This window comes from Taudactylus pleione, unplaced genomic scaffold (assembly GCF_031769625.1).
Source record: "Taudactylus pleione unplaced genomic scaffold, aTauple2 ptg000330l, whole genome shotgun sequence".
Taxonomy (NCBI): Eukaryota; Metazoa; Chordata; class Amphibia; order Anura; family Myobatrachidae; genus Taudactylus; species Taudactylus pleione.
In genome coordinates this window covers 2,787,565-3,075,922 of record NW_028284731.1, presented here as the reverse complement: position 1 = coordinate 3,075,922, position 288,358 = coordinate 2,787,565, and the positions used below count along the sequence as shown (strand labels likewise).

The 288,358-nt window shown below is 45.0% G+C and overlaps 2 protein-coding genes across 5 annotated transcripts; one reads left to right on the top strand and one right to left on the bottom strand.

Moving 5' to 3' along the window:
• Positions 1–102,215: 102,215 nt before the first annotated feature.
• DTX1 (deltex E3 ubiquitin ligase 1) lies at positions 102,216–170,173 on the top strand. 4 transcript variants are annotated; one of them, XM_088443498.1, is made up of 10 exons: positions 102,216–102,519; positions 103,812–104,543; positions 114,171–114,855; positions 154,539–154,600; positions 159,187–159,348; positions 163,151–163,212; positions 165,322–165,480; positions 165,744–165,905; positions 166,003–166,092; positions 166,314–170,173. In XM_088443498.1, exons 2-10 carry the CDS (start codon positions 104,288–104,290, stop codon positions 166,539–166,541), a joined length of 1,866 nt encoding a protein of 621 aa, XP_088299624.1. In that variant the 5' UTR covers positions 102,216–102,519; positions 103,812–104,287; the 3' UTR covers positions 166,542–170,173. The 4 variants fall into 4 exon arrangements, with proteins under 4 accessions (XP_088299624.1, XP_088299622.1, XP_088299625.1 ...); XM_088443496.1 differs by having other exon boundaries at positions 102,216–102,594; XM_088443499.1 differs by lacking the exon at positions 102,216–102,519 and adding an exon at positions 102,964–103,294.
• A 2,963-nt stretch (positions 170,174–173,136) lies between these two features.
• RASAL1 (RAS protein activator like 1) lies at positions 173,137–260,406 on the bottom strand. Its single transcript, XM_088443495.1, has 21 exons — positions 259,883–260,406; positions 231,509–231,565; positions 214,142–214,255; positions 212,480–212,541; positions 212,074–212,203; positions 197,981–198,062; positions 195,787–195,933; positions 195,493–195,584; positions 194,499–194,616; positions 194,248–194,398; positions 193,960–194,024; positions 192,779–192,891; positions 182,919–183,111; positions 182,611–182,748; positions 182,034–182,178; positions 178,797–178,969; positions 176,130–176,270; positions 175,841–175,976; positions 175,643–175,763; positions 175,339–175,418; positions 173,137–175,239 (listed from the first exon to the last, which is right to left on the bottom strand). Exons 1-21 carry the CDS (start codon positions 259,945–259,947, stop codon positions 175,118–175,120), a joined length of 2,445 nt encoding a protein of 814 aa, XP_088299621.1. The 5' UTR covers positions 259,948–260,406; the 3' UTR covers positions 173,137–175,117.
• Between the last annotated feature and the right edge of the window lie 27,952 nt (positions 260,407–288,358).

Here is a 288,358-nt window from a genome sequence, read left to right as displayed (position 1 = left end):
TGGGAGTGGAGCTATATGAAAACAATTTTATTAATAACAATATATATATATATATATATATATATATATATATATATATATTAGGGGTGTGCACCGGCCACTTTTCGTGTTTTGTGTTTTGGTTTTGGATCTGGATCTTTCTTCGTGTTTTGGATCTGGATTGGTTTTGCCAAAACCACCCTTCCGTGTTTTGGGTTCTGGGTTTTGTGTTTTGGATCTGTATTTTTTTTTAAAAAAGCATAAAAACAGCTAAAATCACAGAATTTGTAGGTTTTTCTGCTCCTATGCTATTATTAACCTCAATAACCTTAATTTCCACTAATTTCCAGTCTATTCTGAACACCTCACACCTCACAATAGTGTTTTTATGTCCAAAACGTTGCACCGAGGTAGCTGGATGACTATGCTAAGCGACACGAGTGGGCGGCACATACACATGTCCCATCTAGGCGTGAAACTGCAGTGGCAGACAGGATGGCAGTTTGAAAAACTAGGCCCCAAACTGTACATAATGCAAAGAAAAAAAAGAGGTGCAAGATGGAATTGTCCTTGGGCCCTCCCACCCACCCTTATGTTGTATAAACAGGACATGCACACTTTAACAAACCAATCATTTCAGCGCCAGGGTCTGCCACACAACTGTGGCTGAAATGATTGGTTCGTTTGGGCCCCCACAAAACAAGCTGGCAATTAATGTGTCCCTGCACAAACTGGCTCTATGGAGGCAAGATGTCATCCTCATCCTCCTCATCCACCGATTCCTCACCCTCTTCAGTGTGTACATCCTCATCCTCACAAAGTATTACCTCGTCCCCACTTGAATCCACCACCACAGGTCCCTCTGTACCTTCTGGAGGCTGGTCTCCCTGGAAGAGCTGATAATTCATTTTGATGAACATCATCTTCTCCACATTCTGTGGAAGCAACCTCCTACGCCTTTCGCTGACAAGGTTCCCGGCTGCACTAAACACTCTTTCGGAGTACACACTGGAGGGGGGGCAACTCAGGTAAAATAGAGCCAGTTTGTACAGGGGCCTCCAAATTGCCTCTTTTTCCTGCCAGTACAGGTATGGACTGTCTGCCATGCCTACTTGGATGCTGTCACCGATGTAATCCTCCACCATTCTGTCAATGGTGACAGTATCATATGCAGTGACAGTAGACATGTCAGAAATTGTTGCCAGGTCCTTCAGTCCGGACCAGATGTCCAAACTTGGTCCTGCCTGCCCTGCATCACCGCCAGCGGGTTGCTTAGGATACCTAAGTTTTTTCCTGGCAGCCCCAGTTGCAGGAGAAAATGAAGAAGGAGCCGTTGACGTGTCACGTTCCGCTTCAGCTGACAGTGTGTTCACCAGCAGGTCTTTGCACCTCTGCAGGCTTGTGTCGGCCGGAAAGAGAGACACCACATAGGCTTTAAACCTAGGATCGAGCACGGTGGCCAAAACGTAGTGGTCTGATTTCAACAGATTGACCACCCTGGAATCCTGGCAAAGCGAATGAAGGGCTTCATCCACAAGTCCCACATGCCGAGCGGAATCGCTCCGTCTTAGCTCCTCCTTCACTTTCTCCAGCTGCTTCTGCAAAAGCCTGATGAGGGGAATGACCTGACTCAAGCTGGCAGTGTCTGAACTGACTTCACGTGTGGCAAGTTCGAAGGGCTGGAGAACCTTGCACAACACGGAAATCATTCTCCACTGCGCTTGAGTCAGGTGCATACCCCCTCCTTTGCCTATGTCATAGGTGGATGTATAGGCTTGTATGGCCTTTTGCTGCTCCTCCATCCTCTGAAGCATATAGAGGGTTGAGTTCCACCGCGTCACAACCTCTTGCTTCAGGTGATGGCGGGGCAGGTTCAAGAGTGTTTGCTGGCGCTCCAGTCTTCGGCACGCAGTCGCTGAATGGCGAAAGTGGCCAGAAATTTTTCGGGCCACCCAAAGCGTCTCCTGCACGCCCCTGTCGCTTTTCAGAAAATTCTGCACCACCAAGTTTATTGTGTGAGCAAAACATGGGACGTGCTGGAATTTGCCCAGATGTAATGCCCGCACAATATTGGTGGTGTTGTCAGATATCACAAATCCCCAGGAGAGTCTAAGTGGGGTAAGCCACTGGGCGATGATTTCCCTCAGTTTCTCTAAGAGGTTGTCGGCGGTGTGCCTCTTACTGAAACCGGTGATACACAGCGTAGCCTGCCTTGTAACGAGCTGGCGTTTCTGAGATGCTGCTACTGGTGACGCTGCTGCTGTTGCTGCGTAAGGTGATACATCTACCCAGTGGGCTGTCACAGTCATATAGTCCTTAGTCTGCCCTGTTCCACTTGTCCACATGTCCGTGGTTAAGTGGACATTGTGTACAACGGCATTTTTCAGGACACTGAGGACACTTTTTCTGACGTTTCTGTACAGTCTCGGTATCGCCTGCCTAGTGAAGTGGAATCTAGACGGGATTTGGAACCGGGGACACACTACCTCCATCAATTGTCTAAATCCCACTGCACTAATGGCGGATACCGGACGCACGTCTAACACCAACATAGCAGTCAAGGCCTCAGTTATACGTTTTGCTTCAGGATGACTGCTGTCGTACTTCATCCTCCTCGCTAAGGACTGTTGGAGGGTCAATTGTTTAGTAAAAGTAGTGGTGTTCCTACTTCCTCTCTGGGATGATGAACGACTCCCAGCAGCAGCAACAGCAGCAGCGGCAGCAGTAGGCGTAGCAATGCAGGATCCTCCAGAGGAATCCCGGATAGGAGAGTCAGTCATGCCAGTGACATGGCCTGCAGGACTACTTCCGATCCTGACTAAGGAGGAAATTGACGAGGAGGGAGTTGATGGTGTGGTTTGCAGGCGCTTGGATACAACAGGACAACGGGATTTAGGTGTCCCTGGACTGCTTACGGTCTTAGCCAAAGTTTCTGAACTTGACAGTAACTTTTTATGAACGCGCTGCAGGTGCCGTATAAGGGAGGATGTTCCTAGGTGGTTGACGTCCCTACCCCTACTTATTTCACCTTTACATATGGTACATATGGCAAGACAGTTGTTGTCCGGATTTGGATAGAAATATTGCCAGACCAAAGAGGTGGAATGTTTGGTTTTCTGCCCAGGCATGACCGTGATGGGCTTTTTCATCCCACGGACAACAACTGTCTCCCCCGGAGCCTGATTTAAACAAACCACATCACCATCAGAATCCTCCTCGCCAACTTCCTCCTCAGCGCCAGCTACACCATTATCCTCATCCTGTTGTACTTCAACAGTGACATCTTCAATTTGCATATCAGCAAGTGGACTGTGGGTGCTCCTTTCAGCACTTGCAGGGGGCGTGCAAATGGTGGAAAGAGCCACCTCTTCCCGTCCAGTGCTGGGAAGGTCAGGCATCGCAACCACCACCACACTTGGACTCTCCTTGGGGATTTGTGATATCTTCTTAGAAAGCACAGTTCTTCGCTGTGCTTTTGCCAGCTTAACTCTTTTGATTTTTTTAGTCGGAGGAGGGCTTCCATCGTCATGTGAAGCTGAACCACTAGTCATGAACATACTAGGGATCGACCTTAGCCGTTCCTTGCCACTCCGTGTCGTAAATGGCATATTGGCAAGTTTACGTTTCTCTTCAGCTGATTTAAATGTCTTTTTCAAGGTCATTTTCCTGAACTTTGCCATTTGGGATTGTATGTGCCCTCTACTATGACATTGGGCATCGGCCTTGGCAGACGACGTTGATGGCATGTTATCGTCTATGTCATGACTAGTGGCAGCAGCTTCAGCACTAGGAGAAAGTGGTTCTTGATCTTTCTCTATTTTATTTTTATCGGAGAAAGTTTGGTCCTCCATTTATGTTATATCGATTTGATATATACGTGCGGCTAAACACAGAAAATAATTTTTTTTTTGGTTTGGACTGGAGTGTACTTTGTGGGTTACAGCACCCTTTAACGGTCAAGCCAGCCGGCCCTTTACTTATGACACAGGCGCACGCTTGGCACTACTTTGTTGATGCACGTGCGGCTACTGCGCACACAATTCACAAACACAGAAAATAATTTTTTTTTTGGTTTGGACTGGAGTGTACTTTCGGGGGTTACAGCACCCTTAACGGTCAAGCCAGCCGGCCCTTTACTTATGACACAGGTGCACGCTTGGCACTACTTTGTTGATGCACGTGCGGCTACTGCGCACACAATTCACAAACACAGAAAATAATTTTTTTTTTGGTTTGGACTGGAGTGTACTTTCGGGGGTTACAGCACCCTTAACGGTCAAGCCAGCCGGCCCTTTACTTATGACACAGGTGCACGCTTGGCACTACTTTGTTGATGCACGTGCGGCTACTGCGCACACAATTCACAAACACAGAAAATAATTTTTTTTTTGGTTTGGACTGGAGTGTACTTTCGGGGGTTACAGCACCCTTAACGGTCAAGCCAGCCGGCCCTTTACTTATGACACAGGCGCACGCTTGGCACTACTTTGTTGATGCACGTGCGGCTACTGCGCACACAATTCACAAACACAGAAAATAATTTTTTTTTTGGTTTGGACTGGAGTGTACTTTCGGGGGTTACAGCACCCTTAACGGTCAAGCCAGCCGGCCCTTTACTTATGACACAGGTGCACGCTTGGCACTACTTTGTTGATGCACGTGCGGCTACTGCGCACACAATTCACAAACACAGAAAATAATTTTTTTTTGGTTTGGACTGGAGTGTACTTTCGCGGGGTTACAGCACCCTTTAACGGACACAGGCGCACGCTTGGCACTACTTTGTTGATGCACGTGCGGCTACTGCGCACACAATTCACAAACACAGAAAATAATTTTTTTTTGGTTTGGACTGGAGTGTACTTTCGGGGGTTACAGCACCCTTTAACGGTCAAGCCAGCCGGCCCTTTACTTATGACACAGGCGCACGCTTGGCACTACTTTGTTGATGCACGTGCGGCTACTGCGCACACAATTCACAAACACAGAAAATAATTTTTTTTTTGGTTTGGACTGGAGTGTACTTTGGGGGTTACAGCACCCTTTAACGGTCAAGCCAGCCGGCCCTTTACTTATGACACAGGCGCACGCTTGGCACTACTTTGTTGATGCACGTGCGGCTACTGCGCACACAATTCACAAACACAGAAAATAATTTTTTTTTTGGTTTGGACTGGAGTGTACTTTCGGGGGTTACAGCACCCTTAACGGTCAAGCCAGCCGGCCCTTTACTTATGACACAGGTGCACGCTTGGCACTACTTTGTTGATGCACGTGCGGCTACTGCGCACACAATTCACAAACACAGAAAATAATTTTTTTTTTGGTTTGGACTGGAGTGTACTTTCGGGGGTTACAGCACCCTTAACGGTCAAGCCAGCCGGCCCTTTACTTATGACACAGGTGCACGCTTGGCACTACTTTGTTGATGCACGTGCGGCTACTGCGCACACAATTCACAAACACAGAAAATAATTTTTTTTTTGGTTTGGACTGGAGTGTACTTTCGGGGGTTACAGCACCCTTAACGGTCAAGCCAGCCGGCCCTTTACTTATGACACAGGCGCACGCTTGGCACTACTTTGTTGATGCACGTGCGGCTACTGCGCACACAATTCACAAACACAGAAAATAATTTTTTTTTTTGTTTGGACTGGAGTGTACTTTCGGGGGTTACAGCACCCTTAACGGTCAAGCCAGCCGGCCCTTTACTTATGACACAGGCGCACGCTTGGCACTACTTTGTTGATGCACGTGCGGCTACTGCGCACACAATTCACAAACACAGAAAATAATTTTTTTTTGGTTTGGACTGGAGTGTACTTTCGGGGGTTACAGCACCCTTTAACGGTCAAGCCAGCCGGCCCTTTACTTATGACACAGGCGCACGCTTGGCACTACTTTGTTGATGCACGTGCGGCTACTGCGCACACAATTCACAAACACAGAAAATATATTATTTTTTTAGCACTTGGGGGGAGCACCCCTGATGGACAGAGCACCCCCTGGACAACACTACAGCACTCCTTTAGGACTGGGACACTGCACAGGACTTTGGAGTGGACACAGCCCCTATGGAGAACTGACTGCACAACACAGTCCAGCCAGTCCCTATGGACTTTGAAGTAGTGGACACAGCCCCTATTAACAACAGCAGCACAGCACAACACAGCCAGCCCCTATGGACTTTGAAGTAGTGGACAACAGCAGCACTACACTACACTACACTACACAGCCCTAACTCCCACCCTCCCTCTTCACTGTCCACAGCCGAGTGAGAAAATGGCGCCGACGTGGGTACCTTATATAGGATCCAAAACCCGCGAGACTCGGAAGGCGGGATGATGACGTTTTGCCTCGATTTCAGATCCGAGTCAGGCGGGAAAAGTCGAGCCTGATTCGGATCGGACTCGGATCGGGGGGGCTCGGGGGGGTTCGGATTTCAGAAATCCGAACCCGCTCACCCCTAATATATATATATACACATATATATAGTATTTCGAAAAGAAGGCACTCAATAATAAAACACTTATCTTATGGAAAATACATTTTGACCCATGACATTACACCATAGTTAATGAGATGTTCAGGAACTGAGTTCCTGCTTGTTCCTGCTGAAAAATAGCCGTGACTGTATCCATAGCGTGTGAGGATTTCTAGTTGTATTTTCTATCATTTAAGTAATTTTTTATAATAATTTATACACCAAAGATTACAGTAATGCATGCAATCATGAAAATTGTGTGGCGGTCAGTTGCTGAACTTCATTGGTTTGTAAATGTCTTTCTGCAATCTTACTTGGTCATTGGCCTTTAATAAACTTTTAAGCAATAATAATTTAAAAAAAAAAGTTCTGCAAATCTTACTTGATCATTATTCAGCATAAAATGAAGGTGTAAGAATGGGAGAAAATAAGTTTTGTTGCGTTTTATACTGTCCAAGCGGCTTCTTAAGTTTTGTAAAAACACAATATTCAGTAGGCTGTCAGTATCACAAATATTCAGAAATAGGGCTGCACCATTGCAGCCTACAAGCACACAGCCCTTGGTGTCCTAAAAGCCACAAAAACCACTCGCAACATATTTGGAATACGGAGGATTCCACAGCAAAACCTGTCCTGTCTTAGAAGAAAATACAGAAGCTATCCTGCACAATTCTATCCTCATACAAATCCTATTGCTTATTGATTTGATCTATAGCCATGGCCAAAAGTTTTGAGAATGACAAGTATTGGTTTTCACAAAGTTTGCTGCTTCAGTGTTTTTAGACCTTTTTGTCAGATGTTACTATGGTATACTGAAGTAAAATTACAAGCATTTCATAAGTGTAAAAGGTTTTTATTGACAATTACATTAAGTTTATGCAAAGAGTTAATATTTGCAGTGTTGACCCTTCTTTTTGAAGACCTCTGCAATTCGCCCTGGCATGCTGTCAATCAACTTATGGGCCACATATTGACTGATGGCCGCCCATTCTTGCCTAATCAATGCTTGGAGTTTGTCAGAATTTGTGGGTTTTTGTTTGTCCACCTGCCTCTTGAGGATTGACCACAAGGTCGCAATGGGATTAAGGTCTGGGGAGTTTCCTGACCATGGACCCAAAATTTCAATGTTTTGTTCCCCGAGCCACTTAGTTATCAGTTTTGCCTTATGGCAAGGTGCTGCATCATACTGGAAAAGGCATTGGTCGTCGATGGTTGGGAGAAGCTGCTCTGGGAGGATGTTTTGGTACCATTCTCTATTCATGGCTGTGTTCTTAGGCAAAATTGTGAGTGAGCCCACTCCCTTGGCTGAGAGGCAACCCCACACACGAATGGTCTCAGGATGCTTTACTGTTGGCATCACACAGGACTGATGGTAGTGCTCACCTTTCCTTCTCCGGACAACCGTTTTTACAGATGCCCCAAACAATCTGAAAGGTGATTCATCAGAGAAAATAACTTTACCCCAGTCCTCAGCAGTCCAATCCCTGTACCTTTTGCAGAATATCAGTCTGTCTCTGATGTTTTTCCTGGAGAGAAGTGGCTTCTTTGCTACCCTTCTTGACACCAGGCCATCCTCCAAAAGTCTTCATCATGTGTCATGCCAACAGTAAAGCATCCTGAGACCATTCGTGTGTGGGGTGGCTTCTCAGCCAAGGGAGTGGGATCGCTCACAATTTTGCCTAAGTGTCAGGGGTTGGTTTTTTTGTGGACCCGGGGTGGATACAGGAGGGGACACAGAATCAGAATTGTAGAAAAACTTGGGTTGTTTAATGAATGGAATGGTAGACATGAAAAAACAAGTCCAGGGAAAAAGTGGAGATAGGTCAGAGTCAAATAAGTCCGGAATAAAATAAATTTTAAAATAATAAAATCCGTAATGAAGGTAACAGTAGTGGAGCGATAATGTTTAGGTATGTCCAGAGGGAAACAAACAGTAGACAGGGGTCGATGCGGTAAAAAGGTAGTCTGGCTGGTGAGATGGATTACAACAGTAGCAGGAGGAGGAGTTGCTGGCAGGTGCTGGGAATCCTGAGGCTACCTAAAACCAGCAGGTAGCTAGGTAGAACCGAAGTCAGCTGCGTAGAGCAGCTCAGATAACTGTGACCAGACTCGGCTGATACACGTTGCACTGGCAAAGAAAGGAAGCTGTGAACTCCCTTAAATCCCCAACAGCAGAGCGTGACTGGCCGGACAGAACAGCTGACCTTTAGGGGATTGGTTCCCTAGGTCACGTGGCCCAATCCAAGATGGCGGCGCCCATAGAACTACAGCTTGGGAACACTGTGCAACTCTCCCATGCTGGCACGGCCTACCAACAAGGAACCACCAGATGCACCCTGTGCCAGTCTCCATACTCCAGCACCGCCACCGGATGTCCCAGACCAGAGTGCCCTAACAGGCAAAGACCGCGGACTTACCAGTAAGGAACCCCTGGTCGTGACACTAAGAACACAGCCATGAATAAAGAATGGTACCAAAACATCCTCCAAGAGCAACTTCTCACAACCATCCAAGAACAGTTTGGTGACGAACAATGCCTTTTCCAGCATGATGGAGCACCTTGCCATAAGGCAAAAGTGTTAACTATGTAGCTCAGAGAACAAAACATAGACATTTTGGGTCCATTGCCAGGAAACTCCCCAGACCTTAATCCCATTGAGAACTTGTGGTCAATCCTCAAAGATCCACAAATTCTGACAAACTCCTAGCGTTGATTAGGCAAGAATGGGTGGCCATCAGTCAGTATGTGGCCCAGAATTTGATTGACAGCATGCCAGGGTGAATTGCAGAGGTCTTCTAAAAGAAGGGTCAACACTGCAAATATTGATTCTTTGCATCCACTTAATGTAATTGTCAATAAAAGCCTTTGACATTTATGAAATGCTTGTAATTTTACTTCAGTATACCATAGTAACATCTGACAAAAGGTCTAAAAACACTGAAGCAGCAAACTTTGGGAAAACCAATACTTGTGTCATTCTCAAAACTTTTGGCCATGGCTGTAAAGGGGCCTATCCATTACGTGACTTTGTGAACAATCTGACCAAAACCAGGAGGTTTTGGTTGCATTGTTCACAAAGTTGTGTAATGGATAGCTGGCAAAGACCAGCGATGCGCATGCACGCTGGGTCCTTGCCGACCCCGACTATCTACTGAACCTGCCCGTCAACCTGACGATGCTCATCAGGTTTGGCATGTTCAGAGATAGGAGGTCTTACTCCTGCACTGAATGACATTCAGTGCGGGCACTGCACCACGGTGACCTGAAGGTCTGAACGCTAGACGTTCAGTCTTTTAGGTCGCCTAGTGGATAGGCCCCTTAATAGAAGAACCAGGAGCAAACTCACTGCCTGATCTTCTTAAGGAGAGCAAAACTGAACAGCAGGTGGAGCATATCTAAATAGGAACGCAACTGGGGTCCCTAGAGAAGAAGATTTGGGAGATCTTAGTTGTTAATTATCTGTAAACTCTACAAACACATCTGGTGGAGCTCCATGTGTCAGCCTCCAAAAATAATGGGATTGTCTGGTTTTGTGTTGACTATACACAACCCATGTGGATGAGTTGACAGACCAAAGGTGAGTTTGTGTGTGAGGGGATGGCTTGTCAGTTAAGCAAGTAATAAAGTAGAATTGACAGATACCCTTGAACAGGATAGCACAAGAGCAAATGGCATACATCTCTTAATTGGGGTATTTTAAGTTCACTGCTTCTGTTTCGAAGACACCCCAGTGCTTGTTGAATCTACTTCTTGTGGAAGGAAAACTGCAACAAAACAGGTCTCATCTGAACCTCATTCATCTGCCATGATATCTTCTTTCCACTGCTACTAATTCACTACCCCGTAAACCCCCATTAAAACATAGTACTAAAGTGTCAATTACCTGCCCAAACACTAAATCTCACAAAATTAAATTAGTACTGACCCTGGATACTGTTTCCAATTTAATTCATTCACCAATCATTTTGCCACTAAGCATGTACTTGAGTCTAGTATTCTGGAAGGTTTACAGTATTTGGTTTATAGGAAGGGATTATTAGATGAAGGCAATACTTGGGAACCTATATCAGTTATTGCCTGAAAACTCTAGTATACTTCCAGGAGGTGCACACTAAGAAACCTGGACCTGGGAACTTCTAAAAAAATATTTGTTAAGAGGGGAATAGTGTCAGGATCCAGCACTAGCAAGAAGAAATAGCCATTAGTTTTCTGTTCCCTGAGCATGCTCCACGTGTATTTCTACAATTGCCAGTTTTCTTCCAAGTCACTGAGCTTGCTCAGTCTGTGTTCACCACTCTCCATATGCCTCTGATTATCTTAGATTGCTACTTTTGTATCAAAGCTAAGTAATTGTTTAGTGCTAGCGCTATAATTTCTGCGCACGTTACTGAAATTCCCGAGCGTTTTCCTAAATACCTGTCATTTAGCTTGACCTGGAACTTGCAGACTTCTAGAACTCATGACCTCTGATTGTTTTTAGAATCTGATCTCTCTTTGATCATCTAGTTTAATTTGGCTCTAATCCTGGCCATGAGTGCTTGCCATTAACTAGTAATCATTCTGCTCCTGAGTTGCTGACACCATCTATTATTTGTGTACTAGCCTGCTCTTCCAGACCTGTACGTGTATAGAATACCAGTGCCACCCCAGTTTCTTGTCTCTCCAGTCGTGTTACTAGTTCAAATTGTGAGATTCTGACAAGAAGCATTTCAGTCATAAGGCTTGTGGAGGTGAAGTACACCATCACCAAGAAAAGTTAGAGCCCATCGTAGGGTATCCCAATCTCATTTAGCAACAGCTCTTTAGAGACAGCAGGACACTATCATAAGCCAAAGTACTGACTGAATTGACAGGTGCACTTTGTTGTGTACACTTGTCAGATGCTTTTAATGCTCTATCTTGGTTGTCCCAGACTTAAAAAAAATTGGGCTGGACATAGGAGATAAAGGAATAAATTGATGATCCATGCAGTTTTTAGTCCAATTCATCCAAAGGGTATTCCTCTGACATTTTTCAAATGTGTGCAATCTTGCTCACCCATCTCTTTTGCAATTATTGTATGTTTCTCTTTGACTGGATAGTAGGGTTAAAGCGTACAATCCACCAAGGGATTAGTCACCACTGTACAAGCATGCACATATCCCCACTATGTTCTACTGTTCCTTTGTTTCTGCATGAGCTTTCCCAGTTGGAGGTCCAGGGAGGAATTTGGAAATTACAGGTCTATAAATAAACACAATCCCCAAGAGTTGACGGTACCATGAATTCCACCATCTGAGTTGACCATACTTGCTTACTCTCATGGAATTTTCAGGAGACTACTGAATTTTGGGGAATTCTCACAGACTTCAGGGAGAGTAGATCAGTCTCCCGGGTCCCACCAACTTCCCAGTTAAGGGGACGTTCCAGGGACTCAATGATGCATTCAAGGATCTCTTGGAGGGGCCAGATAAAAGCTGATATGTATGGAGTTGACCAACCATGGAGATTTTTGGTTCAAAGTTCCAGTCTGGCTGATTGGTGTGCACGTAATTATGGACAGCTTCACAACAAGCAACAGTTGGTTACCACTGCAACATATTTATTGTCTCCAGGTAACAAACTTAGGCTTAATAAAAGTGGGGAGATCTGCTATAATCAGCAGCGTAGCCGATAATCACCTCAAGATGTGTACATACGCAGGATCATTAGACCACTGGATTGCCGTCCTACACTCTTTGTAAGTTACAGTACAGTACCGGGAGGGGCTAGGAGCCAGTAATGTTCATTGCATGTTTGCTTTATGTAGCATACACTTTTACTATCTGGTGGCATTGTGTTAGTTGATGTGAAAAATGGAAATGAAAATAAATATGCTTAATGTTTCATCAATTTCATGTACATCATTTTCATTGGTTCCCATTCCTTTAGCTCTTTAGTCTGTGATGAGGGGTTTGATAAGGCCAGATTACCAGAAACAACAGCCAAATTGGACCACAGGACAGTCCTTTTCATATCATCATATCAGCATCACTATATAAAAAATGTAATGTGAATTAAAAGTTATTAAGTTCTCCTCAGCCATCATATGAAATAGAGAAATATGTGTGTGCTGCCACCCACTGGCAGTTTAATGTACCTTACATTTCTGGCATGACACCTGGTACAAGACGTTTCGGATAAAGGGAAATAGCCATTTACGAACCACAAAAATGCAGGCCTTCTAAGCAAATTTATTTTTACAAAAGTACTTATTATCCATTGTATGGTTATATAAGTGCATGTCCCCATAGTACTTCTGTGCGTGCTATAAATATGACACCATCTGACACTACTGAATTAATCATAGCTTTCAGCTTACATATGCCTATGAGTCCTCTATTTCCAGCTTCTGGACACACTTTTCCTCTAGATGCTACTACATCTTAAAGTGACATCAAATGTTACATTTGTATAAAATGATCAGTAACAACTATTATGAAGGAGTAGCAGCTCTGTGTATGGACAAAAGTAAAGACATAACTTAAAATTGCTGCCTAGTGTCATCTTTACACCTCCTTTATTATGTTTTACTTTTTCTCTGAAAATGCTGCTCGTTGAAGGCTCATCTGTCATAAATAAGTCATGATATTAAAGAGACTTTTGTTTTTATTTTGAAACATTTTTACGAGTGGAATGTTTTAAAGGAGTGAAAAAAAAATCATATAAAGATACAGAGAAAAAGGAGGGCAGGTTGTAACTTCCATCCCTATCAATGTGTAAAATTTCAATTGATTATCATCAAAAAGTATTCAATGCCTCTAATATCTGCAATCTTAGCAATAGTTTGTTCAGAGTCAAAGGGTAACTCAAAGGTCTATTTTTTTGCTCTGATAGGATGAGTACTTTTCCAGCCTTGCAGGAGTCGCAAGTGTAAGATGTCACTTAGAGGGGTACTCAATGTGGAGCGAAAACGCAGTTTCTGCACAGTTTTCGCTCGGATGACGTAATTTTCGCCGCTTTTACTTTTACACCGTATTCAATTTAAAAACTTTTCGCCGGTGCGAAAAGTATATTGCATTCCACCCTGCGAAAAGGTATCACCAAGGAATGGGTGGCGAAAAAAGTGCAGAATTGGGGTTTTGGGGTGCAACATTTTGGAATCCATCCTGCAACCTTCAGACAGTCCCCCAAAGGTAAACTGTGTCAAAAAATTTCTCAAAAAAACCTCAGGAGACCCCCAAAAAAGCACTTTCATTTTGGGGGCGAAAAAAAAATTGGGGGGTACAAAGTTAAAAACTAGCGACTACAATCTAGGGGGTCCACAAGTATGCCTCACTTCACTTCACTTTAGCAACTTTTAAATATGCTCACCCCCATTTTCAAGTACCCAAAATTTGCTGGGACTACTTATTTTTTGCCAAAAAAACCTCTAAAAACTATTCTTCACCACCTTCCCAAATCCCCAAAATAGCAGCTATTGAGCCCATTTAAAGACCCCAAAAACCTTCAGCAGGGCTAATCGGGGGTATTCAGAGTGATCCCCCATGTCATAGCATCTTTTTGGGGGTGTTGGTCATTTCCCCAAAAATCAGCGAAGTTTTCGCTGACTTCACATTCGCCGGGTGCCGTTTTCGACAATTTCATATTGAATACGGGTATAATCAGGGGCGTGCCTGATACTTTTTCGCCGGCAAAAGCTCCGATGTGCGGCGAAAACTTCGACCCGCATAGACGGCGACATTTACGTTTCATATTGAATACCCCTATTAATGTTTATGCGTATGCAATGCACAATACAGAAATGCAAGTTATATACTTAAAAATGCATTCAATTCATACGGGATGTGGTCATAATACCGACAGTTGGGGATGTCGGCGTTTAGAATGCTGGTGCCGGAATCCCGACACCTGTCAGAATCCCAGTGCCGCCATCCCAACGGTAAGTACTGGGGGTAGGGGGAGGGTTAGGGGTTAGGGTTAGGCATTAGGGAAAGTTTTAGGGTTAGGCACTAAGGGGGAAGGGTTAGGCACTAGGGAAGGGTTAGGTTTAGGGTGCGGGGGGGATAGGTTTAGGCACTAGTGGGGGGGGGGGATTAGGTTTAGGCACCGGGATGGAGGGTTAGGGATCGGGAGAGGGTTAGGATACTGACTGGCAGGTGTCGGTATCCTAACCCTGACGGTGTGCCAGCATCTGGATTCTGACCACCGGGATTCCGAGCACTGGCATCCCATACCCAACCCCAATTCTACATAAAACGACGTGTATTACGGATTATACAATTAGGGTTATAGTACTTGCTGTGTCTATTGTGAACAAAGAAGTGCTGCGCTTCTAAGACAATCATAGGAGAAGATCAATGAGATGCAAACATTTTTTAAATTTGAAGAGAAATAGGTTAAAGTGAATATCATTAATAATAATAAAGGCTTTGTTTAAACTCATATGATGAGTAGCCAAATGTAGTAGCCTAATTTTGGTGTTGACCTGCACCAATAGATAAGTTTGGGTGATAATCCAATGCTGCATACACATGTAATGATTTTCTGTCCAACCATCCAACTAGTTGATTGGTTGGAATGAAAATCTGGTAAGGTATGAAAGCAAATGACAATCAGCAATTTGCTCCCAAACGCCATAAAATGGACAAAAACTGTTGTTTGAACAAATTGTTTAGATCAAACATTTAACAAACTTGTCTGACAACCATTTTCATCTGTTTTCTGGGATTTAGGAGCAAATTGCTGATCATCAGTTACTCCCATACGTTACCAGATTTTCATTCCAACCAATCAACTAGTTGGATGGTTGGACAGAAAATCTTTACGTGTGTACCCAGTTTAAGTTTGCAGCCAAAAACAGCAATGTCCTTTGCTGGTTGCAAAGCCTGTAGTAGCCTGCAAGTTGCAGACATCAGTGAGAAGTTTTTAAAGGCAAAACCAAACTAGACGGATACTGATCACCTGAGTGAGAAACTCAATAGCCAAAGCAGAAGGAATGTGTGTATAGTCCCCCTTGCCATCTCAAATTGCAATGTAAGTAACAACATAGATCTTATATGATTTGTGAGATACAAATAGAGACATTTTAAGTTTTCAAGTTCAGGGCCATGCCATGAACTCAAACGTTTAACGGATAACTTCTGCCAGCTAGATTTGATACTACCCAGAACATTGGTATAGAGTTTAACGTACTGGTGATCTTCACCAGGGACTCCCGCAAGAATATTTGGTCTGCCCTGGTCCCAGGACGCAGGCTGCGGCCTGCTGAATGGGTACATAGTGTGACAGGCTAGTAATCAGAATTGGTGCAGAAGAGTAGTCAGACTAGCTGTGGGTAAGAACCAGATATGTCAGAGAAAATGCCAGAGGAGTGTCCAGGTGAATCAGAGCCAACCCTGGGAGCAAGCAGGAAGCATAATCAGAAACAAGCTGGGTCAGAACCCAAGTATGATGATCAGCAGGCAGACCAGAAGTGCTGGAGCACAGAGAGGTGGGCCTGATACTATGGCACATTTTTTTTGACAGAGTGAGGTTTATATAGGTAAGGAGATTCGACAGCAACTGATTCCAAATGCAAATGTCACACCTAGAATCAACTCCAGACCTTTTACCTGCTTAATTGATAATGAAATAACGAGGAAATAGCCCACACCTGGCCATGAAATAGCTTTTGAGTTGATAGTCCCATTACGTTTGGCCCCTTAAAAAGTGGGAGGCACATATAGAAACCGTTGTAATTCCTACACTGTTCACCTGATTTGGATGTAATTACCCTCAAATTACATCTGAAAGTCTGCAGTTAAAACACATCTTGTTTGTTTCATTTCAAAGCCATTGTGGTGGTGAATAGAGGCCAAAATATGAAAATTCTGTCAATGTCCCAATATTTATGCACCTGACTGTATATAAACAGGTAGAGAAAGCAGTGTTTACAGTAAGAACATTTTTTTTCAGTTAAACTTACCCAGACAGCAGAAGACCACAGTTCACCCCATTGAACTCAGCTGGAGTTGTGCCATGAGTCGGGGGAGTGGAAGCAACACACACTGCGAAAGGATGGGGTCAGAGGAGACTGGCAGCAGCTACACTGCGAGGGGGAGGTGCTGCAAAAGAGGTAACTGGCAGCACGGACTGTGAACTGCGGGAGCTGGCTACAGCAGCTCAGGCTGCAGGGGGGGGGTAGTTGGAATAGGCTGGCTGGCTACACTGCAGGGGGGGTGCAGGGGCTCGCTAAAGCTGCTGGGGTGTTTGGAGTGGGCTGTCACTAGCGCATGCTGCGTGGGGAGGGGGACTGCTACACTGCGAAAGGGAAGGGTACTGGTACACTGTGGTGGAAGGAGGGAGCTGCTACAATGTGGGAGGAGGGAGCTGCTACACTGCGGGGGTGGGGGACTGCAATACTGCGAAAGGGAAGGGGACTGGTACACTGCGGGGGAAGGAGGGTGCTGCTACACTGCGGGGGAAGGAGGGAGCTGCTACAATGCAGGTGAGAAGAGGGCTGCTACAGTGCAGGTGAGGAGGGGGCTGCTACAGTGCAGGGGCAGTGGGTTGGTAGTGGAGAACTAACGCACTGTAACTGGCAACTGCAGCAGCCTTACACTGACTGCACATCACAGTGGTGGAGACAGGAGTCGATTGGAGGTGCTGTCCTACTGTGGTGACTCCGGCTTCTGGGCTCCCAGCGGAAGGACTGCGACTCCTCCTCCGACCGTGCTGTGACCTTTCCCCGGCTGGTGCCAGCAGCAGTTTAAACAGCAAGCACTGAGCAGCAGGATCTCTCATTCTACAGGGCCGGATTTCGGGGGGTGGGCCCGGCCATGGGCCCCTTAGGACTCAACGGGCCCTAGGCGGTCGCCTAGGCTGCCTTATGGTAAATCCGGCCCTGGTTGGTGGTCTAGGGCTAAATCAAATTTATGCTCAGTGTGATAGGCAAAACTAGTGCAGGAGGCTACAATACAAATCATAACATATGTGGATAAACAGAAGTGCAACCCAGGGCCATCTCTTCCATTGGCTTGTTGGGCAGTTGCGCAAGGGCCTGAAGCTTGTAAGGGCCCACCAACCCGCCCCCCTACAGCCGCGAGTACTCACCTCAGTCCCAGTTTCACTTCATCTGCCGGCTTCAGACCAGTCAGACAGAGTCTCTCTGCATGTGTGGGAGGTCTGATGGGCATGCAGGAGGGTTTCATTTTATTGACCATTTACATTTTTTTCCCGTGAATGGGTGGGTAGGGGCCCCAGTGCATTGCTTTGCCCAGGGACCACACTGCTGTGCAACCCTGTCCACCACCACATAACTGACACTAGGGATGACAGAAGATTATATAGAGAGAAAAGGCGCTGTCAAATGTCACCCCAGATAAAAAAAAAAAAATATTATGAAATAAATAAAAAAATAAGAATAAAAATTAGAATAATAAATGTAAACAGTTAATCAGTCAATAGTATACCACTTACTGCAGCCATACAAAATCTAGTAGTCACCTATAGTCACCTATACAAACCAATGGGAAAGGAAAAGTAGGAATGGCGCTAAGCAGTATAAATGAGAAAATAAAAATACCAAAAGACAATATGAAATGTTAATATGCAGTGTTATTTAATCTAAAGTAATAGATCCAAGATGAAAAATAGAAAAACAATGATATCTAAAATACATACATATATAAAATGTACACATTTAAAAACCTGATGGAGGCAAAAAATAGTTCACAAGACTTGAGCTGACAGAAATGTGTATCTATTTACTGCCAAATAGAGTAAATGCTGTTTGCAAACATAATTACAGGTGTTCTTAAAGGCATGAGCAGTAACGTACAGTAGGATGACGCTGTAGTAATCATACAGTAGATATATTTAGGGCTTTAGTAAGGATCCCACACTGGTGATGAAATTACTCTGTAGTGGTGGATTTGTGCAACCAAAAATAATGTAATAAACCAGCAGGTTTTCAATGCTGCAATAGAATGCCACACTAATAATAGTAGTGTGGGGCACCCAACAGTCCATATTGTGGTTTCTTACTGCTGTGGATAGAATCCCTTTGTGATGGTGTTCAATATGGACACAGGAACAATCCGGGGAATCAGTATGTAGGTTGAAATCCTGACGATAGAAGCCCAGCAGGGGTAAAGATCCCAACAGCAGATTTCGGTAAGTAACCCTAACCCTACTCCCCCCCCCCCCTAAACCTAACCCCCATTTAGAGATACCTAACCCTAACATCCCCCCCTAGTGCCTAACCCTAACCCCCCTCTAAGTGCCTGAACCTAACCCCCCTGTCCCCGCAGCCTAAACCTAAGTCTCCTGGGGGGGTGCCTAACCCTAACCTCCCCCCGGGGGTGCTTAACCCTAACCCCCCTTTCCCTAGCCTAACCCTACCTGTAGGGTGCCTAACCCTAAGTCCTCCTGGGAGCCCTGAAACTTAACCCTCCTACCCCCACGGCTGTACGCGCCCGGCTTACATTCGTTCAGTATGCCGGCGTCGGGCTCCCGGCGTAGGTCTAATGACAGGCGCCGGGATTTAAACCTAACCCTCCTACCACCCACTTGCGCACGTGCGCAAGTGGGCGGCTTATGAATGGCTGGTGGGCGTCTGCATACACAAAGTGATCAAAAATATACTTGCCCCCATTTTAATGTACCCCCAATTTAACTGCAGTAATTATTTTCTCCCAAAAATATTGCTTTTTATCAATTTTCCATACTTATGCAAATATGCATATAACAGCCATTTCACACAATTTAAGAACCCCAAATACTTTTATTAGGGCTATTAATACACTTCTATATTGATTTCCTATGTCAGTTAAGTGTACAGACTGATTTTCCCAAAATGTGCTGTACGCTTCACTAGTTTCGCCATGAGCAATTATCGCGCAAATTCCTTTTCGTGTGTTTTGTAATTCGATAGGGCGAAAAACAGGAGCGCATTGCGAAAATACGCAAAAAGATTGCACCAAAACTGGCGAATAGGGCAAAAACTTCTCAGATTAAAAGTTTTCGTTTTATCGTGGGTAATTGAATACCGCCCTTAGCTGTGACAATATTCACTTCATCATCTGTGGAGAACTTCTTTCCGCGCAGTTGTTTTTTCAGGGTTGGGAATGTCCAGAAATCACAGGGTGCTAAGTCCGGGCTACATGGAGGGTGCTCCAATGCTGTCCTATTAATTCCAGTCAGTGCTGCCAATGCAACAGCTACAACATGTGGTCGGGCATTGTCTTGGAGCAAAAACCACTGTTTCTTCAGCAAATGTGTCTCTTCTTCCTCATGGTTTCAAGTAAATGGGTTTTCAGCATGTTTGCATAGTAGTCACTATTGACTGTATGTCCATGGGGAACCGAGTGCTGTAGGATCATACTGTGCGCATCAAAGAACAGCAGAAGCATGACTTTACACGCCGAAGGAATCACACAGAATTTTTTGGGGCGGAGGCGATTTCACGTGTGTCCATACACTGGACAGTTGTTTGGATTCTGGATCATAATGACGAATCTCAAAGGAGGTGGGTTGTATAAAAATTAAATCACTTTTGCGACAACTACATTTTCCATTGATAGCTTAATACATTTCTCCATAGCACAAATCTTTATTTGCTCCAGGTATGCTATGCAGTGTGGGTTAAAATAAATAGTCCTCTGTAACAGTTACCAAGGATATCCCAATATGTGCTACTTGACAGCCAGGGGTGTATTTGGCAAAGTAATGGACTGGCGCCCCTCTCACCCCATATTTTCTTAATAATTACACTCTGTACTTACGTCTCCCCAGCCAGCCCCCCTTCTGTCTCCCCAGCCTGCCCCGGTAGGTTTCATCAGGCAGCACCTCCTTCTGTTTAATTATGGAGTCCCCCTTCTGTCTCCCCAGCCATCCTTCTTCTGTCTCCCCAGCCATGCCCTTCTGTCTCCCCAGCCATCCTCCCTTCTGTATCCCCTGCCATTCTCCTTTCTGTCTCCCCAGCCATTCCCCTTCTGTCTCTCCAGCCATCCCCTTCTGTTTCCCCAGCCATCCCCCTTCTGTCTCCCCAGCCATCCCCCTTCTGTCTCCCCAGCCATCCCTTCTGTCTCCACAGCCAGCCCCCTTCTGTCTTCCCAGCCATTCTCCCTTTTGTCTCCCCAGCCATCCTCCCTTCTGTCTCCCCATCCATTCCCACTTCTGTCTCTCCAGCCAGACCTCCTTCTATCTCCATAGAAAGCACCCCTTCTGCCTCCCCAGCCAGCCCCCTTTCTGTCTCCACAGCCATCTCCCCTTCTATCTCTGCAGCCAGCCCCACTTCTGTCTCTCCAGCTCCAGCAACCAGCCCCCGCAGCCCACAAATGCCTACCATCTCTTGTCTTGAATCTTCTGGCTGTGGCCGGCTCCTCAGTCCGACAGCACAGCGATGCGGCACGTGTGACGTCATGATGTCACACTAACCTTGTCTCCAAAAAGACCCCCAAACTTTATATATTGTACCAGGCAGCTGCCTGCAAGCGGCCCTGGACATCTACACTGGTAAGAAACCAGGGGCGTACCCGGGACTCCAATCCTGGCAGACCCGCCCTCATTCTACTTCCTGGCCATGAGTGGCACCCTTCCCCCCTCGGCCGACTCCCCTGGTGCCATACGGTCTAGTGTGTACCCGGCATAAGAATAAACTCAATTCTACTTGGTAAATCATGTTTCTCACACATTTTTTAAAAGTTATGGCTACGAATGATTAAAAAACTTCAGTATTAAAATTTATTTTTTTATAAATTTGTTAACTGAAGCAAATGGCAACTTTTCCCTTTACAATAGCAATAGTTGTACATAAGATTATGTTTGTAAAATTAGTTAAATGAAGTACCATAAATTTCCAGTTACAGTATGTCTATGCCTAATACTTATTATATTTTGTGCAGTATAACAATGAACATTTAACAAAATTCAATATTACATGGCTGGGGGCTGTAACAGCTGCAGTGTGCATGTCAGCAGCATCCTCAGGGCGCTCCAGGTGGCACTGCAGCAGCGATTCTGGTTGCAGGGTGCCATTCAAGGCACCCTGCCAGCCAGATACATGGGCTATGGGTGAGCGAAGGTGACGTCTACAGGGCTCTGTGCGGCAGGGCGGCTCGCACACCTCTAGTTACTGCCTTGGAAGTTACAAATATGGGATCTTCACTGGTAAGGTCACTAAACATTGAACCAATTTCAGAATCTACTCACGTAGCATTTTTTTTGAATTAAGTATATTTTATTTTAACATTTTTATAACACCACCAGAAAAAATAGAAACGAACACATACCTGACGGTGGCGTAACTTCATCCCGGTTGTCTGGAGGCAACATAGATTTTGGCACCCCCCCACGCCGACTCTTCAACTTCATAAAACATATGACACACCCATGACAACCCTATGAAAATGAGTTGTACAATATGACTCAGTACTCCCCATCTAGTTACAGCCCATTTCCCGCTAACCTGTTACTGCTTGCGTTCACAGATTGATGCAGATCCATGCGGTTTTGAACCTCTAATCTGAAGCATGCGCAGAGTGATATTAGGCACCCCCCCCGGGAGGGTTAGGGTTAGGCTAGGGAAAGGGAGATTAGGGTTAGGCACCCCCGGGGGGAGGTTATGTTTAGGCACTTAGCGGGGGGTTAGGGTTAGGCACTAGGGGGGGAGGATAGGGTTAGATACCCCTAAGGGAGGGTTAGGGTTAGGGGGGGGTAGGGTTAGCATTACTTACCTAAATCCGCTGTCGGGATCTTCACCCCTGCCAGGCTTCCAGCGGCCAGCGGTAATACATACTGATTCCGATTCCAGCTGCTGTCTCTGTCAAGGTTATCCTTGGGCCTACATAACATATAGAGATGTGAAGACAGTGCAAGCCACACAATCCCTATGGTCATATGCTGCAAAACATGATGATGTTTCCACCCCCTATCAATGCCAGATTAAAGTTCATATGGGCCTGAAGCTGAGATTTATAAAGGGCCTATTGTATGTCGCTGCAGAAGGTGTGAACAGCGCCATGGGGGTGTGACTAGTGATCTCGGGGGAATACCAGTGTTATGGGGTATGGCTTGTGCAGGGAGTGTGGCCTGTGTCATGGGGTGTGACTAGTGCCTACTATACCTTCAAAAACCTCAATCTCCCTCCCCTCTTTGCTTATACCTGTGGTGTAATGTGAGAGTCTACAAATGAACAAAAGGAAACCACCTTAGGGATGGACAGCGATGCTCAACTGTTTAACTGTTTTCAGTTGTTTTCTTCTGATGGTAGTCTTGTCACCATTTGATGGCGGATTTCTGATGGTAGCCGCCATAGAATGGTGTGGAAGCTATGGCCATCTGATATTAAAATACAACTGAATTCAGCTATTTAACATCAAGAGCAGCCATAGGTGACTGTTACATATATGTAGTCATGGGTTTTGCATTGCAATGTTTTTTCATCTAATTCTTTTTATGTGATGGTTAGTTACCATAACATAGAAAGTTTTAATGGTGGAAGCCCAGCCACCATTTGATGGCGGGCTTCCAATATACATCCCTAAACTCCACTTGTTAAGGTGACCCTAATATGTCAATAAAGAAAAATGACACTTACTGAAGACGTAAACTACTACTTTAACTTGTACATACTGTATATAGAATAATCAATAGTATGGCCTTGGTACAGATTATTTCTCCACATAGTCCCCATACTTGTATAAGCATTTGTTCCAATGATACACCAAGGCATCTATACCGGTATAGAAGAAATCAGTGATAAGCGCCTAAAGCCAGGACATGACGGCTTGCTGAACTTTACTGTCTGCTGCGAATCGCCTTCCACCCAAGTGGTTCTTTAATGGTCCAAAGAAATTGAAATTACTCAAGGCGTTGAGGACAGGGATGCCAGGGGTGCCCTGTGCCCTGGAGCTTGCACACCCCTCCCTATGGCCCTGCTAGGGTAGTCATTAATTAGAGAAGTCAGGAAGTCAGCATCAAGAATGGGAGGAGAAGCGTCTGGGGAAAAGTCCAGTCGGTCTTCAGGCATAAATCTGTGAGACAATGTGGCTTATGCGGAGCTAGGAACAAAGCAGAAAAGGAACAGATTTACATCTTGGCATAACCATGTTGCACTGCAGGGGTGTAAGGCTAAAATGAGCAGAGAAATTTAGTTTTAAACTCTAGTCCTAGCTCAATTGCAAATGTCAGTGTAGAAACAAGGCTGCGCGGTATATGCTAAGCCGATACAAAGGAGTACAAATGCTGTGAGTGCTGAACCTCGTAGCGAGTTGCAAACAGATAAAAAATATATTTATGTACCTAAAAAAAAATCAAACATAAAACTACCCGTGACAAATGAGTAATGTAATGATACTGAGAAATGTATGATAGTTTGATATTCTACATTCTCTATCCACTCTCCTACAGTGGTCTGCCAAAGAGAAGGAATAAGACTGATTAATGCATTTATCAGATGTTTAGAACATAAATCCTATATGTAGAAATATATATTATGGGGCTCAGATAAAGTTGGCAATTTTTTTCTGCCAATTGCATTTTTTTCTACAGCACAATTATTCTTACTCATTCCTCCTTATAGCAACTAGGACACACTTTGAGCTTATGGCTCCTTGCACTTAGAGAGGCAGGACAGAGACTGATGTACAGATATAGCCAGCCTCATCGTTACCGTGATGCACCCACATGTGCACACGCATCGCGGCATAGCACAGCAATCGCCAGGCTGCAAGCACTTGCTGCCGGCGATTAGCCCATTGACATCTATGGTGTGCGCGTGCGCATGCACGTGAACGCCAGAGCCGTGGGCACGCTAGTCGCGCCATCCATGCCGTGATGGCTACATCTGTAAGTGTGTATACAGTACTATCACACAGCGCGTGGTCACCTTGCCATAACATTAACCAGTCACAAACTGGTCAGCCCAGGGCTGAAAATCCTCGTAAAGTCAGCTCCCCCAAAAAAAGTTGGGGTCCCCGACATGAGGATCTGTCAGTCCTGGGTTCTTCCCTGCATCCCTGGTGGAGTTAGATGTGGGGGTAATGTGTAAACCGCCTCCATTGTCTCCGACAGTTCCGCTTCTGATACCTGACATATTCACCATAACAAAATACATAAAGCGTAGTGAATTATCTTTGAAGTTACAATTGTCCAAGCAGCAAACTGCTCTACAAAGCAGGACACAATATAAAGAAAAAATATAGTAGATCGTAGTATAACTTCATTAAAATCAAATTCAAAGTGTGTCAGCAGCCCTCCATTTAATGTGCAGTAGGGTATCCTCAGCACAATGACCAAATCTAGACTCTTACCACCTAGACCAGAGCTTATGATACTTGGGTAACACCTTTCTGCTCATATAGAAGTATTTCTTATGGTGAACTGTGACATTAACTAAAGTTATCCATGTCATGGAAATTCGGGGGGTCTTCCTCCAGTCAGCCTCTGGCTATAATGACCTTGGCCAGGGTCAACTTGAAAACATATTTGTATATTGTAAAATTAAACGATTCCTCTAAGTAGAAACCAAAAAGGCATATTTTAGGGTCAAGAGGTGGCAAGCAGGCACAGTAGTTTTAACACAATCCCAGACCTGAGTCCAGAAGTGCAACACATCCCGACATTCCCAGAGGAAATGCCAGAAAGAGGCCTCGAGCAACCCACACCTTCTACATTCTTTGCAGAATCCACCCTAAATCCCGTAATAAATAAGCCATGTGGTGTAGAGTATATTCTGTGGAGCACAAAAAATTTATCTGTTGGTAAGATCTGTGGCCTCACGGGTGCCACCAATCATCAGTGTCCACTGCTCCTCAGAAAGAGCCCATAACTCAGCTCCCCATTAAGGTTTTAATGACAAATAGAGACTATCAGGAGAAAACTTCGAATTGAGAGTGGAGTACAAAGCAGAAACAACCCTTTCCCAGCGGGAGCAACAGTGTCTTAAACTGGATCTTTAACATTACAATTAAAGCAGCACACAGTGGAATTTTTAAGGGAATTGGAAGTCCCTGTTTTTATATGGATCACCATCTTAACTTGCATTTATTACTTAATAGTATGTTGGTTCCAGAATGTGTGTTTGGTTAATTATATAACAGAGTACTTATTATATTTTAGATTTTTTTCTTAATTGTTTTTTTTCTTGAATATGTATTGGTTATATAAATACATTTGTTCATTTATTTTACCTTTATTATGTCCGTAATGTTATTTATGTTAATGCTCCCCCATTGGCGAAGTTATTCACCTATATTAATTATTGTGTCAATTAGAGTTATCTAGTTTACTAATTGTGGAGCTGCAGGGATTAATATTAATTTTCAGGTATTTTTGTGCATGATTTATTGCACCTAGTTTATATTTTTGTTGAACATGCAACTGATTCACTGAAGCAGATTTTAGTAGCAATCAAATCCCTGGACTCTAAAAAGGGTTGAGTGTAGGGTTTCCCATAGTGGAAATAAACAGCAAAGGCAATGAGTCAAGTGAAACAAGAACTGAAGAGTTTATTGAAAAGGAACAACAATCTAACCAGCAATGAAACATTTAAATACATTTTATATGACGTTAGAACATTATCCTTCATAATTTATAAACATAAAGTTTTAAATCAAGCTGAATGGCCTTGACACAGTTAGAAAATTGGTTTTCTCTCTCATAGGGGCATATTCAATTGGGGGTGTGAAAAGCAAAAATCCCGCATCTGCGAGGTTTATCCTGCAGGCGCGGGATTTTTGCAATTCAATTAGGTGCAGATTTTTTATTTTTATGGCGCACCGGGAGGTTTTTATTCTCGCACCTCCAGAGCAAGTGTGATTTTTTCTAAAATCGGTAATTTTAGGAAAAATCAGCGGGACTTGCTCTGGCACCCCAGCAGAACCCCCCCCCCCTGAGGACTAATTAAGCAATTGGAAGTTTCCAATTAGCTTAATTAGTCCATAATTACTTACCTTCTGCAGCGCTGTCTTCTGCATCTTCTTCTGCATCCAGCGTTGGAGGCCGGGTCTTCTGCAGTAGGGTGAGTATGTCAGTGTGTGTGAGTGTTTTTTAGTGTTTGTAAGTGTGTATGAGTAAGTGTGTGTGTTTGAGTGTTGTCATACCGTAGATTCCTGCAAAGTACGGTTTGTCCATCTAGAGAGGCTTGCCACCTACTGTATCAACACCACATACCCGATGGTTGCTCAGAGAAAACTAACTTGTCTCGATAATTGGGTCTCCAGAAATATTTTACGTATGTTCGCACCGATGACCATGTGTTATAGTTTGGAGAAGAAAACCTTTTGAAGAGGCTTTGTACCAGCTGTTCCACTCAAAGAGTGGTCTATAATCTGGCTAGTGTCAATACCAGCATCCTTGAAAGCAGACACGATACAACTCCTGATAGTAGAGGGGGGGTCTAGCTGGTCGTAAAGACTTTCTGCCAATCAGAAATAGCTGCTGAATACCTTGTCGGACCAGAACAGTAAGTGAAAGGTAAGTAGATAGGCGGAAATCTACACAGAGATTAGGCTCTCTATAATCTTTAATTACATCAAATGTCTCAATGGAATTTTGAGTAAAACAAGTTTACCTTTTTAAAATGATGTGTGTGTCACTTGAGGAGTTTCAGTTAATCACGAAACAGAAATTAATTAAACTTAATGTAAAACTCACAAAGATTAATTACAGTTGGGTGGTTAGTAGCAATCAACATCCAGGTGGTTTTTCTAATGCCGGTTCCGGAAGCAAGGACCCCCAAAGCCCTTTCAACTAATGTAACTATTGTTAGCCTATGCAATGTTAGCATTCAAATCAAGCAGAGTTAAATAAGTCAAATAAAAAAAATTTAAATTAGCAATAAACATATGTCACCAATGCAATTACTTGTGTCCTCTTTTGTTAAGAAAATTTCTCAGATTACATCAATTAATATCAAACTCGGTATTTCACCCTCAAATTACCTTACGCTACATATTCCTGTTTGTCTAATTCTACAGGTCAAACCCGTCATCCAATCGGAACCTTCAACAGTGCGATAGTATAACAATTATAAACTATTTACAGAAAGTGTCTTATACTGGTATATGGCCAAATATCTAATTAATGTTTCTGTCTCTTTTTCAAATTGACCCAGGTGACGGACTTTCCCCACTATAGTGGCTGCGGCCCAATTCAGTCAATATCTTGGAACGAAGTCTACTCTTAGGTTTTGGTTGAACGGCTGCTGTATGTAAATAGGCTAATTCTGCAGGAGGCGTCTTATGCGGCATCGAATCACTTGCGAAAACATCGGCCATCTGAGTAACCCTCAGGTTACTCAGAAAGGCTGTCTCACATCCATAGTTGAGGCCAGTAAATCTGCACCAGAAGATGCAGACAGTAGCCCCGTCACTCCCACTCACCGTCAGAAAATGGCGGTGACATGCCCGTTTTCAGGAACACTGCCAGGGCCCACCCCCTAGCCGCCTTCAAATGGCTGTTAATCAGGCTGCGGCATAGGAGGCACTGCGTGCGACGATGCAGAACAGGTCATGAACAGTCCTCCCACCATCGCATTGTATGCAAACCAATGGGTTTGCATACAATTCTGAATCAGAATTTTTGTAATTTCTATGCCACAATTTCCCAGGGAAAGCTACAACTTAGCCTGGTTGTCAACTGTGTTGCTTGTAAATGCACCTAAGTAACAGTTGCTCTATGTTGATGGAAGAATAATCAAAAGTTCAGATTTCCTGGTCCCTATCAGTTTTTGTTCTGTCACATTTTGTTCTTAAAAAGCTGTGGTAATTACATAATAGGAGAGCTGACAAACTAACTACAAAATCATGTCATCGCCATCCATGCCACTCCTGGTCACGCTTGGCGTTCCTGAGACCGTGGTCGACACATTACCATGTAAGCCTGACAAATCTCATCTGGTAATACTCGGGTGGCAGAGCATGGGCACCGCCATCTTGCATTCATTCATGTGTCTACATCAGCTTACCAGGTTACAGGAGTTACGCTTACATGACTTGTCTGACCAATAAGCGCTGGAAGCGCCCTATTTAAACCTCCTCTGCTGGCATGTTCTTTGTTACAACAACTCTCTTCAGCTGAAAAATCAGTCTCCTGACTCCTGGTTGCAGTGGCTTGCTGTCCTATTCCAGTTCCTACTTCTGATCTTGCTTCCAGAAACCTGCATTTCAAAAGTGCATCTGATTCTGCCATCAGTAACCTGCAGTTCCAAAATGCATCTCTCATAAGTAATCTGCATTTCCACAGTGCATCTACATTTAATTCCCTTCAGTGACTTGCATATTAGTGCACCTGACTCTGCCTTCAATTGTTTGCACTTACAAAGTGCAACTGCACCAGTTTCCTATACTTGTACTCACACACAGTGCATACCGTGTCTAGGATTGCTTCTTCAGTTACCTGCATCCTGCACCCTGTGTCATTCAGTCTGCATTCATCATCTGAGCTGTCCTGCACACCACACTCATTCCAGTAGGTGTCTTATTATACTCTGGAGTTTCATCTACGTCCTGCCCTCAGCGTTGTGCAGCACATCGTGATCCATCCTCCTGCAGGCTGTCACTGGTACAACAGGCACTTTGCTGTGGTCACACCTTCTACCTGTTCTGCTTAAATAGCGACATAAGGGACATAAGATTCTGCACCTAAAAAAAAGGGTCATGGACTCATGGGGAAGGGGCAGGGAAGAGATAGGGGCAGCCAGGAGATGCTGGAGATAAAAGAAGAGGAAGCTACAAGTGAGAATGATAATAAACAGGAAACTGACAGGCCCTGTGCCATGGCACTGGTCTTACTACCCTAGTTACGGCCCTGGGCTTAACTAGGAGGGTGCTCACCACACCGGATGTCACCTTCTAATGGGGTATATATATTGGTCTCATGCAAAGGAGTTTTTATTAAGGAGTCAAGTGTCAAATTTATTTTCAGGGTTTTACAGCATTTTCCGTATGTATCAAAGGCTGGCCGCCAGGTTCTGATGCGGTGGGTAACGTTACCCTATAGAAGCGTATGGGCTTCTACCGCATCGCACTGGTATAATGGGATCCTTCCCAGCATGCCTCACAGCCGCCGCGTCTCTCTGTGCATGCGCAGATGGACTCCGTGTCATAAACCCAGAAGTCAACGGCGCAAAGGGGATCGCGAAGGACAGATCTTATCAGAAGAGCTGTCCTTTGTGTTACTGATCGTATATGTTAGTGCATATGCGATCAGTAGGAATGCGAAGCATGGCGGGATGTACGCCGCAAGGTTAGTACATCCCACCCATAATGTGACAATATTTTTTTGGAAAAGATGGTTTTATAGTTTAAAAAAACAAAATACTTTACTGTATTTGAGGCAGAGATGAAGTGTGGAGCAAGGGGGGTGGGATGGAGGGGCGGGGTGGAGCTGTGTCAAAGTGGGGAGGCAGAGATAAACACATATATACACACTGTCATACTGTGGGTGTATGTGTACTGTGTATATATTTATTGATTCCTATAAGTCGCTATTTAGCGCTGCAAGTCACTTAAGAAAGAATTGCTTTCCAGTCCAATCGTGTGGTTCCAAAGCACAAAAAGTTATTTATGTAAAAGGGATAACATGATGTAAGATTTAACAATCAGAGTAAAAAGCAATGAAAATAGTACACACCGATACATATGCGTGCGCACTGGTCCCAGTATACAGTCATCAATCCAGAAGTCTGCGGTCGCAAGAAGATGTCTGTACACTGAGGTCAGCACACAGCTTATATACCTTACAGGTTTCAGAGTTAACAAAGATACAAATTGACAGGTTCTTATTGGTTCTTGCTTCTGGTCAATCTGGTCATTGGTCAGTTTATACGGTGTCATCAGGGGTATGGCTCAAACCTCCAACGGTGTAACAACTTGTTAAAACTGGCTTCTACACTGCATACAAGTTATAACATTCTATTCAATAACTCCTTATCATCCATAACTAGCGGACGCATGATGCGACTTCTTTGCCGATAGAAACGGATGTCTGCAAATAAACAGGGATTTAGTATGATTCCAAACATGACATGTCCACTGTATTCTGAACCTTAGATCTTGTTTAAGTACATATTACATCATAATTATTAGCTAACAAAACCTTTAATAACTCTGGTTATTAACTATAATGTTTGGGAACCATTTTATATGTATGCGTTCGCATATGTGCATCTGTGTATTGAAATAGCAAATGTGCGTATGTATGTGAATACGCATATGAGCGTCTACGTGTACGTATGCGAATATACATACGAGCGTCTATGTGTATGTGTGTATATATATATATGTGTGTGCGTTATGTGCGTCAGTATATGTGTGTTGTGGATTCGCATTTGTGAGCATTGGATTGTGCGATGCAAAGTAGCGTCCTAGTAAAACGTCATCCGACCATAGATGACTATATCATCAGATAATAGTTGTAAGCGATCATATCCAATTATTTGACTTTGACAGTCCACCCTTTGATCGCAAACATAAGACTATCACATTCTATTCTTAACCTTTTTAGTCATACATAATAAATTAGTATTCAATGTTCTAAGCGGTATGACACAACTTGGTCATTGAACCGTCAATAATGCATGTCAAGAAAGGGTAAAACAACCCTTATACGCCATCTGCGGATCTATAGGGGACCATCGGTAGGATGTGGGACCTCATCGAACCTATAAAGGAAGTTTGGAGGGAATTGAGACTACATTATCTATGATGTTTAACGTAACATTTACAATACATTTTATTATACATGACCAAGCCTATTCACATATTATCTGATGGTACATTCAATTTCAGGATTGTAATGCAGTTCTTTATCAACCTTAGTACCTATACCACCACCACTCACCACCATCATGATTTCCTTTTCATGGTTTACCTTGGTGGTACGTTTTCCACATTTTACCACAGTAAGAACACATCTGACACATAAACCAATTACTAAAATGACAACCAGTACAAGAATAAGGAGCTTACCTATACTAGCAACCATCTCCTGTACCCTCTCTCCCAGGCCGGCAAACCATTTGACAGGGTTTAACCATGAGAACCATTTCTCTACCTTTACCTCAGTCTCATACAAGGAAGTATTATGGTCCTTCTGAAATTCCCACTTCAGTTGTAGGATTTCATCTATTTTCCAGTCAATCACCTCTTTGGGGTCAGATTATTATTGGTGATGTACGTGCAACACTTGACATCAAATTGGGTGGCCAAAGTCACAACATACACACCAGTAATAGCTGTCAGGTAGTTTAACACTAGCCTATGTTGTACCAATTCCTTTTTATAAGCCTGTAGCTCCTTACCCGTATACCTGAAAGTGTCATCATACATCTCGGTGATGTTGTCTATTAATTTAGCCAGGTCTTGGATATATCTAAAATTTAAAGTTCCCCGAGTGATCCTGGTGGGATCTAACGCCACCAAAATTTGGAAGCCAGTTGTTTCACTAATCAACTGTGTGGCTATATATTCTTCACCAGGGATCATATTTCTTTTGTCATGATGTTCATACTGTGTGTGTATGTATGGAGGTGGTGCGGTTTTATGGCTACCAATCATTTCATCATGAGTAAGGGTCACGATTTCTGGTACCACCCTTCCAAGATAACATAAACCTTCAGAGTTCGGAGAGAGCCACTTGTACACTTTCCTTCCACATATGAAATATACATAATCTGGGAGAATGTAAGGAACAGAATGTATCATTATCATTGAACACATTATTCTGACAAAGAATCCTGCCCCCCCCTTTTCCCCATTTGGCTGGTACACGTTTCTGGTTGTATAATATTTGCACAGTACCCTAATGATACTCTGCCAACCATTACTTTGACATAACTACCTATGTGTACCTATACCAGAAGTATCTCCCATTTGCAATAATTCTGCGTACAGTTCAGAATCGATAGGCTCATTATCAGCTCTGTGTGAATAGGTCATTGTCTGATTTTTCCAGATCGCCTCCCAATTTCCTGGTTTTCTGAAATTGGTGAGATTTAAGCATACCAGGGATGTTTCTATATGGTACTGGTGGAGCTTAAGGCTAGGGGGTCTAGATATATTATATTTCTTGTCCACCGGTCTGCCCCCATGTAATTCAAGTACCTCTGCTAACTTTAATGGGTATGGCACTAATCCCAAATTACTCTGTCCTTGAGGTACTTGTGAACACACCCAACATTCTGTTTGGTTTAAGACCTTACCCACTAAGGAATGGTAATCCTCTAAAGCACAGGTTCTCAAACTCGGTACTTGGGACCCCAAACGGTGCATGTTTTGCAGGTCTCCTGACAGAATCACAAGTGAAATTAGCTCCACCTATGGTTCTTTTAAAATGTGTCAGTGAGTAATGAGTACACCTGTGCACCTGCTGGGTGACCTGCAAAACGTGACCTGTGTGGGGTCCTGAGGACCGAGTTTGAGAACCACTGCTCTAAAGGATGCTCGCCCAAATACAGATTACTCTTGGACTGGCATCATTGGATGCATTTCTCATCAACTAGGGATCCACAGTACTCACAAATACAGTATTCCCCAGACAATAGCCCCTCACACTGTCTCCAAGTTACATGGCTAACAGATCTCTTAACAATCCCTAAACTGAGTTTGACCATAGGTTACCCTGATTGTTTTATTGCTCTCTCCTCCGACACCACTCCATCGACATCACTATCGGCCTCCCTCTCCGTCATCTGTCCTCCGTGACAGAAATAAGACATCCTGAAACAAATAAGAATGAGAAGAACCCTGGAACGAAAAAAAGAAACAGAAACAGATCACCACTCCATTGCTGGAATAATAATCTGCACGTGTCTCTGGCTCAGGTGTTTTCACTGCAGTCTTTAGTTCTCCCGGAACAGGCTCAGAATCAACAGGTCCACATTGTCTGTCTCAACTTCACCTTGTACCTCCTTCGGGTGGTTGACCTTTCTGCAGTGAGTGGAATGGACCCATGTATCTCTTTCTGCTACCTTCAAAGATGTGGTAGTTGTCATCAACACCTGGTAAGGACCTTCCCACTGGTCTGCCAAACAACCTGAGTGTAAGAAATTTTGGATCATAACATATTCTCCAGGTTCAACATCATGACAGTTTGTTTCTGGCATATCAGGTAACAACATTTTCAATTTATGTTGCTGTTGTTTCAGCTGTCTACTCATTTTTACAAGATATCTCACAGTAACCTCATTATTACTCTTCAAATCATCCTGTGGATTTATAATCAAATGAGGTTGCCTCCCAAACAGTATCTCAAAGGGGAACAGATTAAGAGGAGATCTGTGAGTGGTTCTGATGCTATGGAGGATGAGCGGTAAGGCTTCTAGCCATCCTAATCCAGTTTCAGCCATGATCTTACTCAGTTTATTCTTAACAGTACCATTCACTCTCTCCACCTTCGCACTGGCTTGCGGTCGGAAGGGGGTGTGAAGTCTACTATTAATTCCCATAAGCTTACACATGTTCTGGAAAACATCACCAGTGAAATGAGTACCCCTATCACTTTCTATGATTATAGGGATACCGTATCTGCATACAAACTCCTGAACAATCTTCTTAGCAGTAAAAACAGCAATATTAGTGGCAGCTGAATATGCCTCTACCCAATTAGAAAATACAGCAGTACAAACTAATACATACTTGAGATTCCTGCAAGGTGGTAATTGGATCAAGTCAATTTGTATTACCTGAAAAGGACCATCTGTCAGAGGGATATGGGATGGCTCGGTGAGTATTGTCTTCCCAACATTTTTCCTCAAACAAGTCAAACAGGACATTGCTCTCTTTCCAGCTTGAGAAGAAAAGCCTGGTGCATACCTTCTTTTCCCAGGTGAGTCAGACAATGCGCTGCCTCAGCCAAGCTTGGGTAGTATGCCTTGGGACCAACAGGCCTACCTTGTCCATCTCTTCAGAATCCAGAGGACTCCCAACCACATCCCTTCGATCTCCAGACTACTTTTTCCTGTAGGGAACACAAATCTTGCATTTCAATTAATTTCTGTGTGTCTATTGTCTGGAAGACCATCACTTTGTTAGTTGTTATGTTTATGCATAACCCTGCAGCCCATTTGGCAGCTTCATCTGCTCTGTTATTGCCTATTGACACCAGGTCTTCTTCTCATGTGTGGGCTTTGCATTTGATTACAGCTACTGCCTTTGGTAGCTGGATTGCTGTCAGAAGTCCTTTTATGTGTTGTGAATGTGCTACTGGTGTGCCTGCTGCAGTCATAAAGTTCCTAAGATGCCAAAGAGCCCCAAAATCATGTACTACCCTGAAGGCGTACCTAGAATCAGTGTATATGTTAGCTGATTTACCTTTTGCCAACTCACACGCTCTCCTTAATGCCACCAGTTCAGCCAATTGGGCTGAGTGAGGTGGACCAAGTGGTTCAGCTTCTATAACATCCTCATCATTTACAACAGCATAACCTGTGCATAATTCTCCTGTCTGTATGCCTATGACAACTCCCATCCATGTAAAACATCAAATCTACATTTTCTAATGGTGTGTCACGTATGTCTGATCTTGCAGTAAAGGTCTGATTCAAATATTCCATACAATCATGTGTGTCAGTATACCTGCAAAACTCACCTTCAACAAGAGACTCACCTTCCTCCACCCTTTGTGCATCACGAGGCACATATGGTAAGTACGTTGCTGGATTTAACGTATTGCACCGTTTAATGGTAATATTTGCAGGTGCCATCAGAGCTAGTTCCCATCGTGAACCTTGCTGAAGAGACATGTCTGGTTTGGGCAGAATTTATCAAAGCAGATACTGCATGCGGTGTATAGACAGTTGTATCATGCCCTAATACTACATCCTCACTCTTATTTACCAGAAGAGCAGTTGCAGCTACACTTCTTAAACACATCGTGAGTGATCTTGCTACAGTGTACAATTGTGCACTGTAGTATGCTACAGGTCTGCTAGCGTTACCATGTTTCTGTGTGAGGACACCTGCTGCGCAGCCATCAGCTTCCGTACAATATAACTCAAAGGGTTTTTCATAATCTGGTATTCCCAAGGCAGGTGCTCTTGTCAGACTATCCTTAAGGTTAAGGAAAGCCTGCTCTGTCTCCTCAGTGTATATGACAGTGTTGGCTAACCTTGACACTCCAGCTGTTATGGAACTACATAACCCAGCATGCACTGCTACAGTTTTGCTATTAGGGCATGCTAAAACTGTGGCAGGGCATGCTGGGATATATAGTTCCACAACAGCTGGAGTGTCAAGGTTAGCCAACACTGGTATATGACATGGTCGGGTTTTGAGGATGAAACTAAGTCCTGCAATGGTAATGCCAAAATAGAAAAACCTGGGATCCACGTCCTGCAGTATCCACACATGCCCAAGAAGGTACGGATTTGCTGCTGGTTTTGCGGCAGTGTCATGGTCTCTATGGCCTGAATTCTGTCCGTTGTCAAGTGTCTCAGCCCCTGAGTTAGACAGTGGCCCAAGTATTTGACCCTAGTCTGGCATGGCTGTAATTTGTCCTTTGCAACCTTATGCCCTGTTTGCGAGAGATGAAGCAACAACAGTTTAGTATCATTTAAACATGACATAAATGAATCAGAGCACAACAATAAATCATCTACATATTGAATGAGGACAGACCCATTGCTTGGTTGAAACGATTGCAAACAGTCGTGTAAGGCCTGAGAGAAAATACTGGGGCTATCTAAGAAACCCTGGGGAAATCGTGTCCATGTATATTGTACCCCTCTGTAGGAAAATGCAAATAGATATTGACAGTCAGGGTGAAGAGGAACAGAGAAGAATGCAGAATATAAATCAATGACAGTAAAATGGGTAGCAGACGGTGGAATCTGCATGAGGATGACAGCTGGATTGGGCACTACGGGGAATTGGCTTTCAACAACTTTGTTAACCCCCTAAGATCCTGTACTAATCTATAGCCCCTCCCCCCAGTCTTCACTTGGAAAATGGGACTGTTGGCTGGACTAGCTGTATGAATTAAAATCTTCTGTTGCAGTAACCTCTCAATTATGGGATACACCCCTAGCTCCACCTCTGGCTTTAATGGGTACTGAGGGATTTTTGGAGCTTGCCTACTACTCTTCAAGTTAACCATTACAGGAGCTACATTTGCCATCAATCCAGTGTCCTGTCCATCTTTGGTCCAGAGGGAACCCGGTATTTGCAATAACATCTCTTTTACGGGAGATGGACTTTGTTCTAGAACAGCAGAGTGCAACATTAACCTTTGAGGTGTATCCAATATACCCTGTACCTCATGCGCAACCTTTTCCGGTATATCTAGGAATATACCATCAGGGGTACAGCATATGACACATCCCATTTTACACAGCAAATCCCTTCCCAGCAGGTTAGTAGGAGCCATCGCTGCCAGGAGAAAGGAATGCTTGGTTTGCAGCGGCCCGATAGTAACATCTGCAGATCTGGTTAAAGGGTAATTGCTGTACCCTCATTGTTACTCCCATGGCTGGTATGGTCTTGTTGGTAACCTGTAAATTAAATGGAGAAGTTATCGCGGATCTGATCGCCCCTGTATCCACAAGAAAATTGTGTTTAGTACCAGATATATCAACTGTCATCGTAGGTTCTTCCCTAGTATTCTCAGTTAACCTGACTGGCTGTAGACTACAGGTATGACCTGACCCCTAGCACTGACTATCATCCTCCAGCAGAGCGTTGGCTGTCACTATGTGAGTGGGTAACCGATGGAAATTTCCTGAATCTTGCGAGTGCCCTCTCTGAGTGTGCCTAGGTGTTCCCTTCTTTGGTGGTCCCCAATTTCTCACTTTACAGTCCCTTTTTATGTGTCAGACTATCCTTAAGGTTTATTTCAATTATAACACCTTACTGTATAACTTTGTTGCTGGTATGTGTTGTAGTTATGTGACTGTGTGGGTAATCCCTCTAAAGCCTGAATGCTCACTGCCATTAACTTCTCACTCTGTGCCTCTTTCCTTTTGAAAATGTTCTTATCATGTTCTATGGCAGATTCTCTAAGTGCATCTACAGTAATATCTCTCCAGTTAGGTAAAGAGGTTTGCACCCTGGTCTTTAGACTATCTTTGAGACCGTCCATTATTACCGTTACAGGTACTTCTATGTGTTCTAAATCATCTTTAATATCTGCTATCCCGGTGTACTGGGTTATTGCTAGCAGCGCTCTGGCGAAATAATCTGCTACAGATTCACTATCTTTTTGATTAATAGTGAAAATTTTACTCCAGTTCACTACCACTGGAAACTATATAGCCAATTGCTTGATTATACGTTTTATATTTACCTGGTTATCCTCATACGTTAAGGATTCATCCTCCAATACACAATCCTTAATAAACTTTTGTACATCAGTATTGGAAGGGAGATAGGCCCTTAACACCACTCGACAATCTTTATTAGTTGGCTCATGAGCATTACCTAAATCTTTAACACATTTCTGGCATTTGGCTAACTCTTTTCTAGGGTCTGGGAAGTCTGACATAATTGAATGCAATTCTACTCTTGTCCATGGACAATGCATTGCTACATTCCTGATAGGAACTATACCATCTTTGTCCGGTTTCCCATTGGGAACTGCAATTGTACGGACAGGATGTACACCTACCACATCACTATGTTCAGGATTAATAATTGGACTTATTGTTTCGGTACTATGGATGTTACCTCTCCTATTACGGTCTCCACTAGTCTCGCCAATTTCAGCTGCTGCCCCTGCTGGTTGGCCTTTCCTCTCTGTGGAACATCTAATATATTAACAGCATGTGCAATGTCTGAAATTACAGTATGTTTGTCATCTTCTACAATAAAATTTTCCTTGAGGCAACTTAAAACAGGGTATAAGTTACTTATTACAATTTTTTTATTTTTGGTATCAGCTGTACTTTCACCTGCGGCCGTATATGGAAGCGGAGGTTCGCATGCGCTACCTTGCAGGGTGGGTACGCTACCTGGCGGCATGCTGCTTTGCGGCATGAGTACGCTGTTTTGCAGCGTGCTACTTTGCCACGTGTGTATGCTAGTTTGCGGTGCGCCATTTTGCGGTGCGCTATTTTGCCACGTGTTCCCCTCGTGCACGCTGTCTAGTGGTGTGAGTAAGCTGCTTTGCGATGCACATACACCACCATGCCACGTGTTCCCCTCGTGTTGCCACAAATTTAAACAATCATTATACTTTACTCTTTTCTTTAGAGATTTGACTAAACATATGTTATCTCTAACTGTATTTAGTACCTCCAAATCAAAACTGCCAACTTCAGGAAAGGGTTTCACACATCCCTTGGTCATCTTGACCCATATGTCGCAGTACACTGTTGCGTACGTGCCATACTTCACATTCATTAAATACCTTGACGAACCAGTCGGCCCATCCATAAGCAGCACCTCATCGACCATCCCTAGCGACTGCTTAGCACCCATCTGGGACAACGCTTTGGCTACTTTCACTAGAGATTTCGACAGGTGGATGAATTAAACAAGCTGCGTCCACGCACTTCCACCCATTGTGCACAGCCGACCGCTTAGCGTTTTTTTGTTAGCTTACACAACGAGGAAACAGAAAATAGCCTATGCAATTATTCTGCTCTCCGGACAAATTATACCAAGCTTTGTCCGACCGTTTCCTACTTTGAGTTACTCTCCACTGGTAGAATCTAAGTATTCCACTTAACCTTGCCAGTGATTTCCTCCACCACAACCAATTCACAATCACGGTTCACACAACCATGCGATCCGATCACATTGCCTAGAGACACTAACCTATCAATGGACTTTGCGATTACAATTGGAAGTCGACCGAGAACCAACCTCCGGTTTCATGCCCAGTTATAACTGCAATGTATACTGCTACGGCTGTCCTACCCACCTCTTGGACACCTTGCTGACCCTGTCTATTTTCAACAGTTCAAAAAGCAAAAACCTCTGTTTTTCTTTTTCCTTTTCACATCACAAGCATACGTTCACATTAATATACCTTTGTTTTCTGGCCACAAAAATGCTTTCCCACGTTGCAATAACTATTCAGAGGTTTTAACAAGCGATACAAGACTATCTATCAAAATGATTGCTTAAACATGTGGCAGTACTACAGGGAAGACGCATACGCTATTTGCGAATCGCCTACTGCAGCGTAACAGTGACAATAAAAAAAACTGACTTTTCTCTCTTGTCCCTGGATTCTAATCAGCGCTCCTTAGATCACACAAAAACGGATATTCGGTTTCACAACATAAAGTGCTACACAGGCTTTAAACAGATTGCGTTCTTACCCGTATATGACGCGTCCACCCTCTGTTGAGGTATCGAAATCCGGTTGCTTTTTGTAATTTTCTGTAGTGTGAATTCAACTGCGAGCCCCCATCTATTGATTCCTTTAAGTCGCTATTTAGCGCTGCAAGTCGCTTAAGAAAGAATTGCTTTCCAGTCCAATCGTGTGGTTCCAAAGCACAAAAAGTTATTTATGTAAAAGGGATAACATGATGTAAGATTTAACAATTAGAGTAAAAAGCAATGAAAATAGTACAGCCCGATACATACGCGTGCGCACTGGTCCCAGTATACAGTCATCAATCCAGAAGTCTGCAGTCACAAGAAGATGTCTGTACACTGAGGTCAACACACAGCCTATATACCTTTCAGGTTTCAGAGTTAACAAAGAGACAAATTGACAGGTTCTTATTGGTTCTTGCTTCTGGTCAATGTGGTCATTGGTCAGTTCATACGGTGTCATCAGGGGTATGGCTCAATCCTCCAACGGTCACATTGTGTGATTTCCCACCGAACAACTGGTTAAAACTGGCTACAACACTGCATACAAGTTATAACATTCTATACAATAACTCCCTATAATCCATAACTAGCGGACGCATGATGCGACTTCTTTGCCGATAGAAACGGATGTCTGCAAATAAACAGGGATTTAGTATGATACCAAACATGACATGTCCACTGTATTCTGAACCTTAGATCTTGTTTAAGTACATATTACATCATAATTATTAGCTAACAAAACCTTTAATAACTCTGGTTATTAACTATAATGTGTGGGAACCATTTTATATGTATGCGTTCGCATATGTGTGCCTGAGAATTGAAATAGCAATTGTGCGTATGTGTGTATGTGAATACACATATGAGCGTCTATGTGTACATATGCGAATATACATACGAGCGTCTATGTGTGTATGTATGTATATATATATATATATATACACACACACACTGCTCAAAAAAATAAAGGGAAGACAAGACTAAAATAACACATCCTAGATCTGAATGAATTAAATATTCTTATTAAATACTTTGTTCTTTACATAGTTGAATGTGCTGACACCAAAATCACACAAAAATTATGATTGGAGATCAAATTTATTAACCCATGGAGGTCTGGTTTTGGAGCCACACTCAAAATTAAAGTGGAAAAACACACTACAGGCTGCTCCAACTTTGATGTAATGTCTTTAAAACAAGTCAAACTGAGGCTCAGTAGTGTGTGTGGCCTCCACATGCCTGTATGACCTCCCTACAATGCCTGGGCATGCTCCTGATGAGGTGGCGGATGGACTCCTGAGGGATCTCCTCCCAGACCTGGACTAAAGCATCTGCCAACTCCTGGACAGTCTGTGGTGCAACGTGGCGTTGGTGGATGGAGCGAGAGATGACGTCCCAGATGTGCTCAATTGGATTCAGGTCTGGGGAACAGGCGGGCCAGTCCATAGCATCAATGCCTTCGTCTTGCAGGAACTGCTCACACACTCGAGCCACATTAGGTCTAGCATTGTCTTGCATAGGAGGAACCCAGGGCCAACCGCACCAGCATATGGTCTCACAAGGGGTCTGAGGATCTCATCTCGGTACCTAATGGCAGTCAGGCTACCTCTAGCGAGCACATGGAGGGCTGTGCGGCCTCCCAAAGAAATGCCACCCCACACCATTACTGACCCACTGCCAAACCGGTCATGCTGGAGGATGTTGCAGGCAGAACGTTCTCCTTGACGTCTCCAGACTCTGTCACACCTATCATATGAGCTCAGTGTGAACCTGCTTTCATCTGTGAAGAGCACAGGGCGCCAGTGGCGAATTTGCCAATCTTGGTGTTCTCTGGCAAATGCCAAACGTCCTGCACGGTGTTGGACTGTAAGCACAACCCCCACCTGTGGACGTCGGGCCCTCATACCACCCTCATGGAGTCTGTTTCTGACTGTTTGAGCAGACACATGCACATTTGTGGCCTGCTGGAAGTCATTTTGCAGGGCTCTGGCAGTGGCGGAGGTAGCGGTCCTGCTGCTGGGTTGTTGCCCTCCTACGGCCTCCTCCACGTTTCCTGATGTACTGGCCTGTCTCTTGGTAGCGCCTCCATGCTCTGTACACTACGCTGACAGACACAGCAAACCTTCTTGCCACAGCTCCCATTGATGTGCCATCCTGGATGAGTTGCACTACCTGAGCCACTCGTGTGGGTTGTAGACTCCGTCTCATGCTACCACTAGAGTGAAAGCACCGCCAGCATTCAAAAGTGACCAAAACATCAGCCAAAAAGCATAGGAACTGAGAAGTGGTCTGTGGTCACCACCTGCAGAACCACTCCTTTATTGGGGGTGTCTTGCTAATTGCCTATAATTTCCACCTGTTGTCTATACCATTTGCACAACAGCATGTGAAATTGATTGTCAATCAATGTTGCTTCCTAAGTGGACAGTTTGATTTCACAGAAGTGTGAATGACTTGGAGTTACATTGTGTTGTTTAAGTGTTCCCTGTATTTGTTTGAGCAGTGTATATGTGTGCGTTATGTGCGTCAGTATATGTGTATTGTGGATTCGATTTCTGCGCATTGTATTGCGCAACGCAAAGTAGCGTCCTAGTAACACGTCATCCGACCATAGACGACTATATCGTCAGATAATATTTGTAAGCGATCATATCCTTAAGCCACGCCCAACGCGTGATGTATGTGAGCTGATTTACAAGTAAAGTCTGTTGTGTTTATACTTCTCACGAGTGCGCTCCCCATGTCAATTATATATATATATATATATATATATATATATAAAAATATATATATGCACACACACACATATGGTGGTGGCCCAGAGCGCAAGTGCACGACGGAGCCGGCTCCATCGTGCGCATGCGCGAGACCCGGATAGCAACGGGCAATCAGTCGCTCCGGGCTGTGCTGTCGATGTTGAGTGACAGCACGCCCCCTTTGGTGGGCGGGCCGGGGGGGTGGCTCCCCAGACAGAGGCGTTCCCATGAGAACGCCTCCCGTCTGGGGGCGGCCCCACTGACATCACAAGTGATGTCAGTGGGAGAGCTTTCGGCTCTGTTTGAGCCGAAAGCTCTCTGGAGCTTGCGGCCACGAGTCCCTACCACAAGGGTCTCGTCGCAAGCCCGATGGTCGCGATGGTCTTGACCATCGCGACCATCATCATGGCCGCTCGCTATAGCTGTGGATGGTCACCCACAGCTATGCAAGCGGCCAGGAGGCCGTTCTAAATAAAAAAAAAAGATCGGCCCTGATTCAGAGCGACTGCTCTGTCAGAGCGTCCGGCTCTAAATCAGGGCCTGAATGCCGCCGTCTCTGTTACTATATATATATGCTGTCTATGGGCCTGATTCAGAGCCGCTCGTAAGCGGCCGCTTGTTCGCTCCGATCGATGTTTGCCCAACTGCGCATGCATACGGATCGTAATACGCATGCGCGAACCAGTCAGTGCGGCCGAAAATCATTTGTTCGCTAAATAGCGAATGCCTGCTATTTTGAGTGACAGAATAAGGCGTATGTGGGTGGTAACAGGGGAAGGTGCTTGAAAACGGGGAGTGGAGATCCGAACGCAGGCGTGCTTAAAGGTCAAAACGGATGTTTTAGGGGTGTGCATAATTAATACAGCAGCGTCATTGACCAACGCCCAGGAACGCCCAACACATTTCTAATACACTATACCATTCGGTGCGTGCGCCTGAATCTGTACTGCGACTCTGTACAAACACCTTTGGACGCATGCGCGGTGCAACTCAGCCACATGCACAGATGAATAACATCGCACAAGTAGAAAATAAAACACTTTGGCCCCCACAAAAGCAAATAAATACATTGGACCCTACAGAAAACAATAAAACACATTGGCCCCTACAGAAAACAATAAAACACATTGGCCCCTACAGAAAACAATAAAACACATTGGCACTTACAGGATAAAAAATAAAACATACATAATTGTCCCAGCCCCCCCACAGAAGACTGATCTGTCTGCAGTACTTGCTTGGCTCCCTGCCCCTGATAGCAATGTGTGTTCAGATGTTTAACGGTGCTCGGGATGGCAACAGCACCAACACAGGAGCTGCAGGATACCCAATAGTGAGGAGCTGCACCACCCCAAGCAGGCACATGCTATGGTGCCCATCCCAGTGGCGTAGTACATCCCAGGTGCCCGGAGGCAAGATAAAAGTTGGTGCCCCTCCTGAAACTAAAATGTACCACCCCCCAAGCACCTATGCCAGCCCCAGCTGTCACCGCCCCCCTTATGCAGTTCCTTTTATATAATGCCCCCAGTAGTGGTCCCCCTATGCAGTGCCCGCCTATGTAGTGCCCCCCAGTAATGGTCCACCTATGCAATACCTCCAGTAGTGAGCCCCCGGTAGTTGCCCCCAGTAGTGAGCCCCCTGTAGTTGCCCCCAGTAGTGAGCCCCCTGTAGTTGCCCCCTGTAGTGAGCCCCCAGTAGTGAGCCCTCCCGTAGTTGCCCCAGTAGTGAGGCCCCTGTAGTTGCCCCCAGTAGTGAGCCCCCTGTAGTTGCCCCCAGTAGTGAGCCCCCTGTAGTTGCCCCCAGTAGTGAGCCCCCTGTAGTGAGCCCCCAGTAGTGAGCCCCCTGTAGTTTCCCCCAGTAGTGAGGGCCCCCCCCGCGTGCGCACACACTAAAATAAACAACAAACACTTACCTTTATCCCCGCTCCAGTGCTTACCTTTATCCCCGCTCCAGTGCTTACCTTTATCCGCTCCTCGACACTATGGGAGTGACGTCATTACGTCACTCCCATAGTGCACTGCGGGACCCGGAAGACGGAGCTCACTCCTGAGCTCCGACCCCGGTGTCCGCTCCTCGGCACTATGGGAGTGACGTCATTACGTCACTCCCATAGTGCACTGCGGGACCCGGAAGACGGAGCTCACTCCTGAGCTCCGACCCCGGCGTCCGCTCCTCGGCACTATGGGAGTGACGTCATTACGTCACTCCCATAGTGCACTGCGGGACCCGGAAGACGGAGCTCACTCCTGAGCTCCGACCCCGGCGTCTGCTCCTCGGCACTATGGGAGTGACGTCATTACGTCACTCCCATAGTACACTGTGGGACCCGGAAGACGGAGGGAGCTCCGTCCTCCGGCTGCTGCCGGGGGTTTGAATAGGAGCCGGGCGCCTGCTGGTAATTTGGGTGCCCGGCAAATGGAGGGTGCAGGGGGTGCCCCCTGCACCCTCCGTAGTTACGCCAATGGAGGTGGAGCGCCGATCAGTGGTGCTCCTTCTCCATGCAGCTCCCGGGGACAATGGAGCCAGGTGCCCCCTACAGGGCTGGCACCTGGCGGCAAATGACTCTATTGTCTCCGGAGTTCCGCCACTGGCCCATCCTACAATACAATAATGTGTCTGGGGACCGGGTGTAGCCAGCATGTGGGCTGAGATTTAGCATGTGTACAGGAAGGGTGCACTACTGTATGTCTTGGGGTCCAGGGTAGGTAATTTGGGCTAGGGGGGGCAGGTCATGTATGTCCCTTAGGCTGGGGAGGAAAATGGGGGATAGGGTGGGTAGTGTATGGTGTATGTTCCAAATGCAGGGGGGGTTTAGTATGTTTAGTGTATATCCCTGGGCTGGGGGGTGTACTTTATGTATTGGGGACTGTGGGGTGGGTTTTAGTATGTCAATGGGGCCAGGGGTTAGTTTAGGTCTATGGGGCTAGGTTTGTGGGTAGTGTTTGTCCCTGGGGATGCAGGAGGGGGTGTGGGGATGTAGTTGGCAGGGCTGGGGGATTACTGTATGTTTTTGGGACTGAGGGTAGGGTGGGGAGTGTATGTCTCTGGTGCCAGGGGGTAAGGTGGGGCGTGTATGTCTCTGGGTGTGATGATTAGGGTTAGGAGTGTATGTCAGGAGTAGAGTCAGGAGTAGTGTATGTCCCTGGGGCCAGGATACGGTGACAGATGGGGCGTGAACAGTGCAGAGATGGTGCAACAACTGGGGTGGGGACAGTGCTCGGATGGGGTGACAGCTGGGATGGGGACAGTGCCGAGATGGCGTGAGAGCTGGAGTGGGGACAATGCTGAGATGGGGTGATAGCTGGGGTCGGTAAAGTGTTGAGATAGGGTGACAGCTGGGGAGGGGACAGTGCTAAGATGGAGTGAGAGCTGGAGTGGGGACAGCTCCCACCCCATCCAGCTTACAGCAGCAGGATGGATGTATGTAGTCTGGAAGGCGGTGGGGGGCATCCTGCATGATTGACTGGAAGGGAAGGGGTCGGGCGCCTCTGCAGAAAATGACGGGAGGATAAAAAGACACAGACCTGAGACCTCAGACCAGGTAGGAAGAAGTACAGACACAGCGTCCGCAGCTTACATGATCCATGGCCGCTGTCCAAGCAGTGTAAAATTGTGGGTGCCGGCGCCTGCTACAGGCACCCAGCAGCAGATAGCTTCCGGCAGCACATAGCTTCCAGTTTGCGTTCCACAGCGGAACGCAAATCCCAGAAGTGCACCAGCCACCCAGCCAGTGTCAGCCGACCCGGGTCAGCAGGCAATGGGAGCCGGCTGCCGGCCCGGCAGCAGGTGACTTGGGACTGGTCCAGCGGGAATGTTCCCGCAGTCCCGGTGGCCCAATCTGCCCCTGATATGTGTATATATGGGTATGTGTTAGTGTGTGTATACTGTGTAGGTGTTAGTGTGTAATCTGTATTTGTGTATGTATGTTTTAATGTGTATATATGTGTTAGTGTGTGTATACTGTGTATGTATATGTGTTAGTGTATGTGTTTGTGTGTGTATACTGTATATGTGTGTTAGTGTGTTATATATAATATATACGTTTGCTAAATATATTTTATGTATATGTGTGTGTGCGTGTTTAATACATTTGTGTATATACACACATATATATATATATATATATATATATATATATATATATATATTTATCTACATATATGGAAAACCTCCCCAGAATATCCTGCATTTGCCCCTGCCCACACAGGATTGGTGTGACCCTTCCGAGAGCAGATGTCCAGTGGCACCTGATCCCGGATAGCAGTAGGGCTGCCACTGGTGTGTTCTGAATGCAACAGCACAGTCAGCGCAGCCACATAGAGCGCAGAGCGGCTCCCGAGTCCCCTCATCAGTGTCACGTGACAAATACCTTTGAAAAAGCTGTCATTTGACACAGTGAAACGCGTTAGTAGACCACCAAGGAGACCACCAGAATACCTCTTTATTTGCCAAGTGTCTACACACATAGCGATCCGCTTTTCAGCTACCCTGGACCAACTTTCCGAATTCAATCCATTCTTGGAATCATCTTGGAACTCTTTTTGTTGTTCACACCCTGGATGTACAACAGAGGTCCACACCGTACAATTTGGAGGACTACAAGTGCAGCATACTTACCTGTATGTCAATAGGTGCATTCCCCCTAATGGTATGAGGATCTGGTAATTATACTCAGGACAATTGAATATTATATTGGTGTCAGTACCATATACCATCATCCGGTGTTTATGTACTGGACAATCTCACTTTAAACATCCAAGTGATAGTATTGCATTTAAACCTACCCAAATATCCACCAGTATTATAGGAACAGGGAGTTTGTTGAAGTGGTCTTATACTAGGTGTATACATTGGCTTGCTATTATTGTTTTTTATTGATTCCAGTGCAAATATATTTTATTAAAGTGACCTATATGGTTTATGCAATTTTAAACAATTGTTTGTGAATTTTTATCATCAAAGCGCTACTATTTTCTGTTTATTGTATGTTTACTCATGTATGGGCCTGACTAGCCCTCATATAGTAGCAACTTGGAATAAACCACTTACCTCAGCGCCTGTACCCATATATTGGCATTTTATTTTTCCATTGCAGCTATGTCCCTGCCTCTATAACTCCTCAGAATTCTTGAATTTTGGGACACGACCGTAAGCAATGTAAAAGATTTGCTTCAGGTATTCAATGTATTTATAACAATTAGTGTCTAGTGCCACACTAGTAGTAGGGGGTATATTTACAAAGGTTCGATTTTGATTTTAGTGTTATTTCACATTCAATTTTCATTCGATTTTGCATTTGGAGATTTTCTTAAGGCAAAATGTCAAATAAAACCGAACTACACTCAAATCCCACTCAAAATCGAACATCGGAAAAACATTGGTACTTTTACATAGACCAACACACAAATCCCTTATTTACTATTATTCGCTTTGAAATCAAACACAAAATCGAACATCAAATCGAAAGTAAAATCGAACTTTGATAAATAAACCCCTAGATCTCAGTTTTGGTGCAACATACACTCTGTATAGTGTTTTACAGTTCATCTCTTTGTGCGAGCAAGACAACAACTGTTTATTCATTTTTATACAGATGCTCCTCACTTAACAATCTACCTGTTTAACAACCGCTTGGACTGAAGACCAGTGCTCTGACCAGCTGGAACCCATAATATAATGATTCAAATGTTACTCTGAATGTCTTTTTTTCATAGCTTTAAAAGAGTTATGCAAAGTAAAACAAAGTTATAGTATCAAGTTTGAGTTTCCTTTAGACCCTTTCTTTATTCAGAATAAACACAATTACCTGTATTAAGTATATGCGGCTGCTCGTTTAGCGACCAATTCGTTTAACGACCTAGTCGTAGGACTGGAACTCGGTCGTTAAGTGAGGAGCATCTGTATAACATTTTAAGATATTTTTCATATCTAGATGTGGAAAAAAGTCCTTCTATTTCAGCAATATTGGTAGTATGTATCTATGTTTCTACTTTCTAACATATATAATTTGTAGATATATCAGAGGTTGGTGAGAAATTTAGATCCCGACATTGCAGTACACTATCTAAAACTAGTTGTTTATATATGGATTTAAATTACATAAGATTTTATTAATATAATGTTTGCCTGGAGGTATGAATATATTGGTAAAAATATGGTAGAGAATTTAGTTTATAATTGATTATAATTAAAATATTTAAATGTATTTGGCTCTAAGAATTGGTAATAAAGATATAACTCGTGGTACCCCAAGTTTGTAAAACTGCATTTTCAAATTTCTTGAAAACCTTGATTGTCAGTTAAAGGAAGAAATAAGGAGTAACAAGAGAAAAGTTTCAGTTTAGATCACATCAGTCTCTATGCCTTGCACGTGGTGTGTAATAAGGGATTATCCTTAGCTGTGTCTGGGAGATTAGTAGGGTTAACATGAAAGAGTGCTACAAAATGTATATCAGGGCTAAATGCCTGTTTAAAATAGGAGGTATATGTATTTCTATTATTTATTCAATTCATAACATATGCACAATTTGCAGCCCAATTATATTCCTTGAAATTTAGAAGGTTACCTCCTCCATGATCAAGCGGTTGTTGTAAGAGCTGGAATGGTGCTCCTGGGCATTTATTAAAGCAAATACATTTTTGAAAAGTTTGGTTAAGAACCTTAATATCTTGTTTTGTGACTATAATTGGAAGAATTAGTGCAGGAAACAGAAACCGCAGAAAACTTATCATTTTAATTAAGTGTCTACATAAATGATACAAGAAGATGCTTGCAGTTTTGAAATTCCATTATGATTTTCCTATTCAACTGCAGAATATTGCTTGCGTATAAATTTGAATTATCCCTAGGGATGCTGAGTACTAAGTACCTGTGTGACTTAAAGGAAATATGCCTTTAAAACTGTTCTCTGCTACTGGTACAAGTGCCAGTGCTTTTGTATTACTAGTACTTCCTGTAAAACCTAAAATAGATTTATATTCTAGTAGTTTTTCAAAGCACTAATGGCATATTTGTATTAAAGGCCTTTGGAGCAGTTTTCGTAAAAAACTACTCCAAGCCAGGGGCGTTTATGTAATGGGTGCAGTGTGTGCGGGGCACACGGGCCCCCGGGTTCAGGGGGGCCCCATACCACACACCATGCACCCATATTATTTTAAACTCACCTGTCCATGGTCCCATCGTCAGGTGTCATTGCTGCTCAGAACACCGGAAAATGTCCGCCGCGGCCATTTTTCCGGTGTTCTGCGCATGCGCAGTACACTCCGGGCACACTCTAGTGCCCAGAGTCTACTGTGCATGCACAGAATGCTGGCAAATTACCACTGCGGCCATCTCTCCGGCGTTGTGCGCATGCGCAGTAGACTCCGGCAACACTCTAGTGCCCGGAGTCTACTAATGCTCCATTGGCTGACCAGCCATGTCAGTCGGCTGCCGGCCACGGGGAGAGAGGAGTGGGCCCCACACGGGCAGTGCATACGGGCCCCCTCCTCTCTTAATACGCACCTGCTCCAAGCCCTGCAATTTACATATTTTTTGTAAGCAGATCACATTTCCCATACTTGTAATGGGAAATGCGACCTTCTTCAAATTTAGTAATGTTCAGTTGTAAAAAAATGCTGGCGAAAACCCTGTGATAATAGCTCCTAAAGTTATGCAGGCTTCCCTCCGGTTCCCCGACTCCTTCTCTGCTCTGCCTGACATCTGACAGGCAGAGCAAAGCCAGGAGCTGGTGCCTGTCATCAGCCTGTGTGTCTATATTGACCACAGGCTGATCACAGAGGTATACAATAGAAAATAAATAAAATAAAACTTACCTGCAATGGAAGGCTGATCGACAGGGTCGTAACTATGTATTTGAAGGCACCATAGTAAAAGTTTGTAAGGGCCCCTATGTACCACCCAATGGTGAAAAATGTATATAACACATATAACTTTGACACGGAAGATGGGCCCCTTAAGCTCTGGCCCGAAGCAGCTGCACCTCTTGCACCTATGGTAGTTACGCCCATGTTGATCGGTGATCTCCTCTCTGTGACCCGATCAGCTGATGTGTGCAGTGAGCTGGGATGCAGTAAAGCTGTCCCTGCAAGTGATTTTTTATATATTCAAGTGATATTTCCTAAATTTGCAATACGAATTTAGGTGAAAATATCACACTACAACAGCATTTTAAATGAAGATTGTAGTCAGGGCCGTAACTAGCTATGGGTGACCGGTATCTGGATAGCAGAATTGCTGATGCAGTTCTCTACCCCCCCCCCCCCCCACACACACACACACACACACACATTTTAGCCTTAGGGTTGCTTACAATTGTGGTAATCGAATGACCTGCAAACGATGCTGCGTCTTTGTACTACCCATGGTTGTCTCAATATAAATCCCTGAGGCTGAGACATTAGCATATTTGTGCACAGCAGCTGTGTACACAGACGCATCAGCGGCACATTGGTGTACATCTCTGATTCAGGTCTATAGTCTAAAATATCTTTCGTAAATGCAGATATCTTCAGCTCTGTGTCTCCCACTGTGAGTCCTTTCTATTCACTTGACGTATTTAAATTTCTGAGAAAGAGATCCAGTGTAATATTGAAGATAAGATCATGGGCAGCGACCTTGTTTCTCTATCCAAGGAAATAATGTACATACTGTAACATTGCGCTAGAGTAACCTATATAGTTTTTTTTTAATAAACACTTTTTTATTGAAGCATCAAGTGTCACGTATACAAACAGTGTAATGAACATAAGAGCAAATGTTCATGGCAAAAAAAGGATGATAATTACAAGTAGTAGTACAATAATAAATAGGATTCATAGCATCATCCAGACAATGAAGAAGGGAACTAATAGGCTCCATCACATATAGATTTAGTACAATAAGAAGTAAAGTAATATAACAAATTTGTAAAAACAGCAGAAAACCTAGGTAGCTCACCATCTCCCTCAGCCCCACCCACAGCCCACTAAGGAATGCATGTAAAAAATATTGACAAATGGTTGACAATGAACAGAACCCCACTTTAGACTTTATAGTCATATCGGAGGATCATTAGCTGCACGTTATAAAATATACCATGACGAGTTCTGTAAACTATGGTAGATTTGGGAACGCATAGGGGTAGAAAGCATATCTATATAACTTTCCCACATAAGGAAGAATTTTTCTGTTTTAAGATCCTTGTCCAAGGTGACCTCAACTCAATTCATAATAATCAAGTAATGTAGCTTAGATTTCAAAAGCGAAAGTGAGGGTGGGAGGGGGTGTATCCAGGTCTGCATGATAGTCTTACAAGCCGCTGTACTTATTGTCAGTAAGATGCGTCTACCACCCTGAGTAACCCGGGTCTGGAGGGGAGGGGGGAATTATTCCAAAGAGGGCCCATTCTAGTGTAAAAGGAAAGTAGTTGACCAAATGAGCTATAGAGTAGGCACGAACCTGGAGCCATAAACCACAAATCATGGGACATGGCCAAAGGCAATTGTACAGGTCTGCTAGCTGAGTTCCACACTTATAATAATTTGAATTTGGTGAGGCCTCTATCAAGAACCTCCTATGTGGAGATAAGTAGGCCCCATGTAGTATATTCAAAAACATTGTGGTATAGTAGGAATAGGGTAGTAGCGCGTTTAACCCAAATTTGTGCCGAAGAATGTGCCACGTTTTCCTAGTATGCCAAAGTAATGGGTTATCTTGGAACACAGGGGGGAGCTTCCTGATCATGAGTGTGAAGAAAGCTAATGAGATCACCACCTCCTAGGAATTCTCTTTAAAGGGAAGTATTGGTATATAGGTCTCGGTTGCACAACCAATCCCTAAGATATCGAAAGTGAGCAGCATAGGAATACAGTTGTACGCTAGGAAAATTGATTGAGCTGTTGTAGTTTGTTTAAACCAATTCATGGGTGTTTCCCATTCCAAGTGAACTTCCTAAAAGTGTAATTAACTAGTTGCACATCCTTATTAGAAAGAAGAACGGGAGAACCTGAATAGGGTACATTAGTTTAGCTAATTATATAATTTTTTATTAAGTTTGCTCTGCCTAAGTTGGATAATAGGAAGTTTTTCCAACCCCCCAGCTCCACTGAAATAGTCTGGATTACAGAGGAAAAGTTTAGGTCATAAAGGAGATGGAGGTTACATGAAATCTGAACAACCAAGTATGTGAAACTTTGCGTAGCCCATGTAATGGGCATTCTGGAATAAAAGGGGTTGTGAGAAGAGGGCCGGCCCAAGCATAGTGCTACCGACTACAATATTGAACATAAATCTTGGTATGGAACCAAAGTCAGCCAAAGCAGCAAAGCTACGGTCAAGGGACACAGAGGGATCCGATACATACAGCAGAATGTCATCTGCAGAAGCAAACCTATACAATTTTAAATTGATGAAGCTAGGCAAAGCCAAAATGTTAAAATGCAAATATTCAAAATAAATGAGGATAATAAGGGGTGCAGAGCATTGTCCTTGTCTAGGGTCACAATTTATGTTATTTATTATGAACAATAGCTACGATTAGGTGTGTGCTTTTGTCAAATGACATTTGTGCTGGATGCGGCAAAGTACAGTAACAAACAACAGGCCTGATTCAGAGTTATACGCAGTTCACAGAGCAGCTGTGTCTTTGGCTACAGCTTCTGTGAGAAAATATGTAGAAGCAGCAGGAGGCGTCTGTAGTAGAAAGACGCCCATTACAGGCCTTTGTGATCCACTGCAGCCACTGGCCTCTACACGCCCAGAAAATGGGACTGACATGCCCCCGTTTTCTGTAATGGAGACCATTACTGCCCCTTCCCAGCCCCCAAATGGACACAGCATGCTTAGGGGGTACTACGAACATCAGCGCAAATCTGCACATGCGCAGGTCGCCAAACATCGGAGATGTATGGAAACCATCGGGTTTGCATAGCACACTGAATCAAGCATATATTTTGAGGTGCGGGAGAGTGGCCTACACTACTGTACTAATTTTGGTGGTTTGTGTGATGTTGGTAACATGTTTATTCTTACCAATGAAAGATCAATTCAAAATAGAACTGAAGAGAGCTAGCAGATGAGGAATAATGGGAATGGAAAATATTCATATTTATATCTCTCTATGGGGGAGATTGATCAAGCTTTGGAGAGAGATAGAAGGTTCTATTCATGTAGATACTGAAATGGCTACCGGTAACTTTACAATACATCCCGTCATATTGATGCAATATATGTAGTAGTGTTATGTAGCCATTCAGTAAAACTTACCTTACCAGCAATGTACTCTGGTAAATGGCCCCTCTGCGATCTTGGGAAGCATGCGCTGGCAGTGCCTTGGTCAGAGAAGAAGTGCAGCGGACAAGTCAGTCGGAGGGCAGTCCGGATCAGTGTTGGGGGCAGACTGGATTAGCAGGGGTTGGGAGATGGGATGTAGCAGTCATCAATCTGTATCAGCAGTAGGGGCAAACCGGGTCAGCAAGGGTGGAGGAGAGGGGGTGCAACAGTCAGCAGTCTGGATCAGCAGTGGGATCAGACCGGTTCAGCAGGGGTGGGAAAGAGGGGGTGCAGCAGGTGGCAGTCTGGATCAGCAGTGTGGGAGGGGTGGAAGAGGGGGTGCAGCAGTCAGCAGTCTGGATCAACGATGGGGGCATACTGGGTCAGCAAAGGTGGGGGGAGGGGGAGCAGCAGTCAGGATCAGCATAGGGTCAGAGCGAGTCGGTGGTTGGGAGAGGGGGAGCAATTGGCAGTCTGAGGTCCCAGAAGCAGGAAGATAGACATCATCACTACTTCTTTCATGCTCAGTAAGTAGCCCAGGCACCTCTAATTGGTCAGCTGTCAGTGAAGGAAATGGGGAGAACAGGGAGGCGGATCATTACACCATCCAGAGATGGCAAAACGTTTCTGAGAAGTGAAATGAATAGCTGAGATTTCTCCATGGTAACCTCTTTGCTGAATGGGTCAAGTCTGTGCAAAGCCCTGATACCACTGATAAAGGGATTTTCACTGCTACATGAATAGACCCCAAAGTGGAGAAGTTGCAAAAAAGCAACCAATTAGCTTCTAACTGACTTTAATCTAGCACAGTCTATGAAATGACAATTATTAGCCGATTGGTTGTTTTGGCAACTTCACTACTTTATCTCTCTCCAAGGCATGATATATCTCCCCTAATATATAAGTACCGGCAGGTGAGCAAATACAAAATAAATAATAAAACAATTTGCCCACTTGATATTACAACTTACAAACTGTTTGATGGGTATATGATTAATTACCCTTATAAAGCCTAGGGTTAGTGATCATTTGCACATCCCTTCAATAAATAACTACCTATGAGACTATTCAGGATTTCAGTTTTCAATAGATAAGGGAGGGAGTTGAAGGAAAGGGGGTTATCATCTGTTATAAAATATGAGGTAGAAGATAGGGGAAGGAAATACTGGTTAACGGGGAAGGATGGGACAATTGCCATAGAGGAAGCCAGGATTGGTAGGATTTTAAGAGTCTTCAAGGAAATGGAAGTTATTATATTGTACCAAGGGCCTGATTCAGAGATCAACGCAATGTTGGTTACGTACACAAATCGAGCGATTGTTAGTCATTGCATATGCGTATAAGCCGCACTGCACATGCGCAGCGATCACATTGGGATTACTGATGGATAGAGGAATCCATTGCAAAGTGAGTGTCAGACTGTTAGCATTTGGGGGTGGCAACGGAGAGTGTTCATAACAATGCAGGCGTGTCTGACCAGCTGAATGCCGTTACATGGGCGTACATAAATTAGCCCTTGCGATCTCCTACTCAGCTCTGCGTATCATATTTTCGCAGCTGCCTTTTTTGCAGAATCGCAGCTGCAATCACATTAGCATCCATCTCTGAAACAGGCCCAAAATCTCCAAGTTGTGATGCTCCATCATTAAGTACTGTAAGTTGAATAGGTGTTCCATTAAGAGAACAAACCATATGTGATTTAACATGGCGTTCCACCTTACTAGTTGGAGTGGATTGCTTCTTCCCTTCTTTTGCATATAAAATTCAACTACATTATGTTGTGTAACACGAGGTATAGAAATGAGGAATCCAGACAGGCAGGAACTTGGTAAAGCAGTGTTTTCTATTACCACCAGACACTAAACAAACATAAAAGTCCCAGCACTCCTTGTGCTAATCAGTCAGCAGTGGCTTGCAGCCACAATTTGGGCATGCTCTCCCAGCATAGCCCTTGGATCCTGGCACTACAACACTGTGTCCCTACTGCCTGGCTGCTACTCAGCATCAGGGCAATGAGCATTAGGTGTGTGAGAGTTTTAAACCATTCCTGTGCTCCAGTGATTATTCCAGCTGGGTCTGTGTAAATGTGAAAATCTGGAATTCCACACCTCCACTGCTAAATGCAGAATGCACATGTTTCACTCCAGCCTCCCTTGGAGGGAGCTGATTCCACCAGAATGTGGGCAATTCAGGTGAGACACAACCCCTCTCACCACACATCCCCCCTTTTGGTTTTCCAAGCTTGGGAAGTGCACATATTCTTTCGCGTCGGCCAACGTCATTCAGTCTTCCGAACCACCTTTCCAGGCGTGTCTTCTTCATGTAGGGCCTTGGAGACTTTATACTGGCGTTGTCTCTGTGGTTCCTTTACAAGCTCAGCAAATCCAGGGAAATTGTGTCCCAATATGATAGGATAGGGGAGCTAAGGACCAACTGCGACGACCACTTCATAAGCGCACCCCTTTATGGTGAGATACACTCGCACCCGGGAGAAGTTTTCTGTGGATCCATGAACGCAGAGTACCTCAACTAACCCTGGCACCTTTTCCACTGGCCTGGGCAGAACAGCCTCTGAGATCAGGGTTAGCTAACACAACTGAGTCTATAATAGCTGGGAGTTCTCGGCCATTCAGTAACAGTTTCCCACATTAATGGGGTCTGGAATCTAGGGGTACCATCGTGCAATAAGCAGGGTACGTAGCACCTATCCTAGCAACCCCACACTCCATAGGCTCGGTTTTTCTTGGGCAGTCCTGTCTTATATGACCTGGCTCTCTGCACTCATAGCAAATGATGCTGGCATCTTCAGTGGCGATTCCTTGAGGAGGGGTGACGGTCAGGGGTCAGACCAATAAGGTGCCATCTTAACAGGTCACTCATTCCCTGGTTTCTTTTCTGGCATTTTTGTCATATTTCCTGCAGTCTCATACCGCTCCAATACTGTAATTAATTCCTCTAAATTCTGAGGATCAGCGTGTATGACCCAGCGCTGCATATTCTGCCCTAGGGAATACACTGGTCAACAACCACCGTCTCTACAATCTGAGCGGCAGTGCAGTTTTCTGGCTGGAGCCAACTTCGCCCTTGTCTGGTGAGTTCTGCAACCTGCTTCCGAATAGGGACCCCCCGGTGATAGGGACCATTCGTGGAAGCACTGCGCTTTCTCAGAAGGAGTGAGACCTGACCTAGCTAGAGTGACACTTTCGACTAGGTCATATTTCTCAGCATCAGCAGAGGACAAATCAGCATAGACTTTCTGAGCCTCACCAGTGAGATAGGGGGCAAGTCTATCAGCTCAAGTATCTGCTGGCCACTTTAAACGCTGTGCAAACCTCTCAAATATCAGCAAATATGCCTCTGGGTCTTCTGAGGCAGACATTTTCTTCAGATGCCCAGCACTTGTCGTGCCCACTGACTGGGTCAGCAACTGCAACATTTGTTCCTGTGTCTTTTGGTGAGAGGCCAACAAATTTACTATAGTGCGAAAAACTTCCTCCATTTTATAGTGGGAGATGTATGTACAAGTGTAGATGCTTTTAGATAACAAGCCAGTTTACACAAATAAATATCTCTCTTTCTTTCAGCAAATCAACTGTAATTCAAGTTTAAAACAGAAAAACAAAACACTGTTTTTTTTCTTCAGCAATGCAGGGGTCAAACAGAACACGGGGAAAAAATTGTTTTTTTTCAGTACTGCAGTGCTTAATTAGACCTCAGCAATATGTGTGTATTGCTCTTGTTCAGTTTTTTTTATATCTCAAGCACCATAGTAATAAAAAAGGAAAGTAACTTTTTTTTTTTCTCAGTACACACAAACAGAGTTACACAATGTCCTTAATATAATTGCGTTTTTTTACTGGTTCGCCAACCATACTCACGTATACCGAACGTTTTGCTTGGTCAGATCCTTCTGTACGCCGTCGGCGTCTAGTGATTGCGCTGTGACACAGCAGTGCAGAATCCCTGTACGGGCCACTGTGAGGGGTATTCAATATGGGTGCAATAACATCGTTTTTGCGTTAATATCGCAATTATGACGTCATTATCGCAGGTTTTACTTTTACACCCTATTCAATTTCAAAGACTTATCGCAGTTTTGGCAAGTCTTTGATAAAAAACGGTGATAAGTTTTCACCATTGAATAGGTGTCGAAAAAAAGTGCAGAATTGGGGTTTAGGGGTGCAGGCTTAAAAAAAATAGCCTGCACCCCTGAGAATGGCATTTAAAAAAGAACTGTGTCAAAAAAAAATTACAAAAAAAATAGGGACACCCCAAAAAATTAATTTAAAAATTGGGATGTAAAAAAAAAAATGGGGAAACATTGTTAAATAATAGGGAAATAGGTTCAGGGCTATTTTGCAAGTATGCGGCAGGTGTTTTGAAGAATAGAATTATAGCGGCAGGTGCACAAATGCAGAATTTTTAAAAACTGACTTTAGGGACATCAAAATATGCTAGTACCCATTTTCATGTACCCCAAATTTGATGGGACCACTTAAAAAAACGAAAAAAATAACCTAAGTGCCCTTCTGCATCACTTCTTCAATGTCGGGAAAAAAACACCTGCTGCGGCTATTTAAATCCCCGACTTTCAATTAAAGGCTAAAATGGGGGTACCCATAGTGTTCCCCCATGTTTTTACAACTTTAGGGGGGTCTTACAATTATTTTAAGGAAAAATTTGTAACTTTACGCAAATTCAACTTCGGAGTTTCCCGTTTTCGTTAATTTTATATTGAATACGGGGATAAGCGGGAGCGCGCACCAGACTTAACGCAGAAAAAAACTCCGATATGAAACGTTAACTTCGACAGTGAAGTTAATGTTTCATATTGAATACCCCTCAGTATTTAACACGGGGTATACAAATGAGGAATCCAGACAGGCAGGTACTCGGTAAAGAATTGTCTTTTATTGGCACCAGACCATACATAAGTTGAGGCCTGCACACATACAGGTACATAACAGAAAAACAAACAAACATAAAAGTCCCAGCACTGCTTGTGCTAATCAGTCAGCAGTGGCTTGCATAAAACGAAGAACTAATACAGGTGCGCCCCTCAATCAGTCAATATATGCTGGTTACAAAATAAAAAAAATGATTACCAATCTTTTTCCAAAAAGAGTAGGTTGGATCAAAACAGTAAATCAAGGATTCATAATATTATTATTATAATTATTATTATTATTATTATTATTATTATTATTATTATTATTATTATTATCATTATCCTTTATTTATATGGCGCCTCAAGTGTTCCACAGCGCCTTACAAAGTACATAAACAAATAATTTGTCAAGTGACTTACAGTACAATAGGACAAGGACATGGATAATATACGTTGCTACATTAGTGACCATAACACCCAGATATGCAACATAGCATAAGCAACCAAGTGTGAGGTGCCCTGGTGGGGGGGTAAGAAGTAGATGAAAGTAAAGTAAGGAGAAGCACAAGAGGGTAGAGGCCCTGCTCGTAAGAGCTTACATTCTAAAGGGGAGGGACAGACAAACAGGTGTGACACAGATGGGGTAAACGGAGGAAGGAGCATGTTGCAGCAAGTTAGGATGGGAGCTGGAAGGCTTTGATGAAGTAGTGGGTCTTGAGAGCCTGTTTGAAGGATTGTAAAGAGGAGGAGAGCCTGATAGGGAGAGAAAGAGCGTTCCAAAGGTCGGGAGTAGCACGGGCAAAATCTTGGAGGCGGGAGTGGGAGGAAGTAATCAGTTGGCATGAGAGGTGGCGTGCATTAGTTGAGCAAAGGGGGTGGACAGGAGAGTGGAGGGAGATGAGGTCAGATATGTAAATGGGAAAGTATATAACATTGGCCTGTATAGATCCGCCAAAAAAAAAGGGGATTATTCTGATTTATGTATTCCAATTAATCTTCCACTTATTGAAATGCCAGTTCCTATGTGGGCATATTAATACAATGTCACATATAAAGATATAAGTGGATAAGTCCCTGGTTTGAACAATCTGTGTCTCCGGCGAGTGTTGTTACCCCAATATTGGACTAAGGGCCTGATTCAGGTTGGATCGCAAGGCCAGTCGATGTTTGCATTTGGGCATGAGTATAAGTGCGCGAACCGGGTACTGCGATCAGGAAGCGAGCACAGTGAGCACGCAGAGTCTTCTCACAGCGATTGACAGGAAGTGACCGTTTGAAGGTGGTGACGGGGGGTGGTCAGAGAAATGCAGGCGTACCTGGGCGTTTAAACACTGTTACAAGGGGGTGCATAATTAAGCCCCTGCGATAGCATACGATGGCAAAGGTCCAGATGGCGACAGGAAGTTTAGTAGTTTGTGCGGTAGGGTCAGGTCAACCACATCTGTGTGGATGGTTCCGATGTTACCGATGTTTTCACTGACTTGCGGATGCATGTCATGGGAAGTGGGCGGCTTTATACAGCGGTGGGCGCCTTGGTATAGAGCTGCGGTTGCCGTGCAATTGCATTCATTAGCATATTGTTTCAGCGAGCGGGGTGCGTGCGAATGCAGCCTTGCGAACCAACCTGAATCAGGCCCTAAGTCCTCTGACTGGGTGCCGTATATACAAGCATACACAGACAGAGGAGTAGCGTGGAACCATAGCGCCCGGAGAAAGTGCATATCTTAGCGCCCTCTCCCTGTACTCAATTGTGCTAGTGGGGTATGGCCAGCCTGGGGGGGAATACTGAAATGAAGAGGAAAACAGCAAACAGTGTCAGTATCACGCTGGGCATTGAGCTCCCATTGGGGGAATGGAATGCTTCAGTGATACACTATCTGACATTAAGGGGTAGCTCCTTTGGCACTGCTTTATTTATGTATAGCATCTAGGATCTAACTTTTATCTCATTTGAATCATTGTTATTAGTCAATAGAGCAGATTGTATTATATATTCTGATCATTTAACTTATATTGACAGGGGGCCTGATTCAGAGCCGGACGCTATTTGCGCTCGCCCATTCAGAAAAAGGGGCCGGATATTTAAATAGAGCGCTCGCTCTTTGCGGTCTGTTGACGCCTCTATGTCTGAACGAGCGAACGTAATATGTGCTCGCTATTTTTTAAAAACCGCCCCCTGGCCGCTCGCATCCTACGTCATCTCCGCTATTTATTTGATTAATCGAGTACATCGAAAGGCATCTGAACTGCTTGCAGTGCTTGTGGTAGCATTTTCCTACCTCAATCATGCGAGCAGTTCAAGCTAAGAGACAACCAAGTGACGTGGTCGATGACGCTGCTTTGTTAATTATGCACACCCTTAAAATGCCCGTTTTGACCTTTTGGTACGCCTGCGTTCGGATCTCCACTCCCTGTTTTCAAGCACCTTCCCCTGTTACCACCCACAAACGCCTCATTCTGTCACTCAAATTAGCAGACATTCGCTATTTTGCGAGCACACAATTTCCGACCGCAATGACTGGTTCGCGCATGCGTATTACAACCCATACGCATGAGCAGTTGTGCGAACATCGCTCGGAGCGAACGAGCGGCCGGTTACGAGCGGCTCTGAATCAGGCCCAGAGTACCAGTGCTAGAGTGAAATTCCACAGGGTGCACAGCTTATTACTGCAATTACTGCTCCAAGCAGCTTTCACTGGAGTGGGAACACCTATAGGAAGCTCCCTTCTCAGCTATGCTCCTACTTCACAAATATACATTGCACCTATATTAATGTGAGTACTACTAATCATGCTCTGTCTAACACCATTATTTCAGGTCTCCTAATACAGTATTTTTTAAAAGACCTTTCAAATAACACTTTGTGGCAGGCTTGTCTACCCTCCCGATTTGGCTGGGAGCCTCCCGATTTTTGGGTGCCACTCCCGGCCCCCCGGAAAGGCAGGCAAGCCTCCCGGAAGTCTCACACCCTCCCCACCTCCCCCCTGAAAAAAACAGAAATCCCCGCAGCGGGTGGCCCGGTGATGTGATTCGCGCAGAATCTCCTCATCGTGGCCCCGCCCCCTGCTTCACAATGCCGAAAATCACGGCATTGTGAAGAGGGGGCGGAGTCACGATGACGCGATCGTGCGGCTCCGCCCCCAGTGTGACCCCAAATGGCTGCCCCACCCCCGGCTCCGCCCCCAATGGCCGGCCATGCCCACCGCTAATAGCCGACAATCAGCACCCTCCCGGAAGGCTGGAGCTGATTGTCGGCAACTATGCTTTGTGGTCATGCCTGGGAACACCTCATTACTTTTAATAGCAAAGCAGTGACTTTTTTTAAACTCATACCTGCCAATAAGAAAAGGAAAGGAGAGGGGTGGTGACATGAGCCAATAAGAAAAGAAGAGGAGAGAGGTAGTGACAGAAGCCAATAAGAAAGGAGAGGGGAGGGACAAAGTGTTGATCAGAGAGGGGTGGTGACAGAAGCCCATAAGATAGGAGTAGACAGGGGCAAAGAGCCGATCCCATGGTAGATAGGGGAGGGAATTAAAGAGGTGAGAAGTGAATGTAATCAATCTGACAGGAAAGGGGAGGGAGGGCCGGCAATCTGGGCAGCTTGAGAGAGCATGAAATGTAGACAGGGCCGTTTCTAGGGGCAGGCGACCCGTGTAATCGCACGGGGCGCGCTGCCTCCTACCCCTGCTGTAGAAACAGCATGTTAACTGCCGGGCGCCGGCTGAGATTCAGCTACCAGCGGGCGCCCGGCAGAGCAGAGCAGCCGGAGACGGAGACGGAGGCTCCTGCTTCCGGCTTCCGGCTCCCACAATGTGCACTATGGGAGGACGTCATGACGTCTTTCCCATAGTGCAGAGAGAGGAGCAGCCGAGCGGAGCGAACGCCAGAGCGGGGCTGAAGGTAAGTAAGTGTTACTGTTTTTGTTTTTTTTTGTGTGCAGGCAGCCCGGACAATACTTGGGGGGAGGCACTACTACTGGGGGCACTTCTGCTGGGGGAGCCACCACTACTGGGGGCACCTGGGCACAGCTACTAGGGACATTACTCTGGGGGCACTTCTACTGGGGGAGACACTACTACTGGGGACATTACTCGGGGGGCACTTCTACTGGGGTTATTGCTTAGGAGGCACCACTACTGGGTGCATTACTCAGGGGCCAAGGGCACTTCTACTGGGGGCACTACTACTTGGGGCTTTTCTACTTGGGGCACTACTACAAAGGGAGCATTACTATTGGGGGAACTAATACAGGGGCATTAATACTGGGGAATTTATAAAGGGGACACTACTACAGGGGGCATTACTATTGGGGGCAATACAACTGGGGACACTACTACTGGGGCACTACAACAGGGACCATTACTATTGGGGGCATTACTGATGGGGGCATGACTACAGGGGACATGACTACAGGGGGCACTACTAATGGGGGCTCTGCATAAGTTACACTACCACTGTGGGCACTGCATAAGGGGCATAAATACAGGGGACACTGCATATGGGGACAACTACAGGGGGCACTGCATAATGGGCACTTTTGCCTGAGAGCCAGTGGGGGGGAAGCCTAAGACCTGTCGGGATGGAATGGTAAGGGAGGGGGCTGGAATGAAGTGTGTATTATGTGAATCATGTTTTTTCAATGTGTTTTATGTGGTTCTGGATTTAATAATGTATTTGAGGTGGATGTGGTTTTAAAACGTAGTTTATGTGCCTCTGGCTTTTCCAATATATTTTATGTGGAAGTGGTTTGTTGCATTGTATTTTATGTGGATCTGGCTGGGCTCGCTCCCAACGCGACTAAAACCGGGTGTGATGCAAGGTCATACTTCTGCAAATGTCCCACCACAGGCATGCACACAGAAATGCGGCGTGGGCTTGTGACAGCTAGGCCACACCCCATTTTTTGAGCGCGCGCCTCCGGCGCACGCATGCTGTCTATCTTTTGTTTAGCTACATATATTTTTTCAGCGCTTTGCCTCTGACAGGTTAGACACCCCTGTACTCAGTAGTCACGGTGGCTGTCATTCTGTGATCTCTAGATCACGCTCCCTTACTGTGATACCACACCCCCTCACGATGACGCCACGCCCACTCCACAATATTACTGCTTCGAGGGGGGGGGGGACGCATTTTGACTGCTCGCACTGGGAGCCTCAGACCCTAGAAACTGCCCTGAATGTAGAAACTGATCTCAGATCTGTATCTTATTTAGGATATAGGGGCCATATTCAATTAGATGCAATAAGTCTGTTGCTGGACTTTTCGCTGTCATCGAAGGTTTCGGGTGCGAAAAAGTATCGCGCTCGTCCCCGAATATCCCCGTATTCAATTCCAAATTGCCAAAAATAGGACACGGCGAAAATGAAATGAGCAAAAACTGCTGTCATTTTTGGTGAAATGAGGCTGATACCCCCAGAAGATGCTCTGACATTGGGGTTCACTATGGGTACCCCCAAATAGCGCTGCTGCAGGTATTTGGGGTGTTTAAATGGTCTGATTAGCTGCTATTTTGCGTCTTTGAAGAAGTGGTGAAGAATAGAATTTAGCAAAAAAAAAAGTAGTCCCATCAAATTTGGGGTGCCTGAAAATGGATGTAAGCATATTTTAAAGTAGGTAATGTGAACTTTTATAAAATGTGAAAAATCCACCTGCTGCAACCACCTGCAAACAAAAATACACCTGGCGCATACTTGGGGACCCCCCTGAGTCTATTTCGCTAGTTTAGAAGTTTATCCCCCAACTTTTATTTTTCGCCTCCAAAAAAAAGTAGTTTTTTGGTGTGTCCCGTGGTACTTCTTAATTTTTATTGACAGACAATACCTGTCAAATAAAGGGTGGTTTTTTGGAAGTTTGCACCCCAAAACCCCAATTCTGCACTTTTTCTCGCCATCTATTCATAGGTGATACTTTTTTGCAGGTCCTGATGCATTGACTTTTTGCACTTGAATAAGGGGATAACTGGAAAGCGGCAAAAGTGACATCGGCGAAAAAGTATCGCCGATAACGGTTTTTCGCCAGCAATTGAATATGGCCCATAAAGCAAACAAACTGAGATAAAACAAACAGGTGGTCATCATACTGTGCAGCTCCCCATGAATTCCGGAAACCTGAATGGCGCCCTCTGTCCATTTTGTTGCCCGGAGCTCATGCTCCACTGGAACCACCCTCGCTACTCCCCTGTACAAAGATGTTATTAGGATTTGTAAGCTGCACAACGTACTAACTACTCTGTATTCCACATGTGATGGCTTGCATCCGCTCGTCAGCGGGAGCACAGGCTTGTCACGGACCAGTAGCCCATACACTGTAAGCCTCTCCACAGCGGGCACTCACTAACGAGTGCCCGCTGTGGAGAGGCTTACAGTGTATGGGCTACTGCTTCCCCTGATCGTGGGTCCCTGTTCATCTGACCATCATCGTGGTAATTACCTCTGCTGGCTTGCTGGCCATGCAGCATTCTGTCTAAATAGAAGGGACACCATCAGGGTAGAAAAACTGAGCGGGACATTTACTAAATACACATGCATGTGGTTAACTCCTTCCCGTCTGGCAACCCACGCTGCAACTCCATAGCCCTCAACTACCAATATTCCCTTTGGTTCTATTTATAGCTCTAATCAGGATTGCTACATACCAACGAGTTACGACTTATTAATACCTTGTTCCAGGGAATTTTTTTGGTTTGGAAACATTTTTCTAGCAGGAACAATTCCATATATAAATGTATATATTTTTTCGAAGGACACGTATCTTTTTTGCCAAGTGGTATTATTATTTCAATCTACACCACCAAACATTTTGCTATATTTATGTGTTTATCATATAGCATTGCTCTGTGGTTTATTACACTATACGTGGTTATATGTGTAGCACCATACAAATAGTGGTGCATGCTGATTTATTACTATTGTGTATGCATACATTGTGTGTCTATTTAATTATTTGATTTTTTTAATATATTTTTTTTCCTTTTATTATTTTCTTTATGTATTGTATTTGATTTCATTCATCCTGGATGTTTTTTTACCTTATTAATATTATTGATGTATTTTTACATGTGTTTTTACCTTTTGGAGTTTACTCATATTGCCCTTTATCATCAAATGCCTTCATAATTTTATCTTTGACTAGCGCCCCACTATTTCTTCATTATTGATACTTTCTTTGTTTGGGGATTTTCCAGTTTCCCCACTGCAGAGGGCTGGTTTTTCACTAGGTACTACATATATTTAGAGATTATTATGACATTCTATAGGTATTAGCGCTTGGATTTTCTATATATATTGTCATGGACCAGCCGCTCAGTGAGGTGTGACAGCCGGACTGTGCGGTAAGCAGTAAGATCCCAGGGATCCACTAGCGTATCCGTGGATTTGGCACTGGGGCAGCCGCTCGGCGATTCTTCCTGGCCAGGCTTGAGGATGCAATAAGCAGTAAGTCAATGTAAGTGGGATGATAAAAGGAGCTTTAGCAAAGTAATCTCTCAGTCCTTGATGCGTTTCTCCGGGTAATTGGAGTCCCGGTTTCTTCAGAAGGTACACGGACATGCTAGTGGATCCCTGGGTCTGTATGATTTAATTGCGCTAATTTTCTTTAGATCACAGCATGTAACCATCTGTTTTTATGTTGAATAATAACTTTTTGTGCTTTGGAAACACATTCAAAGTCTGAAGGCATTTATTTTATTGTGCGACTCATTACGCTAAATTGCGACAATTCTAGAAGGTATAGGCAGGATTGTACCAAGGTTTAATCAGGATATTACACACCTCACCGAACGGCTGGTCCGTGACAAGCCTGCGCTCCTGCTGAGTGATTGCAAGCCATCACATGTGGAATATAGACCAGAGAGTACTTTGTGCAGCTTACAAATCCTAATAACATCTGTGTATGCTTGTATATATACGGCTCCCAAATCAGAGGACTTAGTCCAATATTGGGGTAACAAAACAGGCCAGAGACACAGATTGTTCAAACCAGGGACATATCCACTTATATCTTTATTGGTGGCATCAAAAAGGACATTGTATTAATTTGCCCACATAGGAACTGGCATTTCAATAAGTGGGAGATTAATTGGAATACACAAATCATAATAATCCCTTTTTTTTAGCGGATCTATACAGGCCAATGTTAAATGAATCCTTGATTTACGGTGTTGATCCAACCTACTCTTTTTGGAAAAAAATTGGGAATCAATTTATTGATTTTAGAGCTTGAGCAGATATTGCACTGTATTTTATTGTTTTATATATTGTATTTAATATACTAACAGTGTTATTAAATAATTGTTTTTAAATACATGTGTGGTTATTCAAACAAGCATTCCATCCACATTTTCTAGTAGTGGCTTGCAGCCACAATTTGGGCATGCTCTCCCAGCATAGCCCTTGGACCCTGGCACTACAACACTGTGTCCCTGCTTCCTGGCTGCTACTCAGCATCAGGGCAATGAGCATCACGTGTGTGAGAGTTTTAAACCCTGCCTGTGCTCCAGTGATTATTCCAGCTCGGTCTGTGTAAATGTGAAAACCTGGAATTCCACACCTCCACTGCTAATGCAGAACACACAGGTTCACTCCAGCCTCCCTTGGAGGGAGCTGATTCCACCAGAATGTGGGCAATTCAGGCGAGAGACAACCCCTCTCACCACAGTTGATATTGAGCTTATCCACATGTTTATTTAAGCAGTCTGAACATCTTATTATTAAGAAGCAGTATTGGAATTACAGGCAACTGAATTTCCATTATTTGGTGAATTAAATTAATGTCCATGAGTTAAAATTCCACCAATTGTGCATAAATGGCTCAGTATTCCCACAGTTTCTCCAGCAAAGATCAGAAGTCTATGGAAATATTTTGGATTTCATATGGTATATATTCTATAGGCAATTTCCATTAGAGCTACATTGGTTGAAGCTTAGTTTACTCTGAGCAGGATACAGAGGCGCACCCTGCTGTGACCGCTTTAGAGTCTTTTGCCAAAGTTCGGTCTGCGACTTTATGTTAATGCTAGTGTAAGCCCTTTCCCTGGTGTACACGAGAGCGTCTGAATGTGCAAAGACAGACGCCCACTTTGAGCCCATCGCTATTACCTATGTGAGGAGAACAATATGCCCAGACTCAACTCCAACACGCACGGAAAGCTGTGGCTGTTGTGAAGTTGTGTTAATGATGTGTTCTCACTCAGCTGTGTCCCCCCCTGTAGCGCTGCTGAACAAGCCCAGGGCTCTTATTGGTGCAATGACTCTGAAGCAGCTGTGATTGGTGGTTAAACAGTATGGACAGACACGGGCGGAGCTGGAATTAAGGTTTAACCATATAGTTTAAGGCACCGTTTTCAACCACTGTGCTGTGGCATACTAGTGTGCCACGAGCGGTTGTCAGGTGTGCCGTGGAGGTCAGCTCAGCGCACTTGTAGTGTGTTTTATTCCTGAGGAGGCCAATGTAGTGTGTTTTATTCCTGTGGAGGCCAATATGTGTGTATATTTTTATGTGGGAGCCAATTTGTTTTTTCATTGGTCACGCACACAGCATAGCCGGATAGTGTGCCTTAAATCCACAATATTGATGTGTGCCTTGGCAATTTTAAACTCCTGTGTAGTGTGCCTCGAGTTGAAAAGGTTGAAAATCACTGGTTTAATGAAACCTTTTACTGGACTATTCACAGTCGCTATTTATAGTGGATATCCCTAAATTTATAATGGGTAAGTCGTATCTATTTGTTTGTATTAAAAAAAACCAAATACATTATATTTAAACCTTCATTAGTTTAACATACCCATACATATAAAAAATATTTTGTTATCTATTAATCTCTCAACAGATTAGATGAGCAATGTGGTTCTTATCTGCCCTCAAATTCTATGTTTGTATGTTCTGGTTTTCAGGCTGTCCTGGGGAATCCCAGACAGTTGCTAACCCTAAGCATGTCAGTGCAGGGCCCAGAGGCTGCCTTAGATAAACGTCATTTTCAATATTTTTTCAGAAGTTGGTCCCCTTACACCTCACCTTCTTGGCTATGCCTCTGGTTAAAAAATGGAATGCAACCATTAAGGGATAAGTCCAGGCAGACTAAATTATAGTGGGATTTCTGTGTGAAATAATCAATGTATAATTCTTCCGGAGAAACATGCTACATTTTGCAACCAAACACTAAGTGAAGTGAATATCCTCTGGAACAGTTTTGAGAATTTCATTTACAGTATCTCTAAACTGAATTAAAGCTACAGGGCAATACAACTACTCATCTGCAAAAGATGAAGCTTCCATGTTCTCGAGCAATGAGCCCTTCTTTTGTGCCAGCTCACTAACACTGTTATAATTTTTTAATATCCTCTACTTGCAGTGGTTCCAAAACTTTTTTGAAGTAGTAAAGTGAAGTAAATTGTGCTTACCTGTCATCCTTGGGTTCAGTTATGTGGTGGTGGACAGGTTTGTGCTTCTGTTTGTCCAAATATTTACATTAAATTGACCATAAATAATTTGATTTGGTGCTGGACCACCTTCCTGAGGCACCCCTGCAAGTGTCCCAAGGCACCCCAGGGTGCCGCGGCGCACAGTTTGGGAACCACTGCTCTACTGAACACTTTTGAGATGAAATTTTTATCAAAATAAATAGCAAGCCTCTTACCCTAAATGACCTACTTGAAATAGCCAGAAGGGGAGGTTTTTTTTTTTTTTTTTACACATTCCACATTGCATATTGCAATTATCCATCTAAACTTACTTTGCTATATAACTGGATGTGGCGGACGAGTCGGGGAGAAGAACTGCACAAATCAGTATGATCTGTGCAGGCTTTATTACTGTAAACAGTAATGAAATGGTTACAATTTAAGAAAAAAATGTGTGGGGTCCCCCCTAAAACCATAACCAGTCTGGTCTGGAACTGGAAAATCGGGGGACAAACCAGTGTGGGTTCCCCCAAAGTTTTCAATATCTAGCACCAACTGGGTGGCTTACACTATAGCAGAGAGATACACAGCGTGGGGTCCCCCTGCCATAATATAAAACCAGCCCCAAACTGGTCAGCATAGGGCTGGAATTCCTTGGAAATGGGGACCCCAACTATTACATGGGGTCCCACCTCCTGAGAATCAACTAGCTGGGCTTAAAGCCAGGGCTATTCCCTGCACCTTTGGAGATGGTGGATGTGGGGTTATTGTGTAACATTATATTTTAATACTATTCTATAATAATAGATAATATTATTATATTACAGGTCCCAGTTGATTGGGTTAATCCTTTATTAAAAATAAAAATCACACACACACACACTTCAAACTTACCAACTCTTTGGCTGTGCTCGGGCCTCTTCTTTTCACAACATAGCGCTTATAGGCTAAGAGACGGATGGTTTCTATGGCATTGTTCGCCCTCAGCCACTCCGTACACCAGTGGGCTATGTCGTGGAAAGATGAGGACTGAGCACAACCAAGGAGTTGGTATTGGTAAGTATGAAGTGTGTTTTATTTTTAAATGAATAAACGATTAACCCATTCGGTGTGTGAATCCTATTATTATTGTAATATTTTATTCACAGGAGGACCACAAGTGCTAGCATGCCCTTAATGTCTGGGCTTGCTGGCACTTGTTCTTCCACAAGTATCAGCATGCTGGGACAGGATAGCTGGGACCTGTAGTCCCACTGTAAACAATATTAAAATACAACTTAACACCATTAACCCCACACCCACCATCTCCAGGGGTGCTGGGAATAGTCCTGGCTTACAGCCCAGGACTGGTTGATCTTCGGAATGGGAGATCCCATTTTTGAATGATTTCCAGCTGTGGGAATGACCATTTTTGGGCTGATTTTACATTATGGCAGGAGAACCCCACGTTGTGTGTCTCTCTGCTATAGTGTAAGCCACCCGGCTGGTTTAGACCGTTGCTGGTTATTGGACACCGCGCCAGTTTGTCCCCCCATTTTCCAGTACCAGACTGTGCTTAAAGATCAAGGGCTGGTTATGGATTTAGGAGGGGATCCCACAGTATGCTTTCTTAAATTTGAACCATTTTTAACTACTGTTTACAGTAATGGAGCCTGCACAGATCAATAGATCTCTGCCGTGCTTCTGTTTGGATGGGTTTGCCGTAGTGTTTTCACTTCTATTTGCCATCAGTTTTAACTTGAAAGATCAATATTCACAATATTTAGAGCTGCACAATCTGACTGACATCGCCATCGGGTTTCAATTGCAGCTGTAACCCAACCGATAAAAATATGCAGATTTTACAGTTTTGGTTTAGAACCACAACTGACCTTCAGTAAATGTACTCTCAAGTGAGAGAAAATTAATTAAGGAAAATAAAGCAGTAAAAAGAATTAATATTAACAGCACTGCTATATCCTGCTGGACTGAAATCGCAGAAGTCCACAGGAAATTAGCCAAATGTGGGAATAAGTCTATTATGAAGTAATAAATGCAGTGCAGAGAAGTTAGCAGGGGTTGGCCAAAACAGGAAGACTTTTTCAATTCATCCTGGTACAAGGCAAGTGTTGAAACAGGACTATGGGAATCGCTCTCATGATGCAGGTGTGCTTTTATTACTGTATAAAAAAATATCATTGGAGCTACCAAACTTAGGCCCTGATTCAGAGCCGGACGCTCTGACCAGAGCGCTCGCTCTGAATCAGGGCCCACCTCCATTACTATGGAGCGTCCTCCTGGACGCTCGTATAGCTGTGGGTCACCACCCACAGCATATACGAGCGTGCAGGATGATGGTCGCGATGGTCTTGACCATCGCGACCATCGCCACTGCGAGCAGAAGCCTGCGGTTGAGTTTCTCAACCGCAAGGCCAGGAGTGATTTTGGCTCTATCAGAGCCAAAATCACTCCCACTGACATCACTAGTGATGTCAGTGGGGCTGGCTTCTGACGGTAGGCGTTCCCTTGGGAACGCCTCCGTCTGGCAGGCACGCCCCCGGCACGCCCACCAAAGGGGGCGTGCTGTCAATCAACAGCACGCCCCCTTTGATCAGACACTACGAGCGAAGGAAAGTCCTTCGCTCGTCGCGTCTCGTGCATGCGCACGACGGAGCTCCCTCCGTCGTGCGCATGCGCAGTGCAGACCATCGACACACTTGCGAGCGGACAGCCGCTTGCGAGTGGGTCTGAATCAGGGCCTTAATACGGTGCAACCCAATCTAACCATTATTTTACACTTTCAAGTCACCCATATACAAAACAAATAGTATACTGGTGAGCGATATATATATATATTATAAACATTTATTTATATGGCACCAGAAGGGGTGCGCAGTACAAGAATAGAAACATTGTGAACAAAAACAGAAACGAAAGTGACATACAATACAGAACATTGCACAACATGGATATTGTTTATAAACATTGCTGCATCAACAGACTAAAGGCCCCCATACATGGTGCAATGGCACCATGCGAGGCGACAGGGGATCCATCGTCCGACATGTCGGGTGGTCCACACACACAGTGCGATCGGGTGGCCGACCGCCCGATATGCCGGCTCCCCCCTGCCTCACCTGCATAGCAATGAATGGGATCGCACATTGCATCCCCTGATTCTATGATCCTGCAGAGAGATCAGGGGGTGCGATGTACGACCCCACAGGAGCGCATTCGGCCTGATATCAGGCCCATACACGGTGCGATATAGCAGGCAATCAGTCGGATCGCCTGCTATATCGCCCCGTGTATGGGGGCCTTAAGTAACAACACCATTCCACGAATGCCAGTAATTTACCAGATCCCCAAAATACACAAAGACTTGAAGAATCTGCCAGAACGCCTGATAGTGTCAGGAATAGACTCTATCACGTCAAACCTATCGGGCTATGTGGATTTTTTTCTCCAACCACTGATGGCACAACAGAGACGTTATGTAGAAGAAACCACAGCAGTTCTACAAATGCTAACCAACGTTCAGTGGAATGACACCTTCTTTCTGGTGACCTATGATGTCAAGTCACTTTATACATGCATTAGGCATGCAGACGGATGTGCTCACACACATCACTACTTGTGTAACCACACAGACCACTACAACAGCCAAGTGAACTTTATTATGAGCAGCATAGAGTACATACTGGAACATCATTTCTTCTGGTATGAGGGCCAATACTTCAAACAGCTTACCGAGACTGCAATGGGAAGTCGCTTTGCCCCAAGTTATGTGAACTTATTTGTTTTAAAATGGGAGGTTGACCACATTTGGAACAATAATCTATACACTGACAACTTGTATCTGTGGATCCGCTATATAGATGACGTGCTACTAATATGGGATGGAAAAGAAGAAGACCTGAAAAATGTTCTGGCATACATTGCTTCAAATGACCTGAATCTGGATAAACTTTTTAGACCTTGACATTTTCTTAGACCAGAACAAACTAGAAACAAAAACCTACATAAAAATGTGGATTGTTACAACTACCTATTGGCCTCCAGCAATCATCACCCCCCAATGGATCAGAAACATTCCTGGGGGCAATTTCAAAGACTCAGGAGAAATTGCTCCAGATATATAGATTTTAACACACAGTGTGAAAAACTAAAAGAACGTTTTGAAGAAAAGAAGTATGACAAGAAACTCATTGAAAAGAGCATAATGATGACCAAAAAGAAAAATAGGGAGGACCTTATCAGATATAAAGAAAGAGGAAACAACAAAACTCCGCAGATACCATTCATCACAAAATATAACAGCAATACCAAAGGCCTGGAGAACATTATCAAAGCACATTGGAACATTTTAAAAACTGACCCTCTTTTGGATAAGATTATCTCAGAAAAACCTACCATGATTTACAAGAAGGCCCAAACTTTGCAAACTATTTTAACTTCCAGCTACATCCCACTGGAAAACAACAATGGAAACAAAAGTAACAAAGGATTCTACCACTGTAAGGGATGGACAAATTTAGAAACTGTAACAATCAAGTTAATCACAAACTTTCATTCAATAATCACTAACAAGGAATCGGAAGGGGTACTCTACCTCCTACAATGCAATTGTGGTCTACAGTACGTGGGACATACAAAAAGAAAATTAAAGACACGTATATGACAACACATTAACAATATCAAAAAAGGACTAAGAACGTATAGTGTTTCCGACTATTTCCTCACACACCATGCAAGCAATCCACAGGGGTTAAATGGCGATAGAGGTAGTGGAACAAAACTGGAGAGGAGGAGACTGTATAGAACAGATGTCAAGAAAAGAAACAAAATGAAACTATGAAATTAAAACTCTACATCCAGGAGGCCACAACTTTGAATTCAGGGCCTGATTCAGACCCGGTCGCGAGTGCTGTGCGCTCGCAACCAGGTCGATGGTAGGCCAGTGCACATGCGTACGACGAAGCCGGCTCTGTCGTGCGCATGCGCGAGACCCGGATAGCGACGGGCACTCCGTCGCTCTGGGTCTCATACCAAAGGGGGCGTGCTGTCGATGTTGAGTGACAGCACACCCCCTTTGGTGGGCGGGCCGAGGGCGTGGCTGCCCAGACGGAGGGAGAGCTTTCGGCTCTGTTAGAGTCGAAAGCTCTCTGGGGCTTGCGGCATCGAGACCCTACCACAAGGGTCTCGTCGCAAGCCCGATGGTCGCGATGGTCTTGACCATCGCGACCATCTTCCTGGCCACTCGCTATAGCTGTGGGTGGTCACCCACAGCTATGCGAGCGGCCAGGAGGCCGCTCTAAAAAACAAGAAGGCCGGCCCTGATGCAGAGCGAGCACTCTGTCAGAGCGTCCGGTTCTGTATCAGGCCCTGAGCTCATTTCTGAAAAATACGTGAGCCTTACATTTTATCATAACATACCTTTCCTCTCCACTAACATATATCATTCACATCTAATCAGCAAATACACATTCATTCATTGGCCTTTATATTTGTGTTTTATATTTTTATATGTTTATCATTTTTAATTTTTTTATAGCTTTCATGTTTTATATTTTCCATATTTTTTATATACATTTTTATATAATTTTTATATATTAATTCCCTAGTGACCAATTTTTAATACTCAATTTTTATTACTAATTTTTAATACTCATTTTTGTTAAGCAGCATATTCTAAGCACAAACTGAAGCTATTTACAACACACACAGGGCTCTATTTATTACTATTATTATTATTTTTACTAAAATAAAGTGAAAAAGGGTGTTTTCACACCCTTTCCACATTATTTTAGTATCACCTAAAGTTACTAAAGGGCAATTGGAGTAGAATTCGTAAAATTCTACTCCAAGCCCTAATTATCACTTATTTTTAGTAATCAGATTGCATTTCCCATAATTGTAATGGGAAATGTGATCTGTGTGCAAGTTACTAAAAATAAATTGTGAAAAAATACAGGGGTAAGCCCTGTCATAATAATGCCACCTTGAGGTGGCATTTTCCAGGGTCTCCCCCGGTAACCGGACACCTGCTCCACTCTAACAGGCAGAGCAGAGCCCGGAGCCAGCCCCAGTGATCAGCTGTGTTGTCTAAACAGACCACACTGCTTAAAAAAAAGAAAAAAAACTTACCAGGGACCGGAGATCGGGGCTCCGGTGTCCGGTGATGTCCTCCATCCGGTCAGCTGGTCTCCCATCCTGCACTGGGACCCAGTCAGCTGACCGGGTCCCAGTGCAGGATTGGAGATCAGCTGACTGGAGTCACGGAGGACATCACCGGAGTCCCGATCACTAGAGGTAAGTTTAATTAACAGAGGGGGCGTCGCAGATGAAAAAATACGCCCCCTTCTCGTACGCATTGCACATCATCTCCGGGCATATAAGAATTAATCGAGACTATCGGAACTGGTCGTAGAGCTTAAGGTTGACCATACCCTCTCTAAAGCTCTACGATCATGTCAGTGTAAAAACCTCCCATGTCACATGTGCCATGACGCTACTTTGTTAATTATGCACTCCCATAATCCGTATGCACTCCCATAAAACGCAGTTTGCATAATGAGGCACGCCTGCGTTCGGATCTCCACTCCCCCGTTTTCAAGCACCTTCCCCTGTTACCACCCACAAACGCCTCCATCTGTCACTCAAACTACCCACCAGTCTGTGTTCAAGGAGAGAGAAATTTGTGATCATAGCGGCTAGTTTGCGCACGCGCATTGCGAACTTTACGCATGCGCAGTATAGCGAACATCGGTGACGTACGACCATAACAACCGACTCTGAATGAGGTCCCTAGTGTGTAGAACCTAGCTATGGAACAGGAGTTACCGGGACTGTGGTGCAGAAGGGTCTCAGGCAATGACACGACTGGTTATGAATTCCAGTGTTGCTGAGCTATGGAACGGCTGGATAGTGGCCTAGGGTGACCAGGCCACAGGTTGTAGGATTACTGGACCGAGAACTATGATGCGGTTATGCCGTGGCTTGAGCATCAGGTCCATGGATGGTGTTGCAAAATATGCCGCGGCTTGAGTCAGAGCTGTATCTAGACTTTTTGGTACCCTTTGACAGAAAGAACATTGGTGCCCCATCCCCTATTTTTTTCAATAGGGACATAAGAGGGGGTGTGGCTTCATGGGGAAGGGGCATGACAAATCTGATTTGTCCCATACAATGATAAAATGGTTGCCGATCCCGTTGTACCACTGTATTCCAGGTGTCACTGCTAAATACAGTGTCAATACAATGGCTGCATTGTTGATACACAAAAATTTTGCAGTATAACTCACCAGCTCTAGATGTAGGAGAGAGCTGATGAATGATTTGCCAATCAGTAAAGCCATGCACAAGACTAGGGCCCTGATTCAGAGCCGGACGCTCTGACAGAGCGCTCGCTCTGAATCAGGGCCGTCCCTCTTACTTTTTGGAGCGGCCTCCTGGCCGCTCGCATAGCTATGGGTGACCACCCACAGCTATAGCAAGTGGCCAAAATGATGGTCGCGATGGTCAAGACCATCGCGACCATCGGGCTTGCGACGAGACCCTTGTGGTAGGGTCTCGTCTGCCGCAAGCCCTGGAGTGCTTTTGGCTCTATCAGAGCCATCACTAGTGATGTCAGTGGGGCTGGCCCCAGATGGTAGGCGTTCCCATGGGAATGCCTCCGTCTGGGCAGCCACACCCCGGCATGCCCACCAAAGGGGGCGTGCTGTCAATCACCATCGACAGCACGCCCCCTTTGGTGCGAGAACCATAATTCATAAAACCATTTATTCGGGTCTCGCACATGCGCACGATGGAGCCGCCTTGGGCAACATCGAGCCGCTTGCGAGCGCTCAGCACTCGCGAGCGGGTCTGAATCAGGCCCTAGATCCGAAAGTGTAGATCACCAACTGAAGGTATAGAAAGAGTGCTACTAGTAGTGTATATGCAGCAAACATCAGCGGCGGGGAGGTCCGTGTATGTACCCTGCACCGACAGCTGAACTGACCGGCAAAGGTACTCGAGGTGTGCTGGTAACACCTGGATCGGGAATCGGTGGCTGTGTTCAGGACTGCCACCTGAACTTGTGGGGCAGACAACTCCCTGTGTAAGGTGTCTGACTGCCATGTGAGAGGTGATAGGTTTGAGTTCCAGGTATGACAGTGGCCAGACAGATGGGGAATCTGCCAGGGAGGAGATAAGGTCAACCAGGAGATGCCAGGTTTAAAAATAAAATGAAGCTACAAGTGAGAATGATTATAAACAGAAAATTGACAGGCTCAAGCAGTGCCCCTGTCCTGTGGTGCCTTGTGCCGTGGCACGTCGCCAGGGGCGGATTGGGAAATGAAAGTGGCCCTGAAAAAAAACATGAAGAGGCCCTATGTGTGCGCGCCGAAGGCGCACATCGAAAAAGTGGGTGTGGCTTTGTGTCAAGGGGTGTGGCTTTGTGGCAAGGGGTGTGGCCTTGTGTGAAATGTTATGCAAGCAAGCTGGTCTCCCTGTTTTCATCCTGCTGTGGACATGCCCACCCCTCCGGGAGCTGATGGATATGCCCCCAGTCCCTCTCACCAGAGAATAAACACAGCATGTGAATAAGTATTTTCTTACCTATATGATTTCTTTGCAACTCTGAAGAAATTGATCCTGCCTGGACAGGCAGTGTCCTGAGTCAGTTTTCACTATTCATACAGGAGATCACATGGTCTGGAAGCCGCCTGTTAGCGTAGGAGTAAAGCCATCATGTCATCAACATGCAACAGAGGTTCCCGCCAGTACCATCTCCCTGTATCTCACCAGCACCATCCCCCTGTCACTCTCCACTTCCATTCACCTGGGTCTCTCCAATACATCCCACTGTCCAGCTCCAGCTACTCTTTTCCCCCAGGGCCATCTCCTTTTTTTCCCAGCACCATCTCCTCTGTGCTCCCGGTGTCAACCCTCTCCCCACATCACAGCATCCTCCAGCAGCACAGCAAAACCCTCTCCCCACATCACAGCATCCTCCCGCAGCACAGCAAAACCCTCTCCCCTCACAGCACTGCTCATAGCCCCCTTCGTAGCCCCTCACAGCACAGCCCTCCTCACCACAGCCCCCCACAACACAGCCCCCCACAACACAGCACCACACAACACAGTACCACACAACACAGCACCCCAAACTACAGCCCCTCACAGCACAATCGCCTGCATAGCACAGACCCTCTAACAGCACAGCCCGCTCACAGCACAGTTTCCCTCATATGACATCTCCCCTCATCACAGTCCCTCATAGCACAGGACCCCTTTTCACAGCTCCTCACATATATATTATACATACATATACATTATCGTCAAATTATAAATAATATAATGTATAATATACATTATTATAAAATTTAACCCTGATATAAATTAGGTCGCAGCTCTGGCATGTCAAACCTAATGTGCACAGCGCCCACCTCAGCGTCCATAGCACGCGCACACCCCAGTAATGGGTGAGAGAAGCACTGGGGTAAGTATAACATGACAGGAGGTGGTGGGGGCAGAGAGGGTATGGGGACAGGAAGAGCTGCAGAGGAGGCAACTGTGGTGACCCAGCATGTCTATTAATTTACACACACACACATACATTCTACACATTCCCCTGTTTAGTATGAAACTAAGGAAATATTTTTCAACGCAATTTACTGCAGCAAACCAATGCTTTCAATTTGGGATTTCACCAATTATACTTCATTTGTGACTACGGCAAAGAAGAGAGCCACTCACCCTTTTCTGCAGCAGGTTACCTATCTTCTCTGTCAGGGACAGACAGCTCTTACTGAGCCAAATCCGTATCCACTAAGTTCTGCTAGTATGCAGCTCAGTCTTCTCTTCCTCGGCTCTTCTTCACCCAGGGATGCCATGGCCACGCACGCACATGACGTCATCGCGTCATGTCGCGTGAATTACCAGAATTTATTCCTATTGGTTAGGGAGGCAGGAGTGGAGGAGCTCCGAAACTACAAGTAGGTTAGACCTCATATGGCCCTTCCCTCTCCATGGATGCATGCGCTACTGGAGGCGGGGTTACTGACAGGCACCGGCAGACTGGAAGGCACAAGGTGAGTGACACACTACTCGGGTGGGCTGCCTGTGAACCATGCAGGAAGGACCAGCGCGAGAGACACGCTACAGGGGGCGGGGCCGCTGACAAGCCATGGCTGTCGATCATACAAGGACTAGAGTGTGTGACGTGCTACTGGGGGAGGGGCAACATGCAAACCCCACGGTTCCTTCGGCCCCACACATCCGTCGGCCCACCGGGAAACATTCCGGTGACTTTAACGGCCAATCCGCCCCTGCATGTCGCACCACCCTAGTTACAGTCCTGGCTTGAGTGACAAGTCCGTGGACGGCGATGCGGCCTGTGGAACAACAGAAGTAAGTACAATAGTGTGGTTGGGCCACTGGCTGATGTAGCAGAGTAGGGTCCGAAGTACGGCTATTCCAATGGCTGCGGTTTTGACAAGCAGACGGTCGCTGATACAGATTTGACCGCAGGCTAAAACGACTGGTCCGTGGATGGTGATGCGGCCTATGCTGCGGACTCTGGAACAACAAAACAAGTCACAATAGTGTGGCTGGGCCACTGGCTGATGTGGTTGAAACAAAGGCTTAGGTGCGGTAATGACGCAAGCTGAGACCGGGAAGGCCGCAGCTGCAGGTGGAATTACAGCAGATGACACCAGGGCGACCTTAAGGCCCCCATACATCAGCAATTGATTGTAGCAACCGTGCAATTTGCAATCGATTGTGTATAAAAATCTTTCCCTTTTTCAATCGATTGTGGCAATTCTGCAATCTGCAATCAATTGAAAAAGGGAAAGATTTGTATACACAATCGATTGCAAATTGTACGATTGCTGCAATCAATTACTGATGTATGGGAGCATTTAGAGTAGGAAAGCTGGTACAGGAAACAGGTGATAATAAGGTAGATTGCAGGGACTGCAGAACAAGGAAAGGACCAGCTAAAAACACAGGCTTCTGAGCACTAGGCACACATGTACTCTGGAAGTCAGGCAATATCACTGGTAGGAAGTGTAGGGCTGGCTATAATGGGGCCCATCCATCAGCCATGGATTGCTGCGATCCCGCGATGCTGCAACCCGGCATTGCGGGATCGCAGAAATCCAACATGTTGGATTTTCCCGATTTGACGATTGCGATCAAAAAATGATCACGATTGTCAAATCGGGGACATTTAACTTGTAATATTTCAGCGATCATTGATGTTGGCCGGCCGGCCGGCGTTTCCACCTGGCAGATCGGCATTTCCGACCGCGTTGCAGGATCGCGGAAATACCGGTCAGATGTATGGGCACCTTACCTTAACAGAAGCAGCGATCAATGAGAGTAAGCTCTGCCGAGAGCCTCCCTAAAGAATTAACCATTTGCAGCTGTAAGCTGCACACAGACTGACAGAACGAAATGTAGCTATAAGCTGGCCGCACGCAGGGCCTGATTCAGACCCGCTCGCAAGCGGGTCGATTGTTAGGCAGTGTGCACGCGCGAGCCCCGGAGCGAGTGCAAAAAGCACTCGCTCCGGCCATCGCATCCAAAAGGGGCGGCTGTCGACAGCTCGCCCCGTTTGGAAGGTGGAGCGGGGGGGTGGCTGGGCAAACTGAGGCGTTCCCGCAGGAATGCCTGCCGTTTGTGGGCGGCCCTACTGACACTCGTGATGTCAGTAGGTGGACTTCCTGCTCCACTGGGGCTTGCGGCAAAGAGACTCTACCGCAAGGGTCTTGTCGCAAGCCCAAAGGTCACGATGGTCTTTACCATCGTGACCATCACCTGGCCGTTCGCATAAGCTGTGGGTGGTAACCCACAGCTATGCGAGCGGCCAAGAGGCCGCAACTAACGAAACAAGCGCCCGCCCCGATTCAGAGTGAGCGCTCACTTTTTGCGTGCGCCTCTACATCAGGCCCACAGACCGAGCTCCAGCTGCCTGCAACAGCCAGAACTGGAATCGAGGCATGATGCAGCGTCCCAGTAGCCTAATACGGCTGAGACCTGCCACCAAAGTGATCCGCTGCCACGGATCATAACAGAAACTTAAGTGATGTCAAGGCAATCAGTGTAAATAGTAAAAAATGGGTGGATATGTGGAATGCGTCAATCTGCAACTGTTTCTAATCCAACCCCATTTTCCTGGCACCTGGATGCGATCCTTATTATTTTACCATACTATAGGAAGGAACATCATTAGAGGAATTTCAGCGACTCGTGGATAAATGACTATTAGCCAAAATAAAGGCATGTACCTGTACAGAGTAAGGGCCTGATTCAGAGCCGCACGCTATTTGCGCTCACTCGGTCAGAAAAAGGGGCCGGCTATTTAAATTGAGCACTCGCTCTTTGCGGTCTGTTGACGCCTCTATGTCTGAGCGAGCGAACGAAACATGCGCTCACTATTTTGTAAAGACGCCCCCTGGCCGCTCGCATCCTACGTGATCTCCGCTATTTATTTGATTAATCGAGTACATTGAAAGGCATCTGAACTGCTCGCAGTGCTTGTGGTAGGTTTATCCTACCGCAATCATGCGAACAGTTCAGGCTAAGAGACAACCAAGTGACGTGGTCGATGACGCTGCTTTGTTAATTATGCACACTCTTAAAACGCCCGTTTTGACCGTTTGGCACGCCTGTGTTCGGATCTCCACTCCCCACTTTCAAGCACCTTCCCCTGTTACCACCCACAAACGCCTCATCCTGTCACTCAAATTAGCAGGCATTCGCTATTTGGCGAGCGCTCGATTTCCGACCGCACTGACTGGTTGGCGCATGCGCATTACGACCCATACGCATGCGCAGTTGTGCGAACATCGCTCGGAGCGAACGAGCAGCCGCTTACGAGCAGCTCTGAATCAGGCCCTAAGTTTCATGGGATAATATCATTTCAGCGCAGAATGTAGATATGGAACTAGAGAAGCTCTTAGCTGTCCTAGATTGGCTGTGCCCAGGAGGACAGCGGTAAATACAGAGGTTTCTGGGTTTTAGTTTATCCACAATTTTCTCATGTATTTTTAACCTTATAATTACCCTAGCCAAAAAGGGCACTCAAAGTTGACATATCCAAAAGTGTAGCAGGAGCTGTGCTCTCTCTGGGTGATGAAAGGACATCCTTTCCCGGTCTGCACCTTCTTTACAAGGTCAACTACGATGTGGGAAATCCGCTACAAAAACCTCTCACATCTATACACAAAATGTTATATGTTTGCCTGTTTTATATCAAACTAAGTTACGATTAATAGGAGTGCCCCATCCACCAGAGTTCCTCGTCTCCACCCATTTTGTACTGTGTATTCAGGGGTGTATTAAAAGAGGAGAGGGCCCATGTGAATTCCCCGTCCGGTGCCCCCTCCTCTTTCCCTGGTGGCCGGCAGCGGACTGACCGCAGCAGTAGACTCTGGGCACTAGTCTGTGCCCAGAGTCTACTGTGCATGCGCAGGTCACGGGGAAAATGGTGCGGCTGCCATTTTCCTGGCGATTTCCCCTCTGCGCATGTGGCCATTTTCCAGGCGTTTTGTACAGGGCTGCTACAGCCGACGCGGGACTTTGGAGAGGTAAGTATTAGTGTGCGGGTGTGCGGTGTTGGCCCCTCTGGACCTAGGGGCCCATGTGCACTGCACACCCTGCACCCATATAGATACGCCCCTGTGTGTATCCCTTCTTAGTGCCCTTGGGCACCATGATAACAAGGAATGCCACATAGGCCTGATTTAGAGATGCACTCAGTTCATACATGGCTACAACTTCTCAGGGATATGCAAGTGTGAAAATATTCAAGTGTCACCTTGAGCATTCCTCTCGTGCAACTGACTAACCCTGCGATACCCACTTTGCATATGTGAGCAATGATCAACTATGCTGTTGGATCCGATCTCTCCATCGTCACATCATCAGTCACAACATCGACTCCCCAAGCAGCCCTTCCTGCCTCCCTTATAATTTTCTAAATATATGGCTACTGTGGCTGCAAGGCTGCAAAAGAGGACGCATGCCGAAACATGCTCATGACACTCCTATAACATGCCCACACCACCTTCTCTGTAGCTTACCTTACAGTCTCTATCCTGAAGCGCCCACGGATCGCAGGTGTCGACTCAAGACATAGTGATGTAGTACATAGATGCGTACACCGTCACACACATTGGTTGCACGTGTGAGGTAACATTTTTGTAGACATTGTTCATTTGCACAAACACCAGTACTGCGTGCACCTCTGAAGCATGCCGGGGGTTGTGGGCAGCCGGCGGTGGCCAGGAGACTTGCACACTCTTCCGAGAGGCCTGGAGCGACACCGGCTCCCAGCCATTTCGGGAGAGTAAGCAGGTATGTGTCAGACGACATCTGTGAAATAATGTGTATGCAAATTGCAGCCAAAAAAGCCATATATTCCATTTACATCTTACTCTAATGGCCTTTACAGTTTAAAAATAATTATAAAACAGTCATGTCCATGTTATGTAATAACGATTGCATCTGATTAACAATAAAACATGCTTCATAAGCCTATCAAGAAAAAAATATCAATCAATAAAACCTGCTCCCAAAATATGGGCAGGAATGGAAAAGGGACAGGGCCTTGCAGCACGCCCCCGTTGCCATTACTCTGAGGGCATGTCCAGCATGGTTACAACCACTTCATTTCTCAGATTTCAGGCCCCTATATGCAACATTTATGCCATCAGACACCTTCACATGCCCATTATGTGCTATCACACACCACCTGTGATGTGCTGGGGGAGCAATCGCACGCTAGCCCCCCACCCCCACCAGATCTGACACCACCGCCCCCTGTGTATTTTTTTAGGATTTGTAAGTAGAGAGTCACACCTCCACGAGTTCACCACACCCCCTCCTAGTACTGGGGCCCGGTGACACTCTCGGCAGCCCTGAATACAGCATAATTGTGTAGTTGAGCAATATCTCACCTGCAAGGAGGCTGACATTTCAGGAGGGCTGAGTCACAGTGTCCTTTTATCAAGACCTATTACAGCAGGGGAAATGCAGGGTAGTATAGATGCAGACAGGGCTGCCATCAGAAATTGTGGGGCCCAGGACTGACAAAATAGGCAAGGCCCCCCTAGCCCCCACACAACCCCCCCCTTTGATGTCACGCTGTACAGGCTCACAAGAAAATCTTTATTGCGATGTATGTAGGAGGTGTGCCCACCCTTCCCACCCACACTGTGCTCCCATCACACCTACACTGTGCTCCCTCATCCTACCCACACTGTGCTCCCCCCTTCCCTCATCTCACCCACACTGTGCCCCCCTACCCTCATCTCACCCACACTGTGCCCCCCTTCCCTCATCTAATCCACACTGTGCCCCCCTCCCTCATCTCACCCACACTGTTGCCTCCCCTCCCTCATCTCACCCACAGTGCTCCCCCTTCCCTCGTGTCACCCACACTGTGCTCCCCCTTCCCTCATCTCACCCACACTGTGCCCCCCTCCCTCATCTCACCCACACTGTGCTCCCCCTTCCCTCATCTCACCCATACTGTGCTCCCCCTTCCCTCATGTCACCCACACTGTGCTCCCCTTCCCACTCACACTGTGCTCCCATCGCAACCACAGTGTGCTCCCACTTCCCTCATGTCACCCACATTGTGCCCCCCATTCCCTCATCTCATCCACACCGTGCCCCCCCTTTCCTCATCTCATCCACACCGTGCCCCCCCTTCCCTCATCTCACCCACACTGTGCTCCCCCTTCCCTCATGTCATCCACACTGTGCTCCCCTTCCCACCCACACTGTGCTCCCACTTCCCTCATCTCACCCACATTGTGACCCCCCTTCCCTCATCTCATTCACACATGCCCCCTCCTTCCCTCATCTCACCCACACTGTGCCCCCTCATGTCACCCACACTGTGCTCCCCGTTCCCTCATGTCACCCATACTGTGCTCCCCCTTCCCTCATCTCATCCACACCGTGCCCCCCTTCCCTCATCTCATCCACACTGTGCCCCCCTTCCCTCATCTAATCCACACTGTGCCCCTCCTTCCCTCATCTCACCCACACTGTGCCCCCCCTTCCCTCATCTCACCCACACTGTGCCCCCCCTTCCCTCATCTCATCCACACTGTGCTCCCCCTTCCCTCATCTCACCCATACAGTGCCCCCCCTTCCCTCACCTCACCCATACTGTGCCCCCCCTTCCCTCATCTCATCCACACTGTGCCCCCCCTTCCCTCATCTCACCCACACTGTGCCCCCCCTTTCCTCATCTCACCCACACTGTGCCCCACTTCCCTCATCTCACCCACACTGTGCCCCCCCTTCCCTCATCTAATCCACACTGTGCCCCCCCTTCACTCATATCACCCATACTGTGCTCCCCCTTCACTCATGTCATCCACACTGTGCCCCCCTTCCCTCATCTCACCCATACTGTGCTCCCCCTTCACTCATGTCATCCACACTGTGCTCCCCCTTCCCTCATCTCACCCATACTGTGCTCCCCCTTCCCTCATGTCACCCACACTGTGCTCCTCCTTCCCTCATCTCACCCATACTGTGCTCCCCCTTCCCTCATGTCACCCGCACTGTGCTACCATTCCCACCCACACTGTGCTCCCATCGCACCCACACTGTGCTCCCATTTCCCTCATCTCACCCACATTGTGCCCCCCCTTCCCTTCTCTCATCCACACCGTGACCCCCCCTTCCCTCATCTCACCCACACTGTGCCCCCCTCCCACCCTCAGGCAACACTTACCTATAACGCTGGCCAGAAAAAGAAAGTAGTCCAGAGCCATCTTCATTCTTCTGCATCTTCCCAGAGTCCTGCTCCCTGGCATTTGGCTCCTCTGAGTCTATTCTGCATACTGCTATCATGCCTGACGCTGGCTGCCGGGGTCCCTGGAGAAGCTGAACACCGCACTGACTGGGTTGGGGGCGGAGCTTACTGATGATCTTTCCCTCAACCAGTGATCAGAGGTGTCTGAAGCAGAGAGCCCAACTTACTTCAGACTCATCGGATCAACGGCTTAATTAACCGAGGAGTCATCAGGCAGCCAGGCCCTGCCCCCACCCCAGTGCAGCTGCTGAGCATCTCCAGTCAATGGCAGCAGAAGATGCAGATGCCGGCCGTTCGCCTATACTCCAGGCCAGTCCTGCATGTGTGTGCAGCATACGCCTGCACACAGCTGGCGGGCCCCCCAGAGCTAAATCGTATCAGGCCAGGAGCCAGCCTCCGAGGGTAGTAGTGGGCGGCCGAAGTATGCTTGTAGGAGTGGGCCCCCGGCCAGGCCTATAACTTTTTTTCAAGGGGACAGTAGCGGCCCGCTACTTGGGCTAGCGGATAGGGCCTCCGAGCGTCCGTCTGCAAAGGTAGGCAGAGAATGGGGGGGCGGTCCAAGGCTGGGCCAGTCACAACCTTACTTTTACTGTGCAGTGGCAGGAGGGGTAGTAGTGTGGGTATGCAGTCGGGAAGCTGGTGGACCTAATCACGACAGCCGGCTTCCCGACTGCTTAATCCCGGGGAGGGTTAAATGACAGGCGTCTAAATCTAGACACTTGTCATTTAACTGACGCCGGGAGACTGGCACCCGGCATCCCGATCGAAGTGATGCTGGACAGCCGCGGGGGGGAGGGTTAGGTTAGGAGCTCCCGGAGGGGACTTAGGTTTAGGCATCCCCCCGGGAGGTTAGGGTTAGGCTAGGGGGAGGGAGGGTTAGGTTTAGGTACTTAAGAGAGGGGAAGGTACCCCCGGTGGGAGGTTAGGGTTAGGCACCCCCCCGGGGGACTTAGGTTTAGGCGGTGGGGAAGGGGAGGTTAGGTTTAGGTACTTAGAGAGGGGAAGGTTAGGGTTAGGCACCCCTAAGGGAGGGTTAACGGGTAGAATTAGGTTAGACAATACTTACCTTGGACGATCGGGATTTCCTCCTCTGCTGGGATGCCGCTGTTGGGATTCCAACCCGCCGGGCATGGGTCCGGCAGTAAATCATACCGATTCCGTAGTGTGCGAGCCCTCCCCCGAGAGTCCGGGCAGGGACCTACATATGTTCAGTTCCCTCCATACCCAGATGATGATCCCTATCTGCCCCATATGCCATGCACACTTTGTGTTTGGGAGTACTTATCTCTCACCTCTCAGCCTCCAGCAGCAGCAGGGAGGATGTGGCACAAATGTATTTTCAAAACTTAGCAAATAAAAGTAAATTGCAGGTGTCAGTTTACATTTCTGACGCAGGGACACAGGCACTTGGCACTTGCCACCAGCGTGCCATGCAACTGCAGTAGGGATGGATGTCAGAAGCAGATGGTTAGCAACCATGTTTCCAATTCGATTGAAGTACATTTTTCATCGGATAGCGAGAATTCGATGGTTGCCAGCTAGCGATCAGATGCAGCTTGATGATGCCCATCCGGTGGCAGGCTGTTTTTTTCCGGTTGTCTGCAGATCAGCTAAATGCGCAAAGCTATGACTGCTTCTGCATGTGTGCAAAGTATAATCATCGCAATGGTTATACCATCGAATGCTGCCATCGCTTTTCTGTATTTGATGTTGGAAGTCCACATCCCTAAACTGCAGCTCTCATCCCTGCACAGGCCAGCTCCTCGTCTCAGTCTGTCTTATCTAGGGGGTGCAGCTACTCCATGCCTGGCTGGGAGTGAGGGAATGGAGGGGAGAACACAGCAGGAGATAGGAGCTGTGCTGCCCAATATCGGGCTGTCTGTGTGAAGAGTGACAGCACAGCACATGTGACTAGCTAGTCCAGAGGGGATGCAATCGGGAAACCGGCTGACGTGATCCCGACAGCCGGCTTCCCGACTGCTTTATCCCGACGTGGGAAATGACAGGCGTCTATATCTAGACGCCTGGCATTTTCCCGACGCCGGGAGACAGGTGCCCGGCATCCCGATCGAAGGGATGCCGGGCGCCACAAGCGGATAGCCGCAGGGGGGGTGTTTGGGTTAGGTTTAGGGCACCCGGGGGGGACTTAGGGTTAGGCACCCCCCTGGGAGGGTTAGAGTTAGGCTAGGGGGAGGAAGGGTTAGGCACCCCCGGGGGGGACTTAGGGATAGGCACCCCCTCGGGGGTCTTAGGTTTAGGCAGCGGGGAAGAGGGGGGTTAGGGTTAGGCACTTAGAGGGGGGATTAGTGTTAGGCACTTGGGGGGAAGGTTAGGGTTAGGCACCCCTACGGAGGGTTAGGGTTAGGTTAGTTTTTACTTACCTCAGGACATGCAAGATTTTCCAGCGCTGTCGGCCTGCCGCTGCCGGGATCTGTTGAGCTGTCGGGCTGTCGCTGCTTTGAATCATACCGATTCCGTCCAGAGAGCAGAAGAAAGCAGTGACTGCGCTTGCTAACAAATTTTCCAGCAGCATAATGTAGATGAAGGATGTCTCCATCGGAGGCTTCCTTCATGCAGGTGGTAGGCAGATTCAGTGGCACCCTCTAGTGGCTGATGCCCCAAGGCAGCTGCTTAAAGCTGCCTAATGGTAGCACCGGCCCTGATCCCTATATGCTGTACTACATCATTACACTTCATCCCCCCTATATCCACTTCAAAGAGTCTCACCCTGGGATTTTCACACCTATACAATAGTAATGGCTAACTACACCTTTTCATAAGCCTGCTTTGTCATGGAATCATTTTTAAGTGTGACTCTATCATCAACTAAAAAGACAAGTTAGCTTACTTAGATGCTCCTTGTTCAAAATATAACTGGGCATAGCTATAGCCAAATGAAATTAGACTGTTCATGAATCCCATCATAACTTCTGGGTCTCACACAGAATTGAAAAGAAAAAAAAAACTGCTTGATCCTCTCTCATCATCAAATGCAATTCATTGACGACCCAATGTATTTTTACACCGCCAGCTTTATGATTTCACTCCGTCCACCACGAGCAGCAGTTCCTATTGATCCAGCACAGACTTTCATTCCTAAATCCTTTGGCATTTTCAAAAAAACTCAACGGGGCAGTCATAGGAAGCGAGGCCGAAAATCTCTTATCAGCTGTAACCACCTAATTTCCTTGCCTTTAGGGTGAGGGCAAAAAAACATTAGATTAAGGTGACATTCCATACTTTAATCACTAAGAATACTAATAGTCAAAATAATTCTGATAATCTCAACAATTAACATGGAGTATAAAAGTTTCTTAGCACTTTTGGGCAAACATGCCTGCCGATCCAGAATGTCAAGGTGAACCCCGTCAGTTGGGTTCCTAATACTAACAAATTAAATAAATTTATCAAGGACTTACTGTACCATAATACTGCCTATTCTAATATGTATCAGTCGTTTTGGTGATAAAACTCGTTAATAAATGAGGCTCTTTGTGCCTTAAACAAAGTTTGTGTCAATAAGCAAAGGTTTCACTATCTCAGTCATGCTAAAAAAAATCTGTATTTCGGAATATTTGGATATTTGAGACTCAACCTGTACTACTGTACGTGTTTCAACTTAGGGTGTGCAGTCCAAGCCCTTCCTTTTATTCCAAAGTTGCAGACTTTCATTTCTCCTCTCTGGGAGAAGCCCGGTGAGTTGATGCAGATGACCACTTCAGGACGGAGCTGGGCTATTCAGTCATTAGACCCTATACGATTCTTTTAGAATTGCATCATATTAGCCCTGCCCCTTCCCACAGACCCGCAATTTACAGTACTATCTCACCATCCTGGCCACTTCACTAGGAAGTGGGCGGGATGCGGGAGATCCATCCACTCTTCACACTCCAGGGGACTATCTGAAAAATTGTGAGTCTCTCAAATCTTCCGGGATAAATAAATAAGCATGATTATTTTTGTGGTTCTGGGGTGTCTTTACTTTTAAATGGAGCAGGCTTCAATGCCTCAAAACTTAAAAGAAAGTATTGCTGCCTATAGTTTACTGCTTCTCCCACACATTTCATCAAGGCAGAGCCGGCCTTAGCCAATTTGGTGTCCTATGCAAAATTTTGTTTGGTGCCCCCTAGCAGATAATCCCACCACCAATCTTATGCCGGGGACATACTAGAAAATATGACATCCAATCCGGCCGGATCGGATGACATATTAGGAACATCTTCTAGTGTGTACCCGTTATGTCACTGATGATGCGCACTCCCGCGCAACATAGCCTGTAGGACCTACATGCAGGCCCGACAGGCCACCATACACACACGTAAACATCTATATGAAATTATATATATATATATATATATATATATGTACACACATAAATATATATATATATATAAATATACACACACACACACAAATACATATAGTGTCGGACTGGGGCGTGAAGGGCCCACCAGGAAAATGCAACAGAAGGGGCCCACTGAAGGAGTGTGGCCAGCCATTACCCTCACAGACAGTGACACAGGTACGCCCATGCCTGTACAGATGGGCACATGTCCCGGGGACCCTTCACTTTAAAAAAGTTGGGGTCCTACTTCACTATTTCTGGGTCCCATCACATATTGTGGGGGGGTAGGTGAGGGAAAGCAGCAGTTGGACAGTTCTGGGGGCAGGTAGCAGTTGGGGTAGAGGGGGTTAAGGGAAAGCAACAGTTTTGGTAGAGGAGAGTAGGGCAGACATTTCTGGGGGGTGGGTAGGGCGGTGTTAAGTGCAGACAGTAGTTGTGACAGTGCCGCGCGGCACGGAGGGGGCTAGGGGCAGTCAGTGCTGGGGGTAGGGTGGGGTAAGGGTGGATAGCAGCCTGCGCAGTACTGGGGAGCAAGGAGGGGGTTAGGGGCTTTTACTGGCATTGCACAAAAGGGTCCCACCACACCCTGGTAAGACATTGGGTATGGGTTAACACAGGATGTGGCCCTAGAGAGCTACTACTCGCAATCCTGATGCAATCCGTGCTGCTCTGGTCTGACATGAAGAGGATCGGGTCCGGGAGGAGAAGGGGAGGATCCAGTGTCCCCTAGTCGCAGACCTAAGCATTGTGTAGTCTAGAAAACCCAGCACTAAACCTTTGTGAATAATGTAGACCATGAATACATATTTTAAAAATATATGTTCACTACACGATGTGCATTATTCGTGCTACACAGTGCTAACCTATCTAATGTGTACTGATTTTTGTGAATGCTTATGTCATGGAATAAAGGCACTACAACCTAGCATATAAAATAATGAGATCATTTATTGGTTTTAAAACTTATCAAGATCAGCTTGAGTGAACAAAATTGTAAGATTTGAATGTAAGTACTGTATAAATATTTATAATGAGATATAGTTGTTGAATTAATTAGAGTGATAATATACCTAGGCAGGCTCATGCGTTGGAATATATAATGTGAGTAGATTTTACACAGAAGCCCTGGATGACAACAGACTGTACAAAGGGTGTGGGGGCGGGGGGTATGTGTACATTACAGTAGTGTACAATTAGTGAACAGGATGGGGCAGCATACAACCGCAGAGGCTGCAGTGGGAGTGCTGTTACCCCTCGGCTCTTACCACGCTGGGCGGGCTGTTCATTTTCACGTACCAGGTGTGCAGCTTGTTCACGGCTGCCGGTCCTCCCAAAACTCTGTGTCCTGGCTGGTAGAGGGGGCGGCCCGAGGGTGTTAGCAGATCTGGTGCATGGAGGCCCGATGCACAATTACAGTGTCAGCCTGTGCGGCGCAGGGAACTGCTGAAAATGGCGGCTCAGCTCCCCCACAGAGATCCGTCAGGAGAGCCCGCGGGCCCGCCCGGCGGCTTCACATGACTGGGAGTGGGTGGCAGATGTCTCATTTATTTCAGGCACCAATAGGATAAGACAACTCTGGAACCTCATTCATTTGTTGTGAGATGCTGGGGGATGTCACTAAGCCGGCAGCTGCGGCGCATACACAGCGCGTCCTGCTGGACCCGATCACTTTTAAAAACTGGGTCCCTAAGGGCCTACATTTCCCAGCAGCCCCTGCGGAACATCCTTTGGCTGCAAAGGATGCCAGCAGTTCACGTGACTGCTGTGTTTGGAAAGCAGGAAGTGGAACAGCTGAGCTTCGGGGGTGGGGGGAAGCTGCAGAGCTGAATGCCCTAGGGCCGGCTCTGCATCAAGGTGACTGCCATATAATGCAGAGAACTTCACAGTGACAATCATAAAATGAAGACAGCATCACAGTGACCACCATCTAATGAAGAAAGCATCAGTGACTGCTATTCAATAAAAATAATAGTTGTGACCAACATACAATACAGAGAGCATCAGTGACTGCCTGTTATGAGCCACACTGCCTATCTCGTCCCTGCTGTTGCTAGGCGACCAGGATACCATGTCACATGGCACTACATCAGCCTTGCTGACTCCTGATTCTGGTCGTTGCCAGGTGACAGGGATGCCACGTGACACATCATCGCCCGCACTGGCTGCTGGTCCCGGCTGTTGCTTAGCAGTTGGGACGCCTTCTCCGAGCCACTTCCACCGCTCTCAGCCTGATGGCTGCGGCATAATGACACTCAGGTGTTAGTGGTATTTAGGGGGCTCCTGTGCAGGTAAAAGGCAAGGAGGCCTCCTAGCTGGCTGTAATGTCCTTGCCTGCCTCTGATGCTGACCTGCTCCATGTATCTCCCTGCTACTGCTCCTGGCATGCGGAAATACCTGCATTGTCTCAGTTATTCAGACCTACCCTGCAATTGCTTCTGGTATCCAGACCTTCCTGCATTGTCTCTGTTGGTTGCCCATTTATTTATTTTTTTATTCTCTATTTAGAAAACTCATAAAGAAGTAACATAGAAAAACACAGATATAATAAACAGTGTACACAAGCCATTATTTTCAATAAAATAAGTAGCAATAAGCATATGGGGGGGTCAATAGAGGGGGTGGGAGGGTATTTTTGGGGATGGGAACAGGAATATCAAAAGAAGCAAAATATCATAGAAAATGCCAAATGCTGTGCAAGAAGCATTATAAGGTAGAAAGAAAAATGTGCCATATGGAGAACGGGAGAGAAGAACATTCAGTTAATTAGGGAGGTTTGCATAAGGAAGTCGAATTGGGGAGAGCAGACTCGACCACCGCGCATAACACACATATGGTTAGTGAGCGCAGGGAGCAGAGGCAGCGAAGTGCTGTCATATGAAAGTCATGGAGCCCAAACTTAAGAGAACATAAGGCCTCTATCATGAAGATAGTAGGTAATATTTTCCATTTCCGCTATATGTCGGATTTGTGATTTTAGGGCAGAGAGGTTTGGTGGAAGAGGGTTTTTCCAGTTACGGGCAATCAAACTTCTAGCAGCAACTAAAATGTGAGACAACAATTTAACAGAGTAGTTGCTGAGATCAGGAGGGGGGTAACTTAAAGGGAAGGTCCATGGGTCTTTTGGAATCAGGTCTGCAAAAACAGTGTTCAGAAGAACATGAACCAAGGTCCAAAAAGGCTCAAGAGCCAGGCAGGTCCACCAGATATGGGTTAGGGTAGCTCGGAGGCCACAGTTTCTCCAACAGAGGGGTGAGGCAGAAGGGAACATATAGGAAAGCCGTACTGGGGTATTGTCAGGATCTGCAGCTTCCAGCCTAAAGCACTGCATTAATTACTGCCTGTCTGTGTGCAGTGTCAGGTGCATGCTAATTAATTCCCCTGTCTATGCACAGCTGCACACTGGTCTATCATTAAGGGAGACTTGCTCTGTTTGGGCCTTGTTCCTGTTAAATTCCGGCCAGTCCATCACTCCATGCCAGTGATAGAAGTTTTTGTGTACTTCCGGTTCCTGTCTCCTGCATGTCAGTCGAGTTCCTCGACTAGCTGTGTTTCGTGTGTGCCATTTACTCCATCCAGGCGGTTCCACCTGCATCCCATCCACATGTGCTGCTTGTACCATCTGGGCAGCACGGAGCGCTTCCTATCCCAGAAGCGTCTGTCACCATCCAGTGGCCGGTGTCATCCCAGTGGCACTGGTAGCAGCTCTGCATTCCAGGTGTGCATCTTCACACACCGTCGCCACTGTCATCCCGGCAGCAGTGGTAGCAGCTCTGCATTCCAGGTGCGCAACTTAGCACACCGTCGCCAGTGTCATTCCGGCGGCACTGGTAGCAGCTCTGTGTTCTAGGTGCGCTATTAAGCACACCGTCATCAGTGTCATCCCGGCACCACTGGTAGCAGCCCCACGTTCTGTTGCATGCCTCACCTGAGTGTCATTAGCCCATAGCCTGCAATGGTCCTGGGGCCCCAGGCCACAATGAGCCCTCAAGGCTGCTGCAACAGCCCAACGGCTGCTTCACACCATTAGTCCCTTGGCCACGACTATAAAGGCCACAATCAGCCTCCAAGCCTGCTCCAACAGCCCCAAGGCTGCTTCACATCACCAGTCCCTTCAGCCCACAGGCTGCGTCACACCTCTTACCCTCGGCACAGCTAGTACAATACATTCCAGCCCTCAAGGCTGTCATCAGTTGGCCCCTCCAGGAATCATAACATTATCACCGTCCATAAAAATTTGTAGAGCCACGGATTGTGATCATGGAGCCAGGTCAGAACCTAGCTCAAATTCTGGCCTAAGGAACTATCTCACCAGGTAGAGGAGACACTGGCAGCTCCCCCCTCAGTTTCTGCTTCTGCCTCAGCTCGGCCCCTCGAACCTAAACTCAATCTGCCCGATCGTTTTTCGTGCAACCGTAAGGACTTCTTTTGGATCAGAGACTCAAATGGTCGGAATTATTATTTCCTTGCTCCAAGGTGATCCTCAGACCTGGGCCATTGGTCTGCCTCCGGCTCATCGTGCTCTGCAGATGGTGGATGCTTTCTTTGCCGCTCAAGGCCTCCTCTACGAGGACCCAGACAAGGCAGCTTAAGCAGAGTCGAAACTCCGGTCTCTGTCACAAAATCAAAGAGCTGCAGAAGATTACTGCACAGAGTTTTGTAAGTGGGCGAATGACTCCGGTTGGAATGACCCTGCGCTACGAAGTCAATTCCGCCTTGGTCTCTCGGACCAGATTAAATATATCCTTGTCCAGCATACCGTTCCGGAGACATTGGATGACTTCATGCATCTAGTCATTCGTATTGACTGCTGCATCCGAGAACATAGAATGGAGCAGGAGCTTCCTACACATGCTCCTCGGTCTCCAATTTGGGTAACTCAGCCAGATCCTGGAGAGCCTATGCATTTGGGTGCCTATCGGCTCTCGGCCGAAGAGAAACGAAAAGACGCTCCCAGGGCCTCTGCCTATACTGTGGAGGAAAAGGGCATACAGCCTTGAATTGTTCTGTTAAATCGGGAAAAGGCAGGGTCTAGGTGTTTTAGGAGAGCTACACCTAGGCCTTGCATCTGTCTCTCCCATAAATTCAGTCTTAATCCCCACCGTTATTCAAGGAAAAGGCGGCCAAGTTTCCGTTCTAGCATTCTTAGATACCGGTGCAACAGGGAATTTTATGGACATCTCCTTCTTCGAATCATTGGGACTAGCATCTGAACCTTTAACACAACCTCTCTCGGTAGTTGGGCTCAATGGAGAAGAACGTTCCAGAGTTGTCGTGGTCTCTCAAACATCTCCCATTCAGTTGTCCATTGGGGCCCTTCTGAGGAGATCACCTTCTTATTACTCCAGTGTCTGCTGGCTCCATTAGTGTTAGGTCTTCCTTGGCTCAGAAGACACAACCCTGTCATCAACTGGCCGACGAGAAATTCTCCAGTGGAGTGATTCCTGTGCCTCTAGCTGCCTTACTCTCCCTGTCCGCCTAGCTTCTGCTGTCCAATCCGAATCAGCTTCCATTATTCCGACTCCTTATCAGGACTTGGCAGAAGTCTTTTTTAAGAAGAAGGCAGACACCCTTCCACCTCACCGCTCCTACGATTGTGCGATTGATCTCCTTCCCGGTGCTAAGCTTCCCAAAGGCAGACTCTATGCTCTTTCCCTTCCTGAAAGCAAGGCTGTGGAAGAATATATCCAGGATGCTTTGGAGAAGGGATTCATTCAGCCTTCCAAATTGCCGGTCGGAGCAGGCTTCTTTTTTGTGCAAAAGAAGGATAGCTCTCTTCGACCGTGCATTGACTTTTGAGGTTTGAATAATATCAAGGTGAAGAACTCCTAACCATTGCCCTTGGTTTCTGTGTTATTCGATCAGCTCCGGGGGCCTCCATCTTCTCCAAGATAGATCTCAGAGGCGCATATAATCTGGTCCACATTAGAGAAGGTGAAGAGTGGCAAACGGCCTTTAACACCCATTCCGGCCATTATGAATACCTGGTGATGCCATTCGGCCTGTCAAACGCCCCAGCTGTATTCCAGGACTTCATTAATGACGTGTTGAGGGAGTATCTCTGGGTATTCACAGTGGTCTACCTCAATGATATCCTAATTTATTCCAGCTCCCTGGAGGAACACCGCAAGCACGTGAGACTGGTGCTGCGTAAACTCCTGGAGGACCAGCTATATGCGAAACCTGAGAAGTGCGACTTTGAAGTTCAAATAGTGTCATTCCTGGCGTACATTATTTCCTCTCAAGGATTTTCAATGGATCCGAGCAAAGTCAAGGCCATCTTAGATTGGGTTCAGCCCACCAATCTAAAAGCAGTACAATGCTTCCTTGGCTTTGCCAATTATTATAGAAGATTTATTGACTCCTTCTTGTCCATAGTCACGCCTATTGTGGAGCTTACCAGGAAAGGAGCAGACAATAGCAAACTGGCCAGCCACAGCTCTTCGAGCTTTTGACTCCTTCAAGATTGCCGTTACCTCCGCTCCAGTTCTTCAGCATCCTAATACTGACCTCCCATTTGTTGTCGAAGTAGACGCCTCAGAGATCGGCATGGGGGCCGTACTGTCTCAGAAGGATCCTGAAGTTGACAAACTCCATCCCTGTGCTTATTTTTCTTGGAAATTCGCCTCAGCAGAGAGGAATTACGATGTAGGGAATCGTGAGTTGTTGGCTATCAAGTGGGAGTTTGAGGATTGGAGGCACTGGCTGGAAGGATCGAATCATGTCGTCACGGTGCTCACTAATCATAAAAATCTTTCTTATATTGAGACCGCCAAAAGGTTGAACGCCAGACACTCTCGGTGGGCATTATTTTTTACTCGTTTTAATTATGTCATCTCTTTTCGGCCTGGCTCCAAGAATGTTAAGGCAGATGCGCTGTCTCGCAGTTTTCAACCAGTTCAATCACTCACCAGACTGGAAGAAACCATCATTCCTACCTCTAATATCCATTTCGCTGTGACCAGGGATTTTGCGGATCTTATTTGTACCTGTCAGTTGGAAGCTCCAGCAGAAACGCCACCGGGGGACTTGTTCGTTCCGGAAAAATTTCGGAAAGCGGTGCTACTGGACCTCCATTCTTCCAAGCCGTCAGGGCACCAAGGAATTGCAAAAACTACAGAGTTGCTGTCCCGTTCGGTCTGGTGGCAATCTATGGGTCAAGATACTCGGGAATTAGTTTTGGCATGTGATGTCTGTGCTCGCAACAAGTCTCCTCGCATAGCTCCGTTCGGGCTCCCGCTTCCTCTTCCTACTCCTTCCAGGTCGTGGACCCATATTGCCATGGACTTCATCGTGGACCTACCATCTTCCTTCTGCTGCTCTGTCATCTGGACAATTGTCGATCGTTTTAGCAAAATGTTTCACTTTGTTCCACTCAGCAAACTGCCTTCTGCTAAAGAATTGTCTTCACTTTTTGTACTCCACATATTCAGACTTCATGGCCTACCAATGGATATCGTTTCCGACCGAGGGACTCAGTTTGTGGCGCGGTTTTGGAAGAATTTCTGCTCAGCCCTGGGTATCAATATCAGCCTATCTTCCGGGTACCATCCACAGTCAAACGGGCAGACAGAACGGATGAACTGGTCATTGGAGCAGTATCTCCGATTCTTCGTTTCCAAGTACCAGAACAAGTGGGTGTCTCTTCTTCCAATTGCAGAATTTGCATTTAATAATTCTTGTCACTCCTCTTCATCGGTTTCACCTTTTTTCTGCAACTCTGGGCTGCACCTTAGAGAAAACTCCTTTGAGGCAGTTTCAGCTGGTATGCCATCCTCCACATCGGTGGCGAGGCTACGGTCTGTTTGGAATAAAGTTCACCAATGTCTGATGAAAGCATCCGGTTGTGCCAAGATCTGGGCGGATAACATCGACAACCGTGCAATTTCAAAGTGGGCGATTTGGTGTGGTCTTCCAAGAATATTAATATCCGTCAACGATCGCAGAAATTAGGACCCAGATTCATTGGACCATTTAGGATTATCTCTCGTATCAATCCTGTGGCCTTCCGTCTGAAGCTGCCTGCTAACCTGAGGATTAACAATACGTTTCACTGCTCCTTACTCAAGCCGGTGTCCTCTTCTCTCAGGTACAGCTCTAGACGGCCAGCAAGACCGCTACCCGTCCTTGTCCAAGGACGTCAAGAGTTTGTGGTTGAGAAAATTCTGGACCCCAGACTCTCACAAGGGTCCCTTCAATTGCTGGTCCATTGGAAGGGGTATGGGTCAGAGGAACGCTCCTGGGTGCCTATGAGATAATTGAATGCTCCCGTCTTACCTGGAGCTAGCGGTTCCTCAACCCCTCGTCAAGGGGGGGGGGGTACTGTCAGGATCTGCAGCTTCCAGCCTAAAGCACTGCATTAATTACTGCCTGTCTGTGTGCAGTGTCAGGTGCATGCTAATTAATCCCATCTGTGCACAGCTGCACACTGGTATATCATTAAGGGAGACTTGCTCTGTTTGGGCCTTGTTCCTGTTAAATTCCAGCCAGTCCATCACTCCATGCTGGTGATAGAAGTTTTTTCGTACTTCCGGTTCCTGTCTCCTGCATGTCAGTCGAGTTCCTGAGTCAGTCTAGCTGTGTTTCGTGTGTGCCGTTTACTCCATCCAGGCAGCACGGAGCGCTTCCTATCCCAGAATCGTCTATCACCATCCAGTGGCCGGTGTCATCCCAGCGGCACTGGTAGAAACTCTGTGTTCCAGGTGCGCAACCTCACACACCGTCACCAGTGTGATCACGGCGACACTGGTAGCCACTCTGTGTTCCAGGAGCGCAAATTAGCACACCGTCGCCAATGTCATTCCGGTGGCACTGGTGGCAGCTCTGCGTTCTAGGTGCGCTATTAAGCACACCGTTGCCAGTGTCATCCCGGCGGCATTGGTAGCAGCCCCACGTTCTGTTCATACCTCACCTGAGCCCATAGGCTGTAACGGTCCTGGGGCCCCAGGTCACAATCAGCCCTCAAGGCTGCTGCAACAGCCCAAAGGCTGCTTCACACCATTAGTCCCTTGGCCACAACTATAAAGGCCACAATCAGCCCCCAAGACTGCTCCAACAGCCCAAAGGCTGCTTCACACCATCAGTCCCTTTGCCATGACTATAAAGGCCACAATCAGCCTCCAAGCCTGCTCCAACAGCCCCAAGGCTGCTTCACATCACCAGTCCCTTGGCCACGACTATAAAGGCCACAAGGCTGCTCCTACAGCCCACAGGCTGCGTCACACCTCTTGCCCTCGGCACAACTAGTACAATATATTCCAGCCCTCAAGGCTGTCATCAGTTGGCTCTACATTTATACCATTGATTCCTTTCAGGAATCATAACAGGTATAGTACCAACGGTAGTACAATTTGTAAGAAGTTTTTTTAAGGCGGGTAGAGATAGAGGTTTTAGCAATTGCCAGTCTCATGTCGTCCCAAGCCTCTTCGTCAGGTGGAGGGCCAAGATCTATCTCCCAAGAGGATTCATGGGGATTATTAGTAGGCAGAGCAGCGTCAATGAGGATGCCGTATATTTGAGAGATCATCCCTTTGGACATAGGGCAATATTTACAGAGTCGCTCAAAAGGAGTGAGGTCGCGGAGAAGTGGGGACTGTGGTAGGGAGCCTAAAAAATGTCATATTTGGAAATATTCAAAGGGATTTAGAGGTTGAGATGGACATTGCAGTTGTAAGTTTGAGCGAGAGAGCCAGAGCCTTAGTGAACTAAAATCAGCAGTAAATTTGAGGGACGCTGTTATCCACGACTTCATGCGGGTCGCATGTAAACCTGGGGGGAAATTGGGGTTCCACCATATGGGGGTAAGGGGGGATATAGAAGTGGTAATATCAAATTTAAGTGAGTATAAGACCCATATGGGTAGGAGGAATTTTAGTGTTGGAGATAGGTTAGACGGAGGAGGACGGCGTTTCTTTTGTAGGCCCCATAGGGAAGATAAGTCTGGGGAATTGATATAGCTAGATTCAATATCAAGCCAGGAGGATGTTCTGTGGGGGGGAGTAGGAGGAAACTATTTGGGAAAAGTGAGAGGCTAGATAGTAGAGCTTAAAATTCGGGAGACCTCTACCTCCTTTGGAAATAGTTTTTTTAAGGATGGACAAAGATAGCCGAGGGGGTTTACCAATCCAAATAAAACGGTTGACAGATTGCTGAAGGTTTTGAAGGAGGGTAAGGGGAACTGCCACTGGGGTTTGGAAAAGGTAGAGCCATTTGTGGAGAATATTAATTTTCACTGCGATGATCCTGCCCAGCCACGAGAGTATAAGCCATTTCCAAGAAGTCAGATCCACTTGTAGTTTCATAAAAGTTGGGGAAAATTTTCCTGATATAAAAGATCATAACGGGATATTAGAAAGACTCCAAGGTATTTAATTTTTTTATGTTGCCACTTAAAACTATAGGAGGATTTAAGAGTCTCAACATCCTGGTGGGGGATAGGGAGGGGCATGGCCTCAGATTTTGAAAAATGTCTTTTATATCCGGAGAGCACACCATAACAGTCTAATTTGTAAAGGTTGGGTAAAGATATACGGGGCTGAGTGATGGTAAGTGGAATGTCGTCGGCAAATAGGGCGATTTTGGAAGATGAATTCCCAACCTGCACTCCATAAATGTTAGGGTTTAGTCGGACGAGGGAGGCCAGAGGTTCTATTACTAGGGCGAAGATCAAAGGGGACAGAGGGCAGCCCTGCCTGGTGCCATTTGAAATAAGGAAACGGTTGGAGGGGATTCCGTTGATCGAAACAGTAGCAGAGGGAGTGGAATAGAGGGCCATGACACCAGTCAGGAAGTCTCCCAATATCCCAAATGATCGTAGGATTTGGGACATAAAGGTTCAGGAGATCCTATCGAGTGCTTTTTCAGCATTGAGAGAAAGGACAACAGCTGGGGATCTCCTAGAATTTATGGTATGGATTAAGTCTATGGTCCTACGGGTATTATCCCGAGCCTTACTTGGTTGCCCATTTATTAATGATCGCATTTGCAATGTGATCTGGGCAGCGATATTAGCACCCATGATCACATTGCAGGATGCGTTCATACCGCCCAGATGTAACAAAAAGCACCCACAGGACAGGGGCTCCAAAAAGAGCGTGTCCCTGTGATGAGCTGGCAGTGATCACATCAGCGATCTCTTCACTCCTAGGCCTGGACTCCAGTGCAAATGCAGTCTACTGACGACACATGCGCCGCAGCCATTGCCGGGAGAGGGTTCCTGATGCGGTTACTTTACTCTGAACATATCGCTCCTTTCAGAACCCCTGTGCCTTTTAATATATTCGGGTGCTATATCATGTCTTATTGCCACGAATAGCGGATATAAGAAATTACAATTATTGGGTCTGAAACCCGATAATTGATAAATATGCCCTTTATACACATTGAAATTATGAAACTCTAGCTCTGTGGCCAGTACTAAGTATAATATGCAGATAATTTCAGCAGCAAAATATATAACATGTTGGTTACCTGTTAATGTGCATCACCACACACCAAATAACATGTTACCATCTGTTACTTACAAAATAGTTGGCTACTGACGTCTGGCTTTGGCTCTCACATCTGACCTACTGTAGAATGAATGCAACAAGTTACGTATAGAATGGCAACATTCTAAGTACATTTTATTACTACCTGGGCAGCTGCCTCTGCAGTATATAATACCCTACACAGCAACACATTCTTGTTAGTAGTTACATGTACTGTAGCTACAAGGGTACTCTACAGCTATCTAGATAGATAGATAGATAGATAGATAGATAGATAGATAGATAGATAGATAGATAGATAGATAGATAGATAGATAGATAGATAGTCCATCACTACAGCACAATATGACACAATATAACTGCTATGCACTGGTTTCCTACATTCATATTACAAATTAGTATGCATTGCTGCTAGGTCATATCTAATGGCTGCAGTGCTGCCCAGCCCCTGGCTGTGTGTCACATGCCTGTATATAATAAGCCAGACACGAGTGGCACATTTATGTGCATATATATCTATAGCACAAATCTTCTTTGTAATAGAAATGATACCATCATGTGTCTCGATGCAAACCCTTACTCAGTACACAGGAGTTCATACCCTTGCGGCGAATATTTAACCATAAATAGTTATTTTCTAATATTCCATTTAGTTTGGAACGCGTATTACCATAATTTCATTGTAGCAATTATATTATTGAACCCACCGACCCTCCCTCCTATCCATTTTTCTGGTATTTACAATTGGTATTCCAGTGTCCCTGGAGTAACTGCAGAGGCTGCACTGCTGAGAGGAGCAGAGACATCGGAAGAGGGATACAGAGAAGGACTGACACACAAACCGGGACTGGAAGGACAGGAGGCAGCAGCACACTGGCTGAGGAGGAGCAGCAGAGGGAGAAGCTACAGCACTGTACAGGTTGTATGATGGGGATGGAGGAGATAGAGGAATAGAACATAATTCACAAGAGTGACACAGTCCCCAATAGAAAAGGTGGGTACAATATAACTGAATAGGGTCGGATCTGTCTCCTGCACTCACAATCAGAAGAACCCCAACCCTAGATTTTATCTGCACCCCATTGCCCAAATTTTTACTTTGATCTGCACCCCATTCCCTGCAGCTGTTTTAATCTGCATCACGTCTCTGCACCCCGCATTTATTTGCACCCCGTTCCCTGCACCCAGGTATTTATATGCGCCCCCTTCCCTGCACCCTGGTTTTTATCTGCACCCCCTTCCCTGCTGCATCAGTACCGACCACAACGCTGCAGCACAATATACTGTAGTACTGGGCTGTAGGAGCGGGTTGTTGCTCTGGCACCGACAGTGGCGTGTCCTGATGGAGCCTCCTAGCTAGTACCCAGCTGTTATACACAGGGGCACTTACCCCGTTCCACTTCCCCCACCCTCTGGAAGACATTGCACTGCATCCCACCTGAACACCAGCACGGATCCTGCGGGAAGCGCTGAGCTACATATGTCGGCTGACAGCGCCACAACACACATGTCGACTGACCACCAAGAGCCACAGCCACATACCGCAAACTAATCCACCTGAGGCCACCCATCTCCATTCCAGCGATGGGACATAGAAATATACGTATCACCCGCCGATAGCCCCCGGGAAGCAGCAAGACCCTCACATTCAAATTAAACCTGTGCCCCCGCCATCGGAACAGCACACCAGGGAGGTCAGACCCTAAACGACCAAATATTTCCTAATTAACGCCTGATAGATAAGAATGACCGTCAGTACCAGGAACACACATTGGAGATCACCCATTTACTAAAATGCTGCATAGAGACTGCATCTTATAAATCTGTGTATTAGGGGGGTATCCTTCCTGCATACATGGCCTTGGTGAGAGATTATAGGCTAATTCCATGTCTGTATCTGTTGCCGTGGGAGGAAACTGTATTTGTGCATTAGCAGGAAAATCAGTTTATGGTGTTCTGCTCATTTTACTCTCATGTCGCCATAAATATTAACTATTTTTCTGCATTTGCTTTATACTAAAACACAGGAGGTTTACAAAATAAACCGGTGTAATGGTATTTGTATATAAACATAGCAGGAATATTGATTTAAACAATATTCTATGTATTTTGCATGCCAATATTGTACACATACTGAGCACTGCAGTGTGACAATGCATTTAACCTCACATACGAATACAGTCCATAATTGTCCCAATCTGTCTTTTGTAGGATCCTGCTGCATTTGGTCTTTTGGCAAAATGGACAAATGGCCTCAAGAGCTGACAGTTGACCATTGCGATTGGTGAATACAGGATTTATGTATGTTTAACAAATCACAATACAGAATGACATTGAACAGTAAGGGCCGGATGGGGGACAAACCTACCATTTTATTCTTGTGTACTTTTCTGGGCCCTGTAATTGATGTGAGAGTACCTTTTCCTGTGGCAGCTTAGCATCGGTTTATAGAGTGAAGACCTTGCTGTAAATATCAACATTAAGCTTATTGTTTTAAATTAGTAATCAGCATTTGTCTAAGTCAACCATGAAGACCAACTTTGAACATTTCCTTTGATCATTGGCCCCATGCTAGTGCTCCTCTTTAATCACCATGTAAATTTCTTCCCCACTGAATTACCTGCCTACCTGCCACTGGGGCTGAAGATTCTAGTGCCTGCTTTCTTCTTCTTTTTCTACGTATTGCCATGTCACGCCCAGGCATCCTGCAATCAGTAAGTGGTCAGAATTTTGGAGGTCAGGGGGCTCCTCCAAGAGTTGTGGTCTGGGAATGGTTAAATGAGCATGGACGTTGGAGACCATATACTGCAACAGTATGTCATCATATTGAGAGTGCTCTACGAGAAGATGGCCGTGGACGAGTGGCATTAGGGCAGGTGGACACACAACTTACACCATATGTAATCGATCTGCAGACCATGCATCAATATCGTCAGGACACAGGTAATGGGGGGAGATATTTATTATTTAATACCTGTGCATTATTACATTATAGCAGTGGTTCTCAAACTCGGTCCTCAGGACCCCACACAGTTCACATTTTCCAGGTCACCCAGCAGGTGCACAGGTATGGTCATTACTCACTGGCACATTTTAAAAGATAATTATGGAGATAATTATTTCACTTGTGATTCTGTGAGGAGACTTTGAAAACATGCACTGTTTGGGGTCCTGAGGACTGAGTTTGAGAACCTGTGCATTATAGCATTATTTAACTCAAGAACTTGTTTTTTACAATAATGCTTTTAAAAAATATGGGAGGATACAATCAATAATGTGTCCAAATACAGTTTTTTGTCTGGGTGACTGTAAAACATTAAATGCCAATACTCTCCCTAATTATTCAGTAAGAGTCTATCCTTATTTTTAAACTTCTAAAAAGCCTTGTGAATCTGTCTCCTGTTCCCCTTCTGATTATTATGCCAGTGGAAAAGGGGATCGCACAGATAAAAAGTGCTAGCTCAATAAGCATTTCTGGAACAGATGCCTTGTTTGATGTATAGGTAGTTTGTAATGTATTGAATAAGAAAATGTTTACTGGTGAGCAGTGGACTTAAAGGGTATTACCATTTTCCAAACACTAGTAGCCCATTTATCATTAGCTATTTGCAACATATTTCCCCAAAACACCCATTTTTGGGGGATATCCACAAATATTAAGTATCCCCCAGATGTACTATGGGGGATTGCACCAGAAATATCGGATATCTACTGCTCTCCCTCCATTTCTGACAGTAGCCACAACCCCCTTAGGTTTCTAAGGGGGATGCGGAATGCAAAGCACCCCGGAGCTTGGCCCCGCAGGTAACGCCATCTAATGATGGTGTTGTGCGGCTGTAGCCTACGGGCTACACTTCGTGAAAATTACCAGGAGAGGCCTCCCCAACAGTGGCCGCCACACATGCATGGCCTGTAGACCACGCGTGCGCAGGAATCTGGGCACAGGAATGAAGAGACCGCTGACACGGTCACTTCACTCCAAGCACATTGCAGAGACAGGCTCTTTCCGTATTTCTGTGTTTTTATACATGTGTGCCTCCCCAGCCATTGACTTCACCCCACGCCACCGGAACAAACCATGTTGCAATGAGAGGGGTGCAAATACACTTTTATTTTTAGCATGCAAGGTAAATACTAGCTGCTTTTTCATGTAGGCAACAAATGCTGGGCAGCTTTATTTTTACACTGCTGTTCAGATTTTAGTTTAGAGTTTAGACACACCCCTCTAAAATCTAAATCTCCCTTTACATCTTACATCGGTCCCACCTGCAGTGCAACATTATTTTACCAAGGTACAAAGTTACTTCCTTTTTTTATTTGCTTCCAACACAGGATCAGCCCCAAAATGTTTAAATCAACCTTGCCTACTTGTAAGGAGGAGATGCAGCATATCACTTTTAGGGGCCCCCATCACAGCAAAATAGTGCAGAGCTAAAATGACATGATAGGAAGTGGGCAGGATGCGGGAGATCCAGCTATTCTTCCTGGGGGTGCGGGGGACTCCCAGAAAATGTGAGTCTCACGCACCTTCCTTTAGAGGAGGCAAACATGGTTTAAATGCATCCTTGTTATGTAGGTAGATGCATAATGTTTTCCTCCAATCATATGTTTTATACTATAGCGGGCTTTACACAGTGTCCATTTGCCAGCAGATAAGACTGGAGTTTACAGAAAAACATGTTTCCTGTACAATTTATACCCTTAACTTAGTTATGATATTTTCCAGAAAGCATTACCTATATATTTAAGAATGTTATATAAGTATTACTTTTATATAAGGCAAATTATAGTTATACAGGTTGAGTCTCCCATATCCAAAATGCTTGGGACCAGGGGTATTTTGGATATGGGAATATTCCGTATTTTGGAATAATTGCATATCATATTGAAATGTCTTAGGAATAGGGCCCAAATCTAAGCACAGAATGTATTTATGTTCTATATACACCTTATGCAGACAGCCAGCAGGTCATTTTATACAATATTTTCAATAATTTTGTGGCTCAAACAAAGTTTGTGTACATACATGAAATTCATTTATGTATCATATACACCTTATACACACAGCCTATAGGTCATTTTATACTTTATTTTTAATAATGTTGTGCCTTAAACAAAGTTTGTGTACATTGAACCATCAAAAAGCAAAGGTTTCACTATCTCAGTCATGGTAAAAATGTTCTGTATTTTGAAATATTCCATATTTCGGAATATTTGGATATGGGAGACTCAACCTGTACTTATCTCTCTGGGAGTAAACCTATTCATGGTCATGCATTTATCATGGACCAGTGTATGCTACATTAAGACATCAAAGGAAGCAGTGCAACACATGATACAGCACTGTAACACAATACAGCCATTGCACCACAAAGGCCTGCTGAAGACAATTCTCCTGTCCAGGGACTCTTTAAACTGGTAGGCCCTCTGGGACAGATTCATCTCTTACACAGCACACACCTCCCTACAGGATTATTAATTATCTGCTTGTTGTTGTGGCCGCAGACCTGCAGACTCAGAGGAGAGGGAGGGAGTGTGTGGCAAGAAAAGGAGAAGTTGACTTACATGTCCCTGCTATATTTCAGCAAATGCATTCTCTTATAGCAGGGGAAGCCATTTTCTAGAGTGGGACCTTGTGTTTAATTAGTTTTCATGTTTGTTATTTGCAGTTATATACAGTTTCATTTCTATCAGCATAACAGAAAGGTGGGATGTAAACATGGAGCTGGGCTATGAATGCCCAGGAATGAAAAGTACATTTGTAATCTATGTGATACAGTAGCTACAACTCTTTCCAAAGATTTAGAAGCCAAATCCATAGACCATCATCTGTGTCAAAAGGTCATGGTGTTAATATGGGCCATATTGCTGATGAGTATATCTAATTAACCCAGCAGTCACTTCAGAGCTTCATGTGTACTAATTGGTGTCATGGCTTCAAGTCTAAAGAAGTCTTAAGCTAGGTATACACTTGTCTAATCCTCCAGGGATCCAACTCCTGATCAGACTGTTGATACAATCCTACTGCAGACCTAGGTCACAGATACACATCCCAGAGCCGTAACTAGGGCTCTGAGCGCCCTGTGCCGACCCCGCCCCTTTTCTGTGTGACACCATGACGTCACACATAAGGGGACAGGGCCACCGTCACTTGAAGCTGCAGCACAGCAGAAGTGTTTGGAGCGGTGCTGGCTGCAGGGTGCCACTCTAGGCATCCTCCAGCCAGAAGCAGGGCCGTGGAGTAGCGACGGTGTCGCCCACAGAGCCCTGCAGTCTGTGTTGTCACACTGTCTGCACACCCCTAGTAACAGCCCTGACAACACTTAATCTATATGTACACATCTGTCCAATTTTGACGTAGATCTCCAATCTACATCTGCCGAAACCATCTGCCGAAAGGATTGTGTCACCGCACACGCTCTTCCAATCTTTGGCAGACCGACTGCCACTCTTATTATGAATCGGGAAGAATTGGACAAACAAGTCTCAGGAGCGTATTGGTTGGGTGATTGGTGATTTGGTCTCCTGATTTGGCTTTGACAAGACCAGATGACCAGGATTGGATGAAAGCAGAGGTTGTATGAGCGTACACACTCTAACAATGTCTGAAGTACTGGTAGGTCAGAGGTTGGATTGGATGAGAATTGGCCAAGTGTGTACCCAGCTTTAGACCTCGTCTGCTGGTAATTGTTAAAAAGAAGAAAACAGGAAGCGTCGATATCGTATAGCATAGTGCATATATAGTTTAAAATAATGCATTAGGCTTATCTTGATGTTCTGATATTGGGAAACATATTTCACATATATGATAGGATACTTTACACATCCTGGAAACTGGGCAAGGCAATGGCTTAAAAAAAAGGCACGCTTTAGAGTAGTGCCCTTAAAATCTCATTTATTCACAAACACATATAAGTATGCAGTGCTGATGTTAACGCGGTTGAGCGATTATTGGTAATCTGCGCAAGAGTCAAGTTTCATTACCATTGTCGCTTGCAGTGTGGATTCATTCGCAAAGTGACTGACGGGCAGGGACCGTTTGTGGGCGGCAATGGGGGGAGGGTTGGAGGCGGCGACTCAAATGCAGGCGTGTCTCAGTCTGTGACTGCGATCCCATACGCAGTATAAATGGATCTGGTGTTTCAGTCCCAGCGACCATTCTGCGTAGTAACTTGGATTTGCAAAGTCGCCGGTAGGCGTCTCAATACAAATCCAGCCAGCTGCAATATTTGCATATGTTGGCACATTGCTGCATACATATTCGCAGCGGCATTGGCGTAAGTCCCTGAGTCAGGCCCAGAGGTGGACTAGTCAGTGTTAGACAGTTATGGACAAAGTGAAGGTAGGGGCATGATGCAGAGTTGGTAGCAGAAAAAGGGAACAGTGTACTAAAAAACTAGAAACACATATGTAGTTTTGTGCACATATGAAGATGCGCTCAGATCTGTGTGGGCAGATGGTGACATGATGCTTCATTTGTAATCATTATCAACATCTATTTGCACCTGGCCTATAGCGGGTTTAAAAGATATGCCTCCTAACAGGCGTCTATGTGCATAATTGTGACCACGTCCTTACTGAACTTTGCCTACGTGAGACTTCCCCTTTTCACTCCCATTCCATCTCTCCTGTGGTAAGCTTCAATGTATCCATAAAACATCCCAATCTGCAATGGCGCATTCGCTAGTGTTCATTTTCTGGGACTGCACACTACAAAGATTCGCCACGGCATATGGCATAGGGGCTGATTCAGCAAGGATCGCTATTGCGATTACACATGCAGACGGACAATTGTTGTGTACTGCACATGCATATGCATTGCATGAGTGTACGCGAAGGCTCCACTGTGATCACACTGCGATCGCAGTGACTACGCAGACCCATCGCAGAGTGATTGACAGGAAGTGACCATTTGGGGGTGGTGATCGGGGAAACGCAGGCGTGTCAGTGGGTTTGAATGCTGTTACAGGGGCGTGCATAAATTAGCCACTGCGATGGCATATGCATCTTGAGCTTTCACTGCATGCCATGCGGTTGGCAAGTTCTGAGTAAGGTCAGACCTGTTGTAATTGTGCCTGAGGCTCTGATGGTACTTGATGTTACTGATGGTTTTGCAGACTTGCATAGTATTACGGATGTGAGTAAGGGGAAGTGGGCGTCCTTATGTTGGGCTGTGACGGCATTGCGATTGCAAACATTAGCATATTTTCGCAGTGGGTCTGCGTGCGTAATCGTAGCTGCGATCACAATAGCGATCCAATATGAATCAGACCCATAGTGCTCACTCTGCTTCTCCCGCTATTCATTTACGACATCAATCATCGCCTGGACATGCCGGTCAATCTGCCGATAACGATAGACTGGCCATGTTCAGGGATGAGGGAGGGTGCCTGCACTGAACGATATATCATTCAGTGTAGGCACTACAGGGGAAGAGGAACGACTGTACGATTACAATGTTGTAATTGTACTGTCGTTCCACTATCTGCAAGTGGATACGCACCTTAAGAGAAAAAATTACTTAAACACGCTCACAAAAGTAGAAACAATGGCCCTCATTCAGAGCCGGACGCTCTGAGCAGAGCGCTCGCTCTGAATGAGGGCCGTCCTCCATAAAAATGGAGCGTCCTCCTGGACGCTCGTATAGCTGTGGGTCACCACCCACAGCCTATACGAGCGTGCAGGTTGATAGTCGCGATGGTCTTGACCATCGCCACTGCGAGCCGGAGCCTGCGGTTGAGTTTCTCAACTGCAAGGCCCGGAGTGATTTTGGCTCTATCAGAGCCAAAATCACTCCCACTGACATCACTAGTGATGTCAGTGGGCCGGCTTCTGACGGTAGGCGTTCCCTTGGGAACGCCCCCGTCTGGGAGGCACACCCCCGGCACGTCCACCAAAGGGGGCGTGCTGTCAATCAACATCGACAGCACGCCCCCTTTGATCAGACACAACGAGCGAAGGAAAGCCCTTCGCTCGTCGCGTCTCGTGCATGCGCACGACGGAGCTCCCTCCGTCGTGCGCATGCTCATGCTCAGTGCACACCATCGACCCACTTGCGAGCGGACAGCCGCTCGCGAGTGGGTCTGAATCAGGCCCAATGACTTGACTGAGCAATGAATCAGTGTCAGCGGAGCGTTTGCAGCCAATCACAAACGGTTTGTTAGTTCCAGCGATTAACATTATCATCATAATAATCCTCTATTTTCAGCTGCCCCTGAACAGAATCAGTATGAATGATCGCCAGCCCTATGGCCGGCGGTTCAAATCTCGTCGCCGGCAGACCGGCAGCAGTGAAGATCCTGACAGGGGATTTAGGTAGGTATAACTAACCTTATCTCCCCCCCTAACCCTCCCTTAGGGGTGCCTAACCCTAACCTCCCCCTAGTGCCTAATCCCCTCCTAAGTGCATACACCTAACCCCCCCCCTGTCCCCACAGCCTAAACCTAAGTGTCCCTGGTGGGTGCCTAACCCTAACATCTCCCTGGAGGTGCCTAACCCTCTCCTTCCCCTAGCCTGACCCTAAACCTCCTGGGGGGGCCTAACCCTAAGTCCCCCCCGGGAGCCCCTAACCTAACCCCCCCCCCTCTGCGGCTGTCCACGCCCTCTGCACGGCTTACTTTCATTCAGTATGCCGGGCGTTGGGCTCCCGGCGTAGGTATAATGACAGGCGCTGACTCGGGAATGTCCTGGTGCCGGCTAAATTCCGGGTCTGATCCGGATTGGAACCCTGTTCCAACTCCGGGTCAGACCCGGCATTTAGGTGTAAAGTGGTATAAGAAAACCATGCAATTGCTAGTATATGCAAAGTTACAACAATTGCATGCAGGTCTAGGTCTAGTCATTAGGATATACACCAGCTTTACATTAAGGATATGTCAGATATTAAAAATTAAAAAAAAAGACCACAGGGAGATGTACTAAACCTTGGATTGAGATAAAGTACCAACCAATCAGACCCTAACAGTCACTTTACAGGCTGTGTTATCTCTCTTCACTTTATCTCTCTCCAATGCTAAGTACATCTACCCCCATATCATATATTATATACAGTAGCAATGCAAAAAAGCACATATCGGCTTCAGATTTTAGTCTGCAAATCAGATGCAGTTCATTGGTGCTGATGACCATACCATCAGCGTATATTGGCACCAGCCTTCATGCTCCCATACTTGGGTGAGGCAGCGAAGGAAGTAGCTTAGGCCAGTCGGATGGATTGCCATGGAGCACAGATAAGAAAACATAAGAGATACATTGTATTATAATCTTGTGTTTTTAATTAGTACACATAAGATTTTGATCATATTACACTAGGAAGTGTGTTTCGGTATCTTCTCTTCCAGTTTCCAGGTGATTATTACATTATCTACAAATCTTCCCAGCTGTTGAATATTGGCGCCCATGTACTAGCTTTCTGCCTGTTTCTATTTCGCCGCACTGCACGATGGTTGGAGAGGTCACCATCTTTGCCATATATGGGACCACTATACATGGTCGAGTATCACTCCCTCTGCCTCAGGAGTGACAATTTTTAATTAAGGTTGCCCACCCTCTTCACTGTATCTGAGGTGAGTGGATGACACGCAAAAGTCCTCTTGCCTCTTGAGTTGCAGAGTGGGCTAGTTTCTTAAATGCAGGCTGTCTTTACCTTTCCCTTGTATTATTTCCTAAGGAGTCACAATCCACCTCAAACCCTAGGGTCAGAACCACTCTTTATTCCCATCCACCCTCTGCTGTCTGTACAGTACTGTCCCTATATAGAGTTTGTAGGCTTTCCTCTGACAACAGGTTTCTGTTGGCACACAGTTTGCCTTCTCACACATATTGGTCAGATAAGTGCCCCCCAATGATGTTGCCCTCACTTGGCAAATGTATTTTGCCACTAATTAATATACATAATTTCTTGCATGCTTTGGGATGACCAATGCTCTTTGAAGCATATGTTGTTGGGTGTCCCCCCCCTGTAAAGGTGCACATTAAGACTTCAGGATTTTCATTTTGTGCCCCACAATTGTCACTTTTATTGTATATATTATATGAATATTATAGTAATTAACATTATTAATATAAATAAAACACTATTAATCCGTCAGATTTCACATCAGGAATAGTAGGTACATTTTCTAATGCAGTCCTCCATCTACTAAGACCTCTTTCACATTATCACATCTACTCCTCACAAGAATACCTCATTATCCTCTGTCAGTGTTTCCCCTAAGTTTATTCTCCAATCTTGCTACTCAATACTCATCCCACCTACAGGGGTTATACAGTATTATTGGTTGGATATGAATTCCGGCAGCCAAGTTCCAAAATCGAGTGAAAAGCCTTCCCAGAAGAGTGCATATTAATGCCTATGCTTGTGGAAAGAGATGATAAACAAGCACCAATTACTGTGACACTGATGTGTCCATGAACCTATGTCCATATGATATGCACCATTGTGAGATGCCGGAATTCATATCCAACCAGCCACAAGAGCATTAGTGAGGTTGGGCACTGATATTGGGTGATAAGGCTTGGCTCACAGTTAGTGTCCAATATTATCTCAAAGGTGTTTGATGGGGTTGGGCACTGTACACACTGGTGGTCACAGTGATAGGTAATGATGAATGAGAGCCAAAGAAGTCCCCCCCCTGTCAAGCTGCCTGCCAGGAGTGATCCCAACCCCCTCCCCCATACTGCTGGAGGAGGAAGGTCCAAGGTTTCCTTGAGGGGGGAAGAGAGAGACATGGGAGGAATAGTGGGAGGGGTGTGAGAGAGAGACACTGGTGAATGAGGAGATGGAGGTGGTTGATAGAGACAGGGAAGAGGTTGAGAGATACAAGAGGAATGAGGGTGAAGGTAGACATGGGAGGAATAGCGAGATGGGAAGGTGGGAGTGGAGAGAGGTATGACCTCTGCAATGCAATATATAAATATTTGTCTCTTTTAAATCTTACATTCAAAATAGGTGATGCATCTTTTTCTCATTTAAGTGGAAGTGGCATGCCCATCGCTCCAGGGACAACTTTGTAAGGTCAGACGGGTAGGGCAGCAGAAATAGCCTTGGCAGTCAAGTTTTCTTTGTCAGCAATTTGTTATGTCACCATGTCCTACAGTTAGATTGCTGTGTTTATATTTTATGCTATCCCTACTGCAGCCATGGTGCAATGTCACTGTGTCTTCCATATAGGTAGGGACATTTTCATCAAGCATTGCATATCTACGGATTACTAGGTCATTGTTAGAAGGTTATCATGTCGCATGTACCTGTTAGGACCCTGTATCACTATGTTACCTTTATAGAGTTATTGGAAATACGTATTGTCATACTTTCCAGAACGGCCTGCTCTGTGAGCACTTAGATGCACTTAGCATAGAGTTGGAAGCTGTTACAAGGGACTTTCACACCTAAAAGTATTTTCTTTTTCTAATTTAAAGAATATTTCTTATTTCTATAAAGCAGATAGGTTTACACCTAACCATATAAATGTCCTTATGTACGATTTAGAAATGTAGGTTCAGGGTTAAAGTAGGTTATGACCTGATGTAAGTATGGATGAACTATATTATTTTTTTTCTTTTGCCAGGTACCGTGCGTCCGGTACGACGCAGTTTCTTCGAGCCATCTTCTGCCCCTGGCAAGGGTATAGTATGGGAATGGGAGAATGATGCAGGCTCCTGGACTCCTTATGATACAGAAATATGCATTGCCATCCAAAATGCCTATGAGAAACAGCACCCCTGGCTGGACCTTACCACTCTTGGTTTCTGCTATTTGGTTCATTTCCATAGTATGTGCCAGGTCAACCGCCAGACACATCGTAAGCGTCGGCTAAGGAGACGCATGGATCTAGCATATCCTCTCACTATGGGATCCATACCCAAATCCCAATCATGGCCTGTGGGCTCTGGTTCTGGGTTACCCTGCTCTTGTCCACAATGTCTCTTAGTTAATAGTACTAGAGCAGCCTCCAATGCTATTCTAGCATCGCAGAAAATCAAGATCCCCCCTGGACCCCAACCTAACTTGCCACCTCCTCCACAACTACATCCACCAGGGATAAGACAGAGCAGTACATTTAGTGGAGGAGCTGCAGGGTGGGGCAGAGCAGGGGAAGGAGGTCGTCCCGCAGGAGGAGTCCGAAATGGCTCAGGATTTTCTCGTAGTCAAAGTGTACCAGGAACAGCTGCGTACCCGGGACAGAACAATCTGAACAGGCCAGGGGTGCAGAGAACTAGTGGGAGCAGCAGTAGAGCTTCTATCCCTCCAGGGTGAGTCAATAATAATGTATTGTACATTTCATAACTGCAAACTACAAATGGTTCAAGTTTATTTAAAACTGATATTCAGGTGGTAGATGGCACTTGCGGAAAACTGAACCCACTGTACGTGGATGGCACTTTGCAGATCATTTTCTCAGCTCTGTTTGAATATTTTTTCTCAAATAAACCCACCACATAGAAAATTATATGGTCATGTATGAATCTGGAAAAATATATATCTACTCAATTGTGCTCGTTTTATACAATTGTGCACTGATTAGTGCAACAAATTATTTTGTAATACAGAGCAAGTTGTTCTATTCATATCTGAGCACAGAGATGTCTACTGAGCAACTATATACTCAATATGATGGCATCACTGTGGTTAGATATGAATAGAACAACTTGCCCTAGATTAGTAAATACTTTGCTGCACAAATCAGTGGAAAATTGTATAAAACGAGCACAATTGTGGTACATAAGGTCATGTAGACATTTGTTGTGGTGTCGAAATTATGATTATCGACATTTATTATGGTGTCGACCTTATGACAGACCATGCTAGGAATGGGTGAATGGGGCATTCGCTACAAAAGCAATAAATGAGATTCTAAGGGAGGTAATCTAAAGCTTAAAGGGATGGAGATTCAGTATAATTGTAGCTATAGAGTCATACTAGCTAATGAATATCCTTGGGGTGACTTTTGCTTGGCATACACACTTATAGAGGAAGTGCAATAAAAGATGTGCATAAATCAATGTAAATAAAAGAATTATAATGTAAAACAATGATATGTCTAAATGTACTACTTATGTAGGACATAAATCAGTATCAAACCAACATCATTTTCAGAAGTAAAAGAAAAGGTTCAAACCAAAGTGGTGGATCGAATGTAATAAATACCAGTAGTTTGTGACATGCATATTTCAGTCATAAACTAGGAAACTGCTAAATGATGCACAAAGTATCTAGTCAAATAGACCATAAAAAGTGGGCACCATTGCATGTGCAAAAATGACATCTGCACACCCCAATTAAATTATGTTGTTTGCATGTTTTCTTGGTCCAAAAAGTGTATATATGTAGCCATGATTTGAACAGTACATTGCAGGGCCCATAGTATTATGTGGGTAATGTCCTGGCGGATTGGGATCTGACCTCCAATGCCCCCTGCCATGCTCTCAGAAGAAAAGATCAGAGTCCCAATTTGAGCATACATACTAGTCTTCTGCCCAGCTCTGCACTCACCCTAGTAAGGTGTGAATAATCATGTAATAGTGGAAGTCATATGGTAAAAAAAACTGTCAAGTTACTACATAGGAAATCACTACTTAAAGAGAGTTGTGGAGTTCTAAAATAGACAGATGGTTTGAAAAAGTAGTGTTGATTCTTTCCATTAACAGGAGACAGATTAAATTGGAATATAAGAAGAATAGATATCTGAAAAAAACATAAAGTATATTATCCCTTCACAAGTCATTTCAGTCTTATTAGACACAATTGTCAAGTGACCACTAAAAAAAATGAAAGTGATATGCTTGGTAAGTTTGTTTCCATAAACAAAGTGTTATGAGGACAGTCACAGATCAAACCCCATAACCCAACATATACAACTTATCACTTACACAATACATCTGCAAATTACTAAATTACTAATTACTAAAAACAAGTTAGATGAATCAGGGGTGCCTACTGTTTATATGGCACTTGGAGGTTTACTCAGTGCTGTATGCAGACTTGTTTGGGTTTCCTGCCTAATCAAGTTTACTATCTAAGTTACTGTTCCTAGGATGACAAAAAGCCTCATTTATGACCATGGTAAAATGCAAATTCAAGTGCATCTTATTTTCCGGGAGTTAGCATGGATATGTAGGTTAGAGTGGCAGCATCTGTGGGGGGTGCAAAGACTGGCTCATGTGATGGGAGGAGTTGGGATGATTCCAGCATTCTTTGCTGGAATAGAAGCTATGCCATTCATTCTTCCAGGGAAACAAGTAAAAGTGGAAGTGAATGAAGGGGGTGGTCTGATAGTGCTACTATTTTGGACTTTGATGTGATGTTTGGACCATTTCCACCATGAACTTTTTTACAGAGTATCTGCAAATCCCCAGATGTAGGTGCCTTCCCTCTTTTGCTTGAGTGTTTAAAATGACTGTGGACTTATACCGTAATAGTATTTTATAGAGTCATGTTTTAAATGGCTCACCTAACAGTTCTTATTTACTTAGTACAGATAGCAAAGAATTATTATAGGTGTTTCTTGGCTTTAGTAATAACACCTACAAAAATAACAGTAGTTAGAAAGAAGGTGGAATTATTTTGTACGTTTGTTTTTTTGCCTGATATTAATTATATCTGTAGAAATATTAACATTACCATCAATGAAAAAGATAATAATATTGTGTTATTTGGTTAATTTGAAAGTTAACAGATTAAAAGCAGAGTAATCAGACTGACGACCCAAGAAATACAAGGGTCTATCAAACCGTGAATATCCCGACTTCGACCCGGGTCGTTTGCATTCACACATAAGAAAAACCTGGGTGTTTGCACTAAAGGGTTATAAATGGGAATGACTAGGAAATGAGTTACCCGATCTTTAACATGCTAACTAGTAGTAAAGCTATAGAACGAAAAAAAGCAAGTGATCCTGCACCAAACCTAACATATGGTGAATAATAATGCTACATCATTATGTACCAACATACTGGTTAGTAACTAAAGAGTATTATGTGTTGGTGGTGCTCCCCAGGGCTTATATTTCTAAACTGTGTAGATGCGTTTTTACAAGAAATAAAACAAAAGGAAAAAACTCTTTTTGGGGGCACTCTTATTTGTAATATTTAAAAGATAATTTTTATTAGATATGCATTAAAAATTATAAGTTGTCGTCTCTCGGGTGACTGATAGAATACACCGAGAGACCCTATCAGTATTAGCCTTAGTATTCCAAAAATGTATACAATCAATATAACAACATATATATATATATAGAGAGCTTAATTCTCCAATATTATTCTGTATATGGGCGAGAATATCTCTATAATACCACCGGTGCTCCAAAAGCTGGTGCTATGTTATAATTATGCTTAGGCACATGTGTCACATGGTATATTATTATTACATAGTATGTTGTCACAGGTAACCTGGTTCTTCTGCAGTATAATTAGGCACATATGTTAAGCAATAATCTGTTAATACATCATATGTTGCCACAAATAACCAGGTAGAAGAAGGAGGGGGGTAGGGGGAGAGATGAAGAAAGCAGGGTAGGCAAAATAAGGGAGAATGTACGTAAGTAATAATAGTAAAAAAATATGTGATAAGAGTAGAAAAACCTGAGAACAACTGCTGAGCAGTCAATGAATCTAATGATACTTCAATATGATATCCTACAAAACTGTGTTACTTTACTGATCATATTGGTGCAGTATCATCTGATTCATTGACTGCTCAGCAGCTGTTCTCAGGTTTTTCTATTCTTATCACATATTTTTTTACTACTCGCCCATATACAGAATAACTTTGGAGGATTAAACTCTCTCTCTCTCTCTCTCTCTCTCTCTCTCTCTCTCTCTCTCTCTCTCTCTCTCTCTCTCTCTCTCTCGCTCTCTCTCTCTCTCTCTCTATATATATAATATATATATATTGCTATATTGATTGTGTTTTTTGAATACTAAGGATGATACTGATAGGGCCTCGCGGTGTATTCTATCAGTCACCTGAGAGACGATAACTTACAATTTTTAACGCCTATCTAATAAAAATTATCTCTTAAATATTAAAAATAAGAGTTCCCCCGAAACGAGGTTTTTTCCTTTTGTTTTGTTTCTTGTCAAAAACGCATCTACATAGTAGTAAAACTAGTAATAAAAGATTTTTCTTGTTTAATCATCATCCCACACATTCTTTTGCTCAACCTTCAATTTTCAAATAAATTCGGTGGAAGATGCCTTGAATCTTAATGCCCATTTCTTTTAAATATATTTCAACAAAAATAAAACAATAATAAATAAATAAACAATACATTAATGATAAGGTAGAATAATTTTCTATTATTATAAAACATAAGCCGGGGATATAATAATTGTTGGTTTAGTGGTGTGCATCTATTTAAGAATGTCTTCTATTAATCCAGGTGCAGAATTCTGTAAAGAAAAGTCTTCTGTCTTTGGTCACATTTAAGGTTTTTCCTTTGCACCTGCAGGTGGTTTGCAATTGTGTGAGGAAGCTACTTAGTAGTAATTGTAGGTAGGGATTCCTGAGAAACTGCAGTTACATTGTACTATATGCATATGTAATGTAAATTGTGTCCACTCACTGTCTGTCCACTAATATACACACTGTGAAGGCTGCAGGGGCAGAGATCAACATTTACTGCTTGTTGCCATGGTAGCAGAGCTCAGGTGCTGCTCATAGCAACAGACTCCTCACTTGGCTGCAGGCAACAATGGTTCATCGTATTGTCATAAAGCACAGTGTAACCTATATACAGTGTGCTATAGAGCAGTATGTAGATTGGGGAAATTTCTTACATGAAGATGGATGCTGATGTGGACACTATATTACTGTCTAATTGAAAAAAATATTTATGCTCAACCCCACACATAGTTCAAAAACTGTATAATACACCTTGTGCATTGCTGCAGTGTTAAAGACAGTGAAAGTATATTTCAATAGAAATGGTGTATGCTTCTGACATTGACTCCTTATCACTAAAGCATTTATTTTGAGACATTTTAATAATACATAGCAATGTTTATAGGCAATAGATGCTCACAAAGCAGTTTATAAGCAGCACTTACATGTTAGATTTATAATTATAAAATGATGCTTCAGGCAAGTGACAAGAAGCACCTAAACGAAGCAAAGCAAATGCCCCATGCAGGTTTTTGAGAGCTATACCCCCGGAGGGGTAATTAAAAATAATTACTTAGCATCCATCACCTGCTGCAGAAAGACATAACTTAAAAACATGCCATGAAACAAAGGCACATCTTTACTCTATTCTAACTGAGCACCCAAATGGAACACACAAATCCCTCCGGGAGGATATCACAACACGTCAGAAACCAAGCATAATAATTAGTAATCCAATAATAAAAGAACAGCTCCCTCAATAGGATGTCGATAAAAGATGGATCCTGTCTGAGCCACACTAAATTCACACAAAAAGATCTGAGTGTGTTTGTGCGAATTAGAGGTCTGATTCTGAGTTGAACAAACTATGTGTGCGTCTTTTGACAGTTGCTGTATGTGACTTTATGCAAATACCAATTCAAGCCCTTCCCTGGTGTGCAAGTGTGTGTATGAATGCGCAAGGACTATTCAGTATGGATATGGCTATTGCCCTTTACTAAGAAAAAAAAAAAAAAACAGCATAAGGAAACCTACCCATCACTTACTGCCATTGGGCAAACGTCCATAACATAACCAATCAGAACTTAATCGTATAGTTGATACTAGTGTAGTTAATGCCATCCATTACATTCCTTGAACCATTGGTTGCCAGCCTAAATTATTTATCTGAACATCCTCCATACTCATTCATAGCTAACGGCAGCTAAATGAGCTTATTGTGGTTACACAATTCTGCTATTTATATTTTGATACCACAATATTAGAAAACATTGAGTTAAGGAATTAGGGATTAAATGGTGGGCTATTAATTGGGATTTACCAGAAACATAGGGAATATCACAAAGACCTATAACTAGAAATCTTTAATAAACTGCTGAATCTGCACATTGTAGCAAGGATTATTTATTATTTGATAAATAACCTACAATTGTAATGCACCATACTCTCTTTTTTCTGCTGCATCAAATACTAATGCTGCATACACACGTAACAATTTTGTTAATGAACGATTTTCGTTCAGTTTTTCCTTTGAAAAAGTGAACGATTTTTTCGAAGTGTAATGAACAATTTTTTCAACGATGAACGAAAAATGTTCCTTCCCTTAATGAAAATCGTTAAGTTGGTCAGTCTGAAATGGACAATGAACTACAAACTACAAACGGGAACACGCATGAACGATTATCGTTCATCATTATAACTCAGAAAATGAAATATTTTTTGAGCGATACAAAAAATCGTTACGTGTGTATGCATCTTAATATGTGAATCTGGTAAGCCAGTCAATGTGAGAGAATATGAAGCAGTAAAGCAAGTATTAAACTACAGTCACCCCAGTCATAAATGGCTAAAACAATATTCTAAAACTCTTTGTATAAAACAATGAAGGGCACACTTGGAACTTTAGATATGGATACCATTTGTTAGCTAGGAGTTAGCAAGTGAAATTAGTTTGTCAAGATTAAAGTCTTGTTGACCTCACCAGTTGCACAGATCTCCGCACAAAATAAGTAGTTAGTGATTTAACTATATACACAGTATCTTATACACTATCAACATATACATTACTGTAAATCACTCAGCAGGAACTCCAGCCTCTCTTATTCCATACTTGTTTAATCTCTTGGAATGTCCAGGGAGATCAGGAGCGTGTCTCAGTGGGGATGTACCACAATGGTACAAATTGCATCATAGATTAGTTATAACAGTACTATTACAACAAGCCTATACTGTGTCTCCCAGAGGCTGGACACCTCTTGTTCCAGCAGCTCCCGGTACAGTCCATTGATCTCTTGAATATATATATATATAGTGCAGAGGAAACCTATTCTGCTAGAGATCATTATGAAGTCTCAACCCCAAGCCCAAATGGACATGTTAGTGATAACACAATTAATGTTATCTTATACCATGTCCTGCCCACAGCTTGGCGCAAAAAGTGTCATCACACTCTCATGCTGATTTCTTCTACTTCAAAATCATTCTCTTCCTCTCTACCCTCAGGGTTGTCTTAACAGCAGTATAGGCCCTGGGCAAATCAATGCATTGGGGCCCCTACCCACCCATTCATGGAAAATAATTTTAAATGGTCAATAAAATTAAACCCTCCTACATGCCCATCAGCCATCCCACACATGCAGAGAGACTCTGGGGCATATTCAATTACCCGTGGGACTTCTCTCGCGAGTAATTGAGGCTCGAATGTCCCGCGGTGCGGGGTTAAGCTATTCAATAAAATAGCTTTTTCCCTGCGCTGGTAAATGAGCCCTCGCTCGCGGGAACACACTGTTTCCGTGAGAAGTGCGGAAACAGTGTGTTTTTCTGACACGAGCGAGGCCGACAAGGGCGGCTTCGTGCAGCTGTTACCTCGCACCTACATGAGGTGCGAGGTAAAGCCCGTCAGCGGGGATTCGCGCGCGGGGTCTCGTGGACACACGCGCGTGAAATCCCCGCTTATTGAATCACCACCAGCGCGACAATTAGCCGTGGGGTAAACCCCGCGGCTAATTGAATATGCCCCTCTGTCTGACTGGTCTGAAGCCGGCGGATAAAGTGAAACTGGGACTGAGGTGAGTACTCGTCATCGGGGAGGGGGGAGGTTAGATCAGAATACAATGCACCGGCGGCCGGCTTATAAAAATATCACAAATTTACCAACTGGCCGCATGGCTGTAGGGGGGTGGGTTGGTGGGCCCCTACAAGCTTTGGGCCCTTGGGCAACTGCCCAACAAGCCCAATGAAAGAGATGGCCCTGTCTACCCTTACCCACTCTTAAACAGTTCTACTTTAAATCTCTAATCTGCACTCATTCCTCCAATCACTGCCTTTTTTGCCACCTTTGTCACCTTGTCACTTTTTCTCTACCTTCCACCCTCTATGCTCTTGACTTTGCCTCCTACTTCACATCCAAGATAGACACAATCTGCAAGGATATCTCATCCCCCCAACCTCCTCCTATCCGTCCCTTTCGCTTGCCTTCAACCTTGTCCTCCTTCTCCCCCACCATTGGGGATGATGTCTGTTTCCTGTTCTTATCATTCTACATCTCCATTTGCACCCTGGATTCCATACCTTCCAACCACCTTTGCTTCCTCTCTACTACTCTGCTCCCATCTTGTACATCTCTTCAACCTGTCCCTCCCTCTTAACTGGTGGTTCTCAAACTCGGTCCTCGGGGCCCCACACAGTTCATAATTTCCAGGTCTTCTGGCAGGTGCACAGGTGTATTCGTTACTCACTGACACATTTTAAAATATCCACAGGTCGAGCTAAGTATTTCTGTGAGGAGACCTGGAAAACATGCACTGTTTGGGGTCCTGAGGACTCAGTTTGAGAACTTGTGCCCTAGTTCTACTGTATCTACTGCCACATGCATCTCCTTCCAACTCTCCATTCCATTAGTCCTCTGCAGGTCTGTCTTTTAATGCTGCACTTCTTACTGTACCTCACAAAATGTTCCTTTTCTAACTCAGACTCTGTCTTTCCTCTACCTGTTGGAATGCCCCTTACGGGTCTCCGTTTTTAACCCCCTCCTTTTTCCCTTTACACCTCCTCTGTTGGTTGTAATGCTCATCAGCTCCATCTGTTTCCAATACCAACATTTTGCTGATGAAATCTAAATTTTCCTATTCTCTGCCCTTAGTATGCATGTATTCTGAAGAGTGGGAGTGGGGGTTATTGTAAATCGCTAGGGCCAGACGAACCAGTAGACCACTATGTGATGTTGTCTAGGAAGCCGGCAATGTTTAGGGGGCACCTAAATCATTGAATGATTGACACTACTTAGTCTTGTAAATAAGACAATGCATTCCATTGTTATATTGTGTAGAAATTGGCCATTTTGTGTTTTGTATTCACTACTACCTTTATTTTTAAGCTTTCTCTACTCTATTACAGGGCTTAAGTATATGTGGAAATGTTGGGTCTATATTACCTTTTGTGCCCAATCCACACTAGCTACAATCCACACTAGCTGCCTCAGGAGTGTACCCAGTACCTTCAGTGGGTTCTACAGTCACTCAGGCAAAATGCAGTTATCAAGTACAACTGTAGCAAAACAATATACAGTTAATAAAATGCTAGATGGGTTTAACACGCGCTCTATCATTCCCTCTAACTCAGAGAACTGCATTCACCAGTTGCTTGAGGTCCTGCTATCCTGCTGGCCAAATCTTCTTCCTCTCTACCAACATTGTTGGAATCCAGTCCAAGGCCATCCTGCTCCAGCAGGCACGCAAAGTTACTGGGCACATGATTAAATGCTTTAGTCCCATAACATACAAACACTGGGACTTCTCCAAAATGACAACAACCTCTGGACTCCCTGTGATCAGGGCAGCTGTTCTAATGGGGCTGATACTTTGCTGACCCTTTCCATACCCCCAGGGACCCCTGCTGTTTTGACTCTGGTTGTCTAACTTCCTACATCCTAGAACAATTGGAACCCACAAGTTAACCAAGCTTAGATAAGGGCTGATATATTATAACCAGCCCTTGATACTACTTTTCTCCTAAAAGAGACTGACAGCTGCCCTGGACTTCTTGCCCTTTGGTGGTGCATGCAAGTAGTGTAGTCCGTCTGAGGGACATGTGATAGGGACCCTCCCAATAGTTACCCAGGGCCCACCTAGTAACATTTAAGATATTGTACCATGTACACTGTTAGTGAGCAGATTCATACTACGATATTTTTCAAGTGACCTAAGGTGGGAGAGAGGGTGTCCTCCATCATATTTTAATCTTTACAAAAAACACCAACAATTTGTATATAGTCTGTGCTCAGTCTGTCCAATAATGTGTGTGTGTTTGTGTGTGTGGCTGCTCATGGCAAGGCATGCTTGTGGGTGCCTGACACTGTGCGGACATTCAACATTCCTCGATCTACAGTGTAACTTGTATACCAGGAATACTTCATGGAAGGCATTAAAACCCACTGTGGACAGTGCAGTGGCCCACCATGGGTGCTTAATGATTGTGACTAGCGGCATGCGGACAGAATTGTCCGTGGTAACAGACGAGCGACTTTGGCTCAAATCACATCCACCTTCAATGCAGGAGGTACTAGACAGATATCCAGCAGGTGAGTGCAGTGTTCTTTAGCTTCCATGGAATATGGGAGCAAAAGACCCACCAGAGTGCTCCTGTAACACGACGACACTAGGTACAGCACCTCACCTGGGCTCAGACTCCATGAGGTCATGGACCCCAGTTGTCAACAAGGTGCCGTGCAGACTGGTGGCGGTTCCATAATGGTGTGTGTTGTGTTTATGTGGCATGTATTGGGTCCGCTTGTCAGCATGAACACCTCATTGACCGGTAACCGATACGTTATATTGCTTGATGACCATTTGCAGCCCTTGTTTGACTTCATGTACCCCCACAATAATGGAATATTCCAGTAGGATGATGCACCATGTCATCTGTCTCAAGTTGTCCAGAATTGGTTAGAGGAGCATTCCGGAGAGTTCTGACGAATGGTGTGGCTACCACGTTTGCGCAACATGAACCCAATCGAGGACAATTTATACAATTTATAGGACATGGTGGAGAGGTCCTATCGGACCCAAGAACCACCGCCTACAAATAGCAGGGAGCTGTGGGAAGGTATCCAGATGGCATGGGTCAACATCTCTGTCTTCCGTCCACTTGTGGAATTGATGCCACGTTGAGTTGCTGCACTTTGCCGGGCTAGACAGGGTCCTACAAAAACTAGGCATCTATACCATGACTTTTGGCATTTCAGTGTATATATAACAGTGTTCTCAGGGATCTTGTACTGAAAATACAAAAAAGGAATCTTTATCCACCCATCTGGGAGCTCATGTAGATAGAGATAGCTCACTCAGACAGGAGAGAAAAAAAGATGGCTAACAAATTAATATGCCATATGGTTTTCCAATCCTAGCCTTAGAATTTGTCTAGAACAAAATAGTTCCAGTTGTTGCCTAACTAGAACTATGTCTCTTGGAAAGAATCAAGGACAATTTAACATCTGAGCACCACCCACCGACCCACCCACTGTTGGTGATTTGATCACCTTCTGCTGTAAAGTGGATCTCCATTTCAGAGATTGTAACCTTCTGCTGTAAAGTGGATCTCCATTTCAGAGAATGTAACCAAGAGAAGTAGTGCCTTAGAAAATTTTGCACTACTGTATTTGTACCAGTTTCCAAAAGCAATTTCTACCTATGCAAATAGGTTTTTCCGTTCTATTTTGGATCATACCCACTCATAGGGTATGTGTTTATATTGTAGAATAAGTGTAATCTTGTCACCCAATGCAGCTGGAATCTTTTTTGAATACAGTCTCATTGAAAAAATTGTAATCTCCAATTATCTCAAGATGAACTCTCCCATATAGTTGGCCCATCACAGGTCCTTGCTGCTACATTTAACTCCCCTTTAATGACTACTATAGGCAATTCATTTGTAATTGAGAAATTTGTTTTAAACTACAATATTGAGCTCACAACTCTACATGTGCTGGTCATCCAGAGATAAAGAAATCTTTGGAAAGTTCTGTCGGTGGTTGGGTCTTCAGAAAGACATTGTAGCATATGTTACAGTATTTCCCACTTTTGTATAAAACAAGGCCTCTCATTAGTCTCTAGAAGGCCCTACGTAGCCTCTTTACATAGAGTATAAACCCTGGACACATCTCTCATTGGACTTCAATACTTACTTAAACATTTTTTTTTTTTAAATATATTTATTGGATTCTCAAAATAATCAGATTATACAGAATACTGTGTATTAGTATAATTTTACATACATCCATTGGTCATAACTGATAGAATTGATCTTCCATTTAGAATACATATAAAATTCAACTGTGAACATATGCATAATGTAGACAATACAGGGTTGACAATCGACTAGGGAGAGGAGGGGGGGTATGGGGAAGAGAAATAAAAATAAAAAAGAGATCTTAATCGTGGAGAAAGAAAAGATAACAAGATGGGAATGTCCCATATCATGGAACCAGAAATACATTAATGTCTATATAGATGAGCCCAGATGCCGGAGGAGAAACCATTCCATGCTCTCGAATATTTTGAATATATTAGACTGTAAATCCAAATCTAATGAATCAATAAAAGCCCCCCACTTGCAGTAAAAGCGAATTACACATGTTTCTATTTCTGGGATAGTGGAGTAGCGATCGAAATACATTATTTGTAACAAGGCCTGCTTTACCTCAGAGATAGAAGGTTTTGACTGAGTAATCCAATGTTGTAAGATTACTTTTTTTGCTAGAGTTACTGTGATGGTTAAAAAAGGAATCAGATGTTTAATACTCGATCCCATTTTCCAGGTATTAAAATTTGCGAATGACAATGCTAATGGGTCTGGAGAGAGTTCCAAGCCAAACAGATTATTGATATATGAAGTTAACTTATTCCAGAATTTCTTTATCGCCACGCACTCCCAGAAACAGTGTTTAAATGATGCCCGGGAGTGAGCACATTTTTTACAGATTCCAGTCTCTGAGGGAACCATAAAGGCCCGTTGATGTGGGGCAATATATGCCCTGTTAATTACTTTAATGTGAACTTCTTGCAGTGAAGAGGATTGTAAAATACGTAATGTGTTTTCAAAATTATGTAAAAGGTCATCTTCAGATTGGATTGCGGCAAGGTCCGAGCTCCATGCTTTCAGTGATCTACTCCAAATCTTGGGATATGCAAGTCTCATCAATTCACTGTTAAGAATCTTAATTCTATAGGCCGTTTTAGTCAAAGATGTAATTAATTACATCAGAAGGTCTTGAATGTCTGGTCCATCCAAGGGAACAGGAATTGATTGTGTAAAGTGTCTAATCTGGAGATAGCTAAAAAAATATGATTGAGGGACATCAAATTTATTTCTCAATTATGAGAAGGTATATAATTTGCCACCTGGGTCAAATACATCCGCTGTTGAACGTATGCCTTTACTTCATAGTCTCAGAAAGGTAGCGTTTTCCAAAGCTGGTATAAACTGTGGATTTCCCCAGAAAGGGATATATCTTGAATGTCTAGGGTTTCTTTTAAATCCCTTATTTATGCCCCACCAAGCTAAATAAGTTTTACGAAACATTATGTTTGTTAGAATGTTTGGGGGTATATCACCCTTGGGAGAGTGTAGTAAGGCTGTTAGGGCACAATCTAGCGGGTAACATGTATAAATGTTGCGGTTAAGCAACCAATCTAGTATGTATCTGAAGTGGACAGCATTGGTGAAATGAAGTAGATCTGGGAAGTTAAGACCTCCATGCTCTCTCAAGGATCTCAATTTATGGTACGCAATTCTAGGTTTCATATAAATTTACTAAACAATCTTGAAATAAGAGTTATGTCTGTCCTAGGTAACCTGATTGGAAGCATCTGTATGATATATGAGAGTTTTGGAAAAATGACAGATTTTATTAATGCTATCTTTCCAAGAAGCGATAAGGGCAGAAGCATCCATCTATCTAGCATATTACCTATTATTTGAACTAGAGGGGAAAAATTGAGGGAATATAACCTAGAGAGTCAGGCAGGGATTTGAACTCCTAAATATTTTATCTGGGTCGACAATATTTTGAATTGTTTAAGCGAGGCATCTTGTGATAGAGTATAGGGGGTAAACTTACTAAGAATCGAGATAGGTCGAGATGACCATCTCGGGTGATTTATTCATTTTTTTCCTACTTGCAAATTTACTAAAGACAAAGTCGGGTGAGTTAGTGAGAGATTTCTCTCATCTCACTCGTAAAATTCGGGTTAGATAGCAATCTCAAATCAAATCACCATCGGGCCAAATCGGAACCAAGAATCGGGATGACAAGCTCGGGAGAGATAGGAGCGAACTTTCTGTCAAAATCACTTTTCAAACTCTCAATCCCCTGAGCTGCGAGTTGGTCAGAAACATACACAAATCATTGTGATTTGTGTATGTTTCTTTCTGTAAATGGTTAAAAAAAATTACGTGAGGTCCCCCCCCCAAAAGACTAACCAGCCTCGGGCTTGCCAGCCTGTCCTAGTTCTTAATTTACAGGGAAAAAAATGTGTAGAGTTCCACTGTAAATTACGAACCAGCAACAGGCAGCAGGGACAGAGCTGGTTTTAAATATACGGAGAAAAAAATTGACGTGAGGTTCCCCGTATATTTAAAACCAGCCCTGGACCCTTTCTAATGGGTGACTGATGCCACAGCCAGGGGTGCCCTTTCACCGGGCCCCCCCAGCCGCAGCATCAGCCCTGACCGTTAGTCAGCCCAGGCCAGGGATCCCTGGGGAGTTGGGATCCCCCCAATAAAGGGGTCACCCTCTCCAGGGCACCCCTGGCCTAGGCTGATAGCCCGGGGCTATCCCCGCTACCCCTGGGTGGTGGGTTGCGGGTTGATAGTGTTAGGTTTAGTGTAAAAATTTGAATTTTCATCATTGTCTTTACAGTGGAACTACAGGTCCCAGCAAGCCTCCCCTGCATGCTGGTACTTGAAGAACCACAAGTACCAGCATGCGGGGCATTAAGGGCCCACTGGTACCTGTAGTTCACCTGTAAAGAAATGGTTAATAAAACACTCAACACACCGTGAAAATAAAGCTTTATTGCATCCATAAACACACTTACACATACTCACCTGTTTCCAGATGTTCACGTCCCCTTGTCAACGTAAAGTATCCCAACGAATTACCTGTAAAAAAAGATCCAATACTCACCTTTATGTCCCCCGATGTCATTTTTTTTCTCCGTATATTTAAAACCAGTGGAACCCTACACATTTTTTTCCCTGTAAATTAAGAACCAGGACAGTCTGGCAAGCCCGAGGCTGGTTAGTGTTTTGAGGGGGGACTTCACGTAATTTTTTCATAAAAACATTTATCTATTTTTTACAAGTAGGAGGCACATATAGAAACCGTTGTAATTCCTACACCGTTCACCTGATTTGGATGTAATTACCCTAAAATTAAACTGAAAGTCTGCAGTTAAAGCACATCTTGTTTGTTTCATTTCAAAGCCATTGTGGTGGTGAATAGAGGCCAAAATATGAAAATTCTGTCAATGTCCCAATATTTATGCACCTGACTGTAGGACGATAAGATCCCGGGTCTCAATCAGGCTTTGGCAAGATTTTGAGAATTGTTGAGTTAAAGTGAATGGGCATTCAGTTATCTTTCAGCATTTGATTTAACGCTATTGTAAGCGACGGAAATATCTTTTTATTTAAAATATGGTAATACTCAGCCGAGAGGCCATCTGGGCCTGGGGCTTTGGCCCTTTCATGTTTTGTATAGTTTTCCCTACCTCCAGTTCAGTGATGTTAAGAGTTCAACGTGGGACGAAGAGACCTGCGGAATAGACAGATCTTCCCAGAATTTTGTGGAGATTAAAGGTGGGCAGGAGTCCATGTTATCTGTGTATAATTTCTCATAGAAGGATCTCATCAACTCTACAACTTCAGCCCCACTGGAGGTGAGAGACCCATTAGGAACCCGGGAGGATGAATCAGGGAAGGGGGCCTGCTGCCATTCAATAGGTTAGTTAATAATTTGCCTGACTTGTTCCCAAATTTGTGAAACCTATGATTTTTCTTGAAGGAGTATCTTCTCTCCATTTTTGTGAGGATGCCTTCAAAGTGGGATTTAGCCTTCAAGTAATCATCTTTATGCTGGGGGGTCGGGGTAGAAGTGTAAAGCTGAAAAACTATAGTGAGAGATTGTTGGGCTTCTATAAAATCTTTGGCTAATTGTTTCCTGTGAGATATGGTATAGGAGATAATAAATCGCTTAAAAGTGATTTTGAAGCCTGCCAAAAGAGAGATGGGTTAGATTCCATGTGTTCTGAATTGCTTAGCTTATACTCTTCCCATGCATATTCCAATTTTGCTCTAAATTTCAGAGATTGAGCTAAATAAGATGGGAATCTCCAAACTAAGCCCTTTCCCCTGTCATAGTTCATCCGTATACCAAACCATAACAAAGCATGGTCTGAGATGGCAATCGACTCCATTTCCGTCTGTATTATCTCAGGTAATAAAGTAACTGAAGTTAGGAGGTAGTCTATCCTCGAGAGTGTTCCATGGGCAGCTGATAAACAAGAATAAGATTTCTCTAGAGGATGGAACACTCTCCAAACATCTAGTAAATTAAGGTCGGTGGCAGAGGAAGGGACCCCAAATTTTGGGGGTTTGCGTGGCCTCTTGGATGAACCCTGTGAGTCAAGACTTGTCAATGAAATCAAATTGAAGTCTCCGCATACAATTATGGAGTCTCCTTGATATGGACTAAGCAAGGCTGTGAGTTGTTGCATAAAAGATTTCGAGTAGATGTTTGGGGCATACACATTGCACAAAATATACTTTTTCCCGGCCAATAATACTTCACATAGGAGGTATCCACCTTCTGGGTCACTTTTTGTGGTTATCAGTTGTATCTGCAAGTGTTGCTTAACCAGGATAAATACCCCTCTGGCCTTGGATGTGGTGTAAGGTGCGGATGCCAGGACCTTCCATTTTAATGTATTTAATATTACAATTTCCGAGGATATTAAATGGGATTCTTGTATGCATATCATATCAACTTTCAATTTACTTAAATACAATAGTACTTTTTTCCTCTTCTGGGGGGAGTTGAATACTCCAATATTCCAGGAGCCTATCCTACATTCCATTCCCATAAACTAGTACATAAAGAAGCAGGTCGAAAATTCTCCATCGGATCAAAAGCAAAAACGAGCAGGGAAAAAACCGGGGGGGAGGGAAAGACTTAGACTGGGGAAACATCAATCTTACATGGAAAAGAACATTCAAAATATTGGATATAACACCAAACATTTGCAAAATCAGCAACATTACTTTTTGGAGCATCACAACCAGAGCAAAACTGCACCAATCGCGATATGGACTTCCTAGATATAAATCAGAGATATATCTTAACATAACGAAGAGGTTTGAGCCCCTAACCAATCCTGACTTATTACACAAAGATAACAACAAGTACAGCATGTCCGCCCCGCCATTAAAGTCTAAAATATTAAATACAGAACATAGTGAGCAATCAATGCAAAAGTTGAGTGGAATTCATCTATATGTAAACATGCTTTTCTTAAATGAGTATACAGGCGTACACCTCTAAACATACAATTATTTAAAAACTATAAATCTTGTGTGAGCATCTATCTAGCCCCATTTCATAAACCCTGCATCTCCTCCCCCATAGCACTATAAACATTTAACGTTATATATTGTATATGGTCACTTGGTTATTATGCTTCAATTTAAATTGCCTGTAAAAATGCTTTTATGAAACCTATACGATCTGTCGCAGGGAGACTGAGGCAAGTACAAAGTGTAGGGGTTTACGGAGTCACTTTATAAGGAGCCAAGGAGATGAAAGTCAATCTCCGTCATCTTGGGATGAGGATCGTTTCTCTTGATCTTTTCCTTGCAAAAAGGCTTCAGCGTCGGCCACAGAGGTGAAGTCCATAAAAGACATTCCATTGTATAGACGTAGATGAGCAGGGTAGAGCAAAGCAAACTTAATGCACAAGGCAGAAAATTTTTCCAGGCCCTTGACAGATCTGCGGAGTAGTCCTGGAAAATAAATAGCTTGTGGGAATTCCAGACCAGGGTTTTTAGCTTTTTGGATGCTGACCATAATGCCTTTTTGTGGAGATAGTTGAGGTATCTGAAAATGACCACACGCGGGCCGGCTACCTCGTCTGAGCGTTGAGGGCCAATCCTGTGTGCGCATTCTATAATTAATCCATGACATGAGTCCTGAATATTTAGTAATACAGGAAGAGTGTTACAGATGAAATCGTATAGCCCAAGCCCTTTCACTGATTCAGGGAGGCCACCTAAATGAAGGTTGTTTCGCCTCGACCTGTTTTCAAGGTCATCTATATTATTCCAGAGGTGGTGGCGCGACTTTTCCACTTCTCCCACAGATTTTTTAAGGTTGGCAACGTCGTGAAATATCTCTCCCAATCTGTGTTCATTAAGTGAAACTCTATAGGATAGCTGGGAGATTTGCTCTTTAATGTCAACAGTTTGAGACTGCAATAAAGGTCCCATTGCTTCTCTCACAGCATGGACCAGGGCACTGTATGGAACAGGCGCGTCATCTGTAGCATAGTCTGCAGCGTTAGAGGAGTGGGGGGAAGTGGCATGATCTGAGGGAATCTCCCGGCATGTTGCAGGTTGCGAGATGGCAGTATCTGTGTTACCTGCGTGCGTGGAGCTCTCATCAGAGCTAGTATTAGACTCCGGGGGAGCAGGAGTAGTACCCGCGGAAATCGGCGCCATGTATGACTCCAGCATGCGGCGATCAGTGCACTGCCTTTGGTTTTTTCTGGGTATAGGCGGCATGAGGATCTTTCCCATAGACGCCCAACACTGCACCTGAGGCTAAGGCGGCGGGATGCGGCTGCAAAGAGGCTAATAATAAGCCTTGTAAGAGAGGTAAGTTGGGTGGTAGCGGAGCCGCTCTGATCAGTGACCGGTCATGTCAGGTCCGGAACCAGAAGTCTAATTTAAAAAATTTTAAAGGTTTTTTGCTATCTTGGTCTAGATACTTCTTTTTTTTCCAATGTCTTGTTTTATTCATAAGAAAAGTCTTCCTTCTGCATAAACCCTTGCCTTAACCTTCATCAAGGACATCTTCATGGGATCTCACACAAAAAGTCTTGGATTGTGAGGTACAGTAGTTCACCAAATTCTCTTAAATCAATTATTTTTTTGCAAGTCATCCACAAACAGCCAGGCTGCGGAGGAGAAGAATTTAATTCTAAGTGATGGTCATGAGTTCTTCCAGAATGCTCAAGTGAAAGAGGATCCGCACACAAGCTATAACCGATGTTCCTGTAGTTGAACGATTTTTTTTACAACTGCGCATGCACCAAAATGTCTATAAAATCCACATGGCACATGCAATACACAGAGTGCACGCACAATGGCGCTGTTGCAATCAAAAAGTCTGGTATCAGAATGTTGTGGAAAAGCGATATGCGTCCATGAGTGGTGACACGGAGGAGGCTAGGAATGCATGCAAAAATGGTCCGTTAAGATGGTGCCTCAGGCGTGTCAGTGAGAGCAGCTGAGTACACAACTGCAGTGCTGCAGACATAGGAGGCCATAGTCAGATGGAGAAACTGCACCTGTCATAGGGCTGGTGCGACTTATGGTGGCGTATAATGACATACCAATTGGTATTACTGCATGTACAGGTGCTGAAAGTGGGCATCTCAGTCCTTACATTCTCTGCACAGATGTACACAAGGGAAAACGTTTGTAGTGGCATTTGCATAAAGTCGCAGATGGGCAACCGCCAATAGATGCTGCTGTGTGTGGCTTCTGCGTCCAACTCAGGATCAGTTCCCTTATGTCCAGTGACATCGATCATTTTCCCCATAAAGGTGCGCAGGAAAATTAGCCATGACACTGCATTATCAAATGATGTGCGCAGCCGAACATTGCGACAGCACATTGCTTAGGATTAGGAATGAATTCTCCCAAAGACATAAGTAAATTCTGGGGCAATATTTAATGTCCTTTATTTCTATACATCAGGATAACTGGTCTGATTTACTCCTATGGATGGAGTTTGTGCACTATATAACACTCATGATTCCACCAGTAAAACGCGGTATATAGTGGCGTAAAATAAAAAATATTGTTCCACTTTCCTAATTTCTTCTATCTTTGCTAATTTGTCACATTTATTTGTTTCTGATCTTCAAACAAAATTGAATATAAGACAAAGTTAACCTGGGTACAAAATGCAGGTTTTAAAATGAAGTGATCATTTCATTTATTGAAGGAAAAATGTTATCCAGTATAAACTGCCCCTGTGTGTAATAGTAAAAGCCCCCTTAGTTATTCATTCAACCAATGAACCAAACTTAATTGAATTGGTTTCACTTACACTAGACACAATCAAGCTTGGTTACTGCCAGCTCTGTTGAATCTAAACATCACTAAAACAGAACCTTTCAAACAATGTTAAGTTGGCTACAAGGGTTCAGCAAGGAGCACAGTATGCCGCGATCAAAAGAAATTCCAGAAGAGATGAGAAAGAAAGTTATTTAAATATATCCATCTGGAAATTGTTATATATCCATTTCTAATACTCTGGGACTCCAGCGAACAATAGTGAGAGCTATTATCTTCAAAAGGAGAACACTTGAAATAGTGGTGAATCTTCCCAGGAGTGGTCAACCTACCAAAACTCTTCCAAGAGTGCTTCAATGACTCATCCAGGAAGTCACAAAAGAACGCAGACAAACATATAAGGAACTGCAGACCTTGGGAACTGCTGGAATACATGTGAGTATGCCCGTATTTTTAAAGCAGCAAGCATGTTAAAGGCTAAACCAGTTTGGTTTAGCCTTGAACATGCTTGCTGCTTTAAAAATACCGGCATGCTCACATGTATTCCCGTAGCGGCGATGGCTCGCAGTCTATTACATTTAGCCCCGTGTTTGCATAAGTTAATGTCAGCGTTCATGATTCCACCGTAGGGAGCATTGCTTACCACATACAAGATAAAGGCCTGTCCCACATATGCCAAAAAAACACATTGACAAACCCCAAGCTTTTTTGGGGCAATGTTCTGTGGACTAATGAGTCAAACATTTAACTCTTTGGAAGATGTGGGTCCTGTTACATCTGGCATAAAAGTTTATACAGCATTTCGCAATAAGAACATCATACCAACAGTCAAACATGATGGTGATATTCTGATGGTGTGGTGATGCTTTGCTGTTTCAGGATTTGGGCGACTTGCCATGATTGATGGAATTATAAATTATACTCTCTGCCATAAAATTCTAAGGGAGAGTCCAGTCATCAGTACCTGATCTGATGCCCATGTGCAGTTGGGTTATGCAGTATGACAGTGATCTGAAGTACAAGAGCAAGTCCACCTCTGAGTGGCTCAAAACTAACAAAATTAAGATTTTCGAGTGGCCTTGTCGAAGTCCTGACTTGAATCCATTTGAGATGCTGTGGCAGAACATTAAACAGACAGTTCATACTCAAAAACCCTCCAATGTGGCTGAATTAAGAATTCTGCAGATAAGAGTGTGACAAAATTCCTTCACAGTTATGTAAAAGACTGATCTCCAGTTATCGTGTTTGGTTGCCGCTGCTAAAGGTGGCACAACCACTTATAACGTTTGGAGGGGGGAGTAAATTTTTCGCATAGTTGGATAACTTTTTTTCATTGAATAAATGAAATGATCAATAAAAATCAGTATTTTGTGTTTACTCAGGTTGTCTCATATTCAGCTTTATTTGAAGATCTGAAACAAACAAGAGTGACAGATATGCAAAAGTAGAATAAATCAGGAGCGGGCAAAAACTTTTTTATGCTACTGTATGGTGCGCATTCAAAACTCAGATCCATTCCCTACTTCCTCTGGTGTACCAGCAGCCAATTACATCATAACAAATGTTACTAGTATCTGGTAAAAAAGTACATGAAAGCAAAAACACAAACCACAAAAATTTAGCCATGCAAAATCAAGGCATAATAAGACACTCTCCAGATCTGTCCTAAACTCGCCCAACCAAACCCCACATAGGAACACCCAATTTTGGGTGAAATTCCAACCATTTTGATAGGTTTGTAAGTATGTTAGCAAAGCTTCTTCCTATCAAAAGTAACTAGCCAATAAACACTGTAAGCCTGTCCCTTGACTAAGATCAGGATACAAAAGTTCAGTATTCTACCAGGAATAATAATTGAAAAATATCTTCCCCGAAATTCACTCCACATTTAATTGGTCCCTACAAATCAATGCTGTGTTATTTTGTCTCAAATTACCTTCTTCATTACAACTATCTATTCTAATGCACTGCAGATATATTTTTCAATAGGTTTTTTTTTGCAAAAAATCCTTTTCCTTCTTGTGGATAAAAATTATTTTGAGATAGTCACATCCTGAATTCTAGAGTCTCTAGTGGCAAAGTATTCTACTTAGAAGGTTGGAAGAGATACAACCCCAAAGAACGTTAATGGGTTAATGCTACCCAATGTTCATGGCTCTCTTTTGAGAGTGTCACGTTTGCATTTGTTTGTGAACCCCGACTTGAGTCTCTGGCTGGAGTGGGATCTCTGGCGAGCGGCTGAGAGTTGGTCGGCCTAATGTAGTTTCTGCTCATGGACTAGACTAGGAATGGTGGAATGTATTGAGAAGTCTTAGTTGGAACCAGAGTGGAGATACTTGATGCACACAGGTGCAGGTAGACAAGATGAAAGATAGCTTCAATCATTTCAACTGGGCTAACACCAGATGGGAACTGGATCAAGTGGAACCCGGAGTAGCTCTGGGCTGGTCTAGGACTGGAATACACTGAACCGGAATGGAACTGAAATGCTGAGACCGGAATGATGTAGAACCGGAATGGGACCGGACTACTGTAAAACCGGAATGGGACCGGATACTGGAATCAACGGAATGGAACCGGAATGCTGGAATCAACGGAATGGGACCTGACTGCTGGAACACCGTAATGGGACCAGATACTTGAATCACCGGAATTGTCAGATAGGTCTACGGGTCGTTATTGAGCTGTCAATCACTGCCGGGTCCCTGCAGCATGTGTACGGGCGATCGGCGGGTCGCCCATTAACACCAGCAGATGGCCGATATATCTTTCAGATATAACGCTCATCTGGAGATCGGATATGTCTGTGAACGACATCGTTCACAGACATATCAGGTGTACACCCTAGGCAATGCACTATGGATTTTCTTATATAGCGCAGCATATTCCGTTGCGCTTTACAATTGGAAACATTGATAGAACAAAACAGGGTAATAACAGACAGACATAGAGGTAAGAGGGCCCTGCTTGCAAGCTTACAATCTATAGGATATATATATATATATATATGTGTGTATCCATGATATATCTATCAGTGTGCACATAAGAGAGTAGGGGGTATATTTACTAAAGTGCGGGTTTTTAGAAGTGGAGATGTTGCCCATAGCAACCAATCGGATTCTACTTAACATTTATCTAGAACCTTCTAGAAGATAATAGTTAGAATCTAATTGGTTGCTATGGGTAACAACTCCACTTTTAAAAACCCGCACTTTAGTAAATATAGCCCCAGAACTCAGCACTTGGAGTAAAAGTGACACCGATTGATTGCCACATTAAAAAAAACTGGTGCTGCAAGCTAAAAAGTTAATCATGGATGAGGAATGTATGCAGGATGACATCAGCAGATGAGTAACACATATGACAGCAGATAATATGATCAAAACCTGTCAATTTTTGCAAGTGTCAGAAGAAAGAATTGTGAAAGGGAAAACCTCCTACCATATCAGGAGGCTGATTGATGATCTACTAGATGAGGTGTCTAAGGAAGAGGAAATGTGCTACAGTATGTTATTTTTAAAGAAAACCAAGCAGTTCATCACTTATCTTGAGAAAAGCAATTCAGCTGAAGCACTAAGTGATAATAAGGACCCTCAGGCAGAATAGCAGCAGTTAGAACATTTAAAGTAACAGTACTTTCATTATGCAATAAAGCTTAAGGAGAAAATGAAGTTGGCACAAGAGAAGATCTGGACACTTAGTAATACAATCAAAGGTCCCAGGTACAGTGCAAGTAACAGTTGCCTCAAATACCCACTATTATAAATTACCTGTGATTTCTATAAGAATAAACTACAGCTGCCTAGTGACCCTTCTCCCAGCTCTATGTCCCTGCTTTGGACTTTTCTCTTAATTACTTTATATTTGTTTTATACCACATTTCATATAATATATAAAATATTTCTGAATGGTACTAGATGGCTTCCACATTACGTGATCTTGTGTGGTCAATGCAGGAAGGTCACACATCACATCAGACCAAATGGAGCAGGGAGTGCAATGTACAGTGCATCCGGAAAGTATTCACAGCGCTTCACTTTATCCACATTTTGTTATGTTACAGCCTTATTCCAAAGTGGAATAAATTAATTTTCGTCCTCAAAATTCTACACACAATACCCCATAATGACAACGTGTAAAAACTTTTTTTGCAAATTTAATTAAAAAAAACTAAGAAATCACATGTACATACTATTCACAGCCTTTGCCATGAAGCTCAAAATTGAGCTCAGGTGCATCCTGTTTCCATTGATCATCCTTGAGATGTTCCTACAACTTAATTGGATTCTACCTGTGGTAAATTCAGTTGTTTGCACATGATTTTGAAAGGCATACACCTGTCTATGTAAGGTCCCACACTTGACAGTGCATGTCAGAGCATAAACCAAGCATGAAGTTGAAGGAATTGTCTGTAGACCACCGAGACAGGATTGTCACAAGACACAAATCTGGGGAAGGGTGTAGAAAAATATCTGCTGCTTTGAAGGTCCCAATGAGCACAGTGGCCTCCGTCATCCTTAAATGGAAGAAGTTCGGAACCACCAGGACTCTCCCTAGAGTTGGCCGGCCGTATAAACTGAGCGATCGGGGGAGAAGGGCCCCAGTCAGGGAGGTGACCAAGAACCCGATGGACACTCTGTCAGAGCTACAGCATTCCTCTGTGGAGAGAGGAGAACCTTCCAGAAGGACAACCATCTCACGAGCAATCCACCAATCAGGCCTGTATGGTAGAGTGCCAGACGGAAGCCATTCCTTAGTAAAAAGCACATGGCAGCCCGCCTGGAGTTTGCCAAAATGCACCTGAAGGACTCTCAGACGATGAGAAACAAAATTCTCTGGTCTGATGAGACCTAGATTGAACTCTTTGGCATGAATGCCAGGCGTTATGTTTGGAGGAAACCAGGCACCGCTCATCACTAGGCCAATACCATCCCTACAGTGAAGCATGGTGGTGGCAGCATCATGCTGTGGGACTGTTTTTCAGCGGCAGGAACTGGGAGACTAGTCAGGATAGAGGGAAAGATGAATGCAGCAATGTACAGAGACATCCTGGATGAAAACCTGCTCCAGAGCGCTCTTGACCTCAGACTGGGGCGACGGTTCATCTTTCAGCAGGACAACGACCCTAAGCACACAGCCAAGATATCAAAGGAGTGGCTTCAGGACAACTCTGTGAATGTCCTTGAGCGGCCCAGCCAGAGCACAGACTTGAATCTGATTGAACATCTCTGGAGAAAACTGAAAATGGATGTGCACCGACACTTCCCACCCAACCTGATGGAGCTTGAGAGGTGCTGGAAAGAGGAATGGATGAAACTGCCCAAAGATAGGTGTGCCAAGCTTATGGCATCATATTCAAAAAGACTTATGGCTGTAATTGCTGCCAAAGGTGCATCAACAAAGTATTGAACAAAGTCTGTGAATACTTATGTACATGTGATTTCTTAGTGTTTTGTTTTTTATTAAATTTTCAAAAATGTCAAACAAAAATTTTTACATGTTGTCATTATAGAATATTGTGTGTAGAATTTTGAGGACAAAAATTAATTTATTCAATTTTGGAATAAGGCTGTAACATAACAAAATGTGGAAAAAGTGAAGCGCTGTGAATACTTTCCGGATGCACTGTATTCTCTCTCTGTTTCCTCTGCCGGCTGTGACTTTAGTCTTTCTTAGGATGTGTATTACACATGAGTGGGGGCATGTGGCAAAGTGTGAGTTGCATATAGAGAGGTTTTAGTGACATGTGGAGGCATGTGGAGAGGTCTGAGTGACAGTTAAGATAATGGGGGTTGGTGTGACTGGCATGTGGTGAAGTCTGAGTGGCATGTGGGGAGATGTGAGTGCATACTTTCCTACATTTGAAAAAGCATTTCAGGGAGATTGTGAAAGCATCACCAACGAGCACAGCGGTAAAATGGGTGTGTACTGCTACAAGTGAGGGGTGTGTCCTAAAATTGATTTACATTTAAATGTAAATAAGCCCCAAGGCAGTTAGTAAGATCTATGTGTTATGGAAAACACACTAATACTTTTGTGAAAAATTTGCATGTAGCCATAGGGATCATAGGGCCTGATTCAGAGCCGAACGCTCTGACCAGAGCGCTCGCTCTGAATCAGTGCCCTCCTCCATGAAAATGGAGCAGCCTCCTGGCCGCTCGCATAGCTGTGGGTGACCACCCACAGCATATGCGAGCGTCCATGATGATGGTCGCGATGGTCTTGACCATCGCGACCATCGGGCTTGCGACGGAGACCCTGCGGTAGGGTCTCGCTGCCGCAAGCCCTGGAGTGATTTTGGCTCTATCAGAGCCAAAATCACTCCCACTGACATCACTAGTGATGTCAGTGGGGCCGGCTTCAGACGGTAGGCATTCCCATGGGAACGCCTCCGTCTGGCAGGCACGCCCCCGGCACGCCCACCAAAGGGGGCGTGCTGTCAATCAACATCGACAGCACGCCCCCTTTGGTGCGAGACCTGGAGCGATGGAGAGCCCGTCGCTCGCCGGGTCTCGTGCATGCGCATGACGGAGCTCCCTCCGTCGTGCGCATGCGCAGTGGGGGAACATCGACCCGCTTGCGAGCGTCCTGCAGGAAGTTCACTCCCTCCTTGCAGGAAGTTCACTCGGGCTTGTGGAAACCGAGACCCTACCACATGGGTCTTGTCACAAGCCCCGATGGTCGCGATAATCGCGACCATCGCCAGGCCGCTCGCAAAAGCTGTGGGTGGTCACCCACAGCTATGCGAGCTGCCTGGAGGCAGATTTTTAATTTATAAAAATCCGCCCTGATTCAGAGCGATCGCTCGCAAATAGCGAGCGTCTCTGAATCAGGGCCATAGACCCCTGACAATGAGCATGGAAACCCATAGCGTGAAACCCGTGGCAACGAGCATGGAACCCAGAGCATAAAACCCCTGACAACAAGTATGAGACTACTGACAACGAGCAGGTAATTTAAAAGTAAATAGAAGCCTTACATTAGGGCATAAATTGGTGTCAGGGGCATAATTGTATGTGGCATAATGAGTAATGGGCATTACAGTTCGTGGCATAATGTGTAAGGGGAATTAATGTGTGTGGCATATTGTATAATGGGCATTACGGTGTGTGGCATAATGTGTAAGGGGCATTATTACTATAAGGAGGAAAAATGACAAATAATGTAAACTTAGTTTTAACAAACTGCCATGGGAGGGGGGGGGTGCCAGAAGCTTTTTTGGCAGGGGGGAGCGAAATTTATAGTTACACCACTGGCCTAAAATACATTTGGTCATCGCTCCCAAACCGACCTTATGATAAAGATTGACAACAACATTCCATAGAGGTTATTCTTAATTAGGGGCAGTCTAAACTGTAATAAAATCCATCAGTTCTGGATGAGTAATGGGTATGAAGTCCCGGCGCCGCAGCCCGAAGGGAGAGGATCCCGGCAGGGCAGGTAAGTACCCTATCCCTACCCCTCTCCCCGCCCTAACTCTAACCCTTCCTTAGTGGTGCCTATCTTAAGTCCCCTGTCGGGCTTTGGTTGTCGGAATATAGACCTGCGGCATGTAGTCCGCTGGTCTATTAACTACATTCCCTGGATGAAGCCTTACAGGCCTAATGAAAATGAACTGACTTGAAGAGAGTGGCAAGTAAAAAAAAAAAAGGCAGCTGTTTACTGTCATGGGACAGAGGGCCTGATTCATCAGCTTACACCATGGTGATTACATATGCAGATCAAGCGATTGCTTGCCACTGCACATGCGTATAAGCCGCACTATACGTGCGCAGCGATTGCATTGCGATTATGGATACACAGAAGAATCCATCGCTGTCAGTGTTTACGGATGGTGATGGGGGGGTCGTAAAACGCGGGTGTTTTTCCGTTTAAACGCCATTTCATGGGCGTGCATAAATTAGCCACTGCGATTGCATACGCAGTATGATCACTCTCTGGTGCGAAGAGACTTGCAGTGTTTGCAACTGGTCAGACTTGTTGAATAATGCTGTGTGACTGCACGATGTACATTGATGGTACCGATGTTTATGCAGAAGAGCGAGATTGGACGGATATGAGAAAGCAGCAGTGGGCTTGTTTATGTCGGCTGTGCTTTGGCAGGTTTTAGCATATTTTAGCAACTGCGATCCGTAGGTGATTGCAGTTACGATTGCATTTGCGTCCGCTGTTGAATCAGGCCCAGGGAGTAGAGTCCAAGAAGTATACAGTGTAGGAGGGCAAAGAAACTCCTGAGGAGAGATTGAAGGTCATCACAACTGCACAATTATATGCCACAGGACGGCAGCACAACTGAAATTATTCAAGAACAATAAAAAGAAAGGATGCCAAGATCATGCCCTCTAAAAGTAACCTGTAACCATAGCCAATACACTGAATCTGTCCCTGTGGTAGCAAATAAAATCAAAAGAGACTGTAATAAAGGTGATATAGGGGCCCATTTACCATTGTATATTTGAGGTATAATCTCCGTAAACACCTGTTTTTGGGGTTAACCACAAATATTTAGTATCCCCCGGATGTATGAAGGAGGGACCGCAGCAGGTATTGTGATCCCTCCATTCCCGCGGGCAGCTGCTTCCCCCATAGGTTTCTAAAGGGTATGTGATACTCCCAAATTTATCAACATTCCAGATATTGGCCCCTGCAGATAACTCCATCTGAAGATGGCGTTATCCGCTGTAGCCTATGGGCTACACCGTTGCTAATTAGCCTGTGAAGGGTTCCTCTGGAACCTTCCTCGGCAATGGCGGCTGTCTATGTGCAGTCAGTGTGAATGCGCACACGCAGCAGCCCCGGAACTGACCGGCATCTCTCCGGGCACATCCCAGGAACGGGAGCCCGGAGAGCCCGTGTACCTGCATATCCTGGATGATACATCCGGCCGCTATGATCGCATATTGCAGTACGACCATGGGCGGTAATGTCATGTCCAGATCCAATAGTGATCATTAATAAATGGGGGCCTGCTCTAAAAGTAACCTGTAACCATAGCCAATGGAATGGCCACACTGTACAATGAATCTGCCCCTGTGGTAGCAAATAAAATCAAAAGAGACTGTAACAAAGGTGATATAAGGAGGTCCTAATAAGTGAAAAACACTGGCAAGATAAAAGACGGTTCAAAGCCAATCAAAAGCATAGGCTCTGGATCTCTCCGCATTTATCAAAGGTCGATTTGATGGTCGATTTGAGGAGTGATTTAGCTCTTCTCAAATCGAATTGTGTCAAAACCGTTTTTTCACTAGATTTACTATAGTTCGATTTGTTTTGCGATTTGCAAAACAAATTCGATTTGATTCAGTTTTGAACAGTGATTTGCAGTTCGATTTGACATGTTCATGTACAAATCGAATGGCAAATCACACTTCAAACCGAACTGCAAATCCCTGACAGCATAGAATTGCTTCATGCTTTCACTTTCAGCATGAGCAGTTCGTTCTCACACAGATACATGCAGACATCAGTGAGATGCCTGCATGTATCTGATTGTAAAAAGTAAATAAAGAGTTAAAAGTAAAAAAAAAGACGTGAGGTCCCCCCCAAAAACAGAACCAGCCCCGGACTTTGCAATCCCAGTTCTGGTTGACTAAGTACAGGGAAAAAATTGCATAGGGTCTCCCTCTACTTAGTACAACCAGCACTGGGCTATGGGAATCAGTGCTGGTTCTGGAATTACAGGGAAAAATTTGCGTAGGGTCTCCTTGTAATTCACAGAACCAGCCCTGGACCCTTTCTAACGGGGGACTGATGCCACAGCCAGGGGAGCCCTATCACCGGGCCCCCCAGCCGCAGCATCAGCCAGCCAGCCACTAGCCAGCCCAGGCCAGGGATCCCTGGGGAGTTGGAGACCCCTCCAATAAAGGGGTCTCCCTCTCCAGGGCACCCCAGCCTAGGCTGGCTAGCGGTCAGGGCTGATGCTGCAGCTGTAGGGCCCGGTGATAGGCATGTTGGCCCATTTTGTAGGTGTGCATCTTCTGACGCAGCTTCACTGGCCCCGGCAGAGTGAGAACTACGATCATCCTGAGTAACCGGAAGGTTACTCAGATGACCGATGTTCACAAAGATGATCCGATGCTGCATCTTCAGACGCAGCAGTGGATCACAAAACCATACAGCGTCTTATGCTGCTTTTACATGTTTTCGCACTCTAGCTGCATCCGAAGCCACAGCTGCTGTGTGACCTGTGTCCACCTATGAATCAGGCCCATCTTCATATGCAACATGACAAAGAACTTACCATGACTTGCCATTGTAGTTGTTTGAAAAAATAAATAACCAAATAATCTTACCCGAGTACCTTTAACTAATACGGACTCACCTTACACATGTAAGGTAGAACAATATCTTGTTATTTGTTTCCTAGTATGTCAGGGACCATTTGCTGTACTGCCACTGCAGGGACACTTACAGGGGACAATACTGTACCTCTGGTCTCTGGTGGGAGATCCACATTCTTACACCACTTTTCCATGTGTTTAATACTGTTCCTATATAGTTTCCTGCAAAGATATTTGTTCTAAGTTTTAAGCTTATTAGAACCAGATGTTCACTTATTGTTATTATCTAAGAGCAGCACAGATTTGCATTGACATAAAACAGAATTGTCATATTGCTGTAAAGCAGCTGCACTGTTTTGAAATGTGAATGGTTTATTTTCTGCACTAGATCACATGTACATTATTTCATAAGACCAGGATGTTGTAGTTTAACAGTAATATTATTACCACATTCTGTATAAACTTTGGTGCCGATAGAGGTCTGTAGCATAATATGTAGTATGATTGTGGTGGATGTCATCAAAGTAGCTTGATATTACAGTATTATAGGAATATACTACATATGGTTAGGCTTGCCGGGATGTAGTTCCGCCGGTCTCAATCCCGACATCGTAATCCCAGCAAGGGATTTAAGATGGGCATGGAAATACTGATGCCTATTTTAATCCCGACAGCGGAACGCCGAGGACACCAGCCCGCACGAAGGTAAGACCCGGGTGCCCTTAGCGTTAGCCTCAGGGGGGAGGGTTAGGATTAGGGAGTCTAGCGGGGTTAGGTTTGGGGGGGGAGATTAGGTCTAGGCACCCCTAGGGGGGAGGATTAAGGTTAGACACCCCCAGGGAGAGATTCGGGTTATGCACCCCCCCAGGAGGGTTAGGTTTAGGGAGCAGTAAGAGGGGGTTAGGGATAGGCACCAGGGGGGAAGTTAGGGTTAGGGGGGGACAGGGGAGGGTTAAGGTACTTACCTCCACCAGTCGGGAGCTTAATCCTGCCGGGCATCCGCTGTCTGGATTTAGCCGCCGGTATTTCAATCCCATTCCGGCTTGCCATATCATCCCCTTTAATTCAGGACACATATGATTCTGTGGCTGTCTGACTTCAAGTCTCCATTTCACCTAGTTTTAATCAGCCACAGAGCCTGCGTAATTCACATGTGTCCTGACAAAGATGATATGGCAAGTCTATATAGGCAAAATTTACTAAGCGGCGGGTTCTAAACCCTGGCGGTCTTGTGGCAGTTTAGCAGCTGTTTTGCTATCCACAGATTTACTAAGGCCAGAACTGCTGCAAAACCGCCGTCAAAACACATTTTAGAATAGAGTAGAACAGGGCTAGGGCTAAAATCACTAAGCAGCGGTTTTTGGTGTAATTTAAAAACCAAACTGCCAGGGTTTAGAAACCACAACACAGTAAATTTTGCCCTATACATGGTTATTTCCGTATTATTCACTTTGTCCTCATTGTAAAACCAGTTCTGTATGTGTAGTATTTCAATTTGTTTTTACATTGTTTCATCCACCTGCAAAAATGCATTTCCTTTTACCCGCCCATTGCACGCTAAATTGAATAACCTCTGCATGGTACTATTACTATTTATTTGCAGACATTTAGCTGACTCCAAAATAGTGCTCCACAGTACAGTGCTGTTTACAAAAATATTTTTACAAAAGGAGCTGTTTAGAAATATTGACTGATGGGGCTACTAATCTATTGCAGATTCACTTTTATTTTTTATCAATTATCTAAATTCAGCAAATAGTAACTGTGGAAACATATATTTAAGTTTGTACCCTTTAGAGCAGTGTCCCCAGGTAACAGTGCATCTTTTCCAGGTCTCCTCACAGACGGGCTGATTCAGCAAGGAACGCAGATGAGAATTCGTACACTCCTGGCTGATGTTTTCGCACTGTGCATGCGTATGCATCGCACTGTGGGCCTAATTCAGAGCCGCTCGCAAGTGCACAGCGCTCGCAAGCGGCTTGATGTTACCCCACTACGCATGCGCTGCATCCGGCATGCGCATGCGTGAGCCCCGTCCAGCGACTGCAGCTCAGTCGCTACAGGGCTCGCTACAAGACGGGGCGGCTGTTGATGGTGAATGGCAGCTCTCCTCGTTTTCTAGGTGGGTTGGGGAGGTGGCTGCACAAACGGAGGCGTTCCCTTAGGAACGCCTGCCGTTTGTGGGAGGCCCTACTGACATCACTACTGATGTCAGTAGTGGACTTCCTGCTCTATTATAGAAGGAAGTTCACCCGGCCTTGCGGTAGCCGAGATCCTACCACAGGGTCTGGTCGCAAGGTCGATGGTCGCGATTATCGTGCCGGCCTCCTGCCCGCTCACACAAGCTGTGGGAGATCCAGACAAAAAATAAATAAAAACATGCCCACAGACCCTGCGAGCTGCCTGCAGTAGAGAGCGGGTCTGAATCAGGGCCTGTGTGTGGTTGAACTAGCCAGTGCGAGCAGGTAAGGGTACACAGGCTACACGCAGTGTGTACGCAGACCCTTTCGATATTGATTGACAGGAAGCGCCATTTGTTGGTGGTGACGGAGGGTGGTTGGGCATACACAGGCATACCTGTGCGTTGGGACGCCGTTATAGGGGAGTGCATAATTAAGGTAGTGCGGCGGCATACGCAGCCAGACAACTCGATGCACGCGTTAAGTGCCCAAAATCCTGTGCCAGGTCAGGTCATCCTCTATTGTGCATCTGGGTCCGATGGTTCTCGATGTTACCGATGTTTGCGCTATCCTGCGTACTGATTGAGCATTGAGTAAAGGGAGTTAGGCGGCACTATGCATTGCTGAGCGTCTGCATCCTTGTGCTGCGGATGCCGTACGTATGCATTGAATAGCATATACTCGTGCAATCTCTCACATGCGGCCCTTGCTGAATCAGGCCCAGAATCACAAGCTGTGCTCCTGAACAGATTTTGGAAAACATGCACTGTTAGGGTTCTCTGGGGACTAGAATTTTGAGTTGCAAACACTGCTCTACAGAGTCAGTGAAATATGCAGTATGACCATAGACATCCAAACTTTTTCATGCAAATGTACCTCTTAGTATGTAAGCAGCACTTACAGACAGGGCCTTCTGTCCTTGTTAGTACTAACATTGCCATTTTCTCAGTGCTAAGAGAAAACCTGCATATCGCAAAATGCAGGATGTCTTAGAGCTGAATGGTACTAAATAGGGAGTCACAGAGAGGTGTTATGATGTCACCTAGGTCTCGATTCAGACCCGCTCGCTAGATGCCTATGCTCGTTCTCAGAGTATGCAAATTCTGCTATGTGACGGCAAGGCAGGCAAACGCACGGCAAGGCATAAGCACGCCCGCTATGTCTTGGCGTGTGATCGCTTTGTGTATGCAGATGCCCACCAGCCTCCCCACTTGCGCACGTCATCTCCAGGAAGTGTATGTAACCATCGGTACATCGGGTACCATCGGGTGCATTCGCAGCGTCTGAGGTTGACTATACCCTTCTGCAAGCACTGCGAGTACTTCAGTGTGAAATACAACCAGGTGACGTGTACTATGACGCTGCCTGTTAATTATACACACCTCTGAAACGGCGTTAAGACGCCCTGACACGCCTGCGTTCGCAACTCTACTCCTCCTTTTCTAGTGACCTGCCCCTGTTACCACCCACAAACGGCTTGACCTGTCACTCATTCAGCTGGGCTGTCTATGCTGGGCGAGCGAACGCTTCCCGATCATTCGCAGTGGTTCGCGCACACGCACTGCGATGCATACGCATTCGCACAATGTGAACCATCGGCAGCTACGAGTGAACGCTTCTTAGCGTCCGGGTCTGAATTGGGCCCCTAGTCTTAATTCTAGCTCCCTGCACCTGTCACAACCTGTGCAGTTCCTCTTTCCTGCCTTAGGTGTCGCTCTCTGGTTTGGTGCTTCTAGTACACTCACATGATGCAACAAACTGCTGAGATTTGGCAGTTTGTGTGCTAGAAGCATCAGAGCAGAGAGCGACACCTCAGACAGGAAAGAGGAACTGCACAGGTTTTAATTTAACAGGTGCAGGGTGCTAGAATGAACACTAATCACCACTCTGGTCTCTCTGCCCTTCCTGTATTGCATCAGTCTAGAGCATATGTGATACGTAATGGCTCCAGGTCACTACATTGCGCAATATCTGGCAAAGCTGCGAGATTTCATTCTGGATTGACAGCACATGAGTGCAAATATCAAGAGCTGGCAGCAGGACTGGTAGGCTATGTGCTACTGGGCAAGCTTAGTACTAAGGGCTTGATTCAGCAAGGATCGCTATTATGCTACAACGCACGCACTGCAGTTGCTATTATTAGTGGTGAAATGCAAAAGTTTGCAATCACATTGCGATTCAGCTTACCATAAGGACGCCCACTTCCCCTTACACACATCCGTATACTTGTACAATATAGCAAAATAATCGGTAACATCGAGTAACATCGGACCCATACACACAGTTAAGGCAGGTCAGACCTCACTCGGGAATTGCTTATTTCAGCGCACACTATGAGTCCTCATGCTGCGTATGGTATTGCAGTGGATAATTTATGCACGCCCCTGCAACGGCATTGCAATGCACTGGCACGCCTGCGCCCGACCACCCCCCCAGTCATCACCCACAAACGGCACTTCCTGTCAATCAATGTGCTCAGGGACTGCGTAGCCTCTGCAAATGCATTTCCCATCGCAATTGCTGGTTCGCGCATGTGCACTGCGATGCATACGCATGCGCAGTGCGAATTAAGCAACCAATTGCGTGCATCTTTGCTACAGCGATCCTTGCTGAATCAGGCCCTGAGTCCCTAAAGTCTTTGCCACCATAGTTGGCTATGATGGCGGCGTTATTAACAGACAACAAAGGCGCCACTGGAGAAATCTCGTTATTGTCTAGTCCCATTCAGCGACTCTGTTCTCAACCTTCATTGGGTAGAGGCTCATTGAATACTGACGTTTAGTCTGTAAGCTCTCACGGGCAGGGTCCTCTTCCCTCATGAGCTTTATCTCCCCTCACTTATATCATCATTTCTTCCCCCACTGCCTGCAACAGCACCTAACCCTCAGGCTCTGCCACCCTGCGGTATATTTGAGCATTATGAATATTATGACTGCTGTTGCAGCAATGTTTAGAAACCATGGTCATGCCCTGCAATGTTCTGTACTGTAAGTCACTTTCTTCTTGTTTTGTGCATACTGTTTCTCTCTATGTACTTTGTAAGGCGCTGAGGAGCCCTTGTGACACTATATAAATAAAGGATATTAATAATAACTGTCTTCCCCTGCATGTGACTCATTTCTGCTTATCTGTCAAGATACAGCCCATGTCAGCACTCTACCTAGTTTGTTGGTTTATTGCTCTGTGTTGTTCCTAAGATATGTCAGCTGACATTTACTGTATCTATAATATGAAGATAGAAGTATCTCTGCTCTTATCTTAATGATATTGTGAGATGGCAGAAAATATCAGTCAGGACTCCAATACTTATGTCAAATACAAATATTATTTAATATAAATTCCACATATAAAAATATTTTAGAACATCTATTACATATAAGTGACTTTATATAAAAAAAAACAGTTAAAAAGAACCATGAATTAATGAGTGTTTCAACACTAGTTGTTTGTGGACCTCCAAGTGTCAATAATTCTCTATGTATCTATAATATGGCAAGTTTCAGTGTTACTCTGTTTTTCCTCTGTATGTTGCTGTGAAAACTATGTCACACCTCAAAATGTAAAAAATATGGGATGAGATTTTATTATGTGGGTGAGTGTTGAAGAGCAAGGGAAGCCAGTATTTCACATTAGTATTTAAGGATTAAATATAAAAGATAATAATAAAAGATAATAATGCAAATGTCAGTATCCGGCTTCACTCATTTCAACTATCACCCACACAACAAAATCACACACTTATATTTCGTAGCATAAATGTACATGCCTCACAGTGATGGGGAACACACCTTCCTACCGTGTCTATTAACTGACATGCTCTCTCTACTGTGGAAACCATTTTGCTTAACACATCTCGTCCCTTAAAATTAGGCAAGGAGTATTTAAATATAAATTTGTTTTTATGTCAGATGGCACTTAGGGTCTCTTGTGCTGTGCTGGCACTTCTCAAATGGCCCTGATGTCCTGAAGATGAAGATTTAAAATGCAATAACATTATATTACGATCATGTGTGATAGTTTTAGGTCATGCTATGTTGCATTATGCAGTGCAGTGAGTACATAGATCACAAATATAGAACTTGTTATTCTTGATTCTCAACAGCCAGGCATTGTGGTTGCAATTACCAATGCATTGTTTAGCGGAAATTGATTCCTTTAAAGTATATTACTTTTGTCTGTGTTACATTGTCAGGAGTGACAGAGATTATCATTTACATACCCCTTAGGACAAGAAGTCACTGCAATTCAGTAAATGGCATTGTGTCCTTCTGAATACTTTGAAAATAGATGACCCTGGCCTAGATATATATATATATATATATATATATATATATATATATATATATATATATACAGTCAGGTCCATAAATATTGGGACATTGACAGAATTTTCTGATTTTGGCCTCTATTCACCACCACAATGGCTTTGAAATGAAACAAACAAGATGTGATTTAACTGCAGACTTTCAGATTTAATTTGAGGGTAATTACATCCAAATCAGGTGAACGGTGTAGGAATTACAACGGTTTCTATATGTTCCTCCCACTTTTTAAGGGGCCAAAAGTAATGGGACAAACTAAACAATCCTAAATCTAACATTCACTTTTTAATACTTTGTTGCAAATCCTTTGCAGGCAATTACAGCCTGAAGTCTGGAACGCATAGACATCACTAGACGCTGGGTTTCATCCCTGGTGATGCTCTGCCAGGCCTCTACTGCAAATGTCTTCAGTTTCTGCTTGTTCTTGGGGCATTTTCCCTTCAGTTTTGTCTTCATCAAGTGAAATGCATGCTCAATCGGATTCAGGTCAGGGGATTGACTTGGCCATTGCATAACATTCCACTTTTTAGCCTTAAAAAACTCTTTGATTGCTTTTGCAGTATGCTTCGGGTCATTGTCCATCTGCACTGTGAAGTGCCGTCCAATGAGTTCTGAAGCATTTGACTGAATATGAGCATATAATATTGCCCGAAACACTTCAGAATTCATTCTGCTGCTTTTGTCAGCAGTCACATCATCAATAAATACAAGGGAACCAGTTCCATTGGCAGCCATACATGCCCACGCCATGACATTACCACCACCATGCTTCACTGATGAGGTGGTATGTTTTGGATCATGAGCAGTTCCTTTCCTTCTCTTCTCTTCCCATCACTCTGGTACAAGTTGATCTTTGTCTCATCTGTCCATAGAATGTTGTTCCAGAACTGTAATGGCTTTTTTAGATGTTGTTTGGCAAACTCTAATCTGGTCTTCCTGTTTTTGTGGCTCACCAATGGTTTGCATCTTGTGGTGAACCCTCTATATTCACTCTTGTGAACTCTTCTCTTCATTGTTGACTTTGACACATATACATCTACCTCCTGGAGAGTGTTCTTGATTTGGCCAACTGTCGTGAAGGGGTTTTTCTTCACCAGAGAAATAATTCTTTTGTCATCCACCACAGTTGTTTTCCATGGTCTTCCGGGTCTTTTGGTGTTGCTGAGCTCTCCGATGCGTTCTTTCTTTTTAAGAATGTTCCAAACAGTTGATTTGGCCACCACCTAATGTTTTTGCTATCTCTCTGATGGGTTTGTTTTGATTTTTCAGCCTAATGATGGCTTGCTTCACTGATAGTGACAGCTCTTTGGATCTCATATTGGGAGTTGACAGCAACTGATTCCAAATGCAAATGTCACACCTAGAATCAATTCCAGACCTTTTACCTGCTTAATTGATAATGAAATAACGAGGGAATAGCCCACACTTGTCCATGAAATAGCTTTTGAGTTGATAGTCCCATTACTTTTGGCCCCTTAAAAAGTGGGAGGCGCATATTGAAACTGTTGTAATTCCTACACCGTTCACCCGATTTGGATGTAATTACCCTCAAATTAAATCTGAAAGTCTGCAGTTAAAGCACATCTTGTTTGTTTCATTTAAAAACCATTGTGGTGGTGAATAGAGGCCAAAATCTGAAAATTCTGTCAATGTCCCAATATTTATGGACCTGACTGTATATATCTCAAAATAACGCCGGCTGCCCACAGGTTAAATAACATACAAATGCCTGGGTGCCCTCTGATGGTCCAAACAGGCCAAAATGTGCACATGCAAAAAACAGCGGCACTCACAGTACTTGTAAAGAAGATTCCAGACTCCCAAGGTCAAGTTCAACGTTTCAGTCAAACAACTTTTATCAGGAACCTAGGTTCTTGATAAAAGTCGTTTGACTGAAACGTTGAACTTGACCTTGGGAGTCTGGAATCTTCTTTACAAGTCCTGTGAGTGACGCTGTTTTTTGCACATATATATATATATATATGTATATATATATATATTTATTTATGAACAGTTATTTATATAGTGCAGATATATTCCGCAGCGCTTTACAGAGAATATTTGGCCATTCACATCAGTCCCTGCCTCATATATATATATGGCATCCTGAAGACGATGAATTAAATACATCGAAACGTTGAAAAGCATACTGTACCTGCCTATTTGCATCTATTTATTACCGGAGTGCCGCCATTTAGGTATATATATATATATATATATATATATATAAACACATATATATATATTGCTGTGTGTATCCCTTACGTGTCTGGGATCCTTAATCTCACATAATCCTTGTTATCAATGGGGTGAGCAGGTGGTGTCTTTGTCAGGAAGCTGGCTTTACGCATTGTCTAATGTCACATTAAGGGGGGTTAGACAATCACACACAGGTATATATCCAGCTCAGGCGTTTCAGTGTGGACTTCTGCCAATAAACATATGCAGCAAGTCTTACTGGTGTATACACTGACTCCTCATGAAGATAATATTACATGTGAGGTGAGTGAAAGTAAGGTTACAGATTTGCACTATTTTACATGTGTGTATATGATGCTTCTAAAGTCCCCCATACATCAGCAATTGTTTGTGGCAATTCTGCAATTTGCAGATGATTGTGTATACAAATCTGCAATGTATGGGCTTCACGGATTACAGATTGCACCCAAAAAGTGTTTGGAATTGTTAAATCAGATTGTCCAACATGTTGGATTTCACAGATGGATTGGGGCTGTAGATTGCTAGTGTATGGACATGATCAGCAGATTTGCTAGTAAAATGATGGACCTTTCAAGATTGGCAGATCTGTGTTTGCTGCAATCAATCTGCAAATCACTGAAAAAGATCTGTAATGTATGGGCGCAGATTGCTAGATTGGGAAAACATAACATCAGGCAGTAAATCTGCAAATTGTTCAATTGTGGTTTTCAGATTGCTGATGTATGGGGGTCTTAAGACTGCATCTTAACCAAAGTTCACCGATGAAGTCATAGGCAGTACTCGTAGACAGCCAGTTGTGTATAATGCAGTGCGGATTTTAGTTATTTTCTAATTCTTAAATTGCAAAACGTGGAAACTAATTCCATGTTTTAGGGATACTTAATTGTCTGCTGAAACACAACTGATATTTTTCTGGTTGTATAGAGACTGTTATTTTGATTCAGCAACCCTGAATGTGTTATGTATCTTCCTTCAGTGTGCCAGCTCTCCCTGTGAAGAACCTAAATGGGACAGGCCCTGTGCACCCAGCTCTGGCAGGTGAGAAACAACGAGGGTGCTTGAATTGCTTACAGTTAGAAACAGTGGTCCCAGCGCAGGAAGAATGCTGGCTCTGTCCTGGCTTCATTACAAATTACATTGTTTAATCATTTGTAAAATTGTGAAGTTTTGTATTACTAATAATAGAATGTCACTATGATATTTACAATTGAATCACATCAAAATCTTGGTCCAAGTGACATCTTGGTTAAAAGCCAGTGACATCTTGGTTAAAAGCCATCCTTTTGGAAAGTTTTTTAATGTAAATTCTGAATTAGCTGGACCTCCATAACAGATTGCCTGGAGCACATATTTTTCACACTTCGCGAATGTCAGATATTTAACTGAAAAAATATGTAATTTTACTGTCTTCTTCCATCAGACCAGACATTGTAAAATAACTTGAAATGTGGACTAACCTGTGCTAGATAGTAATCTGACCAAGATACATTAGGCTGATTACTATCTCTTCAAAGCCTTTTAGCAGAAGCCATAGAAAGTATGTAAATCCAACAGGCTTTACCTTGTCATGGTAAGTTGTTAATAATGGTGCAGAATGCAGTGTTATACCAGTGTACTTAGATCTAGTAATACAGGGAGTTTCACTCGCTATTGGCCCCAAAGTTTTTCTTAGAACTTTTAAAGTAATTGATGTAATTTAGTGAAATTTGGCCTCACCTCGTGTCTGTGCGTTACGTATATGAACCGGTACACAGCTGACCATCATGTATTTATTGTCCAGACGTACTGGAAAACTAAGTCGATAAAGATTCATATAGCCATGTAACACACAGATACAGTGAATGTGGACGCCTCAGTACACAACACCACTGTCAGAAGCAGGAATACCTTCTGACTAGCAGTGGTGGCTCCAGAGGTGGGTCTGCAGCACAGGCCAAAATCAAAGCGGGAGCCACAGCAACTTCTATCCTCACTGATGAACAGATGGCCTTCACTTTGCACATGCGTGGACAGCTTGCCTGGACGGTAATGGTGAACACTTTCAACACTTGCTATGACTTCCTCATGTTTCTCATACACCAAGGTATGTCTGTGTCACATTTCACTAAATTACGTAATTTACTTTAAAAGTTAAGAAAAACTTGGGGGCCAATAGCGAGTGAAACACCCTGTATGTGCCAGTAATATAAGTGATCAGATAGAAGCATAGAACAGCAGGATAAGTAGATTTGATAATGTACCAGCCAATAAGCTTCTAACCTTCATTATACAGGCTGTGCTAGAAAAAAGACAGCTAGAAGCTGATTGGTTGGTACTTTATTTCTCTCCACTTCATCTCTCTCCAAGATTTAATAAATCTCCACCTTAAGCTGGGTACACACTAAAGGATGTGTGTACCCATTGATGCAATGGACGACGGCATGGGCGGCGTGCCAACATATCGGGTGGCTGGTACACATTAAACGATCCGGTGCCCGACCGCCCAATATGTCGGAACCAGGCGCATCTCACTGCATGGGGTCTTCAGTCGCATTATCAAATTGAGCTGCATGTAGACCTGACAATGTGGCTGACAACCAATGAGAGCGCGTATGGCCCGACATAGTGGGTACGGATTAGCCGATTTTGAAGATATAAAAAAAGAGGATCTATATAAATAGCAGAAACACACCATAGCAGCCTGTGACATACCATACCAACAAAACCCCTTATACAAGTGTCCAAAGATATAAAGCGTATGAGCTTGCAGTGAGCTCTACATACAAAGGTGATTCCTATACCAGTCACCCAGAAATAGGTATATATTTATGGAAAAGTCTTAAGGGGGGTATTCACTTAGCAATTTTTATGAACGGTTGAACGATAACGATCATTTGATCGTTCAATCGTTTGCAAATCTATTACAAAAATGTCTAAAACGACCAGCATTGCGTGTGCCCGCTGGTCGTTTAGACATCTATGATCTCTCCAACTTGCTGGTCAACGATATCGTCAGGTTCAGCATGTTTCCAGATGATTGATGACCCTGCACTGAACGTCTGCTCGTTCAGTGCAGGCTCATCACACAACTGACAAACGACTACACGATTACAATGTCGTAATCGTGAAGTCATTTTCAGATCTGGTAGTAGATAGCCGCCTTTACTCTTCAGAGTACTAAAGAAAGTTTTGCTGTTCTCCTTATAAGGACCAATTTAATTCTCCGTATTTTGTGGAAAATTTTTGTTCATGATGATGCTCTTAAAAAGTAAACATAAGAGATCACAAACAATAGTGTAATATTGCCTCTAAATTGGTTTTAATTAGTTAATAAAACACACTCACAAAGGTAAAAATATATCAAGCATATACTGTAGCCACCACATGTGGGATCATTCTGATGGAAGTTTGCTTCTAGGATAATTCAGCCATATTCTCAAATCCATTAATAAGCACAAGGAATCGCAAACCAATAGTGCAATATAGCCTTCAAAACCTTCACAATTTTATTATAATGCACTCACATGAAATAAAAAACATAAAAGCATATATCCACCACACTTGTGGGATCCTCCTGGTGTGGACTTGCTTCTAGGACAGTAACTGGGTAGATGGTAATCCCTCCAGGTGTGGAACAAGTGCCGGCACCCTGTACCAGCCTTTCCGGATACTCCCAAGCTAAATACCCTCAGCAGTCCTCCAGGTATCTGCGTCACCTGCCTTAATATATACCTATTTCTGGGTGACTGGTATAGGAATCACCTATGTATATAGAACTCACTGCAAGCGCCGTTGTGGATACGCTTTATATCTTTGGATTTTGAAGATATGTCTAATGTGTACCCACCTTCAGTCAGAAATAAGAATATGGAATAATGAATAGGATTTGCAGTGGTGTGGTGTACTTACATTATACATAAATATAGTGCGATATATCTTGTTGACATGAGAATGTCGACATGCAGCATGTTGACATTGACCACATCAACATTCATCATGTCAACACTGATGAAATGTCGATGTGTTTAGAATGTCGACAAAACGTCCCTGGTGGTCGAGTGGTGACTTAACCTGGTACATCAGCTGCAGAGATGTCTTCCAGGTCTGGCGGTGATGTCAGGATGTATGACTAATACTAAGCACTTACCCTCCCCCTAGTTCCCAACCCTAACCCTCCCCTCCCGTAGCCTATCCCTAAACCTCTCCCTAGTGCCTAACCCTTCGCTCCCATAGCCTAACCCTCTCCCTAGTGCCTAACCCTAACCTTCTCCCTAGTGCCTAACCCTAACCCTCGGCTCCCATAGACTAACCATCTCCTTAGTGCCTAAACCTAACCCTCCACTCCCATAGACTAACCCTCTCCCTAGTGCCTAACCCTCTGCTTCCATTGCATAACCTTCTCCCTAGTGCCTAACCCTCCGCTCCCATAGACTAACCCTCTCCCTAGTGCGTAAACCTAATCCTCCGCTCCCATAGACTAACCCTCTCCCTAGTGCCTAACCCTCTGCTTCCATAGCTTAACCCTCCCCCTAGTGCCTAACCCTCTGTTCCATAACATAACCCTCTCCCTAGTACCTAACCCTAACCCTCCGCTCCCATAGACTAACCCTCTCCCTAGTACCTAACCCTAACCTTCTCACTAGTGCCTAACCTTAACCCTCGGCTCCCATAGACTAACCCTCTCCCCAGTGCCTAAACCTTACCCTCCGCTCCCATAGACTAGCCCTCTCCCTAGTGCCTAACCCTAACCCTCTGCTTCCATGGCCTAACCCTCTCCCTAGTGCCCAACTCTAACCTTCTCCCTAGTGCCTCACCATAACCCTCCACTCCCATAGCCTAACCCTAACCTTCCACCACCAGTCTGTGCTGAATGCCAACATTGAGAGAATGTCACAGTTGTTCAGATTCTGACATGTTTAATGTCAATATTTCAATAATTTTGACATCATAGCTGTTGACATTGTGATGGCGACATGAATGTCGACATTGTAAATATCGACATTGTGACTACATCCCCATAAATACATTATGCACCCACAACACTAGAAAACTAGTGCCAATATATTGTACATATAGGGCCTGATTCAGCACGGATCATAACTGGGCAATCGCAGCAGCGTAATCGCATGCAATGCATCTGCTAAAATTATGTTAATGTCTGCTACAGTTCAGCCAGCATAGAGGCGCCCACTACTGCTTTCTCACATCCGTAATACCTCGCAGTCCTGCGTATACATCGGTAGCATCGGGGAACATCGGCCCCTCGCGCACAATTTTGACTGGTCTCAGAAATTGCAAGTCTCATCGCACACAGTGAGTACACAAGCTGCGTAGGCAATCGCAGTGGCTAATTTATGGACGCCCATGCAACGGTGTTCACACAGACAGGCACACCTGCGTTTCTGCAACCACTCCCCCGTCACCACCCCAAACACTCACTTCCAGTCACTCATTCTGCGATGGATTCCACAGTGCATTCGTATTCGCAGTGTGATCTCTGCGCATGTGCAGTGTGGTGCATATGCTTGTGCAGTGCGCAACAATCGGCCGATTTGCATAGGCTGTTGCAATTGCGATCCATACTGAATCAGGCCCTTAGTCCTCATGTTAATAGTTGACAACTATAGCTTTTCTTATTTTCCCAGGTATGACTGGCATTCTGATGTGTGCGGCCGGATTGCCTGTTTGTCTAACCAGAGCTCCTAAACCTATACTGCACCCCCCACCTGTCAGCAAAGAAGATATCAAACCTGTCAGCGGCATCAGTGGCATCTGTCGAAAAACAAAGAAAAAGCATCTGAAGAAAAGTATGGGGAAAAAATAAAATGTGGGCGTGGGAAGTTTAAAAGAGAAATGTTTGCATATTGTCCAAAAAGACCTACATACATATTGCAAATGAAAAGATAGACATGTACCTGCTGACGGCTATTGGCATTGAGTGCGTTGTTGGTAATGAATTATGACTAAACGACATGGAATATTAATTCCAATATTCTATAAATGTTTCCACTCCCATTCTCTAACATTTAAATAGATAAGTCATAAGAACTGAAGGGAAAACAATTCTTCTGAACCCATAATATTATGTTTCTCTTGATTAATAGATTTTACTTTCCAAAATGTTGTGGCACCACTATTATGTAGGTTTCCTGACTTGTGTAGATGTTACAGTCAGCATCTGCAGCATTTTTGCAGGTTAGGTCTTTAGGGCATACTTGCCCAATCGGGAGACTCTTTCGGGAGAGAAGACCTCCCTCCCAGATCCCACTACTATTTCTTTAGTCATCAGGTCCCGCCCCTCTATGCTATGTGGCTTTCATAATCACGTAGCATTGGGCAGGGGCTGATGGTGCAAATAGTGTCATCCTGCCTCCTGCATTTGCCCCTTGGACTTCCCCTTGGGATTTTCCAGGGGCAGCTCCAAAAACCTAGGTATTGTGTAGCTACATTTTATAATTTAAAAAAGTAGTAATAATACAAACACTAAGAGGGGAGATGTATCAAGTCATAAGCGATTCCAAAGTTGTGTCTGCAGTGGAGGAAGCATGATGTATGAGACCCCATGAAGTTGATGGTTGATGGAAAGTGATCTTTCCCATGAAGAGTTAATTGAATCTAAAAAAAATTTTATACTTTATTCTATTATAAAGGTATTGATCGGAGAGTTGGTCAACAAAGAAATAGAAAACTTAGTTGCCTGCCAGCTGGAGCTATTGAAAAGAGAGACACCCAGCGTTTGGTTGAATCAATTAAAAAGGGGGAGAAGTAGCTGTTGCTGTTCTTATGATTTATATACAGGAATATGAGCCTGGTAGGAAGGAGCCTGGGCAGGCAGTGTCCTCAGAAGCTGTGTTTGTTTATATGACTGAGGAAGATCACTGATATCTCCTTGCTAAGTCCCCCTGCGTTAATTTCCACACTCCCCATACATTAGTATGGGGATATGGAAATTATGCTATTCACCAAATTCCGAAAATTATGTGTTTTCGGAATTTGATGGAGTTACTATTCGCCACTGTGAGGTGGCGAATAGCAGGTAACACTTACCTGCTTCCAGCTGGTGAGGTCCCCCGGCGTCTTCCTCCAGCACTCTGGTCCGTCCTCTGGCTCCTGGGACTGTGCAGACACGTGTTCTCCCAGCAGGACACAATAAAGTTTAGAAAAAAAAAATGATTTTTTTTTCTAAACTGTACTGTGGGCTGCTGGGAGAACACGTGACAGCACAGCCACCGGAGCTGGAGGCGCTGCAGCGGACAGGTAAGTGCGGGTGGGTTGGGGGGACGACAAACTTACCGCCGCTGTAGGCAGTGCTGCCTATGCGCTGGCTTTACGAATGTAACAGCGCATGCGCAGAACAGATTCCAGCTGCGGTAAGTTAGTGTAGATAGAGATAACTATCTATTTCCCGAAAAGCTGTCATCGCAAAAATGACAGCTTTTAGAAATAGATAGTTATGGTGAGGAGGAATGGTGAATTCCTCCGGTAATTAGGTAGACCTCCATACAAGTTCTAATCCTAATTACCTCCAGAGAGTTTTAAGGTATGATGAATAGGCCCCTAAGAGTGCTGCTAGGGGGCAGGTGCACAGCAACGCTGTATAAATCTCTGTATATGGATGAATATATGAAAGCAATGCAGGAGCAATTAAGGTCATATGAGAGCATCAGCCACATGTGTAAAAATGTTCACAGTTAGGAAATAAGCTTCCTGACCTATTTTTAGTCATGTCAATGCATCATTTAGAGCTTTTGGTTATTACTGAGCCATGGTACAATGGTAACCATAACTGGGTCAAACTAACTCTAATACAGAGACCTGCAAATAGGATTGAGAGTATATTGGTATCTCTAGGAACTGATGAGACAGAGATTTTTCAAAGAGGAACAATTTACAGTTATAGACCACTAGGACCTTGATAGATTATTATTAGAAGTAATTACTGAGAGGTCATTAACAATAGGGGCCTTAATTATGGGTGATGTGGACTGGAATTTGCCAATTGGTAAATCAGCCAGGATTAGAATTGCAGATTGCTTGGGTGAGGAATATCTCAAGCACTTTATCAAGGAACCAATATGCAAGAAATTAGTTCTAGATTGAGTTCTCACAAATGGAGATGTGACTCTGGGCCTGATTCAGAGATGTGCGCTAATTTCGCCGCCACAGTGTATTTGTAGGCAGCGACTGAGCAGAATTATGCAAAAGCTGGAAAATGCGCCCAATGCCTGCACCGTCCACAATAACTGAAATTGGGTGTCCCAGGACTTGCACAGTCCCACACACTCTAGTACACAAGGGGAAATCTGAAACTAGCATTATCGTCGCTGTGACTATGCAAAAGTCACAATCGCGGCTGCAATAGAGTGCACTTCTGAACCAAGCCCAGTATGTCAAAATGTATTTATTATGAAAGTGTAAATCATTGGATTTCACTGAAGTTGAACAGATAAAGATTTGGCTAAAGGGCAAGAAGCAGTGTTGGAATCAATGTAAGTTTAGACGAGTACCTTAAGGATCCGCGATGGATTACCTTCTATTATTATTATTTAATTTTATTTATAGGGCGCCACAAGTGGTCCGCAGCGCCGTACATACAGTACGTTAACAGTAGGACACTCAAGGACAGTACAGGGTACAGAGAACATTACATTACAATACAGTAACCAGAACATAAAGAGAGCATAAGTAATAATAGCACCACAATTTTCAGTACACAATACAGCTGGGAAGGTGAAGGCTGTCATTGAGGTGTTAGAGAAGAGGACTGTGAGAACAGGAGAGAGGGGGACCCTGCGCCTAGGAGCTTACAATCTAGGGGAGAGGGGAGACAGACAGATGACATGAGGCATGAGTATTCTATGTATTTGTTTACAGTTCTAGGTATTATAAAGGTAAGCAAGCACTGTAGTGAAGCAATGGGAGAATGCAGAATACTTGGTTTCATAGGAAGAGGTATTAGTAGCAGGAAGATGAAGGTTATATTGCCAGTTTAGAGGTCACTGGTAAAACCTCACCTCAAGTACTAGGTGCAGTTGCTGAGATCATATAGCCATATATCCATTAAAACTGAAATAAATTTGAGAATTGCCACCATTTTGTTGCATGGGCAAGTTATGAATAGAAGCACGTAAATATAGCAATGGTTTTAATACAATTCATAGCACAAGTATTTTTTAAAGTAGTATTACTAGAACAATGTGGCATGTTTGGAACTGACGGAAGGTAGATTGAAAATTAATATAAATAGTTTTTACAGATAGAGAGATAGATCAATGGAACTCTCCCAGTAGCGTGGACAGTACAACAGTTCAGGAATACATGGAACAAACATACAGCGATGTTTAAGGCTTAGATTAAAAATAAAGTACAAGAAACATGTAGACGTGCCAGCTGCATACAAATTCTGCTTCTGTATTTGCTTGCTCTTTGGTACATCAAGGGAAACAATATGCTGAGAAGTAATGTAGGCCTGATAGTATTTTTAATTGATACTCCTGTGACAAACCTCTCATCATAGAGATGTACATCTCTGCTAGAGTATGCAGTGATCTGAATGACATTTTAATGTGGAGATGAAAGGTACTAAACTTATCTTTCTGAAACCTCTAGGCAAAAACCCAGAAGAAGTAGTGCGAAGATATATACAGAAAGTAAAGTCACCACCAGATGAGGTAAGTGGAACATCAAAGGTCGTCTAATCCTGGCCTGTTTCAGGGATGCCACGTGTCGTCAATTTATTCACTAAGGGTAATTTACGACACAAAAAATCTTCGGAACCCACAATGCTAGTTGTCCTTTAAGTGCGTTTCAATGGGCTCATTTCATGGTCTTTGGATATACGCTGCTAACAGCAATCTGCGTCTGGCTTTGCAAGTTGGCGGATGCTCACAGAATTCACATTGGGGAAACCGTAAAGCAGTCATATCAAAATCCAACCACATCCCACTTTAAAACCTCCCTTTATTCATGTCAGCATTTACGTTTCTCTCCTAAAATACTGTTTGGTGTATCATCATTTATATGTTAAAAGAATGAGAGTGAGGGGACATCTGGACTGTCATTATTAAACACTTATACGTGTTTTAAGCATTTTGTAACTTTGCACCTAGAAATGCACTGTCCCATAGAAGTGCAAATGGAATACTCAAAGTGTGCGCCCTGAGAGCCAATCTGCAGAGCCTCAGAGGTGGCAGAGCCAATCTGCAGAGCCTCAGAGGTGGCAGAGCCAATCTGCAGAGCCTCAGAGGTGGCAGAGCCAATCTGCAGAGCCTCAGGTGGCAGAGCCAATCTGCAGAGCCTCAGAGGTGGCAGAGCCAATCTGCAGAGCCTCAGAGGTGGCAGAACCAATCTGCACAGCCTCTGAGGTGGCAGACCCAATCTGCAGAGCCTCAGAGGTGGCAGAGCCAATCTGCAGAGCCTCAGAGGTATTCATCTTTCTATGGGGGCACAAATGTTTGTGTATCCTTACGCAAAGCAGGGAACATTCCTGCAAATGCATCTCTTAAAATAATCCGATCCCACTAAAATGAAATCTTTTAGTTTGTAAAGAACCCTTAGGGGTCAATCCAATTAGCAGCGAGTCCCGTTGTAGCGCAAGTCAACAAGGCAGCAGCTGCGCTTTACAGCAGCCTGAATCTGTACAAAAGGTTGCAAACAAAAACGAGCGAGCACATTTGTGCTGGGAGTGGGGTGCGAGATGCAGTGCTGTTGTGGCGTTTTAACGCCGTGGCAATAGCAACTCGCACTCTTTGCGGCTAATTGGATTGCTCCCTAGTATCTAGGACAGTGGTGCTGATACAGAGTTGAATGTTTGCAGAGCGTTTCTCTTGTAAATTCACACTGAGCATGTGCTAGCAGTGCAGAGTCTTCTGTGTTTCTATCGCCTTTACAGAGAAGCAGAACAGAGATGCAATGGAGCGTTCACATATAGGCAAAGTTTACTGAGGGTGTGCTCATGCAAATACCAACTATGCAGACATGGACATAAGCAAATGACGTACATCTGTTTGGAACTGTATCTTTTGTGCCTGGCACAGGCCAGGTGTAAGTGCTTACTGACCATGATAACTAGTAGCAAAGCAGGTGCGCACGCAGATATGGTCATAGCCGAGCTGGGAATTGGTATGTAATGCCAGCTGTCGGGATGCCTCCTGTCAAAATACTGACAGTGGCATCCCGATGGTTGGTATCCCAACAGGATTCGAGTAAGTATACTTCCCCTCCCCCTTCTCCCCCTAACCCTCCCTTCTTGTAGCCTAACCCTCCCTGTTAGTGCCTACACCTAAGTCTCCCCCCTTCGTGCCTAAACCTAATGCTCCCCCCTTAGTGCCTAACCCCCCCCAGTGATGCCTAAACCTCCCCTCCTAGGGGTGCCTAACCCTAACCTCTCCCTAAAACAACCTAACGCTAACCCCGCTGTGCTACCTAAACCTAACCCCAAATATGCTAATTGTTTCTGTGCATGTTTTGTTTGATCAGCGTATTCCCGATTTACTGTCAAATCTGCATCAGCCAATATGCCCATAGTATCATTTTTGTATTATAGAATCTTGGTGAGTTTAATAAACCTTAAAAGTAGAAAGATGAGAAGACTTACTGTGTAAAGTAGTTGTCATATACCCTGTACACTGGGAATCACTGCCACCTAATATGAAGAATCATTTTAAAATGTGCAAGGCATGGATTTCCATACTATATCAAATATATCACTCACCTCACTGACACAGAAGTGATTATCTCATTGGCGCTAACTATTTGGGGACTTCCTCCTGTGTTTTTAGGACTGCACAATCTGCATGGAGCGTCTGGTCACCGCATCTGGCTATGAAGGAGTCCTCAGTCACAAAGGGATTCGCTCCGACCTGGTTGGGAAGTTGGGGAAGTGCAACCATATGTACCATGTACTGTGTCTGGTGGCCATGTATAACAATGGAAACAGGGTACGGAGTTACAGAATACCTGGCAGCTCATGTATTTACATTTTCATTGCTCTTGTAATAGAAACATATTGTTCATTTAGGATTTATCTTAGCAGACAAGTACGCATTCAGGTTATGTTTACAGATGGTCACTTCTGTTTTCCTATATGTGTACAGCATACAGAATGTGTATGCTGTAATGAAATATTCTAGCGCATGGTTTTGCTTAGATTGGTGATTTGTTTGTTGTTCCTTTCATTGATTCTAATACTTTCTTGTACCAGGATGGCAGCATGCAGTGCCCCACCTGTAAGGCTATCTATGGGGAGAAAACGGGCACACAGCCTCCAGGGAAGATGGAGTTTCATGTCATTCCTCACTCACTTCCAGGATATCCTGAGTATAAGACTATACGTATAGTGTACGATATTCCCAGCGGAATGCAGGTATAAACCAATTTGCAGCTCAAAAAGGGATAAATACGGTGTAATAAAGGCACTAGCTACAGTTTTTTGGGCACTTATATATTATTTCTATTGCCAGGGACCTGAGCATCCCAACCCAGGAAGAAAGTTCACAGCCCGGGGATTTCCACGTCACTGTTACTTGCCAGATAATGAGAAAGGGAGGAAGGTGAGACATGTAGAAATGATTGTATTTTGTGTATTGTGTTTGCAGCTGGATGGTTGTGCTACAGTCTAACAAGATACACACTCGGGCACCTTCATTCTGTCAACTACATTTCTCTTTGTCATCTTAATCTTTTAATCTGCAATACTTTATCTGCATTTACAATGGAAGTAGGTGTCTAAATTCAGGGTAAAATATGACTCATGCGCTACTTTCATTTACAGGTTTTACGGCTGCTGGTGGCAGCATGGGATCGGCGCTTGATATTTGCAATCGGTACCTCCAGCACAACGGGGGAATCTAACACAGTGGTGTGGAATGAGATTCATCACAAGACTGAATTTGGTTCCAACCTTACGGGCCATGGATACCCAGATCCAAACTACCTGGACAATGTGCTAGCTGAACTTACTTTGCAGGGGGTAACTGAAGAGCGTGCACTGCCCTATTAATCAAAGCTCTGGACTCTTTCATAAATATGGGGTTAAATGTAACAGGCACAGGGCATTGAGATTGTTGCTCTGCAAGTTACTGCCCCCTGCTTTTCCAGGGGATTTATTCCTACCACAACTGGAGATGCCAACTATACTGCCTTGATGTATTTAAAGAGCAAATGTGTGATTAAGGCTTCTGCAGAGCATCAGAGGTGCTCAACATCATTAGTGGTTCAGCGGAGCATGGATGCAGTCGTCGCAGCATCTTGTATGGGCCTCGCAGTGGCCTGACATTTCTTTACAAAGCATGATATTATTGGGACAGAAACAGTTTTGATACAGCAAGTCGTATTAACTCAGTGATTGTTGGAGAGGCAGAGAATATGCCCAGGTATTACAGAGCTTTCTTGGATTAAATTTGTTACTGTAACCCATTAGTCTGAAAATGTACAGGTCAGTGCTAGGCTGTAGCAAAATGCACAGTCCTGGCTTCTCTAATACCAGAGAACTCAGCTGGGCCATACATTGCCATCACACTACCCCTTCAAAGCAAGACCCAGGGCAGCCTCCTGTCTCCATCTCCTGCGTGACCAAAGTATGTGTTGTGTGAGGTCTGTCTGTGCTATACAAATCAGTACTGTGTAGCTCTCTTCTTCTCAGCAATGCTAATAGCGACAACGCTGTGAGTACTGAGCAATAAGAAACACTAATACATATATAATATTAGATGAGCCAATGTGCTGGGTCATAATGACTAATTTTGGTCACCAATATCTAAAATGTAGCAGTTATTTGTCCTTATTAAACTTAATACTTTGCCTTTTCTGTAAGATACCTATATATAAATTCCATGTCTACGCTTTAATATCGTCCTTTCTTTCTACTGTTCTCTTTATTCTCATGCTGTTGCTGCTATTTACAGCTGACCATTAAATTTCTTCTTAAAGCTTCTATCCTATTAATTCATTATGACTTGAAGAGCATTTAGCATATGTAGAGGACCCATATATAAGAAAGGAGACACATGTCACAGTTTAATGACATAGTACTATGTACTCAGATCTGCTATAATCTATAGCAATCAGTATGGTGCATTATTTTCTTCTATGCATTTATTATACTGTATTTATAGCATAAAAATACCATTGTATGGTGTCAGAATCATTTCAGATGCGAATTCTCCATCAATCAATCTTCCAATTTTCCCTTTGTCAAATAGGCTTCTGGGCTCCTTTATTTGGGGCCTGTATATGATAATTCACTTCAATGACCATTTCAGTCCTGCGTACAACTGATACTGGTCCCATAAATCCCCTCTGACAAAGCCCTAGTAGGTCTGCTCTGCAGAACATCATCCCAGGGCTCCTTACATCTTCTAGCCATTTCTCTAACACAGTGGTACTCAAACTCGGACCAGGTCACCCAGCAGGTGCACAGGTGCATTCATCACTAACACATTTTAAATGATCCACAGGTGGAGCTTATTATTTAACTTTTGATTGAGGAGACCTGGAAAACATGCACTGTTTGGGGTCCTGAGAACCAAGTTTGAGAACCTGTGCTCTAACAAGTTCTTGCTTTTAATACCTTCTACTATTACGACTCCGATGTCCAAAGAAAAAAAATCCAAAATATCACCTATTTCTTGTTGTATATACTTTTGTACCCATTCCTACATAAGGGATTCATGGTAAATTATATATTTCTGGAATTTCTATAAAAAATGTACTATCCAAATTCAAAGGACTATGTTAATGGAAATATAATTATATATATATATATATATATATATATAGATAATGCTACAGCAAATGATTGTATGCATTAGGTACACGCAGGCTCAAGTGAATTATAGGTTTCACTTTGTTTGATTAAACATCTATGTGATATAATGCTATAGAATAGACTATATATTCCAATGGCCAAGGGACAGGCATTGTCATTGCAAGACATACCTAATGCAGGTTACTGGTGAACTGCTTCTGAACTTTTCTTACATGATTCAATATTGGTTGTTCAGATACCAGCTCATCTTTATACCTTCAATTACAGCCTGTTGTTGTAAACTGGTGCGCTGATGCCATAATTAATCTTCTTTACCCAAGTAAAAGTTTTCAGATCTAGGGGATTATTTACGAAGTGTTGGGTTATAATACCTGACACGGTTAGTAAAAGCTATTGGGCATAAACACAAACAGAAGTGTCAGGGTTTACAATCCGACACTTCATAAATAAACCCCCTTTTCTAGCATGTCCCCAGTAGCTTTTATATCTAGGGGTGTCTCTGCACACCAGTCTGCCAATGCAAATATTTTGGTGGATCAATGATTGAGAGTTGAGCAGTGCACAAAGGCCAAGTGGATCAATTTACTTAAATGTTGGAGTTGGTGCTCTTCAAATGTAATACAGTGAATAGAATATCTAGTAAGTGAGTTTATCTACATACTTATAACTTAATTATACAAGACAAGTGACATAAACGTCCTCCTACAATGTGAGGCCCAGTCCTACAGGATATTCTTTATGGTGGTAACACTTGCTTGGGCTCTGTATAGCCATAGTGGATCTTACAGATTCATGGATAAAATATGACATGTTGATTTGTTTATACTTGTTTAGAAGGCAATAAAAAGGAGTAGATTCACCACATGCCAGTTAGGGTAATTATGATTTGAAATATTCTGAATAGTTTCCATGCTTATTTGACAACTAGGCAGAACCTCAACAGAAGAGTGAGGAGGGCAATTTAATTTTTGGGGATTTGCATTCCTAAAATACGGCTGCTCATATCACTAGGAATTATGGTAATTCAGTGATTCTCAACTCAAGCCCTCAAGTACCACCAACAGGTCATGTTGTTGAGTCCTTTAATCATGCATAAGGAGCTAATCTATTTTGATCAGTCAGTAATTACCCCACCTGCTACCAGACAGAAATCCTCAAATGAAATCATGACCTGTTGGGGTTGAAAAACACTGTGCTAGAGCAACAGTTGTCATTTTCCTATGGGGGTGCCAGGTAGAATGTTGTGGTCCTCATGTGCCTACATTATGAGTGTTCCGATGGCACATTGCCCACATCTTGCAGAATTGAGTCAGCCCTTAGACGCAAATAAAAATACTCTATATTGTATCCTTTTTAAAAAAGCAATGTACTTTTTAATTATACCTGTGCTATTTTGGATTCACAGGCCTATTCCCATTTCAAAAACATTAAGTGAAACAAGTAAGATTATATTGTATCAGTGAAATTGGGGCTATTAAATCTGATCTGAATCCGAGAACTGCAGTAGAAGAAATTCCCTGCTGTCCGATGAAACTGGTCCAACAGGATTAGCTATGTAGATATTACTAAATGCAGGTATATAATTCTATTGCATCAGATGTTACTGAAAGCACATTGCCTCATTAGTGATGTGTCTGAAATCACGCAGAAAATGGCAGAGTGGAGGCTGTTTTGTTGGTCCTTTGAAACAAAAAGAGGGCTTAAATCTTCACCTGCCAAAAGAGACTGCTTCACAGACAGCTCTATAAGTGCAGTGTACCACGGCATGCTTGGAACAACCCTCACCCCATATCATAGCCACACTTGGCATGTCCTTGCATATGTGAATAAAATCCCTATTGCAATGAACTATACTGCTGTATTTATATGTGTGTATAACAATATTTGACAGTTAAAAAATGGCTTTGAGATAGACGTTCACATGTGAGTTGGTTCTATTTATAGAATTAACAAGACAAAGGTGCAAAGACATCTAATTGGAGCACCTATAAAAGATGATACACTTGACCAACAAAGAAAAGAAATTAGCTGTTATAATAAATATGTATTCAGTCCTGCATTGGGCAAAGGTTTTAGGCAGTTCCTCACTGGTTCTTCAGTTTGGTCCTTGGTGGTAGAACAGATTCTGAGTTTTGGGATACTCCTAATTAAGCACATGACATAATGACACTCATTATGGCTAAAGTTAGGGTCACACAGGATTTTCAGTAACTAGACAATCTCTGGTAATAAAAAAAGATTTTATGTGATTAACCACAGAATTATCAGTGTATACAAAAATGCTAAATTCTCTATCTCCATTTGCTGCCCATAATCACCTACAGTACTATCTCCTGCGAATAAGCTATAAATATCTTATTCCATGAAAATTTACTGACTGATCCACTAAAGGTCAATTTGCAGAAAAAGTAATAAAAATCTCAAGCTTTAGCGATCTAATGCTGTGTACACACTATAGCAGGGGTCAGGGAACTCTTTTACCCCAAAATATATTTAGATACGGAACGCCGACGTTACCCCTTGATTTGAAAGGAAGGAAATCATATAGTAGTGCCACCATACAATGCCCCCATAGTTCTGCCCCTGTAGAAGTGCCCCCATAGTTCTGCCCCTGTAGTAGTACCCCCAAAGTTATACCCCTGTAGTACCCCCATAGTTATGCCCCTGTAGTAGTGTCCCCATAGTTATGCCCCTGTAGTAGTGCCCCCATATAACGCCCCTGTAGTGCCGCTTGTACAAAAAAAACAACTTACCTTAATCCCCGCTCCTGCATCCGCCACCATCCTGTACGCCCGGCTGCTCCTTGGAACTATGGGAGAGACGTTCAGAAGAGAACTCCAGCCTCCAGCTAACGCGGGAAGGAGCCGGATGCCCGCTGGTAATAACATCTCAGCGGGCGTCCGGCTTAAAGCCTCCCTGCAGCACAGCCGGGGATCATGGACGGACAGGCCGGCATGCATAGAATGATTCATATGCATGCCCGGCTGTCCGTCCATTACCCCCAGGATTTTCATTTTTACCCCATGTGGGGTAATTTACCCCTGTTCCCCGACCACTGCACTATAGCGATATATCTGCAGATCGAGTGATCTGCAGATGTATCTGCAGACGATGGTCGTTCATACACACTTAAGGGTCATCATCTGCTTCGCCCACGGGTCCCGGCGGCCGGGGGGGGCATGACAGTGGCGAGCCCCGCCCCCTCCCCGCGACTGCCGCTGTGTGTGTATGGGCGGTCTGCAGACCGCCCGTACACACCTGCCGATGGACAGATATATCTGTCCATCGGCTGTGCAGCACAGCCAATGCTATATGTTCTGTGAACGACGTTGTTCACAGACATAATGCCTGTACACACTGACCAAAGGCCAGCAGATATATTGGCTGATCAATTGATCGGCCAATATATCGGCCAGTGTGAACCCAGCTTAAAACCCAATTTGCTTATCACTAAGTAATCAAATGCAAATCAACCTATAAAACACCAGATTCCAATCCTCTAAAAAAGAAAATTGTCAGATATCACAAAATCACTGATTTCTAATTGTTATGTAGATAACAAGGAACCTAGGAATGACTGATTTAGTAAATCACTGCAGAAATCCCCAGTAAAGCTTTCAGTGGTTTCAGATACATAAGATTGCTTCAATCCCTGACATAATTGTGATGGCTAAAAACCTTGTATGCATCGACATGTATTGAAATGAATGGGTCCATTGAAATCAATCCAGTAATGCATATATAAAGTACCACCAGCAAATTCCCAAACAGACAGAGGGGTAAAGCTTCTCTGCATTTTTAACTTGGAAATTTAAAAAACGCCAATGGTATTAAAAGCAAATCTTGCTTTTAATATCATTGCAGTTTTAAATTTCCTGGTAAAACATACTGCTTAGTAAATGTACCGCCAAGTGCTGGACAACCTGAGCTTATCTGCATGATAACAGAGAGTCCATGATTTCCTAAAACTGAAAAGGAAAAAGTGGAGGTGTCCAAAGCAACCAATTAGATTGTAGCTATCATTTCTCTATTGCATCCTAGAAAATGATAGACAGAATCTGATTGGTTGCTATGGGCAAGACCTTAAGTATTGTAAACCTGCTCCTTGGTCTCTCTGTGCAAATCAGGTCAGGTTGTCTAGCACATAGTGGCATGTTTTAACCAGCAAATTTGAGATTGCTATGATATTAAACACAAAACATTGACTATGTCATTATTGATAAATGGGCCTAGAAGTGCCTAAGCCCAGGACAGCTCCAGCATATATGGCAGTTATAGTCACCATCTCCACAATTGCTCCACTTGAACCTGTATTGCAAAGTGCTGTTTCTCAGGTGGAAGGTATATCTTATGGGAAAGTTTGATACACATATATATATTTATATGGTTGATGCACTTGGATATCTTAAAACCAATGAGAAAAGTATTACACCAGTCACCGGATTCCCACTTGAGTTGTATAGGGAGCTTCTAAGGAGACTGGTCTAAAATAAGTAGATATTACCATTGTAAGATACAGAGTTTAGATACAGAATGGTAGAGTTCTCATGATAGGAGACCAGCACCCACAGAATAGAAGGAAAGGGACCAATGACGGAGTTGAAGAAATTTGTAAAAATGTTTGAAAGGAAGACCACATCAGAGTTTTATTTGGGCAAATGACATGAGGCCATCATCTTTGTACATATCCTTAAGAGTGGTCACGCCAAAGACTATGCCAAGTATCTAGTGAGAGATTAGGAATTAATAGAGCTAGACTGGGCGGAGGTAAATTAAGCAAGGGAACACAGAAGCGCAAAGGTATTTAACAATTTATTCCAACCTTTAAGTGCATCAGAGACTGCTATTTGTGTGTGGGGGTGTAAATATCTAGCGTGTTTAGGTGGCCACCAAAGGAAACATACCATGTATGCTGTACTCCAGGTCCACCCAAGGCTTTAAGGGGTAGGGGCAAACCAGTCCTCAAGTTGGTTTAGGAGAGATGCAATCTGATACAGTTCAAGATCAAAGAAAGCACAAGATTTAGACAGCATTAGATATGTACTAGCAAGCCGTGCTGTCTTATGTTTCCAAATAAATGCATTCATGACAGAATTAAACCTATTGAAATGTACCCAGAAGAACTGCAGAGCAAGTCCATATTAAAAGCGATAATATTATAAGTCAGTATTAAAAGAGAAGATCTTGGTTTTAGAAGTGTTTAATTTAAAGGAAGGTCCTTGGTTTTAAAAGTATTTAAATTATAATAAGAGGCCAGAGAATAAGAGTCTAATAAAAGGGAATGAATATCTGGAAAGCAGGAGTCGGGGGAGGTGGGGAAAAGCATGATGTCATCGGCAAAAATACATATTTTAGGAGTATTTTTCAGTTTTGTTTTCCCCATTTGGACTTTGAAGGATCCAAATCAAAGAAGAAATATATTTCAAAATTATGAGTGTGTTAACTTATTTTTTATCTTCAAATTTAGAGATTTTAGGACATGCACTGGAAATGCTCATTTGGAAAAGAACACGGAAGTTTTTTTTGTATTCCTTTGAGTTTCATGATTTTTTTTAAATGACATTGAATAGCAATTAATCTGATGAAATTTAATCTTGTGAGAGAAAATTGCTGTTGTAGCTGGTCTGAAGCAGAGTTAAAATATTGCCTGTGTGTGCTCAACAAGGACTGAATTTGAAAGCCACTGAACTACAATGCACCTATCAAATTGAAACAAAATCGGGAACATATGACACGTCTACTAATCTGAATAATGTAGACAGCTGTCTGAAGGTGCCCACACACATAGCGATCTGCACACGATCAGCCAATGTGTACGATTTCCCTTGAAACTCTCCCTGGCAGCTCTGCACACGATCTCCATACGATCTGCACACGATTTGGTGTCCAATTTTCATACGATCTCTCCTGCATCCAGACTTTCACAGTGCATCGTGTCCTAGAGGGACGCGCATCACATCGTAATCGTGAGTGGGGACTCACGATTTACTCAGGATTTGGCCATATTTTACACAATCTGTCGTTCCAATGTGTCGGAATCGGCCAGATTGGGTAAATTATCGCTATGTGTGTGGCCAGCTTGAGTGAAGCATTTTCAGTAATGTAAACCGTAGCTGTGACACATGGGAGCACCATTTCATATTGATAGAGTCATGGAAGCATTTAAATGAATAGTTTACAAGGCCCAATATTTCTGGAATTTGAGTAATTAGACAGCTCAGGTGACCTTTGCAGGTGTTTCCTTTAAAGCTAAGTTAAACGAGTGACAGTGTTTTGCACTCTATTACCTGCAACTACAGGCCACACTCGCTAGCTATTTGTCTCATATACGGCTGGCCTCTTGACTACACTGTAGAACGTCTTTCCAAGTGATCACAGGATGCTGCTGCTAGATGAGCTCTTAGGACCACTGTGTGCTGAAAATAAATGAGTTGTTGAAATGAATATCTACAGTAACTGCAATAATTCCTCCAAAAAGATTAAGTGTTATACGACCACCAGAATCAACTACAGTGGTTTTATCTAGGATATGCAAAAGCTAAAATGCAGGCCTTTCAGTGATAAATTGGGGTTCTTTAAAGCAGAAAATTTCCCTTGGCAGTAATGAAATAATCAACTTACAACATTGTTCCTCTCTTGAATACTAAGAATAAAGAATAAAATAAGGCAACTGACTGCGTTGTTGGGTTTTTATATATTGGCCTCAGGAGTCTGAAAAAACATACAAAAATCTGAGGAACGCTTGGCCACGTTTTTGTACAGCAATAGATAGGGCTTGGAGATAGGTGCAGGCTGCCATGGTTTCTCTTCTAGGTGCAGTGGCTGTGATTAGGAGCTTCCTCCTGCTCCCTCCTCTCAAAGGCCTGGTGTGCTCGTTGTAGATCCTCTATCACTGAAAGCAAATGTCTCGCTGGAGAAGTCAGTGTGGAACCTGGGATCAATGAAATGGGAAGGAAAGACGCAGCATTACATTTTTCATGTGGTGCTATTGCAAGGTAAAGATTAAACTTGTGCAAGGGTCATACCGAACCTTCAAACCCTTTCTCGCAGTAAACTCTAGAATCTGGTTTTCCCGAAGCTGCACTCTCTGCACCTTCCAGGTACTTATTCCTATTTAAAAAATAAACATCAGATCAATGGTCCCCAGGAAATATGAAAAGGGTCATGCTTGGATACATTGGGGTTTTTTCAAACAGTACAGAATACAATGCAAGAGGAACAAAACCTATGATCAAAGTCACACGTGGAGCAGAGGATATGAAAGCAAACCCAATGTTTGATTACTGGGAATTTGTATTTACACAAAGTATACATGGAAAGAAATATCTGCAGACCTGAGCATGTCCTTTGCTGATAGAAGATGTCTATATAGAACCTGAGCCTCTGCATCAGGATCTAAAGGATCACTCCAGTCTCCCAGAGTCACAGCCAAATGTGTCCGACTGCAGCCACGCACTGCAAGATACACAATACATCACCTGATAATAAAGTATGGAGCTTGCAATATGTTTTACTGTGAATAGGCTTATTACCTGTACGGTCAGACTGCAGGCAGCAAGTCCAATGTGCATTGCGATATGCCCCTGGGTGATAGGTCGGCAGCAAACGCTGGTTACACAGACTGACTTTCCGCAAGGCAGAGAGCCACTGATTCAGCTCATTTACATTCTGTGCGGGAAGAATGAAGTATACACCATATTGTATCTGTGACCTACACTCTTATAGCACTGTACATGCTTTGTATCTCTCAACTTGTACTGTACATAGTATAGCATGCTGTACTGTACATCTGTTATCTTATACTGCAGCCCTGCTTCTCACCTTGCACTGTATATACATAATGTGGCCGCCCTGTGCCTCACTATCCTGGGTAATGATCTGCATCATGTTTGGCTGTTGAAATGCATTTTCATCTACCCGCTCCACAGCACAGATACGATGCACAGGTATAGAAGAACGCACCTGCAAAAAGGAAAGAAAATAGGAAAGAAACATTTCAATGCAGACAGTTACTGTACAACACAGTTTACACTATGAAATTGTAATCAGCATACTCAAAGTCATCTTTCAATCTAAACTTAAGGAAATTATTTGAGGTCCCAAAAATAAAGCCTTAAGTCCAACACATGGGGGATGTCTTTCCTGAGCCCTCGTGGAGATCTAAGCAAACCCAGTATCTGTTGTTACCATATGGCGCCATGACATGTGCTCTGGGTCATCAAACTACAAACTTCTTGTCAATCTTACTGCTCAGCTCAATCATTATATCTAAGACAGTGGTTCTCAAACTCGGTCCTCAGGACCCCAAACGGTTCACGTTTTCCAGATTACCCAGCAGGTGCACAGGTGTATTCATTACTCACTGACACATTTTAAAAGATCCACAGATGGAGCTAATTATCTAACTTGTGATTCTGAAAGGCCACTTGGAAAACATGCACTGTTTGGGGTCCTGAGGACCGAGTTTGAGAACCTGTGATCTCAGAAAAGAATATAAATATATCTTGCACATTAAATTGCCAACTTACTTTGGTCTCTCCCCAAATTCTTGTGTATCCTAACTTTTACAGGCCATTTACTTCTGCACTGTGGGCCTGATTCAGACCCGCTCGCTAAGATGCATACTCTTGCTGCTGTCGATGGTATGCAGAGTGTGTGCGCATACGTTAGCGAAAGCTCACAATGCATTCGCTCGCTGCGCATAGACAGCCCAGCAGAGTGAGTGACAGGGGAAGCCGTTTGTAGGTGGTCACAAAGGGCTGGCCATTAAAAACAGGGCAATGTAGGTGCAAACGCAGGCGTGGGTTTAGGGACTCTCAGGGGGTAACTTAGGGCTAGGCACCCCCCCGAGAGGGTTAGGCACCACCGGGGGGGGGTTAGGGCTAGGTACCCTCCCGGGAGGGTTAGGTTTAGGTTGCAGTGAGGTTTAGGCACCCCTGGGGGGAGGTTAGGGTTGGCACCACAAAAGGATGGTTAGGGGGGTAGAGGGGAGGGTTAGGGGACTTACCCTAGACGGGATCTTCATCTGCCGGCCTTCCGGCGTCGGGATTCCATCTCCCGGGCTTAGGTCCAGCGGTATTACATACCGATTCCTGGATGAGGGACTTTGGGATAACTGTAGAGTTGGAGGAATAGACCCTAGTACATCTCTATCATCAGCGTGGCTACATAGAGATGTCGCTGCCATACTCATTGTTTTATTTCAGGGGTTATGGGTTGTAGATGTTCTTAGTGCAGGTTGGTTCGCAAGGCTGTGTTCACACGCACCCACTCGCTGCGAAAATATGCTAATGAATGCAATCGCACGGCAACCACAGCACTATACCAAGATGCCCACCACTTTATGAAGCCGCCCACTTCCCATGACATGCTTCCGCAGGTCAGCGTAAACATCGGTAACATCGAACTCATACACACAGTTGTGGTTGACCACGACCTGCCGCACAAACTGCTAAACTTCCTGTCGCCAACTAAATCTCTGGCTACATATACAATCGCAGGGGCTTAATTATGCACCCCCCTGTAACGGCGTTCAAACGCACAGGCACACCTGCGTTCACCAGACCACCCCGCCTCTCCACCCCAAACGGTCACTTCCAGTCAATCACTGTGTAATGGAACTGCACGCTTACTGCAATAGCTTCCCGATCGCTGTGGTCGGTTCGCGAACGTGCACTGCGATGCATACGCAGAATGCAAACGTCGGCCGGCCTTACGAACCAACCTGAATCAGGCCCAAAATGAAATTTAAAAAAGTAAATAAAAATTCATACTTTAATAACTGAAATTCTTATAGATAGGCTCCTTAGAACTCACCAGTTTGTGCTCAAGGCCTAACACTTGATATAGTCTGCTTGCACTTACTTTATGACTGGAGTCAGGCCATCTGCACTAGTGACATATCTGTAAAGCATTTCCTGAGCAAAATCTTGTAACGGGACTTAGTCGGCATCCCGGCGTGCGGAATGCAGATGGTCTAAATAGCGGCGCCGAAATCCCGCCAGGTCGGGATCCCGGCACCAGTATCCCGACCGCCGGCATCCTGAAGGTAAGTATCGGGGTGTTAGGGTGTGGGGTTAGGGTTAGACACTAGGGGGAGGGTTAGGCTTAGGCACCGGGGAGGGAGTATTAGGATTAGGCTGCAGGGAGGGCGAGGTTAGGTTTAGGCACTAGGGGGGAGGTTAGGTTTAGGCACTGGGGGGGGGAGTTAGGTTTAGGGTTCGAGGAGGGGGAGGTTAGGCTTTGGCACTGGGGGGGGGGGGGGAGTCAAGATTAGGCACCGGGGAGGGAGGGTTAGAGGCTAGGGTAGGGGTTAGTAAAATACTTACCGTGCCTTCCTACAGGTGCCGGGATTCTGGCTGTCAGGATGCCACTGTCGCTATTCTGACCAGCGGCATCCCGACAGCCGGGATTTCATACCCAACCGCTTGTAAAATGTGAACACAAGTGCAAATACTCTTTGAATCAGGACCATAAAAGGCTTCTCACCTGCCAGTCTGGGGATTTGGAGTACGACAGAGTCTGGCTACTGAGCCAAAAGTATCTTTTCTTGAAAGTAAAACGAGTTACCAGATTCACAGCTTCTGCTTTACGCTTGTGTAGGAAGCCTTCCTTAATAGTGACGGATGGGTGAAACAGCGTACGGGATGTGTGCCAACATTCTATAGTGGAGAGATACAGATGTGATTAATGGGGAAAAGGGGTCAGTAGTGCTTGAGCAGGAAAAAAAGAATGAAAGAAAATATCAGTATATACAGCCATGGCCAAAAGTTTTGAGAATGACACATGTATTGGTTTTCACAAAGTTTGCTGCTTCAGTGTTTTTAGATCTTTTTGTCAGATGTTACTAAGTGTGAAAGGCTTTCATTGACAGCTACATTAAGTTTATGCAAAGAGTCAATATTTGCAGTTTTGACCCTTCTTTTTCAAGGCCTTTGCAATTTGCCCTGGCATGCTGTCAAACACCTTCTGGGCCACATACTGACTGATGGCCGCCCATTCTTGCCTAATCAATGCTTGGAGTTTGTCAGAGTTTGTGGTTTTTTGTTTGTCTTGAGGATTGACCACAAGTTCTCAATGGGGTTAAGGTCTGGGGAGTTTCCTAGCCATGGACCCAAAATTTTGATGTTTTGTTCCCCGAGCCACTTAGTTATCATTTTTGCCTTTTGGCAAGGTGCTCCATCATGCTGGGAAAGGCAGTGTTCGTCAGCAAACAGTAAAGCATCCTGAGACAATTCATGTGTGGGGTTGCTTCTCAGCCAAGGGAGTGGGATCACTCACAGTTTTGCCTAAGAACACAGCCATGACTAAAGAATGGTACCAAAACATCCTCCAAGAGCAAATTCTCCCAACTACCCAAGAACAGTTTGGTGACGAACAATGCCTTTTCCGCAGTACTACACATGCATAGTGATTGGTTAGAGACTACGGTCACATAAAGAGGATTTATTTGCAAAGTGAGTGACAGGTAGTCAGCGCTTGGGGCGGTAAGAGGGTGTGGCTAGAACAACGCAGGCATGTCGGGAATGTTTCCGCTTTTGTACTTATGCGAAGGATTTGAGATGCTGAAGTTGGACGTCTCTGTGCACAAGATGGCGGCAGAGTCATTAGTATACTAGCATATTTTCGCAAGTCTGTTGAGTACTGGATCACAGCAGTGACGGGCAATGCATGCATCTCTAAATTTGGTCCTATGGCACATCTGTGAATTAATCTTCAGGCATCATTAAGGTACTTGTTCATTATAAAAATCAAGGACATTCGTATTAAATCCAGCAAACAGTAATTGAAAGTAAATATCAGTGGAAGGACAAAAGGATTTTAAAGACCTTTACTATCTATTTTAAGATTTTTAATATCTTCATCATAAAGATTTTAAAAATGTGCAGTGAGCATTACCATAACACTATCCCTACCATGATGGTGACAAGCGCAAAGTCTCCCAGGTATTGTTTGGACTGGAAACCTAGCGGAAATATGGGTTGATAAAATGATAAATCTTGGGAGAAAACATGCTGCAGACTGCAAGACACCTGGGACTGAGCAAAACTATGTATATTCCGGCAGGAAACGACCCAAAGCATCCAGCATAAGTCACACTGGAGTGGCTTCACTGCAACAGCAATGTCCTGATTGACTCAAACGGTCTTCTCCTATACATGAATCCCATGAAGTGTCTGGAGAATTATTTAAAAATGACCATTCATTAACATTCCCTATCTAACATGATGGAGCACAGGAAACATTGCCGGGAAGAATGGGCAAAAATTGCAGAGCTGGTAAAGACAACCAGACTAGTCTCACAGCTGTAATTGTTGTGTTGTATGTTTTTTTATTTGCAATTGACTAAAAGTTTGAGCTTTTTTTTATTTGCAATGACATTCAGTTTAATTTGCTTTGTAAGAGCTCCAAAATAAAAGATGAATATTTTATATAGCTACTGTATGTAATAGCACACGTGAGAAGGATGCAAGTGAGAATCAGTGACCTGTATCCTGGTAACAGTCATTCATCTGAATGTCATATCATATACAGTGTGACAGAGACTAAGGGGTAAATTTACTAAAGTGAGAGTTTTTAGAAGTGAGTTTTAGAAGAGATGTTGCCCATAGCAACCAATCAGATTCTAGCTATTATCTTCTAGAAATTGCTAGTTAAATGTTAAGTAGAATCTGATTGGTTGCTATGGGCAACATCTCTTCTAAAACTCACTTCTAAAAACTCTCACTCGAACATTATTTGGACATTAATGGATCCCCTGGGGCTACTCAATTAGCCCCGAAAGCCGGTACTTATAGGAGATTGTGTTATACCTGCCCCAGGCAGGCAAAACAAAATCCCCGGAAACAGCCCCGTTTTTGTGTCAGCAATCGCCAAAACACACAGGTTTCACGGACCCTGTGTGTTTTGTCAGGAAAACAGGACATTTCTCTCACGAAAAAAATGGGATCTAATTGGATACCCCGATAATGACCATCGGGCAGAAATCACGATAACAGACCATTTTGTTTATGAGAAAAATAATCGGAGCTAACTGGATAGATTGAGAGAGGCACAATGGACCTCATTCAGACCTCGGTCGCAAGCGCTGAGAGCTCGCAACCGGGTCGGTGTTTAGGCCCTTCGCATGCGCAGCGGCCGCACTGCGTGTGCGCAAGCCATGGAGCGAGAGAGAAATTCTCTCGCTCTGGAGCTCACTACAAAAGGGACGGCTGTCGATGTTGATCGATAGCTGGACCCGTTTTGTAGGCGTGGCTGGGGTTGGTTTCACAAACTGAGGCGTTCCTTAACGCCTGCCATTTTGTGGGCGGCCGCACTGACATCAGCAGTGATGTCAGTGGGGAGCTTCCTGCTCGACCAGAGCAGGAACCTCCCTGGGGCTTGCGGTTGCCGAGACCCAACCTTAGGGTCTTGTCGCAAGCCCCGATGGTCGCGATGGTCTTGATCATCGCGACCATCAACCTGGTCGGTCGCTAAAGCTGTGGGTGGTAACCCACAGCTTAGCTAGCGACCAGGAGGCCGCACTTGAAAAGTCAAGCGGCCGCCGTCATTCAGAGCGAGCGCTCACTTCTTGCGACCGCCTCTGAATGAGGGCCAATGTGTGGGTGAGAATGAAACAGGGCAGAATGGAAGTAGGATCTCCTGTAAGGAAGCTGAAGAGCATGAATGATGTTACCATCCAGATCTGTGTAGGCATTAACAGAAAACGCTATTACTACCACACACCAACATCACTCTCCATGTCTATGAGCTTGTCCAAGAAATCCCGCAATCGCCCCACACTCTGTTGAATGAGAGGATGTAGTGGAGACATCCACTGTTCTTTTCCATGACCCAACTGCTGTCCAAGATTTCCAATACTCTGTACTGCCTGGGTCAAAGAGATAAAGATAGGTTAGTAACAGATAGTCTTGTTGCAATGAACAGAACCAGAGTGAGCAAATGTATTGTAACTGACCAATAGGCATCAAGAAGACTGGAGCCATCAATGACCACATAGCAATAAAAGAATTGCCAAAGATCATTACCATAATACTATACTTGTGCTGTAATAAGCAGGGCAACGGCAGGACCTAGCAGGTAATGCCCCCTATATTATATGGCTATGAGATTACTTTCAGAATAATTGTTACAGTCTGCACTGTACTGTAATATGTAAGCATGGAAGTAAGAAGCGCAAACATGCATTGTAGGCAAACAGCACAGTCTTCAGTGACAAGTAATAGGAATCAGGAACATGCACTACTAACATAACCCCAAGCAGACTGGCCAGAGCTTAGCTTAGGCTTCTTCTGAGTGATACCTTGGCTAGCAGGAGTAAAGTGCGAGCAGTGCGTGGATCTGCATGTTGCTCTCGTAAGTGGAACAGCTTAGGTGTGAGGATGGCAGGAGCAAAAAAGCGTAAGAAGAGGAAACCACTGATGGCGGCATACTTCACATCCTGGGTTCAAGCAGAAAAACATTATTACAGAGTGACAAAGCCAGATTGTATCCCATGTGGCAGTATTTCCACTGTCAGACGGGCAAGACATTAATTGCTGAAGGAAAGCACTGCATACCCTTTTTGTTTTAAAAGTTTGAATACATAAAAAATTATATTGTTATTTTCACCTGGTTGCCTGGTCCAGAAAACCGCTCCTCCACCCGCTTATGTAGCTGCTTGAAGCAAAGGCGCATACCCGGTGGGCATTGTTCCCCTGAGCCCAAGATGGCGTTAGTTATGTCCCTTAGGTAACCCCTCAGAGACTCCACACTGCTCTCACGGATCTGCTGCTCTGAAAGGGAACCTTTAAAGGAGATGCGTCTGCAAAGAAAGGGTAACAAAATCAGCCCCCCTCCTTGAATGTTAGAAAAATTTGTACAATGATGTTGGATAGATTGAAGGAGATTTAGAGGCCATGTGAAACTTCCCATAGAGGACATACATTTGCTAAGGGTGTGCTGTTCATATGATTTACCCTACTCCTTTCTGTAACCCAAAATCCCAGGAACCTAGACCAGTGCGAAAAGAGGCAAGGTTTCTTTTTTCCATGTTTGTAAATTACAAATGGTCCTAGACTACAGGGGATGATACAAAAAAAGAACAAATACAACTCAGTGGCTCTGCACCTCAAAGCTGCAAAGGTTTGTGAATGAGTTACCAATAATACAAACATAAAAATACAACCTCACTTGCGCTTATGAGTTTAGTCCCAAAAGTTCATAAAATGTTCCAGTTTCTCCAATGCGGATGATCCATAGTACATGGAAGAAACAATGAAAAAAAGGGAGGGGGGGCTCAATAGTGTAATACAGTCACCACTGCAAAGATGTGTGTAATGATTGGAACAAGGTGAAGGGGAATCCTCTCCCAGCATTGAATTCTCCTCCTTTGAAGAAATTTCACCCAAATGTGAGGGAAGAAGGTATACGGTGAACTTCTTACACGTATGCTTACATAGTACTTCCATATAAAGGTATCTTTAGATTGTCACTGATGTAGAATCCTCACATCAAATAGGGTCTCATCAACAGGTGTGAGTTAAAAAGATCAAAAACAAGGCAGTCACCTGGTTTTATAGTATAATCCAAATATTGGATATGTTTATTAAAATAGACAATAAAAAACCCTACCATCAAGGATGGTCTAATGCTCATCTCTATATCCTCATCAAGATGGAACCCGGGTATAGACAAAGGGTACAGAGGTAGCATATATAAATGGTAGGGAAGCCACACAAATAAATTATGACAGGAAAAGACACAAACGCCAGGTGCGGCGGCGAGTGATGCGCTTAGGATTATACCTGGGGTTTGCTAGGACATCCATGTGCTCGCTCTGTGATGTGGTTTCTGCGAGCGGGTTCTGAATCAGACCCCGAGTTCATCATTCAAGTACCATCTCGTGATACCATTTGTCACGGCTGGACGTGCACCTGGCCCGGAGTGGAGTCGGATGGCGAGTGAGGGTTAGTTTGCTGGTACTTGAAAGCAGCCGGCCTTAGGGGGGTATGACTCATAAAGGAATGGTTTACACGAAGGGGTGAGACAGGCTGGGAGACACTGGCAGCACTCGGAGAACCGGGGCTGGCTGGGTAAACAACGGGTAGCTGGTGTCAGGAGACAGGTAGTAACAGGAGCAGAACCGCACCAAGGCTGAGAGGTGAATCTGCAGGAACAAACTGGAGCAACGGCACTTTAAAGGAGCAAGGGAGCACAGAGAACTAGCTCACAGCACTGGCAACTAAGGAACCTCTTGACAGCCCTTTAGTACCCTCAGGTAGTGCAGGATTGGTTGCTAGCTTCCCTAGCCAAGGCTGTTACCTGATTGGCCCAAATCAACATGTGACCCAAATCCAAGATGGCCGCGCCCAGTGGTCAGTGTGCAGAAGCACTGTCAGACTCAACCTCTCTCGCCTTCCTCCAGATGGAAGCCCTTAGCCTGCGGAGGCTCACAGTACCCAGCGCTGCTCTCCAGGTCCCTGCGCCCCCGCCGGAGACACCATGCCAGAGCGCCCGGAGCAGTAAGGACCGCGATCTCAGCAGCCTGTCAGCCCTTTTCGTGACAGTACCCCCTCCTTTAGAGGTGGCCTCTGGACACTTCTTGGGTTTACCAGGATTCTCAGAATGAAACTTAAGCACCAGACGAGGAGCATGGACATCCTCAGCTTTCACCCAACAACGCACTTCAGGAGCATAACCTTTCCAATCTAGCAAATATTGAAGCTGACCATAACGACAACGAGAGTCCAGGATTTGTTTGACCTCAAACTCTACACTCCTCTCAGTTAGGACTTTGGGAGAGCGTGGCAGGACTTTGCGAAGCGATTCAGGATGAGAGGTTTCAGCAGGGAGATATGGCAGGAGTTTGGTATTTTGAGATAGGACGGGAGTTTCAATTTGTAGGCCACTGGATTGATCACTTGAGTGACGGGAAATGGACCGATGAAGCGGGGAGCAAACTTCATGGACGGGACTTTAAGGCGAAGATTACGAGTAGACAGCCGCACTAAATCACCCGTTTTTAAGGTTGGGCACCACTCTCCTTTTTTTGTCAGCTGCTAATGTATATCGAACAAAGGCTTTTTGTAAGGCGGAATGAACCTGAGCCCAAATCTGAGAGAATTTCTGTAGTGTGGAGGTTACCGCTGGTACATCGAAGGCTAGCAATTCTTGAAACTCTGGTACTCTGGGATGCAGACCAAAAACTACAAAAAATGGGGTTTGCCCCGTAGAAGAATGATAAGAGCTGTTATGGGCAAATTCGGCCCAGGGCAGAGTGTCTGCCCAGTTGTCTTGTGATGAAGACATGTGGATTCGCAAAAAGGTCTCGAGGTCCTGATTGACCCTCTCTGTAGAGCCATTAGACTGAGGGTGATAAGCTGTTGAAAATTTTAGTTTAATTTGGAAGACAGAACACAGAGCTCTCCAAAATCTTGCTACAAACTGCACCCCTCTATCGGAGACAATTTCAATTGGGAGTCCATGGAGACGGAAGATATTGTCGACGTACAGCTGGGCCAACTCTGGAGCAGATGGCAATTTCATGAGGGGAACGTAATGAACCATTTTGGAGAAACAATCCACCACAACCCAGATAGTGGTAAACCCGTTGGAAACGGGTAGGTCCGTTACAAAGTCCATGGATAGGTGTGTCCAAGGACGGGTTGGTATGGACAGGGGTAGCAATGTGCCGGCAGGAGCTTGTCTGGATGTTTTATGCTGAGCACACTGTGGACAGGAGGAAATAAAAGCTTCAATTTCAGATTTCATAGCAGGCCACCAATATGAACGTTGCATGAATTCCAAAGTCTTGAGTATGCCCGGGTGTCCAGCGAAACGAGAAGTATGAGCCCACTTCAAAAGCTGGTTGCGCATATCAGAGTTCACAAATGTTTTCCCAGTAGGGGGTTGAATGCGAGTGACAGCAAATACTCTGGAGTCCAGAACTGGAGTCTCCTCATGACCTTCGGAAGATGCATCGGAGGAGAATGAGAGAGAGCATCTGCTTTTTGATTCAGTGAGCCTGGGCGAAAAGTCAAAGTAAAATTGAAACGGGAGAAGAATATTGCCCACCGGGCTAGACGAGAACTGAGGCACTGGATATTCTTTAGATATAGGAGGTTCCGATGATCCGTATAAACGGTGATGGGAAACTAAGCACCTTCGAGAAGATGACGCCACTCTTCAAAGGCTAACTTCACAGCCAACAATTCCTGCTCTCCAATGGGATAATTCCTTTCCGCTAGGGAAAATTTCTTTGAGAAGAACCCGCAAGGATGAAACTTGTTATCCTCAAGTTTCTGGGATAGTACTGCCCCTACTGCTTCAGAAGAGGCATCCACTTCTAGAAAAAATGGGTAATTAATGTTAGGTTGTCTCAGTACAGGAGCGGAAATTAAGGCTTGTTTTAAAAGTTGAAAGGCGGTTTCGGCCTCGGGAGGCCACTGAGATGGGGTTGCCCCCTTGCGAGTCAGAGCGGAAATGGGTGCCATGAGGGTGGAGAATCCTTTGATGAATCTTCGATAATAGTTAGCGAAGCCTAGAAATCTTTGTACCGCCTTCAAAGAATTCGGACGAGACCAGTCCAAGATTGCCTGTACTTTATGGGGATCCATTTCAAGCCCGGAACCTGAGACGATGTAACCTAGATAGGGAACCGAGGAAACTTCGAACACACATTTTTCAGCTTTACAGTACAGGTGGTTCTTTCGTAAACGAGTTAACACTTCCTTGACTTGGGACCAATGTTTGCCAATATTGAAGGAGAATATCAGAATATCGTCTAGGTAAACCACTACAGAAATATATAGTAAGTCCCGGAAGATCTCATTCACGAAGTTCTGAAAAACAGCAGGGGCGTTACAGAGGCCAAAGATGTTCAAAATGACCGTCCCGGGTATTGAATGCTGTTTTCCACTCGTCTCCGGCTCGTATCCTAATGAGATTATAGGCCCCTCTTAAATCCAGTTTGGTAAAAATAGTAGCACCTTTTACTTGATCGAAAAGTCCGGTAATGAGGGGTATCGGGTAGCGGTTTTTGACAGTTATGTAGTTTAAGCCCCTATAATCGATGCAAGGGCGCAGACCTCCATCCTTCTTTGATACAAAAAAGAATCCCGCCCCTGCCGGTGAGGAGGATGGTCGAATGAAACCTTTTTGCAAGTTCTCCTGATGTACGCTGACATGGCCTTGGTCTCGGGCAGGGAGAGTGAGTAAGTACGACCACGTGGAGGAGTTTTGCCAGGGATCAACTCAATGGGACAAACCCACTCCCGATGAGGAGGCAGAATATCGGCCCCGGTTTTGCAGAAGACGTCAGAGAAGGAGCGGTACTGGCAGGGAATTGGAGTAGTGGTTGCAATGTGAATTTCTTTGACATGCTTGATTTGAGGAAGGCAGGACGCTCGACAAGTTTCTCCCCAGGACAAGATTTGCATGGTACCCCAGTCAATATTGGGAGAATGCTTGCGTAACCAGGGATATCCATGGATGACTTCATGGGAGGCTTTGGGAATCACCAAGAATTGGACAGTTTCTGTGTGAAGAGCCCCGACACGAACTGGCACAGGTAGAGTACGTAGAGAGACGACTCCATTGATAATCTGGGTGCCATCCACTGCAGATAGGGTGACGGTATGGTCAAGAGAGGAGACGGGAATCCGAAATCTCTGGACAAGTTCGGCGGTGATGAAATTTTCGGCAGCCCCTGAATCAAGGAGAGAAAGAACTTTAGAACCATGGGAAATCTCTAAAGTAATGGTCAAGGTAAATTCAGTTTTTGACGGAGACGAGGATATCACTCCCAACCTGGTGTCTCCGGCACAGGTTAGGATCGGGAGTTTCCCGGACGAAGTGGACAGGCAGCGACCAGATGACCGGTCTCCCCGCAGTACATGCCAGGTTCTCCCGTGGGCGCCTTTGCTCATCTACCGTGAGGCAAGCCCGATTAATCTGCATGGGTTCGTCTCCCACAGGTTCAGATAGAGGGGTGGTCGGAGTAATGGTCGGCCAGAACCTAAAGCGATCTCCCCTACTTTTCTCACTCTGCCGTTCTCGGTACCGCAGGTACACTTTATTACAGAGAGAACTAAGCTCGTTGAGGGTAGCCGGCAGATCTCGAGTGGCGAGGTCATCCTTTAAACGATCTGATAACCCACTCCAGAAGGCGGAAATCAGGGCTTCCTCATTCCACTTTAGCTCCGAGGCCAGCGTTTGAAATTGGATGATGTACTGGCTGACCGGTCGATTCCCCTGGCGAAGTCGCAGGATCTCTGCTGCTGCTGAGGTTGTTCTCCCGGGCTCGTCGAAGATCCTTCGGAAGGACGTGAGAAATTCTGAGTAGTTTTCTAATAAGGGGTCTGACCTCTCCCAGAGGGGCAAAACTCAATCTAGGGCAGAACCGGACAGCAGAGACACAATATATGCCACTTTGGATTAAGGAGATGGAAAGTTTGCAGGCTGTAATGTGAAGTGGAAGTTACACAGGTTAAGAAACCCTCGGCACAATTTGGGGTTCCCGTCAAATTTATTGGGAGTCGGAAGGTGCAGATGGGATGGTGCAGATGGAACAGGAATGACTGGAGCTGCTGGCTGGCTTGTGGCGGCAGGCATATTAACTGTAAAAAGGGAGGCTTGTAACGTGTCCTGACGAAGAGATATTTCTTGCAGGAACTGAGCCATTTGTCGCTGTGACGCCTCAAAATCCTCTAGGCGACTACCGATACCCTGGAGCAGATCGGCCCTCAAATCCTGTCCACTAGCCGAATCCATTTGGCCAGTGCAAACTGTCACGGCTTGGTGTGCACCTGGACCCGGAGTGGAGTCGGATGGCGAGTGAGGGTTCGTTTGCGGATACTTGAAAGCAGCCGGCCTTAGGGGGGTATGACTCATGAAGGAATGGTTTACATGAAGGGGTGAGACAGGCTGGGAGACACTGGCGGCACTCGGAGAACCGGGGTTGGCTGGGTAAACAACGGGTAGCCGGTGTCAGGAGACAGCTAGTAACCGGAGCAGGACCGCACCAAGGCTGAGAGGTGAATCTGCAGGAACAAACTGGAGCAACGGCACTTTAAAGGAGCAAGGGAGCACAGAGAACTAGCTCACAGCATACGCTGTGATAGACGTTGCACTGGCAACTAAGGAGCATCTTGACAGCCCTTTAGTGCCCTCAGGTAGTGCAGGATTGGCTGCTAGCCTCTCTAGCCAAGGCTGTTACCTGATTGGCCCAAATCAACATGTGACCCAAATCCAAGATGGCCGCGCCCAGTGGTCAGTGTGCAGAAGCACTGTCAGACTCAACCTCTCTCGCCTTCCTCCAGATGGAAGCCCTTAGCCTGTGGAGGCTCACAGTACCCAGCGCTGCTCTCCAGGTCCCTGCACCCCCGCCGGAGACACCATGCCAGAGCACTCGGAGCGGTAAGGACCGCGATCTCGGCAGCCTGTCAGCCCTTATCGTGACACCATTCTCCTGTGCTGCGTCTGAGGCCACAGTGTGTGTACTGAGTTCATCATTCAAGTACCATCTTGTGTACCATTCTCCTGTTCTGCATCTGAGGCCACAGTGTGTGTACTCAGTACATCATCCCAGTACCCGCTCATTATACCATCTCCTATGCCAGCATTGCGACTGAAACCACCAAGTGTGTTCTCTGTACATCACTTCAGTACAGTCCTCCAATATCTTTCTCCTGTGCTTACCATGTGGTAGTGTTCTTCCATTTTTTCCCACTTGTGCCGGATAACTGACCAAAGGGCCGTGACCTGCTTACTGGGTACAGCTTTAGCCCAAATCCCGCTTGTAGGGGTCACTGGTGAACAACTCCCAGTAGGTTAGACTCCGTGCCTTTGGTCAGGTCTCGCCAACATCCGGTACTGGTGGTTGAGGAAGACACTAATCCAGGCCCCTCGCCTCCTGTTTCTTCCTCAACCTGGTCCACGTCTTCTAATCTTGTGGCGGAGAATCATCTTAGCCAGAGCGTGACAGACTACCACGGCTGACTTCTCAGATCCGCCTCTTGTGTTCAAAGGGTCTGTCAGGGCACATGCTCATTGCGACTCTGAAGAATCTGCAGACAGAAAACATTGGCCTCTTGCAACCAAAATCAACAGTGCGTCCAACTCTGAATCAGGCCCATGGTGTTAAGCATTTGGCAAAACATTAAATGAGTTAGAAATATGTTGTAAGTAGCAATGAAATCAACATTATGGATAAATTAAAAATAAGAGTTAAACATGTCACTGCAAAGACTACCAGTTAGAGTGTCTGCTATTTACAATGAGTGCTCAGGATAATTACACTATTTAGACAAAAGTGATTGGATACCCCCGCGCAAGAAAAATGCATACCATGCATACCATTGCACACAAGTTCCAAATGGTCACTAATGTGGCGGTTTGGACAAGAACACTTTGTAGGGAGGCCCATGCTCTTGCAGTTCTACTGAAACAATAAATGTTTTTATCAGGACGACAATGCCACCTGTCATGTTTCCATGGCGAGTCCAGATCTGAACTTCATTGAGAACCTCTGAGACAAATTAAGAGCAACAGGTGCATTCTAGGCCGACAGGACCTTCTTCAGTGTCACAGTTGGTCAGTGTACTTTAGGCAGAATGGCAAAACATACCGCCTGCTGTTGTCCAGGAACTTGTGGACAGTTTGCCAAGAAAGGTGTCTGCAGTAATCACTGCACGTGGTGGACCTACTTACTGACGTCAATAAAATCTCGTTGATCTATTTGCTGTCAGTGTCTAATCACTTTTGTATACATAGTGTAGTAAATGTACTCTACTGTATGTAATTCCTGCTACTGATATATGTTACCTACTAAGAGGGGAATTTAATATGAAACGTAAACTTCGCTGTCGAAGTTTACGTTTCATATCGGAGCTTCTACCTGGGATAAAGTATCGGGCGTGCGCCCGCTTATCCCCGTATTCAATATGAAACTAATGAAAACGGGAGCCTGCGAAGTGGGATTTGCGTAAAGTTACAAAATTTTTCTTAAAAAAATTGTAGGACCCCCCTAAAGTTGTAAAAACATGGGGGATCACTATGGGTACCCCCGTTTTAGCCTGTAAATGAAAGTCAGGGATTTAAATAGCCGCAGCAGGTGAAGTGTTGCAGAAGAGCACTTAGGCTATTTTTTTCGTTTTTTTAAGTGGTCCCATCAAATTTGGGGTACATGAAAATGGGTACTAGCATATTTTGATGTCCCTAAAGTAAGTTTTTAAAAATTCTAGAAAACACCTGCCGCATACTTGCAGAATAGCCCTGAACCTATTTCCCTATTGTTAAACAATTTTTTCCCATTTTTTTTTTTCACCCCAATTTTTAAATAAATTTTTTGGGGTGTCCCTATTTTTTGAAAAAACTTTTTTGACACAGTTCTTTTTTAAATGTCATTCCCAGGGGTGCTGGCTATTTTTTTTAAGCCTGCACCCCTAAACCCCAGTTCTGCACTTTTTTTCGACACCTATTCAATGGTGAAAAGTTATCCCCGTTTTTTATCAAAGACTTTTCGAACCTGCAAAAAGTCTTTGAAATTGAATACGGTGTTTTCGCTCCCATATTGAATACCCCTATGAGAGGTAAGCTGCAAATGTCTACACTTTGCTATTCTGTTGCCTTACTAATAATAATAATATTATTATTATTATTTACATTTTATTTCTATAGCACCAAACATACTCTAGTGCTTCGCATTTGGGGACAAGCACAGTAATAAATTAGCAGGCAGACAGCCTGCATATGGTAGTTTAGCCGTGATGCAGTCAAAATGCAGACAGCCGGGAAGCTGTCTGACTAAATCCTGGCGTATAAATTTCGATGCAGGACTAAAGAAAGGTGTCGAAATCCCGACACCTGTCTAGATCCCAACGCCGGAATCTAGACAGACAGATTCCCCAACAAAGGTAAGCCGGGCACTGTTAGCGCTTAGCCACGGGGGGGAATGGTTAGGCTTAGGTACCCCCATGGGGACTTAGGGTTAGGCACCACCCCGAGAGGGTTAGGTTTAGGGTGGGGGGAGGGGGGATTAGGGTTAGGCACCACCCCAGGAGGGTTATGTTTAGGGTGCGGGGTGGAGGGGTAAGGTTTAGGCACCCCGGGGGGAGGTTAGGGTTAGGCACCACCGGAGGGAGGTTAGGGTTAGGCACCACTAAGGGAGGGTTAGGGTACTTACCAGCCCCAGTCGGGATCTTCAGTGTTCGGGCTTGCAGTGTCAGTATTTAGTCAGACGGCTTTCCGGCCATCGGCATTTCATACCCAACCCAGTTTAGCCAGTGAATATAGTGTTACACTATTATTACTAATATTTCATAATTACAATGTGATGAATGCAATATTAAGGTCAAAATGTACTCAAATGATTGAATTGTTTATTATACTGTAATTATTACCAATTCATTTTTTTGTACATTCATTCATAAAACAGAAACTAATAATAATAATAAAATTAGGTATTAGGGAAAGCCTGCATAGCCTTTTACCTGCTGCGATTCATGTCAATCTTGCAGGGATCAAGTTCAACATACTTCTTCTCCTCAAAGATCCTGGTGATTATGGGCCGCAGTACCTCATGAAGGAATGGCATCCCCACTATCTGGCAGGAGAATGGCAGAGTAAGGGTCTCATGTATAACCTCCTGCAGTGCCTTCCTTATTGCGCATACAGGCCCATGAATATGCCTCATGCTCATATCAGTTGAAACCTACATTGCAGTTTTATGTACGGCCCCTGGAAGCGCCCTCTGTTTTTACTTTTATGAGATTGCACATCCAGTAAGAAAACGTAAAGACTTTAGGACCAGCCATTCATTTACTTTACCTTTATGCTTTCTCTCTTATTATACCTCTTATACTTCACCTCATTCGCTGCATGGGAAATAAGTAATAGGGTGTGATTTCAGCAATTAAGCCAGTAGATTTAAAGCACCAATACTTTAAATGGTAAAACCTACCTGGATTTGCCTGTTAAATTATTGCTGCTTTAAATCTGCGGGTTTAATTACGGAAATCACACCAGTTCCCGGAAAATGCACCCTATTACATGTACTCTAGGTCTTAGATGACTCATGAGAGAGGACATTGTGGGCCTGATCCAGTGGTCTACGCACTGCCAATGTCAGATGTAGTGGAGCGATTTTTTGCTACTGTGCATGTGTGTAAGTCGCACCGCACATGTGTTCTGATTGTCTTCACAGTTGTAATTTCTGGCACATGCAGGGAGAAATGTATTGAAAATAAAGTGTGTGTTCCCGGGCGGTGACAGGGACGTGTTTTAGCACACGCATGGAGATCGGCCGTTCTATGGAAGTGTCGTAGGCATGTCGTGAAAGTGGTAACATACACAGGTGCTCGGCCACACACATAGGAGGCCATACTCGCATGGAGAAACTGCGCCTGCCATAGAACTGTTGCAGTTTCAATGGTGCGACCAATTGTGCGTCTAAGGATCGGTATTTCAGCGTGTACAGATACTGACACTCAGTCCTTGATGCAGATATGTACACAAGGGAAGGACTCTGTAGTTGCATAAATTAGCAGACGGGCAATCGCCAATAGACTCTGCTGAGGGACATTCTGCATCCACCTCTGAACCATGCCCTGTGGCTCTCCTTGTTACATCTATGCCTGTAGTAACCTTTATTACACTTGTTAGTGTGACCTACCTTCATATACTGCTCCATTGATTTTGAAGCAAGTGAGTTTGACCGGAAAAGAGTATTTGGGTCGGCTACAAATCAAAAAGAAAACATAACTTTTTAAAAAGTGGCATGTAAATGAGAGAGAGCAAAGTGCTATATATAAATGTCCTAGAAACTCTTCTGAAGGGATGAGTGTCATTGTCCGGCATGAAGATGGACATATGTACTAGGGCTAGAAATTAAATGATATGTGGAATGATTGTGTAGAGAATATAATACTGTATTGGAAAGATCTAAAGAAAGCAATCTCACCAGTTCGATTCACCTCTCGCATATTCAGTTTGTCAAGGAAGGTTACTGCCAGTCCCTGTCCCAGAAACATTTTCACCAGCTTAACAGCCACCTCTTGCCGGCTCTCAGCACAGCACATCTCCTCTAGAAGACCCAGCACACTACAGTCTCCCTGTATTGGAGAACATAAATGATGGCACCTCACATCTGCACCCACAGAGGCATACAATTACTAATCTCCACAATGAGTATAACCTCTATCAGCTTCCCACCTGATCAGGAGCCTGGACTGACTCCACAAGGAGCTGGATGAGGTTCTGGTAGTAGAGAGATGGCAGAATTCGCTCCTCTGATAGGTTTACTTTGACACGCAGGGACCCAAGCTTCCCTCTGGAAGACAGAATGATAAGCCATGTGACACAAGCCCAAAACGGCACATAATGACATATACAAACAGACGAAGTACAAAGGCAATGACGACATGTACACACAGTGATGTGCTTACAGTAACACTACAAAGCAATGTATATATAATTACATGTACATATAATATAAAATGTAATATAATTTATTGTAATACGATACTATGTGTATACAGCCCTGAGATAACATGACTTGCTAAATGACTAAAGGTTTATGACAGTAGAACATTAATCAGTGTATATGCATGGCACTGAAGTAGAGTATGATGGAGTACCTGTTATTCTAATCGCCTAGATAAGTATTGATTGTGAACATGTGGTCTGTGGGAGGCTATAGATTATTCCATGACTCTTGAGTTTTATTCAAATACGGCTTAGTTTGTTTTCCTAATGTGTATTCATTGTTCTTATGTGTTGTGGCATTTTTCAAATATTTAAAAATAAATCTGTGGTACAATAAAAATAAATTAATAATATTAAAGTGCACCTGTTACCATGAATAAATATCTATATCTATAAGGCAATATTTTTTAATTATTTACATGTTTATTCAGTCTCTCATATGCGTTAGCATTAGCCAGTGGATCTAGCAAGCAAACGAGAGGTGGGAATAAATTAGCAACATTTTGTTAGTGCATAATAAAGAGGCTTATTCCACTGTGCTTAGGGGAAATAACTAGTTAACTCATGTTCTTAACATTTTTAACAAGACAAATAATTCCTGGATGTTTTTAACATTGTCGCTTTATGTTGCAGTAACAGGTTCACTTTAAAGAGCTACCCCTCTCCCCCATTTCTGATAGCAATGTCATGGTATGATGTCACAGAACAAGCATTGTTCTACCCATTCTCCTCCTCCGTGTTTCCAAAAGGCAGGAGACGAAACCAGCCAGTCACCGCAGGATTTCTGTGCAGGGGCTCCAAAGGGAACCACACCTGAAGGGGTTTTGACAGGGTGAGTGATGGAAGACATTGTTTAAACATGCAAGGAGTGAGAAAACAAAGGAAAGTTAATTGATATAATAGGTGTATAATTCATGACAGACTTAAATTAAACAGTAGGAAAGAGGGACAAAATGTAGGAATGAAAGATAAAGGTAAGAAATGAGAGATTAGAAGAGGCGCGTCAGACACTTACACGACCAAGGAAGTCATTCTTTCCAACCATATCCCAGTCCCAAACTTCAATGCTGATCACTTGGTCTCCAGGATCTAGTTCTTCTATTCCTCGCAAGTTGAACTCTAAGACGTCATTCCAGCGTGGAAAACGGGTTCTTTTAATCACCTGCAAACAAGCTATATGGTAGTATAGTGCAACTGCACTGCAACAGTGAGAAACGGAGAGCAGGGACGAATACATGCATACAGAGCTTTATTATAGAACATGGCTTATTCAGAAAGGACTGCCTGAAGAGCTAGGTAGCTAAAGTCAGATGCAAACAACTTCTATTCTTTTATGTCGATTAAAGTGCACATATTGCTACATATTATAGATGCAACATCTTGCTGAGCTGAACCAACATTCATAAAAATGTAGCCAGTTTAGTGGCTGATGCTACTTTGAGTAGTTCAAAAGTGCCAGTAGTGTACAAACCATGGACAGTGCACACAGACTCATAACTCAAGGGGATTTCACACTGGCAGTCAAAGCTGTATTGGGATGGTTGGTCACTCAGGGGCCTGGCCAAGGTCTTGCCCCCTGCTCTACCTGACTCTAGAGATGTGCGCCTAGCCCTATGTTTTGGTTTTGGATCCAGATTCATCTTCGTGTTTTGCAAAACCACCCTCACGTGTTTTGGTTTTGGATCTGTATTTTAAAAATAAATAAAAAATAAAAAGACAGGTAAAATTAAGTTATTTTGACCTGTTAGCATGCAATCCAAAACTCGAGTTCGGTTTATAAATCTGAACCACAGGTAGTCTGAACAGGGACTTGATTCGACTCGGTACACAAAGAGATTCCGAACACGGACTCGGAACTCCTACATTTGGTTGTTGTTGGTTCTCTGAGAACCAAACCAGCACATCTCTACCTGACTCAGCTCATTGCCTGTCAGCCTACAATAGGATGCTTTGGTTCCTCCACAAACACCAACTACAGTATTATATATATCCTGTTACTTACAGCAGGAATCAGAACACCTGCCCGAAGGTCCATGTCTATCAGCTTAGGACAGGATGCTTAGGCTGACAAACAGGCTGCACAGTCAATCAGGACAGGGACTCCATCTGATGAAGTGGCTCACTCATCCCTCCTCTTTCTCTCTTCTCCTTCCCTGTTCACCTGTTCCAATACCCCCTTCATCTCTCTCTCATCTCTCTTCCTAACTGGTAGTCACAGCTACAATAGGTAGGAGAAAGCAGTACAGTCTGCTCATTGATGTGGGCAATATGTACAGAGAGCTGCTAACAACATTAGTGGAACTGCAGAGGTAGGTAGGTGAGAGGAGTGCACATGATAAGGGCAGAGTGGAGAGGGCATGTCACTTATACCTTCCAGACTTTTCCCTTGTAACATACAGATGCGCCCACATAAACCTCTCCTCAAATCGCGTCAAGTAGCCTCATTTAGCGCACCACAGACCATGTGACACTATGGGGCAGATTCAATTACAAGCGGTGATTACCACATGGGTAAGGCTCCTGGTTAAACACCCGGAGCTATTAAAATATTCAGCATTTTCCCAGAGCGGTAGACCCATGGGTTTCCCTGCACATTAAGTTCCAGAGGGTGCATGTTACCCTAACTGAATAGGACCGGGCTGACAGGAAAACTAATCCTAAGTACCTTGTACACTATATGCAAATTCAGATGCAGAACTGAGGAAAAAGTGCACAGCATGGGAACTGAGCCAGGCATCTTGTGCATTATGGAGCAAAAAGGACAGGTGTATGAGGACAATCTGTATGGTGTGAGGGCAAGCACTTCTCTTGTACAGAGGAACACTCAACTCATAAAATGCCCCTGGCAGATGGATTTTAATTATACTATTTGATATTGTCCTTGCAGAAAGTAACAGAAAATTAAAAGCAACCAGTTAATAAAATAATAAATGATTCAACATTTGACGGATGGATGCATGATTAAGCATTCCTATCTTTGCAGGTAACACAAAACATTGGCTATATTTAACCTCCAATAGTCCCCTCACTATGTTTACCAAATACTGCTACACAGTTTAATGCTTAAGAAATGTTCATTTACAAAACAAACGCCAAAGACCAATAGGCAAAGAGGGGAGTTTGGGTGAGTGTGTGACCATTGGAGTAAGAATGCACAGGCCTGGGAGGATTCTAGACATAGATGTTAACAAGAGGAGAAGCATACTCACTGAGGTCTCCAGAGTCTGATTGTTGCAGAAGATACGTACAAAGGGGTCTGATGTACCAGAGATGTCGCGGGGTGCTAGATCTCTGAGGAAGAAACAAGGCAACAGAATATTCGTAAGCAAAACAGGTTACACTGCAAATAAACTGAACCCAGAATAGCGCTGCATACTAAACTGCAATCTTCAATTACCAGAAGACTTTATTCAAAATATTAAGATACTTTTAAACGACGTTCAATTTGCATATATTATGGAATCATTTACATTTAAACAGAATACAATAGATTCATTAAAAATGAATCAAACAACACTGGGGGGGGGGAGATGTACTAAGTCTTGGAAAGTGATAAAGTGGACAGTGATAAAATACCAACCAATCAGCTCCTAACTGTCAGTTTTCAAACACAGCCTGTAACATGTCAGTTAGTAGCTGATTGGCTGGTAGTTTATCACCCCCCACTTTATCAACTCTCCAAGGCTTAGCACTTGTACATCTGATCTCCCCCCCAGTGGGCTGTTTCTGAGGTAGAAGCAAAGCAAACAGAGCAGGTAACTTTGTATTTGGAACAAACCAAGTTGCAAAGCAAGGGGTGCAAATACATTTATTGGTTTTGGATACAGGGTACATACTAGCTGCTTTTGTATATAGCTCACATATCCTGTACAGTTGTATTTTTACACTGCAATTAGATGTCAGTTTGGACACGCCCATCTCAAATTTAAATCTCTCTGCACACTTTATATCTGCCCCACCTGCAGTGCAACATGTTGTTTTTTCCAAGGTGCAAAGTTTATTGCTCATTTTTGCTTTGCTCCCAACTCAGAATCAACCCCACTATCTATAAAGACAATTTATATTGATGTGCTAATCATCGTTTTAAAAAATGCCAAACTGCGGACATTGATGATCTGAAATCCGTCGGAGGATCGGGGAAAAACAGCATGTTAAAAATCCCCGATTCGCAGTTCACTATAATTTATTGGTCGAGATCAGTGAATCGAGGAGTTCCAACATTTGGTTATCCCCAATTCCAGTATAATATAGTAGTGACAATGTACAGATCTGATATGCTAGCCGGTTCTGGTATATTATGTTGATCAGGGACGTGCAGCCAGGGGAGGCAGAGCCTCCCCTGTCATAATGAGTATAATAATATAAAGAATATATTTATAACACATATTCTGTGTTATAAATACCTGCTTTCCATTATTCTAATCACTATCTACAGTTAAAATCAGTCAGCTGACTAGTTTAGGGGTAGTTAATGTGATGGCAGGGGGACCCCACACTGAGTGTACCCCTTGCATTGGCATTATCCCCCTGGCTGGTTCAGCCTGGTGCTGGTTACTGTTAAATAGGGGGAACCCTACACTGTTTTTTTTTTGTTCTATTTTAAAGGAGGGGGTGTTAATCAGCCAAAGACCTCACTGCACGTAACTGATGTTGACCCAGGGGTGTAAGTTCATACCAGGAGCCCGGAGGCGAGATAGTTGTTGCCCCCCCCGCCTCCGCTCGCATTCACTACCAACATACCAGTTCCAGCAGCACTCGCACACACTCCCCCTAAACCACATTCACTTCCAACACTCCAGCAGCACTCAGTCACACACTCTCCTCCCCCTGCATTCACTTCCAACACCCTAGCAATACCTACTCACACACTCTTCTCCCACTACATTCACTGCCAACACCCGTGCAGCACCAAGACACAAACTCCCACCCACTCCACATTCACTTCCAACCCAGAATCACCCAGGCACAGAGTCTCCTCCCCCTGTATTTACTGCCAACATCCTAGCCTCACCCAGACACACACTCTAACCCCTGCATTTACTGCCAATACCCCAGCAGAACCCACACACTCTTACTCCCTGCATTCACTCCCATACCAACACCCCAGCAGCAGCACCCAGACACACACTCCTCCCCCAATTAACTACGAACACCCCAGCACACAACTTCTACCTGTTGACGATCATGGTTTTCTGTTCTTATTATTTGCTGCTCTCATAGCAACAGCAGAGGAGGCAGGTCCAACGTGTGTGATTGGGAAGAACCAACAAAAGAGGGAGGGGCCATGCGCCCCTTTTATGTACATTGGTGCAGTTTTCTTGCTGGAGATCTATCCCTAGAGACTGGACTCCAGAGTGGGAGCCCTGGGAGAGGAAGGACTGCGGCACATGCACCCTGAACTTCATGCTTTCTCCTGTTCTGGGAAGCATAAAGCAGAACCTGGAACAAAGGTCAGTGTGCCCCCTTCAGGGCAGGAACCAGGGGGCGACTGCCTTCTAAAGTCTCCTGTATGTCAGGTCTGGATTATTTTTTTAACCCGAAGTGGATACAGGAGAAAAAAACGGAACGGGTTTGCAGAATTGAAACGCAGAAGGTTTAATATGAGTATTATAATTCATGAAATGGTGATAAATAAATTAACTGGCAGAAATAACCAAGACCAAGTGATGTGTGGCTGAAAACAAATGTCTGGCAGAAAAACAAAGTCCAATTAGTGAGGCTGGGAAACAGGTGACAGGCAGAGAAAACAAAGTCCAATTAGTGAGGCTGGGAAACAGGTGACAGGCAGAGAAAGCAAAGTCCAATGGAGGTGTGACCGAGGAACAGAGATCTGAAACACTGGAGTGGGTTCTGAGTCCGGAGAGCTGAGGGTTCACAAACCCTGGGGTGTGTAACGGGGTATAGCAGGGTAGATGCGGGTATCCGGAAACAGCCTGTGATGGAGACAGAGCAGGAAACGGAGCACTGCTGGGACTACAAATATCACACCGAGCTAAGGAGTACAGATAACTCTCACACAGCTTGCGCTGTGTATACGTTGCACTGGCAACTAGAGTGCGTGCTGAACACCCTTAAGTACCATGGGAAAGTGCATGATAGGCTGCAGAGAGTAAACACAAGATGCTCCGACCTGATTAGCACATTCAGGTCACATGCCCAAAACCAAGATGGTGGCGCCCAGCAATCCCCAGCGTGGCAGCGCTGGCAGTCTTACCTGTCACCACATGGCTTGCACCCCTTAGACATCCACGCGCACATTGCGCCAACCTCCAGACACCAGCAATCCCACCGGTAGGACCATGCCAAAGCACCTGCACAGGCAGAGACTGCGAATCACCAGGTACAACAACTCTGGTCTTGACAGTACCCTCTTTACGAATGACCTCTGGCCACTTCCCAGGCTTCTCTGGGTTTGAGGCATGGAACTTGCAAATGAGGCGAGGAGCGTGAACATCATCTGGTTTAATCCAGCAACGTTCTTCTGGGCCGTAACCCTTCCAGTCCAGCAGGTATTGTAAATGTCCATAATGAAAGCGGGAGTCCAGGACTTGTTTCACTTCGAATTCTACCCCCTTCTCAGTGAGGACTTTAGGAGGTGATGGTAGGACTTTGAGGAACTTATTGAGAGCAAGGGGTTTCAGTAGGGAAATGTGAAATTAATTAGGTATCTTGAGGTAAGAAGGGAGTTTTAGTCGATAGGCCACACGGTTAATGACCTCAATGATGGAGAAAGGTCCTATGAAACAGGGTGCAAATTTCATGGACGGAACCCTGAGAGGTAGGTTGCGGGTGGAAAGCCAGACCTGATCCCCTGTCTGCATCTTGGGGACAGTCCTACGTTTCCTGTGTGCCCCTTTTTTATAACGCTGAGAGGTCTTGAGGAGAGTAGCATGAACTTGTGCCCAAATCTGAGCAAATTTCCGTAGAGTAGAATTCAACTGCAGGAAAATCATAGAATGTCAGGTCTTTAAATACAGGAGCTCTAGGCTGGATACCATAAACCACCTAGAATGGTGACTGACCGGACGAAGAATGGTAAGAGGGATTGTGCGCGAATTCTGCCCAAGGAAGAGAGTCAGACCAATTATCTTAGGGGGACGACATGTAAATTCTTAAAAAGGTCTCCAGGTCCTAGTACTCCCTTTCTGTAGATCCGTTACTTTGAGGGTGATAGGCTTTAGAGGAATTTAATTTGACTTGTAGAGTAGAACAGAGAGCTCTCCAAAATCTGTCCACAACCTGTACTCCACGGTCTGATACAATTTCAGTTGGGAGTACGTGCAGGCGGAATATGTGGTGTACAAACAACTGAGCCAGTTCAGAAGCAGAGGGTAGTTTTTTGAGTGGAACATAATGGACCATCTTAGAGAAATGGTCGACCACCACCCAGATGGTGGCGTAGCCATTGGAAACCGGCAAGTCCGTCACGAAATCCATGGACAGATGGGTCCATGGACGAATTGGAATAGGAAGAGGCACCAGATCTCCGGCAGGAGCTTATCTAGATGTTTTGTGTTGGGCACATTGGGTGCAAGAGGCAATGAACTCAGTCACCTCTGATTTCATGGCAGGCCACCTATAGGAACGTTGCAGGAACTCTAATGTTTTACGGATACCTGTGTGACCAGCAAAGTGAGATGAGTGAGCCCAAGACAGAAGTTGTTTCCGGAGCCACAAAGGTTTTCCCAGGAGGAGGTTATATTTGAATGGCAGTGAAGATCTTAGGGTCAAGGACCAGGGTCTCTATGTCTACTTCCACGTTGCTATCTGAAGAGAAGGAGCGTGACAGTGCGTCAGCTTTTTGATTGAGAGATCCAGGATGATAGGTCAGAGTAAAACTGAAACGTGAAAAGAATATGGCCCAGCGGGTCAACCTAGAACTGATGCACTGAATGTTTTTTAGAAACAGCAAAAATTCGATGGTTGGTATATACCATAAATGGAAACTTGGCACCTTCGAGTAGATAACGCCACTCCTTTAAGGCTAACTTGACCGCCAGCAATTCCTGCTCTCTGATGGCATAATTTCTCTCTGCCGGGGAAATTTTTTTTAGAAAAGAACCCACATGGATGGATCTTGTTGTCCTTGAATCCCTGCGAGAGAACGGCTCCCACTGCCTCAAATGAATCATCCACCTCTAAGAAAAAAGGCCTTTCGATGTCTGGTTGTCTCAGGACTGGAGCCGATATAAAGGTCTGCTTCAACATTTGAAAAGCCATCTCTGCCTCGAAAATCTCTTGATAAACTTTCTGTAATAATTAGAAAATCCGAGAAGTCTTTGTATTGCCTTTAGAGACGTGGGACGAGACCAGTCCAGAATCGCTTTATCCTTTTTAGGATCCATCTCCAACCCAGAGCCTGAGATAATGTACCCTAGGAATGGAATGGAAGGAACTTCAAAGACACATTTCTCAAATTTACAGTACAGATTATTTTTCCTCAGGCGAGTCAGGATTTCTTTAACGTGACAAAGTAAATCTCTGAATATTTTGTTTACAAAATTCTGGAAAATTGCAGAGGCTTTACAGAGTCTGAATGGCATCACTAAATATTCTAAGTGCCTATCTTGAGTATTGAAGGCGGTTTTTCATTCGTCACCAGAGTGAATTCTGGTGAGATTATAGGCCCCTCGTAAATCAAGTTTTGAGAATACTGTGGCTCCTTTGACATGATTGAATAATTCTGTAATAAGGCAATGGGTATCAGTTTTTTATAGCGATATCGTTTAGGCCCCGATAGTCAATACAGGGTCGGAGGCCCCCATCCTTCTTGGACACAAAAAAGAACCCGGCTGTGGCAGGAGAAGTGGATGGTCTGATGAAGCCCTTCTCCAAGTTCTCCCGAATATATTCCGACATGGCTTTGGTTTCGGGCTAGGACAAGGGGTATGTATGACTTCGGGGAGGAGTCTTATCCGGCATCAAATCAATTGGACAGTCTCAGTCTAGATGGGGAGGTAAGATCTTAGCTTTACTTTCAGAAAACATGTCAGAGAAAGCGCTGTAAGAATTGGGAAGTTGTAGATCTCCTGATATCTGAATTTCTCTTACAGGTTTCATGTGTGGAAGACAAGACTCTTGACAAGCATCACCCCAGGAAGGATTGCATGGAGTTCCAATAGATTTCGGGATTGTGTTTACATAGCCAGGAGTATCCTAGAATTACATCATGAGACACATTAGGTATAATCAGGACACTGATGAGCTCTGAGTGAAGGGCTCCTATACGAACCAACAAAGGATGAGTCAGTTTGGAGACTATGCCATTGACAATAGGGCTGCCATCGACTGCAGACAGGGTGATAGCATGATTGAGGGGAAAACAGGATACTTGGAGTTTTTTGACAAAGCCGAGAGTAATAACATTTTCTACTGCCCTAGAATCTAGGAGGGAGATGACAGACACACGCACTACTCCTAACCGAGTGTCCCTGGGACTGGCTAGGAGCGGAGGTTTCCCGGACGGAGGGAGCAGGAAGCTACAAGATGGACGGACTCCCCACAATACATGCAGAGGTTTTTTCAGTGTTGTTTCTGCGGTTCCTCATTAGTAGGGCGAACCCGGTTAACCTGCATAGGTTCATCATCTGTGGATCCAGGGATTGAGGCGATGGGAGGGATCATAGAATGAACCCTGGAACGATCACTTCTGCTTTTCTCTGCCTGTCGTTCCTGAAAGCGTAAATCCACCTTGTTACACAAAGAGATGAGGTCGTCGAGTTTAGTGAGAAGGTCCCGGGTAGCTAAGTCATCTTTTAGCCGGTCCAAAAGGCCGTTCCAGAAGGCCGATGTTAATGCCTCCTTGTGCCACTTTAATTCTGATGCAAATGTTTGAAACAGGATAACATACTGACTGACAGGACGAATCCCTTGTCTGAGATGCATAATTTCGGAGGATGCAGAGGACGTCCTTCCAGGATCGTCAAAGATTCTCCTGAATGATGCTAGAAAGTGTGAATAATTATCAATAATTATCCAGATCTGATCGCTCCCATAACAGGGAAACCCAGTCCAAGGTCACATGCCCAAATCCAAGATGGCGGCACCCAGCAATCCCCAGTGTGGCAGTGCTGCCAGTCTTACCTGTCACCACATGGTTTGTATCCCAACCTCCATACACCAGCACCCCCACCAGTAGGAGCGTGACAAAGCACCCGCACAGGCAGAGACCGCGACTCACCAGGTAAACAACTCTGGTCTATTTACACCTCTGGGTTAACAGCATAATGATGACATTGCCTGAATGTCGACAGCCTCACCCTAATCCCAATCCTAATTGCAGCTTAACCCTAAATCCTAAAATCATGCATTTAAATTCTGACTGTCATTCACAATAAAGATGACTTTATGACAGTTTTGACATATTAGACCAGAATGTCAACATTTAGACCATATGGACATCTGGATGTCAACATAATGATTACATACCTGCCAGCCATACTATTCCATATCAGAAAACACTGTGGTGCCAATTCAATGAACCGTGTGATTCCATAGTATGTTTCTGCATGATTTTATAAGCAACTAGCTGAAGTGCCCAACGTTGCCCAGGTTTAAATCTTCAAGTTATTACGTTAGACATCCTAGACCAACTGCCACCCCTCTTTGTAGTTTTCATCCAAATCCATCCAATGGACGGCCCAGAACAGGCTCCCCTTGTCAAACCAACGGGCGGTCTGACTGGGACTACTACATCCTCTCTTTATGAATAGCCTATAACATTCCCAGCCGATCACCAGTGCTTTCCCTCTGTAATTGAGCCTTGATCTGCTTTTAAGTGACAGAACTTGATTAACCAATTAGGAGCCAGCTCCCTGCAGTTGCTAAGCAATAACCCCGGAGCTCACTCACATCACCCCGCCTACACCCAGAAGACGGGCTAGGATTGAACGGCGGGGCTGGTAGAACATGATTGGATATAGGAACCTCCCAACATCCTGTTGGCCGCTCCTAGTATATATGTAAGAGCGCTTTTACTGTGCTTTTGCAGGCATCCATTGACAAAGCCCCACGCGGTGAAATGTACGTCTGGCGTCTAACAGCCGGAGGGAACGGAGGCACTGCCGCGACCCTCCCCAATCTGTCACCCGGAACACAGCAGCTCAGGTATTTCTTTCTTTCAGCAGGAGCTGTTTGTTTTCACTCCCCCAGTATAGCTTGCACTGCAATCGGCAGTAGGCAGTCTGGGGACAGAGAGTCTAACAGAGCGCCCTGCAACCCCCTTTCTTCTCCTTCCAGGGATAAGGGACCCCGGCAGAGATCATTCACCCCCAGTTCACTGTGCATAGCACAAACTCCAGAAAGCAGCACCCCAGTCCGGTCCTCGTTCCCTTTTTTTTCACTTTCATACAACTTGTTTTTCTGACACTCTCGTTGAGCCTGGACTTTTACTTTTTTGTCTGCAATACTTGTGCTCCTTTGGTGAATGAAGGGTAAACCTTTTTCTTGATCTCAGGACCTTCCATCTGATCACACTGATCACTATCCAGTTTTTTGCATTATTGTGTACACAAAAGTTATTTGTTTTACATTAACGATTGCCTAGTACAGATTTTTTGTCCAGTATGAATTGTTCTCCAGCACAGAATTGTACTTGGTGTTAGTTACACAATATGTTGCATTATGGAGGCAACAACCTCCTATTGAAGGTCAATTGAATTTACTAGCTGCACTGATCACAGAATATGATTTATATTATTGTGTCATTGCTGTGGTGACTGCTGCTTATTTGTGTCCTGTAATTTTCCGTGTTGAATTGTGCAGAATTATTATGTTACACATATTTTTTTGCCTGGGGATAGTAAACACTATTTATCACTAATTAAGTTGATTATACTTCATATCTCTCAAATTATGTATAGTATGCTTGCCTACTGTTCCCAATTCAACGTCTGGGGGGGTCAGAATAATAGTGTATTATTTCAGCACTTGTGTGACCCAGATTACTACAAGGACGTGCTACGGTACCACTGATTTATGCCATTATTTGTCTGCGTGTTTCATCTTTGTCGTTTTTCATGTGTGGTTTTTTTAACGCAATTGAATAAAAATGTAGTTTTAAATACAACTTATAACAATATCACACTAATGATGGATTAGTGCCCCAAATAGGAGACTACTGCTTCTCTCTCTTGCTACCCCTTTTGCATACTCAACTTACTCTCATGGGAGCACCTCTGTGAACTATCCTTGATAATTATTTTCACCTAATTACTAGTTCATGGTAGTATATCCATCTTCTTTATTTTTCCTTATTTCAACCTATGAGGTTTTTATACCAGTGCTCAAGTCTTCATTTTTTCCCCTTCCCACCACATTTCTAAGTATCTGTCTGCATAACCGGACAGACAAACAAACTGACAAATTAATTATATATATAAGATATTCTTCACTCATTTTTGCTTGTATCTCATAGGAGTGCAAACAAAAATTTTCATGTTTTCCCCCAGGTTACTACGGAACCTCACAGTTAATTGAATCAGCCTCTGTATATCTTACTGATTCTCAGTGTACATCTCCACTATTAATCAGATATTTACAATACACAATGTCTACATATTCCCCCACCCTAAATGTCAGCAGACCACACTATGCACACTTTTATAACTCACAGTCGGTGACTAGCCACAAGACTACTACGGAAACTTATGTTGAATGTCTGTATACATTACAGCAATTACAGTAAGGATAAAGCCACTGTGCTTGCATACCTAGGTGGTGCGAGTATACATGAGCAAATTCTGCATATTTTATCACATCATCACGGAAATATAGCACATGAGACTACTAAGGAATTCTTGGCTAATTGAAACACCCCATAGTGCTATTCAGCACCTTCAAATAAACCTGTGACCATACACATAAAATAAGTACAGTGACATTTTATATAGTACATTGTGTTTTAAACATTTGGCACACAATTCTATCTTTTTATCCTGTATAACAAACTTGTTATTTTATGTTATGCCACAGCATGCCATTTCACGTATAATATCCTCCTTCCCTCTCATCATACATCCATGGGATTTTTGCATGCGAATGGCCGTATGTATACACCCCATCTCTTTCTTTATTCCAGCTATCACCACACTTCAAATGATTTCCGTGTTGCTAAGCGCATAAACCTGTTGCTAGGAAACCACAATCTTTTCTGCTTCACGCTGGGAGCTGGCAAATTGTCATTAAATGTCTAGATCCGAGGTCATATTTCCAAGCACATACATTTATTTAAAGACCACAATCGGAACCTTTATATAGATATCAGTCTGAAAAGTGCAGAAATATAGGGCACTCTAGCCCTACCATTGCCTCGGATGGGACAAGACTGGCACATGGCAATGGTTTATGGATGCCACATTGATGTGAATAAGGATTGCTGTCACAGAGCTGACATTTATAAGGAATGCATAGTATTTCAGAGACTGCCATTTAGGGATCTGCTGTCACACAGAAGTGATTTATAGTTTTGGGAGAACAAAAGCCTTTGCCAGAAAATGCATAGGGAATGGATCATGAAAAGTGAAATGAAGTTACAATTTTTGCAATGTTCATGAGTAATGCTACTTGAGGGAGGCAGAGGAATTCAGGGCCTGATTCAGAGCCGAACGCTCTGACCAGAGCGCTCGCTCTGAATCAGGGCCTTCCTCCATGAAAATGGAGCGGCCTCCTGGCCACTCGCATAGCTGTGGGTAACCACCCACAGCATATGCGAGTGTCCATGATGATGGTCGCGATGGTCTTGACCATCGCGACCATCGGGCTTGCGACGGAGACCCTGCGGTAGGGTCTCGCTGTCGCAAGCCCTGGAGTGATTTTGGCTCTATCAGAGCCAAAATCACTCCCACTGGCATCACTAGTGATGTCAGTGGGGCCGGCTTCAGACGGTAGGCGTTCCCATGGGCCTCAGTCTGGCAGGCACGCCCCCGGCACGCCCACCAAAGGGGGCGTGCTGTCAATCAACATCGACAGCACGCCCCCTTTGGTGCGAGACCCGGAGCGATGGAGAGCCCGTCGCTCGCCGGGTCTCGCGCATGCGAACGACGGAGCTCCCTCTGTCGTGCGCATGCGCAGTGGGGGAACATCGACCCGCTTGCGAGCATCCTGCGCTCGCGAGCGGGTCTGAATGTCCCCCTCAGTGTCAACATTTGAATAGATTGGGCCTCAACCAACTGCATAAAGATGAATCAGGAACACAAAAAGATAGTATTATAGAATAATTCTATATAAACTGGGAGATTAAAAAAATGAGTAGTTAAAAACGTATTCTAAAGAGAGCTCCAGCCATTTAGGTAGATCTCAGGCATGCTTTTTCTCTTAGAAAAATGCAGTACTTTAGAAACAAACTAATCTCTAATCTCTTAAAATGTTGACAGCCGTGGGACACTTTTGTCTACCATAACAGTAGTGCTGCATGGTGAATCTGCTGTTCAGGGTAACACTGCACAATGTTTTTCTTCTTAATGATTTCAGTTTTTACACTCTTCTGCCCTGGACACATGACTTAGAAGTAAAAGTGCTACAGGTTAATAGTGAGCTAGTTAAACAATAGGAAATAAAGTGCTATGAAACCAAAACACTTTTGTGCTGCTAGTTTCTTGTAAAACTATGGGAGAGAATCGATTTTAGGGGGTGTGCGCTAATGCTCCAGGAAACTGGAAACAAGTCACAAATAGTTGTGATGTTTCCTAAGAAATGGGTCAAAGCTTACTAAAACATCTGGTTTTGTTGTCTTCATAATAAACACAGGTGTATAATGCTGGGTACACACTGGCATATATATTGGGCGATCAATTGATCGGCCAATATATCGGGTGCTCGTCGGCCAGTGTGTATCAGCGATATGTCTGTGATCGACGTCAGCTATGCTGCACAGCCGATAGCAGATATTTCTCCCGACCACCCGTACACTTGCTGCATAGACTGACATCTCAATTTTACGGGCACATGTAAATGCCCGCCCAGTTATGACGTCTGACACAACACATCGGGCCGATAATTGGTTTAATTTGCCAATGTCCTCACAACAGATATATCTTTTGATGGCAATGATGATTGATTAGTGTGTATACACAACCATCATCTGCAGATATATCTGCAGATCGGACCATCTGCAGATAAATCTTTCAGGTGTGTACCCAGCTTAAAGCTGATACGCCGTCCTATCTGACAATTGGTAAGTGCATACACACTGGGTACACACTGGCAGATATATTGGCCGATCAATCAAACTGCCAATATATTGTGTGTGCATTTGCCAGTGTGTACCAGTGATATGTCTGTGAACGACATGGTTCACAGACATATCGTGTTGACTGTGCTGCACAGCCAATGCCCAATATATCTGCAGATATATTAGAGCATCGTGCTGTGTGTATGGCCACATACCATAGCCATTTACCAGTCTTATTCCATTATGTGGTGCGTCTCTGTACGCGGCAGCTGTTACTGTGTCTCCTGCGGTTTGAAAAGACCTACAAGTACTGTATCTGAGCAGTTAAGTTTTTATTCCTTTATTCCCTGCTTTTTGTTAAAATAACAGCAAGAAACATTATGAGAGTACTCAGCAGCCCAGTCTATTGCTATTTATCTCTATGAATACTCCAATAATATTTATTGCTGTGATTAATATATACACTAGCTGATAAACCTGGTTTAGATATTTACTGTTTCCATTTCCATCTCACCACTCCAGTAACACATTCATTTTTCATCTATATGCATCTCCTCCCTCATTGCTATAGTAAGACATTACCCTCCCTCACCTATGTACTAACACATTCCACTCCCTCACCTCTGTAGTAACACATTTCCCTCCCTTGTCCATGTTGTAACACATTTGACATTTCCCTCCCTCACCTCTGTAGAAATACAAACCCTCCCTCACAACGGTATGCAGTCGGGAAGACGGCGGACCTAATCCCGACAGCCGGCTTCCCGACTGCTTAATCCCAGAAAGGGCTAAATGACCGGCGTCTACATCTAGACGTCTGTCACTTTACCGACGCTGGGAGACCGGCGCCCGGCATCCCGACCAAAGTGATGCCAGGTGCCGCTGTGGACAGCCGCGCGTGTGGGGGGGGGGGGTTAGGTTTAGGGCTCCCGGGGGGGATTTAGGGTTAGGCACCCCCCTGGGAGGTTACGGTTAGGCGGCGGGGAACGGAGGGTTAGGTTTAGGCACTTAAAGGGGGATTAGGGTTAGGCACTGTGGGGGAAGGTTAGGGTTAGGCTCCCTAAAGGAGGGTTAGGGTGGGGGAATAGGTCAGTGAATACTTACCTGGGGACGATCAGGATATTCATCCTGTTTGGGCAGCCGCTGTTGGGATTTGAACCGCTGGCCAGGGGTCCGGCGGTAAATCATAGAGATTCCCTCACAACTGTAGTAACACATTACCCTCACTCACACCTGTAGTAACTTATTCCCCTCCCTCACTTTGAGCAACACATTATCCTCACTCACCCCTTTCGTAACTCATTCCCCTCCCTCCTCCGTGTTGTAACACATTCCCTTCCCTCACCCCATAATTACACATTTGACATTTCCCTCCCCTCCCTCACTTGTGTAGTAACACATTCCCCTCTTTCACCTCTATAGTAACAAATTTTCCCACTCACCTCCATAGTAACACATTCCCCTCTCTCACCTCTATAGTAACACATTCCCCTCTCACTGGTGTTGTAACACATTTTCCTCTCTCACCTCTGTAGTAACACATTCCCTTCCCTCACTATTCAAATAGGGGAGCCTCATCAACTGCCAATGATGTTTGGCAACACTTGGGATGACAGTTGATGTTTGAATTCTGAACTGTGCTACAGCCACGATTAGACAGTCAGTCACGACACTACACAGGGGGAGAAAACATTTTAGCTCTTTTTACCCCATTAGGTGCCGAATTTCGAAAAATCCCTTCTTATATGTCATGGAAGGTATATACTTCCCGCTTTTCCTGTTTCTCTTTCCAGGAGTTTGGGCTGGGCGTTGATGAGTCAGTGAGTCAGTCAGTTTTCAAGAATCCAGCACTCCATGCAATGTACATATGACAAACGCCAGTGCCCTCACAGGTGGATGCACAAATAGAAGAACAAAGGTGCGAACCTCAGCATAAAATAAATCACAACTCCAGCTCTGTGGATATCATACCAACGTTTCAGTGTATTGTCACTTTTGTTATGCTGTGTCCCGCACCTTTGTTCTTCTATATTTATATATATGTTTGTTTTATACATATGAATGGCAATAAGAAAAAAGTTAACTTGCAGTTCTGCAACATCTAATGTCATAGGCATGGTCGGCTAAAGCTACCTGGCCTCCAGGACATGGCAGTGCAGGTTGCTCTTGTGTTGGTCTTGCATTATATGTAACTCAAGATAAATTTCCCCCTGGACTTCTTCATCTGGATTCACATGGCTCAGGTTGATCCAGCTGTCAATACCTGGAGAGCATACAAAATATCTTACATCATGCAAATTTCACAGCAAGTAATACATACCAAACAAAATGATAATAATAAAATCCAATTCTTTCAAATTTAGGAATATTTAAAAATATATGCGACCATTTGAGAATACTAACCATAATAGCCATATTCCTCATTTCTCCAATCATATTGCCCTTATAATGTGTTATACTCTTTGGACCACCATATAGTATATATTTTGTTGATTTTTAGCATTTTGCACAATTGTAAGCACTGAGAGAGTGTATTTACCTCGTGGCTGTGATGCAATATATTCCTTGCTGAGTGATATCTTGCCAATAACATCATCATGTCTGAGATAGAAACACTGAGATTAGTGTGATGGCAACATAGTAGGACACACAACAACGCATGGAATAGCATGTGATACAAATGACATGAGGTGACAATGAAGTTATGTAAACACTAACACACAGGGACTCAGGATACAGGATCTATGAATGTGCCCTGATTACACTACAAGCCATAAGTAGGTGGACACCCCTTCTAATTAGTGTGTTTGGCCAATACACAGGTGCATAAAATCAAGCACAAAGCAAAACATTCTCCAATAGGCAAACAAAGCAAAACATTCTCCAATAGGCAAACATTAGCAGTACAATGGGTCACACTGAAAACTCAGTTAGTGACATTATAATGCCACCTTTCCAAAATGTCAGTTTCCTACCCTGCCACATCTTTTCCGGTCAATTGCTGTTATTTTGAAGTGGAAACATATAAGAGCAACAACAGCTCAGTCACAAAGAAAAAAACAATAAAGAGGTAAGTCACATAAGCCTAGAGAACAGTAATACCAACAATGCGGTAGCATGTAGCACATAAAGACCATCAATCCTCTAATGTGACAATAACTACCTTCCAAACAGAATCTGGAAGCAACATCCACACAATAACTGTTTATCAAGAGCTTTGTAGATTGGGTTTCCATGGCCAAGTAGCCGCACACAAACCTATGATCACCATGCGCAATGTCAAAGTTGGCTGGAGTTGTGTAAAGTGCAGCCCTCTGGAGCGGTGGAAACACATTTTCTGAAGTGAAGCATCACACTTCACCATCCGGTAGACTGATGGATGACTTTGTGTTTGTGGCTGGCCGGAGAATGCTTCATGCCCGAATGCATACTTTCAGCTGTAAAGTTTGGTGGAGGATCAATGACGTTCTGGGGCTGTTTTACCAGATTTTGCCTGGGGCTCCTTAGTTCCAGTGAAGCAAAATCTTAACACTACAGCATACAATGACATTCTAGAGAATTGTGTGCTTCCAACTCTGTTACAACAGTTTGGGAAGGTCCTGTTTCAGCGTGACAATGTCTCTGTGTACAAAGTGGGGGCCATCAAAGATTGGTTTGTTGAGTTTGACATGGAAATGACCTGCCAGGAACCCTGACCTCAACCCCTTCAAACACCTTTGGGATGAAATGGAAAGCCGAATGCAAGCAAGGCCTTGTCACCCAACATCAATGCCAAACTTAAGCAATGCCTTCCCACAAAAATGGAGGCTGTTATATCTGAAAAAGGATGACCAAATCCATATTAATGCCAATGGAATTCAAATGAGATGTTCAACAATCACATATGTGTGCAATGTCAATTCTTTTGGCCATGTAAGGTAGATTCACTTGAGTGCAACAGAGTCGGCCTTAGGAGAAAAACCAATTAAATTGAGATTATTAAATTGAGTATATTAAAAAAAAAAAATTCTTAAATGTATTGTTTTTTACATAGTAAAATAAAATTATAATAAAACTATATTTATGTTGGTTTTTATTTTAAAGACTGATGAAATAGGTTGAAGATGTTCTAAATGATTCTACTTATGCAAAATGTTGTTAGGATTTTTATCGAAGTCACATTTATAGAAAATGCTCTGCAAAGGAAAGATAACATTCTTACCCAATTGTGTCTTCATCCATCACATAGAAGGAGAGTGTATGGAAACCAAGGGGGAGGTGGAGGGTGAACTCTTCACCCCAAAATGGGTTCAGATCCCTCCAGACAGTGGCTGTGCTGTGTGTGAGTAAAACACAAGATTGTGAGACCTACCAATTTAAACTCTGTTTCAGGGATATATTTGCTTTATCTGTATTGAAGGGAATATCCCATAGAAACCAAAGTAATATTCTACTGCTAGAAATAAAGGATTATGAGAAGTGGTAGACAATAGAGGATACAGAAAATAATAATAATAATAATAATAATAATAATAATAATAATCATAATAACAACAACAGCTATAATAACAATAGTAAAGGAAGATATATGTACTGCAGTTAAGGTTTTATATGGTTGCTATGAAATTAGTGGTTTAAAAAATAAACTGGATAGGCATTGATGAAACAGAAAAGCTTGTAGACCTGGCATTGCGATATGCTTTCCAGTTCAATTGTGCAACCTACATATTGCATTAGAATTTCTATCTATCTATGTAATTTATCTGTAACTTTTTGCCTTTCGCTAATGAGCATGTATTCGAGTAATTTAAAAATAATTACACACATTCCTCCAGCCATGTGTTTAGTCCTGAGGACTGGAAATGTTATGTTATAATTATTATGATTGATGTTGTTGATTTGTAAGACACCACAGTGCTCTGTCATGATGGACGTTGTGGTCCACAAAACATACATAAAACAGGGACATAGAAGGAAGACAAAATAAATTCAGAAGAAACAACAAAGGATAGATTGGGCTCAGTTAATGAGTTGCAATGGCCTTCATCCTCAGGGACGCCGAGAGGGGGGAGAGGCGGGTACTAATTATCCAGGCTCAGGCTTGATGGAGGGACTCAGCGGGAGCCCAGGTCTGCCGCCAGCCACCCCTCTTTTATCTCTCAACTGCAGCAGCCTGTGTCTACCCATCCCAGCACATGCCAATGGAAATTGGCATGAGCGGCCGGGGCCAAGGTCCGGACTTGGTACAGTAAATATGACAGCCTAGTAGCTGTGGCTGCTATTGGAAATTGAGGGACTGCTGCAGATATTGGAGATAACTGGTGTTTTCGGGGGATATCCCGCAAGTAACAGGCTCTTTAGACACAAAAGTTTGGTTATATATGATGTTGACATTTGGGCAGGACAGGTCCACTTTAAACAGAAATGTATGATAAAGAAGACGTGAGATGAATCATTTCAATTCAACTCCATTAAAACATAGAGTTACAGATCAGAACCAGATTAACAACAGGGCAGCCGGGGTAGATGCCCAGTGGCCCCTACACACTGAGGGGGGGGGGCACACATAGCTACATCACCAGAGTGGTGGGCACTGTGGCGTATGTGAATTGGGGTTTCTGTGTGGCATAATGTGACCTGGGGGCACTACCAGTGTATTTAGCACATTTGTGGTGCTGGGAGTATTTACACTTTTTAATAACATCGCCAGCCACTGACAATTTTTTTTTTAAGGGGCCCCACAAACCTTAATCCGGCCCTAATGAAGGTGTAAATTTACTATTGGCGGTTTTGCAAAAACCTGGAAGAACCAGGCAGTTTTGGAAAACCACCACCGAACCACTGTTTATAATGCAAATCACCATTCTGATTTTTTTTTTATATTAAAATAAATATTAAGCATCAGATTTAACAAAAATGCCCCAAAATGAGTCACCTCTGACAGATGAATTTGTGTAAAGAGCTGCATGGATCCATTTCATCACTGCAAAGGTAACCATCATTAGCCTTTGCAATCTAGATTGGTAGTAGTAAAATCAGGAGGACAAAAAGCGTGGTGTCCTCCTGAAATTGCTGCAACCAGCACTAGGGTTTACCTGGCAGGACTCGTGCCACTATAACAGGTCGTCATAGAGTAAATAGTCTCCAAAGTGAATTATGTAAGTAGAAATGCAATTCTTTAAGAATGATATTTGGTGGAGACTAATCAAAACCTTGTCCACAACATAGTAAAATAGCTGTCCTGTTGTTTATCATGCAGACGGTGCCAATATTTGGAGAGTTATCATGACGGATAACTTATTTAAAAAATTGTCCATTTTTCACACCTTTAACAATTTGGAATAAAACTTGCATGAGTTAAACAGCATTTTTCAAACAGCTCCAGTTTATTTGATGCACAGATACATCAAGGGTGCAGCTCATCCCTTGGGTATAACAAGGCTTTACTCAAAGCTTAGTAACAGGCTCAACATGAGCTATAACTCCATCCTGTCTCCATGGAAACAGGATGAAAGGATGCTGAGAAACTCACACTTCATAGGAGGAGGGGGCGAGGGGAATCTTTCTCCCCCACATGAAGACAGATAGAGGATAAAACACCTTTCTATAGCCTATGGTATTAGGCATTATAAATCCAGGTCAGTAAGTGTTGTGGGGGTGGGACACTATGTCCCTGTTTATTGATATAGTAGGTTACTTAGTGTAAGTTTGTGCATTTACAAAATTAACTACTGACAACTTTCATTAATGCTACAAAATTATGCTGGACAGACAAGTGGCCCCGAAGTCTATTTTGCATAATTTCACTGAGCTGTGGAACATTGCGCTGTTATATTACTGCAGTATCAAGCCCTCCTGTCTGGGGGCCAATTAGTGCTGCTGCCTTGTCTCTTGTACTCACTTTTTTAGAGGACATTTATGAAAAATGCATAAGGCTCACCTTGCTGTATTAATAGTGATTTTCATAACATACTCAATGTAATAAGCATATAATCCAAATGTAGTTGTTAGACATCTATAATATGCATAAAGTAGAATAGAAAGTTTGCACTGTAACTATTATTCAGCAAATATTCAGCAAGACTGAGTGGTGTAATAGGAATACTACTATGACTACTACAGTACTACTATAATAATATAACAATAATAATAATAATAATAATAATAATAATAACACTAAAAACATATTTGGAGGCTAAAACATTACTCTGTAAAATATATGTTTAATTAAGTTAATAAACTTGCATCTCATGTACACGAAACTCTGTGCTTTGAATGAAGACAGAACTGAATCTAATAATTCTTGGTAGAGTATAAACTTGGCAGCTTAAGCCGCAGTGTTCCTGAATAACTTGTAATGCAAGCACCACTTCACCTGACTGGAGAGGTCAGATAAAATGTAATTTGTGACAGTCAAAAATCAATAATTTATACAACATAAGGTGTTTATACTTGTGTGTACAATTCGTTAATGGTTAAATCAAACCGAACATTAAAATACATTTTAACATGTTTTATTAGATAAATATAATTAATGAGATGAATGGATTGGTTGGTTTGCAAATGCCTTTCTGTAACATTAACTAAATAATACAAATAAATCACTGCATCTTTCTGGCTTCCTTTATGTGTTTTTTTTACCAAATTCCCGGCCCAAATTCCCTATACGGTAACCAGGGCCGGTTCTAGACCACGTGGATGACGATTTCTTTGGTGCCACCTCCTCACACACAAGCTTCCCCACAGCCTCACACACACACAGGCACTGCCCTATACTGTCGACTCGCACACAAACTGCTCCCATAACCTCACACACAGTGACCTAATAGCCTCATATACACACTTCCCCCATAGCCTCACACACTGCTTTATACACACACTGCTCTCATAGCCACGCACACATGATGCCCCCATAGCCTCACACACACACACTGCTCCCATTGCATCACACACCCATTGCCCCCATAGCCTCACACACACACTGCCCCCATAGTATCACACACCCACTGCCCCATAGCCTCACACACACACTGCCCCCATAGCCTCACACACACCTGCTGCCCCCATAGCATCACACACACTGCCCCCATAGCCTCACACACACACACACTGCCCCCATAGCCTCACACACACACTGCCCTATAGCCTCACACACACACTGCTACCATAGCCTCACATACACCTGCTGCCCTCATAGCTTGTCACACACCCACTGCCCCCATAGCCTCACACACACACTGCCCTATAGCCTCACACACACTGCTCCCATAGCCTCACACACACCTGCTGTCCATATAGCCTCACATACCCACTGCCCCTATAGCCTCACACACACTGCCCCTATAGCCTCACACACACACACTGCTCCCATAGCCTCACACACACCTGCTGCCCATATAGCCTCACACACCCACTGCCCCCATAGCCTCACACACACACTCTGCTCCCATAGCCTAACAAACATGACCCCATAGCCTCACACACACGATACACCCATAACCTCACACACACCCTGCACCCATTGCAGTGGCGTAACTAGTGCACAGCGCCCTCGGCTCGTGCCTTGGGCGCTGTGGGACCAGCGGGGAGGGGGGGGGCGTTGGCGGCCACAGTACAGGTCCATCAGTCCGCACTACACAGTAACACGCACATAGCCGCCGGCGCTGGGTGGTACACTCGTACTACCTGGTCGTGATGTGTGTGTTTCAGCACTGCAGCCAATGAGAAACAGACAGACTCTAATTGGCTGCTGCACCCACTGCCAGAGTCGGGTTGGAGCTCACTCATGAGCTCCGCCTTCTGGCTCTGCAGTGGGCGATGGGAGGGACGTCATGATGTCTCTCCCATAGTACCGAGCGGCAGGAGTGTGGAGTTAGGTAAGTCAGTCTTTTGTGTATTTATTTATTTATTACCAGTTATTTATATAGCGCACACATATTCCGCAGCGCTTTACAGAGAGAATATTTGGCCATTCACATCTGTCCCTGCCCCAGTGGAGCTTACAATCTATATTCCCTACCACATGCTCACACACACACACACACACTTATGGTCAATTTTGAGGGGAGCCAATTAACCTACCAGTATATTTTTGGAGTGTGGGAGGAAACCGGAGTACCCGGAGGAAACCCACGCAAGCACAGGGAGAATATACAAACTCCACACAGTTAGGGCCATGGTGGGAATTGAACCCATGACCTCATTGCTGTGAGGCAGTAACGCTAACCATTACACCGTCTGTGCTGCCTTAATGTGTATGTATGTCTCTGTGTGTGTGTGCGTGTGTGTGTTATGCACTACTGTCCGGTGCACTGTATCACTACTGGGGGCACTGAATACGGAGGACCACTACGGGGGGGGGCACTCCCTATGCCCCCTCTACTGCTTGCTCTCTGTCTCCAGCCCTCAGTTTCTCTCTCCCCTCTTTCTATCATTCCTCATCTTTTTGCCCCTATTTACCCTGCCTTTCTCTATGTCGCCCCACTTCTGTACCTGTTACCTCCCCTTCTTTTTCAGTTACTAGAATGCTGTCTGTGTTGTATGGCGGTCACTAGAATGCTTCCTGTATTATACAATAAGTATTGTCACTAGAAAACTCTGTGTATCGTATGAAGGTCACTAGTATAGTGTCTGCTTTGTTAGAGGTGTTTTATTTGATTGTAGCTCTTTGACATTTTTCATATATTTTATTGGCTGTGTAAACCACACTCACATTAGACAAACAATGCCTCCACATTTTTTGACACACCCAATTTTCTGCTGCACCATGCTAGTAGAACACACAAGGTCATGTGCTTGCGTTTGCCCCCCAGGCTAATAGTTGTCAGCCAGCCAGGCCCCTTAAGAATGAGGTGAATAGTTTAAACACCACACTGGTAAATGCTATCTAAATTGTATATATATTTGTTTTAACCCTGCAAGCCTATACTGTGCTGCCTATGGTAATGTAAATGGTTAGATGGCTTTGTACTGCTAGCTGCCATGTTTATGCCCTGTTGTTTTATTGCTATGTTATTTCTGTATCATTTTGTTTCTTGCTATATAGCACAAACACTATTTCAGTGTTCGCACTTATATGCTATAGTACGTCTTTTACTCAGAAAAGCCTGGTTCCTGCAGGACAACTTCAGAGTGTGCTGTCCAGTGGTGGATTCAGATGCGATTAAAGCGATCATTATCACAGTGAGGCATTGTTCACCCTTCCACCCGCCCCATAGCAGAGCGGCCATAGGCTTGTTGGGACCGTGATGAAGTTGACCTTCTCTGCGGCAGGTGATATCCTCTGGCTGATTTTCTTGTCCCTTGTTAAAGCGAACCACATTTTAATAAAAGCTGATAGCTATTTTTCTTTTAAGTGGCCTTACATTTGAATCTCAGCTGGTAACAGTAGTGTTAAAAAGCATCTAAAATTAATTTCACACTATCCAAATCCCTAAAGACTCTGGGGGCCTAGGCAGCCCCTAGCCGTTCACTTAAAATTTCCCATCACTTTTAATTTCCCACTTCGACCACTATTTATGACAATCACATTTATTCCACGTCACGATTATGTGTCGGTATGTGTTATTGTAGGAAAGAGTCAGGTGATGTGCTGCAAAGAAGAGCAACAGCCGCAGTTGAGAGCTGATTCGGAAGAGAGAGATTGGAGGAAGTGCGTAGTATTAGACATCATGTGTCAATAAAGGGAGCAATGGAAATAAAGGTGAGGTGGGACGGAGATATAGGGAGAAGGTTCTGGGAGCACTGGGAAAATGGTTTGTAGAAGTCTGAGTTTTGGGAATGAGGGCTAAGAGAAGGTAGTATATTCTAATGAGGTCATGATTAAGAGATGCTCGCCATTTACAAGTTCTTGTGAGGGGTTGGAATTGGGAACACCCATTACTAAATGTCTAGTTTCGCCTATGGTTGGATCTTTGATACAGTATATGTTTTCTTCCACGTCTAATACTGGGCATACACTGCCAGATAAAATGCCTGTCACACCGACAGACATTTCATCTGGCAGCCCTTCACCCTGCAGATATCGCGGGCATACACTGTGAGATATCTGCGCTCCGCCCCTTGGGAGGAGACATTTCCCCGTTCCTTCCCTGTGAAGGAACAGGGGTAATGCCTGTCAGTCAGCCGCGGCTTGGCATATGCTGCCTTATCCAGGCCAACATTTAACTTACAAAATATCTTATAGAACGGGCATGCTGGACGATCTGGTATGCCTACTCAATCAAAATTTTACCCTCGGTCACCTGCACACACAGTGCAATTATCTGAGCGAGCCGCTGATATCGGGCGGATCGCCCCGATAATTGTATAGTATATACCCAGCATACGTTTTGTAGGAGGACTACTGTAATATCATTGTAGACTTCATTGGTAGGAATTGGAAAGGATCTTTTACAAATCAATTTTAGCCAGTTTAGTGGATTAATACCAATACAAACTATGGGCCTGATTCAGACCCACTCGCGAGCGGCTGTCCGCTCGCAAGTGGGTCGATGGTCTGCACTGAGCATGCGCACGACGGAGGGAGCTCCGTCGTGCGCATGCGCCAGACACGACGAGCGAAGGACTTTCCTTCGCTCGTTGTGTCCGATCAAAGGGGGCGTGCTGTCAATGTTGATTGACAGCACGCCCCCTTTGGTGGGCGTGCCGGGGGCGTGCCTCCCTGACGGGGGCGTTCCCACGGGAACGCCTCCCGTCAGAAGCCGGCCCACTGACATCACTAGTGATGTCAGTGGGAGTGATTTTGGCTCTGATAGAGCCAAAATCACTCCGGAGCTTGCGGTTGAAAACCTCAACCGCAGGCTCCGGCTCGCAATTTCGATGGTCGCGATGGTCACGACCATCGCGGCCATCAAAATGCACGCTCGTATAGCCTGTGGGTGGTGACCCACAGCTATACGAGCGTCCAGGAGGACGCTCCATGAAAATGGAGCCCGGCCCTCATGCAGAGCGTGCGCTCTGCTCAGAGCGTACGGCTCTGAATGAGGGCCTATATGTATTAGGTCATTGATAGATAATATAATGTACCTTTTATAGTTGGAGGGAGTAAGAGTGGAGGAGAAGAGAACTGGGGGTAACCATGAAGGTTCCTGTGGATCAGAAATTTATGTCTTATTCAAAATATTTGCTTACCTGGCAGATGTCAAATAGACTATGTATTTTCTACAACACCCTTTTGATTCCACACACCAGGGGCTGAGTCTGAGTTAGGAGCAAAGCAAGAAAGAGTAACTAACTTTGCACCTTTGTAAAGCCATGTTGCACTGTACAGAGGGCAGATTTAAAATGTGCAGATAAATTTAGATTGGAATACGGTCAGAGGGCCTGATTCAGAGCCACTCGTAAGCGGCCGCTCGTTCGCTCTGAGCGATGTTCGCACATCTGCGCATGCGTATAGGTCGTAATGCGCATGCGCCAACCAGTCAGTGCGGTCGGAAAACGTGTGTTCGCAAAATTGCGAGTGCCTGCTAATTTGAGTGACAGGATGAGGCGTTTGTGGGTGGTATCAGGGGAAGGTCCTTGAAAATGGGGAGTGGAGATCCAAACGCAGGCGTGCCAAACGGTCAAAACGGGCGTTTTAAGGGTGTGCATAATTAACAAAGCAGCGTCATCGACCACGTCACTTGGTTGTTTCTTAGCCTGAACTGTTCGCATGATTGCGGTAGGAAAATTCAACCACAAGCACTGCGAGCAGTTCAGACGCCTTTCGATGTACTCGATTAATCTAATAAATAGCGGAGATGACGTATGATGCGAGCGGCCAGGGGGCGTCTTTGCAAAATAGCGAGCGCTTGTTTCGTTCGCTCGCTCAGACATAGAGGCATCAACAGACCGCAAAGAGCGAGCGCTCAATTTAAATAGCCGGCCCCTTTTTCTGAACGAGCGAGCGCAAATAGCGTCCGGCTCTGAATCAGGCCCAGAATCCATACCGCGGGGATTCCTGTGGTCAGAATGCCGACACTGGAATCCCGACACAGTTATCAGCATCCCGGCGCTGGCATCCCGACTGTACTGGGGCTAGGGGGAGGGTTAGGGAAAGAGCTTGGGGTTAGGCACTAGGGGGAGAATTAGGTTTAGGCTGCGGGAGGGAGGATTAGGTTTATGCACTGGGGGGGGCGGTTAGGATTACTTACCTGGGGGCGTCGGCATTGTAGCCTGGTTGGGATTCTGACCGTCAGGATCCCAAGCACTGGCATCCCGAACCCAACCAGTTTAGATTTTAGATGGGCATGTCCAAACTGTAATCTAAACTCCAGTGTTAGTCTGGATACACACTTGGCGATATATCACCTGTTCTATCCAGGAGCAATATATTGCGATTGCATCGGCAAGTGTGCACACCCAATATGTCTGTGAACGACGATGTTTACAGACATGTCATATCGGCCCTGCAGCACAACCGATGCCGATATATCTGAAAGATATATTGTTGCATCTGGCTATGTGTACGGGTGATTGAGATCGGTATGAAATACCGCCGGACCTATGTTCAAATCCCGACGCCGGAAAACCGGCAGCAGTGAAGATCCCGACAGCTGAAAAGGTAAGTATAAAAACTAACCCTCCTTTAGGGGTGTCTAACCCTAACCTCCCCCCCTAGTGCCTAACCTTAACCCCCCCCAAGTGCCTAAACCTAACTCCCCCATCCCCGCAGCCTAAACCTAAGTCTCCCGGGAGGGTGCCTAACCCTAGCCTCCCCTTCCCCTAGCCTGCCCCTAACCCTCCCGGGAGGGGGGGGGGGGGGCCTTACCCTAAGTCCTCCTCCGAACCCTCAGCCTCTAACCTAACCCCATCCCCCGCCCGGCATACCAAACGAAGGTATAGATATGTCCTCTTGCAGTTTTGCTGGATAGGCGCACTGGGTTTGCACCCGCGACTCCATAGGATTGCATGGTGCGAATCGTGTGCACAATTGTAGCGCAATCAGCAAGGATGTAAGTGGACACATCTGTACTATTGAGCAGTAATTTATCATTAAAGTGTTGTAGGGGCAGCTGAATGATGCTCAGCTCCATGGTGATAATTTTCCGCATTTGCTGACCATGGGCGCCTCCATGCTGGTTGCGATCACCTGATTGCACTTACCAACAACATTGGTCAGCTGCTCTGCTCAGCCTATCGGCACTTATAGCATCCTATTTAAACCTTGACTTGCATGTGATAATTGCCAGAACAAATTCAATTCCCTGAAGATCAGTCTCCTGGCTCCTGGTTCTGTCTGTATTCTGCTTCCAATCCAGTCACCTGTCTCCTGGGTTGCTATACAGCATTCAGACAGTCAACAGTCTCCTGCATTGCTTACAGCATTCAGACTCAAACATCTTTATTCTGCAGCCTGCTTTAGTGTGCACAGCACTCAACTTTAAACATCACCTGCAGTCTGTCTTCAATTGTGCAAAGCACTCAACTCAAATACCATCTGCATACCCTCCAGTGTGCATAGTACCAACTCCTATATAAGCAACAGCCTGCCTCTGCTGTAATACCTAAAGTCCAGCCCACCTGCATATTGACCTTGGGTCTGATTTACCACTGATCGCAACTGCGATTGCAATAGCGATTACGCACGCAGTTCAACTGCGATAGAATGCTAATCCAATGCAATCACTATGCCGACGCAGCATAACATAAGGACGCCCACTTTACCTTACACACATCCGTAATGTTTAGCAAGACTGCAAAACTATCGTTACAATCGAGTACCATCGCAGCCTCTCGCACAAGCTCTGACCTTACTCAGAAATTGCTAACTAAACTGCATGCTATGAGACCTCAGTCTGCATATGGCATAGCAGTGGCTAATTTATGAACGTCCCTGCAACGGCGTTCAAACGCCCTGGCATGCCTCCGTTTCACAGACCACCCCTCCTCACCTCCCCAAACAGCACTTCCTGTCAATCACTCTGCGATGGGTCTGCGTAGTCCCTGCGATCGCAGTCCCTATCGCAGTGGCCGGTTCGCACTCACGCACTGAGATGCATATGCATGCGCAGTACGCAACAATTGTCCAATTGCGTGCGTAATCGCAGTTGTGATCAGCAGTGAATCAGGCCCCTTGTCATGCTTCAAGCACTCACTCCAGTGTTGCTCAGTCTGCTGCCTCTTCAGGATATCCAGATACCTGTCTCTGCTCAGTATCCTGCAAATCATATATAATACTTGCTGTAGTAACCTGCATGAGGAGAAGCATCATCAGGCCCTCAAGCTTCACACACTCTCCCACTAGAGTAGCTTGCCCCAGGGGTCCTGATTCAAATCACCAAAACCCTAGTGCCGTGACACAGGCAAATTTGTCCTAGATATTCTTGGGAAGCTTGGGATATTGATCCATTCTTGTCACACCTAGCTGCTTTGGATGCTTCAGTGAGCCTGCTTTCCAGCTGTGACCTGTGTACAACTAAGCCTGCTCAGCAGGTGCAGCTTCACTGTTAGGGGTGAATTTACTAAAGTGAGAGTTTTCAGAAGTGGAGATGTTGCCCATAGCAACCAATCAGATTCTAGGTATTATGTACTAGAAGGTGCTAGTTAAATGTTTTTTTTAAATTGAGTAAATTTTTTATTTCAGTTTAAAAACATACCATACAAGCATAAATTACATACATATTAACATGTACATAACATGCATACATATCAAATAATATCAGTAGTAACAGGCATATACAAATAGTTAGAGTAGATATCTCATCCCACTGACTTGAGTGATTACAAAAAAGGAACAGAGTATAGATATGCATATAAACAGATATAATTTTCTTAAACATACATACTAACTAATAACAGTTTACAACTGTGATGTACTTAGCACACTTAAAAAAAAAAAAAAAAAAACAGTGTTAATGTTGTTATTATTGATACTGACATTGCCGCATAATAGAAAACTTCCCAATAGAACATTAGAGCCAATTATGAGTCACTGGGTGTCTCATAGAAACTAGATTGAAGCCATCTATTCCATATCTTCTCAAACTTAGACTCAGACTTTCGTGAGATTTAAATATATTTCTCATGCATCACCGTAGAATTAACAAGTGATTTCCATGTCGCATATTCAGGTCCCGTAGAAGCCAACCATGATCTAGCTATGACAACTTTTGCCAATGTACACAGATTAATAACGTATTGGGTAGTACGTTTATCCAAAAAATCACAAGGTATTATTCCTAGAACACATGCACTAGGTGTTAGTATAGAGATAGGGACACCAGTAGTGGCCATAGTTTGTAGAATTCTGTTCCAGAATGTACTTATGACGGAACACTCCCAAATCAAATGCCAGAAAGTACCACTGAGTATAGCACACTTAGGACAGATATAATTTATCCTTCCAGCAAACTTCATAAGCCTAACGGGTGTGAGATAAGTCCTATGCAGAATGAATAGCTGTATCTGTTGAAATCTAATTGATGCAGTAGAGCATCTCGGAGACCCCATGGCAAGGCTCCAGGACTCATCACTCACAGGACCCACATCAGAAATCCAACGTTCCCGAAGACCAGGAAGGTCCGAACAATGATGAGCGGACATAAGATAAGAGTATTTACTAGATATAATTTTACGGGACCCCGTAGATAACAATAACTTTTTAATAGGAGAGTCTAATATATTTGGCGAAGAGTCCGAGAATTGGGCAGATAGCGCATGTCGCAATTGAAGATATCGGTAAAAATAGGAGCTAGGTAAACAAAATTCATCCCTTAACTGAGTAAAGGATTTAAGAATACCATTATCATACAATTGTCCCAAAGAGAACAACCCTTTAGAACCCCATACTCTATCTGTTTGTAAATAAGACAAGTCATCTAATGATTTGGAGTTCCACAGTGAAGTGTCTGGGTCTATACCTTCATACTTGACCATTTTTGAAATTAGCCTCCAGATGTAAATAGCTTGATAAAACACAGGAGGATCATTTTTAGAGTATCCCTCTGCAAGTAATGCCTGTAAAGGGGAGTGTCCCGGCGAAGCCTGGGAGACCATTACAGATATCAAGTCACCCACCGGGCCACCCTGCAACCATATTCTCAAATGCGCCAATTGAGACGCAAGATAATATAATCTAAAATGAGGGAGAGCGAGTCCACCCAAATTCCGGGATCTAGTTAGAGTATTCAATTGAATCCTGGGACGCTTGTTCATCCAGACCAGAGAGGAGATCAAACTGTTTAGTTTCCTAAATATGGATAGTGGTATATAAATAGGAGATTGTTGGAATACATATAGGAATTTAGGCTGCACGATCATTTTTACCAAATTAATTCTACCAGTCAGTGTCAAAGGAAGTTTAACCCAGGTGCGAGATTTCATTCGGAGATAGTCCAATAATGGTTGGATATTCAGAGAGATATAATCCTGTGGAGAATTAGTAACCCAGATTCCCAAATATTTAAAACGGTCTACCCACTTAAGGGGAAGAGGTATACTTGGAGAGATGCGGGAGGGGACCCCCTCAGTAGAAGTATGTGGGATTTCCCCCAATTAATCTTTAGTCCAGAGTATAAACCGAAGGCTGTAATAACCTGGAGCACCGCCGGCATGGAGAGAGCATAGTCAGCCAAAAACAATAAAAGGTCATCTGCGTATAAGGCCACAGTGTCATTTCCATTATCTAAGCGAAGACCCACTATATCAGGATGGGATCGCAGTACACATGCCAGCGGTTCCATTGCCAAAGCAAATAGGGCTGGAGACAAGGGGCAACCCTGTCTCGTTCCCCTAGATAAATGGAAGGAGGGTGAAACATAACCATTTATTGAGATCCGTGCACTAGGAACCATATATAGCAACTGGACCCATTTAATGTAGCGTGGACCTATCCCGAATGCTCGCATAACTTCCCATAAGAACTGCCATTCTATGGAATCGAAGGCTTTAGCCGCATCTAATGACACTACAACTGACGATGATTCATCACCATGGGAGATCTGCAGATGTGTAAATAACCTCCTCAGATTCTCAGAAGTGGATTTCCCGGGCATAAATCCTGTCTGGTCTGGATGAACTATAGTAGCAATAACTCTATTAAGTCGCATAGACAGGAGTTTGGCCAGAATTTTAGCATCGGTAGATATCAGGGATATCGGTCTATATGACTCTGGAAATAGGGGATCTTTTCCAGGCTTCGGAAGTACCACTATCACCGCCTCAGACATGGAGGCAGGGAAGATCCCTTCCTCAAACAAAGCATTAAATATGTCCAATAATATGGGAGCAAAAAATAACACATGTTTTCTATAAACTTCAAGGGGAATACCATCAATTCCGGGAGCTTTGCCACTCGGAAATGATTTAATAGCTGTGTTAATCTCTTCAATAGTGATAGGGGCCTCCAATATGGCGCTGGCCTCAGTAGTAAGGATAGGAAGCTTGGCATTATTTACATAATTCCGCAGTTCTGCCTGGCTACATTTTAAATCAGATGAGTAGACATTCTTAAAAAATTTCAGGAACACATCCGCTATTTCAGGGGTTGTATCAACTACCAAGCCATCAGCTGATCTCAACTTAGCAATAGTGTTACTAGGTCTGTCTGAGTTAACCAAGTACGCTAGATAGCTTCCTGACCTGTCATTTGAAAATATCTGGAATGTGAAGTAAATAATAATCGACGGCTAGTTCGGTCCTGTAAATGAGTAGTCCATTCTTTTTGAGCATGTAACCATGATGCCCTGGAGGATTCTAGCTTATCCACCAGATATGACAACTCTAAAGCTCGGCATCTGGCTTCCATTTCAAGTTCCCTTTTCCTATAGAATAGTTTCAGCTCTGCCACCCTCTTTATCAATTATCCTCACATAAAGGCCTTGAATGCATTCCATATCATATCAATAGGAGCAGAACCCATGTTATTAGCAAAGTAGCCCTGCCATGCCGCCTCCAGTTCCGACCCCGCCCCCGTTTGCAATAACCAGGAGGGATGTAGCATCCAAAAATGCTGACCCTTATCTATTTTAATATCTAACTGCAAGAATAGCGGGGAATGGTCAGATATGCCCCTAGCCTTGTACTCTATACCAGAGATGCGGGGCAATAGGTTTCTGGAGACCAGGGCCAAGTCTATTCTGGAAAAAGAATGATGGGAATGGGAAAAACAAGAATATTGGTGTGTATTTGGATGTTTTTCCCGCCAGGGGTCAATCCAGCCAATATCCGTCACAAAATTCGCCAGCCCTCTACCTGATGGGACGTGACAGGCGGAGGATCCACGCCACCTATCCATAGCAGGATTTAGTACATAGTTGAAGTCCCCAAGACACATAATTGGGGTATCAGGAGAGGAAGCTACAAATTCAGCTGCACGCTTCAAAACCTCATACGAGAAGGGTGGAGGAATATATACTGCTAAAATAAATATATTAAATGAATAAATGCTGCAATCTAAGAAAACATATCGCCCTCCAGGGTCAATTTTAACGGTATTGCAGACAAATGGGACTGTTTTACTTATAAGAACAGATACTCCTCTAGAAGAGGAGGTAAATGGGGAATTAAATGCCCAACCTGCTAGTTAAATGTTAAGTAAAATCTGATTGGTTGCTATGGGCAACATCTCCACTTCTAAAAACTCTCACTTTAGTAAATTTACACCTTAGTGTTGGCAGGGAAGTGATTTACAACTGTCTCTTTCCCTGTCTGCATCAGATCAGCGGGAGGCTTGCTGCCTATACACACCTGCTGTTACAAGGTGGCAATCCTATTCTCTAATACAAATTCCGGGCCTCATTTATCAACGAGTTTTATCACTCACAACAAGTGATAAAACTTGTTGCGTATGATATATGGTGCTCCAGCCAATCAGCTCCCAACTGTCATTTTTCAAACAGATTACAGGCTGTCTAGTTTCAGGCATACTATAATAGATAACGTCTGAACAACCCAAGGGAGGGTGATCGGCATAAAATATTATTACAAATTGAAGCAAAATGGATTTTTCTATTGGACACAGTAAAACTGAGGGATCTAAATGATCATCTGTTGTGTAATGTATTTCCTTTAAATATTTGTATGCTGTAGATCAGGACTCAACAAATCCCAGGGGTCAGGTCACCATGGCTACCAGATTTTGCAGTGAGGGAGGAAGCAGATCCTCATCGGCTCTGGCGGAGATTCGTGCCTATAGTATTGCGGTGCTCAATTCATGCACAGGAGTGCATGTGCTGAGTGTCGCCTGCGGTGACTGCTGTGCCTGTGTCCGTCCCAGCCTGCGCTGACTACTTCTCCATCCTGGCCTACTCTGATCCCTGTTGTCTGTCCCAGTATACACAGATCCTCCTGTACGTCCTGGCAGTCTACTGTCTCCTATCTCCGGCTACATAGAGCTCCTCGGTAGTAGGGTCTATGCGTGGCCAGGGATTGTGGAGCAGCTTCAGAGGGATAGTGGTGTGACCATGAGGGGAGGGGGGTTCTGTTGTACTTTCTGGCACCATTGTTTTATGTGAAATGTGGTCCGTTATTACTGGAGGGTGGAGCAGGGGAGCTGTGCAGAGCAGTGAGGGAGACTCCATTTTACTGTATCCATTCAACTGTGACCATTTTGTGGACTAGTATAGTGTGTATAAAGGTTGCAAAACACACAGAGCTGTGCTCCTTACTCACTTTTGTAATTTTTTTTGGGGGGGGGCAGTGGTCTGGCTCCTAGATTTTAGAAAAATTTGGCAAACCCTGCTGTAGATACCTGTATACTGGTAGAATATGGGTAACAATAGCTGCAATATGGGTCCTTGGAGTTATAAATTAACTGATATTAATTAATGAAAGAATTATGCAGCTCTTTGGATCTGGATAATATGTGATTTATTTGGTGTTTATTATGTGCAGTTTATTAATATTATTATTAACATATTAGCTATTATGCACTTTATATAGTTAGGGATCGACCAATGCTTATACAAAAGAGATTCTTAGATGTTTTTATAATGTATTATATTAGTCTTTTTTTAGATGTTTTGTTACATATGGTGAAGGAGTTACTTGATGTGAGGCAGGCCGGGTTGCCGGGGCAACGGAGGCGGTTCTCGGGAAGCGCTTACGGTAAGTATCCGGTAGTTCTGCTGAGCTTGCGGGAGTCTGGCGTCCTAATCATAGGGATGTTATTTAAGGTAAGCTTGTGCCTTTTATTCTGTATCCTGATGACAGCTTAAAATAAACCTGCAATGTTGAAGTACTGGATCAGTGATGGTGTTGTGATTTAAAAGGACCGCCGAGTGCCGCAGAGTTCTGTATATGTATATATATATATATATATATATATATATATAGTCAATTTTTGTTGGCACTCCTTAAAGTAATAGACAAATTAATCCCAACTGCTCCGGTGCTCAATCCAGAAGAAATACAGATACCGCATAAAAAAATAATTTATTGCCTGCTGTGGCTTGATAAAGGGGGTTGCACCCCGAAACGTTGCCTTTAATACATTTCGCATTTATGACAGTCTCTGAGTGCCGATTTTTTTTTGCGGTATCTATATATATGTATATATATATATATATATATATATATATGTATATATATATATATATATATATTATATATACACTGTTTATTGCATTTTAACAAGTATTTTAGGAGAATAACAATTTACAGAACTCACCGTGCCACGACTTCATTATCCACCTTGACAATGCAGTAAGGGTCACTCGTGCCTGACCTTTGGAAGAGAAAGGGAAATGGTCAGACATAATAGTTAATAAAAAGAGACAAATTGTCCAGTCTGGCTAATGTTCTACTAATTTTACCAAATGCAGTCATCACTAAACTATGTGCAAACTGAGCCAAGTCCATAGGTTACAATTGCATTCCAGTACAGTTTACTAATTTTGTAAATAATGTAGGGAAAATGTATCCTGTTTATAAATAGTTCATTATGCTCAGAAAATACTCATATTGTTTTTACTATACATTGGCAAATCTGACTGGAATATAAAAAAAAACAAAAAGAGCAATATAAAGCAATAGTAGCAGTAAAACCAAATATTTGGTCAGATAGGTATGGTTTAGGTTTTCCCAACAGGATGCAGTCTCACCTTTATTACTCATTGGACGGGTTTGGATGTGATCCATCTCGCCATTTATCGTATGCATACCGGTGTTTAGTAATGCCTGTATGCATACACATTTACACTAAGGACAGCTGCCTTATACTGTGTGGTGACTTCTGGGTTTATAACCCGGGACTCCTTCTGCGTGGATGTCAGCCAGCGCATGCGTGAGCTGCGGGGGACCCTTGGGGGGATTCTATTGGATCCCCGTCGGGGAAGTCAACGATAAGAAGTCCATTGCTTATCGGGAACAAGCTTTGGAATGCGAACTTCATACATACAGTGATTGCAGTCAAACCTCTAAAAACTTCATTTTCGGAGGTTTGACCGCATTTTTCAGTACAGCGCATCCCACCTATTGTATCAGATAGGACTAGGATATTTCTTATATATACTAGTACCCTTGAAGACCCTACTGGACACAATGTTTCTTTCTGTTTCATATATATGGTGGAGCGATTGTGGCCATACTGGAAATGGATTCAGGTGTTGATCCAGTAAGCACTTCACAACTATACTGTGTTTACCTCTGATATTGTCATTATCAGCGTATTTTCCCCAATGTTCCTCGGGAAATTTATGTCCAAAGGTCATATTCCGAGGCTACCACAGCACAACAGCACAAGACGTGAGGTCTCAACAGAACAGAATGACAAGCCAGGGGTTTTTAGTGATCCTGTTTGCAAATGCAATGCCGTGCTTTTGTGAATTTATCAACTGCAAATCCAAATATGATTCACGGGGCTGCAATTTATATGCCAGGTCATAGGTATAAGTTACCGAAAGAGCAATGGAGACTGGTGTGAAAGTTATCAAAGTGCAAGGGAAGGAGGATGAGTTACCAAAACTGCAAGTTTAAGAGAATTTTCAACAAACAGGACAAAATAAAGGTACATAACCCATCAAAACTGGAAGGGAATTAGAATGATCTGCCAAAGCTGTAAGCCAGGTGTATAACAGCCCCACCAAGGCAAATAAATAACTTACAGTACATGTTCCAGCAAACCAGAGAATAAAATTCATAGAACACTGATAAAGTCTATGGTTAAAAAAATAAATAAATAAATAATTGTTTATTACAAATAAAAATAGGGTACACGATACAGGAGCAAACATTGACCGTAATCCTTTTCATAATAATCATCTGACAGCAGTGATAACTATACATACAAATGTGTCGTTGCTATCATGTAAAGATGATGCTGTCATATAAAGAGTTAAAATAGAATTTTATTCCGATTCCAGTTTTCACAAAATGAATTAGCTCATCCTCATCTTTCCTTATCTATACACCACCTCTGCCTCCCACCAGCCTTCATCAGCTGTTTTTTTAATTAGAATTTCTAATTAAATAATGAGTGCTGATTAGGACAGGGAGAGAGAGTGGGTGGGAATGAAGATATGGGGAGGGCCCATCTGGATGCAAAGAAAACCCAGAGATTTGGCATATGGATCATTCTTTAGCAGTCCCCTGCAGGGAGGGTCTGTCTGGGGAAACTTCAAGCTGTGTTTAAATAGGCATTTTTACATTCTCAAAATCAGGGAAATTAGAGTCCTGTCTTCTTGTTCTTTGTCTAACATTTCTCTCTTTTGCCTCCTATGAAAATGTCTTCATGGCCCTGTATTGATCATCTGTACCAGACGTGTCAAATACGCGGCCCCAAACGCATATTTTGGCGGCCCCACATTTGCTAATCTAAAACCAGCCTGCCGGGAAGCCAGGTGAGTTCCTGTTGGACTTGCACACTCACACTGCTGCGGGGCCAGCTGCCTTGAATGGAGCTCAGCTCCGATCAGGCAGCATTCACCTTTCTGCCTGCGGAGGAAGATTCTGCGCATGCGCAGAAGCTATGTGTATGGGCAGTAAAATGTCTGCGGGGGAGCTGCTGCGCCTGCGCATGTCCCGGCTGCAACAGCCACTCCCATGCGCATTTGCAGTTCCGAATTCACAAACCTCTGCCCCCCGCCGCAGCCAGCTTGCTCAGGACCAGGAGCACTGATGACATCACGCTGTCCGCGCCCTCAGAGTGTGCCCAGCTGCCTGTGAAGAGCAGGAGGACTCATCTGCATTTTGCAAGGAAGAGGAGCAGACAGCTGTCAAAGAAGAAGGTAAATTGGAGGCACTGGCACAGGGGTTGGAAGCTGAATAGGCAAGGACAGGAGGCACAAAGGGCTTGTGGCTGGAGGGAGAACAGGGGGCAAGAGGGAACACGGGGCATGTGGCTGGAGGGACAGAGGGGTCTGGAAGGGACACATGTTCCACGTTAGAGAGAAACCACTATATAGGTAAGCCTTGCCTATATGGTGGTTTTTCTCTAACATGGAGCATGTGTCCTGTCAGCCACATGTCCCCTGTGTCCCCTCTACCTGAGATTAGAAAATTGGTGACAGCAAAAAGAGGTCAAATATTGGGAAGAAAACATTAAAATTAATGTTTTCTTCCCGATACTTGACTTCTCTTAGCGTAAACTTTCTTGTTGTTTTTTCTTAATAATAAACCTTTCAAAATTGCATACAAGACTTTTTTTTCTTGCGGCCCACACACTCTTAGACCTTGAATATTGGGGCCAGTTGGAATTTTGAGTTTGACATACCTGTTCTGTACAGACAGACAGACATACTTAGATGGGCATGATTTGCATAAAAGTATTTGTCCGCTTAAGATCCCCATGGTGCCTCTTGCAGCTCCCGTAATTGGTGGTGGCCTTATTATCGAACACTAGAGAAGGATTCAAATGAAGATAAAATATCCTATCGAAGCCGGATGATTGGCTGAGACAGAATCTGTTAAAATCAAAATCTGCACGACACCATTTTGCGAATGGCAACAAGATGGCATTTTTCGAATGGCCGCCCAACGCCATTTTAGCAAATCTCACACAATATTAGTACATACGGCGATGTTATTATTTAGCGTTGTGAGTCTCCTACGCAATGGAACACTATTAAGTGTGCTTACTAAAACTATACACCCATTTATTAATACCCATAATAGGAACAACCCTGTTAAACACGTATCACGGTGCACTCCACAAACACGTAGACGCACAACGCTAACTAGCGCCTTTTCTTAATATCCCTACACTTACACATTGCACACCTACATAGAAAGGTTCCTTAGCATTAAGTTTAATATTCAAGGTTATATTCATTATTATGTTATGAATTGACTGTATTTAAGATCTAAGGTTTGGTACATGATAAGTAAACCGTGTTTGATGCCATTCTAAACCACTGTTTATTTGCAGACTTCCGGTTCCATCGGCAAGGAAATCCCAACATGTGTCTGTGAATTATGGATCATAGAGAGATAGGCATTGAAATGTACTCTGTAATGTAATGTTTAATAGCCTTGTTTTTTGGCGGGAAAACACACACAAAGAACCATTGGAGGGCTGAACCCATACTGTACAAATTGGCCTATGGACTGCATCGTTACAGAAGAAGCAAGAGGAAGAACCAATGGGATCATGCAAACTCGTTCTATTGTACTGCCTATCTCTGTAAGTGTACATAAGCAAACACTCTGGATCTGATAGTTAGTCATCTTTCTTTTCTGTTGACGGAGGTTTCATAGTTGATGCCGGGAAATCTGGATCCAGAGCGCATGCGTATGTATCGACTGTACCTAGTGATTGTATAATTTGTTTACGCTAATTGTATTTAGATCACAGCGTGTAACTATATGCTTTTTGGTGAATAATATTTTTTTGTGCTTTGGAACCACAATCAAAGCCTGGAAAGCAATTATTTCTTGTGCGACTTACAACACTAAATAGCGACATTTAGGGTGTATAGATCATTAGGTATTCATAATTCTGCATCATAACTAAAAGGAATGGAGCTCTTTGTACAACGAACAGCAGCATAAGATCATTGTTGCCAACATTTGAAGTCTTTTTCCCTGGAAACTCTGTATATTTACAGGATATGTCCACTTTTGACGACTCTTTGTTTTATTTAATTAGACCCAAAGGGCATCTAGTCTATACAAATTCTTGCCTATAATAACTACTAGAATGTATGTATAGATTAACAGTATTTGAAAAATCCTCAGTGTTTACAGCAAGAACATGTTTTCACTGTACACACAAACCTGTCTCCATCTCATTTGCCGACAACAATGGCTTTCAAACTGTGGCATAAATAGCTTTTTTAATTAGGATTTGAATAACCTCCATCCCTGGCAGGAATGTCTTATAGCTAGTAACAGCTGCAAGGTTGTTAGGGGAGCCGTCGCTCTGCGCAAGGTAGTAGAGACCACTTTACCCTAAGCTACATCAGACTGCCAACATTACCTGGTATGAAAGTGCCATTGGAGAATGATTAGCTGCTGTGTAACTTTTGAATCCAATGTAAATAATGGTATAAAGCAAAAAGGTTTGGGCTGTCTCTCCACTGCATGACTTGGTGATTGGTTTCCCTGGCAATTGGAGGAAGCCATGTTAAAGCCAGGTTGCTATTTCAAGCTACAAGACGTGCCTGCATTTGGAAAACCGTGGAAATGAGTAATTGCTTTGCAAAATGTAATATTGCGGTATAATAAGGGGCATATTTATCACCAACCAAATTTTTAATAGATTGTGAGGTAATAACTAGGCCTCAACTCGCAATATAGTTAAAAATTACTGCATGCATTTATAAGAGTTGGGGCAGGACAGAGCTTCCAATGAGAAACTGAATGATTGCTATAAGAATAAGGTACTTTAAACCTCTAGGATGGGAGCTGGCATGAGGAATGATCACTTTACTTAGCCTGCCAGTGGTGTGGGTGTGGCTTTGTTGGACTACATTATAAAAGCTTGAGCTGTGGGCCAAAGCTTCTTTGTTTCAGTCTTCCTACCCTCCCTCCCTTATAGTTTTATTTAGGTTGGTGATTTATTGTTGGTTATTTTGTGAAGGAAAAAATGGCAACTCATCTGTCCGGATGCAATCATTTAGTTTTGGGGGCGCTCCCTTCGTTGACTAGTTAATTGGCTGACCATCCTGACGAGGGCAGCGTCATCGCCCAAACAAGTGGGGAGTCAAGTTGGAAGGTCGAGTGTGTACCCTTTATTGCGTTATAGCTCAGTTATGGCTGAGTTGTGCCGCGGCATATTTTCAGTGAGGGGAAAGTTTGGGGGCAGCCCAGCATGTCCATAAGTGCTGGGCAAGCCCCCAAGAGTGACGAAAAGAGGCTGCATCTTAAGGACATGCTTCCTTTTCTCGTGACCACGCTCCCTTTTCAGAAGCGCACGCGCAACTGTGCCCTTTTTACGGTCCGGTGACCTAGAATTAACACTAGGACAATGCGATGAATAAACAACGTGAACAACGGATCGGGCGTACACAATATACGATGTGCATGATATACCATTCCGATCCACCAAAGAGTTATATATTGTACGATACATCGTATAGTGTGTACCCAAATTGAGAATTGTGAATTCATCTGTTATTTGACTGGTAAAAAACATGATAAATAATAAATAGTCCCCTTAATATAATCTATATATATACTGCCACCAAGGCAAAAGCCTTACACTATTAAATAATGAACAGTAAGGAACCACCAAAAAGGCCTAATTAGACCTATAAAATAATGAAGTGCACAGTCTGTGATAATTGCAATCTGTCCTCTCATCCCTGCCAAAGCACATTCTCTATTTTCTATTATTATATAATAATACATCTTAAGTTTCATGTTTTCAAAACCTGTCTTTTTCAAATCTAAAATAGTGAAATATTTAGTTAATTCAAAAGATGTTTTAAATATTGGTAAATAAAGCCAGATGAACTATAACTCCTCTTTGGCCCTTCTATGGTACTCCGTTATTCCGAGAACCTCATAAGCAAATTAACGTATCTTGAGTTCAAGAAATGCTTTAGATATTGATTCCTGCAGTGTAAACGGGAGGAGTATGGATGATGTCAGACAAAGGTATATGCTGAAATGTATCACACATGGACAAAATGGTGCTTTTACTCCTTTGGCTCATAGGGCCTGATTCATCAGCGCATGCCAATGCATTTACGTTCGCAGATTGAGCGATTGTTTACCATTGCGCATGCGTATAAGCCGCAATGTGCTTGCGTAGCTGTCGCAGTGGGATTACGGAAGCACAGAGGAATCCATTGAAAAGTGAGTGACATGCTGTCAGAGTTTGGGGTTGGTGATGGCCGTATTGAAGATTACCCTCTGGATTAAGCCACAATTTACAATTTAGGGGGGGGGGATACTATTATGCGCGATCAATTAGATGCGTGGTAAACCCCTCGTCTAATTGAATTCCCCCCTTAGTGGTAAACAACATAAAGCAGTCATAGAACACCAGTCGAAAGCAACGCATGCAATAATACCATATTTGACAGGTAAAATTGAGAACTGGGGGCCTGATTCAGAGCCGGACGCTATTTGCGGACGCTCGTTCAGAAAAAAGGGCTGGCTATTTAAATTTAAATCGCTCTTTGCGGTCTGTTAACGACTCTATGTCTGAGCGAGCGTCCGAAACATGCGCTCGCTATTTTGTAAAGACGCCCCCTGGCCGCTCGCATCATACGTCATCTCTGCTATTTATTAGATTAATCGAGTAAATCGAAAGGCGTATGAACTGCTCGCTATTCTTGTGGTAGCATTTTCCTACCGCAATCATGCGAGCAGTTCAGGCTAAAAGACAACCAAGTGACGTGGTCGATGACGCTGCTTTGTTAATTATGCACACCCTTAAAACGCCTGTTTTGACCGTTTGGCACGCCTGCGTTCGGATCTCCACTCCCCGTTTTCAAGCACCTTCCCCTGTTACCACCCACAAACGCCTCATCCTGTCACTCAAATTAGCAGGCACTCGCTATTTTGCGAGCACGCGATTTCCGACCACACTCACTGGTTGGCGCATGCACATTACAACACATACGCATGCGCAGATGTGCGAACATCGCTCGGAGCGAACGAGCGGCCGCTTACGAGCGGCTCTGAATCAGGCCCTGGGTGCACTGAGACTGACAGAAGTCAATGATTAGAGGGAATACCCTTCAGAAAGGCTAGAAAGGCCAGTTTGCTACTGGTGGTCTCGATTTCCATCCATCTCCAGGCACTGATAGAAGTGAGCGTACAGCTTGGCTAAGCAAGGCAGTAATACAACTTAGTATCTGCGAAGCCCCACCCTTTATTTTTAGTTTCCCTCTGGGAATTTTGTTTTTCCTTATCACTGAGTCAACTATTTATGGTGTAGAGAAAGAACAGATTGTTTTTTTGCAACTGCGCGTATGCGAAAATCCCTAGAAACTCATACAGCGTATGTGTCCCACGGTATGTACGTACAGAGGCGCAGTTGAAATTGAATTGTACGGTACCATAAATGCATTGGAAATGTGCTGGACATTCCTGGGCGGTGACTGAGAGGTGGCTGTTCGGCTGCATAAAAATGGACCATCTTATGGGCGTGTTATCAGAGTAATGCTGAACTGGTTGCGGACTCAGGCGCCTAATCGCTCACACTGACAGAAAATCTGCACCTAGCATGGGGCTGATGCAAGTTTCGATGATGCAACCGTTGATTGCGTCTAAAGGCACTAGTGGTATTACAGCATCTGATGATATTTAAACTATGTGACTCAGGACCTCATTCAGAGTCGGTCGTTGCGGCCGCACGGTCGTACGCCACCGATGTTCGCTAAACTGCGCATGCGTAAAGTTCGCAATGCGTGTGCGCAAACTAGCTGCTATGATCAGAAATTTCTCTCTCCTTGAACACAGCCAGGTCGGTAGTTTGAGTGACAGAATGAGGTGTTTGTGGGTGGTTAACAGGGGAAGGTGCTTGAAAACGGGGGAGTGGAGATCCGAACGCAGGCGTGCCTAATTATGCGAACAGCGTTTAATGGGAGTGCATAATTAACAAAGTAGTGTCATGATACACGTGACATGGGTGGTTTGTACACTGACTTGATCGTAGTGCTTAAGAGAGGGTATGGTCAACCTTAAGCACTACGACCAGTTCCGATGGTTCCCGATGCTCGCGATTAATCCTTATATCCGAGGAGATGACGTGTGTGGTGAACGAGAAGGGGGCGTGATTTAGTCTTACGGCCGCTTCTTACCCTCGGTCGTTCAGCTAACGATCTCATCTTAGGACCGCAACTTGTGATCGCTTAATTTGCATATCCGGCCCCTTTCCCCTACGACCGTGCAGCCGCAACGACTGACTCTGAATGAGGTCCTCAGTCCTTGCTCATTAGGATGCACCATTGTACACAAGAAGAGCTGATACTAGCATTAGCATAAAGTAGTAGACGCCATTACAGCAAAAGAGGTAACAGTGGTCGCAACATACAAGAAGCCATGGCAGGCCTATTCATTTTCAATGCTCCTATCCATGTTTGCCAATATTTTTCTGCTCAGATATAACTAAGGAGAAAAGGAATTCCCTCCAGTCTGCAGGAATTAAACTCCTTTCTAGGCTACAATTTAGATGCCCAATGGATACATACTCAGAGCCAAACTCACTTAGTCCCAGAAGAACATCATAATTAGTTTGAGTGCTATCGATATGCTTCAGTACCACCTGCCATCTGTGACTACTGCCTTCATTCGATGCTACAAGTCAGATTCTTATCCAGACTGCTCTTTCCATAGATGTTTGATAGAATTCAGATCAGAGCTCATAAAAAGCCATTTAAGAATTGTCCAATGGTTTGTTCTTATCCGTTCTTGGGTGCTTTTACCTGTGCATTTTGGGTAATTATCCTTTTGGGGACACTTGAACTGTGACAGAAACAGAGCTTTTTAACACTGGGCAGTGTGTTTCGCTCCAGAATGCCTTGATAGTCTCGAGATTTCATTGTGCCTGTGAGTTTTCCTTGGCCCTTTTCTACCATTCTCTATCATTATAATTCTGTTCTGGGGTCATTCTTAACCGCTTAACTAGACAACATTTTATCCACAAATGTCCCCAAAATGATATTTCTTTCTCAATTATCAAATTATGGGGGAATTCAATTCAACGCGATGTTGAATAGCCGAGGAAGGGAGCCCCCGCAGCTATTCAATACACCGCGCTGTTTGGGCGCGCTAAGGATTTCTTTTCGCATCCCCAAGAGAGGGTGTGAGAAGAAATCCGACCAAAGTGCCGAGCACGCAGATGTTTTTTTCTGCTTAGCATGGCGTTAGCAGCCGCGCGCCCGGCATTTTGGTCAGAGAATGCCAGTTAACGCGCCTTAATACCCTTGTTAAGGAACGATAACCGGCATTCTCTGACCACACAGCGCACTGATTTGAATAGCTACGGGAGCTCGCTTCCGGCGCTATTCAATTCGCGTTTAACTGAATCGCCCCCTATGTAAATAGCTATTTAAAACTGATTTATTCTATTTTTTTAATCACATATTCAGATTTGGTAATAAAATTATACTAAATCCAGGTAATAGGCCCGTAGATATTATTTATATAACTTGATAATTAAAAATATAAAATGGCGACACACAAGTCAGCAGCAGGAGGTGGGCGATCCTGAGGACCGCTCATCACTGCTGCAGTTCTGCCTGGGATTGGCAGAGTGACTGGGGGAGTACGCGATCCCGGCACTCAGAATGCCTGCAGGTAAGTAATTAATAACCCTTCCCCTAACCCTACCCCACCTTTCCCGCAGCCTAACCCTAACTCTCACCTCCTGAAGACTAAGCCTAACTCTCCCCTTAGTGGCTAACCCCTAACCCTAAAACTTACCTTCGGGATCGCAGCCCATGGGATTGTCTCGCCGGAATTCTAACCCATCAGGATTCCGGCAACAGGCTTATGAGCATCGGCATTCATTCTGCCGGGATCCCAAGTACATCCTGGTGCAGCTGCAGGAAGCTCAGACTGTGAGCGAACCTGTTAGGAATGCCAATCACAGTCTGAGAGTCAGGACCTTATTCAGAGGCGGCCGTAGGGTCTACAACCGCACGGCCGCCTCGATGTTTTGCCAGTGCGCATGCGCATGAGGGAGCCGGCTCCCTCGTGCGCATGCGTGAGACCCGCTACGACCGACAGTGCCGGTCGTAGGGGGTCTCTTTCCAAAGGGGGCGAGCTGTCGATGTTGATTGACAGCTCGCCCCGTTTGGAAGGCGGGCCGGGGGGGGGTGGCAGCCCAAAAGGAGGCGTTGGGAAGGCATGGGAACGCCTGCCGCTTGGGGGAGGCCCCACTGACATCACTAGTGATGTCAGTGGAGAGCCTCCGGCTCTGACAGAGCCAGAAGCTATCCGGGGCTTACGACAAGTGAGACCCTACCCTAGGGTCTCGTCGTAAGCCCCGATGGTCGCGATGGTCTCTGACCATCGCGACCATCACCCGAGCGGTCGTTAGAGCTGTGGGTGTTAACCCACAGCCTAACGACCGCAACAGAGGCGGCCGGTCAGGATGCAAGTGGCCGCCCAGTTTCTGAGCGACCGCCTGCATCCTCCGACCGCCTCTGAATGAGGGCCTCAGTGTGGCCAAGGAAAGTTAGGGCAGCCAAGGCTGCCTGAGGACCGTGAGGTCTGGCTTCAGGAAGACTGACTTCCTGCAGCCAAAGCTGGGCGATTCTATGAGGATTGCCCTTCACTGTGCCTGGAGAGGGAGGAGTTGCCGACACTGCCTCCTCAGGATAAACCTTCCAGCAGCGTCCGGTGGGCATTTCTAACATGATTGCATCAGATGTAACCATGCCAAGGAAAGTCCGGCTTGATCTTCTCAGACAATTTTCTCCTTTGCTTTCTCTTGTTTATGTTTAGGTTGGTGCACATGATGATACCAAACAGCAGAGTGACTACTATTCTCCATTTAAACAGGCTGAATGACTGATTAGAAGATTGAAGATATGTGATGCTACTTCAAGGGAGCAAATCCAGGCCATTTTAGAATATCTTTGGAGAATAAGCAATAATGTATCTCTTTCACAGTTTCTTTGCTTTATTCTTTGACATACCGAAGGTATACTGTACATGAACAATAGCTTCTAATGTCAGCACTTACTCGTCGTCCGTCTGGGGGACACTGCATTACTTACATGTCGTTTAGAGTGTGTGGCACTAGGAGTTTAATCAAAAGAAAATTCAGACCCTCTAACCCCTCCTACCTTCACCGGGTCCTCAGTTTATTCCTTTAGCAAAGCCAGATGGAGGAAGAACATAAAATTATGCACATAAACTATGGTATCATGCAATAATAAGAACAGAATACAGCAACAATAACAACAAATCAGGGAGGGATCTCAGTGTCCCCCAGATTGACTATGAGGAAGGGATGGAAGGGATTTTATGGTGAGTACAAAATTCAATTTCCTCTTACATCCATCTGGGGGACACTGCTTTACTTACAGGTATATCCGAGGACAAAAAGGCTTGGCATTTGGTAGAAGTGAACCACCAAACAATGGTACTCTTTGCCGGTCAATCTCATTTTGGGGCATCAACCAACACCAACAGGAAGTCTGTACACCTAACAGAAGATGTATGGTCCAGGTATATCCATAGAGCACAGATCCTATCCAACAAGTCCAATGAGAAGTTGGCGGAAGAAGAATCTTGCAGAAAGGCCGGGAGAACAAATTCCTGGTTCAGATAGAGCTTAGACACTTAGAAAAGGCGGCTTGATCCACAAAACCACCGGATCAGAGTGGAAAATGACCACGGGAGGGGTTTTTGCAGGACAGGGCAGCCTACTCAGAGACACCTCTGGCCGATGCAATGGCCAAAAGAAACATACACATCCTACAAGGTAAGGTACCTCAATTGCACTAATTGAAGTGGTTTGAAAGGCATCTTCTGGAGAACCTCCAACAGCAAGTTCAAATCCCACAGAGGGACAGGTATATACTGTGACTGAATGCGAAGGGAAACCTCAAGGAAGGTCTGAACCTCTGGAATGGAAGCCAATCATGTCTGAAAGAAAGGTTAAGAGGTGTGGTAAACAAAAGTCAGCAGCTGAAAAACCTTGATGCTCTCGCACCATGAGATGTACAGGTTACAGTACACGCTCAATAATGGATGTGAGATACTTCCATCATGGCCTGAACACTTAAAATTACACCATGCTTGTCTGACTGGATCCGAAACCAGGGCATTCCTGAATGCCCTCAACTGTAGGATGTTGATGACGAAAGCGGACTCTGTGGTGGACCAAAGACCCTGAAAATGCTGGTCCAGAATGACTGCTCGCCAAGCTGGCATCAGTCATGACAAGCACCCAGTTCTAAATCAAAAAGGGGGAGCCCCTGGTCAGATTTGCGGTGTGGAGCCACCACAGTACTGATTGGCATGTCTGGAGAGACAGCCTGAAAAGTTTTCTGTCCAGACGGGAATTCGTCCTGGACCAATGACATAGAATCTGGTTCTGAAGCATCTGGGTATGAAATCTGGAGAACGGAACTACCTTGAAGGCAGCTACCATATACCTCAGCAGTTGCATACACCAGAGAATCGAAACCCGAAGCAGTTGCCGAAGGGATCGGAGGTCCAGAATTTTCTGCAAGGGAAGAATGACCCACTGGCACTGAGTGTTGAACAGGAGACCCAAGAACACCATCCTTTGAGGTGGGAGGAAGTTTGACTTGGGAAAGTTCACAATCCAGCAGTGAATCTGTGTCCACTGCTACATGCAGATGTTGATGCAGAAGGACCTCTGATGGAGCCTTTAGTAACAGGTTGTCCAAATATGGAATTACAGTAATCCCTACGCCTTTTAGTAAGGACACCATATGTGCCATGACTTTCGTGAACACCCTGGGAGCCATGGAAAGACCGAAGGCAAGAACTGTAACTGAAAATGTAGGTCTCCTACCGCAAAGCGAAGATGATGGTAATCCTTCCAGATGGGAATATGGAGGTAAGCATATATTATGTTTATGGATGCCAAAGGCTCCCCGGCCTCAGTGGCGCTGATAACCGCGTGAAATGTCTCCTTCTTGAAATTATCCAGAAAGAGCTAAGGAATTAACAGTTTTAGATTCAGAATCGAATAGAAGGACTCATCTGGCTTGTCCACTAGAAAAAGGTTTTGTAAAACCTTAGCCCTTGTTGGTGAATAGGAACTAGAACAATAACTATGGAATCTGAAATGTAATGTACAGACTCCAGGAGAGCCCTCCTTCTGGACAGATCCTGGAGAAGAGGAGTGACAAAATATATTTGTGGCATGGGACCTGCCAGGTCCAGAATGTACCCTCTGGACACAATGCCGCTCACCCAAGCCATCCACGTGTCTATGGCCCTGTTGACCCAGGCACTAGCAGGCACCAGCCTAAGGGAGGCACCCGTAAGGATGAATACAGATTTCAACACAGACTCATCATTCCTATTCGTGTTATTCGTTAAGGTAACAGACTACACCGTAGGGATAACTGTGGCCTTAGCCAACCTGGCAATAGGTGCATCCACCCGGGGCAGGATCTCCCAAAGCCTTAATCTGCAAAAGGATAAAGGAACCTACATTTTTTAAGGGTCTGAAATATTGTGTCTGACTTGAGTCTAGCATCCTTTAACTTTGCCACAAAATTCGAGAAAGCTGGAAAAACTGGCACCTGTTTAAAGAAAGAAGCAGAGCTAATCTCAGAAAATTCAGTGCTTTGTATCTGTAGGGTCTGGAGGACTGCGTCAATTAAATGGCGAGCACCCGACAGCAGGGGAATCCTCCTCCCAATCTGAGGTACAGTATATTTCCAATCAAGGTCCACCTATCCTGCTCATGAGAGGAGCCTGTAGAGTCAGAATCACCAGGAAAATTAACCAGGGATTGTAACGGCCGCTTTTTGATAGCAATGGCCCCAGCTGATGCTGCCATCTTATTAATAGATGCAGCTATCTCAGACAGACACTTCCCCACACTACGGGCCCATGGTGGCTCATCTGAAGGATCAGATAGGGGCTGAGGGACTGACTTAGCACAAGGAATAGAGTCAATAACCTGAGACTGTCTTAGTTCTGCAATAGTCCCCACTATGAACCTAGCCCACTCCAGGAGTACTGACATGTTTGCGGAACCTCCAGGCTGCGGATCCATGGCCGCAGCGTTGTACGCTGTGCAGAGAGTACCTGGTCCTGTGCAACCCTTAGGCAATTTCTTTCAGCAAGAGGAGCATGAAAAATACATAGCAGAGCCCTGTTTAACTTTGGAAGCTTTTCCTGGTTTCCCTGACATGTTGTTATTGTATCACAAAAAAACAACTAGGCACCTGCCTAAATCATGACCCCCAGAATAGTGCAGGAGGCTATCTCTCATGTAACGGTGTTCAAACGGACAGGCATGCCTGCATTTTTCTGACCACCCCCGTCACCAAGCGCTGACTACTTTTCAATCACCTTGTGATGTATTTCTATTTGCATCCGTAATCGCAATAAGATTGCAGCGCACGCACACTGCAGCTTACACGCATGCGCAATGGCAAAAAAAATTGATCGATCTGCGTAAGGAATCGCCATTGCGTTCATCTCTAAATCAGGCCCTAAATCTTTAATCACAGGAATTGTGCAGGGTACTGTCTACTTGGCATCTTAGTAGCTACCTAATGTAAGATGTGGATCATAAACTGAATTCAGCAAGTCCACATACAGACAATTTGCATAAATAAAATCGAGCTATATTGTCACATATACCCTGCAGGCTGCCGTTGTTAATCCCATACAAATACCTTATCTCTGCCACTGTATGCAGTATGTGTTCAGTCTGCTGAACCGGTCTGTCTGCTAGAAAATGGTGGACAGACTACCCTGAGCCCACTAAGGAGAAATGGGGGCTGACCTACCCGCAGTGTAGCGCCGGGGCAGGGTCTGAACGGCGATTCAACACTGCCACGGGCCCTCTCCCAGCCCAATAAATTAGCCCAAAACAGCAGAGTTGCGCTTGCGGAAGCGGCACAGCGCAATGGGGGAAGTGGCAGAGACATACAGTCAGGGACCTATGTTGTGCCGTATACCAGGTTCGGCAATGAAAGGGTTGCAGCCCAGCACTACCAGGATAGCCTGTGGCTGCTCTTACCTGACCAAGTGCCTCTTCAGCATTGTGTCCCTGCATGAAAAAGCCTCTAGACCAGCACAGCTGGGTACAGACGTTTTCGATCAGCAGCTGATAGGCTTAAACCCAATCAGTCATGCACCGTACACACTGTGCAGACATAGCACAGTGGGGTAGATGTATTATAGCGGCACTTACCGTGCCGCTATAACGCTTTCCGCTTCGCCTCTTTACCAAGGCGAAGCAGGAAGCACTACCGATGAGATGTATAAACATCTCATCGGCCGGAGAGGGGGAGCGTTAACTCCCGCCTCCGGCGCTACCCGCTAGAGACAGCAGCGCATCAGCCTAGTGCTGATGCGCTGTGTCTCTGTCCCGGCCAGCTCCTCTGAGCATGCGCGGGATCTCGCAAGTATTGCGAGATCCCCGCGCGCAGCCTGGAGCCGGCAGCAGCCCCAGCAGGGACAGCGCTGTCCCTGCTGTGGAGATAGGGCAGCGCCAGGTTGTAGCTGTCGATAACGACAGCTACAGCCGGCCGAACGGTCATACGTTGTAGATAGCAGCGCCGATAATGACAGGGCCGCATAGCGCCCCTGCCATTTACTGCCCAGACCCCCGATCATACATCGGGGAGAAGCGGTATCAGCGCACATAACGTGCGCTGATACCGATTCTGGGCTTCGTACATCTCCCCCAGTGTGTTGTGTACAGGCTTCTATGGGATCAGGAGGTCGGGCCGACAAATATTAAACAGCCCATAAAATGTAACCTCCCGACCATTGCAGGAGCAGTATAAGCCGTTTATCAGCTAACGATCCTGCCAAGGTCCTGCATACACACATATACAATCTTCTGCCATATCACCCGATAACAGGTGATCTAGCCAAGGATTGTAGAGATATGTACCCACCATTACTTTAAACAAAAAACTGAGGATCCGGTAGAGGTGGGAGGGGTTAGAGTAGAAAGGTTTTTCTCTTGATTATTTTAGTGCAAAACTGCTAGTGCCACACACTCTGACACACATGTAAGTAATGCAGTGTCCTCAGATGGATACAAGAGGAAAAAATATACTGGCTCTAACCCTCTACTCAGTACTTTGTCTGCCCCCAGCTCAAACGCTCTGCTTCGATTTCCTCTAGAATTTAATTCAAGCTGCTCAGCTGCTCACTCTCACCTACAAAGCTTTCACCAGAGATTCTTCTGCATACAACTCTGACTTCTTCTCAAGACCTCTGCATCTGACCTATCACTTCCTGGTAGCTCCCATTGCCTCGGCTTTAGACTTTAAGCTCTCATGGAATGTAGTCGGCATCCCTGGCGGTCAGAGGGCCTGATTCAGAGCCGGACGCTATTTTCGGACGCTCATTCAGAAAAAGGGGCTGGCTATTTACATTGAGCGCTCGCTCTTTGCGGTCTGTTGACGCCTCTATGTCTGAGCGAGCGAACGAACCATGCGCTCGCCATTTTGTAAAGACGTCCCCTGGCCGCTCGCATCACACGTCATCTCCGCTATTTATTAGATTAATCGAGTACATTGAAAGGCGTATGAACTGCTCGCTATTCTTGTGGTAGCATTTTCCTACCGCAATCATGCGAGCAGTTCAGACTAAAAGACAACCAAGTGACGTGGTCGATGACGCTGCTTTGTTAATTATGCACACCCTTAAAACGCCCGTTTTGACCGTTTGGCACGCCTGCGTTCGGATCTCCACTCCCCGTTTTCAAGCACCTTCCCCTGTTACCACCCACAAACTCCTCATCCTGTCACTCAAATTAGCAGGCATTCGCTATTTTGCGAGCACACGATTTCCGACCGCACTGACTGGTTGGCGCATGCGCATTACAACCCATACGCATACGCAGATGTGCGAACATCGCTCGGAGCGAACGAGCGGCCGCTTACAAGCGGCTCTGAATCAGGCCCAGAATACCGACCACTGACATCCCGACAGTAAGTATTAGGGTTAGGCACTAGGGAGAGGGTTAGGCTGTGGGGGGTGGGGGGAGGGTTAGCATAGGGGAAAGGTGGGTTAGGAGTTAAGGTGCGTGTCCACTTGCCAATAGAGGAACAACAGTCGTTTCTCATCTTGTTAAATGCCTACACTGAACGATATATTGTTCAGTGCAGGCACCCTCCCTCATCCCCGAACATGCCCAATCTGTCGTTATCGGCAGATTGACAGGCATGTTCAGGCGATGATTGATGTCGAAAGCGACCAGCGGGAGTGCGCAACGCTGGTCGTTTTTGACATTTTAATGCACGATTTGTGAATGATTAATGAGCGATTGAACGATAACGATGTCATTATTCAATCGCTCATTTTAATCGCCTAGTGAATACGCACCTTTAGGGTTATATCCCGTACACACGTGTCGATCAGACAACAACCAGATATCGTCTGATCGACCCAATATCGTTGTCTGATAGACCAGCATGTGCTGGATGATCGTTATCGAACATCCAGCACATGCAGCATCCCCCAGACGACTGAACGATCCCGCAATCAACGATCGTGGGTCGCTATAGTAAACAGGCTAACCAGGTCGATATCGACCAGGTTGGTCTGCATGCGTTTGATCGTTTGGTCATTTTAGGGGGTTACAAAAGGACGATTTAAACGATCAAACGATAAATTACATAGTTTAAATCGTCCTGAAAATCGACTCGTGTGTATGCACCATAATGATACTTTACTCTCTGTCTCATGTATGTACTTCCTGTGTCTACATCGTTTGTACCTGTTATGTTTCATGTTAAAGCTGAATTTATATAATTTAATGTACTTCTATATACTTGCTCTGTTTTATGCTTTATGTTAGATTTTGTATGCTTAATAATTCTATTTATGGAGTCTTGGAAATATACCAAGATAATGATGAAAAGGGGTTGAAAATTGGGGCGAGAAATCAGATCTGGCCGATTAGCATGCAGACTCACCCTTGTCTTTCTGACACCTATGTGAAAGCCATCCAACCTTTCCTGTTTGTCATTGGGGAAGGTGACTGTCACAGCAATGCTAACTTTGGGTCTGTTTGTACTGTCTGTTTTTACGATTGTTTTTTTTAATTAATAATAATAAAATGTAAAAAATTTGTATAAATATATACTACATAATATACAATATGAATGGCAATTACATATAGGCTGAAGTTTGTACATTTGTAATGGTGCATACACACGGTCAGATTTTTCTTCAGATCTGAACAATAACGATTTTAAAAATCGTTCAATCTGACATATCTGACATGTTTGAACAATGAACAATGCGCGTTCCCAATGGTCAGATAACGATAACTGACATCTGATGTGTTTGCAGTCAGTTTTGGACGATTTCATTCATTTTAATGCAGTAAAAAATCGTTCAAATTGTTCAAATCGTTGGTCAAATCGTTCATCAAATAGTTCAGATCGTTCATCTGACACATCTGACAAATCTGGCCGTGTGTATGCACCTTAACTGGTAATGCTTTTGCAGCATGCCTAATATATATCACAGTCTGTGTTGCAATTAAGGGTAACATTAGGTCAGTAACTCCCAATGGTGAGGGTGATCACTGTGATCTTACTTGACAGCAGTCCTAAACAGATCTACCCAGAGGAATGTACTGTCATGTTTTGTGGTTACCACCAAGACTTATGGGTTGATTCAGTTAATTGAGAATAGTGCGATGAGCTGTTACACAACGTGGAAATGATGGTAGCAGTACATCAAGTATAAACACTGCATGTGCGCGCACTTACTCGTAGGACGAGACTACTCAAAGCTAACTGAGCCACCCCTTTAATGCCAGATGACTGATGAGTATCCAGGCACAGTATTGGTAACCTTAAAGTATGGAATCAGGTATCAGTGAATCAAGTAGCATTGAGTTGCCTGGTATGTTCCTCCCCTTAAAACGTTGAGACTTTATATGGTAAACTCTGGCCATTTGTGTCCCACAGCACCTTGTTACGTGATTTCGGTCCAATGGTGCCGGCTCTCATAGGTGGATATATAGCAATAGAGGGGCAAGAAGCATAATGGTCTATAGTCATGGAGGCTGTGATACTTAAACATATCTGCAGGGGATACGTTTAAGATGCCAGCGGTCACAATCCCGACCGCCGGCATCTAGAATCCTTAATCCCGGCTAGGGTTAAATGACAGGCGTCTATAATCCAGACGCCTGTCATTTTCCCGACACCGGCGCCCGGCATCCCGATCGAAGGGATGCCAGGCGTCACAAGCGGACAGCCGCGGGGGGGGGAGGGTTAGGTTTAGGCCACCCGGGGGGGACTTAGGGTTAGGCACCCCCCGGGAGGGTTAGGCTAGGGGGAGGGAGGGTTAGGGTTAGGCACCCCCCCTGGGTCTTAGGGTTAGGCACCCCCCCTGGGATTTAGGTTTAGGTAGCGGTGAAGGGGGGGTTAGGGTTAGGCACTTAGAGGGGGGAGGTTAGGATTAGGCACTTGGGGGGGAGGTTAGGGTTAGGCACCCCTAAGGAGGGTTAGGGTTAGGGGGTTAGAATAGAATAGTTTATACTTACCTTTAGACGATCGGGATTTCTAGCGCTGTCGGTCTTCCGCTGCCGGGCTCTGCTGTTTTGTCGGGCTGCCGCAGCCGGTTTTCACACTGCCGGTCATGCGGCAGCCGGCATTCCATACCGAATGCGTCTGCAGGTATGAAGTATTCACCAAAACTACCCTGTCCCCCATGTGCTGCAGTTTGAATGAAAATATCTTTCTTCATTTTCACCTCTCTAAGCTCTGTCACGCTTCTAGTTTCTATGGTAAAACTAGCAGTTTTACTCAATTCATTTTATGCCACATTAAACCTGAGATGGAAGCCTGGTGCACATTAAGTCAGCAAAACGGACCTCAATGAAAGAAACCAGTTCAGTATAAGCGCTTTATAAAGTTGTTCATTGAAGCCAAAAGCACAGTAATAATCTATGCCAAGCAAGAAGAAAAGCCATGGCACTCCATTTATATCTAATATTGAGAGGTATAAAAATCCAGAAACCTAATGTATAAGCTAGTAATAATCATGCAATTCTACTTGGCAAAGTAATAGCAGTCAGTTCACATTATTCACAAAGCATTATGTCCACCTGGTCCTTAGATGTGCAATTTAGTAAATGCAGCTTAGAAGAGCTGTGCTAGGTTTTTGGAATCAAAAATTTATCATGAAAATGGGCGAGCGGCATATAAAACCCACAGGCTGAGACACACAGGACAATTATTTTTTAAATGACCTATCTGTGAAAAGGCTGTCGGTTAAGTTTCTCTACCAAGCCAGATTAATGAACATCAAACCAGTGTCCTCTAGATGGAAGGAGAAATTCCCGAATACGTCTCTGGAAACACTATATAAGGCGCTGAGTAAAGCATCTAGCCTACTTCCAATACAGACATTCCTGGAGATGTTCCTTAAAATTCAACAGAGGGCATATCTGTCCCCATTGAGACGAAGAGAGATAGGCCTATCTTCCTCTTGTAGATGTGTAAAATGTGGAAGGAGAGCGGCAGATATTATTCACTGTCTATGGGAGTGCCCGATCATTAGGAGGTTCTGGAAAAGAATTGAAGGTTTCATAAATTTATATGTGGAAAAAGATCTTAGGATAAATGCAGAATGGGCTATATTTAATAATAGGCCTCAGGACAGGAAAGATACACGTGGAATTCAGAAGTTAATACTTGCAATATTTGTGGCGGCAAAAAAAACGATACTGCAGGCTTGGATTCAGCCAACAAAACTGTCCATATCTATATTCCTAGATAAATTATATTACATTTTTAGAATGGATTGGGTAGAGACATCCATGCAGAAAGAAAGAAATATAGGGATGTTTTATGAGACATGGGGTAGATATATCCAAACCTTATCCAAAACAATACAAGATAGAATTAGGGAATGTTTTTTGGAAATAAGATGGAATGAAGGGAATGTGAGGAATTAAGAAAGTGCAATAATTAGAGTTAAGGGCTAGTCGAAAAGCATGTAAAAACTGGATAAAGGACCTAATGGATATAAAGATCAATAAACTTCTTCAGATGGAATTGATGTGTAAAGAAATTTGTGAAGATATATAAAAAGTGTTAATGTAAAATCATTTTTTCTTTTTAATATTTTTGTAATATGTAATCTTTGTGCAATAAAGATATAATAATGAAAAAAAAAAGCAGTGTCCTCTACAGTATGCGTTCGGCATCCCGGTGGTCTGGATGCTGACACACCTATTACCGGCGCCAAAATCCCAAATGCCGGGATCCCGAGCGCCCGGCATCTCATACCGATTCCTCCTCTACAGTACAATCAGCCACGTAGATTCTATACATCACTGAGCCATTTTCAGGCTTTAATTTCTACTACCATGTACTGTTACGCTAATATAACTAATAATCTGAAATGCACATACTTTAATCTGTGGACCGGGTGAATATAATACTAAGGTATATTTTATGGGATGCAGTGGTTTTTTTACATGGTTGGAATGCAGAAAACTGAAGACTACTCAGGGGGCTATTTCTCATAAGTGTCTAGTAGTTGGTAGTAAGTATCAATGCATATAGTATTGATACATTTTACAGGGGTTGGGTATGAAATCCCGGCTGTCGGGATGCCGCTGGTCAGAATACCAACAGCGGCATCCCAACAGCCAGAATTCCGACACCCATAGGAAGTAATGGTAAGTATTTTTCTAGCCCTACCCTAACCCACCCTGCTCCGTGCCTAACCCTAACTTCACCACCAAAGCCTAACCCTAACCCCCCTTTGGTGCCTAAACCTAATTCTCCCCACCTCTGTGGCTAACAGCTAAGATGCCCCGGTGTACCTTCATTTGTGATGGCGGATGTCGAGATTCCGGCGTCGGGATATAGACTGGTATCGGGATTTCGACGCCTATCTTTAGTCCCGGGTCAGGCTTTCGACGGATGGCATCCCAACCGCCGGCATACTAACTATCTAAAAACAGCTCATAGTGTTGTAACCCAGCAAGAGATAAAGGCCCTCATTCAGAGCCGTACGCTCTGAGCAGAGCGCACGCTCTGAATGAGGGCCGCCCTCCTAAAAAATGGAGCGTCCTCCTGGACGCTCGTATAGCTGTGGGTCACCACAAACAGCCTATACGAGCGTGCAGTTTGATGGCCGCGATGGTCTTGACCATCGCGACCATCGAAACTGCGAGCCGGAGCCTGCGGTTGAGGTTTTCAACCGCAAGCTCCGGAGTGATTTTGGCTCTATCAGAGCCAAAATCACTCCCACTGACATCACTAGTGATGTCAGTGGGCCGGCTTCTGACGGGAGGCGTTCCCGTGGGAACGCCCCCGTCAGGGAGGCACACCCCCGGCACGCCCACCAAAGGGGGCGTGCTGTCAATCAACATCGACAGCACGCCCCCTTTGATCAGACACAACGAGCGAAGGACTTTCCTTCGCTCGTCGCGTCTGGCGCATGCGCACGACGGAGCTCCCTCCGTCGTGCGCATGCTCAGTGTAGAACATCGACGCACTTGCGAGCGGACAGCCGCTCGCGAGTGGGTCTGAATCAGGGCCAAGGCATGTCCAGACCAGCTGGGTCTCATAAAAAAAGGTAACTAATACCATCTTTATGCCACTTGTTGAATTGAGTATTTTACCTTTCCCCGTAGAGGTCTATGGGGATGGCAGTATGCACCGGTAACTACAGTAGGTTAACATCAGAGAAATCTTTTATATAAGAGAAATTGTTAAATAAGATGAATCCGCCATTTCAATAGATTATAGGCTCTTCACCGCTTAATACAGCGTTTTCCAAACTCAGGGCCTGATTCAGCTTTGTGAATAGAGTAAGATATAGCAAGTAACTGTGCATCTTGGTAGAACCATGCAGCACAGCAGGTGGAGCAGATTTAATATATGCAGAGATTTAGCTTTGGGAGGGGTGTATCCAAACTGAAATCTAAATTGCAGTGTAATTATAAAGCTGTGCAGTATTTGTGGGCTACATACAAAAGCAGCCAGTATTTTTCCAAATGCAAAATAAATGTATGTATTTGCACCTCTTACATTGGAACATGGTTTGTCCAGGTTCACAGTTGCTTTCTATATCTAATACCTCTTTTCCACCTAAAGCCGCGTACATACAGTACTTGCCGATATTTTGAACAATTGAACGATAACAATATCTTTTTCGTTCAATCTTTCACACCATCGGGCTGTGTGTATGCGGTAAAACCAGGGATGGGGAACCTCAGGCCCGGGGGCCGTATAAGGCCCGCGGAATCATTTGGTCTGGTCCTCTGAGCTTTTATCTGCTAGCCTTGCCTGGCTATCAGGGTGCCCTGAATGGCACCCTGCAGCCAGAATCTATGCAGCAGTGCCGCCTGGAGCATCCTTAGGACGCTAAAGATGTTCACACCTCTGCCCTTACAGCTCCCCGGAACACCCTCAGGATGCTCACCGGCGATTGTGGTCCCGCCCCGTGTGACATCACATGGAGGGGCGTGGCTTGCACCAAATAATGTTATATATATCAAAATGGCGATCGGCAGAAAAAAGGTTCCCCACCGCTGCAGTAAACGACCAACGATGCGTGTTCCCGCTGGTCGTTTACGATATCCCCAATCGGCTGTACATGCAGCCCCATCTGGTGATATCGTGAGCGATGCCATGCTGCTGAGGGAGGGTTAGGGTTAGAGGGTAGAAATAGGTTAGTTAGTACCCACCTTGGACGATAGGAATTTCTTTTTCTGCCGGGATGCCGCTGTCGGGATTCCAACCGTCAGGCATGGGTTCGGCGGTAAATCATACCGATTCCGTTTACACTGCAGGGTTTCAGGTATCGTTCCCGTGTTAAACCCTGCAAGTTACCTGGGTTGGATTGCCGGGACACTCAACCCGGGAATACAACCCTTTCCCCTTTTACACATAACAGCAACCCAGGTTAACCCTGCAATAACCCAGGTTTAGCTCTTGTTACTCTATTCCCAAAGCTAATCAGGCCCTTAGTCCTCAAGACACCCTAACAGTCCAGGTTTTAAGGATATCTATGCTTGAGCACCTAATTAGTGTGTCAGCAACTTTAACCATCTGTTGTCAAATATGGATATGCTAAAAAGGTGGACTGTTAGGGTGCCTTTGAGGACTGAGGGCTTGATTTACTACCGTAAGCAACTACGATTATGCACGCAATATGCAGATTGTTTCACACTGCGCATGCATACGCATTGCAGTGGGCGTGCGCAAACCAGCCACTGCGATTGGGACTGCGATCGCAGTAACTATGCAGACCAATTGCAGAGTGATTGACAGGAAGTTCCGTTTGTGGGTGGTAACGGGGCGTAGTCTGCGAAACGCAGGCGTCCCAGTGCGTTCGCACGCCGTTGCAGGGGCATGCATAAATTATCCATTGCAATGGCCTACGCAGTCTGAGGCCTCGTAGCGTACGTGGAAGTTAGCAATTTCTGAGTAAGGTCAGGGCTTGTGCAAGTGTGCGTGAGGCTGCGATGGTACCAATGGTTTTGCAGTCTTGCTAAACAGTACGTATGTGTGCTGAGTAAAGTGGGCGTCCTTGCGCAGTGCTGTGATGGGATAGCGATCGCAATGAATTAGCATACTATCGGCATTGAACTGCGTGCGTAATCGTAATTGCATACGCAGTTGAGTACGGTAGTGAATCAGGCCCTGAGTTTGGTAACCACTGGCTTAATAAATAGACTCTTCAGTCACTGGCTTCTAGATAATTAATAATGAATAATTAATATAATGTATTTATTTAGTTCCACAAATTAACCAGTATCGTACATAGAATATTTGTCATTCACTTCAGTGCCTGCTCCATTGGAGCTTAAGTCCATTTCTCATTGGTGTCAGTGGGATGCTGGTAACTATCATTATATATCGCTGTATATCACAGATATAAATTACTAGCTGAAGTACCCGGCGTTGCCCAGGTTTAAATCTTAAAGTTAATAAGTTAGGCATCCCCGACCAATATTCACCCCTCTGTGAAGTTTTCGTCCAAATCCATCCAGTGGAAGTCTCAGAATAGACTCCCCAGGTCAAAGTTCTGCCCAGCGTCTGACCGGGACCCTAACCCCCCTAAAACCTGGCCATGAACAAACTGGACCACCTCGCATTGGTTTAATCCCAATCGGTGCAGGGGTGTCCAAATGAATAACCGGACCCACATACCAATGAATTTTATATATGAGATTATGTACTTCTGCAATTTTACATGCTGGGGCTCTGCAGGGAAACTGCCAAAAACCCTTATTCATCAATTGTTTGCCGATTAACTGATATGCGCATTTGTGATAGCGTACGTGCATGCTGATTGTTATTTGACCCAGCTAGATCCAGCATGTCCAGCTTTACTGTTCCCCATTGGTCATCCTGAGATTATGTTACTCTTGATAAATTGTCTGATTCCAATGGATATTTATGGGGACAGCAGTAAGCACTTATATACAGATAAAGGTCTGCAGAGTTATGGTTCATCGCAGTTTAATAAATAGACCCATAAATATCCTAACAAAGTTGGCTCCAACCTGTAGCTCATGAGCTATCGGTAGCTCGCGGTCTTAATTTTGGTAGCTCACCTAGCTGCAGTACTGCAGAGTCAACTAGGAGGAAGTGACCACTGTCGCTCGCTCCCCCATGGCGTCGACGCCATGGGTGGAACCACAGGCAAGCACTTCAGGTGATTGCCGCAGCCTCTACGGCAATCAACTGACGTGCTTCCCCGTGGTTCCATCCACGGCGTCTACGCCATGGTCTGGAGCAAGTGACTCTCGCCAAGCCCTCCCGGAAAATCGCACAGCAGCCCTGCCTATATCTTTTGCTCCTCTACTGCATATACCTCCTTGGAGTCAGTAATTAACAGTGAAATGTGCCTGTACTTAAATTTTATTTACAAATTACAACGATATCACTGTAATAATTGAATGCATTGTTGGTTTTTTTTCTACAATTTTAGTAGCTCTTCAGGAGGTTTAATTTTTCTCAAGTAGCTCACTCCCCAGCTAAGGTTGGGGACCACTGCCCTAACACATGTCGACATTTTAATCAGTAGTTATTTAAATTACCTGTATATTTTATACAAACCAGACAAATAGAATTGCCAAGCTAATATAACACTATGTAGTACCTGTATCAAGCAGTGATAACCCCGTTTTTCAGCATTTTGGCCGAATAAAGGGTTACAACCGCTTCTCTGAAATGTGCTAAAAGGTTGACCCAAGAAAACACAGGGAGAACATGCAAATTCCAAACAGGTAGGACTCTGGCCCAAACTTTACCTATTTTCATTATTAAATCGTCAGGCAGTAAATCAGGGATTTCTCCAGCAGAGCCTTCAGCCTCTGCAAATAATGCTGTAGCCAAAGTTAACCATGGCAGCGAAGTGTGATCAGCACTTACGAAGCGCCAAAAAGCTGGGGGTTTTTTTTGCTTCTTGCCCGGTAGCACATAGCACCTGCTAACAATGGCGCTGTGTGTTACATACCAGTGTTACCAGTACTTATGGGCCGCTGTCGGGATGTCCTGGTTTTTGGCATCGGTATGAGAACCGGCGGCTATTCAGCCGTCACTATATCATACCGATTTCGCATGTTCTCCCTGTGTTTGTGTGGGTTTTCTCCAGGTACTCTGGTTTCCTCCAGCAATCCAAAAACATACTGGTAAGTTGATTGGCTTCTAACAAAAACTAACCCATGCTTGTATGTGTATCCATGTGGTAGAGAATATAGATTGCAAGCTCCACTGGGGCAGAGACTAATATAAATGCTAAATATTCTCTGTAAAGCGCTCTGTAATATGTGAATGATGTATAAGAAATGAATAATGAATAAATTGGTACACAAGAAACACTCAGTTAATAATGGTCAATCATGCGGACTCCATTTGCAGCCCTAAACCAGTGAATGCAATACTTGTAAAATCTGCTTACATCTACATAGCACCCTCAATTCTATATATGAAGCAGTGAAAAGCCACGTTTCCGCCAAAAGATAGACTCATCACTGCTTTGGGATAATTTACCATAAGAGCTTTCGCCAGCCTTAACACACTTACCATCAAATACCGCCATTCCCTTAACTATATTTATCAATGACGGAAAAGCCTAGCTTTAAGCAGCTAGTTAATGCCATTTATTTATCTTGTTACCAAAAATGTCCCCATTGCCAGCAATGAAGACCCAACGAAACCTGAAGCTTTTATGGCTTCGCTCTATCCCCCCGGGTTGAGCAGCTATTTCCATGCTAATCAACACAGAAGAGAACCCCACCTAGGAGGGAGATACTGCTGGACCTTGAGGAACAAGTGGGTATTGATAAATACTAGTATAATAATAGTATTGTGAGATGCAGCCATACTAAATGAAATGTAAAGCCGGCAAGTATTTTTAATGGTAAATATATCCCATGTTGAAGTAACTTGTGTACAATATTTGCTAATATAAAACTAGCCAATTATGAACCAAGCTTCAACCATATGAATGTAGACTTTATGTGCTGCTTCCCATATTGCTTATTAAGTTATTACTCCCTAACAAAACATCTCCCTGTTGTCCTTAGCAATAATGGAATAGCTAAGAAAACTCTAATATCCTTACATGAATGCATTTACCTGCACTTTGCCATCTCCTTAATATCATTAGCAAGTCACAACCCAAGTTTAGAAGGAGTGCTTGGAAAACTTTCATTTCCAATGAGCGATATTATATTAACTGTCAAATGCAGGGAAACATGTCAGGGACCTACTCTGCGAAATCACTGTAACCACATACATACATTTTTTCCCCCCAATATAAGAAATGAAAATAGAAGTATGGGGTGGCATTTGGTGGAAGACCAGAAGCATGTTCCATTTTGTGCCAAGTTCTCATGTACTACTGTCAATACTGTGAGCCATGATGAGCCTATATACCCAGCAGCTGCAGCGTGCTACCTGCCTCCCGGTTGTATAAACTTCATGAATGGGGTGAGGGACATAATACAGGAAAGGGCATGACTTACACATCCTTAGCGGGCAGGTTCTTCCCTTCTACCAGCCTGAAGTAGAGAGCAGTGTTCCTGGCCATGACGGAGGGTGACTCAAATCAAGTTGTAACAGTGACTCCAGATAGAGGACTGTGGTCAGCAGGAGCCCACACACAGCCCTGTAATACCAGCAGAGGACCTCCGTAGTACTCCTGCATCCATTCTGGGCAGCACTATGTTGCTGATTGTATTTGGATTAGTTTTCGGGTGAATTAAATATCCTTTTATATTCCTACTGCCATGGTCATTGATGCCCTATTCAGAGAAACACCTTCCGTGTACTCTTCCCTTCAGCGTGGCAGATTGACCAACTCAACATCCAGGGGACCTCACCACTTCATGCCACATTAGTAAGGCAGTGCCTCCTTAATTCACCCATATGTCATGGACTGGCAGCTGACGGCTCCTAAAGAAGAGTGATCTCAGCACCATGTATGTAGTGGATGGAACACTGCTGCAGCCACAGGTTGGAAGCGCAGATATATGAGCATGTATTCTTCTTCTGCTTTCCCTGCTGCTGCTGGCTCCTCCAAAGTGTGAGAGCGAGAACTGCATGAGATAGGAGGAGGGAGCTCAGCCCCCCCTGCAGGTAGTCTTGTGTTATGAGAAAGAGCCTCTGTTTACCTCTGTATATCTCCACACGACTTTGCTGCATGAAACAAGCTCCCTGCTGCTAGTATGGCAGGAATCATGCTGCCTGTCTTCCATTAGTAAAGAGCTGCTCAGGACTTAACCCATTGTATCAATAATAAAGGTATGCGTGATTTCTGCTAAGTAGTTTTCTAAATAAAAATTTCCATACTCTGTCAGGAAAACCTGTTCTGTGTTTGGGTTCCTATAGTGCAACTAAATTTCCATTAAAAAATATGAGTTTGCAGAGCAAAATAGCGATGTTAGCACAGGTGCAGGTTTGCATAAGCCAGTATTGACTGACATGGATGCAGTGAGAGGTTTCTTACAGGGTATACTCACTGGGGCCAGGACCAGTGCAAGGTTTCTTGGCACCCTAGGCATTTCTTACGAGGCTGAAGTTGGCTTCTTATTCGGCCAGCTTCTTATTAATTTCTTATTCACTTCTTATTCAAGCTCCAGCTTCTTATTCAGAAAATGTTACATTAAAACATTTAAATAAAGTTAGATCACTAAACTAACACTATGCAAACAAAGAATTGTGTCCCTCACACAGTTTACAATTATTATTTTCCTGGCACAACAAGGATTTTGGCATGAATAGGGCAGTAAAGTGGGCACAGGCACCAGAATTTTGAATTTTGAATAAGAAGCTGTAGTTATGCAGGGGTTAACTAGCTTCGGTCATCAAATGTTACACTTGAGACCCACAGGGGGTGGTCTGGTACATATCACCCACTTGTCATTTGCCTTGACCAACAATGATTTTGGCATGAATAGGGCAGTAAAGCGGGCATAGGCACCACATTTTGTCATTTTGAATAAGAAGCTGTAGTTGTGCAGGGGTTAACTAGCTTCGGTCATCAAATGTTACACTTGAAACCCACATAGTGGCCTTGACCAGCAAGGATTTGGGCATAAATAGGGCAGTAATGTGGGCACATGCACCATGCATTTTGAATAATTACCAAGTAGTTTTTCAAGGGTTACATAGCCTTGGTCAACAAATTTGACAATTGGGGTCTTTCTCTAAATTAGTAAAAACCCCACACCTCTGAGCATGGTCTGGTATTGGAATACAGGAAAAAAAATCTGTGTGGGGTTCACCTTTTCTTCCGATAACCAGCACTAGGCTGGTTATAGGGAGGAAGGGGGTAACACTATAGCAGGGAGACACACTTAGCGTGGTGTCCTCCTGCCATCACATTATCCAGCACAAGGCTGGTTATAGAGAGGAAGGGGGTAACACTATAGCAGGGAGACACACTTAGCGTGGTGTCCTCCTGCCATCACATTATCCAGCACAAGGCTGGTTATAGGGAGGAGGGGGTTTACTATAGCAGGGAGACACACTTAGCGTGGTGTCCTCCGCCATCACATTATCCAGCACTAGGCTGGTTATCGGGAGGAGGGGTTAACATATAGCAGGTAGACACACTTAGCGTGGTGTCCTCCTGCCATCACATTATCCAGCACAAGGCTGGTTATAGGGAGGAAGGGGGTAACACTATAGCAGGGAGACACACTTAGCGTGGTGTCCTCCTGCCATCACATTATCCAGCACTAGGCTGGTTATAGGGAGGAGGGGGTAACATATAGCAGGGAGACACACTTAGCGTGGTGTCCTCCTGCCATCACGTTATCCAGCACTAGGCTGGTTATAGGGAGAAAGGGGTAACACTATAGTAGAACACACTTAGCGTGGTGTCCTCCTGCCATCACATTATCCAGCACAAGGCTGGTTATAGGGAGGAAAGGGGTAACATTATAGCATGGAGACACACTTAGTGTGGTGTCCTCCTGCCATCACATTTCCAGCACTAGGCTGGTTATTGGGAGGAGGGGGTAACATATAGCAGGGAGACACACTTAGCGTGGTGTCCTCCTGCCATCACGTTATCCAGCACTAGGCTGGTTATAGGGAGAAAGGGGTAACACTATAGCAATGAGACACACTTAGCGTGGTGTCCTCCTGCCATCACATTATCCAGCACAAGGCTGGTTATAGGGAGGAAGGGGGTAACACTATAGCAGGGAGCCACACTTAGCGTGGTGTCCTCCGCCATCACATTATCCAGCACAAGGCTGGTTATAGGGAGGAAGGGGGTAATACTATAGGGGGGAGACACACTTAGCGTGGTGTCCTCCTGCCATCACATTATCCAGCACTAGGCCGGTTATAGGGAGGAGGGGGTAACACTATAGGGGGGAGACACACTTAGCGTGGTGTCCTCCTGCCATCACATTATCCAGCACTAGGTTGTTATAGGGAGGAGGGGGTAACACTATAGCAGGGAGATACACTTAGCGTGGTGTCCTCCTGCCATCACATTATCCAGCACTAGGCCGGTTATAGGGAGGAGGGGGTAACACTATAGGGGGGAGACACACTTAGCGTGGTGTCCTCCTGCCATCACATTATCCAGCACTAGGTTGTTATAGGGAGGAGGGGGTAACACTATAGCAGGGAGATACACTTAGCGTGGTGTCCTCCTGCCATCACATTATCCAGCACTAGGCTGGTTATAGGGAGAAAGGGGGTAACATATAGCAGGGAGACACACTTAGCGTGGTGTCCTCCTGCCATCACATTATCCAGCACAAGGCTGGTTATAGGGAGGAGGGGGTAACACTATAGGGGGGAGACACACTTAGCGTGGTGTCCTCCTGCCATCACATTATCCAGCACTAGGTTGTTATAGGGAGGAGGGGGTAACACTATAGGGGGGAGACACACTTAGCGTGGTGTCCTCCTGCCATCACATTATCCAGCACTAGGCTGGTTATAGGGAGAAAGGGGGTAACATATAGCAGGGAGACACACTTAGCGTGGTGTCCTCCTGCCATCACATTATCCAGCACAAGGCTGGTTATAGGGAGGAGGGGGTTTACTATAGCAGGGAGATACACTTAGCGTGGTGTCCTCCTGCCATCACATTATCCAGCACTAGGTTGTTATAGGGAGGAGGGGGTAACACTATAGGGGGGAGACACACTTAGCGTGGTGTCCTCCTGCCATCACATTATCCAGCACTAGGCTGGTTATAGGGAGAAAGGGGGTAACATATAGCAGGGAGACACACTTAGCGTGGTGTCCTCCTGCCATCACATTATCCAGCACAAGGCTGGTTATAGGGAGGAGGGGGTTTACTATAGCAGGGAGATACACTTAGCGTGGTGTCCTCCTGCCATCACATTATCCAGCACTAGGTTGTTATAGGGAGGAGGGGGTAACACTATAGCAGGGAGATACACTTAGCGTGGTGTCCTCCTGCCATCACATTATCCAGCACTAGGTTGTTATAGGGAGGAGGGGGTAACACTATAGCAGGGAGATACACTTAGCGTGGTGTCCTCCTGCCATCACATTATCCAGCACTAGGTTGTTATAGGGAGGAGGGGGTAACACTATAGCAGGGAGATACACTTAGCGTGGTGTCCTCCTGCCATCACATTATCCAGCACTAGGCTGGTTATAGGGAGAAAGGGGGTAACATATAGCAGGGAGACACACTTAGAGTGGTGTTCTCCTGCCATCACATTAACCAGCCCCAGACTATTCAGCACGTTACTGGAATCTCTCGGAAAGCTGGTACACCGGCAGTGGCGTAATAAGGGGGTGCGTGTGGGGCACCTTGCCCTGGGCACCATCTGACAGGCACGGCAGAGGGGGGAGCAGATGTCCAGGGCGATGTCCAGTGCTCAGTGGCATAACTAGGGCAGGGCCGCCGCGGCCGGTGACGCCCCCACACCGCCGGCCACGGTACTGCCCCATCCTAGTTAAACAGTGTAGTGCCGACCGCAGTGAGGAGCTCATTCAGAGTCGGTCGCTGCTGGCGGCCGCTCGCTCTGCATGTGGGCAGGTGTTTTTTTTTTATCTCCGGACGCTCGCAAAGCTGTGGGTGACCATCCACAGCTTGTGCGAGCGGGCTGGAGACAGTCATAATTATCGCGACCATCGGGCTTGCGACGAGACCCTGGGGTAGGGTCTAGCTGCCGCAAGCCCGAGTGTACTTCCTGCTCTAATAGAGCAGGAAGTCCACTACTGACATCACTAGTGATGTCAGTAACCCCTCCTCAAAACGCCAGACGTTCCTAAACGCATGCGTTTGTCCGTCCACAAAACGGGGCGAGCTGTCAATCAACATCGACAGCTGTCCCGTCTTGTTGTGAGCCCTGTAGCGACTGACCTTCAGTCGCTCAGCTGGTCTCGCACATGCACCTGCTGGATGCGGCGCATACGCAAACATCGAGCCGCTTGCGAGCGCTGAGCGCTCGCGAGTGGCTCTGAATGAGCTCCTGAGTGCGATCAGCATTTACTCAGGACCGGCGCTAGGCTTCCCTGCGCCCAGCACTGTCCTGTGCTGCACAGCCGCGCCCCTTCTCTCCCCCTGAGCGCTTACCTAATAGCGCCAGGCGAAGGGTGGGAGGCGGGCTCAGGCTAGCCCATAGAGCCGCCAGTGCATTTACAGCAGCCAAAGAGAGTCAGACAGACTCTCATTGTCTGCTGCTGCGCCCACTGCAAGCGCTGGGCTGGAGCTCACTCATGAGCTCCGCCTTCAAGCTCCTGTAGTGGGTTATGGGAGAGATGTCATGTCGTCTCTCCCATAATGCAGAGTGCACCAGCCTGGGAGGACTGCGGTGATGCGGACGGCAGCGTGAGCAGGAGCGGGGATTCAAGTTAGTTTTTTTTTTTTTACATGTGTGTTTGTCTAATTGGGGTACTGCATCAGGGGGGGAGGGACTACTACTAACGTATGGAGGTAACTACTATTGGGGGCACTGTATCTGGATGGCTCTACTGGGGACTACTACTAGATAGGGGGATCACTACTGGGGGCTTGCATAAGTGGGACCACTACTGCGATCTGCATAAGGGGGACCACTACTGGGGGCACCGTATAAGGGGAACTAATGGCGGGCTGCATAAGAAGGACTACGACAGGGGGAACTGTGTAAGGGGCACTGCATATGGGGGATCACTACTGGGGGCACCATATAAGGGGAACTAATGGATGACTGCATAAGGGGGACCACTACTAGGGGTACTGTATAAGGGGCATTACTAAGGGCCTGCATAAGAGGGATCACTACTGGGGACATTGTATACTAGGGGTACTGTATAAGGGGTACTACTGGGGGCCTGTATAAGAGGGACCACTACTGGGGGCACTGCATAGAGGGGACTGTATAAGGAGCACTGCATTAAGGGGCATATGGAATGGAAAGGAATGTTCAGAGTGACGAGATAGGGAGGTGTGTCAGTTGACACTCCCCATTTTTAAGTGTCCACGCCCATTTTTTTGTCGCACGCACATAGGGGGGGGTCCATTTTTAAACTTGTCCTGGGCTCCATATACCCCAGTTAAGCCGCTGCCAGTGCTGTGACCAAATGCTTGATCCCAGCGCCTTAGTCCTGCAGTCCGGTGAGATCTATCCCCAGCAGGTCACTTAAGTGTCCGATGCTGGGACAGTATGTCTGTTTTCAGTGCCGGTCAAGGCCCAGCAGCGGCTGACATGTGGCGCCAGCTAATAGCTGAGTGCAGCTCATTGACCGCCGGCCATTGAAGAGGGGTGGCAATTTGAATTTGAGCCAATCACAGTGGTGCCAATTTTGACAATCTGAGCCAATCATGGTGTGCACCGGCAGCCAATAGAAATCGGCCACAGTGAGCCATTAGTTGTAAGCTGCATCATGGCTGGCTACACCCGTGGCGTCTAGTGTCAGATGTCTCTGGGAGGAAGAGTCAATTTGGCGGAAATGGGTGAAGAGCTCCAGCTGCCGTGGGAGAGTCCAGAAGACACCGGGCTCAAAAGAGAAGAGCTCCAGTGGCTGCAGAAGATGCTAGGAGACACTGGGCTCAATAGAGAAGAGCTCTGGCAGCGCTGCTACTGGCCAGAATAGGCCAGCAACAGAAGAATGTGGCTGAGGATCGGTGAGAACTGCAGTGGTTGGGAAGTAAAAGACCGAATGAAGATCCTCACTGCATCCTCTCCCACCGGACAGGTAGACCCTCTTTGAGGCCTTACCATCATTAACCCTTCCCTAGACCATCAGATTGTTAGGCAGTAGGCATGTAGGGGTCATGAGGCCTTAAGCCTGTGGCAGAAATAGGCGGGCATTAGGCCCGTGCTCCTAAGGCTATAATTGACCCTGGGCAATAGGCCCAGGTCACATAAATAAGCGAGGTGCCAACTTCTCATCTTGCCCTGGGCGCCAAACACCATAGTTCTGCCCCTGGACCTTGGTCACTGCTACCTGGGTGAAGACTGCTGTGGCAGTGGGAGTTTGCCAGCTCACGGTGCAGGCTACAGGAAGCACTGAGATCGTGGGAGTCGACCCACCTCGGGTGAAGAACACATAGTAATTGTGGATGAACTAGGCTTAGTTCAGCCAAAGACTACTAGATTGGTAAATCTAATTGCATTGTATTTTCATTCAATTGCATGCTATTTTAATTGTCAGGCATTAGGTCCATGGCCACTGTGGGCGTTAAGCCCTAATCAGCAGGGACGGCCTTTGTTAGGTGGACAATAAGCCTGAGCCAGAGAGGGCACTAGTCCCACAAGGTATAAGGGGCATTAGGCCCTATAGGGTTAATTTGGGATCCACATCATTAACCCATTGTTAGGTGGGCAATAGGCCCTACGTAGTGTCATTGATCCCCTAGAAGGCAGGCACTAGGCCTGAGGCAGCAGATGATTAAGCCCTGTAGTACTGTTGTTCTGATTTGATGAGAATGTATTGAGGTTTGTAACCTTGTTACCTCGTCATCTCAGCTACTACAATCAGGCCTCCTTTAAAAGGTAGGCTGTAGTAAGGTACCTATTTGTGATTATTGTAATGTTTTGTAACTGCATTATTCCCTTGTCCTGTAACAATTATTGCATTATTGGTGTAGATGCATTGTTGGGGAGCATAGGGGTAGCATGGTGATATGGAGTGCACTACATCCACCCTGTATTGCTGTTGGCAGGGTGCTGATGTATGTATGAGTAGTCAAGTTGGTGTGTGGTCAGAGGCGTCACCTACCTTGGTGTCACCTGGTGCGGATGCTCTGAGTCCTCCTGCGCGCCATAGGCGTGCGCTTCCGGAAGGGGCGTGGCTTCGCAGGAAGGGGCGTGACCTCGCCAGTGAAGCGACACCCCTTATGTGAGCCGATCTTGGGTGCGTTACCACCTCCCGTTCTCGTCACACAGTGGGCTTCCCCAGTGCTCCAGCAGCTATTGGGGCAGCCCACAGTCTCTCCCTGCCTCTCTCCACGTCCTGGCATCACGGTGACACCATCCGAAGGGTTTGACACCAAAATAGCAGAGCAGCTCTGCTATTTTGGTGTCAAACCCTTCGGATGGTGTCACCCAGTGCGGCCCGCCCCTAGTGGCGGCTCTAGGGGCGGGCTAACAGGGCAGTCGCCCAGAGCACCGGCCCCTAGAGGGCGCCACTGATTCCCCAGGAGGGCAAAAATAAAAATCCCATAAGAAAAAAAACAAAACAAACCCAGCGCCAGTCCCCCCCGCGTTGATATTTGTTATCAGCGGGCACCCGGCTCCCTCTCTGCAGCGGCAGTCGAAGCTCACTCCAGAGCTCCGGCTCCCGCATAGAGCACTATGGGAGGGACGTCCTGACGTCGTGAAGTCTCTCCCATAGAGGCGTGGAACCGGAGCTCACGCCTGAGCTCCGGATCCAGCAGAGAGCACTATGGGAGGGACGTCATGACGTCAAGACATCTCTCCCATAGATCCGTGGTGGAGCCGCGGTCGGACCAGATGGCAGCGGATGCAGGAGCGGGGCCTAAGGTAAGTATTGTTGTATTTTTTATTTTTCAGAAGGGAGACATGGGGCATTACTACTGGGGGCATGTCTATAAGGGGGCATTACTACTGGGGGCATGTCTATAAGGGGGCATTACTACTGGGGGCATTACTACTGGGGGCATGTCTATAAGGGGGCATTACTACTGGGGGCACTACTATAGGGGGCACTAATGGTGGCATTACAACTGTGGGCACTACTATAGGGGGCATTCCTACTGTGGGCACTACTATAGGGGGCATTATTACTGGGGGCACTACTAATGTGGGCACTACTATAGGGGGCACCACTATTGGGGGCATTACCAATGGGGGCACTACTATAGGGTACTTTACCAATGGGGGCATTAACACTGTGGGTACTACTGAGGGCACTGCATGGGGGGCACCAATACTGGGGCCATTGTGTAAGAGACACCACTGCTGTGAGCATTCTATAAGGGGCACCACTACTGTGGGCATTGTATTAGGGGCACTACTACTCAGTACTGTGGACCTTGTGTATAAGGGGCACTAATTTGAGCATTGTGTAAAAGGGGCACCACTGTGTGTCATAACATGAATAAGGGACTAATGTGTGGTGTAATTTGAATTGGGGATACTGTATTATAGAGGGCATTACTGTGTGTGGCACAATGTATTATACAGGGCATTACTGCGTGTGACATAATGTATTATACAGGGCATTACTGCGTGTGGCATAATGTGTTATACAAATTCTTACTGCGTGTGGAATAATGTGTTATACAGGGCATTACTGCATGTGGCATAATGGTTATAAAAGCCATTACTGCATGTGGCATAATGTGCTATACAGGGCATTACTGCATGTGGCATAATGTGTTATACAGGGCATTACTGCATGTGGCATAATGTGTTATACAGGGCATTACTGCATGTGGCATAATGTGTTATACAGGGCATTACTGCATGTGGCATAATGTGTTTATATAGGGCATTACTGCATGTGGCATAATGTGTTATACATGGCATTACTACATGTGGCATAATTATTGCATGTGGCATAATGTGTTTATAAAGGGCATTACTGTGTGTATCATAATGTGTTTATAAAGGACATTACTGTGTGTGTCATAATGTGTTTATAAAGGGCATTACTGTGTGTGTCATAATGTGTTTATAAAGGGCATTACTGTGTAAGGAGCATTACTGCACATGGCAATTAATCACCACGAGGGGAGAGCTTGAGGGGAAGCCCAGCACCTTCTTAAGTGGTGGGCATGCCCCGCAGTGTGATGAATTGGGGGTGATCCTCAAGGACACACCCCCTTTCTGAAAGTGCGTGCGTTTTAAGCGCAAGCAGAGGAACGTCTTCTAAAAAAAGTTGGCAACTGTGAACTTACGCCCTAAGCTCCACAGTGTCTAGAACCGGCCCTGGCCGCACCCCCCTTGTGATGCCAGTGTGTGTGGTAAACACTAAAGCAAGAAGTCAGTATAGCGAAGCCGTGTAGGTGGCGGTTGTTTTGTGTTTATGCGCAGGTACCAAGATACGGATCATTTGTCCATTGGCCAAATTATTTATGCCAAAATCCTTGTAGGTCAAGGGAAATAGCAAGTGGGTCATATGTACTTGACCCCCCTCTGTGGGTTTCCAAGAGTCAAATTTGTTGACGAAGGATATTTACCCCTTGCACAACTACAGCTACTTAGTCAAAATAACAAAATGTGGTGCCTGTGCCCGCTTTACTAGCCTATTCATGCCCAAAACCTTCTTGGTCAAGGCAAATGACAAGTGGGTTATATGTACCAGACCACCCTCTGTCGGTTTCAAGTGTAAAATTTGATGACCGAAGCTAGTTAACCCCTGCACAACTACAGCTTCTTATTCAAAATTAGATAATCTGGTGCCTATGCCCGCTTTACAACCCTATTCATGCCAAAATCCTTGTTGGTCAAGGCAAATGACAAGTGGGTCATATGTACCAGACCACCCTCTGTGGGTTTCAAGTGTAAAATTTGATGACCGAAGCTAGTTAACCTCTGCACAACTACAGCTTCTTATTCAAAATGACAAAATGTGGTGCCTGTGCCCGCTTTACTGCCCTATTCATGCCAAAATCCTTGTTGGTCAAGTGAAATGACAAATGGGTTATATGTACCAGACCACCCTCTGTGGGTTTCAAGTGTAACATTTGATGACCGAAGCTAGTTAACCCCTGCACAACTACAGCTTCTTATTCAAAATGAGATAATCTGGTGCCTGTGCCCGCTTTACTGCCCTATTCATGCCAAAATCTTTGTTGGACAAGGCAAATGACAAGTGGGTCATATGTACCAGACAACCCTCTGTGGGTTTCAAGTGTAACATTTGATGACCGAAGCTAGTTAACCCCTGCACAACTACAGCTTCTTATTCAAAATGACAAAATGTGGTGCCTGTGCCCGCTTTACTGCCCTATTCATGCCAAAATCCTTGTTGGTCAAGGCAAATGACAAGTGGGTCATATGTACCAGACCACCCTCTGTGGGTTTCAAATGTAACATTTGATGACCAAGGCTAGTTAACCCCTGCACAACTACAGCTTCTTATTCAAAATGAGATAATCTGGTGCCTGTGCCCGCTTTACTGCCCTATTCATGCCAAAATCCTTGTTGGTCAAGGCAAATGACAAGTGGGTCATATGTACCAGACCACCCTCTGTGGGTTTCAAGTGTAACATTTGATGACCGAAGTTAGTTAACCCCTGCACAACTACAGCTTCTTATTCAAAATGACAAAATGTGGTGCCTGTGCCCGCTTTACTGCCCTATTAATGCCCAAATCCTTATTGTGCCAGGAAAATAATAATTGTAAACTGTGTGAGGGACACAATTCTTTGTTTGCATAGTGTTAGTTTAGTGATCTAACTTTATTTAAATGTTTTAATGTAACATTTTCTGAATAACAAGCTGGAGCTTGAATAAGAAGTGAATAAGAAATGAATAAGAAGTGAATAAGAAATGAATAAGAAGCTGGCCCCCTATGCAGTGCCCCTTATATAATGCCTGCCCCCAGTAGTAGTCCCCCCTGTGCAGTGCCCCTTATATAGTGCCCCCAGTACTAGTCCCCCCCTGTTCAGTGCCCCCAGTATTAGTCCCCCCTGAGCAGTGCCCCTTATATAGCACCCCCAGTACTAACCCCCCAGTGCAGTGCCCCAGCAGTAATCCCCACCTTTACAGTGCCCCCAGTAGTGGTCCCACCAGTGCAGTGCCCCCAGCAGTAACCCCCCCCAGCAGTGCCCCCCTATGCAGTGCTCCTAGTAGTGGTTCCCTTATGCAGGCCCCTTATATAATTCCCCCAGTAGTAGTCCCACCTATGCAGTGCCCCTTATATAGTGCCCCAGGTAGTGGTCCCCCTATGCAGTGCCCCTAATATAATGCCCCCAGTAGTAGTCCCCCCTGTGCAGTGCCCCTTACATAGTGCCCCTTACATAGTGCCCCCAGTACTGGTCCTTCCCTGTGCAGTGCCCCCAGTAGTAGTCCCCCCCTGTGCAATGCCCCTTATATAGTGCCCCCAGTACTGGTCCCCCCCTGTGCAGTGCCCCCAGTATTAGTCCCCCCTGTGCAGTGCCCCTTATATAGCACCCCCAGTACTAACCCCCCAGTGCAGTGCCCCCAGCAGTAATCCCCACCTTTGCAGTGCCCCCAGTAGTGCCCCCAGCAGTGCCCCCCTATGCAGTGCTCCCAGTAGTGGTCCCCCTATGCAGTGCTCCTTATATAATTCCCCCAGTAGTAGTCCCACCTATGCAGTGCCCCTTATATAGTGCCCCAGGTAGTGGTCCCCCTATGCAGTGCCCCTTATATAATGCCCCCAGTAGTAGTCCCCCCCTGTGCAGTGCCTCCAGTACTAGTCCTCCCCTGTGCAGTGCCCCCAGTAGTAGTCCCTCTCTGTGCAGTGCCCCTTATATAGTGCCCCCAGAACTAGTCGTCTCCCCTGTGAAGTGCCCCCAGTACTAGTCCTACCCTGTACAGTGCCCCTTATATAGTGCCCCCAGTACTAACCCCTCAGTGCAGTGCCCTTTGCAGTGCCCCCAGTAGTGGTCCCACCAGTGCAGTGACCCCAGCAGTAATCCCCCCCAGCAATGCCACCAGTAGTAGCCCCCCACCAACAGTGCCCCCAGTAGTAGTCCCCCACCAGCAGTGTCCTCAGTAGTAGTCCTCCCCCAGCAGTGCCCCCAATAGTAGTCATGCCCCCAGTAGTAGCCTCCCCCCAGCAATGCCCCCAGTAGTAGCCTCCTCCCAGCAGTGCCCCCAGTAGTAGCCTCCCCCCAGCAGTGCCCCCAGTAGTAGTCATGCCCCCAGTAGTAGCCTCCCCCCAGTAGTACCCCCAGTAGTGACCCCCCCCCCTAGCAGTAATCCCAGACAGACACACACGGTTGAAATAATAGGATTTTGGTACTTATAGATAAATCCCTTTCTCCGATTCCACAGGGGACACTGGAGCCTCAGTACAATGGGGGTATAGGAGTGTGTCAGTCTAAAAACAACTGTGCCCGAGTGGAGCTGGAAAGTAAGGAGAAGGAGACAGAAAAGCTACATTAATCTCATATACATAAGAAAACCACATATGCATGAAAACAAGAACAGGTCAGTCAGACAACATTAAACGCAAACTAGTGTCTGAACCTGTAAAAACAGTAACAATGCAGGCAGAACAGCGTAGTGGTGGGTGTCCAGTGTCCCCTGTGGAATCGGAGAAAGGGATTTATCGGTAAGTACCAAAATCCTATTTTCTCCTTCATCCACCAGGGGACACTGGAACCTCAGTACAATGGGGATGTCCCAGAGCTTACATCCCGGGTGGGAGAGCGCTGAGAGCCCTGCAACACCGCACGACTAAACTCCGAAGCGGAGGCCGCAAAAGTATCAAAACGATAGAATCGTAGGAAGGTATTCGTGCCTGACCAAGTGGCTGCTCTACAAAGCTGGTTTAAGGAAACCCCGCGAGCAGCCGCCCATGAAGGACCTACCGAGCGCGTAGAATGCGCCGTAATAGGACCCGGTGGTTGTTTGGAAGCCATCATGTATGCTTGCCTGATAGTGAAGCAAATCCATCTGGAAATGGTCTGTTTGGAGGCCGGCCAACCTGGACGGGCCACATCAAACCGAATAAACAAAGCATCCGATTTAAGGAGGGAGGCAGTCTTGTCAACGTAAATCCGGAGTGCTCTGACTACATCCAAGGATTTTGAATTGGAAGAGTCATCCTTAAACACCGGAACCACGATAGGCTGGTTTATATGAAAAGCTGTCACCACTTTGGAAAGAAAAGCCTTTTGAGTACGCAGCTCCACCCCATCCTCATGGAAAATAAGATAAGGAGGGCGGCAGGATAAAGCACTGAGTTCTGACACATGCCTTGCCAGAGCGAGAGCCAACAACAGAACCACCTTCCAGGTTAAGTACTTTATCTCCACTCTCTGTAATGGCTCAAAAGTATCAGACTGGAGGAAGGCCAACACCAAATCCAAAGCCCATGGTGCCGTGGGAGGCACAAAAGGGGGTTGAATCCTCACAACTTCCTAGAGAAAAGTCTGTATATCCGGAAGCAAAGCCAATTTCCTCTGAAAGAGAATGGACAACGCGGATACCTGTACCTTTAATGAACCCAGACGAAGGCCTGCTGTGAGACCGGCCTGAAGAAAAAGAAGGAGACGTGATACCTTAAGGACTGAAGGAGGAGAATTACGTCTCTCACACCAAGCCACATATGTCTTCCATAAGCGGTAGTAATGTTGAGAAGTGACTTCTTTCCTAGCCCGAATCATTGTGGGAATGACACTAGACGGAATACCCTTCTTTCTGAGGACGGCCCTTTCAATAGCCAGGCCATCAAACAAAGCCGCCTTAAGTCGCGATAAACAAATGGGCCCTGACGAAGGAGGTCGTCCTGAAGAGGCAGTAGCAACGGCTCGTCTATTAACAGATTCTGTATCTGGGAGTGCCACGCTCGTCTGGGCCAATCTGGTGCTATCAGAAGCACCGTGATCCCTTCCCGCTTGATTCTTTGAAGCAGACGTGGAATGAGCGGAAATGGAGGGAATAGGTAAATGTAATGAAACTTCCACGGAGCCATCAGTGCGTCCACTGCAGCTGCCCGTGGATCCCTTGTTCTGGGGTAGTAAACTGGTAGTTGGTGGTTTAACCTTGACGCCATAAGGTCGGCTTGAGGACAGCCCTACCTCAGAGTTAGTTGCTGGAACACCTGAGGATTGAGTGACCATTCCCCTAGATGAACGTCCTGCCGACTGAGGTAGTCGGCCTCCCAGTTTTCCACTCCTGGGATGAAGATCGCAGAAATCGCTACTGCGAATTCCTCTGCCCAAAGCAGAATCCTTTTTACCTCCCTCATGGCGGCTCTGCTTTTTGTGCCGCCCTGCTTGTTTATATACGCCACTGCAGTGGCGTTGTCCGACTGGACTCTGATTGCCTGCCCCTCCATCAGCGGATGCGCCAGCTGGAGAGCATAAAATACCGCTCTTAACTCTAGGATATTTATGGGCAATCTGGTTTCCTGCTGCATCCAGTGCCCCTGAAAATGCTTTCCCAGAGTCACTGCTCCCCAGCCCCTCAGACTTGCGTCCGTGGTGAGGAGGGTCCAATACCACAACGCAAACCTTTTCCCCGCCAGCAAATGAGAGATGTTCGAGTCTGAGGCGCCAGAACTCTCTGATGGAGAAAAAGGTGGGATCCTGACCACTGGGAGAGGAGATCCAATTGAAAAGGACGGGCATGAAATCGTGCACACTCGCCTCGAAGGCCGCCACCATCTTCCCCAGAAGGCGGATACAGAGATGCAGAGACATTCGGCGATGTTGTAAGACCAGGCGCACCAAATGCTGAATGGAGGCAGCCTTGTCTTGAGGCAGGAAAACTCTTTGCTGCACTGTGTCATTCCCAGGAATAGTAAACGCTGTGTGGGGATCAGGGAGGACTTTTTGAAATTTAGTATCCAACCGTGTTGCAGGAGGATGCTCTGAGTTAAGCGAATGTCCCTTAACAGCCGAGCTTCCGAAGAGACCTTTATCAATAGATCGTCTAAGTATGGAACAATGACGACCCCCTGACCATGCAGTAGGGCCATCATTGCCGCCATAACTTTTGTGAAGACTCTTGGAGCTGACGAAAGTCCGAAAGGTAGGGCCTGGAATTGAAAATGCGACTCTAGGACGCAAAACGAAGAAAGGCCTGATGGGGGGGGCCAGATGGGGATGTGGAGATAAGCGTCCTTTATGTCTAAGGACACCAGAAACTCGTTCCTTTCGAGACCCACTATAACGGATTGGAGAGATTCCATCTTGAATTTGAAAATTCGAAGATGAGGGTTTAAATCCTTGAGATTGAGTATGGGTCTCATGGAGCCGTCCGGCTTGGGCACCACAAATAGGCTGGAATAAAACCCTTGACCTCTCTGATGGGTCGGAACATTCACTATTACCTGGGACAATAACAGTTTTTGTATTGCCCCTAGAATTTCTCCTCGTTTTTCTGCAACCAGAGGTAAACTGGTTTTGAAAAAACGAGGAGGATGGGCCCTGAAGTCCAATTTCAGGCCGTGAATAATGATGTACCTGACCCAGGCGTCCTGGCAAGACTGGATCCAAAAGTCCTTGAAACGTATAAGGCGCGCCCCAACCCTGGGATCCCCCAAATGAGAAGGAAGGACGTCATGCGACAGGCTTGGCAGCTGCCTTGTCCTGCTGAGTATTGGAGGCGGCTGATGCTGAAGCTCTATCTCGGCCTCTGGAACCTCTGGAGAAGGCCGGACCTCCTCTGGAACGCCCTCTAAATCTTCCAGAGGCACGAAAGGATCGAAAGGAGGTACCTGCCAAAGATCTTCTAGTAGGAGGAGGAGCTGCAGATGGTAGGTAAGTGGATTTCCCACCTGTAGCTTGTGAGATCCACTTATATAATTCTGATCCGAAAAGTACCTCCCCAGTAAAGGGAAGGGCCTCTACTGCTCTCTTGGACTCTGCATCTGCCTGCCATTGACGCAGCCACAGAGCCCTTCTAGCAGATATAGCTAATGCTGAAGATCTGGCAGATAGATTACAAATGTCCTTAGACGCTTCTCCGAGGAAAGCAGCCGACTCTGCGATCTGTTCGGCTAACTGAATTAAGTCATCAGTTTGCGTACCTGTCTTAATCCCCTCAGCCAGCTGCAGCGCCCAGGCTTGAATGGCCTTATTCACCCAACAACTGACTAGTGCTGGACGCATCAAAATCCCTGCAACTGTATACAAGGATTTCAATGTGTGTTCCATCTTCCTATCCGAGGTTTCCTTTAGGGAAACCGCGCCAGGCACCGGAAGCACCAGACGGGCTACTGACGGGTCCACTGCTGGAGGAGTTTCACATAATCTCCTACTGTCAGGTGGGAAAGGGTAATAAGACAGATATTTCTTAGAAATTTGAAATTTTTTGTTCGGGTGTTTCCATGCGGAAAAAAAAATCTTTTACCAAAAATAGATAGTTTCTCAGCAACCTCTAAATCCTCTACATGCAACTCCTGGCGTACTGCTGAAATTAAAGCATCTACGCCCTGAGATGCAGGTTCGGGCTCTTCGGGAATGTAAGTTTCCTCTTCCTGAACCTCGCCCTCCTCAGTGTCCTGCAACTCCTCATTTGACTCATCCCAGTGTAAGGGATTATGAATCAATCTCTTACTAAGGACTTGAGCAGGAGAAGAAGAAGCAGGTGGAGCCTGGGACATTGCTTTTGTAAGTCCCTCCACAGATCTGGCCAGAGAGCGAGCCCAATCTGGTTCAGCTGCTGTTTGTCTCTCCCTGTCCTTACGAGCTGATTCCAGCTCTGATGACAGATTTGATATAACTGCAGTCAATTGGTCAGACCACCTAGGCTGGACTTCAAGATTAGTATCCTGAGGTAAAGACACACATTTATCACACAGTAAGGAAGCATTAGATTGTCCCTGTGTGAATTTTTCACCACAAGTCTTGCATGAAAAAGACTTCTGTGCTGCTTTAGACCCCTTGGTAGACATGTCTGTTACAGACACCACACTCACACACACAGAGAAAAGGACATTAATGCAATAACAGATTTTTCAATCACACCACACAGTGACCTGAAAGGGGCACAGAGGGAGATAAACTATAATGCTTGCAGTGCTAACCGAATAGTGCTGATAACAAGAATAACAAATGCAATTGCTGACACACAGAGTACTAGCCTGACTCCTGCACAGCTCTCTCCACCCTGTAGTGCGTGTGCCTTGTGCTTAAAATGGCCACCAGCGTCCTTCTGGAAGCGCTGAGGCTGCTGGGAGGCAGGAGCAGAAGGGAAACTTAGGCTCCGCCCCCCCGCGCTATGGCGCTCTTAGCGCTAGCGGAGCGCACTGTGAATGCCCACCTGAATACCTGTCCTGGCTCCTCTGCTAACCTGCAAGCCAGGAAACACTAACCGCGTCTTTGGGTACCCTGGAGACTGAGGTCTCTGTAGCAGGAGAGCTCAGCGCAAACCGCATGCAGCAGCGGTGAGGATCTCCCCGACAGCACCCTCGTCGCAGACAGGCAGGGGCAGTAGGCTGCCTGTCTGTCCTCAATGCTTGAGTATATTTCCGGAGCCCTAAGGAGGCTTACATCCAGCTCCCAGGGCACATTTTTTAGACTGGCCTGAGGGGGGTATAGAGGAGGAGGAACTAGCTACCAGTAGTTTTTTATTTAAAGGTGTCAGCTCCCGGTTAACACACTCCTATACCCTCATTGTACTGAGGCTCCAGTGTCCCTTGGTGGATGAAGGAAAAAACCAAAAAACTCCACTTGCCTTAATCCCCCCTCTGGTGTCTGCTCCTCTGTCCTCCGGGCCTGCCCGATCTGCATGATGGGAGAGACGTCATGAATGAGCTCCATCCTGGCAGTGGATGCAGCAGCCGATGAGAGTCTGTCTGACTCTCATCGGCTGCTAAAACAAACACACCGCTGCTGGCGCCGGCGGCTGTGTGTTTCTTCCTAGTAGTGTAGTGCGGACTGCACTTATGTGCGGGCCACACTACCGCCCTGCAGTGGCCAGCGCTCTTAGGCAGCTGCATAAGTTTGCCTAGTGGTAGCGCTGGCCCTGACTTTGGCACTGCGCACAGTGGCGTAACTTCATCCCAGGTGCCCGGAGGCAAGATAAATGTTGGTGCCCCCCCAAATTAAAATTACCACCCCCCAGCACCTATGCCAGCCCCAGCTGCCGCCGCCTCCCTATGCAGTTCTTTTTATACAATGCCCCCAGTAGTGGTCCCCCTATGCACTGTCCTCAGTAGCGATCCCCTATGCAGTGCCCGCCTATGTAGTGCCCCCTAGTAATGGTCCCCCCATGCAGTATCTCCAGTAGTGGTCCCCCTATGCAGTGCTCCCATTAGTAAGGCCCCTGTAGTGCCCCCAATAGTAAGGCCCCTGTAGTGCCCCCAGTAGTAAGCCCCCTGTAATGCCCCCAGTAGTAAGCCCCCTGTAGTGCCCCCCCCCACGCGCACGCACACATGTAAAAAGAATAAAATACTTGCCTTAAACCCCGCTCCAGTGCCTGCTGCAGTCTGTCCCCGGCACCCGCTCCTCGGAACTATGGGAGTGACGTCATGAAGTCACTCCCTTAGTGCACTGCAGGACCCGGAAGCCGGAGCTCAGGAGTGAGCTCCGTCCTTCGGCTACCACCGGGGGGAGAGGAGGAGCCGGGCGCCTGCTGGTAACAAACTCAGCAGGCGCTCGGCAAATGGAGGTCACCCTCTGTATTTACGCCACTGGAGGTGGAGCGCCGCTGATCGGCGCTCCTTCTCCATGAAGCTCCGGGTGACCATGGAGCCAGGTGCCCCCTTCAGGGCTGGCGCCCGGCGGCAAATTACTCCATTGTCTCCGGGAGTTCCGCCACTGACTGCGCAATAGAGTAAAACAGAGGGGTGTCTAGCCAAGGCCATCTTAAAGAATGGGCACACTGGGCAGCTGCCCAGGGTTCCACGATTATAGGGCATGTTTTAGCCGGTATAGTACTGTTTTTTTAACAGTTTTTTACTGGCAAATGGGGCTGCACAGAATTGTACCAGGAGCTGGTCCGGCAAAGCTCTCCCTCATCTGACAGGCCAGCAGCTGTTCCTTTGTGGTTCTCTGTACTGACATCAGTGCCAGTGTAGAGAAGGACAGAGGAGTCACCATACGCCGGCATCACTGCAAGTAAGAGAAGAAAACGCAGATGGCACTGTTGCCTGCGTCAGTTTTATCAAGGAGAACAGTTAATAGGAAGAATCGGGAGCCGCCCTGTATACTACAGTATATACAGCATACAGTTTTCATTATTATTGGATGATACTCCTTTATATGGTACATGAACCGGTGTGGAGAGTTTATATAATGTAAGATTTAATCATCTGTACCATATAGGAGTATCATTCAATGATACTAAGTATGCTGTATATTTTATTGACCATTTACATTTTTATTCCCATGAATGGGTGGGTAGGGGCCCCAGTGCATTGCTTTGCCCAGGGCCTACACTGCTGTTAAGATGCCCCTGTGTCTAGCCATTTCCAATGAGCCGATAGAGGCTGAGTTGTATCCTATACTATTATGAAACACATTTTCCACTTTTCTGCCAAACTGAATAGGTCGCTGGTCCATACTGTGATTGGTTCACAGCTGGCGCCAAGTTCAAAGCCTGGAGGGAGGATGCTGAGTCGCCCGCGGAGCCTCACTGCCAGTCGGGGGACAGGAGGAGGAGAAGCCGGATTTTGCCAGTGCCGACTCTGGACATGCAATGAGAGATACAGGGGGTGAGAGAGGGAAATAGGTAGTGTGAGGTGCAGGGGGTGGGTGAGGGAAGCAGGTAGTGTGAGGTGCAGGGGGTGGGTGAGGGAAGCAGGTAGTGTGAGGTGCAGGTAGTGGCAGAGGGAATGTATACCAAAATCACAACAAACAACAAGGCGCTTCTGAATTACTAGAGGAGAAACCAGTAATATAAAAACAGAGTAGAGAAAATTTCCAATTGCTGCAGGTCAAAAAGAACCAGCTGTGAAGATTCTAAATAATTATAAACTACAAAGGAGAATATAAGACCTGCGCACTGGAAATTAACATTAAAACAAGGGTGTCTCATAAATATAATTTAATACAGAGGAAAAACATATAAGATACCAAATTATAACATACAGTCTAAAACATTAATGTGTAAACATCTAGAAGAAATACAAAAAATAAAAAATTAGAAATTCCAGCAGTCTGCTAAACCAGGGATATCCCTTATTAAATTGTTCAAGCGCTCATGCATCTAATGTTTGACAGGGTATTATTGCACCATCAGCGGCATTGATATAGATTTGTTCTCGTGTCAAACCTAAGATGTAAATTGGTTTAAACTGTGAGCATAGGTAAGAGTGTCACTCTGTTGGCAGCAAATAACGGCAAATAGTCAACAAATATACAGTTCCTCCAAAGATGCCTGAGATACCAATATTAACAGACAGGCTCGTTGGAACAGGTAACACTGCACAACAATGAAAATGTTTCCGATGTGAAAATAGTTACTTCTAATTGATTTCAGCATGCAAAGAATGAATATGACATTTAAAACTCTCGGTTAGCTCTGAGTTCCGAGATGTAGCCCATTTATTCACGATGTAGGGGTATTCCTAGTGAAGTGGGCAGAATGGAGAGAATCTTACCAGCAATCTGCATTCCGCGCAGATGGGGTGGGGCCTAATGACCCAATTAAATTAATCAGTTATTTGTCGCCTCCCCTATTCAAATATATGCGATTCACGGGATTACCCACACAAGATAACTGTGGTGCACTGAGTGACAAGCATAGTGAGCGATTCCACCAAGACATTTCAAGAATGGAACAAGATAATCAATGTTATGGCTGATCGGTATATAAATAAATAGAGAGAGAGAGAATTTAAAAAAAAAAAACAGTATTATTAGCACAGGGCCTGATTCAGAGCCGGACGCTCTGACCAGAGCGCTCGCTCTGAATCAGGGCCCTCCTACCTAAACTTGGAGCGGCCTCTTGGACGCTCGCATAGCTGTGGGTTACCACCCACAGCTTATGCGAGCGTCCATGATGATGGTCGCGATGGTCAAGACCATCGCGACCATCGGACTTGCGACGAGACCCTGCGGTGCGAGACCTTTGATGCGAGACCTCGCGCATGCTCCCTCCGTCGTGCGCATGCGCATTAGGGCACCATCGACCCGCTTGCGAGCGCTCAGCGCTCGCGAGCGGGTCTGAATTAGGCCCACAGTACTTACAGCCAGTAATCACAGTGTCTCTCAACATGCCTGCTCCCCAGGTAGTGAGGAACTGAGACTAGCAACTTACACCCCTTATATCAGCTTCTCTCAGCAATCAATGTTCCCAGTTAGCCTCTGTCCACCAGACAGAAGCCAGGAACCTAGGGCACACCTAGATCTCATTTTCAACTTTTCCTGTGCTTTTATATTATATATATCAGTTGTCAGTGAAACATGCAGGAACGGCATACAATCTGTGATATCATTGGCTGTTAACACTTTAGTTGTGTATTCAGCAGCAATCTCCATCAATATCCTTTTTTTTTAAAAAAAGAAGCTTGGGCTGAAATGTTCACCGTTCCTTAACTCTAATATGCTACTTTTAAAGAATTAAAAGTGTATCAGTACAAGAGACATTGGCCCTGATTCAGACCCGCACGCTGGGTCTGTGGGCTGTTTTTTTTTTGTCTCCAGGCCGTTCGCAAAGCCATGGGTGTTTACCCACAGCTTGTGTGAGCGGGCTGGAGACCAACGTGATTATCGCGACCATCGGGCTTGCGAAGAGAGCCAGGGGTAGGGTCTCGGCTGCTGCGGGCTCGAGTGGACTCCCTGCTCTAATAGAGCAGGGAGTCCACTACTGACATCAGTAGTGATGTCAGTATGTCCTCCCACAAACGCCAGGCGTCCCTAAGGGAACACCTGCGTTTGTGCAGCTACCCCCCTACAAAACGGGGCGAGCTGTCACTCACCATCGACAGCCGCTCCGTCTTGTAGCGAGCCAGGTAGCGACTGAAGATCATTCGCTCGGCGGGGCTTGCGCATGCACACGCCGGACGCAGCGCATGCGCAGTGGCCAAACTTCCAGCCGCTTGCGAGCGGCTCTGAATCAGGCCCATTGCGAGATGGATAAGTAAATTAGATGGTTTAAGTGCATTTACATTTTTGCCTAGGTGCCCTATAGCACCAGCTATTGTGAAAGGAATGCAGGTTTTGGGCTTGTAATGGAAATTCTGGAGGTAAAGTAATATATTATATAAAGTCATATATTAGCGAGCGCTAAAGGGGTTATGGTTCGTTGATAAATTAGGGTCTGAGTTAGGGATTGACATTGGAAGCCCACCATTAAATGATGGCTGGGTTTCCGTCATCAAAACTTTTGATGCAATGGTAACTAACCATCGGATCAAAAGAATTTGATGGAAAAAATTATTCCTATGGTTTGCGCATATGCACAAAACCATGTTTGCCATGCTCAATAGCAACCCGTGGCCATTCCTGATGTTAAACAGTTGAATTTGGTTGTATTTTAACATTGGATTGCCATCACTTATACACCATTCGATGACGGTTACCATTAGAAATCTGCCATTCAATGGTGAAAACACTACCATCAAAAGAAAAACATTGATGGTTGTAAACCATCGTAAACCGATGTCCATTCCTACACTGAATCAGATTTTCTCTCAGCAGTGAGGATGGAGGGCATAGCATAGGTGCTGATTCAGAGATGTGCGCTAACCCAATTGCTAGTGCACATCTCCGATTGTGCCTTCTCTGTGCAAGCGCATGACCCGTACTGCGCATGTGAAGTACGCGTCTGCAATCCCACATGTAGAGTGGCAGCAGACTGTCAGTGATTCATAGTCTGCTGCTGTTTCTGGTCGGGGAGGGGGGGGGTGATGGCCTCTGTTTTGTCGACGTTGGTGGGTAGGGAAGAGGCCAGGATATCAGTCGGCTGGCGGAAATTTGCTAGCCTCTTGTGCATCTGTGTCAGTCGGCTAGAGTAACCCCATAGTCACATAGCTGGCTGAGAATCCTGTAGATGATCCGATGCTGGGTCCATGGATGCAGCTCGGATCAGTAATGCATGAACAAGGTGTGGTGCCTCTTGCTGCCACAGATACACTGCAGTTTTCGCCATTAAAAATGAAAATGGACTCAGAAAGTTCCACAAACGTTATATTGAGTCATAAGGGGAACTAATGTCTGGCAGAAAGTGCATAATGTGCAATAAGGGTACTGCTGTGTGGCATAATGTAAATAAGAGGAATGTCACAACCTGGCTCTAGAGGTTTCCAGTCCGAAGACTGGGAGCCGGAGGGACTAGGCAGAGAGGCAGCAGTTGACGAGGAGGAAGTATACTAGATCTCTTCCTCGGCTAATTCTGGTTGTTGGCGAGACCTAACTAGGGGCCCAGAATCAAACATCTGATCCAGATGCAGATGAAGCACTGTAGAAGAATACTTGAAGTCAGTATACAGATGATGTACTGAGGGCCTGATTCGGACCCACGCGCGAGCGCTCGCAAGCGGGTCGATGGTGGCCCAGTGCGCATGAATCAGGCCCTCAGTACACAGAAGATGTACTGAATACACACTCTGGTGATCCAGACGGAGGTGAAGCACTGTAGAAAAATACTACAGATCAGTACACAGATGTACACAGATAACGCACTGAATACTGTTACAGATTCCTAGGTTCCATGTAAACCTCTAGAACCCAGGCTAGCGAGGCCTTTCACCACTAATAGTCACCCGCTGTTCCCTTAGAACTGGAAGAAGTTCACCGGTATTAAGTGGCCGTCTGGACTTGATACTCAAAGTAGTAGAGGTTTACACTGGTTACCTAAGGAAACCAAATGTCACGACCAGAGTTTCTCGGCATGGTGGTCGACGAGTATTACCTGTGAGGTTACTATGGCGAGGGGCGTCTGGCAGTGGCACTGGTGTTTGGTGAGGGGCGTTGGCTGTTCGTGGTTCTGTGCAGGCATGTTGTCACTTTGGGCTGGTGAGGCCTGGTGGTGCTTCCCTTCCGCTTCGGCATGGGCACCGCCATCTTGTCTCTGGTCACGTGACCTAATCGCCAAATCCTGGTTTGTCACATGCTCTCTCTGGCCAGTCATGGCACAGCACTTGGTATTTAGGGAGGTTCAGAGCCTCACTTCATTGCCAGTGCAATGTGTTTCTCAGCATAGCTGAGAGAGTTCCCTGTGCTCACCACCTGTTCCTGTGAAACGCTACCTGCCTGCCTGCTTGTCTGCTCCAACCCCGCTGGACTACTCTGCATCCTCCATTACCTTCCCCTTCCCTGAGTACCTGAGTCTGCTGTTCAGCCTGCACCTTGCCTCCACTGACACTCTGCTGGATGATTCTTCCTCCGCCTGCATTCTTCATTTCAACCACTTCACCTGATTTTCCCTGCCTGTCATTAACTGGACATTTCTCTATTAACCAGTCATTACCTGGACAGTTCCCATTGTCTGCCACTACCTGGACATTTTCTATTAACCAGTCACTACCTGGACATTTTCCATTGCTGGTCACTAACTGGACTTTCTCCCATTACTTCACCACTGCTCCCAAGTGCACTTAGTGCTATATCTGGACTTTAGTTTTTTGTCATATTCATGTCTACCAAACCACTCATTAAAAGTTGCACATTTTCTTTTAAACTGCTTCAGTGTCTGCTCCTATCACCACCCCGGGCCCACGACAAAACCAGAACCTCACACCGGAGAATAGCATAAGATAGTGGAAACTGGGAGATATGTCCATAGTACGGCTAAGAAGCCAATGGTGCAGCTACAACCTATAGTACAGTTTGAAGAGTTGATGAAGTGGCTTGAAGGCCAGTGATTTAGCTTTGGGAGCTGGCAATGTGGCTGGAGAGCCGATGGTGAGATGCAACTTTGAGCCAGTAGTGTGGATGGAGAGCCGGTGGTGAGATGTGGCTTTGAGAGCCAGTATTGTGGCTGGAAAGCCGGTGGTGAGATGTGGTTTAGACCCGGTAGTGTGGCTTGTGAGCCAGTGGTGAGATGCAGCTTTGAGATCCGGTAGTGTGGCTTGTGAGCCGGTGGCGAGATACGTCTTGAGAGCCGGTGGTGAGATGCGGCCTTAAGAGCAGGTGGTACGGCTTATGAGCCGGTGGTAAGATGCGGCTTAGAGCCGGTAGTGTGGCTAGTGAGCTGGTGGTGAGATGCAGCTTTGAGAGCCGGTAGTGCGGCTTGTGAGTCGGTGGTGAGATGCGGCCTTGAGACCTGGTATTATGGCTTATGAGCCGGTGGTGAAATGTGGCTTTGAGAGCTGGTGGTGTGGATTGTAAGCTAGTGGTGAGATGCGGCTTTGTGAGCCGGTGGTGAGATTTGGCCTTGAGAGCTGGTAGTACGGCTTATGATCCAGGGAATAAGATGCGGTTTAGAGCCGGTAGTGCGGCTTGTGAGCTGGTGGTGAGATGTGGCATTGAGAGCCGGTAGAGTGACTGGAGAGCCGGAGATGTGGCAACAAAGCTGGTGGTAGATTGGGTGCTGATGGTGCGGCTGGGAAGCTGATGGAGCGGCAACTAAGCCAGTAGGAGCTTGGGAGCTGATGGTGCGGCTGGGAAGCCGATGGAGCGGCAACAAAGCCGGTAGCAGCTTGAGAGCTGATGGTGAGGCTGGGAAGCCGATGGAGCAGCAACGAAGCTGGTAGCAGCTTGGGAGCTGATGGTACAGCTGGGAAGCCGATGGAGTGGCAATGAAGCCGGTCACTGGATACAATACGAAAGGAGAAAAGCTACAGGCATACTGACCATGCAGCAGAGCCGAGAGGCGGCAAAGGGTCAGCGTGCACAAATAGGGGAAGGAACCAATAATGCCATGTTGTGGATAACACGTGACATCCTGCGGTGTCCATATCGCCTAGCAACCAACGGAACTAGAACAGCACAGCCAGAAGGAGGTAAATCGCTGGAAGAAAATAAGTCATGACCATGACTTGTAACAGTACAGTCCCCCCCCTTTATGTGGGGTTGAAGAACCCCCAGAACATGGTTTATCAGGAAAATCCCAAAAGAAAAGTCTCTTAAGTCTAGGGGCATGTAAAGCATTTTTAGGAACCCAGGAACGCTCCGCCAGGCCATAGCCCTTCCAGTGGACCAAGAACTGCAAACGACCCCTGGAAATCTTAGAGTCCAAGATCTTTTCAACAACAAATTCACATAGACCATGGACCACAATCGAGGCAGGTTTGGATGGAAACTTGAATTTGACAGAGCTGAAGACCGGTTTGAATAAGGAAAAGTTGAAGGTGTTGTTGATGTGAAGAGACTTAGCTTGACAGCTACCGGATTAACTTGAGCAATGATGCAAAATGGACCAATGAACCTAGGACCTAGTTTATGAGTAGGTTGGTGAAATTTACTGTTTTTCATAGAAAGCCAAACCAAATCGCCCTTCTTGAAGACACATGACCTCCAATGTCTATCAGCAGACTCCTTGGAGTGGACGGAAACCTTAATGAACCTTGCTCCAAATGCAACGGAGCCAAGAGACAGAAGGAGAAACAGGCAAGATGGAGTCGAAAGAATTAGCTCTGGGATGTTGACCAGTAAGGCAAAAGAAAGGAGACACTGAAGATGCTGAATGACACGAATTGTTAAAAGCAAATTCAGCAAGCGGCAGATGAGAAAGCCAGTCGTAACGACATTTGGAGACATAACAGCGTAAATATTGCTCAAAAGACTGATTAACACACTCAGTTTGCCCATTGGATTGCGGAGGGTACCCAGAAGAAAGGCTGAGACAGATGCCTAAGGAAGAACAGAAGGCTCTACAGAACTGTGCCACAATTCGTGTTCCTCGATCCGACACAATATCCACAGGTAGACCATGTAGGCGAAAGATATACTGGAGGAACAAGCCGGAGAGTTCGTTGGCAGATGGTAGCTTAGTCAAAGGAATTAAGTGTGACATCTTACTAAATCAGTCCACCATCGTCCAGATAACAGAGCATCGAGCAGACACTGGGAAGTCGACAATAAAGTCCATGGCTATGTGTGTCCAAAGTCTCTTAGGTATGGAGAGAGGTAGCAACAGACCAGAAGGAGCCGCCCGAGGTGTTTTGTTTTGTTTCGAGCACAGATCTCGCATGCCAGGACGAATTCACGAACATCTTTGTTCAGAGAAGACCACCAGACTGAGCAGGAGAGTAAATCTAAAGTCTTACTGATGTCAGGATGACCGAAAGCTCGTCGAGAGTGGAAATCCATTAAGACTGACTTACTGAATCTTTCTGGAACAAATAGAAGACCGGAAGGTTTATATGGAGATGGTTCTAACTGACAGGATAAGCTTAGCCAAATTCCGGGTCATAGCACAATGAATGCAAGACTCAAAAATAATCGGTTCATCAGAACTAATAGACTGCTGAACTGGAACAAAGCTTCTGGAGAGAGCATCCGTCTTGACATTTTTAGACCCAGGATGAAAGGGATGCAGTCAGGATATCCCGACACTGACAGCCCGACAGGGGACTAAAGATAGGCGCCAAAATCCTGATGCCTATCATTAGCCCTACTACAAAATACTGACACCCGGCATACTGAACGAAGGAAAGATTGGTGTCTTAGCATCTACCTAAGGCAGGGGGGGTTAGGTTTGGGGACCTCCGGGGGGACTTATTGTTAGGCACCCCCCAGGAGGGTTAGGGTAGGGAAAGGGGGGGGTTAGGGTTAGGCACCACTAGGGGGGTTACGGTTAAGCACCCCCTGAGAGGGTTAGGTTTAGGGTGCAGGGAGGGGGGTTAGGTTAAGGCACTAACGGGGGGAGGTTAGGGTTAGGCGCAAGGGGGGGAGGTTAGGGTTAGGCATCACTAAGGGAGGGTTAGGGTTAGGGGGAGAGTCCTCAAAGGCCCACTTAGTCACGAGCAAATCCCGATTACCCACATCGTAGTTGCATTCTGCTGAGGTGAAAGGGGAAGGGGATTTCCTGTGCTGAGCTATAGTGGCTTTAGCAGATATAAGAATATGG

Excerpts from the sequence above, each read along its gene's own strand:
- DTX1 (XM_088443498.1), top strand. The coding sequence starts at position 104,288 with ATGTCACGCCCAGGCATCCTGCAATCAGTAAGTGGTCAGAATTTTGGA. Across the intron at positions 159,349-163,150 it reads GAAAAAGCATCTGAAGAAAA|GCAAAAACCCAGAAGAAGTA; the intron begins GTATGGGGAAAA and ends TGAAACCTCTAG. Across the intron at positions 163,213-165,321 it reads TAAAGTCACCACCAGATGAG|GACTGCACAATCTGCATGGA; the intron begins GTAAGTGGAACA and ends CTGTGTTTTTAG.
- RASAL1 (XM_088443495.1), bottom strand. The coding sequence starts at position 259,947 with ATGGCCAGGAACACTGCTCTCTACTTCAGGCTGGTAGAAGGGAAGAAC. Across the intron at positions 212,542-214,141 it reads ATGGATGAAGACACAATTGG|ACATGATGATGTTATTGGCA; the intron begins GTAAGAATGTTA and ends TTTCTATCTCAG. Across the intron at positions 195,585-195,786 it reads AGAATGACTTCCTTGGTCGT|GTGTGGTTCCCTTTGGAGCC; the intron begins GTAAGTGTCTGA and ends AAACCCCTTCAG.